Below are 270,948 nucleotides of genomic sequence, written 5' to 3'. Positions count from 1 at the left end.
CGTGAATAAGATATTATTTTTGATTTCCCCTTTTTGAAATTTATTTAGTATTTTAGGTGATGTCATAATGCAATTCTCTAGTTGATATTTCTAAATGGATGTCGATCTTGTTTGCCGAAATTGAACTGTTAAGGTGATGTGCTTAGTCTTTTTTATAAGAAACAAAAATATTGTTAATGTATATTCTCTAAAAATTATGTTATTCCACGTCTTCAAATAAGTGTACAATATTATTATGTATGTGGCATGTCCATTGTGCATGGTTGAAGAATGTTAGAAATAAAGTCCAAAAAAGAGAACAAAATTCATATTTTTTTTGTGCTTTAGGAGAATTCATGCACATTTGTGTCAAGATGATGAATTTGTTAAAAAGATGAAAGGTTCGTTGAAAAATTCTTTGAACATCAAAAGTTTTTGGAATATTTTAAAACCATTTGGTTAGCCAACAAAAAAATATGTGTGATTCTAATGACTCTATTTTGCATGTTATATATAGGTTTTTTTTTTTTAACAAGGTCGTTTACTGATATATTATAAAACTTCAAGGAGCGAGTCCTATTACATAAGACGGTAAGATTAAGGAGGAGAAGATCCAAAATGGGTATGCAAACCCTTCATCCATGTCAGAGGACTTGTAGATTGAGATATGGAAAAGATAACGGTTGTATTGCCGTACAAATTGGCCTACAAGAAAGCAAAATTTGCAAGACATAGGAGTTACTGTTGCTGGTTTACTGAATCATCGAACTGGGACTCCTTTTTCTCACTAATCTTCGTCGAAGCCTCTCTGTGCATGCTTTGAGTCATTGCTTTTATGTGTGTTATTGCTTCTTTCAGGTGGTTGCATTTTTCTTTAAGGCCTTCAATCTCCGCTCTCTATTTCTCCAAATTTTTTCCTTTTGGATTTACTGTCAGCCTGAAATTCTTCCTTGAGGTCATTGAAGTGCATGTCATGTATAGTTATTAATAAAAAAACTAATATATATATATATATATATATATTTTACAAATGTGCAAAAATTTTGTACATTCCAATCAAAATACAAACAATGCAATTGAATCTCACCATTAGTATATCAACGAAAACATTGCATGTTATATACGATTAATTGGTTAATTAATGTGTTGTTGACAAAGGTTGTATTATACTACAATCATATGCAATTTGAAAGGGTTGGACGAGGTGAAAAAAAGACATGGATTAAGTTGAAATTATCTTCTCGAAAACAAAAAAATGTGGACCACCTTAAGTGCAAAAACGACATGGATGAAGTTGAAATTATTTTCTCGAAAACAAAAAAAATGTGGACCACCTGTTTGAGTTAGTGCAACGTTTGTTTTTACATATATGCAAAAATTTTACGCTCCAATCAAAATACAAATAATGCAATTGAATTTCACTATTAGTATATCGATGAAATATATTTAAGTGAGAAGAACATTGCATGATATAGACAGATTGATTGGTTAATTTATGTGTTGTTGAAAAAGGTTCTATTATATTACAATCATAGGCAACTTGAAAGGGTTGCACTAGGTTGTACAAAAAAAAAAGGAAACAAAAAAATGTGTATCACATGTTTGAGTTAGTGCAACATTTGTTTCTACAGATATGCAAAAATTTTATACATTTCAATCAAATACAAATAATACAATTGAATTTCACCATTAGTATATCAATGAAATATATTTAAGTGAGAAGAACATTGCATGATATAGACAAATTGATTGGTTAATTTATGTGTTGTTGGCAAAGGTTGTATTATATTACAATCATATGCAATTTGAAAGGGTTGCACTAGGTTGTGCAAAAAAAGGCATGGATGAATAGTTGAAGTGATCTTTTCAAAAATAAAGAAATATGGACCCACATGTTTGGGTTAGTAGAAAATTCTATTGTACACAAAATTAGTATGAAAATTTAATATTATTTATTATTTTATATGAAATACAACATATTATCATTTTTAATGCATTTGCGGAGTTATATGAACTTTTTTATTGTTACAATATAGGGACAGACTTCTCATAACATTCTAACTTGTCGACTTTAATTATTTGATGAACATGTCGCTGAAAAAACTTGAGCATTGGGAATGTTGCTCTAGCCATTAGCATCGTAATAACTTGCATCCCAATAACTTGGCTTCCCAATAACCTCCATGAATTTGCTTTCCCTTATTATACAACTAATGGGGATGTATCATTGTCTACACACACTGACTTTTTTCTTCATAAATTATTTCATACATATAACCACCTCTCCAGAACGTTCCCCATGCCCACTCCGACGCTGTAGTCATCCACCCTTCTCATTGTTTCAATCATCTACCGTTAACATTCCAATTACCCCTTGGTGTGACTCTCACCATCGTACAACCGATGGGGGTGTCATTTTTCACACCCACTACCTTTTTCCTATTTCACTTTCAGCATGTCTTTATCTACCACCCTTGAACCATGATGATGCTTATATCTAGCACAAGTGCTCAACCATCTACCCAGGAAGAGCAGTGTTCTCCATCACCTTAGGTCTTCATAGTGAGAATGAGTAGTTGATCCAAATCTTATTATGAATTAATGAAATTGATTATATGCATTTTAGTTTTTACAACTAATTGATTATTACAACTTTTTTAGCTATATGAATTTGAAAATGCATTTGGGAACGTTTGAGTGGTGAATGTCACTTATAGAGCTATTTTCGAGGTAGGTCATGATGTCACTTTTCCATTATGTCATTTAAGGGTATAACTTTCCAAGGGTATAACCTTCCATTATCAATGTTGAGAATGAAGTTCTATTTTGTAAAAAAGAAAAATGTATAATTGGACGAATTTTGAATAAAAATACATGAATTTGGACTTGTTTTGTGTATATGATGTCACTTTTCCATTATGTCATTTAAGGGTATAACCTTCCATCATCAATGTTGAGAATGAAGTTCTATTTTGTAAAAAGAAAAATGTATAATTAGACGAATTTTGAATAAAAATACATGAATTTGGACTTGTGTTGTGTATATGACAACTTCTTCATTGACTTCTAAATTCATGATGTGGAATTGATGTTATATTCTATCATGTTACTTTAGATGAATGTAATTTCAATGAATTTAATTTTTTATTTACAAATTGTCAAGTTTGCAAGTTGAGTTATTTTTGTATATATATCTTACTAGATGTTGCAAGCAACATATCATTATCATGGAAGTTTGCTTAGTTATGATAATAGATGCATTATATATATGCTCTTTAATTGTAAAATCCATTGTTAAAAATTAAAATATAAAACAAAATTAAGTTACATTAATAGTTGTCATAATCTTTAAATATTTATTTGCACTTTTTTCGCATTATTAATTTCTTTAGCTTTGCTAAACTAAATGAGTTATTACTAAGTTAATGATTTTTTTAAAATTTGGATTAAGATAATCTTTTTTCACTTTATGTTTTTGTTAGTTTTGCTTTAATTCAATATACTACCATTAAATTTTTTCAAATTACCATTAGTTTTTTTTTCAATTTAGCTTGAGTGGGTCTAATGGTAAAAAACACGTTTCGTTTTAAGAGGTCACAAGTTCAAAACCAAAGGGGTAGAGTATGTATACCTTAAAATTAGACAAACAAAGGGTCGTCATACACCAATGTGGTGTCATGTTTGACTCTGACCTTGAAATTGGATAATAATAATTATTTACACTCTTTTCACATTTCATGTTTTGGTTAGTTTTGCTTTAATTCAATATATTACCATTAGTTTTTTTTTCAATTTAGCTTGAGTGAATCTAATGGTTAAAAACACGTTTCCTTTGAAGAGGTCACAAGTTCAAAACCAAAGCGGTGGAGTATGTATACTTTAAATTTAGACAAACAAAGGTTCCTCATACACCAATGTGGTGTCTTTTTTTACTCCGACCTTGAAATTGGATAATAATAATAATAACAATATCATTGAAATTGGATAACAATAATAACAATATCATTGAAATAAATTATTTAAACATTAAATTTGTTTCCATGTGATATCAAAAGTAAAAAAAATAAAATAAAGTGAGTTGTCTACAATATGTTAACAACACATGTTTCCTTTTAAGAGGTCACAAGTTCAAAACTAGAGGGGTAGAGTTTGTATACCTTAAAATTAAACAAACAAAGGGCCCTCATACACCAATGTGGTGACTTGTTTGACTCTGACCTTGAAATTCATACACCAATGTGGTGTCTTTTTTTACTCCGACCTTGAAATTGGATAACAATAATAACAATATCATTGAAATAAATTATTTAAACATTAAATTTGTTTCCATGTGATATCAAAAGTAAAAAAAATAAAATAAAGTGAGTTGTCTACAATATGTTAACAACACATGTTTCCTTTTAAGAGGTCACAAGTTCAAAACTAGAGGGGTAGAGTATGTATACCTTAAAATTAAACAAACAAAGGGCCCTCATACACCAATGTGGTGACTTGTTTGACTCTGACCTTGAAATGGGATAATAATAATAACAATATCATTGAAATTGGATATATGTGAGACCAAAAATAATAAAATAAAATAAAGTGAGTTGTCTACAATATGTTAAAAACCCATGTTTCCTTTTAAGAGGTCACAAGTTGAAAACCAGAGGGGTAGAATATGTATACTTTAAAATTAGACAAACAGAGGGCTCTCATACACCAATGTGGTGTCCTGTTTGACTCTGACCCTGAAATTGGATAAGAATAATAATAACGATATCATTGAAATTGGATATATGTGAGACCACAAATAATAAAATAAAACAAAGTGAGTTGTCTACAATATGTTAAAAACACATGTTTCCTTTTAAGAGGTCACAGATAATAATAACAATATCATTGAAATTGGATATGTGTGAGACCAAAAATAAAAAAATAAAATAAAGTGAATTGTCTACAATATGTTAAAAACACATGCTTCCTTTTAAAGAGGTCACAAGTTCAAAACCAGAGGGGTAGAGTTTGTATACCTTAAAATTAGACAAACAAAGGGCCCTCATACACCAATGTGGTGTCTTGTTTGACTTTGACTTTGAAATTGGATAATAATAATAATAGCAATATCATTGAAATAAATTATTTAAACGTTATATTTGTTCCATGCGAGACCAAAAATAATAAAATAAAATAAAGTGAGTTGTCTACCATATGTTTTTAATGTAAAATACCTTCAAATTGGATTGTTGAAATTGGATAATAATAATAACAATTTTACCATTTAATATCGCTGTTATTTAATAATATGTGTTTTTAATATATTAATAAATTAATATTATAATTTAAACATTATTGTTCAAATATAGTTGTTACTTGAAATTATGTTTTTACATTTCTCTCTATTTAAGCCTTTGGTTTTGCCATGGTTTGCTTATTTATTTGGTCTTGATGAAAAACCACACTTGGTTGGATAATAATAATAATAACAATATCATTGAAATTGGATAATAATAATAACAATTTTACCATTTAATATCGTTGTTATTTAATAATATGTGTTTTAAATATATTAATAAATTAATATTATAATTTAAACATTATTGTTCAAATATAGTTGTTACTTGAAATTATGTTTTTACATTGCTATCTATTTAAGCCTTTGGCTTTGCCATGGTTTGTCTATTTATTTGGTCTTTCATGAAGAACCACACTTGTTTTGAAACATGTCGACCAAAAAATTCTCTTAGGTGATTTCTACTGAAAGACTTTGTTTAATTCATTATAGATCACAGAAGATTGATGATAGAAAATAACAAAATCATTGAAATAAATTATTTAATTGAAATATATATATATTAAATATTTTATGTTGATAATAATTAACGTTATATTTGTTCCATGTGAGACCAAAAATAATAAAATATAATAAAGTGAGTTGTTTACAATATGTTTTTAATGTAAACATAATTATTTTGGTTTATAGTTTGTTGCACAAGATATTGTGCGGTTGCGTAGACTATACAAATATATGATTGGTCAAAAAATAAATAAAGAGAGGAAGGTAGAGGACATTTTGTGGAGGTGAAGTTTGATGTATGTTTTATTATTAATAAAATAGAGTTGTTCTAGTTGGGGTTTTCAGGTAAAATTTGTGGTGTCTTAATAAATTATTATTGATATAAGATTTATTGTAATTTATTTATCAATTGGTACTCAAAATATAACAATATTGAGAACATTTCTAAACACGGTTTCGATGTAATCAAATAAATTAGAAATTTTCACAATTATTTTAAATGTATTTATTTTTTGGCTTTTTAAGTGATTAAATAGTTCTTGAAGGTTAGATTGTATTTGAATACTTTAGTTAATGTCTTTTCCATAGTCAAGTGTTATAGACTATTATGGTTGTGTATCAATTAAATGAGTATGATTGTGTATCAAATTGAGATTTTATTGAAGAGAATCTAAGTTCTAAAGGTATTGCCAACTTATATATATATATATAAATAACACACTCTTTAAATAATATCAAGGGTTTACTTTATCATCTTGTTTAATAAAACAAAGTGATTTTCACAATTATTTTAAATATATTTATTTTTTGGCTTTTTAGGTGATTAAATAGTTCTTGAAGGTTAGATTGTATTTGAATACTTTAGATTCAATGTCTTTTCCATAGTTAAGTGTTATAGACTATTATGGTTGTGTATCAATTAAATGAGTATGGTTGTGTATCAAATTGAGATTTTATTGAAGAGAATCTAAGTTTTAAAGGTATTGCCAACTTATATATATATATATATATATATATATATAACACTCTTTAAATAATATCAAGGGGTTTACTTTATCATCTTGTTTAATAAAACAAAGAAAAAATGATTAGATAATTAAACTAATTAGTTATTGCAATAAACATATAAAATGTTGCATTAAAAAGGTCATGTGTTTTCCATAGTTAAGTGTTATAGACTATTATGGTTGTGTATCAAATTGATATTTTATTTAAACTAATTAGTTATTGCAATAAACATACAAAATGTTGCATTAAAAAGGTCATGTGTTTTCCATAGTTAAGTGTTATAGACTATTATGGTTGTGTATCAATTTGAGATTTTATTGAAGAGATCTATGTTCTAAAGGTATTGCCAACTTATATATATATATATATATATATATATATATATATATATATATATATATATATATCTATATATATATATATATAAATATAACACTCTTTAAATAATATCAAGGGGTTTACTTTATCATCTTGTTTAATAAAACAAAGAAAAAATGATTAGATAATTAAACTAATTAGTTATTGCAATAAACATATAAAATGTTGCATTAAAAAGGTCATGTGTTTTCCATAGTTAAGTGTTATAGACTATTATGGTTGTGTATCAAATTGATATTTTATTTAAACTAATTAGTTATTGCAATAAACATACAAAATGTTGCATTAAAAAGGTCATGTGTTTTCCATAGTTAAGTGTTATAGACTATTATGGTTGTGTATCAATTTGAGATTTTATTGAAGAGATCTATGTTCTAAAGGTATTGCCAACTTATATATATATATATATATATATAAACTAAGTAGTTATTGCAATAAACATAGAGAATGTTGCATTAAAAAGGTCATGTGTTTTCCATAGTTAAGTGTTATAGACTATTATGGTTGTGTATGAAATTGATATTTTATTAAAGAGAATCTATGTTCTAAAGGTATTGCCAACTTATATATATATATATATATATATATATATATATATATATATATATATAACACTCTTTAAATAATATCAAGGGGTTTACTTTATCATCTTGTTTAATAAAACAAAGAAAAATTGATTAGATAATTAAACTAAGTAGTTATTGCAATATTATATAGTATAAGCATATAAAATGTTGCATTAAAAAGGTCGTATAGCTAGTGTTCTTTGCTGCTTAGTTTAAATATAGATAATTTTTTTTTTTAGAGGGTACTACACCATGGTTGTGTCCAAGAATAATTGCGAGGGAAATGAATGATCATGGTTATGTCCAAGAATAATTGTGAGGGAATTGAATGAGTAAATTTAAAATGTAAAAAAATTAAACTTTTGATTAGAGCGAAATAAATTGTTTTTAAATAACATTATTTTCTATTTGAATGAGGAAGTATTTGGATAGTATTTTGAATTTTCTTTCCATTAATAAATTCCAAGTATATTTATTAGCAAAATGTTGTCCAAAACAAAAAGAGAAAAAACACCCGTGTTAAAATTAGAACATTCTACTTAAAATATATATATATATATATATATATATATATATATATATATATATATATATCATGTAGTCCATTGTACCATTGAATTTATTGAGTATGAGTGAATAGGGTAGATTGCCAAATTGTAGTGTGAAATTGGCCCATTTTGCCAAAGAATGTGTCATGTAGTGGACTATGCCATAGATGTAGATGAAGTAGTATTCTTGTAACCCTACAATCTTGAAGTTATTTGATGTTTTTTGCCTTGAATTCTTTTATTGGTCAATTACTTTTGTTGTTGTTGAATTATTATAATTGCCCAATCCATCAAAATGGTTGCTATGTTGGTTGACTTGTTTAATAAAAATTGAGTATAAGAAACTACGAGCATTTCCCAATCCATCAAAAGATTTCGATTTCTTTCCAAAATGAGGTAATTATATATTAATCTATATTCACAACTAATTTTACCTTAGACAAGCTTATACACCATAAGCCTATATAAGTCTCAATTTGTTTAACCTAATTATGACTTGAGCAACATGACAAGGAACAAAGCATATCATAAATTTATTTTAATCCAATATTAATTAAAAATTGAAAAAATTAAATATTTTAAATTATAAATACATTGATATATGTATATATAATTAATGTATAAAATTATATATGTATAAAAATATATTATTATTATTAAAACTATATTAACATAAATTTATTTTAATAAAAGATATGAAATTCAAATTTGTATAAAACCTATTAATGATTGCAAAAATATAACATTTAGATCTAAAATCACTAAAATCTTTGAAATTAAAATAATTACTATAAACCATTAGAAAAATTTTGGGTTACAAGTGAATGTTTGTGTTAAGACTTTAGATGCCAAGGGTTTACTCTTTAAATTTTGGGTTTACTAATTAAAGCCCTAAACTTGTTAAAGTTACCTAACATTGGTGAGTTGTTTTAATTCTCAAAGTGGTAAGTGATGAGCCTTGGTATTACACCAAGGATGTTGCAACTCAAAGATTTTCAACTTAAATTATCAACTCGTGGTTCGTACAAATTTAGAGGTGACAGTGATATATGCACAACATGTTAGGTTTTACTCATGTCACGTTTAGGCATTAGATCAGAGCAAAGATATTCAAAGACCACTCCTTCAACTAACTACAAAGATAATTTCTTATGAAATCATATCATGATTGCAAGGAGATGAATATGATTCTAACTACATAAATGAAAATTCATTCATTAAATCTAAATGCTAATTGTAATTGTATGAATGGAAGAGGTTAGTTTATTTAAAAAAGTAAACCATGCTACTCTATTTACACAATTAATCGAATCAATACCATACTTGAATGGGTTGCAACTTGCTCAAAAAAGAGGAATTAAATCTTCAACACAACTATGAAAAAATGCAAAGTCTAATTCTACTTGTTGTCTTATGTTTGTAGTGAGGAAATGATGGGGTTGGAGTGGTCTTAGATTCTTCCTTAATCATGAAATCAAGGCTTGGGGGCCATTATCCAACTTCAAAATGCAAGGGTCATTGTTTAGAGTGAATTTGGTTAAAGTAAGCAATGTTAAATGACTGTTACAGTAAGTGTTACAAAAGGCCCTGTTTTGCTACAGGTGGGTCTTGAGAGATTTGAGGACAAGAATGGTAACTTGAAGGTGAAAGAAGGTGAATGAAGGCTGTAGGATCCCCTTTGCCAAGCTTAGTACCACTTAGATGCTTATATTACACCAAAGTTTATGCTCACAATGTCCTTCATTTTCCCTAGAAGAGTGATCTTGGTGGCAAAGTTTGGAAACAATGTGAACTGTCCAGGAGAGAGATGGAATGGTCTAGGTTGGTGTGGAAGAATGTGCCCACCCTTGGAAGTCAACAATCCCTGTAGACTAATCAAACGCATGCATCAAATGATCAATATTACAACAAAATAAATTAACATGGAAACGAAGAGTTGAATTTTATTAAAATCTACTGTACCCTACCACACAATTATAATTGCCAAATTATTGCTACTAATTTGTAAGTTGCAGAAACCAAGCATGTAGAAGGATTACAATCCAATTCTTAACAATTTCCAAAATATCATAAAAGCATGTTTTTGGGTTGTTGTTCTAGATCTTCCAATCATTCTTCCCACAAGAGAGGTGATAGGAAAACTTGTAACTACAAGTTTTGTGATGTAATTCTTACTTGAACAAGAAAAGAATTGCAATGACTTGAAAAAAAAAATACAAGAGAGGGACTAAATCTTTTGGGTTGGGCCCCAAACCCAAGGGTTTTAGCCCTCCAAAACTAACTCAGATACAAGGAAACAATGCACTTCTCATTGATAGAAAACAAGAGACACATACATCATATCAAAGAGGAAAATAACAGTATCAAGCACAAGGCTCTCAGTAGCTACTCTTATTTTCAAAAACAATTCCAATCCTAATGAGCCTTTAGGCTTGTTTATTTATATAAAAGGTAGTTGAGGTTAGCTCCGTTGAAAATAGGAGTCATCCCCACCAAAATTTCGAGATTAGTGGATCTAGTTCCCTTGGATCTTTGCATGCACTTGAGTTCCTCGACTGTTAGTGAATTTGCGCTATTCGTGATGAATCTTTGATCTCAAGCTGAGTTAGAGAGTTAATGCAGTGGACAAGCCCCTGCATAGTAAATATATCCAAAAATGCTTATTTTCCCTACATATTAATCACATTAGGCCATGCAATACGACAAGCACCCTTTTGTATTCTTACTAAACATATTATGGATAAAAAATTTAATTAATGTGAGAAAATGAGAGTTTTAATTAATTTGTTTCTCACCCTCTAAGAAACTCAGTGAATGATGTGAAGTTCATTCGTGGCTCTGGAGGCCTCTATGACATCCCAAGGCATCTCAAATGGTGTGCCTTCCTGTGCATATAAGCATGCATTTGCTTCTATGTTTGTCTAGGCCTTTTGTTCTTTTGTCTAGTATCTTCTCTTGTGTAGGCCCAACAGTAAGGGAAAACTGAATTTGAGTCCTATCCACTTGATCTTCAACATTTGCATGATTCTTTTGTCGAGTGGGGTTCTCTCAAAGGCATTTTTTAGCATTTCTGGAGAGTGATACTCTTTGATTTGCAAACTCTGAGGTAGAGAATGCCATCTTCTTTAGCAAGCCTGCAAACTTTCTGTCCTCAACATCTTAAAGGTGACTTCAGCACTTGTTTTCTGATGGGTTAGCTAAGAGGATAATTGCATTAGTTGCATGTCCCCCAATCTTGAGTCAGGGTCTTAGAAGTTCATGTCTGTGAGGATCATATTGTGCATGTAAAACTCAGTCGGTTTGGCTCTATTCCCAATACTTGCCTTGATCCGGATTTAAACATGAACGCAACAAATTACAGAGACAACCATAAACACAAAGATGCAACAGAAATAATACTTCATTTCATTAATGTAAAAAACTGAAATATGCTTACAAACAGCAATGGAAATAGACCAGCTAGGGTGATGGTAGCTTATTTTTGAGAAGAGATGTGGTGGCTACATGCCTCTGAACTGTGTTACAATGAGGCTCGAAAGCCTATTTATTGTTGAGAAACAATGAAAACCCTCAACATCCAAAAACCTAACCCTAGAAGATGAAATGCCAAACTGTGGGTCTCGTTTGGATAGATTGGTACATCAACTTTCTGGGGTCGTAACTTTGGCATACGATCTCTGTGTGACGCGTACAATATCTCGTTAGAAAGATCTATCCGCGAAATAAAACTTTGGGAGGAGAAACATCGATACATGGATCCATGTTGCTCCTAGTTTTCCCAAAAAACATCGTTTAGGGCCTCAAAACGGCTCTGGAAGTTTCGGGCTCGAAAACATTGCTAAAAATAGTAAACTATGCTAAAATTAAGGAAACTGAAAAGCTAAAAGAAACAATGCTGGGGGTCCAAGTGGACTTGGAAGGTGGCCAACAAGATCTACCTGGATCATTCTCCCCCCCTTAGGAAGCAATGGTCCCCATTGCATTGAGTTCCTCCATGAGATGAGGAAACTTCTGTTGAATTTGGTCTTTGGTGAGCCACTTGTGTTGGTGAAGGAGTTGGCTTGCTTTGACAACTCGATATAGTTGGATATTTTGTTGGTGAGTGTGCTTGATTTGTGTGTCCATGATCCGATCAGTTGCAGCTTGTTCCATGCAATCTGGATTTAACTCTGTGGGTGTGAGTTGTTCTGCAATGTCGGATGTGTCTAGTAATGGTGGAAAGTATGGCCGAAGGCGGTCCACAATGAACACTAGGTGCAGGGCAAGGAATGGGGGAATGTTGAGCTCAAATGCATTGTCTCCCACGGCCTTGGTAATGGCGTAAGGACCATATTGGAGTTGTCTGAGTTTTCGATAGGCTCCGGTAAGGCGTTCCTTTTGCAAATGCAACCGGAGTTTGTCGCCCACCTGAAACTTGTGTGGCATCCAATGTTGATCATGTCGATGCTTGTACTTGACATTTGATTTCTCTAGAATGTCATGGACCTATTGGCGAATATGTTGGATGTGCTCAACGTTGTTGGTTTCTTTACCTGTTTCGGACTGAACATGAGCCGAATCTGTGTGAGTAGCTGCAAATGGAATGGCCACATCAATGGGACATAATCGCTGGAATCTCAAGCCCACTTGAAAAGGGTTGTGGCCAGTTGAGTTATGGAGAGCCCGGTTGTAGTTGTGCTGAACATAGGGGAGGCTCTCTTCCCATGTGCGTGGATGCTTTGAGTTGTACATGTGCAGAATGTGTATGATCATCATGTTGACAACCTCTGTTTGGCCATCAATTTGAGGATGGAAGGCTGTGGACTTAGTGAGTTTGGTGTCCAGCATTGACCAAAGACCGGACCAAAATGTATTGAGGAACGTGCTGTCCCGATCCGAGATGATACACTGTGGGATCCCAAAGTGTACCGACACCCGTTCAAAGAAGAGTTTAGCAGTGGCTTCTGTTGTGATATTCTTCTTGCACGTCGCCATAATGGCCATCTTCAAGAACTTGTCGATGACCACAAAAACACAGTCGTTTCCATGCTTAGTAGAAGGAAGGCCTAACATGTAATCCATGGAGATGGATTCCCAAGGTTGATTAGGGGTAGGTAGTAGGGTATAGAGGCCTTGCTTCTTGATGGTCAGTTTGGCAATGGCGCAGGCAGTGCATGATCTTATGTACTTCCCGACATCCCATCGAAGATTCGACCAATAGAAATACTTCTGCAGTACTGCCACTGTTTTTTCGACCTCGAAATGCCCAGCAGCCTGATTGTAGTGTGCTTCCCAAATCATCTTGGAACGCTCGCTTAAAGGAACACAAAGGTGACCCAGGTGGCATAACAGAGCATCCTGGAGGTGAAAATCTGGAACATGTTGACCCTCCAAGAGTGTCTGGTATGTGTGGCTGAATTTTGGGTCGCTTTTGTAGAGAAGTGGCCAATCAGAAGTCTCATGCCCACAAGAGTTGAGCACGGTGGTTAACGCCACGATCGGTGGTCGACTGAGGCAATTTGCAACATTATTGGTGTTGCCCTTCTTATCCTTGATATTCAAATGGAACTGTTGCAGGTATGTGGACCACTTTTGATGGCGATCATTTTGCAATTTCCCTTGGGTCTGTATGAACTGCAGGGGTCGGTGGTCTGTGTGGATGACCGTTTCCTTCCCCAAAATGTAATGCTTCCATTGCCAGAAGGCCTGCACAATGGAATACATCTCTTTGTCATAAGTGGGATACTTTCGGACTGTGTTTGAAAGTGTTTCACCGTGATATGCCACTGGATGCCCATGTTGAGTAAGCACTGCCTCAATAGCATAGTCAGAGGCATCTGTCTTGACCTCAAATGGTTTTTGCAAGTCTGGTAATGCAAGCACTGGTGCCATGCAAAGGTGATCTTTCAACTCTGTGAATGCCTTTTTTTGAGATTCAGAGCAAAAGAATTTTTCTTTCGCTCTTCCCTCGGTGACTTGAATCACGGGCCAAGTGATATGAAAGTATCCCAACACGAACCTGCGTAGAAGTTGGCAAGACCTAGAAAGCTGCGAAGCTCTGTTAGAGTTGTTGGAGATGGCCAATATCGAATGATTTGGATCTTTGCTGGATCCACATGCACCCCATATTCATTAATAATTTATCCTAGATACTGAACCTGGGTCATGCCAAAAGTGCATTTCTCCAAATTGGCACATAACTTGTGTTGCGTAGTGTTTGGAGAACCTATAGGATGTGGTGGAGGTGCTCTTCCCAACTTTGGCTAAAGATTAAGATCTCATCCATGTATACCACTACAAATGAGTTGGTGAATGGCCGCAAGATGTCATCCATTAGCCTCATGAAGGTTGCAGTTGTATTCGTCAATCTGAAAGGCATAACCAACCATTCAAAAAGGCCCTCCTTGGTTTTGAAGGCAGTCTTCCACACATCGGAGGGTTCGATTGGTACTTGGTGATATTCTAACTTCAAATCGATCTTGCTGAAATATTTTTCCCCTTTCAGTTGGTCCAGGAGGTCATCAATCCACGGGATCGGGTACCTATTGCGAACAATGATCTTTTTCAGCACTTGATAGTCAATACAGAGTTTCCAAGTCCCATCTTTCTTCTATACCAACACGATCGGGCTCCCACAGGGTGATGAACTCGGATGGATGTGACCTTTCTGCAGCAGATCCTGAATCTGCCTGTTGATTTCATCATTATCCAGAAGGGAGCGCCGATAGATTGGTCCATTGGGCAGCAACGCACCTGGGGTCAGATCGATGGAGTGCTTGACCTGACAATGCAGAGGAACTCCTACGGGGGAGGTGAAGATGTCCTTGTACTCCTTCAGGACCTTGTCCATCTGTAGTTGTCGTGCAAAGGGGCCTTGTCTGGGGGTCGTGGCCACCATCTTCTTCTTTGCTTGAGGGTGTATCATCAGGAAAACAAATTTCACGGTTTTGGAAATGAGCTTACTGCATTGTTTTGCAGTAATCAAAGAGATGGCAGTAGGTGGTGCTACCTCTGGTATCTTGTACAACTCATTTTCCAAAGTAACAATAACAGCAAGGGGTCTTCATTCATACACAACGTGTCGCTTCCACAAGTATGGTTTTCCTAATAATACAGCACGAGCTTCAAGGGGATCAATGTCACACAATACCTCATCCGTGAAGGGCTTGATGTTATATGGAAGGCGACACTGCTGGCTCACGCGAAGATCCCCTCCTTGGTGAAGCCACCCAATGGTGTACGGTTGTGGATGTGTTGTGGTCGTGTTCTGGGCACAACCACCACCCTATTAAAACTTGCTATGGTGGCAAATTTGAATGGGTCCCCTAGACGTTTGATCTATCATTTCTTACTCGAGTTGTCACATGGAATTATGTTTTCAACGCTGAATGGTTAAGGCCCCTTTTATAAATCTATGCGAAATTATTTATTTATAACCCAGTCTAGCCCTACATTCATATCTTTTGATCGGGACTTATTAAACCCTCATAAACCTGCATGATATTCTATACCCACACATATAACCAACCCCCACTCTTTACTATGCTTCTATGTGGACTCAACCCTCAAAACTTTCTATAGCGTCTTTATTTCTATTATAATGCTTTTATAATGGAAATACTCTACTAGCATACATAACTTACCTTTCTGTGCTTCCTCAGGCTTTACACATCTCTTAATGCATGCCTTTATCGCTTATCGCTTATCACAATCTCTTGTCCACTCCTCCATCGCATATCGCTTTTCGCATTGGTAAGGAGCTAAGGTCTATTTCCCATGAATAATTGCAATGTGATCAAGTCTCCGATCACATCAGATATCGCAATCGGTACTTTCAACTAGTGTGTCGGCCCAAGCTTCAACATTCCACTATGGCGGACCCGCCAGGATTATTAAACGCAACACATGATTTCGGGTCCGAAGCCCATCGCAAATCACAATTAGCGGAATTCAACGCTTATACATAAGGCACGATGCAATACAACGGACTCGTCGGGATTATTAAGCATAACACACATTATTTCGGGTTTGGCCAATCGCAAATCGCAATCGGCGGAACCGAGGATGATGTTGCATATGATTGCCTGCTGCGATATGCGATTGCAACTTGATCGCATCGCGACTTTGGCTGAACCAGGGGCAAATTCTTTCACACTCGCTCCTTTTGATTTCGATACGCCTTTATCATATCTCCTTCTCGCTTTTGTCTCTTGTTATATCATCAAGTGATTCTTAAATAAAAATTGAGTGATACAGGGAACGAAAATGTTTGATACTATACATAGAGCTCCCAATTACATAGTCTGTCTCTTTATAAAAGTTTTAATGAGGGCAAGATTTGTTTTTGGGAATTTCTATCATATTTTTTATAATCATAGCTAGTGTTAGTTATTTCTGTAGGTGAGGACTAAAAGATGCATGAGCGGATCCGAAGAGTTCATATCTGCGGGTGTGTTCTATTTAAGATTTGGCTTTAGGCGTTCACGGTCGGGTTTCCATGTGTTCCTTGTGTATCCCGAAAGTTTTGTGGTCCCGGGTTTTATCATGAAGAAATGACATGGAGACCTTCTCCTTTCAAGCAGCATCTATTCATTTCGCTAGGAAATAAAACGCTACAACAGATGTGGCCTCGACGTGTCAGTGGTTTCACCGATCAATTCTACGTCTGTATATTGAAAAGGGGAGGAAGGTGGAAAGTCAAGGGAGAGACGGAGGGTCAGTGTTTTCCTGCATAAGTATTACCTCTGGAGATGGGAGGAGGACTTTTTTTTGGAGCAAAACAGGGTTGATTTATTTTGTTAATAAAGAAGACTATTTGAATCAAGAAGAAGCCTTTTGTAGATTCATTTTCTTTTTGTTTTAGGTTTAGAATCAGGGTGTTGTTGCTGGCATATATATATATATATATATATATATATATATATATCTATATATATATATATATATATATATGTGTGTGTGTGTGTGTGTGTTTCACATAGTGATAACATACAGTTCGTGACTAGTCTTGGTTATTCGAATATAATTTGTTATTATGGTTAACTCATGAGCGGTTGCTGATTTGAAACTTTGTTAAACATCAGTTGCACGTTTTATTTGTATAAAGGGAATGTGTATTTTTGTATGAGTAATTATATTGCAATTGAGCTTTAATACAACCTTGTTCATTGGTGAACTCAGTGATTGATTCATTTGGACTTGGAATCTATATATGATGTTTAATCTCTTTTTGCTATGCTCCTGCAGGATGGGTTAGAATAGTTAGGACTAGCATAAGTGGGTGGAATCAGTGTAGATAGAACTTGATGCATGTAGGTTAGTTGTTTCTTTTGTTGATTTAATTGAAGTCTTCCTTCGGGGAGCAATCTTTCAACACCTATAACAGTTCACGGGATCCTTTAAAACCCGTTGGAACTAGCCACTCCAAACGAAAGCACATTTAATTGGGGTTTGCGATCGGGTTGGTTCCTTTTGTTGGCACAACGAAAATTTGTCGCGTCAACAAAATGGCGCTAAAAGGAGGGCCTGAATCGCCGTTCACAGCTTTTCAGGATTTCATCTATAAATGTCGCGAATGGATTCGAAAATATTAATGTATGGATCGCAAAGGTTGAAAATATCATTCTGCCCATTTGGAAGAGCCTCATTTTGTAGAAGCGGAGATCCCTCTAATTCCCGTGTTTAGTTCATCAAAAGAAGAGAAATTGTGGGAGTATCTTGTCACTCAGGAACAACGAGTTAGAGTAATTACTCGAGCTTACGCTTGTTCCCTCTCTCAACTCCCCATCTTTCACTCTTTAACTCTCACAACTAAAAGAAAGCCAAGGATCTTTCCCATAAGTGAAGAGACATCTGCAGCCCCTTATCTTGAAGATATTGTGCTAGAGTCTTTGCAAAGTATCGACACTCCTTGGGAAGAAATTCCTAAGGATCCCCCCTCTAAAGATAATCCTTTGCTTGATTTGGAAAATCCTAATAAAGAACGCCTCAAAGAAACCTTCAACCAGAACCTCCTTATCCTTAATATGGCTAACGTTCCCCCTCCAGGTGGGAATCCGCCTCCACTAACTCCTCCAAGTGGGAATAAACCCCCAACTCCTTCGGGAGCACTCCCTCCCTGGCTTGCAGAAGATGTCATAGCGGTACTTGGACAACAACATGCCTTACCTAAGAACGTAGAAAGAGTATTGCCTAAATACAACCCTGAGTGGGGAGACACTGCTGATAACCATATTCACTCTTTTTCCCTAGCCGTGCACATGTTGGGGGTCGCTGATGAAGATGTAGTATGTCGTTTATTCCCTTTTACTCTGATTGGTGCGGCCTCCACATGGTACTTTAGCTTGAGAATAGGATCGATCACCTCATGGGGTGACTTTCAGCAGACTTTCTTAGACAAGTTTAGCGATGACAAAACACTTGTGGCCTTAGTTTTAAAACTCTCCCGTTTAAAAATAGAAACCAAAGAGAAGGTCAAGTATTTTATCATCCAGTTCAACACTTTGTTCAACAGAATCCCGGTTAACGCTAGACCTATTGATGAGGTTCTCATCGAATTCTACATCACTTCTCTCCCTATCTCTACCGCTATGTGGGTTAAAAGGAGTAATGCGCAAATTTTACAGGATGTTATTGATAAAGCAGTGAAAATCGAGAATGAAATGATCAGTCTCACAGCATGTCATCATACAACCGAAGAAAATAAAACCTCTCAATCATCAAAGAAGACTAATGGGAGTGAGAATAAAGTGGCTGAGATCAAAGAAAAGGATACCACATGTGTGGAAGGTTTGCATCGGATCATTAAAAAATTAATGAACACAGTCATCGATATGAAAAGGAATTCTGGAGAGAGTACAAATGGGAATGGAGGAGATTATAACAACAGAAAATCCTTCAAACCTTTCTATTGTAAGAAGACAGAAGGTGGTCATGGCGAACTTGTGTTGTCTGCTCCACCCAATGAAGGGATTTCAAATATGGAAGAGCTGACTCTTATCAGATCACTTCTTACCAAAGAAGAACCTATAGTAGAACTGGAGCCAGAACAAGAAGATGAGGAAGAGTACCAAGTAGAAGAGCCCTTGGACAAAGTATCTCAAGTCAATGTACTATGGGATTTCTATACAAATGGGAACGATGACGACGAAGGAGATAGTACAGCAGAAATCCACACTAATGAAATCCACATGAAGTAAAGGACCACTTGCGAGAGTGATGAAGCCTGTAGACCATACAAAGAAAGATGTTCGCGCTTCGAAGGCATTTGCCCCCAAGGTTCCCGTTGAGAAGAGTAGACCTAGTGGTGATTCAAAGAGTACTCCAGTTGTAAACTATCCAGAGAAAGATAATACATCTCCGAATGCAACGAAGGTGACTCAAAATGGTAAACTCCCACCTAAGAACGATAAAACCCATATGTTTACTCTGCCCTACCCTGTTTATAACATTGATTACGACATTGTGGATGATCTTAAGAAATCTCGAGCTAATATCACATGCTTTGATTTGTTAAAGTTAACGCAGCAAAGAGATCTTCTCTTGAAAGCTATGAATGAACGAATTGCAAATCCCCCACTATTCTGAGTAGCCAAACTAAGAAGTCGATGTCTAGACCTTTTAGTGCCCCCAGTATAGCCCAAACACTATCGACCATGGAAGCCACTCTATCAAAAATGAATCGAACCCCCAAGATGTCAGTGCAGCCATGATAGGAAGGAAATCAATATCCATGACTCCACCTTTCCTTATCACATTTGAAATCTTCAACATGAACGTATAAAATTGCTTGGTAGATTCCAGTGCCTCATCCAGTGTTATGCCTTACGCTATTGCTAAAAGACTTCATGCAATACCTGAGAAAACTGGAACTCGAATTATGCAACTATACAGAATGAATGTAAAAGTAATTCGAGAATTGAAAGATGTGTTGATTTGGATGGCTACCAAACCACAATACACACAAGTCATTGACATAGTGGTAGTCGAATACCCGAGGCATATGGAACACTGCTTAGTAGGGACTGGTCAGCAAAACTGAATGGATATTTCTCAACTGATTGGTCCCATCTCTTGTTGCCTTAGAAGGGAAAAGGTGATATGTTGAGAGTTGATCGAGAAAGATACATGAAATATGTGGTGATGGAACTAAACGACCCCAATGAACCTGTAATGTTTACCAACTCTATTCTTGGGAATTATAGTTTCGACGTTTGTGCCACCAAAACTTGTTTTGGAGAATTCTGTGCAGAGACAGTTAAAGAAACTACAACAAACACACAGTTGGAAGCCCTCCCCCGTAGTCCAAATGATGAGCCACCCTGTAATATAGTAGATGATAGAAATAGTTTCGTAGGAAGCAGGGAATTTGATGTATCATTAGATTCTATATTTTGGACACTCTACTTTGATGGCTCTAACTGCCTTGAAGGTGCAGGTGCTAGAAGCATTCTCATTGACTCGCAAGGGAACCAACATCTGATGGCCAGTCGGTTGGAGTTCACGTGCACCAACAACACGACAAAATACGAAGGCTTGCTACAGGGCCTGAAAAAAGCCATTGATATGAAGGTAAAAAATCTTAAAGTTTTTGGTGACTCACAGATAATTGTGGACCAGGTAAGGAAAAGGATACATTGCAATTCGCCACACCTGGTAAAATACCAACATGAGGTATCGAGCTTAATTGACAGTTTTGATTATTTTAATATCACATACATACCTTGAGGGCAAAACCAAGATGTCGGTCTGATGGCTGTTATGGCTGTGAAACTTTTGCTTGATCTTAGATTAAACAAGAATAAATATTATGTTGAATTGATTTTCATACCATCAGTGCCTGATAACATCTCAAATTGGCAGGTGTTCGAAGGTGATGAGCAAATCCTTGAGTTCCTGCATTGCGAAAAAACATTCAAAAATGCAGCCATTGATGAAAAAGAGCACGACAAACTTATGAACGGGAGTGAATATCAGGAAAATGATCAGCCCAATATAATTCCTAGGTCAGTTGTCAAGATGGAGCACTTTTATGACCTGCATGATAAATTTAAGAATCCGACTAACTGCAAAACGCATAGCTCATCCATTAAGTATGAGTCGGTCAACCTTGGAACCGAAGAAGACCCAAAAAATGTTAATTTGGGACTGGGATACTCTCCACAAGAAAACGATGCATTTGTTAAGCTGTTTAAAGAGTACAAGGACGTCTTTGCGTGGACATATGATGACTTAAAGACCTTCGATACCAGCGTTATGCAGCATGTAATTCCTTTGGAAAAGTATGCTAAGCCCTACCAACAAAAGCTTCGTAAGATGCATCCAAGCCTGGAACCATTGGTGAAGAAAGAATTAAACAAAATGCTGGACGCTAAAATCATTTTCCCTGTCAGCCACACTCGCTGGGTAGCCAATCTCGTGCTAGTAAGAAAGAAAATTGGAGACATCAGGTTATGTATCGATTTCAGAAACTTGAACAAAGCATCGCAAAAAGATAATTATCCTGTCCCTTCTATGGAACACATTCTTCAGTGCGTTTCTGGGTCTGAAATGTTCTCCCTATTGGATGGGTTTTCGGGATAAAATCAAGTGTTGGTATTGAATGAAGATCAGCTTAAGACAACCTTCTACACTAAATGGGGCACTTACGCATATCGTAAAATGTCGTTTGGACTTATTAATGCGGGCTCCACATTTCAGAGGGCTATGGACATAGCTTTCCGAGGATTGATTAACAGATCAGTAGTGGTTTACATGGATGACATTACTGTGTATTCGTATCGCAAAAGGGATCATATTTATCACTTGAAATAGATTTTCGAAAGATGTCGAAAGTACGGAATATTGTTGAATCCCAAGAAGAGCGTTTTCGCAATTACAAAAGGCAAACTACTGGGTCATATCCTCTCTAAAGAAGGGATTATTATTGATCCTAAAAGAATAGAGAACATCATGAGAATACAACCCCCTGGAAATAAAAGGGCAATGCAATATTTTTTCGGGAAAATTAATTTCATTAGCAAGTTTGTTTCGGGTTTCAAAAAAATAGTGCATCCCATTCAGCGAATGATGAAGAAAGACGTTGCGTATAGGTGGAGCGATGAAGCTAAGAATTCGTTTCTTCGAATTAAGGAGGCCATCGTAGAAGCTCCTGCGTTGGTTAACCCCAATTTTGACAAGGAATTCCTTTTGTACACTTTCGCTTCTGATGTTTCATACGCCGCAATCCTCACCAAAAAAATGATGATGGCAACAAAGTCCCTATTTTTTATATGAGCTCTAATCCTCAGGGAGCATAATTGAACTACCCAGACGTGGAGAAACAAGGTTTTGCGGTTTTTAAAGCTGTAAAACATTTCCGACCTTATTTATTAAAAGCCAGGACTAAAGCAATCGTTCCCGACCCTATTGTAAGAGTCCTCTTCGTGCAGAAAGAAATGGGTGAACGGAGAGGGAATTGGATAACAGATCTTCAAGAATATGACCTCGAGATTAAGCCGGCAAAGATAGTTCGAGAGCAGGGATTGTGTAAGCTCACGTCAAGAGCTTTGGCAGATAAAGAAGGGGAATTGAATGAACGAGAAGCGCAAAGCACGCAGGACGTGCAAGTAGAATCCAGGGAGGAGCCTGGATGGATTAACGAAATGATGATGAGTGAGTGCGAAACTCTTGAAGTCCCTTTGGATCCCGAGTCATGGTATTACGACATACGTTTTTATCTAACACTGGGATCATGTCCTGAGCTCATGGATGCATCATGAAGGAGAGTGCTCAGATTAAAATCTAATCAGTATCATTTGGTCAATGACACATTATATAGAAAAAATTATGATGGAGTTTGGCTGAGGTGTTTGGAAAAGGATGACGTTGATCATGTCTTGAAAGAAATGCACGATGGCCCAGTAGGTGGTCACTATGGCGGAGAGACCACTGCCCACAAAATATTAAGAGCTGGGTATTATTGGCCCACAATGTTCAGAGACTCGCATGCCTATGCTCAGAAGTGCAGGGTGTGTCAAACTGCCGCAGGGCGAGAAAGAAAGCCAGTCGTTCCCCTCAGGCCCGTTATGATTTACCGCCCGTTCCAGCAATGGGGCCTAGATGTCATAGGTGAGATCCATTCGAACTCTTCACAGCAGCATAAGTATATACTCACAACAACCGACTACTTCACTAGATCGACTGAAGCCATCCTGCTTCGGAAGGTTAACGAAGATGAGGTAATATATTTTATTGAGAAATTTATTGTCAATAGGTTTGGCATCCCTGACACTCTCATATTTGATAATTCTTTTTACTTTTCATAACTAAAATTGATTGAGTTTGCTATCGATAAATTGATTCGCATAAGGTATGCATCAAACTATTACCCCCAGGGGAATGGAGTTGCAGAGTCCTCAAATAAAAACCTCATCCGCATAATCCGTAAATCTGTCGCCGACAACTAGAGGAATTGGCACAATGCTTTAACAAACACCCTTTGGGCCGATAGGGTCACCCCAAAAGTAGCATTAGGAAACTCCCCATTCTTCCTTGTCTATGGACAGGAAGATATCTTGCCTCCCAACGTTACCCTTCCCTCTTTACAGCTCGCCCAAGCTTCGAGAGGGACCCCTTCAGCATTACTTCAAAAAAGGATCAACCAACTGATGAGGTTGGAGGAATTGAGAGATAATGCTAGAAATAAATTTAGAAATCACCAAATGATTGTAGTAGATGGCTTGATCGCCATCTGGCAGGAGATAAAGATTACCAAGTCGGAGAGCTTATCCTGAAATGGGACAATTTGAGTGAGCCAAAAGGTGAGCACACGAATTTCCAACACTTATGGATGGGCCCATTCCAAGTTGAGGAAAAGATTGGTCAGGGAACCTACAGATTGAAAACTTTATAGGGAGAAACCGAAAAACTCCTTGTTAATGACCAACATCTTAAGAGATATTTCCAATAGCCACCACAGGGTGGTTACCTCCTGAGTAGGTTAGGATTCTTTTTTATTTTTTTCTGTTAGCTTAGTTATAGTTTCATCTTTTTTGTTCTTGTTTTTCCGCAAAGTTTATCTTCCTTTTGCTTTGAATTCCAGTCCTTTTCAGCCAATTGATTTCGGTCTTTCAGTCTCGTTTTCACCTTGTATAACTCTCTTTCAATTGCCCTCATTCGCTACCTCCAGCTTTTTGCTTCCCTCATTAACTTGCTGGTGAGTCTGCAGATCTTAAATTCATTATTACCTTGCAAATCAAGTGAGCTTTTGATGAGCCTGTGAGAACTGGATAATTAGCGGTAAAATTCGATTCGAAGCCGCTCATTGGCACCTGTTGGGAACTTGAAGGTTCTATTGATAGCCTGAATACATGAAGCATGTAAGGGAATCTTTATAAAATGAAAAATGTGTAACCACAGTTGGACTGACATTGCGGAACGTTGCATTTTTAAAATCCCGCCCAGACTTAGCCTATACTTGTCTATGAGGTTTGCAGTCATTCTCCATTGGTTTCGTCCACCAGGCTAAAAATTCCAATATCTGTCATCTACAAGTAAACCTCCTTTCATGGGCTAAGCTCGTTGTCGTATATCTTGTGGCAAATTTAATTGTGCTCTATTGTGCCTGAAACTGGAAGCACTTATTTAAAAGAAAATGACATGTTGAGTCCTTGTGCCAATCTGGAAGGATAGGTTGTTAGGGAAGCCAGTTGAAGTAGGGACTGTTGCTGGACTTAGAGTACTAGTTGACATAGCAAGCCCAACCTTACTCAAGTGGTTTAAAAATATGGCATGATCCCTGATTGTTCCCCATTCGATCATACAAAAGTAGAGCACAAAAAATTCTTACATAAAGTGAAGATAAACATATCTACATAGATGCATCAAGCTTGATGCGCGATAAAGAGCTGAGATACACACCTAAATAGGTACAGACGGGCCCCGAAAGGATTTAGAAAGTAGAAAACAGGTAAAGGAGAGTCAATAAATCCCATAATACGACCATTGGAGAATGCCTGTCAAAACCCTATCAGTAAGTAGAAGCTATTTGTCTTTATCCCGCCTAAAGCGATTAATGCTGAAGTGGAACCCATGCCTATTCGTCTATACAGTTTTCATTTCAAGTTTATCTCAACACCCTGATGTTCTACGGATCAAAGATTATTTGGTAACAAAGATAACTGGTTCGCCCAACGGTTCGCCATTTTGTTGTAGCCACAACCACCACCCTATTAAACCCTGCTCTGGTGGCAAATTTGAATGGGTCCCCTAAACGTTTGATCTTTCGTTTCTTATTGGAGTTTTCACATGGAATTATGTCTTCAAAGCTGAATGGCTAAGGCCCCTTCTATAAATCTCTCTGGAATGATTTATTTATAACCTAGTCTAGCCCTTCATTCATATCCTTTGATCGGGACTTATTAAACCCTCATAAACCTCCATGATATTCTATGACCGCACATATAACCAACCCCCACCCTTTACTATGGTTGTATGTGGACTCAACCCTCAAAACTTTCTATCGCGTCTTTATTTCTATTATAACGCTTTTATAATGTAAATACTCTGCCAGCATACATAACTTACCTTTCCATGCTTCCTCGGCCTTTACACATCTCTCGATGCATGCTTTTATCGCTTATCACAATCGCCTGTCCGATCCTCCATCGCATATCGCTTTTTGCATTGGTAAGGGGCTAAGGTCTATTTCCCATGAATAATTGCGAAGTGATCAAGTCTCTGATCGCATCAGATATCGCAATCGGTACTTTCAACTAGTGTGTTGGCCCAAGCTTCAACGTTCCACTATGGCGGAACCGCCGGGATTATTAAACGCAACACATATGATTTTGGGTCCGAAGCCCATCGCAAATCGCAATCGGCGGAATTCAATGCTTATACATAAGGCGCGATGCAATACAGTGGACCCGCCGGGATTATTAAGCATAGCACATGATTTCAGGTCGAACCAATCGCAAATCGCAATCGGCAAAACCAGGGGTGATGTTTCATATGATTGCCCGCTGCGATATGCGATTGTGACTTGATCGCATCGCGACTTTCGCTGAACGAGGGGCCAATTCTTTCACACTCGCTCCTTTTGATTTCGATACGCCTTTATCATATCTCCCTCTCGCTTTTGTCTCTTGTTATATCATCAAGTGATTCTTGAATAAAAATTGAGTGATACATGGATCGAAAATGCTTGATACTATAAACAGAGCTCCGAGTTACATAGTCCGTCCCTTTTTAAAAGTTTTAATGAGGGCAAGATTTGTTTTTGGGCATTTCTATCATATTTTTTTATAATCATAGCTAATGTTAATTATTTCTGCAGGCGAGGATTAAAAGATGCATGAGCGGATCCGAAGAGTTCATATATGCGGGTGTGTTCTATTTAAGATCTGGATTTAGGCGTTCATGGTCGGGTTTCCATGTGTTGCCTGTGTATCCCGAAAGTTTTGTGGTCGTGGGTTTTATCATGAAGAAATGACACGCAGACCTCCTTTCAAGTGGCATCTATTCATTTCCCTAGGAAATAAAACGCTCCAGCAGATGTGGCCTCGACATGTCAGTGGTTTCACCGATCGATTCTACGTCTGTATATTTTAATTTGTATATTGAAAATGGGAGGAAGGTGGAAAGTCGGGGGGAAGACGGAGGGTCAGTCTTTTTCTGCATAAGTATTACCTCCGGAGATGGGAGGAGGACTTTTTTTGGGACAGAACAGGGTTGATTTATTTTGCTAATAAAGAAGACTGTTTGAATCAAGAAGAAGCCTTTTTAAGATTCATTTTCTTTTTGTTTTAGGTTTAGAATTGGGGTGTTGTTGCTGGCATATATATATATACGTTTTGCATAGTGATAACATACAGTTCGTGACTAGTATTGGTTATTCCAATATAATTTGTTATCATGGTTAACTCATGAGCGGTTGCTGATTTGAAACCTTGTTAAACATCAGTTGCGAGTTTTATTTGTATAAAAGGAATGTGTATTTTTGTATGAGTAATTAGATTGCAATTGAGCTTTAATACAACCTTGTTCATCGGTGAACTCAGTAATTGATTCATTTGGACTTCGAATCTATATATGATGTTTAATCTCTTTTTGCTATGCTCCTGCATGATAGGTTAGAATAGTTAGGACTAGCAAAAGCAGGTGGAATCAATGTAGATAGGACTTGATGCATATATGTTAGTTGTTTCTTTGGTTGATTTAATTGAAGTCTTCCTCCGGGGAGCAATCTTTCAACACCTATAACAGTTCACTGGATATTTTAAAACTCGTTGGAACTAGCCACTCCAAACGAAAGCAGATCTAATCAGGGTTTGCGATTGGGTTGGTTCCCCTTTTTAGCACAGTGAAAATTCGCCACGTCAACAGGTTGGTAAGCCCAGCCACTTCATGACCTCTGTCGAAATGAGGTTCTTTTGGCTCCCGTTGTCGACAATGAATTGTAGCAAGGAGCCCTTTACCCACATTTGGGAGTGGAAGAGATGCTCCTCCTTCTCTGGATCTTCGTAGTCGCAACGGTGGCATTGGGCTCTGCATCGATAATCTTCTTCCCTTTGTCATTCCCCTTGTTGGGTTCTGACTCAGAGTCAGAACATGCATCAGATTTTGAAACCTTTAGCCGAGACACCAGTGACTTCTTGGCCCGACACTCACTTGTGTTGTGAGTGGAGCTCTTATGGAACTCACACCACTTTCTTGTATCCTTTTTCGGCTTCACTACGTTGTTTTTTGCTTGTAGCTTTGGCGGGTTGTCTTCGGCGACCCCGCTTTGGCTTTGTCCTTTGTTCTGCGGTTTGGGGGCACCTTTCCCTTACTTCGGATTCACAGATCCAAAGTCTCGCTTTATCTGTTTAAACTTTTGCTCGACCTTGACAGCATATCGGTATGCTGTGCCGAGTGAGGGGATGTTCAGGGATTCTATTTCTTTCTGGATGTACTTGTGTAGGCAGTCGCGGTATTTGAGTACCAAATGCTGCTCTGAATCCTTGATACACAACTTTGTGCGAAGGGTATGGAAAATATTGGTAAACTCTAACACGTCTTGGTCCCTCCCCTACCGCAGCATGGTCCACTTTATGTATTGATCCTCATAGCTTTTGACAGGGTAGTACTGCTCCTTGATGGCATCCTGGAATGAATCCCAAGTGGATGCGACTGAAAATAGTGACCCTATACTTTCATCCTTCTGCTCGTAGTAGGTTTCCCACCAATCCTTGACGTGGGGGGCTGCTTTGAGAAGAGCGAAAATAATATTTTCCGGACTAGAAAAATCATGAACAGAAAAATAGCCCTCTAGCAGATTTAACCATTTATCGAAGGCATCTGCGTCTATCTGACCCTCGAATATGGGGATTTCAAAATTAACTTGTACCTTAAATGGTGTGGCGTTTTCAGAGTAGTTTTTAGAAGCCAATGCGTCGCCCATGGGTAGCCGTTGAAGGATCTGGGCAAAGTTGTCCATCATCGCGTTCCTTTGTCGCTAGAGGGATTTTTCGAGCAAGATTTTGATAGGATCTCCTGCCCCCTCGTCTTTCTTTTCATCTGCCATGGGAGGCCATTGGGATTTGCGAGGCTGGTCTTGTAAAGGTTCGACCAGTTCAACCCCTAACTCTTTATATCCTGACCTTGTTGGGGACATGCAATGAAAAACAAATCGCTCTGATACCACTGATCTGGATTTAAACAGGAACACAACAAATTACAAAGATAACCATAAACACAAAGATGTAGCGGAATAATACTTCATTTCATTAATGTAAAATACTCAAATATGCTTACAAACAGTGATGGAAATAGACCAGCTAGGGCGATGGTAGCTTATCTCTAAAAAGAGATGTGGCGGCTACATGCCTCTGAACTATGTTACAATGAGGCTTGAAGGCCTATTTATTGTTGAGAAACAATGGAAAACCTTCAACATCCAGAAACCTAACCCTAGAAGATGAAACGCCAAACAGTGGGCCCCGTTTGGGTAAATTGGTATATCAACTTCCGAGGGTTCTAAATTTGGCATACGATCTCCATTTGATGCGTATAATCTCTCGTTAGAAAGATCTATCTGAGAACTACAACTTTGGGAAGAGGACCCATGTTTTTCCTAGTTTTCTCAAAAAAACGTTGTTTAGGGGCTCAAAACGGCTCCGGAAATTCTGGACCCGAAAAAACTGCTAAAAATAGTAATTTGTGCTACAATTAAGGAAACTGAAAAGCTGAAAGAAACAATGGTGGGGGTCCAAGTGGACTTGGCAGGTGGCCACCAATATCCACCTGGATCATGCCCTTTTGAAAAATTCAATGAATTTTCTGTAGTCTTTGAAAGGTAAAGAGCCATGTTGTGCTAATATCTTTACCTGGAATTGCAACCCCTACTTCTTGAGGAAGATGGCATAAGATTTGGATGGTTTCTTGCATTGTATCACTTCCATGGATAAACTTGCCATAGTGGCAAGTTGTACCTATTTTTCTTGCAATTCTCTCTTAGTCTTTTGTTTTCTGTTTGTAGATGCCCCTTCATCACTAACTCCCTTAGCCTTAAGTTATTCAATTTCTTGCTCATTTCATTCACTTTCTCCTCCATGAGGCTAACATATTCCACCTTCTTAGATTTTGAAATTGGCATCCACCTATGAGTTTTGCCTCTTTCCTTTTCCAACTCAAGGAAGAGTGGTGTATCAAATTTCTCAGGTATAATCCTACTTCCCTCAAAAAAATTGTAATAAGATTCAAGGTTAGGTTGTGGATCAGGCTCCTAGATTTCTTAGAGACCTTCTTCTTTTCCTTTTTATGTGGATGCCGCTTCTTGTAGCATCTCTTGTTGCTCCTGTAGCAGTCTTTGTTTCTCTTGTAGCTCATATGTTTTCTCTTGTAGTTCCTATGTTTTTTCTTATGATAAGGTAGCTTGTGCTTTCAGCCTCTTAGATGTGACTGCTCTAGTGGCAGGCCTCCCTATTGGTGGCACAGTTTGTCTACTCTTGGCCTTGGGAGATTTAACTTCTTCAATCTTCCCTTCACTAGGTCCCACGTCTTTCCTTTTGATTTTTGATTCATCAATGGTGCTTGAGACTTTTGAAGGAGGTTGAGGCTTCCCTTGCCTTATCATGGTGCTCTTCCTTGTTTTAAAGTACAAGCAGAATTGCCTTGGTTGTCGTATTTTGGGCTTCACTGGTGTGCCAAGTGTGGCTAATGTGGCAGCAACCTCTTGATCTGTGTTTCCTGGTGAGAGGCTTAACTGTGTTCCTTGTATTTCGTTCCCTTGAGGTTTGGAAGGCACCTCATGGTTCTCTTCCTTTCCTCTTTGTTTCTGTCCCATTTTTCTTTTGTTTCTTCTTTCTCCTTCTCTTCTTCCTTTTCTTCCTTACCCCGAGTACTAGATGTTGGTGTTTCTTCTTGATGTGTGGAGGTGAGGGATTGTGTTTCAATTAAGGCATCTATGTCCATGTCCACAAAGTCGATCCACAACACAAAGTTCGTTAGGTGGTTTAAGGCATCCGTGACAATGACATTGATGAGGCCATGACGGGAAATGTGTTGGTGCTTCCCTCCCCTCACTTTTTGTCTCACTTCAATGATGGACTATAAGAGGAAATGTGAGACACTGAGTCTATTTGGAACTGGTAACTCTATCTGGAACCTTAGCTCATATAGTAGCCTAAATTGATGGGAATACACAATGCTCAACCCCGCCACAAAATATGTACTTGAGGATGTGATAGGCCACTTCATTCCAAGGGTAAGGGAGGCTCTCTTGTTTTACTCCATTTTTGTCTTCCACGGGCTTCTCTCTGTGGAAGAAGAAGTTTTTCTTAGCTGTAACACCTATTGCCTTATCATCTTGGCTCCATTGAACTCCTAAGTCTATGGTGGTTCCTCTGATTATACGCTACGCGCTCAAATGGATTGCAAGTCCTCTGACAATAGTAGTAGCATTATTTTCTCCCTGGTAAATGAGGGCCATATCAAATTCATGGGCTACCTCATCATCATACCCCTTTAATTTCTCAAAGAATCCCATCCACTGATGTGTCAATAAATTCCATAACAGGGGGATGCTAATGGATTCCTTTTTGTTCTATGGGTTCTCTTTTGTTGAAACCTCCTCCCATTGCTCCTACTGCTCTTTCTCTAGGTTATCTTGGGTGTATTATTAATATTTTCCACGGAGTAGTCCTGGGTGCAAAAATAGTGGCTAGTTTTCTTTTTGACAGAGGAGGAGAAGGATGATATTTTTTACTATGAAAAAAAAATTTATCATTCTCTATCTTGCCTTCTTATATGATAATTTTTCAAAGGAAATTATTGCACAATGGTTGCTACAGGGTACCCAATTTAAGCATAGTTCTTCATGCATGTGTATGGAAATTAGAAAGGGAGGAGGCCACTTACCCTTTCCAATATGAATCTCATGTGCATGAGGGTTTGAGGAAAGCTTTTGGTGGTTTTGGCTCGCTTTCTCCCCTTAATTCCTCCTTGTAGTTTCTTTTATGTGCTCTTGTAGCAATTCAGGTCCTCCTGTGGCACCTGCAAACTCAACCTATAGCAGTTTGGTGCCACCCTAGGAAGACTCTGGTAGCATCTAGCTCGTCCTTCAGTACCTTGGTGGGTCTCTCCAATTGTTTTCTAGAAATGAGTAATTGTACAAGTGGAATTGTGCCTCGTACTTTTATTCCGTTTTGTGGTAATGACTCAGAGCGGTTTGGTGACTTGTCTCTTGCACGCATTTCCTTGTCTAACAACTGCCCCCACTCCTCATAATCATCACCCAACTTAATTTGACTTTTCCATGTTGCATGGGTGGCTGAGTGAACTATAGTTTACTAATGTAAGGTGGCCAAGTTTACTGGCAACCTCCAACCCATAAAAACTCCATTCTCGGTCATTAAACACATTTTTTACCATTATGTGCATAGGGAAGAGGTGAGTGATGTCATACCTAAGCCTACCTTTGATGTCGAAGAATTGTAGATGCATGCAAACTATTGCTGAGTTGATGATTGATTAATTGACCCCTAGAGGTGCTAAGTTTCCTTGTTTACTTATGCAAAGGTCTTCGCAACATGATGATGTAGTCCACTGATGAAATCTTTCTTCCATGTAGGCCTCCTTCCACTGTTTGATCCATTTGGTTTTGGAGTGGATAAACGACCTTACATCTACTATTCACGGATGGTGTGACCTTTATAAGTTGCAGGAATGACCTCATGATGCCTTAGGGTAGCTGGATCTTCTACTTTGGAGTTGTAAAAAAAGATTGGTTCAAGTTCTTGTTGGAACAATGCAATCTGCTATAAGACTGATCTCCTTCCTATAGCAGTGACTTAGTTCCCCCTCAAGACCTCATATAATGGATTAGGAAAAATCATAAGGGTTATAAGGACATGATTATAATCATCAGAGGGTGTTGAAGATGATGAAAATGGTGAAGGCAAAGTCCTTTTTTTTTTCTATGTATGACATAAGTGGAATTTTGAGGATAAATTTGGCTAAATGGAGTAGATGACTGATGAAGTAATTTTGGTGGGCCTTTACCAAGGAAAACATGACCTTTGGGCCCCTTCTTCCAAGTGGATCTCCCTCCTATAGCATTTCAAAAATGAGGCAAAACATGGTTCAATTACTGGCTAGATTATGGAGAGAGGTAGGGAGGTGGATGAATGAGGATGAGAATGCAATGGATGGTTGAGAAAAATGGAGAAATGAGCAGTGTACTATGTTCAATAACCACTATGCCTTTGACTGTTTAGATTTCTGCAAAAATAAATGTTAGCTTAATTGATGTAAGGACTCGTCCTTATGTCTTATTCTCTTTTTTCTTTTCTTTTTCTTCTTTTTTGTTTTGTTTTTTAGACATGCAAACTACCTCCGGATAGGTTTTCAACCTACATGCCTACCCTAGGCACCTTAGAGGAGGTTTTTTCTTAGGGATTTTTTATTTGATATTTTTTTCTCTTTTGTTTTTATTTTTCTCTTGGGTTGCCTCGTAGAGGTTTTTCAACCCAAGAGTTGGCCTCAGATGCCAAATGGAGGTTTTTATCTAGGCCCTTTATTTTCTTCTTTTTTATTTTTCTTTTTCAGAAGCTTAGTGCATTGAGGGCTATGAGACTCCCAATCACATTAAACTCCTTGATAATTGAACTAATAAACTCTTATTTGAACATACGTATTTTATACAATTTCAACCTATAACTATTGACAAGTAAGGGAATACCTTCTTCATCAATTGTTCTAATTTGAACAGACCCATTCTCATGACATATTTCCACTATATAAGGACCCAACCATTTTGGCATTAATTTTCCCTTGAAATCCTTGAATTTGGAATCATACAGCAGGGCCCAATCGCCTTTTTGAAAAGTCTTTTCCCTAATGTGTTTGCCATGCCAAATCTTCCCCTTTAGTTGAATTACCTCAGTGGGTAGGAGAGCTTGCAACTTGAATTCTCTAAGCCATTGAGTTGGATCAACCTCTCTTTTTGCACTGCGGTAAAGTTCAAGTATATCTAAGTTGCCACCCTTAAGGTATTTTATTCAAATCCAATGGACAACAGAGCCTTCTTCCCATAGACTAGTTCGAATGGAGTAAATATAGTGGTGGTCTTCCAAGTGGTGTTGTATGCCCAAGTGGGTTCTACAAGTCTGTCTGCCTAATCCTTCCTATTGTTTCGAATAACCTTGGTCAGAATGTTCTCTAATGTCCTATTTGTGACCTCCACTTGCCCATTTGCCTGAGGGTGTTAGGCAGTGGATGTCTTGTGCTTGATGTGTTGCTGCTTCATGAGATCTTCGATCAAATTTAATGTGAATTGTGTTCCTTGATCATTGGCCAACTCTCTAGGAAAACCAAACTTGTAGAAGATGTTCTCTGTTAGAAACTCAACCACCTTCTACTCATTTGTTGCCTCAACTACCTTTGTTTCATCCCATTTGATCAGGTTATCATTGCGCACAATGATATACTTCTTATGTTTCAATGGGGGATCAATGGACCCAATGAATTCCATGCACCATTTCTCAAATGGCTCTAGAGCCACTTAAGGTTGTAAGGGAATTGCTTCCTTAGGTGTAGGCTTACCCATCCTTTGGCAATGATCACACTTGGTGGTGCATCTTCTTGCATTTGGATGTAGAGTGGGCCAATATTAACTTGCTTGTAGAACCTAGAAGGTTGTTCTCTTAGCAGCAAAATGGCCTCCACAAGGTCCATCATGTCATGCTGAGAGGATGTCAATGACCTTCTCTTCCCTCACACATCTCCTTAAGAATTGATCTAACCCCAACTTGAAAAGATTCCCCCCAATCCAAGTGAATGGGGCACTTTTCTTAACAATATTTATTTTCTCCTTGGAGGATATATTAGGAGGGAACCTAACAACAACCAAGTAGTTGGCTATATTAGAAAACCAAGGAGAGAGCATCGAGATGGCAAAGAGGTGTTCATCTCGGAGCTGATCATCTACCATTTCTTCATTTTTTGCAGACAAGGTTAGTCTTGACAATAAATCTTCAACCACATTCTCTTTTCCTAGTTTGACAATAAGGGTCAAATAAAATTGCTACAATGACAACAACCATCTAATTATCCTAGCATTGACATCAAGTTTATTCATTAAATACTTGATGGTTACATCATCAGTGTGAACAAAAGTTTAATAACAAGTGATGTAATGCTTAAACTTGTTCAAAGAATGTACCACAACCAAGAATTCCTTTTGAGTTAATTTATAATTTGACTTAGCTTTAGAAAGTTTCTTACTGATTAAAAAGATAACATAAGGCAATTTGTCTTCCACTTTTCCTAAGGCAGACCCTACAACTTTATCTAATGCATATGTGCGTATATGGAAAGTGAATGCCTAGTTGGGGCCTCTAGGATGGGTGCAATGGTGAACTTTTCTTTTAGCACTTCAAAAGCCTCTTGATGGTTGCTTGTCCAAAAAAGGTGAAGCCAGTTTACTAAAGTATTTAATGAACCTTCTATAATACCCAACTAATCTAAGAACCTTTGCATATCTCTTTATTTTTTAGGGATAAGGACCCTGTTAATCATGACAATTTTGTTTTGGTCAACCTATATCCCTTCCTTGGGTATGGAATGGCCAAGGATAGTCCCTGGATTCATAAAAAATATCATTTCTCAGGACTCAATGAAAATTCATTTCAATGCATTTATTTAAGATTTTTCATAGATTAGAAGAGTTTCCTGGAAGTCACATCCATAAGGAGTGAAGTCATCCATGTATATTTCAACAATGTCATGAACAAGGTCAACAAACATACTCAGAACTACCCTCTAGAAGGTAGTAGGGGCATTGAATAGATCGAATGGAAGGGTCGTATAGGAAAAGGTACCCCAAGGACATGTGAGTGTGGTATTATCTTGCTCTTAAGGGCTGATCTATAATTGGTTGTACCCACTAAATGCATCCAAGAAGGAGAATAATTTCTTCCCTACAAGGCCATCTAGAACTTGGTTAATGAAGGGAAAAGGGAATAGTCCTTCTTTGTAGCCTTTTTAAGTTCTCGGTAGTTAACAAAAATCCTCCACTTCCAATTTTTATTGGGAACTAAAACAAGAGGGAACACCCACTCACTATCTAAAATGGGGTATACGATGCCTGCATCCAGTAACTTTTGTAATTCCTCTTTCACAATGTCCTTAAGATTTGGGTTTATCATTCTTTGGGGTTGGCGCACTGGATTGCATCCCTATTTAATGTAGATATGATGATTACAGACTGAGGTATGCACACCCTTCATCTCCTTATAGTCCCAAGAAAAGGCATCCAGGTGTTTCCTCAACACAATGCATAATTGTTCTTCCTGCTCCGCTGAGAGAGATGGGTTGACCTTTAGAGTTAGTGGAGCATAAATCAATCTAAAGATTACTCTCGAATTCTTTCATTAGTTCATCAACTGACATGGTAGTGGGGGGTTGATTTTGTAATATATGATCGATAATATCATCTTCATCAAGTTGGCCCCTCCCTATAACAATATCTAGTGTAGACTCAGTATAGGGATGTCTAATAAAATGCGTCCTCTTCCTCATCCTCTAACGCCAAGTCCAATTCAAGCTCTACATAAGGTTGATTAGGAGGATACAACAAAAGTGCTTTTGATAGATGCCCATTCTTGATGGTCATGTTCCCAACCTTGCAACTAATGTAGGCATTAGCAGTGGCCAACCAAGGTCTTCCTAGGATGAGAGGATAGCCATTAAACTTGGCTTTGGGATGGAGGACAAGGAAATCAGTGGGGTACTCCAAGGAGTCAATGGAGACCATTATGTCCTCAATAACTCCCTCAAGAGCTATTATGGATCTATATGCAAGTTGCAGTACTGTAGTGGTGTTCCTCAAGGACCCTTGGAGGTTGAGCTAGAGCATGGTTTCCTTGGTCGTCACATGGATTGCAAACCCAAGCTCAATCCAGTTATTTGGGACCATCATGCCACTGACGTGCACATCCACTATTGGGTTACTAGGATCCAAGTAATTTGGGGAGATTACCCTCCTAAGCATTAGGTTAGATAGTTGTCTAACAACATTGATAGTGGGGGCATCTCTTCTTCTTCTTCCAGGTATTTTGTAACACTCTTCCTTGATAATCTTGTTGTAAATGGGGACATCTTTGATGGCCTGGATAAGGGGTATTTTGACACACAAGTTCTTCAATTCTCCCAGAATTTCAAGCTCGTGTGGGGTGTGTTGTTTAGGGTGGACCAATCTTTTACATGCAGTAATCCTTGTATTTGTCATTTAATTCTTGTTGCATTTGGGCCCAGGTAGTGATATTTCCTCTAGGTAAAGTCATAAACCAATGTAAGGCTACATATTTTAGGCTAGATGGAGACAAGTTCAGCTTCTGTTCATCCGAGGCATAGTCACACGTCCTACAGAAAACAGTCAATTCAAACATGAAGGTGTTAGGATCCTCAAAGGTTAGGCCATGGAGATGTGGAAGGGAATCATGGCTTATAGTCTTCATTTTTGCCTACCCATTGGTTTCTTTGTTAGGAAAAATCTCTTTTTGTTTGTTTTCATCCATGGTTTGGGTAGGAGAGATAGGTTTTTCTTCCCTTATGGGTTCCTCAAAATTTTCAGGTTACTTTCCTATAGGGTCTTCTAACTCCCCTTTAGTCAGAGAGGGAATTTTATAGTCACCAAAGAAGAATGAAGGTTTATTATGAAGGGGTGGGGGTTTTTGGTAAGAATTTACCTTGACTATCCGTACTCCTACAAGGAATGAAATAACTAACTCTGTTTTTCAGTTTAAATTATTTTTTCTCTTTTTTTGAAGATTTCAAATCAAGAAGACTGGTGCAAAGCAAAAAATAAGTAACTCCTAAGTAGAAACAACACCTACTTGAACACCTCCCTAACAACGACGCCAAAAAATGATGAGCCCTAGTATTACACCAAGGATGTTGCAACTCCCAAGACTTCTCAATTTAAATTATCAACTCAGGGTTCATACAAACATAGCGGTGATAGTGATATATACATAGAAGGTTAGGTTTTACTCATGTCACCCTCAGCCATTAGATCAGATCAAGGTATTGAGTGACCACTCCTTCAACTAACTAAAAATAGAATTTCTTATGAAAGAATATCATGATTTTAAGGAGATGAATATGATTCTAACTACACAAATGAAAATTTCATTCATTAAATGTAAATACTAATTGAAATTGAATGAAAGGTAGAGACTAATCTAGTTGTGGATTTGCACACTTAATCAAATCAATAGCCTACTTGCATGAATCATTTATCTATTTGCAAGTTTCTCAAAAACAAGGAATTCAATTTTCAACACAACTATAGAAAAATGCTAAGCGTAATTCTACTTGTTGTCTTGTGTTTGCAGTGAGGAAAGGATGGAGTTGGAGTGGTCTTAGAGTCTTCCTTAGTCATGAAATCAAATCTCTGGGGCCATTATCCAAATTCAAAATGCAAGGGTCAAAGTATAGAGTGAATATAGTTGAAGTAAGAAATTCTAGAAGGCTGCTACAGGAAGTGCTACAAGAGGCCTTATTTTGCTACAGGAGGGGGTACAAGAGATTTTTGAGGACGTGAATGATATATTGAAGGTGAAGGAAGGTAGATGAAGGTGAATGAATTTGAATGAAGGGTGTGGGAGCCCCTTAGCCGAGCTTAGTACCACTCAGAGACTTATCTTGCACCAACTTTTATGCCCACAGTATGCTTCATTTGCCTTGGAAGAGTGATCTTTGTTGGAGAGTTTGGAAGCAATGTGAAGTGTCAAGGAGAGATATGGAATGGTATAGGTGGATGTGGAAGAGTGTGCCCACCTCTACAAGTCAACAATCCCTACAGAATAATCAAGCACATGCATTAAATGATTAATATTACAACAAAATAAATTAACATAGAAAGGATGAGCTAAATTTTATTAAAATCTACTCTACCCTACAACACAACTCTTATTGCCAAATCAATGGTACTAACTTCTAAACTGCAGAAACCAGACATGCAAAAGGATTACAATCCAACACTTAACAATTTCCAAGAAATTATAAAACATGTTGTTGGGTTGTTGTTGTAGATCTTCTAACCACTCTTCCCATAAGCGAGGTGAAAGGAAAACCTACAACCACAAGTTTTTTGATGGAATTCCTAATTAAACAAGAAAATAATTGCAATGAATTGAATAAGAACAAGGAAAGAATACAAGACAGGGACTAAAGTCTCTGGTTTGGGCCCAAACCCAAGGGTTTTAGCCCTCCAAAACCGAGTCAGATGCATGACAACAGTGAAATTCTCATTAACAGAAAATAAGAGTCACATACATCATATGAAAGATGAAAATAACAGTATTAAGCACGAGGATCTCAATAGATATTCCTATCTTCAATAAAAATTCCAATCCTATGAGCCTTTAGGCTTGTTTATTTATACAAAAAGTCGCTGAGGGAATCTCCCTTGAAAATAGAGTGATTCCCTCTAAAATCTCGAGAATGGTGGGTTTGGTTCCCTTGGATTTTCTCATGCACTTGAGTTCCTCGGCTGCTAGTGAATTCGAGTTGTTGGTGAGGAATCTTTGATCTCAGTCAAGTTGGAGAGTTAATGAAGTGGACAAGCCCCCTATATTATCTTTGGATGTCTCCACCAAACCTCTGCATAGTAAATATATCAAAAAATTCTTCTTTTTCTTGCATATTAATCACATTAGGCCATGCAATACGACACACACCCTTTAGTATTATTACTAAGCATATTATGGCTAAACATTTGAATTAATATGATAAAATGAGAGTTTTGAGAGTTGGAGGATAACACAATGGACCTCAAAATATACCTATTGATGTGATCCATTAGTGAGCCTAGTTGTTTTAGTAAGAGAAATACTAGTGGAGCATATATGCTCTATGTATTGTTTTCGAGACTTGAACCCACGTGCTTTCAAAGATTTTTGTGTAATATTCATTCTTTTCACCATCCCAAGATCATTTGCCCTTTTTTCCTTCTAAAAAAAGTTAAAATATAATCAATAGATAATTGATATCAACATAATAAAAAATGGGTCGATAAAAATACAAAATGGTATGGATATAATGAATAAATGGGGATCATGAAAAATGGAAGAAGACACAATGCATTGAAAAGATATGTAATTATAATGTATAATAAATTATATATCAATATATCATGAGATACGATATAACGCATACAACTTACCTCTCCTAAATTCCCTTGAAAACTAGGTGAACATCATAATGATTGCGAATTATGTGGCTTTGGATGCATAACTTGCTCGCTAGCTATTATATCTGGATGGATCTCAAGAGATGCATAATATTTATTCTAGAAACAATATCGTAAATAGATATATAATTATGAAGCTCAAACAAAATTAATATAAAAGCTAATTAATAATCATAAATAATTTTTTAAATATATACTTGATCCATCTCACTCATTATTTCCAAGACCATGACCATGTTCTAGGTTTTCAAATGATTGTAATGGTTCCAAAAACAATATTTGCATCTATCTTTGGTTTTATAATCTTAGTAAAATATAATAATAAATAAGAAAAAAACTCTAAAAAATAGAATATATATTTTCTTGCTTGTTATCCTAGTAAAATATAGTAATATGTACGCTAATGTTGATGTGAAATATTTTGTATGGAAACAAAACTTACTTCTTCGAAAGCGTGTTGAAATCTAGGTGGTCTTAGCAATGGTTCACAACTTGATGTATGTTGGGTTTTTGAGTTCCTAAATCTAAAATCAATGACCAAATAATGTGGATATCTCCCTATGGAATTATGTTCATTAGGTTAAGAATATCCAATAAAAATGAAAAATTAGGATACAATTGTTACTAAAAATAAACATGTCATTTAATGTGAAAATGTCTAAAAATGTGAAAATGTCTAAAATAAATACAAGAAAAAATTAGACTCATGTGAGTATTCATTGCTAAATATGTTGTCTCTATAGTTTAAGATATGGATATTCCCATCTACATATTCTTCCCCTACATCATTAAAAATCCATTTTTTTTTTACAAAGTGATTTCTATGGGATTAGTTGTGTCCATAGGTCTAAGTGGTAGACTTTGGTTCCAACGATCCATTTTCTCATTCATTTTGAATTTTGAAGCATCATCAAGCTCATCGATCAAAAATCCTTTTTCTTTCTTTTTATTGCAAAGTGATTTCTATGCTCTTAGTTGTTTCCATGGTCTACATGGTAGACTTTGGTTCCAACAATCCATTTTCTCATTGATTTTGAGTTTTGAAAAAAATTCAATAAATTTTACGTGTAAACATATATTCATATTATTATAACAAAGCACACATATCCATACCAATAAATACTTACAACTTCATGAACAAATCTTTTATATGTTAATTTGCATGCACGAAATAATCTTGCATCTGCATCATATTCAATCTTTTCATTTTTTCTAATCTTGTTGAGCGACTTGACCCCACGTCTAGCATTCTCGTAATCTTGTTTGATGACTTGACCCCACTTTTAGCATTTGGGTCTTTGTCTCTTTTTTGGACGTGGAGAATTGGAAAGAGATTATATATCATTATGCTATCTTAAATCTTTCAAGGTTCAGCAGATTGTATCATTGTAAATTTGTAATATCATATATGTAATATGTAATATGTATAATATATAATATATATGGCTATGCGGGCAGCGGAACATAGCCATTATCCATATATGGATTCTACATATATGTGGTTGACCACTGTAATGTTCCATGCTTAAGTGTTCGGTGGGTCTAAAAATTACAGTTGTGGCATATCAAGCCTTCCAAATCTCTTATCTTAAGAAAACCTAATAAGTTTTGCAGACCTTGTTTGGAATCATACAAAACTGAAGGTATATGTTATTATCCATATATGTATAATATATTAATATGTATAATATGTATTTACTATTATGTATAAATTATAATATATGTATTATGTATAATATGTAAAGTTTAAACAGTAATATGTATTATAAATTTATAATCTACGCAATTGTGGTTTGTCGCCTTCAAACTCAGACAGAAACTTATATGAGTCTAAACCAGTCGTGGTAACAATAATTCGGAATTCCACACTAAATGATAGAACTGAACTCAATCGACTACAAGTAATTGACACCTATGTTATAATTATGTATAATATATATAATATATATGGCCTTGCTGCTCCAAAACTCTGCCCAAAAGTGATAGTCAAGAGGGAAGTCTCAAGAGTCAAAACCAATAATCACTGTGAGCGAATCGACACAGTACACAATCACACTGCACAGAGCCTAAAAATCTGTGGGCTGTAGCATATAATTTATTAATTTCATAATCATAAATGATAAAAGTTTTATCACAAAACAGTCACATGTAACATAATCATAAATGATAAAACAATGACCTTGTAATCACTATATATTGACTTGATAACGGCAGTGTTCATGTGATGATAGATGCAGTGTTCATGTGACTTCAAAATAGCTACTATGTACTGTAAATTTGTAATTTAAATTTTAAATTTACTAATTTGTTTCTAAATTCTGAGTGCAATACAAATTATATTTTGTTGATTTGAAGGCTGAAGCAATTTAATTTGTTTCATTTTTTTTTTGTGCCCATGTTTAAATTCAAGTTCAAAGTTTAGAACAAAATGCCAAATATTTTCGATGCTATGTGGGAGTTTGGTGAACTTGATACTACACTCGAAACTGGGGGAGTCAATAGAATGTATTTGACTTGCAAGTTGTGTGGCAAGCATATGTCAGGAAGCATCAACAGATTAAAATTCCATTTGGAGCAAATTCCGGGGCAAAATGTTGAACTTTGCACAAATACAACTCCAGAAATCATCCGACGGGCCATTCAGTCATTGATGGATAAAGAGGACGGAAAGGACACCAGGGCAGCACTAAAAAACCAACTTGTAGGGGCCTCAAGAGTGGGGAGAATTGAGAGTGGCTCTGCTTCTTCAGCAGCATCACCTTCCTCACCCATAGGTCCCAGCCCCTCATCTATCTCATCTTTTTTTGTTCCTAGAACCACAATTGGTTCACAACCTGGGATCAGATTAGCAATGAGAAAAAAGGAAAAGGAAGAAGCTAACAGGTTGGTTAGTAAGTGTCTTCTATGGAGTGATGTTCCTTTCAACATTGCCAAGACAAACCCATTCTACCAGCCTATGTTTGATGCTGTTGTTGTCATTGGCCCGGGGTACAAAGCCCCCACCTTTGCAGAATTGAGAGGGCCTCTTCTTCAAGATGAAAAGACTGATTGCACTGCTAGATTGGCAGAGTTTAGGGCATCATGGGAACACATTAGATGCACAGTCATGTCAGATGGTTGGATTAACCAGAAGGGTAGGACCCTTCTTAACTTCTTGGTTAGTTGTGCCAAGGGAACAATGTTTATGAAATTTGTTGATGCATCTGTACACATTAAAGATGCGCATACATTATGTGAGTTGTTAGACATCTTCATTCAGGAAGTAGGCCTAAGAAATGTTGTCCAAGTCATAACGGACAATGCTGCAAATTATGTTGCAGCTGGCAAGATGCTTATGGAGAGGTATCCTAACTTGTTTTGGACACTTTGTGTTGCTCATTGCATTGACTTGATGTTGGAGGATATAAGTAAGATTCCTACTGTGAGGGATATTGTTGAATCATCCAAGAGCATAACAAAATTTATTTATAATCATGCATCTATGCTTAGCTTGATGAGAACATTCACCAAAAACAAAGATTTGGTGCGTCCTGCCATTACACGATTTGCCACTACTTTCATATCTCTTCAGTCTCTGATGAATTCTATGTGGGATGTGAAGAGCATGTTTGTCTCAGCGGATTGGCGTTCTTTATCTATTAGCCACAAACCAGAGGGAGAGGGCATATGCAGACTGGTTTCATATGATCAGAGCTTTTGGGCAGGAGTAGAGGAGATGTGTGCCATTTCAGAACTTTTGGTAAGGGTTCTTCGGTTGTTGATGGAGACAAGCCCGCAATGGGCTACTTGTATGAGGCCATGGATAGGGCCAAAGAAGCCATTCGTGATTATTATGCAAATAAGGGAGATGAGGGGTTATAGAAACAACAGGTCATATGGAGAGTGATTAATCAACGATGGAACAATACCCTCCATCGCCCCATTCATGCTGTAGGTATCTACCTCAACCCTGCATTTTCTTACGCCTATGGTTTCAGATTTGATGCCGAGGTGAAGGATGGATTCTTCACTTGTTTCGAGAGGATGGTGTCATTTGAGCAAGAATGTGAAGAGGTTTCTAAAGAAATGGAGGTCTATAGGATGGGGGGTGGCACATTTGGTTTTAACATGGCTATTAAGAATAAGACGACCAAAATTCCAGGTAAGCTTCAGTTCGTTTCAAACTTTCAATGTTTTTTTTATGTTTCTCATTTTTCTTTTAACTTGTAGATGCTTGGTGGACAAGCTATGGTGCCAGACTACCCCATCTCTAAAAGCTTGCCATTCGAGTGCTCAGCCAAACATGCAGTTCCTCTGGGTGTGACCGCAACTAGAGTGTATTTGACAAAATACACAGCAAAAAGCGCAACAGGTAAAAGATTTCAAATTAAATTTTTTGAATTCATTTGATTAATTTTAATATTTAAATTTTCTAAGTACTAACTTACAATCTATGACCCTAATACAAATTGGAGTCCCAACGCCTCAATGACATGGTCTACGTCTACTACAATCTTCGATTGTGGGTGAGACAGCTTCAAAAACCTACTGATGTGGAAGCCATCTCATTGGACAATATTGATACCACCTTTTCATGGAGAGTCGACACTGAGAGGCCGTTCATGGACTCGATCCCGGATTGGTTAGGTCTGGATCTAGTGGATGTAGCAGTTGCAGGGGAGGGAGAGCCAGAGGTAGAGAAGGAGGAGCAACATCAGGGTCAGGAGGCACTAGCAGAGCTAGATGAGGATGATGAGGAGAAGGTGACACCATCTAGGATGGGTAGCAGCAGCAACAACATAGGACAGAGGCCACCTCTTCCATCAACTTCTAGAGGACGATTGAGTCCATTTGTATCCCAGGGGCAGGGCCTTCTTCCTCTAAAGGAAAAGGAAAAGTCATTCCCTATTCCCGTAAAAGGGGAAGAGGATCTCAGTGACTGATTACTTGATGACTTTTAAATGACTCATGATATACATTTATTATATTTTTTGTTGATATTTTGACTCTTGAGAGTTGAGACTCAGACAGGACTCAAAATTCAAGAGTTGATTCACTATTTTGATATGCAATGTAGCACTAGAGTTCATATACATATTATATATTAGCTTTATTTACATGTTTATGTGGAAATGCATTTATTTGATGTTTTGGATACTCTAGATGTTAAAAAAAAAGATTGTGTTTTTTAAATTTTGCCGACTTTTTAAAAGACTCCCAACTTTGTCGTGTTTTTCAACTTTTGGACCCTTGCCGAATTAACCCCGACTTCGAATTTTTCCACATTGATTTATATCATTCATTTATATATAAGCAAATTTTATTTAGCAAAAAGGTCCATTACTTTTAATAAATTTTAAAAATTATATTTGTGCCACGTGGCTCCCCACCCACCAATTTCTTAGGGACTTGAGATTATTCCAATTCTAATAAATTCCTCCATGATAAATTCTTCATTATTATTTATAACATTCATTTATAATTCCTTTCTTTTTTAAGTTAAAGTTGACCCATAGCCTTTTTATACATGGTTAATCACATAAATGTGTGTATTAGTAAGACATTCTTGTTGTTGCAATAGTTTTTTTGGTTATATTTATGAAGCCTTTAGTTATATCAACCACATTAATATTTAAGTATTAAGGGGATTCCGCAGTGTATTATATTAGATATCATTCTTTGGGATTCAACTTTGTTAAGTAAGTCATTCATGTATGACCATTTCCATGAGAGGTAGTCGTAACTGACTAATTTCTCATGATTTTTGAATAGTCCACTTAGCACTCATATTTCTCATGATTTTTGAATAGTCCACTTAGCACTCATTGCCATGAGAGGTAGTCATAATTGACTAATTTCTCATGATTTTTGAATAGTCCACTTTGCACTCATATTTCTTATGATTTTTGAATAGTCCACTTAGCGCTCATTGCCATGAGAGGTAGTCGTAACTGACTAATTTCTCATGATTTTTGAATAGTCCACTTAGCACTCATTGCATCGGCTGATGCTCACAGGGGTGAAGAAATAACTGACTGATTTCTCATGATTTTTGAATAGTCCACTTAGCACTCATATTTCTCATGATTTTTTAATATTCCACTTAGCACTCATTGCATCGATTGATGCTCACTCACGATTTTTGAATAGTCCACTTAGAACTCATTGCATTGGCTGATGCTCACAAGGGTGAAGAAGTGGGATTGAAACTAGTCAATGAATCACATAACATCAATAATCACTTCCAAGGCTTGCACCCGGTAACCAAGACTTCCCGAGAGGTCACCCATCCCAGATTGCCTCTGGTTAGCGCGCTTTACTATGGAGTTTTCTCCACAATCAAGCCCACTTAGCTTGCTACCCCATTTGCAAAACCTTAGCAAGTATTGTGCCTCATGAACCATTCAAGTAGAGTTCCCTTCACTCTTTTGAATTTAAGTATTAAGGGGTTTCCACAGTGCATTATATTAGATATCATTCTTTGTGATTCAACTGCGTTAAGTAAGTCATTCATGAATGACCATTTCCATGAGAGGTAGTCGTAATTGACTAATTTCTCATGATTTTTTAATAGTCCACTTAGCACTCATTACATAGGCTGATGCTCACAGGGGTGAAGAAGTGGGATTGAAACTAGTGAAATGAATCACATAGCGTCAATCATCACTTTCGATGCTTGCACCCGACAACAAGGACTTCCCGAGAGGTCACCCATCCCAGATTGCCTCTGGCTCAAGCGCACTTAATTGTGGATTTTTCCCCACAATCAAGCCCACTTATCTTGCTACCCCATTTGCAAAACCTTAGCAAGTATTGTGCCTCATGAACCATTCAAGTAGAGTTCCCTTCACTCTTTTGAATTTAAGTATTAAGGGGTTTCCACAGTGCATTATATTAGATATCATTCTTTGGGATTCAACTGCGTTAAGTAAGTCATTCATGTATGACCATTTCCATGAGAGGTAGTTGTAACTGTCTAATTTCTCAAGATTTTTTAATAGTCCACTTAGCACTCATTGCATCGGTTGATGCTCATAGGAGTGAAGAAGTGGGATTGAAACTAGTGAAATGAATCACAAATCATTAATCATCACTTCCAGTGTTTGCACCTGGTAACCAGGACTTCCTAGGAGGTCACCCATCCCAGATCACCTCTGGGTCAAGCGCGCTTAACTGTGGAGTTTTCCCTACTGGAGTACACTTTGCCTTATTCCCCATGGTGATATGAAAATTCATCGTTTCCTCCAGATATTTTGAGAAACATTCTCGGATTCTTGTCATATGCCAAGAGGCTCCACTGTCTATATACCATACCTCTGATGATGCAGAGCTAGTCATACAAGCCACTTCTTCTTCCAGCCTGGAAGCCAACATAGAGAAATCGAAATTATTGTCTCTCGTACAATTTTCTAAAAATCTATGTGAGTTTCCTAACGTAGATGCCTTTGCATCATTGTCTCGACCCATAATTGATTTTCCCTTCATGTCTCTGATTACTTGCTCTGATACCATGTGAAAATTCTATCACTGCAACCACTGATTTATTTTACCTACTTATTTCCCAATAAGTTATTTATGAAAACCCTTTAGTAAACATTAAAATAAACTATGTTGCAGATATCACACCATAATAAAAAAACAAATACATGCACAAGAATCAGACACATTAACATAGATATTTTGAACAATTTTCCTCGGAAAAACTGAATGCGGGAAAACAGGTGCAGAAGAGGAGGATTTTTATTATTCAGCAATTCTTCGGCACAATTGGGTGCCAACCTGGCTTACCCAATAGAGAAAAAATTCTCAAACACTTTTCCCAGTCTCAGTGTTAGGTTTGCTTGCCTCTGCATAGCTCCCATACTGATGCAGGAGCATACAGCTCAACAATTTCATTATGTTTTAGTTGACTTAGGGGGTCTTGTGTTTTCAAGGAAGTTGGATTCCTATGTATGTAATCATTAATGTTTTGAGTCAAAATAATATGAATTAATTAGATATTGTGAGGATATTTGTAAATGCTATCAAATGTAGGAGAACATGAGTGATTAGTGGGAATTGAGAGAGTTGGAAATCAATTGTAACTCTTATTGGTCTCTTGATTCGAGGAACTAGAGAGGATTCTCAGGGGTTAACTGGAGTTATAAGTGGACTTATAGGATATTCAAGAGTTAGTTCAGCAGATTAAGGATCTGAACCAGAATTAGTTCAACGGAACCTTTTGTATAAATTTAAGCCTAAAATGCATAGAGAGTTAGTAGTTAGAGAAGTAGTTAGTGAGTCAGGTAGTCAGTCAGTCAGATTGTAAGCCTACGGGCAGGGGAAGAAAGGCCACTGATATAGAAGATCAGGCCGAGAAGGAATTCTCTATGTAAATATTTGTTTATTAATACAAACAACTCAATTTTGAGTGTATGTGTGTGTATGGAGAAATTTAATTGAAATCTGTGTGTGAATTAGAGGTTCTGCATCATATATGTATGCAGGTGGAGTTCGGGCGAAATACAGAGAAGAGTGATAGAGAGGTGTTATGGATTTGTACACATTGACAATACAGGATGAAGCCTTTAGTGTTACAGTGAAGGTGGAGGAGCATAAAGGCGTGAGTGGAGTTAAGTTAAGGAGAGAGTTGTGGCAGAACAACGAAGGACCAGAACCCTAAAGGAAGCTGAAACCACAGAAAGACATTGAAGAAATGACATAAACCCAAAATAAAGAGCAGCGGGGGTAGGACAGAAAAAATTCCTTTGATCGTGGTTGAAGTCCTGTAGTCAATCCTAATCGTCGATGCCATAGTCAACGCTTACATCACAGTCAACTACGGGGTTAAGTTGGTTGATAACCCGCGTGCTAGTTGAAGGGCCACAGACCGTAGGATTTTATGGCCTTTGTCATCCAATGAATATCAGGGCCGTAAAGAGATCGGACTTTAACCTCAAGGGCAGACCCAAACATTTATGGATTAAGGTTGTATAATCCTTATCGGCTCCGTAAGGATTTTAAACGTCGTGCAAGTGGTATGTGTGATATCATTGTGGACGTCGGATCAAATGGGTTTTGATCTACGACGTAGGATCACCGAGCAACTCTGTTGATCGGGGAAGATATCAACCGTTGTATCGAGGGTAAGATCGACAATGGAGATTGAAGCGAAAATATTTGTGGAGAGCGGACCCGAGGAGGTTATAGGCGCGGTTTTAATTTATTTGGAGTCTGGTTGTGTTATCGCACATCGCATGCGAGAGGCGATGAAGTAACATGATGGTGTGATGCGATATTGTGACAGCCGTTGATCTGATAGACAAAATCAACGATGGAAAGGGCAATCACATATCGCAAATCGGGAATCCTAAGTGCACATTATATTGAGTCCTTTGAACTCCGCGATTGCACCAAAGAATTAACTAAGGGTTAGACTAGGGTTAGTTATTAACTCGTTCCGCATGAGTGTTTGATTAAGGGGCCTTAAACCTTAATTTATGAAGGTTTGACCAGGCAGGTCAATGAATTCCTGGGATATATGAGATTATGCATTTCATATGCATGTTGTAGGTATCACAAGTTTTTCCTGCGTGTATCAGAGCTAGTTAAAGGTCTTTTGAAATAAAGCAGAATTTTGCAGAATACAAGTGTGATTGCAAAGAAAGAGGAGATCAAGTTATTTGAACTTGATAAGTAGAAGACGTGACATAAGATGAGAGTAAGTGATATTCTTAAGAAGAGATTGCAGAAGCATAAGGAAAGCACAGTGATGTTTTATTTCTTGAGGAAAGTGGAGGTTCACTCAAATGTGAAGAATGGATGGAGACAACTTGTGAAGCCATGCATGTATTGTTTTATTTAACTCTGGTTTGAGTTTTGTATGTTTAAGATATAGTAAAGATTGATAGAAGAAGATAGACAAGGAAAGTTGTATGTGTTCTAAAGAACAAAGTGAATGAAAGTGACAGTGAACCTGAAGAATCCAAATAAAGGTTGGACAGAGAGGATAAGGGTGTTCTCAGAAGGAAGCTGAGAAGCAAGCTTTTGAAAGCTTGGGAATGATCTTTGGTTTGAATAACATTGATACACAGGTGACAGTAAAGGAAGGTGAGAAGATTGCAACAAACTAGAGCAACGAGTGCTCAATTGGTTGCAGAGGAAAGAACCAAATAAATTCTAAAAGACTGAGCTCAGAGGAGAGAAGCTTACTGAGGCATATGTAGCGAAAATGAGACTTGTTACTGCAGAGGTATTGTTGCAGTTCACAAAAACAATTTCACAAAGGATGTGGGTAGAATTGCTAAGGGATGAAGAAAGCTGGTAAGAGTTTCTGAGTGAAAGAAGGGGTGGTCAAAACCTAGTATTTCGTTTGTGATTGAAGTACAAGAGGACAATTGTGTTCTTAAAAGGTGCAGATGAGTTGAAGCCTAGAAGGAGCACAGAGAAGTGCCCAAAGAGGTTCCAAAGAATAGAGAACCAAGTGCTTGCCAAAAGACCAAGTACAGAGGAAAGCTTGGTGAGGTAAGTGGCAGTAGGGAGGACTTGCTGTTGCAGAGGCTTTAATGCAGCTCATAGTAAGTAAGTGAGGAACTCATGAAGATAGAGAAGAAGATGACTACTGATAGTCATAACAGAGATAACAGAGGTTCTGAGGAAGACCACAGTAGAATAAAAGTGAAGAAGGAGAATGCCAAGGTAAATGGCAAGAGAATGAGTCAAGAGGAGCTTGACAAGGAAATTGCAGAGATGAAAGAACAACTCGATGCATTAACAAGGATACTAGAGGAAAGCCAAAGATTAGGTTGGGTATTAAAGAAGAAGCCAATAAAGTGGCATAAACTACAGAGAAGGCTACATCAGAGGCAAGTAAAGTGGTTGATGGGAAAACTTAGAGAAGTTGAGTTGGAAACAGAAGTTTCCATTTGTAAACTAGAACAGGGTGAAATTATGGGTGAAGATGAAGAATGGAGATCAGTAAACTATTGGGATGGTTCAGAGCAGCATACTGAAGTGTTGCCAAAGGAAGAAGAGACAATGAGGTCTTATGTTTTAATTATAATGATTGTTTTGTGAGTGCAGGTTTTGCAGAGGATTGGCAGCGTTATGAAGTTGTCATGAAACTTGATAAAAATTACCAGAGTTCAGAGGAGAACTTCGATCAGGATATTGATGTACTGCCAAAGGATGATGAGTACCTTTCGGAGGATAAGTATTCTAGAGCAGAATATGATGAAGAATGCCTCTTGAATGAGGAGAATATTGAATTGTTGTAGCAGAAAGAAATTATTGATGAATTGATATTTGGGACTGTTATAAAACAAGTACAATTCCTTGTGGAAGAAGGAGATGAAGATCAACCTGAAAATCTGATATGTGAAAAGTTAGTTGAGGCTGTTGAGCTGTACATTTTTCAAACTGACAATGGTTGTGTGAATACAGGGATTATAAGTGTTGAACGGGAACTTATTTCTGTGGATATGAATGAGACAAAATTGTCTATGGAAGGCAGTCTGATTGAATCGTTGGGCAATAGTGACCACGTAAAGGATGGAGCTGGAAATGAAGAGCATTGTGATAAGATACTTGCTAAATGTAAGGAGGAAATTGAATTGCTGGAGAGGTTGCTAGGAGGTAAAGGAAATAGGAAAGAAGTGGTTACAATAGTACTTAATAGTAGCAGAGGGTCTTTAAAAGACATGGGGGCAGAAGAGTGTTTTGATTCACAAACCAATAGTTTGTTTGCAGGAACAATGCATAGAATGAATGAGTGTGATGTTGTGATCGAAGAAATGGAAGTTCAGAAAAAACAAGTGGGTAAGGATGTAAGGGTGGCAGTAAGGAACCAACAACTACAAAGTGAAGGTAACTGGCAGAAGATTAAAGGCAAATTTAAAGAAGAGACTATGTTAACTGAAAACATGGTAAATGGTCATCATTCCATCATGATGATAGGCACAATGGAGATAACTAGGAAAACTGTTGAGGTAGTCAATAAAGAAGAATGACTAAATTCTCATCAAAGGATCAATGAATGGGAGACAGAATTGGAGCTACTTCAGAAATGGCTGAAAGCACCAGTAGGGAAGAAAGAACTTGATGAAGGTTGCAAAGGATATGCAAGAGAGGAAGAGGAAAGAGTCCAGCAAAGAAGTAAGTTGGATATAAAAATCGAATTGATGATGAATTTGATGAGAAAAGAGTCTCAAAGGGAGAAGACAGCAGAAAGAAAACAAAGCAGCAACAAGAAAATGACAGCAACAGATTGTGAAAGCATAGCTAGTGGAGAAAAGTAACATAAAGTGTGGAAACCTGGAGAACAACAACAAACAACATCAACAACCAAAGGAAAATTACAGAACAAATCATGGGATCCAGGGTGACAAAGGAAAAAAGCACATGAACAGGAGATCATGATTATTTTAACCTTGGGAGTCTGATGTAGGAGCATACAGCGCAACAATTTCGTTATGTTTTAGTTGACTTAGGGGGTCTTGTGTTTGACTTAGGGAGTTGGATTCCTATGTATGTAATCATTAATGTTTTGAGTGATATGAATTAATTAGATATTGTGAGGATATTTGTAAATGCTCTCAAATGTAGGAGAACATGAGTGATTATTGGGAATTGAGAGAGTTGGAAATCAATTGTAACTCTTATTGGTCTCATGATTCGAGGAACTAGAGAGGATTCTCAGGGATTAACTGGAGTTAAAAGTGGACTTAGAGGATATTCAGGAGTTAGTTCAGCAGATTAAGGATCTAAACCAAAATTAGTTTAACAGAACCTTTTGTATAAATTTAAGCCTAAAAGGCATAGAAAGTCAGTAGTTAGATAAGTAGTTAGTGAGTCAGGTGGTCAATCAATCAGATTGTAAGCCTACGAGTAGGAGAAGAAAGGCCACTGATATAGACGATCAGGCCGAGAAGGAATTCTCTGTATAAATATTTGTTTATTAATACAAACAAATCAATTTCGAGTGTATGTGCGTGTATGGGCAAATTTAATTGTAATCTGTGTGTGAATTAGAGGTTCTGCATCGTATATGTATGCAGGTGGACTTCGGGTGAAATACAGAGAAGAGTAACAGAGAGGTGTTACGACATTGTACACATCAACAGTACATGAGTAAGCCTTCAGTGTTACAGTGAAGGTGGAGGAGCATAAAGGCGCAAGTGGAGTTAAGTTAAGGAGAGAGTTGTGGCATAACAGTGAAGGACCAGAACCATGAAGGAAGCCGAAACCACAGAAAGACATTGAAGAAACGACATAAACCAAAAATAAAGAGCAGTAGGGGTAGGAGAGAACAAATTCCCTTTATCGTGGTTGAAGTCCCGTAGTCAATCTTAACCATCGATGCCACAATCAACGCTTACGTCACAATCGATTGCGGGGTTAAGTTGGTTGATAACCCGCGTGCTAGTTGAAGGGTTGCAGACCGTAGGATTTGATGGCCTTCGTCATCCAACAGATATCAGGTCGTAAAGAAATCAAACTTTAACCTCAAGGGCAGACCTGAACATTTACAATTTAAGTTTGTATAATCCTTATCGGCTCCGTAAGGCGGTTAAACGTCGTGCAAGTGGTCTGTGCGATATCATTGTGGACGTCGGATCAAATGGGTTTTGATCTACGACGTAGGATCACCAAGCAACTTTGTTGATTAGGGAAGATATCAACTGTCGAATCGAGAGTAAGATCGACGATGGAGATTGAAGCGAAAATATTTATGGAGAGCGGACCCGAGGAGGTTATAGGCGTGGTTTTAATTTATTTGGAGTCAGGTTGTGTTATCGAATATCTCATGCGAGAGGCGATGAAGTCAAATGATGGTGTGATGCGATATTGCGACAACCCTTGATCATATGGACGAAAACAACAATGGAAAGGGCAATCGCATATCGCAAATTGGGAATCCTAAGTGCACATTCTATTGAGTCCTTTGAACTTTGTGATCGCACCAAGGGATTAACTAAGGGTCAGATTGGGGTTAGTTATTAACTCGTTCCGCATGAGGGTTTGATTAAGGGGCCTTAAACCTTAATTTATGAAGGTTTGACCAAGCAGGTCAATGAATTCCCGAGATAGACGAGATTATGCATTTTATATGCATATTGTAGCTATCACAGGTTTTTCCTGCATCGGTTCCTTCCTCTTTGCGTGAGCACTGAGCCTCTCTGCGTCACCTACGCAGGCCCTCTAGTGATTGCACAATTATGTTGCCTCTGCATATGCCTGAGAGGCTCTATGTCTGCCTCTCTAACCTCTGCGTTGTTCCTCTGTTGATTTTCCCGAATCTCTGTTCTGTATTCGCTACCTCTTGCTGTTGTCCAGACCACTAATTCAAATTTCTCAGCTAATCCCGCTCTATAAATCAAACTATCTAGTCCCTCTCAGTGTGTTCTCCAACTGACCCTTAAGCCTCTTCTTATAGTTTTCCTATTAGTCCTTCAACAATCGAGATTACATCTCTAATCAACGGATAAGATTAGATTTGGCTTGATTCCGTGACTTTTAGAACCTTCTAACCCAGCTTTATATTAATACCCATTAATATTTTTATTTTCCTAAGTTTAGACATAGGAACCCATTAAAAATATTAATTATTTTAATATCTCCCAAACCGAGTATAATTTTCCCAAACCATTTCTGGGTCATGGAGATCTCCTATGCTTTAGCCTCTCCACCAATTTTCATGGCTAGAGCAAATTTGATGATAACCCAAATCAACAGTATGTTGGGATGTTTATTTCGATTTTTGAGCTTTGGTTTGCCAGATTGATTTCAGAATTTGGGGCGGAGGTGGTCTCAAGGTTCATTACCAAAGGCCTAGGAATCCCTTGAACAGTTTTTGAGGGATACACAATAAAACCTGAGGGAGAAGTCTTATTTAGGGCCTAGTGATTCGGGTTTGGATTGCGGTAAAGCCTAAGAGATTGGTCTTGGTTTAGGGCCTACTGATCCGATTTGGGTTGGGGATAGTGATGGATTCCAGATGGCATTCCAATTTTGGTTCGGTTGTGATCGGAGCACCAGTTTTGGTGTGATCACAATTTGATGAGGGTGGAGGTGGTTTAACCTATGGATTCCCTTGGTTGTTATTGGATTGGTTGTTTTATGAGATCCCACATTTATGCTTGGAATATGGCACAGGGGTGACTGGCTGAAAGAGAGATTTGGTTTAGCCATGTCTATGGTCAAGTGGTACGTGGAAGTCTCGATCATGGTCGAATTTGCCTATGATTAATAAAAGCTAAGTTCTCTTACTTTTTCACTGGTTTATATGTGAATTTAATGGTTGTCATATATATGCTATTTATATGGTTTTATGTGGTTTATAAGAATGTTTATATGACTGGTTCATATCATGGTTATTTCATGTATTTACTTGTAATTGTTAAATCGATGGATGCAAGACCTAACTGATGTTATAACAATTGAATGGAGAAGGTGATGATCCTTCTAGCTATGTTTAATAAATTCTTTTAGTCATTTATTCTATGTCTTGTATCCTAGACCTGTAAGTTGCATTGATGCCAATTGTTTAAAGAATGTCAGTCCTGGTTGGGGATGCTTAGGCCTAGTCCTGAGGTTGATTTTGATTTATCAACATTATTATCACGTCTTTGATGGATTTTGAAGGTTGTAGTAGTTCTGGGCGGAGGCTGGGATTATGGGCTAGAAAAGTGGCTCAAAACTTGAAGTCATTAGCACAGATCTGTTGAGAAAAGTCAACAGTCGTTGGCACATATGCCTACTAGAGCGACTTTAGGTTGTTGGTCGTTGTCTTGCCTATAGCATGAGAGAGGCTTCGAGTTAAAAGGCTTAAAACGTCAGTGGGACCCAGGGGCAGGATGTCTGAGTGGATGACATGTCTCCTGGGGGTGATAGATGTCATTTCAAAGGTTCCGATACAAGAGCGGATGCAATTTTATAATTAATCCAAAACTTAAATCAAATTGGGTCTGGCATATCGGAGTTTAAAACATATTGTAGTTCGACGGTTATATCACATATTAGATATCAGAGGTTATATGATATCAGGACTCTTAAGAGGTGACACATAACAAAAAATTTGATATGGGATTCTCTGATATAAGGGAGCGAAGGGAATGATGTGGCAGGTGGGTCCAACAGATACTTCAACCACTTTATAATATATATCACCGAAACCTATATATGTTTGTTTGTATTAAATCCATTTGTCGTATGGTTCGGAGTTTTTTTAATTAATCTAATTAAAACAAAAGAATAATTACAAGTTTATTAACTTTAGAAAAATGAATATTTTAATCAACTTAAAAGTCTAAATAGTAAAACTAAGGCTAAATTTGAAAAGCATAAGGGAAGATGAAACAAGTGTTAATGAAAAAGATGACTAGGTTAAACTAAAGCAATAAACACTCAAAGCGTAAATGGATGCAAAAGGGTCCCCATGTCTATTATGGTAGAATAAAATGGAGGTGTTGTGTTTTCACTACAACGAGAAGGAAGTTTGTGATCATCCAAACCCATATCCACTGGGATGGGTAAATAAGGATGTAGAGCCAAAGGTAACAAAGCAATGTAAAATTATATTTGCTATCAGTGTTGATTTTATTGATGAAGTAGATCTATATCTGGTTCCCCTTGATGCATGTGGAGTCATGTTTGGGAGTATATACATGTACATGCGTGATGAAATATTCATGACGAGATCCAACTAGTATAAGCTCATCAAGGATGTAAAATCGTTCATCATCAACGTGGATAAAGGAAAGTAAAAAAAGTTCACTCGTAAGTGCCAACCAAGCCAAGAAATTGATCAGTTCTAGCAAGAAGTATATTATATTGTTTTTAAAAGAAATCCAGTTTGAACAGGATTCAATAAGATGAAATGCATCCCTGGAGGGGTGTACTATGAAAAAAAAACAATGATTGGAGTTGTTACATGCATACAAGAATGTGTTCCAAGAACCTAAAGGGTTACCACCTAAGAGAGAAGTGAAGCATGGGATCTAGCTATTTCCAGATTCCCCATTTCCAAATATTGGGTTGTACAGGCAGTCTAATTTAGAAGAAAGTGAGGTGAAGAAACAATTGCAGCAGCTACTAGAACGGGGTGTCATTTGATCGAGTACATCACCATGTGGGTCACTAATCATCATTATGCCAAAGAAGGATGGGACTTGGCAGATGTGTATGGATTGCAGGTCATTGAATAAATCATGCTCAAGAATAGATACCCCCTGCCCAGGATAAATGATTTGCTAGATCAATGGTAGCAAGCAAAATACTTCACCAAGTTGGACTTGAAGTTTGGATATCACCAGCTTCAAGTCAAAGAAGAAGATACATGGAAGATCGCCTTCAAAACCAAGAAAGGTTTGTATGAGTGGTTAGTTATGTCGTTTGGCATATGTAATGCACCATCTACGTTTACGAGATTAATGAATGATATAATGCACCCTTTTATAAATTTATTTGTTATTGTCTATCTGGATGATATACTAGTAAATAGTCCTACCTGGGAGGAGCATATTTCACATTTTGCGTAGGTGTTGGAAACATTAAAGAAGCATCAGTTGCTAGAAAATCTCAACAAGTGCGAGTTTGTGCAGTAGTTTTTGGTGTATTTGGGGTATGTGATCGGTGGAGGAGAATTGAAGATATATCCTTCCAAGATGGAGGCCATCATGAAATGGCTGGTGCCTACCAATGTTTTTGAGGTTAGGAGTTTCATTGGGTTAACAAAGTACCTGAGGAAATTCATAGCCTCATTTTCAATAGTAGCAGCAGTGCTCCATGCCATAAAAAAAAGTAGTAAGAGTTTCCAATGGGGAAAAGGTCAGCAGAAGGCTTTCAAGGAGCTAAAGAAGAAGATCAGTCAAGCACCAATTCTGGAATTACCAAACTTGTAGCGCCCCTTTGAAGTGGAGACAAATGCAAGTGGGAATGCTATGGGAGTTATCTTGATGCAAGGAAGAAGGCTCGTTTTCTACCATTCTGAAGTATTTCATGGGGTAGTTCTTAACTACCCTACCTATGATAAGGAGCTCTATGCCATGGTACAAGATGTGAAGAAGTGGAAGCACTATCTGATGGGAAATGAGACAGTAATCCACATAGATCCCTAGTTGTTACAGTACTTGTAGGCTCAGAGTAAGATACAACAGACTACACATTACAAGTGGATGGGGTTTTTACAACAGTTTCATTCAATGCTCAAGTACAAGAAGGGCATCACAAACAAGTTGGACGATATGATTTCAAGGCCACCCATATGAAACATTATAGCTTTGGGTACTCTTATGCACATGGAGGCATTCACCCATGATGCATACAGAGAGGCATATTCAAAAGATCAGGAATTCAAGAAGGCATATCAACAGTTGTAGAATCAGAGTCATGTGCACGATGGCGACAACACTATTGACTACCATCTCCAGGATGGGTTACGGTACAATTTGAATAAGCTATGTGTTCCTAAAGGTGAGTGTTTGCAGCTGATTAGAGAGGCTCACATCTCCAAGGTTGTAGGGAACTTTGGTGTAGGGAATACCGTCGCTAACTTGCAGAGGTATCTGTATTGGCCCAAGATGCAAGAGAAAGTTGTTAGGTTCATAAGAGGATGCATGCTTCGTTATAGCAACAAGCCTAACAACAGGAAACAAGGTATATATCATCCCTTACATGTACTTGTGCATCGTTGGGAAAGAATTTCCATGGACTTTGTGGTAGGTTTACCGACAACTAGGAAGGAACATGACTACTTGTTTGTGGTAGTTGATAGGTTCAACAAGATGTTCGTTTTGATGCCCTATAAAAAGACCATCAGTAGAAAAGAAGCTACAAACTTGTTCCTTGGACAGGTTTGGGTACATTTTGGGATACCAAGGAGTATCATTTCAGTCAAGGACAAAATATTTCTCAGTGCATTCTGGACTACATTGTGGGAGAAGATGGACACAAAGTTGAAGAGATCTACAACATTCTATCCACAGACAGATGAGCAGACAAAAGTAGTGAACAAGACTTTGATGCAGCTTCTGAGGGAATACAACTAGAAGCATCCGAAGAAAAGGGATGAAAATTTGGTATATATACAACATTCTTATAACAAAGGAATTTGCACTTCTATAGGAAAGTCCCCATTTGAGACTTGTTTTGGATATTTTCCACCTTCACCTTTGGACATTTCATATGGGAAGTAAGGAGGAGTGAGGGAAGATCTTACAAGAGATGCTTTGAGGGATGAAAATTTTATAGAGATGATCAGGTGGATCCATCTACATGAACAAGAAACACTGCATAAGTCACATGAGAAGTATAAGGCCAGGCATGATCAACCCATAACAGAGAAATCATTTAAGGTGGGAGATCGAGTATGCTTACAATTGAACAAGGAGAGGTTGCAAGGGTTTGGTAAGAAAATCAAGGCTCTAAGGTATGGTCCTTTTGAGACACTGGAAATGGTGGGTAATAATTCCTATCGACTCAGTTCACCACCATATATGTGCATTTACTCAATTTTGAATGTAGAGAACTTGTAACTCTATGAGCCTTCCATGCTAGACCAGGAAGAGGAACAAGTCCTACATTTTGTGGAGGATTTGGCACCAGACGCTCATGAAGAGTTGACATAATATACAATTTTACAGAAGAAGTCTATAACTACAAGACAGGGGCAACATGACCTTTGGCAGATTGGGTTGAAGGGACAACTTCTAGGCAAAGCTAAATGGTACACCAGAGAGATGGTGGAGCAAAAATTTTCTCATCTCATTCAGTAAAATATTTTGGGGATCAAAAGCCTCTCGAAATGGGCAGGTTTGATACGAATTGGATCATTAATTGTATGTTCTCTATCTTGATTCATTGGGGGTGGAAAAAGTGGAGGAATCAGTTCACAGGAACGTTTTTAATGGCGGGACACGGTTTGGTGAAACGAGGTCTAAAACCTTTTGGGATCATTTTGAGGCATCAAACGACATTTTTTAGGGGTAAAACTTTGTTACACATATGTGCACATTTTCATGTTATTTTACACATAGAGACCTTTCCAACGACGCAAGAAGTGCGTCAATCAGAGTCTGCATGCAAAAGTTATGCCACTCAGAAGTTGACCTTCTTGTTTTCACAACTATAGTTCGGGAGGATGCTATCAGCCCCCATTGTTCATGGAAAAGGGGCTAGCCAAGTATTTTTGATGTAAAATACTATAGAAGAGTATATTTGTTAACTCTAGTTAAGAGTTGATGTAGTCAAACTTAACCACTAGTAGGCTATCAGGTTGTGTTAAAACCAAGCCACTAGGAGGAAGAGGCATTTCATTATTGCGAGAGCATTTTGTTCCATAATTGAGCAAAGATAGCCAAGAGAGATAGGCAGTAGAGCACACACAGTGGTTTTGTGCACTATAGCGGCCCACAAACCACAAAAATTACTTCTTTGTACTTGCAACCATATTTTTAGAGAGAGAAAGAGAACAAAGCAGCCTCACCTTCCATTTTTTTTTGTTTTCTCCCAAAATGGTTTCCCATAGAGCACATCTTGTGCCTTATGTGTGTGTGAGTTTATTTTGTCGTTCTCTACTTTTCTGTTGGGAATTTTTTTGGTAAAATTCCAAAAACATATTAACTGAACACAAAGACAATGCTGTCTTTCTGTCATAGGATCTTTGACACAGGGAAGCAAATAAAATTTCTGAGCAGACAAAGTTTTCCACATACAAATCAAACTTGTATTCATTCATAAACTGCCTGATACAAATTTCTTCCTCTTACAGAGGGATTACACAGCTGCTGTAACAAAAGAGTCTTCCTCTCAATAGAGGGATTTCACCAGCACTGCTTTTACAAAAAAAATCTTCCTCACACAGAGGGATTCTCCAAGAGATTATGTTGAAGAGCATCTTCCTCTTAACCAGAGGGATTCACCAGTCTATGCTGAAAAGCATCTTCCTATTGACAGAGGGATTTACCAGAGACAACAGATCTTCCTCTTAACAGAGGGATTCATCGGAGACTGTGCTGAAAAGCATCTTCCTCTTTAACAAAGGGATTCACCAAGAAATTTTACAAAAAAAATTACTCTGACTCTCCAAGAAATTTTACACTGCTGTGTAAAAATTTTCATTCACTGCTATGTGAAAAACTTTTACATTCGCTGCTGTAAAATAAAAATTTTCTTACATACAACCTGATTACATTCGCACTGCATTTCAATCTCCCAACAAAACAAAATTTACATAACTCCTTTTCATTGCTGTGTAAAATAAAATAAAATTTACTTTTACTATTGTAAAAGTCTTCTGGTTTCATTTACTATGCTCAGGTTGATGCGTTCTTCACTTGCTTCACATTACTTGCATATCTTCACCAACAAAAATTACATTTACACTACTGTGTGTAAATTTTGTTTCTCCCTTTGTTTTTCACGCTGCTGCTTTACCTCTGCACTGATTCGCACTGTTGTGCGTAAAAACATTTCTTTTCACCGTGCTGCTGCACTTCACATTTCAACGCTGCCCCTTTTTCTTCTCCGCACTTCTGTGCATATTGCCTTGCATATATGATAAAAACAAAGCAGAAAACATTACATGTTTTAATGCCGCTGCGTATTACATTTTAGAGGGATTAATAAAAACTACATTCGCGCTCTGCTGCGCTGTAATACATCCTCCACTCAACAAAAAAAAAACAGAACTAGACTTTTGTTTTTAGTTGTGCCATAAAAACAAAAACAACTCTCGTGAATACAAAAATAATAAGATTAATGACTTCGCCTACTTTTACTGCCCTCAGTACACTTCATCAAATTCTTTAGTTACTTCAGCATGGCGGTGAATTTATTTCTCATGCGGTCAAAATGAAACTTCACGCAATGTCCATACCCTGCAAACCTGTACGCAGCTTTGACTTTGATCAACGGTGGGCAGTGTTGAACTCAATCGGATGGTTGCAATCAATATCGGGCGGACTTTTCTAACTGACCTTTATGCTCCAATGAAGAGCTGTTTTGGAACACTAGCTCCGGGCACGTGTCAACAGCTGATTGTATCGAGGGCGTTTGAGGAAAAACCACCATTGCGAGAAAGGCGGTCTGATGGACTCATGACAGTGTTCCGGAACGAAAGCCTGTTTGCAATTTCCGTTTTGATGGCGGATTCTGGCAGTTGAAAATAACATTTCAACATTTTCTGCATAATTTATATTCGCAAGCATGTACTAATTACAGTTAAATCCACATATCTTAAAGTTTAATAAACTATAACAATGTAAAAGTTCAGTATTTAATATATTATTATCAAATTTATTGTAACGAACTGTCAAGTGGAATATCCACGACAATTTATAGATCAAACTATTATTTTATAATATTCCTTAGGAGGCCCATTTTAGACCTCAAAATTTCTCTAATGTATGTAAATATTAGATTAGCTTGATTTTTTTTGTAAATGCATTGACTTATAATTAACAACAAATTTTAACCTAGCTCTTAATTATTGGGACACCATAATGAATTCCCTGGGAAATTTGTTGAGATTCAATTAAGTAAATAAAACTTACCAAGTGTGTTTCCTACTTATTAATAACTTGGAGAAACCATTAGTTTAGGTAGTGGTGTACAGAATCATAGTCGAAACATGTAATGGTGAGTTCATAAACATTGAATTGAGCATGAATCTATCATCAAGGGATAAGATTTAATCCTATAAAGGTAGCATGGGTCATGTTTAGAAATGGAAATGTAGAGAAAAATAGGAGGCTCATGAAGAATTTAGTGAGATTTGAAAGAGCCTATAACTTATATGAAAATATACATCATTTTAAAAGAGTGAAGATGTGTGGAATTTAAGATGGGTGTGTGTTGAAACCCCAATAATATGGACAGAGAAACCGTAAGATGATAGGCATGACCTTTAACCACACCAACCCCTATCTCCCAAACTACGGATAAGGGTGTATATTTCATGCAATTTTCAAGGATAAATGTGGTATAAGAGGTTTGAAACATTGGAAAAGAGTTCTACAAAGAAGCGGGAGAAATATAAATATGTGATCCGTGTTCATCAAGGCTAGTTGCTAAATGCCTTTTTTCTAGTGGCATCTCTTAAGAAAAGGAAATTAAAAATATAAGAAGTACATCAAAAGAGTGTACCAACCCCTAAAAGGATGACATTTAGTTGCACACTATTCAAAAATATTGAGTGAATAACATATCTAAAGTTCTAGTAATTAAAATTCATTTTCAAGAAGAATAATTTCTATTATTCATCAATGCACTAATGTTGATTGAAATTTTGTGCCAACAAACCCTATTAGCCAAGGAGAATACCTATGGTCAATTCCCATTATATAGTTTCTTGGAATTTAGAAATAAAGCTAATTAGATAGGAACCCTAAACCTATAGAGGGAGGGATGTGTCTAGAAGATGGGATGCTAGAGACAACAATTCACACCTTCAAAAAAAAATCATGGATCATGTTTAAAAAGAAAAAAAGAGAGAGAAGAGAGAGAAGTAGTAGGTTGATGAATATTGCAATGGGATTCCAATAAGCCTACAACCTAACTAAAAAATTCTTAAGCCCTAACGAATGGGGGTGCATGGAAGTTAGGAAGGAGATGTGTTGGATCTCAACTTTATAGATAAAGAAATGTTCAAGTGGGAGGCAAAACCTGAAACCACACCATCCACTATCTGCAAAACTATGGATATTGTTAGATAACAATGAATAAAATTGTAGGGTTGAGTCAATTTTCAAAGAGAAAATTTTCACATGAGGCTAGAAAACATTAAAAAATAATTGTATATGCACAATTTTCATATATGCAAAATTTCCGCATATGCACAACTTTTGCATATGTGCATATCTTTCGTATATGCGCTTATATTCTATATATGTGCATCTTCCATATATATACATATATTATGTATATGCGCAACTTCCGTACATGCACATATACAAATATTGTAAATATACGAAAGTTGTGCACAACTTCTGTAATATGCATATACGACAGTCTTTATATGCATAGCTTTCATATATATGCATGTCTTGTGTATATGCGCAACTTTTGTATATGTGCATATCTTTCATATATGCACAACTTCTGCATATGCGCATATCCTCCGTATATTCCTAACTTTTGTATATGTGCATATCTTTTGTATATGCGGTTCTACCATATATGTACAACTTCCATATATACACATATATGGAAGATATGCACATATACGGAAATAGATGCATATATACATAAGTTGCACATATATGAGAGTGTTGGCATTATGATTCAGGTGTTGTACTTGATGGCAAACTCTTTCAGATGGTAAATCAAGAAGGACGCAGGAAATTTTGTTCAGCAAGTGCGTCCCCGCAGGTATTCCATACGGAACCCGCGTCCAGGGACGCTGGCCAGCCGTTCAGAAGGTGCGTCCGCCCAGTGCACACATTTCAAGGTAGAGAAAAGCTCGTGGGGGCTTCTTGTGTGGTATCTAGCCGACGGTTGCGTGTTTCTATGGTGTCGGCTCGTGGTATTGTTCCACGCTTTGGGGGGAAGCTTGCCTATATAAAGCAAAGGAGTTCATTTGGATTAAGCATCATCTTGGTTGATCATCTCTTGGTGTGATCTAGTCCATATCTTTAAGGGTAAATCTTCTAATGGACTACGATCTATATGGCGCATGATCAGATCTGTGGATCTGAGTGTTTGGGTTGGTTCTGAAGTCCTCTTATCTTCTATATCTAAAGGGACGCAGATTCAGTGAAGGGAAAGTGCGCCGGGACGCTGTACAGTAAAGGATCAGGTGCGTCTCTGAAGCGAAGGACGCGGCGCGACTGTGGTATTGGGTGCGTCTCTGAAGCAAAAGACGCGGCGCGATAGTGTTGATGTGTGCGTCGGTCGCAGACAAGCAAAAGTAACAGTGCGTCTGCACGCAGAACAGCATAAGGTATACTGCGTCCAGTCGCAGGCCACAGAAAGAAAATATGCGTCCCTGTCTCAAGATGATCTGTTAACTGTATATTTCTGTTCATAAGGTGTTCTGGGTTGTTTCTGTAATTACTGATCTGATATCTGTAGTAGACTGTATCTGTTGTATACTTGTTGATCATTTTGAAAAAGAAGTAGGGGGTTGTAGCTCCCTTCCAGGAGAAGTCTGGAAAACGAGAAAGAGTTGTAGCTCTTTGCAGGTTGCAGCCTGCGTGCTGGTAAAGGACTGCACCAGTACAAAATCATTGTAAAAAGAATTTCTTGAAAGAAGATAGAGACATTATTGCAGCAGGTGGTTTTTCTCCCGCATTGGGTTTCCACCTTACATCTTGTGTTCTTTGGTGTGACTGTCTATTTTCTCTATTCATGCTCATTGTTTTATGGTACTGATATGCAAGAATATTTCAAAAGATCAAATAAGGAAGATTTGGTAAATTGCTAGATAATACTGATTCCCCCCCCCCTCAGTATTATTTCCAACAATTGGTATCAGAGCAGGTCCTTCAGAACAGCTTGATCGCTTGAAGGTAGATCGTTCATCATGAGCAACTACGAGAGAGAAGCATCAATCAGGCCACCCGTCTTCGATGGAACAAACTTCAATTATTGGAAGGTAAGAGTTACTGCATATCTTCAATCTCTTGGTACAGAAGTTTGGAACATTGTAGAATCAGGCTATGCCTTTCCTTCAGTTACTCCTACAGATCCAGCTGAGAAAAAGCAGTATGAAACAAATGCAAAAGCAGTCAGTACTCTATTAGGAAGTATATCTCAAACAGAGTTCATGAAGGTCATGCACTTCAAATCAGCAAAAGAGATATGGGACAAAATGATCACTAGCTATGAAGGAGATGAACAGGTAAAAGAAGCTAAACTTCAAAATCTCAGGATTCAATATGAGACTCTCAAGATGTATAATGATGAAAGTGTGGCTAATTATTTTCTTCGAGTAGATGAGATTGTTAATTGTATGAAAAATTTGGGTGAAGAAATAAAAGAGACTATAGTAGTTCAAAAGATTCTAAGATCTTTATCTCCCAAGTTTGAATCTAAAGTATCTGCAGTAGAAGAAAAGGAAAATCTCCGTGTTCTCACTATGTCTCAGCTGCATGGAATTCTAACTGCTTATGAAATGAGAAAGGGAGGTCCATCAGACAGAAGGGAAGCTGCTTTTAAAGCATCAGGCAAAGAAGATCACTATGAAGCATGTCATGTTCCAGAAGAAGAGGAAGAAGAATCAAACTTTGTCAGAAATCTTCAAAGGGGTTCTGGAAGGTTCAGAGGTAAGCTACCTTTCAAATGTTTTGCTTGTGGAAGAGTAGGTCATTATGCTGCAAAATGCTCTTATAAGGATAAAGGAAAGGAACCGGTTAGATGGAACAAGAAACAGGGTACAAATAAGAAAAGCTACTACACCCATGAAGATAGCGATGGCTTATCAAACAGTGATGAAGATGAACAAGGTAACAAATATAGATTGTTAATGGCATTTGAAGATGATAATTATGAGGATGCTATAGATGTGGATAACCTTTATGATGAAATTACTAGACTCAAGAGATGTATAGAAGAAAAGAACATGATTATTGATACTCTACAATTTCAGATTGATGAAAAGGAAAAACATCTTGAAAAATTAGAAGGTGAAATTGTTGGTCTTAGAAAAGAAATTGAGAAAACAAAAACTATTAATCTCAAGTTTGTCAAAGGATCTGAAACGTTGAATGAGATTATCAGTGTGCAGCGATCTCCTCTAAATAAGACAGGTCTGGGCTACAATGGAGAAACTTCTCAAGCTTCCACTTCAAAAAGTTATCTTGATGCAGCAAGAAGAAATGAGGAAGAACACAAGGAAGATCATCAGGTAAAGCAGGGACAAACTTCAAACTATCAGGGGCAATCCAGCTTAAGGGTGAACAAAAGCCACAACCAGCCACAGGTAAAACCTTCTCAATTTGGTTCAAGAATAGATGAAAATAGAAATTACAATCAGTCGGCTGGTAGATTCAATAATCGCAGAAACTTCTTCAATGGACAATGCTTTTCTTGCCATAACTTTGGTCACAAAGCAGCCCAATGTGTTGCGTATAAAACAATCATGACTAGGGAAGCTCAAAAACAAAGAAGCATGACAGGGAATACAAAAAGGACCTATAACAATTTTTCAGCTCTTGAAAATGAAGTTGAATGCTCTATTTGCAATAATTTTGGACATGAAGATGTTGAATGTAGAAGCAGGTTTCCGGAAAGAAAGGTACAAGAACAAAAAAGGGAACAAACCTCAGGCACCAAAACATGGAAAATAAAGGAACCTCAAACAGAAAGATGTGGGATAGCATTCTATGCAGAAGGACAAGAAAATCTATGGTACATTGACAGTGGATGTTCAAAGCACATGACAGGTGATAAAGAAAAACTTGAATCTTATTCTAATTTAGAAAAGGGAAAGAAAGTCTCTTTTGGAAATGATACTCCTGCAACTATAAAAGGAAAAGGTATTGCTCCTTTAAAAGAAGATGTTAAGGCTGGAAATGTTTTGTTTGTTGATGGACTAAAGCATAATCTTCTAAGTGTAAGCCAGATGTGTGATCAAAGAACCGAGGTTATATTCAGATCAAATGGATGTCTTGTTCGTGATCTTGATACAGGTAAAACAGTTCTCAAAGGAAAAAGAACTTCAAATAATCTATACATTTTTGATGAAGAACAACAACAATGCTATTTAAGCAAGGATGAAGAGCACTGGTTATGGCATCGAAGATTGGGACATCTAAGCTTCTCACAAATAAGGAAAGCTTGCAAATATCAGGCAGTTCGCGATCTTCCAGATATCAAAATTCCTGACAACACCATGTGCAGATCATGTCAGTTTGGAAAACAGACTAGAACTAACTTTCCAGAGAAAGAAGGATCAGCCAGTATGCCTCTTGAGCTAGTACATACAGATGTATGTGGACCATTCAGAAAAAGAACACCTAGAGGAGAGGAATACTTGATATTATTTATTGACGATTTCTCCAGGTTTGTTTGGTTAGGACTTATGAAGCACAAAGATGAAGCTTTCGAAAAATTCAAATCCTTCAAAGCCTTGGCTGAAAATGAATCAGGTCACAAGATTAAGTGCCTTAGATCCGACAGAGGTGGAGAATTTACTTCAAATGAATTTTTCGATTTCTGTGATGAACATGGAATAAGGAGAGAATTTTCTACAGCTAGAACTCCTCAGCAAAATGGAGTAGTGGAAAGAATGAACAGAACAGTCCAGCAAATGGCTCGTGCTATGCTTGATGAATCAGGAACTCCTGCAACCTTCTGGGGTGAAGCTGCACATGCGGCAGTTATTATTCTCAACAAGACAAATGTCCGAGTGAACAGCACTCAAACTCCTCATGAGCTCTGGAGTGGTAAAACTCCTTCAGTAAAGCACTTCAAAATCTTTGGGAGCAAATGCTATATCAAAAATACTGAGGAGCAGCTTGGCAAACTTGATCCTAGAGCAGATGAAGGAATTCTTCTTGGCTACTCTCCACATAGCAAAGCATACAAATGCTACAATAAAAGACTTGGCAGAATTGTTGAAAGCATTGATGTAGTGGTTGATGAGAAAGGATACATTCCTAGGCAAATACATCGTGAAGACATTGAAGAAGATGAAAGCTACCCTCAAAGACAGAATGATGAAGAAGAAGAACCGCAAGAACAATTTCAAGACGGACCTCACGAAGAAGCAGAAGAAAGAACAAGAATAGAAGAAAAGACTCCATCCAGATATGTTCAAAAGAACCATCCAGAATCTCAGATCATGGGACAAAAGGAAGCAGGTATACAAACTAGAAGAACAGTTGCAGAAGCTTCAAGTTATTTGGCATTACTCTCCTCTACTGAACCACAAAATGTGAAAGAAGCATGCAAAGATGAATGTTGGGTGAAAGCAATGGATGAAGAACTTGAGCAAATCGAAAAGAACAATACTTGGGAGCTGGTTCCTAGACCAAAGGATAAGAATGTTATCGGAACAAAATGGGTTTTCAAAAATAAATTGAATGAAAATGGAGAAGTAATTAGAAACAAAGCCAGACTTGTTTGTAAAGGGTATGCACAGCAAGAAGGAATAGACTTTGAAGAAACTTTTGCTCCTGTTGCAAGACTTGAGGCCATCCGAATGTTTCTTGCTCTCTCAAGTTGTCAGAACTTCAAAGTATTTCAAATGGATGTGAAATCAGCTTTTCTGAATGGAGACTTGGATGAAGAAGTGTACATTGAACAGCCAGATGGTTTCATTCTTGGAAACGATCCAAATCTTGTATGCCGATTAAAAAAGGCTCTCTATGGTCTCAAACAAGCTCCAAGGGCTTGGTACTATCGGTTGGACAAATATCTTCATCAACAAGGTTTTTCAAAAGGTTCAGCAGATAGCAATCTTTATATAAAAGTTGAAAATGACAAATTACTAATACTTGTTGTGTATGTAGATGACATTATTTTTGGCAGTAATGAAGAAGCTATGAGTCAAAGCTTTGCCTCAGTCATGCAGAAAGAATTTGAGATGTCCTTGCTAGGAGAACTAACATACTTTCTTGGTTTGCAAATCCAACAAAAGAAAGGAGGAATCCTTTTATCTCAAACCAAGTATCTCAAGCAGATTTTGAAGAAATATGGCATGGAAAATGCAAAACCAGTATGTACACCCATGGTTACAGGATGTAGTCTCAGTGCAAATGACGAATCTGCAGCAGTTCATCAACCAACCTACAGATCTATGATTGGAAGTCTACTATATTTGACAGGTACCCGACCAGACATCATGCATGCAGTTGGAATAGTTGGAAGGTTTCAGGCAAATCCAAAGGAGACTCATCTTCAAGCAGTAAAAAGAATCTTCAAATATCTTCAAGGGACTCAAAATTATGGCCTATGGTATCCTAGAGATACAGATCTCACTCTTCATGCTTATACAGATGCAGATTGGGCCGGAAGCGTGGATGACAGGAAAAGCACAAGTGGTGGTGCATTCTTTATGGGTTCTAGACTGGTATCTTGGTTCAGCAAGAAACAGAGTTCAATTGCCTTGTCTACAGCTGAAGCGGAATATGTTGCGGCTGCATCTTGTTGCACCCAACTTCTTTGGATGATGCAGACTTTGCAGGATTATCAAATCACTTGTACACCTCCTATTCCTATCTTATGTGACAACACAAGTGCAATCAGCATCTCAAAGAATCCGGTTATGCATTCAAAAACCAAGCACATACCAATCAAGTACCATTTTCTCCGGGAACAAGTACTTGAACAGAAGGTCAAGTTGGAGTATGTTCCTTCTAAGGAACAAGTTGCTGATATTTTCACCAAACCGTTGCCCAGGGACACTTTTGAATACCTCAGGCAAAAGCTGGGGGTTGTTGATGCATCATCTCACTGTTGACCATCTTCCTATTGATGGTATAGGCTCAGGGGGAGCACATAATGCATTGTTGGCATTATGGAGAAGGAGATCTTGGAAATAGCTGCAATATGTCTCTGTCTCCTTCATGATGGATTTCTGGTTACAAATCTGGAGAAGCATGAGCATAGGGGGAGCATACCCTTTGCTCTTGATGTCAAAGGGGGAGAATGATGAAGCTGAAGATTATGTGGTTGCCATCAAGTCCAAAGGGGGAGTTTGTTGGCATTATGATTCAGGTGTTGTACTTGATGGCAAACTCTTTCAGATGGTAAATCAAGAAGGACGCAGGAAATTTTGTTCAGCAAGTGCGTCCCCGCAGGTATTCCATACAGAACCCGCGTCCAGGGACGCTGGCCAGCCGTTCAGAAGGTGCGTCCGCCCAGTGCACACATTTCAAGGTAGAGAAAAGCTCGTGGGGGCTTCTTGTGTGGTATCTAGCCGACGGTTGCGTGTTTCTATGGTGTCGGCTCGTGGTATTGTTCCACGCTTTGGGGAGAAGCTTGCCTATATAAAGCAAAGGAGTTCATTTGGATTAAGCATCATCTTGGTTGATCATCTCTTGGTGTGATCTAGTCCATATCTTTAAGGGTAAATCTTCTAATGGACTACGATCTATATGGCGCATGATCAGATCTGTGGATCTGAGTGTTTGGGTTGGTTCTGAAGTCCTCTTATCTTCTATATCTAAAGGGACGCAGATTCAGTGAAGGGAAAGTGCGCCGGGACGCTGTACAGTAAAGGATCAGGTGCGTCTCTGAAGCGAAGGACGCGGCGCGACTGTGGTATTGGGTGCGTCTCTGAAGCAAAAGACGCGGCGCGATAGTGTTGATGTGTGCGTCGGTCGCAGACAAGCAAAAGTAACAGTGCGTCTGCACGCAGAACAGCATAAGGTATACTGCGTCCAGTCGCAGGCCACAGAAAGAAAATATGCGTCCCTGTCTCAAGATGATCTGTTAACTGTATATTTCTGTTCATAAGGTGTTCTGGGTTGTTTCTGTAATTACTGATCTGATATCTGTAGTAGACTGTATCTGTTGTATACTTGTTGATCATTTTGAAAAAGAAGTAGGGGGTTGTAGCTCCCTTCCAGGAGAAGTCTGGAAAACGAGAAAGAGTTGTAGCTCTTTGCAGGTTGCAGCCTGCGTGCTGGTAAAGGACTGCACCAGTACAAAATCATTGTAAAAAGAATTTCTTGAAAGAAGATAGAGACATTATTGCAGCAGGTGGTTTTTCTCCCGCATTGGGTTTCCACCTTACATCTTGTGTTCTTTGGTGTGACTGTCTATTTTCTCTATTCATGCTCATTGTTTTATGGTACTGATATGCAAGAATATTTCAAAAGATCAAATAAGGAAGATTTGGTAAATTGCTAGATAATACTGATTCCCCCCCCCCTCAGTATTATTTCCAACAATGTGCATATACATAATTAATGTGAAACTTTAGCCATTGTATATGCGCAATTATTGTATTATGCACAACTTCTGTATATGTGCATATCCATTTGCGCATATATAGAAGATATGTACATATATGAAAATTGCATCTTTACAAACACTGAGGTTATACACAGCTTTCGTATATGCACATATCGTTCGTAGATGCACAAATTCCATATATACACATATCTTTCGTATATGTGCAACTTTTGTATATGCGCATATCTTTTGTATATGTGCAACTTCCATATATGCACATATACGAAAGCTACGCATATAAAAAAGCAGGGTACAACTTTCGTAATATGCATATATGATAACCTCTATATGTGCACAACTTCCATATATGCATAACTTTCGTATACGTGCATATATTTTGTATATGCACATTTATCGTATATGTGAATATATATATATAGACGATATGTGCATATACGAAAGTCACAAAACTTCTATATATGCATATATTTTGTATTTCTTATCTTCCGTATGTGCACAACATTCGTATATATATATATATATATATATAACTTGTGCACATAAAGAAGATATGCATATATACAAAGGTTGAAGTTATGCAGAAGTATGTGCATATACAAAAGATGTGCGCATATACAGTTGCGCATATATGGAAGATATTCACATATACGAAATATATGCATATACGGAAGTTGCATAAACATAAAATTGTGCATACTGTGAAAGATATGTTAATATACGAAAGATATGCGGATATACAAAAGTTGTGAATATATGAAATATTTACTTCTAAATAATGTATGAAATTAGTTGAATCATATATCCTTCTCTACTCTTTGAGCACTAAGTCACTTTTAGTGCTAGGGGCATTACTAAGAACATACAATAAGAGAGGCCTATCCAAACTTTCCCTTTGTGGCTCTTAACATAGAAGGCTTGTTTTCCATGTGAGACATGTAGATCGAACATACCACATATTAAACATGTGGACCTAGAGTTGGCATCATGGCATTGATTAAGAGTCTTATTTTATACTTGTTTGTTATTCCAAGTTGGGGTGATCAGCTCACTTTACTTATAAGAATGAAGTGAAATGGCCATAAGAATTATCTCTTTCCAAGGACACCTCACCAATAGCAAGTAATACGCATATGAATAAAAAATAATTCCATGCACATTATGAATGATGTCCAATGAACAAGATTACCATGCATATTACAAATTCACCACCATGAATGTGTACATGTTGGTCTAGTAATAAAGAAAGGTCATGCATTGAAGAATGATCTAACACTCTTGGTCAAGCAAATAGTTGGTTTGCCTACAAAATAGAATAAAACTTAAAGAGAAAAATAGAACATTAGAAATTAATATGTTTTTTCTTAGTCGAACAATGCTAAAAATATCTATGAAACAAGCATAGAATGACCATGACCCTAACCCTCAAGTCACTTAGTAATTGTAGGCACAATAATAATAACAACTATTTCTTCATTATCTTTTTATATTTATGAAGACTTGAAATTTTTATGTTATGCTTTTAAAAGGTATGTTGTTATAGACATTTTTGGGCACTGCAACCCCAGTCAAACATGTCCATAAACCAAGGGCTCCTAAGTCCCTAAAAGTGTTGTTCCATCCCCTAATAGAGCAAGGTCAGTTGATTACATCATCTCCCAGAAGTTCTCCATGAAAAATTACTCAGAACTAGTCAAATCTTGACCATCTCACCTGCTCCATGGTCAAGGTGCGATGCATCCCACCTAAATGCACACGAGAGGTGCGATGCATATTGAAAAGCCCTTCTATGGGGCGTGATAGGCGAGAGTGGACAAATGGCAGAGGCATTTTGCGAGGTGGATGATCATGGAATCTTCCAGAAACTTCTCCTGTGACACTTGCCTCTTTGAATTCGCCCAGGGATGAGTAAGAGATCATCAATCTCCAAGTGGAATCAAGAACTATCAGAGAGAGGACACTAATCAAATCCCAGAAGCTGACTCACCCCCCTGCAATCATCTATATATGGATCCCTCATCCCAGAGATCCAGAGGCTGGAATTTTGTATCTTGTAAAGAAGTGCTGTTGGTTTCTTGTTCGAATATCATATTGTTGGGTGATCTAAGCTTTTCATGAGGTGAAAGAAGGGCTTTCATGCTGGAGGATGACGTTGGGTCAAAACAATTGGTTGTAATCCTCTCTGTTATTCTTGATTATTAATAAATCTATTCAAATTTTTCTCCACATTCTTGTATGTTTGATGATATATGCATTTGTGTGGTCAATATATATCTGGTCCTATATTGTTTATGATTGTAGATATTTGTTCTTCGATAGTATTATGCTGCTTTGATCCCACAGGTTCTCTTTGAAGCTGGGTAGACGAAGGAGGAGCGGCAAGGATCTGTCAGAAAGGAGAGGAATCAAGCAAGGAACCAAGCGCAAGACTGAGGTTGGTGCCTTTCATTCCACTCCTATCTACTTCTCATAAAGGAAAATGAAAGTGGTTTTAGTTTGTTTGTTTATAAGATAGCTACCAGTCTTAGTGGGACTAGTAGATCTGAGTGGACACTAGATTTCCCGATAACATATGTACTTAGCGACAATTTTGAACTTTTACATCCTTTTTTAAAACTTCTAAATTAAAGAAATATCTCTAAGTTTGGCATACATATAGACTTAAAATATATGGTATTAATTTTTTTTTGTTTGATGAATTCGATAAATCATATATTGTGCTTCATGGTCTCGGTTTCAAATAGCATTTTTATATTAAATATTCCTTTTAAAAATTGAAATTAAATATTTGTTATTTATCATCTTGATGTTACTAAAGAATAGTTGATATATAGATTTTTCATCACCTTATAATATCTAATCATGTATAAGATAATTAGTTTAGAGAGTCAATTGTTTTTGTGTTAATAGTGAATGTCATTACCTTTTCTTCTAACTATTTGTATTGAGACCAAATAACATTCGTATATTAAATATTCCTTTTAAACAACGAAACAAATATTTGTTATTTATTTAGATATTGTTGTTATCAAAAAATAATTAATATATAGATTTTTCATTACCCTATATTATCTAATCATGAATAAGATAGTTTGTTTAGAGAGTCTAATAGTTAGTTTAACTTATATGCAAGGAGTTTGAATAGCATATTTCCCACTCATTATTCTTCACTGTAAAGCTTGCTTGCTAGATTTAGTTTCCTCACGTGTTATATGCTTCAATATCTTTATGTCCCTCTACTTAAAATTTCTAAAATGATGTCCCTCTTTTAATGTCCTTGATTTTGACATTGCTTTGTGAATTTTGATAGAGAGAGATATGAAAATGACTAACAACAACAATGAAAAATATATTCCTTTCTAATGACCTTTTTTTGTTCTTAAATCTTGTAACAATTTGTTGTAGAGGAAGAATGTAAAAGCATAATTTTATACAAATGTGGACCTCCCTTAATAGCCTTATTTCTATCTTGTTCTTTTAGTTTTGATTGAATAAATAGATGAAGATCCTTAACAACATTTGTGGGACAATGTCAAACTAAGATTTTTGAAGGATCATCTTTAATTCTTAATTCATATAACAATTCATTGTAGAGGAAGGGTATAAAACCATCTTCACTTCTTGGACATCTCATTGTTTTTCCTTTGTTTTTTATAACTTATTACACAACAAGAATATAACCAAAGAGACACTATGATAGTTGTGCATAAATTTCAATAAAAAGACGTGAGAATAATATAACGTCAAGTACTTTTGTGTCAGGTTATTGTTATTATCTTAAGATTATGATCTAGTGCCTATAGATTGGGAAGCTTAGTCTTGTCATGCATCTTCCTATTTGTATGTAGAATTGGGAAACCTCTCTCTTGGAATCGTAATCTTTTGCATCATTGCAATGTCTTTATGAAAATCAACAACATTTATGAACTCTCTAAATGCTTAATTACAAAAGAAAAGTAAGCTACAAGGCTTCACTAACAAATAAATTTATGAACTCTCTAAATGCTTAATTACAAAAGAAAAGTAAGCTACAAGGCTTCATTAACAAATGAGTTGAGTTGAGGATTTACATTGCAAAGGTGAAATACTATGAATGATGCTTTATATCTACTCAATCTCAAATTTTGGAAGCCAATAACTCGTAACAAATTTGTAATAAAACAAATAGATAAAAAAAGATTCAATTCATTAACAATCAATTATAATTTAATTACCATATTTTAAATGCATTTTATTTCTTTTAAGTTATGTAATTTTTATTTTGTTAAATTAGTTAAATTATATTCAATTTCAAAAACATGGCGGGGAAATTTTTACAAACCAATTAAATAAAAGGATGAAAGCAAAAAAATATATACCATCTAGCATAGAAATTCTTAATAATTGGGGTAATATTGTTTGAAATTTTTGAAAAACAAGTGAAGTATTATGAAAATATGAAACAAGAAAATGTATTATAAACATAATGCCAATTTTCAATGTATTATAAAAAATTGCTAAAAATTTCTGTTAGAAAAAGGCCAATAATATTTGACTACAAAGCTTTTATGCCCAATCAATAATTTTCGCCCAATTATCTTTTTTAACCTTTTCCTTTTTATCTCAAAATTTTTTAAAACTTTTACCCAAAATAATAATTACTTTCCAAAAACTTAATTGTGAGAAAATAAAAATGAAATAAAAACATTGCCAATTTCCCTTTCCTTTTAATTCTACGCGTTTTTCTGCCTTATCTTTTAAGGCAGTAAAAAAACCTTTTATAATAGGCTTTCTGCCCTTGTAAATAGGTTTTATCCTTTTTAAAAGATTTATTTGGGAAAAAAAGGGCACACTTAAGAGAATTATATGAGCAAATAAAAAAGGAGAAGAACTTCATCAATTTCCAATTATTTCTGCGTGCCTCTCTAGCTACCTCCTCTCATTTTATAAATACGGCTTTTTCTTCCTTAAAATATACGCAGGCAAATAAAAAAAACAGGCTAATTAAGATGGCAAACGTATTGGAAGCACCTTGACTTATTTTTACATGACAAATGTATGTGGCGCTCCTTGATTAATTTTTAGCACTCTCCAAGAGATTAATGGAGTCAAAACCAACATATTTCGGCTGTAGCAATACATATATTATCGTGTGTCTTGCATTCACGGTTACGAATATGAAACCGCGTCTAACAGTTTCTTTCTGCAAACAACTAAACCTTTTTCATTCTGAACGCTTTCCACTGAAGACAAAAACTAAACAGAAAGAAAACGTCGTGCCCAAGGAACCTCCCAATCTAGCGTTTTCTGGAAGGCTCACGATCTGCATCGAAACCCGCGTAGCAGATGCGGATTGTGCTACTATGCAGCGTGAAATCCTGCTAGGACACCAGTGAAGATAAAGTCTCAAGTCTCGAAAATTGGATTTCATTTCTGTCCAAATTAAAGCTCTTGATTCGAAGCTTTGTGTAAAAGCCAAACCAAAGAACAATCATACAATCTGGAGCGGATCGGAATTCCTCTGTATTCTAAAACTTCAAAACTTCAGATGGGGAGTTGTTTTTAATGTGATTTTTTAGATTTTAGTGTCAAAATTTGAAGTGAAATCTTGATTTCTGTTATTTAAACTGGTTTTTTGACTAGATAAGATTCAGCTATCTGAAAAACCCCTATTTAAACTGGCTTTTTGATTATATATAGATTCAGCTCCCTGAAAAAACCCTATATAAATAGATTCCCTATCAAGCTTGTGATTTCAATAAATTCATGTTGAATTACCTGAATGAAGTGGGTCAGAATATCCAATATCTACATTAATTACATTGAAAGGGCAAGACATATTTACCATTTTATCAGTTAGATAATATATTTTTTCCAATTTTAAAATAAACAATATATGCTTTACTCTCTTTCAATTTTAAGCTCATGGCTAGATAGACTTTTAAATATTAGTTGCCTAGATCAAGTTGCCCCGATATGTATGGCACTCATGAATGCAGGAATGTACTGTGACAGTTACTTAGCTTATTAAATAAGTTGTAACATTGAGAATGGGCAAAGGCTAACCAGCCTGGCATAGGGCATTAAATGCCAGGATACATGCATGCTTTATAACAAAATAACACACTGCCCTTATTTTTAATTTATATAGTCACATCAAGCGTTATATTTTGTTATAGAGCATGCATGTACCGGGGCATTAATGCCCTATGGCAGGCTGGTTAGCCCTTGCCGTTGCCCATACCGTAGAAGATAATTCATAATTTTGAAAACTTATATTCATGTGATAAGATTGTGCATATTTTTTAATAACTCCTTTTACTTATTAGGTGTAAAATAATTTTTTACTTTTATTTATTATTATATAAATATAAATTTATTATTTACCTCAGATATAAATATTATACTATTTCATATAAATTATGAAAAACTTAAAAGATTTATTTCAAATTTATAAAATATTATCTAAATATACATATTCCACATTACACAAATTTTAAAATTTTATTATTAGAAGATAATTCATAATTTTGGAAGTTTTAATTTCTGCAAAAAAATAAAAAATATATATATATTTTTTTTTACTTATTACTAATTAATCATGTAAATTAAATAATTGGTAAATATCCATAAATATTAAAGCACTTATATTACAAAAATTTTAAAATAAAATAAAAACTAAGTAAATTATAACTTTATTTTAAAATATATTAATATTGATTATAAAAAGAATTAATATAAATATTAAACATATATATGTCAAAAAAAGTAATAAGATTTTTATGGATCTAGATTTATTCTCATTTTACTATAGATATTTTTATCCATCTTGATCTACTCTCAATTTACTATGGAGATTTTTAATTTGTAAATAAGTTTCGTTACAATATTATGGGTCAATACCATCACTTATCAATACCACATGTAGAAAAATAAGAAATCACTGTATATAACACTTGTTCATATAACATTTTTTTAATTAATCAATTTAATTAAAATAGCAAAACAGAGATAATTACTATGAAATAAATCTTAATATTTGATTTGTATATACATCTAAAAATATTCTAAAATATTCATAGAAAGTAAATTTCTAAGATCCACATTATTAATAATTAAATTAAACTTATAAAAACAAATACACAACATAATTATTATATAAATTTATAAATTAACTTTCAATTATTATTATATAAATTTAAATGTATAAATAAAACATAAAATTTCTCAATCAAAATTACAAATACAAATCAAATAAAAATACACTTTCATAAACTTTAAAATAATATTTAATGTTTACATAATTATTAATTTAATTTGTATTTATCCTTAGCCTTCTAAAACGAAATAGATTAAATACAATCCACATATATGATATACAAACAGTGATTGAATTTCTAAATAATAAGAGTGCAAAAACATTAACATTGAGCTTTTTCTTTGAGATCAGATTAATGAGATACGCTGGTTTTGACAATTTGACTGCAAACCATCAACCTTACAGGTATTGTGAAGTGTCATTGCCATTATCTCGTGGTTTGAAACGAAACAACGAAATAGATTAAATACAATCCACATATATGATATACAAACAGTGATTGAATTTCTAAATAATAAGAGTGCAAAAACATTAAGATTGAGCTTTTTCTTTGAGATCAGATTAATGAGATACGCTGGTTTTGACAATTTGCCTGCAAACCATCAACTTTACGGGTATTGTGAAGTGTCATTGCTATTATCTTCTGGTTTGAAACGAAACAACATTGTATGCTCGATTTCACAAGACGGCAATGGCTAACGAGCTTGCTATAGGGTATTAAATGTCCGCTTAGTTGCATATTCCTTAAGTCAATAACACACCGCCGTTATTTTTTATTTATATAAAAAATAAATAAAAAATAACGGCGGTGTATTATTGGCTTAACGAGTATGCAGCTAAGCCGGCATTTAATGCCCTATGGCAGGGTCGATAGCCATTGCCTATGGGAAACCATTTACAATACCATGATTGGACAAAAAATGTTGCGATATTTAGTAAATTTTATCAATAAAAATATAAACAAGTATAATATGCAACATTGTTGTTTAGTACATGCCTCTTATGTAAAAAATAATTTATAGCATTAAAAAAATTAAAATAAATAAATTAAATAATTGAATGAATTAAACTAAATAATAGTTATATACATTTTCTTAACATTAATATTATTATTTTAAAAATAAATAAATTAAAAATTAAACAATAAATTGTTATTATATAATATATTTTTATATTGATATAAATTAATTAATATTATATTTTAGTATTTTTTTCTAAGCTTAGTAGTACCTTTCATTCATTCATCTATAAATACGTAAGTTACAAATATATGAGTTGTTCGGTGGCCTCAACCTGCCAGTGGGAAACCAGATGTGTTGACCACCAAATTGCATTATAAGTCATCCAAAACATAAATATTTTGAGCCTTTTTAGCTAAGCCTTATAAGGTTGATAGTCTAGAAACCAACTAATAAACATCAGACTGAAAACATAAATGCTACCTGACATAAACATCCAAAAAAAGCTAAAATTAATAGTCATAACTTCGACCCACTAATCATCCAACGATTCCACTTGACGAGGATCTTTAGCACTTGATCTTGGTAATTCAGATTGTGACAGACATGGCATATGTCGCTCGATGCGGCCCAAATGGTTGTTTTGGTTCTGCAACTGACGTTGGATAAACTGGAGCTCATTTTGAACGTCTTGTAGACCTGGCTCAATGTCATTGTGCACCACTGCGTTGGTGGTCGCAGCCATCGCTTTGGCCACTATGCACTTCATTAACCAGTAAAGATGAATGGACTATCTGAACAAGGTGAGACAGTCGCTTGTGTACCTAAGGTCCGTGATTAGTTCCCCCTATTCTTTGACTGGAAGTTCCAGCTTAGCTTGTGAATTAAACTCTGCCTCCCAGTTCACAATCAATTGTTTCACTTGCGTCGGGGTCCTTTTGCAGTAAGCCTTGACCGTGGCCTGAAGATTCTCATAATTTTTTTATCAACCCATCTTCCACGTAGTCCCATGCCACGTAGTCCCCTGTCGCGCAGTCCCCTGCCGTGCAGTCCCCCACCACGCAGTCACCTACCACGCAGTCACCTACCACGCAGTCACCTGCCCCGTAGTCACCTGTCGCACAGTCTCTTGCCGTTCAGTTCTTTGTCGCCCAGTCCTTTATTGCTCAGTGTGATCGGAAGATGGATCTACATCTTTTCCTTTATCTTCCTAGTGTCTTTTGCCTCTTCCGCCTTGACCCGAGGCTCCACCACGAGGCCGAGACTTCACCATATCTACCAAGGTCAGGCCCCCTTTCTTCACCCTTCTCCCACTTTCCCACGCTTGTGACCCAGGCCACTATACAAAGGCCAACATTAAAGACAATGTAGGCAAACCAGACTTTATATGCCATCCTCGAGCAGAGACATGCAGTCGTTGGGTACTCCTCTTGCATTCCCGGTGCCGTGAACCTGTAACCAAAAAACTTAGGCTCCTTAAGAAACTGAGGACCCGGTTCTATACGCAAGATATATGGTCTTAATGTCACCTTCACTCCCACTACCTATATGTGCCAGGGATTACCAACCTTCACGTCGTGGATCTGCCAAGATTTGCAATGGTGCATATTATCACAGTGAATATGCATGTGAGGGCGTGAGGGATACCACCCACCGTCCCAAAACAATAAAATCTCTATCATATCAATCAAGCCCAAGCGGCACTTCAGTTGTCTCACACCTCGATTGGGGGTTCTAATTAAGAGTCAGGTCCTGGTTCAAAATCAAAGTCAATTGGTCCATTCCTTCTTCCCCAATCTCCCTTATCCAAGGCTTATCTATATTCACTCTCGGGTGAAGATAACCCCAGTTTGCTAAGAAATTTGTAGCTTTGTTGACATTCCGACAGACATGTGAGGGGATGAGGGGATGATATATTCGAAATCATGAATAAGTTCACTAATATCCTATATCAAGCGAGTAGACCTCCAACTTTTACTAATATTTTCCCACTGGGACCCCTGGTTAAGATTTTTAATAGTATTAATGACCAGAGAAGAGTCGCCTTCCACCACCATTTTTCTCAACCCTTCCCTTCTGGTTATTATCAAACCATGTCTAACAACATCGAATTCATCTTCATTGTTACTTGCCATGCCACAACCCGAAGCATATATTTGGACATCCTGAACCCGTGAATCCCTGATGACCCTTCCAAAACCCGCATCCCCAAGGTTACCTTTGGATGCCCCATCGAAGTTTAGCTTGAGAAAACCCTTAGGGGTCATGAGAAGCGAGAAGGAGATTGGCTGAGAGGCAACTTTAAGTTCCAATATGAAGGTGCAAGCATTTGCGGGGATAAGTTGAGAGTAGACAATATTCGCGCTTCTTGGGGGTTGACCTTCCAATCATCAGAATTCCATTTCTCTACTAGTATATATTCTCTTACATTTTGGAGTATTCCTTTCCAGATTTCCAAGTGTGACAGTTTATGGTCCTTGAAAATCCTTTTGTTCCTTTCCTTCCATACTGCCCATAAAATAAAGTCGAGAGATAGACACCAAGCTCTATTTACCATCAGATTGGAAGAGATTTTTTTCCTGCAACTCCCAATGGTGGATTGGATATTGGTATTATTCCAATCTAGATGACCAAAAATAATATTTATATTCTGCAACAGTAGGGCTACAAAGGGGCATATATTCAGGAGATTCTCTATGGTTTCAGTCTAAGAGGCACACATATTTCAAAAAGAGGGCCCATGGATTCCTCTCTTATGTAATTAGTCCCAGGTGAGAATCCTACCACTGCACACTAGCCACAGGAAATAAATTACTTTCGGCCAAAATTGTCCTGTCCATATTTTCCTCCAAAGTGGATTGTACTGATCTGGATGCTCCTCTGATGCCAGTTGGTAAGCTTCTTTTATGGTGAACATACCTTTAGTTTTATAGCCCCACCTGAGAATGTCCTGTCCTTCTAACGATGAGATTCTTCTAGTGTGCAACTCAAAATCAAACACATCCCATTGATTTGAGTCAGGAGGGTTGCGCCAGTCTTGTTTTGTTTTTCACTGTCTCCATTGATTCCAGGGGGTCGGGTCCCAAAATTGATTAACCATCAAGTTGTGGGGTTTATTAGTGAAAAGGAAGATCTTCGCCAAATCCTGGCGACTCAATAGTTTTTCTCGTTGTTGCCACGAATCTGGCCAAAATAGAGCTCTCCTCCCATCTCTAATTTCCTAGAATGTATGGTTGCAAATTAACTCTTTATTATCAGAAGCTAAGTTCAAAATTGATGATCCTCTTGGAGTTCCTTGCATTCTCAGTCTTTCCTCTGTAGTTGAAGGCATGTTATATTTCCGACCCCAGATGACCTTCCAGAGATCAATACCACCTTGAAGCCATCGCCACTAGAGTTTCCCACCCATCACTTGGTTTAGTAGAAAGGGATCCCAAAGACCTAACCCCCCTGGCATTTTAGGTTTAGTCAACCGACTGCATGAAAGGAGTGCCCATTTTTTAGCTTCTTGAGTCCCCTTCCATAGGAAATTTTTGAAGATAGTTGTCATATCAGGGCAAGCAGTTTTAGGAGTAGCTAGACCTGAGAATTGATATATTAGGATCGATTGTAGCACGACCTTCAGTAAAACCACCCTCCCAACAATGTTTAGGGATCAGAAAGACCAGTTTTGAAGCCGGGGTTGGATTCACTCAAGGAGGGTTTTCCAATAGGAAGTCCTAGGAGAGTTAGTCACTTGGGGAATTCCCAATTATTTGGACGAAAGGGAGCCAATGCAAAATCCCAGAATCCTCGCCATGAAAGATTGGGAAGGAATCAGGGTGTTGAAGAAAAAGATATTGGATTTCTCATTATTTATTTGAGTACCAGAATCTTGCATGAAGTCTTGTAGTATGGCTTTTAGAACCCTCGATCCTTGAAGGGAGACTTGACATAATAACATTATATCATCCACAAATTGTTGGTGGGATAAGGGAATGTCATTGCCCCATAAATGAATTCCTTTTAAATTGCCAACTTGAATAACTGATTTTATATATCTTCCTAGCCCTTCCATAGCCAGAATGAAGAGGAAGGGTGAAATAGGGTCACCTTAACGAAGGCCTCTAGATGCATTGAAGGTGTGGGAGGGAGAGCCATTTATGAGGATCAAGAATACTGGGGAGGAAATGAGAGAAGAAATCCATTGGATCCATCGCTGATCAAATCCAAAGGCTTTCAGTATGTTCATAAAAAAGGACCAACTCAGGCGATCATAGGCTTTGGATAAGTCCAATTTTATCATCATACCCTTTGATTTAAGGCTCTCGAGAGAGTGAATTCCCTCCTGGGTAGTGACAATGCCATCCATAATTTTGCGGCCTTGGACAAAACCGGTTTGCTCAGGGGAAATCATGGTAGGAAGAAAGGGTTTAAGACGATTGACCATAATGGTGGAGATAATTTTATATATGATATTACATAGAGCAATAGGTATGAATCCCTGAGGGCCTTCAGAATGAGTTGTTTTTGGAATCAGGGCTATAAAAGTAGAGTTCAGAGAGGGATGTACCTTCCGAGATTCTTCAACCATTTCCAAGGTATCCTTACCCAAAATAGGCGAGGCCTCTCGAAAGAATTATGTTGTGAAGCCATTAGGTCCCAGGGCTCAAATCTACATCACTTATCAATAAAGTTTTCATCTTTAAATGTTAGTATTGAAGTGGTAAAGGCTCAAATATTTATCTATTTTTGCAGATTTTGTTATAAGGCATGTATAGTGTACTTTTCTTTTTCATAAATTAAAATTAAAATAAATCTAAATCCATATATATGCTCTCTTAATGTACATAATACATCTATTATTAAAACTAAGCAAATTTCCTTGGTAATGATATGTTTGTTCATGCATGCAACATTGAGTAAGATATAAATATAAAAGTAACTTGACTTGCCAACTTGATAACTTGTAAATGAAACAAATAAATCCATTCTAACTACATTCATCAAAACTAATGTAACATTGATAGAATATAACATCAAATCCACATCATGAATTTAAAAGTCAATGAAGACATTGTCATACACACAAGTTCAAATTCATGTATTTGTATTCCAAATTTGTCTAGCTATACATTTTTCTTTTTTACAAAATGGAACTTCATTCCCAACATAGATAATGGAAGTTCATGCCCATGAATGACATTATGGAAAAGCAGCCTCATGAATAATCTATAAATTGGGTGTATAAGTCACCATCGCCACTCTTGGCACTCTCAAGTGCATTTCCAAATTGATATTGCTGCAAAAATTCAATAACCAATTAGTTGTAAAATTCAAAATTCATATAATCAATTTCGTTAATTAATGATAAGATTTTGATCAATTACTCATTCTCATCATGAAGATCTAAGGCAATGGAGAAGACTGCCCTTCCTAGGTAGATGGTGGAGCACTTGGTGATGGATATAGGCATGGTTCAGGGGTGATGGATAAAGGCATGGTGGGAGAAAAATAGGAAAAAGGTAGTGGGTTTGGGTGATGATACATTCCCATTGGTTGTACGATAGTGGGAATAACCCTAGGGCGAGGGATCACCCTAGGGGGGGAATTGGAATGTTACGGGTGGATGATTGGAACAATGAGAAGGGTGGTTGGTTAAAGGGTAGGGGCGGGAATTGGGAAGGGTTTGGGGAGGTGGTTATAGGCATGGGAGAATTTATGAAGGAAAATTGTTGTGGGTGTGGCTGGAAATACATCCCCATTGGTTGTACAATAGGGGGAAGCACCCTCGGGGAGGAAATTGGGATGGTACTGATTGGAGAAGTGTTACCAATGCTATAGTTTCTTTCACCGACATGCTCATCAAATAATTAGAGTCGACAAGTTGGCCTGCCAACTGTAACGACAAAAAAAATTCATATAGTTATGCCTATGCATTGCAAATGATAGTATATCATATTTCACATGAAAAAATGCATTACATCAGACTTCCATACCATTTTTGTGTATAATAGAATGTTGTACTAACTCAGGAATGTAGTCCACATTTCTTTGATGTTGAGAAGATAACTCCAGTTCTTCATTCCAGCTCTTTTTTTTTGCTCATTTTTCTTATTAACTGGGCTCAAGAAACTATGTTTTGTCTTGGTATTGATCTTGGATGAAGTTATAGTATTTAAAAACACTCTATTTTATTCTTGACATGCTTTTTCTACCAAGTTGTTTAATGCATATGCATGTTCCAAATTTGTAGGTATTATGGATCTCAACTTCTCATGAGTTGATGAGTTAACACATTTCCTCTCATCATCTTCAAATAATGCACTATTTGGTCGTACATTGGTTGATTCAACATTATATGAGAAATGATCTAAATCGTCAATGCTTGTTTCATTATGATAATTTAGATTGGGAGGAGAATCAAAGCATGGCAGAAGATCTATTTGGATTTCTAGGCCCAATATAGGTGATTCATTCAAATCAAATAAAATTCTAGGAATTTCTGTAGTAGGATTAGTGAAATTAGGCAATACATTTTCACCCAAACTAATGTTACTCGCGAGCATTTCAACTTTCAATACATGTTTACAAACATTTCCATTTAGGGCCCACTTGCAATTACAAAAGTGTAGGTTGGAATGTTTATATATGACATTGTACCAAATATCACGAGTATTCTTATTTTGGCTACGAACTCAATAATTGTTGTTATTCTTTTCATCAGGCACACAATCTTCATTTGGTATTTGGTTAGCTCTACATTTGGATGAATTCAACTGTTCCTCAATTTTTCTGGGTTGTACAAAACCAGCTTCTTTTAAACGTTGCATATGATTGTAATATAATAGAGTCAGTATTAACCGCCATACCCATATTGGAGCAATAGTCATGAATAGTCTTAAGTTTCTTGTTCAGGTCCTAATATCTTCTAACAAGAAGAACGATATCATCAGCGTAGAGGAGAAGAGTGATGGTAATACTAGCAAGCTCAGTTCCTTTGCACCCCTCGATTTCCAAACACTCCTCTAACCTATTGATGTAAATAACAAAAAGGGTAGGGAAAGGGGACTGTTATAGACATTTTTGTGCCTTACAGCTATAAGCATGAAATGTCCGTAAACCAAGGGATCCTAAGTCCCTAAAGGTGTTTTTCCAGCTCCTAAAGAAACAAGGTCAACAAATTACAGCTTCTCCCAGAAGTTCTCCACCAGAAACTGCTCAAAACTAGTCAAAACATGATCATTTCAAGTGCTCCACTAGCTGGCTGCGTTGCAAAGCACCCAAATACACTGGCTAGGTGCGTTGCAACGCAGTTGAATGCACTACCAGGGTGCGTTGAGCGGGAAATGACAAGTGGCAGAGTCATTCAACGAGGTGGAGAGACAATGGAAGCTTCCAGAATCTTCTCCAATGACACTTGCCTCACTGAATTCGACCAGTGATGAGTAAGAGGCTCTCAGTCTCCAAGTGGAAGCAAGAACTGACAGAGAGAAGCCACTAATCAACTCATGAGCTGACTCATCCTCTTTGCATACATCTATATATGGATCCCTCACCAAGAGATCCAGGAGGCTGGAATTTTGTACATTGCAGAGAATTGTTGTTGGTTTTGTGATAGATATCAGAGTATTGGGTGATTTATGCTTTGTTGGAGGTGAAGAAGGGATTCTATGCTGGGAGGTTGATGCTGGATCAGGAATCATCGGTTGTATCTCCTCCTGGATCTTCTTGTTTTATCAATAAAACTACTTGAGTTTCTCCTACATGCTTGTATATCTGATGTGTGTTATATTTGTATGTTTAGCTTAAATCTGATCCTAAGCTTTTTATGAACATAAATCCATGTCTTTGTGTAGTTTCTCTCTTCTGTGAACTTGCAGGAACTTGGTGACGCTGGGCAAGTGAGGGAGCAGATAATTGGAAGCCGGCAAAGAGAAGAGAGATTGGATCGAACAACTAGCGCAAGACACAGGTCGGTTCATCTTAATCATCTCCGTTTATAGTTTATAAAGGAGAATACAAGGGTAGTTTTCCCTATTTGTTTCTGAGGTCTCTGTCACAACCCAGTGGGATAGGGTCATTCTGAATAGACACTTTTCCCGAAAACAAAATGGCGACTCCATTGGGGATCGTGTCTAGTTAGTTTGTTTGTGTTTCTCTTGTTGTTCATCTCATAAACTTAGAAGTAGCGAATCGAACTGCATTTGCCATTTACAAATGAAAAGTAGACATCTGCTACTTCAATCCATTCACTGGATCTGTTTATGATCTGAACAGCTGATTCACAAATGATCTGATTACCCTTTGTGATAGCTCTTAAACCTCTTTTAAATCAACCCTCTGATTGTGCATTACTGATTGCTTTTACTCGGCCAAAAACCATAGATTAAACTGCAAACCGTGACCCAGAACCCGGATAGAATTCTCGTTTCTGCCCCAGCGCAGGTGCTGTGAAGAGTTCCTGCATTTCAGCGCAGTTCCCGAGAGGGAAACCTGTGTTGCAATCCAGTTTCTCTGTGTACCAGGTGCGTTGATCAGCTTAGCCCTGTGCAGCTGAGGTTCTTTGCTCATTTTTTCCAGTTTTGCCTCTGATTTTTGCAGCCTGTGATCAGTGTGTGTGTCTGTTTAAAAGCCCCTTTTCTTTGCCTTAATTCCGCCTCAGTTGTATAAAAGAAATTGTATTTGTTTTTGTGTGTTTTTTACGTCATTTACAGTTTCCATCGCAAAAGTAGATTAGTCATACTGTCGTCCTTGGATTTAGATCTGTCGTAAGTGTTGATTTTGATCTTAGGAGAACGTTTATTTGCTGTTGACAGTTGATTATGCTTTTACTTTTGCCTTTGGCTTGAATTTGTGAACTTCTAGTGTCGAAACAAGTGTTTACTTCAAAATCATAAAGTGTCGTAATCCTCTCTACCTTTTTGATTTCAAAAAGAAGCTTGTTTGCGTTTTTCACTTGAAAGCGAATTCAAATTTGTACAACAACTTTCTTTTTAGGCATCAATATTAAGAAATTGAAAAACAAATACATGCACATGTGCATTTGCATATTGACAGTCTGTTTGGCTTGATTTAGGAAAAGTGCATTTACAGTGTGCTCTTTGCTCTTTGAGAAAAGATTGTGTCTTTCTTTTCCCCTTGTAGCTAGGATTTTCATTGCTGAAAAGAGATAAAAGCTTGCTTATCATCTTTAGATTGCATTTTAGGAATTATATCTACATCTCGTGGTGAACCCAAAAGGCAAACTTCATAAGAAAGATCAACCTAAAATAAATTCAATGAACTTAACAACGCTTTGTAACTTAACGCACAACATTTAGAGGTCTAGGCTAGAGACGTATTCCGGCGTCGTAAAGCCTGGTAACTGTTGTCCTCACTGATGGTTGGGTGATTCCTCCACTTTGAGACGACAAGTGGCAGTACGGACTTGTGCTCCCACGTACCGTCGAGTATATATTGGGAGACCCCTATAGGCTTAAAACCTTTTATCCATAGGAAGCCGTGTCGGTCGCCCTACTGATCGAAATGCACCGAACACAGCATTCAGGAAGATTGACTGCCATACCGTAAAAAGTATTCTGCAGTTTTGCGATTGGTTTGGTACTCCCTCTACCTAGATCTCCAGAGTAGTCCCTTTCGTTCCTTTTCAGACTCCTTAACGGAAAAGGTCCATCTGAGCACTTGTCACTTCAGGCTCATTAAAAATCGAAGGAGACTAGAGTCATCTTTTGTTTTTTCTCGACTCTTAAAAACTGAAAAAACGAGTTGTGTCAAAGCGTCTAAAATTTATTTTAAACGGAATAATCATCACCTTTCCCTCGTTGATCTTCGAAGTTAGTCTCCATTCATCACAAGTTCTTGTAGAATCGCTAGGAAATCTTTTGGATAGATTAGATATGTCTGAACAACCATCAACATCCAGGACTGTGTCATCCGATGCAGCAGTGGCAGAGCCTCCTGCTGCTACTCCAACGATGTTCGATGGTATACCAATTGTCTCGGCAAGTTATCAACAACAAGCCGGAGTCCAATCGGGGACTGTTTCGACGACATGGTCAGTTCCTATTTCTTCATCCGGATTATCATCTGGTATTTCTTATGTTGAAACTCAACAAGTTGATCCAATCTGTCTTCAAAGGCCAATCTACCCTTTAAGTACTGGATTTCCACCATATGGAGGGCAGTATGCCTTTTCATTGTTCCCTCCCAGAGAACAACCATATGGGAGTTTACAACAAAGTTCAGGTCAAACTGGAATTACATCCAGCGGTTGGGTACCAATACTGCCTCAGCAACCAAGGGTTGTATATTCAATGCAACCAGTCCACCCTGTGTCGAATATTCCCACTATACCTGCTATGGTGACTGCATCGCAAGTACAAGCGTTACCTGTTGTATGTCAACCCCAAGTTTCTCTGGTTGCAATACAACAGCCTCTTGTCTCAATGACTCAATCACAACCTCGGGTTAGTGCCTCCTTATCTGGAGCGACTCAGGCTCAAACAAGTACTATGACTCCTCATCTTGGTCAATCATCCAGTATTGGACAACAGCAAATGGTCCAACAACCAGGGCTGGTTCAATCTCAACAACCGCCATTCCAACAATCATATCAAGGACCTGAGCAACAAGTCTTTGTAAGTAATGGGCAACCGCATTTCCAAAGCGGTTATCAACAACCATATTATAGTGGTTATGCCCATCATCCTTGTCAAAGTTTCCAACATCAAATACATTATGCTGGTACGCAAAGACCCATTGCTCAGGCAATTCCATCTTATCCTGGGTATGCTTCGCCTAACCTGAATCAACAGTTTCCCTTTGTAGCAACTCTAGAATTACCAGATCTAAACCAGCTGACGAATGATCCAATTGCTTATGCCCCTTGGTGGCCAGCGATTCCGCATAAACTTCCGTCAGATATTCCTAAATTTAGTGGAAATCCGGGTGAAGATCCGTCGAATCATGTGATGACATTTCATATGTGGTGTTCATCAAACACCCTAAACGATGATTCGATTAGGCTTCGCCTTTTTCAGAGGACGTTAACTGGTCCGACAGCAAAATGGTATATCGAATTGCCTAGAGCTTCATTCGACAACTTCAGTACCCTATCCACAACCTTTTTAACCCATTTTCAGTTACCGATAAGGTACGAAACAGGAACTGAACTTCTTACCAACTTCAAACAAACGACGGCCACTCACATATCTGATCATATACATGAATGGCGACGTCGTCGTAGAATGGTGAAAACGTATGTTCCCGATCAGCTTTTAGCTGAATGGTTTATTAAGTCATTACTGCCTTCCATCACGGAAGATGTGGCAAAAGGGGGAGTCGTCACAGAAGAGCAAGTTATCGCTCGTGCGCAATATTGGGACGTGATTTACACTCAGTCCGGCACGCTCTACGATAAAATACCTGACGCCCCTAGACTGGAATTCTCAGTTCCTCCTCCTCCTAAATCAAACAATGACTATCATGCCATCGATGGCGTGCTTGGCGCGATAGACATGAAATTGACAAAGGCTACATATAAAAAGGCCTGTAAGATTTCTAGTCAAAATGCAAATGAGGAACTTCTTGCCTCGGAAGTAAATGCCATGTCGACTGACAAGGGCAAACAACTGAAGCAACCAGGGGGCAAGAAGAAAAAGAAAGGGAGGAAAAGGAAGCAGGATGAGTCATCTCCTGAAAAGCCTTCTACAAACCCTTCTGGGCAAAGGAAACCCCCTGCGGGGTGTCATATATGCGATGAGGATCATCGGACGAGAGATTGTCCACATAAAGCTGAAGTTAAGAAACTCTTTAACAGTTCAAAAACCTCAGCAGTATTGAATGATCTGTTTCCAAACCCAAGAAGCAAACTGGTTGCTAATCAAAATTATTCCCGATCCCAAGTGCTTATGTTGTCTATATCAAAGCAGCAAAATGATGCTTTGGCAAGGAATAAAGATTACGGGAATCCACAGGTGTCGAATAACAAGGGTAATGAACAACCTAGTAGTTCGACAACAACTTTGACCAAAGTTGTGCCACCCATCATTCTTGAACAAATGATAAAGTCGCCAAAGGGAGTAGTGCACAAATCGACATTTAATCCTCGTGCAAAAATAGCACAGAATTATAATATAATAGAGGACCTGGCCCAATCGCCATCCGCTATGTCGGCACTTGAGGTACCGCAAAATTGCCTCTCCCAAGAGCAAGCTTTATTATCAGCAATAGGTGGGATTGACCCAATGGATTCCAATGTTGTGGCCTTTGATCATAAAGGATATGACTCTAAGTTACCAGCTCAAATAGCTTTCCTTATTCAAGTGAAAGCCCTCAACAAAACTGTTCATCTAACAATTATTGATGAGGGGGCATCTACATGCATTATGTCGATGAGTTGCTGGAAAAATTTAGGATCTCCAACCTTGTCGCGATCTTCGACGACATTAAAAGCATTCGATGGAAGGACATATACACCATATGGTATCCTAAGTAACTTGAAAGTTGAACTAGGAGGGAAAACAGTAGAAATTGATGTTGAAGTAATCGACGGAAACCTTGATTACAAAATCCTATTGGGAAGACCCTGGATATATGCCATGGCCATAGTTGTGTCGACCTACTTCAGGAAGATTGCATTTCCCTTCCAAGGAGGAATTAAAATCGTTGACCAACAAACATATCTCCCCAATAGTTCACAAGTTACGGGAAGCATTCCAATGATCCATGGAAGCAATCATTCGCTCCAAAATATCGGAGTAGGTCTCCTAAAAGACCCTGCCTTAATGGGTACTTTTGCCCTACCGCCTCCGAGTAATTTGGCGGAAGTGGCCACAGTGGAATATGAAACCTTCTATATCTAATGGTTTTGGACTCCGAGGATGGTTCTTATCTCGTGTCAACCTCGTTAAAAGATGAAACAAGGAGTCATGAGGATAGTTCTTTTACTGTGTCAACCTCATTAAAAAATGAAACAAATCCCCTTTTCAAATCTCAAAGGTAAACCTTCATTCCAACCACCGAGTTGAATGCAATGAAGCTTGGGGGGCATGCACCTCGATTTGTGTTATTATGCTGGGGGCATGCAAACTTATCATCGAGCAGTTTTAGCGCATAGTTCAAGCTCGTTAAAAAATAAACATAAGATCGAGCAAATGTTTCCACCCGCGTTTAAGCTCGTTAAAAAATGAACTATCCTCCGGTAAATAACCATCGTGAATGAAACATTTTCAGCCATTAAAGCCTTGGTCGTGTTTGCACCGTCACCTCCACTTTTCCATTGGCCGATCATTCACCTCCATTTGATTGTTTACCCATTTTGAGGAACAGCTACGAAGAGTGATTTCACTAGCCATCCTTGTGACACTGCCGTGATTGGAAAACTCCAAACCTTACCTGGAATCAGCTGCTACCCGTTTTATCACTCGTTCCTGAAAAGACGAGTCTTCTTTAAGCTCTTTTTATCTGACTCGTAAAATATGAAAAGATTGCCGAGTTTTGGCCTTCCAGCTCATTAAAGCGACCGGAAGTGCTATCCCTCCTCTAGATTTTAATCTTTTTGGACCTCAGGGATTATTGCACAAAAAATCGAGCGCTTGTTTTGTTCTGCTCCTTAAAATTATCGAAAATTCATTCCTTCTGTATTGTTTTATACTTTTTCGGACTTAAGGGATTAGATGACGAAAAAGGAATTCCGGAGTTATCTTTATGTACCTTTTCAGACTCCCTAAAAATGAAAAGGACCGAGTTATCTTTGTCGTTAGACTCGTTAAAAAGATTAATAGCGACAAACTTGTCTTTAGACGAGAACGAGTTTCACTATCGCTAGGCTTGTTAAAACATAGCGATGGGTTTGCCTGAAGGGAAAATTATAGAACAAGCATATGTTATCCTCCTCAAGCTTGACAAAAATAAAGAGGTACTGGTCAGAAATGACTGGGGAAAAATTGGGAAGAAAACTCAAAGAAACTTTATTGGTAGCAAGTCGCTCTTGAACATGACACTTCCACTCCGTGCCAGAGTCGGGTTGGGTTGTTTCATTCACCGGTCACATCACCATTGTCACGCCATACCATCCACATTTGGGGTAAATGCTACCAGTCCATCACATAAGTGTCGCCGACATGTTCAAGAGAAGTCATCCAGAGAAGTCACCCGTGTCCCATCCACTACCATACATTATACTTCACTCTTTCATGACCGCCACCCTGAACCATATGTCACCAGATCGTTTTCACCTCCATCAAAATCATTTGCTCCGTTCTGTGTCATTGATGTGGGATTCATTAAGGCCCTCCTTGACGGATCGCTTCTTGTCGACATCAGCTCATTATCCAAGAAGTTGATATAGGAACACCCCTTCAGTACTTTGAAGCTTGCATGCCTCAATGGCAAGTTTCTCACTTCCGGCGACAGGTATACATCAATGACCTTCGACCGAAAGATTTTTTGTGGTGTTCGACGCCAAGTCCTTTATTCACACCACGTGAATTGTACTACAGTACCTTGAGGGTCATTATCATTATCGGTGATTCCTCTCGCGCTTCTTAACAGTTTACATCATTGACTAGTAATCAAGCGATGTCTTTCCATGTTCGACTTCAAAACATTTCTCACATGTATCGACTTGTACTTAGAGTGAAGATCGGACGAGATTGAAGACCCCGGATCTAGTTTCATCCATCCGGGATGCGATATATATTTAGGAAAAATAAAGACATTGAAATGTACATCATTTCAGCACAGATAATCATCCTTCCGAAAGGGATGATGACTTCATCAGAATCATCAGTCTACCATCAGACGATTGTCTGTCCTATGTACATGAAAATGAATTTATAAAGCTGAGTATGGGAATGCCCGCCTCAGCTAGATCATGAAAACAGTATGAAAATAATGTATTGTATTGTATCTCATTACAGGTCTCCTCTCCAGCATTAGAAGAACTTCGGATCCTCCTAATAAAGCATTTCACCCGATAACGACCTCATACTTTAGGGGGCAACTGTTATAGACATTTTTTTGCCTTACAGCGATAAGCATGAAATGTCCATAAACCAAGGGATCCTAAGTCCCTAAAGGTGTTTTTCCAGCTCCTAAAGAAACAAGGTCAACAAATTACAGCTTCTCCCAGAAGTTCTCCACCAGAAACTGCTCAAAACTAGTCAAAACAGGATCATTTCAAGTGCTCCACTAGCTGGCTGCGTTGCAAAGCACCCAAATACACTGGCTAGGTGCATTGCAATGCACTTGAATGCACTACCAGGGTGCGTTGAGCAGGAAATGACAAGTGGCAGAGTCATTCAACGAGGTAGAGAGACAATGGAAGCTTCCAGAATCTTCTCCAATGACACTTGCCTCACTGAATTCGACCAGTGATGAGTAAGAGGCTCTCAGTCTCCAAGTGGAAGCAAGAACTGACAGAGAGAAGCCACTAATCAACTCATGAGCTGACTCATCCTCTTTGCATACATCTATATATGGATCCCTCACCAAGAGATCCAGGAGGCTGGAGTTTTGTGCATTGCAGAGAATTGATGTTGATTTTGTGATAGATATCAGAGTATTGGGTGATTTATGCTTTGTTGGAGGTGAAGAAGGGATTCTATGCTGGGAGGCTGATGTTGGATCAGGAATCATCGGTTGTATCTCCTCCTGGATCTTCTTGTTTTATCAATAAAACTACTTGAGTTTCTCCTACATGCTTGTATATCTGATGTGTGTTATATTTGTATGTTTAGCTTAAATCTGATCCTAAGCTTTTTATGAACTTAAATCCATGTCTTTGTGTAGTTTCTCTCTTCTGTGAACTTGCAGGAACTTGGTGACGCTAGGCAAGTGAGGGAGCAGATCGTTGGAAGCTGGCAAAGAGAAGAGAGATTGGATCGAACAACTAGCACAAGACACAGGTCGGTTCATCTTAATCATCTTCGTTTATAGTTTATAAAGGAGAATACAAGGGTAGTTTTACCTGTTTGTTTCTGAGGTCTCTGTGACAACCCAGTGGGATAGGGTCGTTCTGAATAGACACTTTTCCCGAAAACAGGGACGCCCTTGCTTAACCCCGACATTGCATTTAGTATCTTTATACCACCCTTTGGTGATTTTAATATTGGCAACAACCATCTCGTAGAGGCGAATCATAGCAATCTTCAACTTAGGAGGAATAATTATGATCTCATCAAGTCTTTTCCAAAGCTTATCTTGAGGAACAATGTCGAAGGATATTCTAAAGTCCACAAAGTAACAAAATATATCATATTTACTATTGCGACATTCCTCGGCAATGATCCTGAGTGATGAGGTGGTCGATAGTTGAGTGGTATCTCCTAAAAATAGCTTTCCCTTTAGCTCTTTTACTGTTCCTTTCAAGCCAGTGGCTAATTTACTTTTCCAAAATGAGACCATACAGCTAAGCTAAGATGTGGCTAATCATAATGGTCCTATAATTATTGGGAAAGGTTTTGTCCCCATTTTTAAAGATAGGCACAACAAGGCTTTATGTCCAAGGTTTAGGGAAGCCATGCTTTACAGCCAAATTGAGAAGCTTGTGGAGATGAGGAATGAGGATAGATATTATGAACTTTAAGATCTCAGCTTGGTATCCTTCAGTATCTTTAGCTTCCCCCTAGCGAGATTATTAATCCCAGACTCAATGTCCTCAAGAGAAAATATATCTTCCTTAATAGGAGTGCTAACGATGTTTCCCATGGTGTCCGTGGAGTCATACAACGTCTTAAGATAGATGTCCCACTTTTCTTGAGTCCTCAAGAGAAAATATATCTTCCTTAATAGGAGTGCTAACGATGTTGCCCATGGTGTTTGGGGAGTCATACAATGTCTTAAGATAGATGTCCCAATTTTCTAAGGGGATTGAATGATTATCTTTAGATTTACGAACAAGCACATTCCGCCAAAATTTTCTGGGTGCAACTTTAGAAAGGTGAATAAGATTCTCTTGTCTCTTATTAATATATGACTGCTTCTTCTCTTTAATGAGGGCTTTGTATATACTAATATTTCAAAGCTTTATAGTTTTTTTAGGAGCGTCTCAAACATGTGGCTCCCAATGAACTATCAAGAGGGCTAATCTAGCCCTACCCGACCTGCTCTCCTTGAAAAATTAACCCACAACCACATATAAAAATTCACAACTCCATTTTGATATGTCTTTTTTAAGTGCTTGAAGTGGCCCCTAGCTCCTCTAGGGTTGCCCCTTCATCTCCGTATGTCAAAACATGGTTTCTCTTGGTGGTTTCACACCCACAAGCTTGGGTACAAAGCCCACAGTCTTGGGTTCTTTATCCACAAGTCACTTTTGTGTGCCAATTCTTCCAAAACCCACTATCCTAGGGTTTGGAGTACCTCTCAAGCTACAAATATCAACACTTCCTCTTAGCGAGGGAGGTACCTCCAACACTAGGAAGTCTCCATCAACTTCATCATTGATGATGCTAGCCCATATGGAATCCATCATTGTAGTATACTCTGTAGAATTAACCTTGTGTTATCGATAGTTCCTTTGCATCATCTCATCTTAACCTGAAGACCTCAACACTTCCATAGGGCTACTCCCTCTGAGTATACACGATCTCCAATGACTTAATATACTACTCTACTCATGTCCTACAAGGCCAGTCTAAGTTGCGGTGGAACATGTTCCATCGTCAACCCAACTCAGTCCTACTAGCACTCATCCTCCTGGATCAAACACCACCTGTGCACACCCTCCACTCTTAGATATGCAACATCATGATCTAATGAAGAAACTAGCCTGTGAATCTCCATTCCATCACATGAAGCAAACTTGATCAAACCAATATCATCCATGTCAAATAAATCCTTGAGCTTTCCCAAAAATCCTTGGAAAGTCAGAGGAAGTTCATGATCAACCACCTATCCCACAAAAAATGGTTTTTCACCAGGTTCTCCACTAATCCACCAAAACTCCCAGCCAATCTCACTTCCAAGCTATTCAAGACCACATCTCCATGACTTCATTTGAACCCTTTGATCCATGCTTTATATAATCTAGCTCCCTTTGAGCTGCTTCACTATGCATACTCTGATTCACTGGCCCTTCAAAGTCACTCTGATACTATGTTTTTACGTGATACTAGAGTCTAGGATAGAATCTTAAATCACTGATGTTACCAATCCAAGTATAAAAACGAGGCTACTTTGCATAGTAGAATAATATACAATAGTAAATCAACACATGCACAAATATAGACAACTTTTTACAAATTTTTACAATCCAACTTTGTTATATTAACAAACTTATAATACAATAGTCTATGGTTCATGTATTAGTGACAATGGCCATCATACATCCACCGATATAAGAAAACAACAACTAGGGCTTGGTGTCAGTCCTTTGACAATCAATCTACCCTTACAAAGTACTCTGACTGTCTAGCTAATGTACAACTCCTGACAACTCCCTTAGTCATACCTTGTACACATCTGCTCAGTCCTTTAAATCCCGATCTGCAACAACTCTAATATGCCTCTATCAATGAACCGACTCCATTAGGCCACTAAAATCAGCTCCAAATTCTCTCTAATTTATTTTTAATACTTCAATGCATCAACACATCGATACTTCTCTCGAGTTGTTCACAACTCCATTTGTGAACAACTCTCAACTTCTCACTGTTGCTCCTAAGTTATTTTGGGAATTTCTTCCCACTGGTGCCTTTTTGTGATGCCAGATGAAGACACACTTAGCACTGGGGGGCATCCCTCTATCACTATCGAATGTCCTTCTCTAGAAATGAACTTAGGGCATGGAAAACTGACCAATTTCTGTTGTAGATGTCCTTCTCCACAAGACAAATCTAGGGCTACAAACTGCTCTTAGCTGATCAAATTTGTGATCTCTTCTTCTACCACTTCTAATAGCATCTTATTCCTTCAATATACTTGTTCATTAGGGATTGAAGCAACCCTCTGTAAGTTGATTTTTATGCTACCCCAATTCTACTTCTTCTAGTAGCCACCTTAGTCGATCAAGGTGCTACTCTAGGCCACACTTGGTCCACTCTCACACTGCCCTCCAATAATCCATGAGCATCCAATACAAATGTCCAATATAGAATCTATCCTCTAGTAAAATATCATCCTTAAACACATCATCAATACATACCTTAGGGTTGGTGTCTCTCTGCTACAGCCTCTGCTCCTATTTAGGGCTTCTAACAATTTATTATCCCTCTCCAAAATGCTCTAACAACCTCCTAAACACTGTGAACTTTCTCCCTTGTGATATTGTTGCCATATTTTTCTATCTAAGGTATTTCCATCCATTGTTTAGGCCTTTCGACCACCTTCTAACTGAGGTACAGGGCTATGACCCTCCTATCTAACTATTGTACAAGACTGTGACTCCTTTTAGAGATATGCCCACACACAAATATCATACCAATCTGCCCAAAATTACCTTGGATTGAATATAGAGTATCTCATCCCCTCAAAATAGGAAATATGCCACCAAATCTATGCACAAATTGACCCAAACTTGTCCCTCAAGTTTGTTCCTCCACAGATAAAACACGGCCCTCAACAGTCACTAGAGATCACCCACGGATCCTTTAATCTTCACTAAAGTCTGCTTCTTAGAGATGTGGCTCAAAACAAATTTTCTTCTTGTGATAAGGTGTATATGGAGTAGTATTATGTGTTGTTATATCACACTTCTTTTAGAACTCCTCAAAGTCATTCCCAAATAATTCTCCATTGTTATCCATCCTCATTGCCTTTAGTTTCCTCTTTGTCTAATTATCCACAAGAGCCTTAAACTTTTAAATTTGTCAAACACTTCAAATTTATTCCTGACAAAATAAATTTATGTTATTCTTAAGAAGTCATATATAAATGAGACATAATGCATATAGTTTCCTAGTGATTGAACCAACACATTTCTGAACACATCATTATGCATCCACTACAATATTTCTTTTTTCGCCATACTACTAGAGGATAATATTACCTAATTATGTTTCTTGTATAGGAAATGTTCATATAAATCAAAATATAGAGAGTAATTATACATACATGCTACCATACCTTTACCATGTAGTGCTTGAAGGCCCTTCTTTCTCGTATGTCCCAGTTTTTTATTCCATAGCATAGTCTTATTTCTAAATACTGTAGGATTTTTTCCTTCTTCAGTTCCATTATGTGGAACAAAGGGATTGTTGCACCCATCACTAATAGTCCTTCTCAATATCTTATATAGAGTTCAAAGCTTAACTCCTCTTGGTAATACCATTGCTCCTTGAACTATTCTATACATTTTCTTTTCAAACATTGTTTTTACACTTGCATCACTCATCTTAATTATTGAAATCAAATATATGGTCAATACTATGATGTGTAGAACACCAAAGAGAGTTTTAATCCTTCCATCCATGAGATTCAATGTGAGTTTTCCTCGTCTTATGGTTTTGGTCATCGATAAATCTCCTAGGAAAATGTCATTTCCATCATACCTTTCATACGCACAAACCACTCCTTATGACGAGTCATATGAGAATATTCAATTGAGTTAACCAACCATGCCTCAAGATCTACATGAGTGCATGAAAAAGGAAAGTACACATCCCCTACTTCATCTAAAGGTTTTGTCTTCTATAGAAGGAGTATCATAAGATCATTTTATTTATGTCTTCTTTTTTGCATCTCCAACATACCTTTACAAATTTTCCTAGAGTGTATATCTTCCTCTAGATTTAGATCTCTTACTTGAGGAATTATTTTTGTTTCAATACTAAAAAATGATCCAAAAAGGATCCTAAAACTCTCTAAGCCTTTATGAACACTCTATAATGTATGCCAAAGATTAAAATCTTATGAAGATCAAGCTTATCAGAGGAACCCTCATGACAGTTGCTAACTGCGATCAACACGAATCAACGAGGGCCATCAATCAAGCGCGTAGAGCGGCGGACCATGGTAACGCGCACTGTCGCGAATTAGCAAAGTTAGCGATGGTTTGATTCAACGGGGGAGCAATCTGATATGCGATTAGTGACAAGCGACCACATATCACAGGGCAAACCCCTTGAAGAAGGAGAGCCACATGCGCCCAGACCCGAAAAATCATGAAATGCAGCGGAAAGTGTTTCGGTTCTGTCTGAGGTGGGTTTCCACAGAAACTGGCAGGATATCGAAAGGGCATCGAGTGCTAAGCGGTTTAGATCAAGTCCCACCTGATGCCACACAGCGAGTGACATGCGTCCGGTGAAAGAGAGAGAAAACGGCTCACATCGGACGGGTAAACGTCGAGCAAGTTATCCGCCCGATATGTGCGATGATCGTAGGATTTAGAGGGTCCAGATCAATGGTGGAGATGCGACCCAATGGATGACCAGATTTGAATAAGTTATAAAGCAGATTGTGCGGGATTCTGAAGTTCGATGTGGACAATGAGTTGGCAAAGATTCGTGTTTCGCTGGCATGCTTGGAGTAAATGGAAATAATGGCTATTTCAAACGCTCCGTTAAAGGAATAGGTGGCCACCTCCCTATAAGGCGTTATGCAGTTACTATAATCACCGAAAGAAGGGATTCGAACGGTTGGAGGCAGGGAACCAGAAAGTTGAGAAGCGGAAACGAACCGTGAGAAAGTAGATTGGCTTAAAAGCCACTAACTGACAGAGAGGAAAGGGGGCAGCCCAGGAAGCAGTAAGCAGACCTGGAAGTAGAGAAACCAAAGCTGAGCTGACCTGAAGAAGCAAAGGCAGCAAGTGAGCCAGGTTTAAGACAAAGATAGAGAGAGTACTCCAGAAAGTCTGTGTACTCTAGAGAGAATTGGGGGATCCAAGTACATTCCTACTGATTATATCTGTTGTGTGAGACTCAAATTGAGCTCACTGTAATAGGTAGAGCCACCAGAGGTTGGAGGCAGAGCCAGATAGCTCTAATAGACTTCTAAAGAGCCACGAGGTTGCAGTGAAGTTGCAGCATAGCAGGAGATCGAATGATCGAGCTGTGGCTGGTTGTCTAAGGTGTGTCGAAGACAGGAGAAGGAGTTCCAGAGAAAACTGTAGAATTCTGAGGGAGTCAGAGAAGCCAGAAGCTCGAGAAGCTCAGAGCACTGATTGAAGGAGTCAAGTCCAGAGAAGCCTAGACCTGTCTGTAGAACAAAGACAACCAGGGGTAAGATGGCATTCTAAGCCCATTGGTTCAGCTGTAAACCAATGGAGTTAAGTGTAGAAGTTGTAAAAGAATTGAAGCCATAATCCACGAGAGCCTAATCGAGTTTATTAGAGCTCAAGGAGACATAGCCCAAGATATCAGGGTGAACTCCATATTATATTGTTGCCTTATGGGTTTATTGAATTGCTGCTTTATTTACTGTTATTTGTGTTTCACATCAACATAAGAAAATGAACATAAGCACACAAAAGTAAAAAACAAATACAAGCATACACCTATATTTTCAAGCATTTCTTAATTCCGCATTGGTTAATCATTAAGATTTGGGAAAATTTAAAACTTTGGAAGTGGGAGAGGTTCTTGTAAGTTAGACAGGAAGCATAAGAGCCCCATTTTCAGATCATGTGTTATCAGAGCTTAAGATTGATTAACCCCACCTTCAAAGAAGGTTGTAATTAGAATGCTTGATTGACAAGGCAAAGATTGCTTGTTTGAAAGGTGTTTGGACAGTCAAGGATTGATTGCCTCATTGATTGTATGCTTGGTTTTAGATTGACTATTGTTTGAGTTTGCAGAGGTGAAGTGAAAGCTATTGATAGCTCAGTCCAAGAAGGACAAGAAGGAAGAAGGGTTGAAGGCATTCTTCTATCCCAAAGGACCTTAGGGCAATCATTGAAGCATAAAAGGTCGTTGCAAGAGGTTACTAAATAAGCTCCTTAATAATCTTGTTTGAAGTTCTTTTGTGCACTTTGAAAATGACAACTTCTACAAGTGAGTTCTCAAATTCTTATTGATCCCCAAGTTCCTTTAATGGAGACATGAAGCAAGACTTGTCAACCATGATGGATATGGTGACAGAAATGTATGAGGAGGGAAGGAAGAGCAGCATACTTAGAGAGCAGTTGAATTCCATGGAAGAAGAGAAGCAGATGCTTTCTGGAAAATTGCAGGAAATGGAAAGGCAACCTCATATTGCAAATATGAACCTGAAAAGGATGCATGAGTTGGAGTCACAACTCTTTGTTGCTAAAGAAGTCTTGGCCAAGTATCAACTTGAAGAAGAGGTAAACCATTCCTGTTTGTCTTTAAATTCTTCTAAGAATGCTTATATTGGTTCTTTTGAAAAACATACCAAAGGCATAGGTTCCAAGCTAATGCCTAAGATGGGCTATGAAGGAAAAGGATTGGGTTTTGGCTATGGACAGTCTTATGGAGAGAGTTCCAAAGCTACCATGAAGGCCATTGAAACATTTCCAAAATGGAGTTTCATTGCAGGTCCTCTACCTCAGAAGTGTGAGGATTGTATTAAGGAGGAATGCAATAGCTCAAAACATCATTCGCCTAATGCAGGTGTTCAGAAGCACACACTTGAACCAAAGAGTTGTGGAAACTCTGTTAGCCTTGAAGAAAGTAATGGTGTTCCAAAGGGAGCCACTCCTTCATTTGCTTCACCTCCTCATGAAGGCAATAAAGGTGAAAGAGGCAGGTATAAATCTGGTTCTAAACACATTCCTTTTGATTTTGTAAAGCATGGAAAAAGAATTGCATGTTCCTTTTGTGGTTTGGATAACCATTATGTTTCTAGATGTTGGAAGAGGATGGCCACATACAGGAAACTTTTGAAGGAAAAGAAGCAAGCAGCCAAAGGTCCATAGGACAAGGCAAATCATGTTGTCAAAAGGATGCACATGTGTTGCACTTACTGCCATAAGCAAGGGCATCTTGCTGAAAGGTGTTGGACTTTGAATCCAGCATTGCTTCCACCAAAGCTAAAGGAGAAGGTGGAAAAAGAAAATGGCAGGGATGGAAATAAAGATTCCATGATTGATGTGTTTCAGGATGATTCACATATTGATGCTGATGTGCAAACAAAGGAGGGACCTTTGAAATGGATTGGTAAGAAATGGTTAGAATTCTTATCCAATTAAGACTGCATGTCTATTGATGCATTTGTTTGCATTTCTTTGTGGAATAAATGCAAGTTGCAGGATCTTACCAAAATGGTAAATGGAAAGAAGTTGAGTAGGAAACTCACTTTATTGCTACAACAATATGTTCATTTCAGCTTCGAAAGTACAATGTACTTAAGTGAAATTTGAAAGATGGAATGCATGCATGAGCATGAGATGCATGTGATGTTGGCTTGGGAGAAGTTAACTTGGTCTCCAAAATGGAGATAATGATGAAGTGTTTCATCTTTTGGAAAAGAGTCCTAAAGGTCTTTTTCCTACATGCTTGACTTGAAGAGTCATTTGTTGTAAAGGCATGTTTTATTGGCTGGTTATCTAGTCAATCATTTGTATGCAGATATAAGACATGGAAGGGTTCACAAGATGTGAAATATGTTTCTTTGTTGAAGCAGGAGTTGGTCCATCCAGTTGTTGTCTGTATGCCTGCTGTTGTTAACAGTTGTTGTTGGCAGCTTTTCAAATAGGTACAGATGAAAGTTTTGTGGAGTAGATGTACTTCACATTCGTTTGAGCCACCTTGGATCAAGGATCAAGGCAAAGAAGTTCAAACTACCTTCTGTAAACTTCACAACAGAAGTTCTGCATGAAGTCAAAGAGGAAAATAGTTCTTCTTGAGTTGTTGTTGGCAGCTTTTCAAATAGGTATAGATGAAAGTTTTGTGGAGTAGATGTACTTCACATTTGCTTGAGCCACCTTGGATCAAGGATCAAGGCAAAGAAGTTCAAACTACCTTCTGTAAACTTCACAGCAGAAGTTCTACATGAAGTCAAAGAGGAAAATAGTTCTTCTTGAGACGACCAACCCATCCAAGAAGGGAAGTGGTCATATATTTTCGTTCAGAGGCACTATGCAAAGGCAAGTGTAGGGAGGCTGAAAGAAGAGGGTATTGTTACTCTCATTTACTACTCAGATCAATATATCAGTCTTGGTGGACCAAAATTTCTTTTAGTGGGAAGGCGTGATCCAAAATGGATCCTGAAACTCTCTAAGTCTTAAGGAATGCTTTATAATTTATGCCAAAGATTAAAAATCTTGGGAAGATCAAGCATTTAAGAGGAACCCTCATGACAGTTGCTAATTGCGATCAGTGCAAATCAACGAGGGCTGTCAATCAAGTGCGCAGAGTGGCGGACCATGGTAATGCGCATTGTCGCGAATTAGCAAAGTCAACGATGGTTTGAGTCAACGGGGGAGGAATCTGATATGCAATTAGTGATAGTCGCTAATCGCATATCGCAGGGCAAACCCCTCGAAGAAGGAGAGACACATGCGCCTGGACCCAAAAAATCACGAAATGCAGTGGAAAGTGTTTTGGTTCCGTTCGAGGTGGGGTTCCACAGAAACCGGCAGGATATCGGAAGGGCTTTGAGTGGTAAGCGGTTTAGACTGAGTCTTGCCCGATGCCACACAGCAAGTGACACGCGTCCGACGGAAGAGAGAGAAAACCGCTCACATCGAACGGGTAAACGTTGAGCAAGTTATCTGCCCAATATGTGCAATGAACGTAGGATCTGGAGGGTCCAGATCAACAGCGGAGATCTGACCGATGGATGACTAGATTTGACGAAGTTATAAAGCAGATTGTGTAGGATTCTGAAGTCTGACATGGACGATGAGTTGGCAAAGACTCGTGTTTCACGGGCATTCTTAGAGTAAATGGAAATAACGACCGTTTCAAACGATTGAGTGTTTCCGGTGAACCTGACACGCTCATCCGTTAAAGGAATCGGTGGCCACCTGCCTATAAGATGTGATGCAGTTACTGTAACCACCAAAAGAAGGGATTCGAACAGTTGGAGGCAAGGAACCAAAAAGCCGAGAGGCGGAAACGAACAGTGAGAAAGCAGATTGGCTTAAAAGCTACATACTGGTAGAGAGGAGAGGGGGCAGCCCAGGAAGCAGTAAGCAGACCTAGAAGCAGAGAAACTAGAGTCGAGCTGACCTGAAGAAGCAAAGGCAGCAAGTGAGCTAGGGTTAAGACAAAGACAGAGAGAGTACTCCAGAGAGTCTGTGTACTCTAGAGAGACTTAGGGGATCCAAGTATAGTCCTACTAATTGTATCTGTTGTGTGAGACTCAAATTGAGCTCACTGTAATAGGCAGAGCCACCAGAGGTTGGAGGCAGAGCCATAAAGCCAGAGAGCTCTAATAGACTTCTAAAGAGCCACGAGGCTGTAGTGAAGTTGCAGCACAATAGGAGATCGAATGATTGAGCTATGGCTGGTTGTCTGAGGTGTGTCAAAGACAGGAGAAGGAGTTCCAGAGACAAATGCAGAATTCTGAGGGAGTCAGAGAAGCCAGAAGCTCGAGAAGCTCAGAGCACTGACTGAAGGAGTCAAGTCTAGAGAAGCCTAGACCTATCTGGAGAACAAATACAAGCAGAGGTAAGATGGCATTCTAAGCCCATTGGTTCAACTGTAAACCAATGGAGTTAAGTGTAGCACTTGTAAAAGAATTGAAGCCATAATCCTAGAGAGCCTAATCGAGTTGATTAGAGCTCAAGGAGACGTAGCCCAAGATATCAGGGTGAACTCCATATTATATTGTTGTCTTATGGGTTTGTTGAATTACTACTTTATTTACTGTTATTTGTGTTTCACATTAGCATAAGCAAATGAACATAAGCACTCAACAGTAAAAAACAAATACAAGCATACACCTATATTTTCAAGCATTTCTTAATTCCGCATTGGTTAATCATTAAGATTTGGGAAAATTTAAAGCTTTGGAAGTGGGAGAGGTTCTTGTAAGTTAGACAAGAAGCCTAAGAGCCCCATTTTCAGATCAATAAATCCCTACCAAATACTTAACAAAAATTGATTAGAAAATATACCAAAAAAATAAAAAATAAAATAATGATTATTAATTATTATTTTTTGGCTTAATCCACAGTGACTTTGAGCCTTTAATCTAGTAATTTATATAATAGTTTTGAATAGAATGATCATTAATTTAGCTACAATGTGTGAGCTATACTATAAAATAGTTAAATTAGGCCAATATTTTATATTCAAATATAATTATGTATATTATTCATAAATAATAAATGATCACATCTATATGATAATTAGGTTGTTTAATATATATCCTTCATTATAATAAATTGATTTTTTCTAAATAATATTAACATAGTTTTAATAAAGTTAAGAATATTTTTAACTAAAAATTACTAATAATTATATTTTTTATTATTTATATTTTATGATAATTTAAGAAATATTTAATAAAATTTTATTAAAAATTATAAATTAATTTAAAAATAAACAAAAAAATGTTGACGGGTTTTGGATAGATGGTGATGACTATGTTGTTGAGGTACTCCTAGATGTTTAAGACAATGATTCAATTCCCCACTCTATTCGAATGTTATTCTTGGATATGACCACGATATAGCCTCACCACTACAAAACTTAAAAAAAAAATTAAACCATATAATACATTTTTTTTTATAATAATACATGTAGGAATTTACAGGGTAAGTTCCTCAGACATAACACCAAAGGACACTTCTCACAAACAGATCACAGATCACTACATTAGTATTGTTGACGTGGTTAAAACCCTCAAAGAGGGAAATAGTCCACAGCCTGAGCCAACGCGGCCACTTAAGGAAATTTATTAATAAAAGAACGAAAATCTACATAAGCTTCTCTCATGAAAGTTTACCCTACAAATGACCCTCCATGCTCTTTAAATAGAGATCATGGACCAATCTGGTGTTAAGCCACAGATCAAGTGTCCGTAATATTGAGGAGAGAATGAACTGTTGTATCACTACATATCGTGACCGTCGGATTGTAAGTTACAAAAGTACATAGTAAAGAAACACACTTTACCTAACTCTACACTAGACCAAGTTATACTTAACTATTTCCTATGTGTCAGAATATCCTAACACCCCCCCTTAAGAAAAACTTGGGATAGGATTGAAGGATGTACAAATATGACACAATAGGAGAAGGAAGGAGGCATTAGAGCCTATCCCCCCTTAGTGACAACTTCCTGAACTCCAACCATAAATCGAAGTTTAGTCAACTTTGCCTCTGTGAGAGCCTTTGTAAAGATGTCTGCAACTTGATCATCTGTTGAACAATATTGCACTTGAAGAACATGGTCATGAATGAGCTTTCTGATGAAGTGCATGTGCAGTTCAATGTGTTTGTTGCGCTGATGTTGGACTGGATCTTTGCATAGTTGAATGGCAGTTTGATTATCACACCAAAGTGTAGTCGGATGCTGCTGCTGAAAGCCAAACTCTGATAGGATCTGACGAAGCCACAGGGCTTCCTTACTAGGTTCTACGACACCACGATTCTCTGAATATGTTGAAGAAAGAAAAATGGCACTTTGTTTCTTGCAAGCCCATGTAATAGGTCTTGAACCAAGAGTGAACACATAACCTGCAGTAGACTTCCGATCATCAGGGTCACCAACGCAATCGGAATCAGTGAAACCAACCAATAGAGGAGATGCTTCGGCATTGTAATGAATCCCAAACTGAACTGTGCCTCGAACATAACGAAGTATTCTTTTAGCTACTTTCCAATGACTTTTATGTGGGTTTTGCATAAACCGAGCAATAACGCCAACAACAAAGGAAAGGTCAGGGAGAGTATGGGTCACATACAAACGTTTTCCTACAAGTTGACGGTATAAGGTAGCGTCAACTTCAAGTGAAGTACAAGTGACTGAAAGTTTGGCTTTAGACTGGAAGGGAGAAGGGGCTGGCTTACAATCTTCCATGTGAAAATGGCATAGAAAATCACAGGCATACTTGGACTGGGAAAGGGAAATACCTTCCTTGGATTGCAAGACTTGAAGACCAAGAAAATAATGCAAGTATCCTAAGTCTGTCATTTCAAACTTCTTTTTAAGGCTGGACTTCACATGGTTTATAAGGTTGGGATCACTACCAGTAAGGATAAGATCATCAACATAAAGAACAAGAATGATAAGGGACTTGCCCACTTTCTTGGTGTAGACAGTATTGTCAGAATGACACCTAGAAAACCTAGTTTCTAAAAGAAAGCTATCCATTTTAGCATACCAAGCTCGAGGGGCTTGCTTGAGACCATAAAGGAATTTCTTAAGCCAACATACAAGGCTGGATTCTATTTGTATAAAGCCAATAGGTTGTTCCATATAGATTTCTTCATGTAAGTTCCCATCTGATGGACTTCCCATTTGAAAGATGTAGCAAGGGAAAGAACAAGGTGGATAGAGTTCATTTTGGCAACAGGGGAGAAGGTTTCAATATAGTCAATGCCTTCTACTTGTGAAAAACCCTTAGCAGCAAGACAAGCTTTATGTTTATCAACTTTTCCATCTAGTCCATACTTGGTTCTGTAAACCCATTTTCATCTAACAAGTTTTCATCCCTTTGGTAGAGGAACAAGATCCCCTGTATCATTTCCCAATAATGAACGATAATCTTCATTCATAGTTGCGTCCCATTCTGGATGGCCTAAAGCTTCCGCAAAGGTGTCAGGATCATAATTCGCTGAAGCTTGAGCGAGTAAAGAAGAGGCTCTATCGAACTGAGAACGTGCACATTGCTAATCTATAGGATCACCGAAAAGAGCACCTACTGCATCCTGAGTAGCACGGACCCATTTTGGAAGTTGAGGAGCTAAAGGAGGATCCTGAGAAGGTGGGGGAGGATTGTCATCCTTGCTGTCATCATCTGAAGAAGAAATATTTTCAGAAGTAGAAGGGATAGAGAGAGGTGGCACATCCGCCGAACTAGGTTTGTAGGCTGATATATTTTCACAAAACTTTACATCTCTTCTAATTATAACATTTTTGGACTTAAGTGGAATAAGTCTGTATCCTTTGACATCTTTAGAATATCCAACAAAAATACATTTTTCACTCTTAGGTTCTAAAGCTTTATGTTTCTCATCTAGAATATGGGCCCATGCTTCACTTCCAAAAACACGAAAGTGACTTACATCTGGTTTAATTGAGCTCCATGCTTCTTCTGGAGTAATATTCTTTAAAACCTTTGTAGGAGTGAGATTTATTATGTAATTTGCACAGTTAATTTCTTATACCCAAAAATTAAGACTAAGTCCTTTAGATTCAAGCATACAATTAGCCATTTCCTTTAAGGTGAGATCCTTCCTTTCAACTACACCATTTTGTTGGGGAGTATATGGAACAATATGTTGCATTTGAATTCCATTCTCAGTGCAAAAGTTGACGAATTTTTTGTTAACATATTCTCCGCCATTATCAAATCTCAGCTTAAGAATTTGATGTCCAGATTGTTTTTCAACAAAGGCCTTAAAGGCCAAGAACATGTTAAATACTTCACTCTTGAGTTTTAAGAAGTATACCCAAGTGCGTCTGGAGAAATCATCAATGAAAGTTAAGAAATACTTGTAGCCAGAGAATGAAACAACTGGAAGTTGACCACATAAATCACTATGCACAAGCTGTAAAGGGGCTGAGGCGTGCCAAGAGGCACGCTTTTCAAAACTATCCTGATGATGTTTTCTGAGTACACATCCAGAACAAACACCATCTCTGCAAGATACCATTGGGAGACCTGTCACCATATTTTCTTTACATAGATTCTGAAGGGAGCGATAGTTTAAGTGACCAAATTGTTCATGCCAAAGTTTGCTCACTTCATCATTATGACCAATAAATACCGAGGGAAGATTTGATGACCCAAATTTGTTAAACTTATACAACCTTGTAGAATCATCAGCAATGCCAGTAGCTAAAATCTGTCTAGGATCTCTTATGTCCTTAATTACAACATCATGAGGTGAAAATTCAATGATTTTACGTTCACCTGAATGAGTTATCTGATATACAAATAGAAGGTTGCAGGATAAGTTTGGAACACATAATACATCATTAAATTGACCATTTTCTATATGAACAGTTCCAATCCCTATAACACTAAGAGATCTATCATCACCAACATATATATTTTTGGTGTTACAATCATTTAAAGAAGAAAACATGTCTTTGTTTTTGGCCATGTGATAAGAAGCTCCAAAATCAATGAGCCACTAATGAGAATTAGAAGAAGAAGATACATTTAGTGCATATCCAGACCGAGATGTTTGACAACCACATGCAGAAAGTGTTATTCCTGAAGATGAAGTTGAAGTTGAAGAGTGCTCCAAATGGATATTATGCTTCTTCATTGCTGCTTCCAAGGCTTCCATCTTCTTAAAGCATTTGGATTCTAAGTGTCCATCTCAATTACAAAAGTGGCAATGTCTATCTGTCTTCTTCCCTTTGTTTTTATTTGCCTTATCATTTTGTTGAAATCATTTTTCATTTTGAGGCTGAAATTGCTTAGGACCCTTGTTTGGTTTAGGACCATTCTTTTTAGGATACAATTTTTTAGGATTCTTTGAATTTGGTTGCTGCTGGGCGGCTAAGACTTTCTTAGAAGAGTTTCCAAGATTAAAAAGACCAAGGTGTAAGAGTTTTTCTTGTTCTCTTATTAAAGAAACACAAAAGGAATCAAAGGAAGGAGACTTATAGTCTTGTCCTTGAGAAATGAAGGCTTCTATTGTAGAATGGAAGGTGGAAACAAACACAGAGTAGGCTAGTCCCAACTTAGTAAGAACGGAATAGATAATGTTACAATCTTCTTTCTTAACCTTAACACCTTCCAAGAGAAGTCTAAGGGTCTTGAACTTGGACAAAAAATCTTCAATAGAAGAAAAATTATTGGGGTCCATTGTAAGCAACTCATTTTCGAGTTGATGGGCTCTAAGTTCATTTTTAATTCCAAAAAATTTAGTGATTTGTTTCATTGATTCATTAGGAGAATCAAGTTCTGTGATATGGATTCTAAGGTCTGGAGAAATAGACATCCCTATCAACCCACGTGCTTGATATTACCTATTTTCCCATTTGGCTGCCTTATCTTCATCTTTCGGTTTGGTTTCCTGGCCTGAGGCTATTCTGTAAAGACCTTTACTTCTAAGTAAATCCATAATGTAGGACCACCATTGGAAGTAGTTGTTGTCATGAATAACTTGGCATGGACTTTCCATTTTAACAGAAACTAAAGCTATAGATGCTTAAACTAAGTGTTCCAATGGAAAGATTCCGAAAAATTAGGCTGATTGAAAAAAACGGCTTGCGGATGAAGAAGTTATGGCTTTTTGAAGGAAGGTTGTTGAAGATGCCGACGAAGTGCGGGAATGTGCGAAAATGAATGATAATGTTATATTTAAAAAAAAAATCTGCCCCCTTTCCAAACTTTATCTAATTAGCTCACAAAGAGAAAGAATTGAACTCAAGACCTCTATTCTCATAAAGTAACTTTGGACCAAGTGAGCTAGTTTAAAAGGTTAGTAATTTTTGGAAAAGAGGAAGGGGGGGGATTTTTTTTTTTTTTTTTTTTAAGTCACCGAAGCTTTGGGGTGCATGCTTACTTGAGAAAGCTCTTTTTTGCCTGCAAAACAAAAACCACAAAACCCAAAACAGACATACAAAAAAAAAACCTTATGGTTTGAAGTTAGCTTTACCCGGAAACTAACAATTTTCCTCAATGTTTCTGATTTTCTGAGATCACACTACGGCGCGACGAAAAAGAGCATACGCATGAGAAAAAAAAAACTTCCTTTCTCTTTCTGATTTGCCTAGATCGCACAGAGTCGCGGGGCAAAGAGAATACACAAAAATGAAAGGTGTAGATCTAGTAATAAAAAACAAAGAGATAAATAAACCGAAATAAAGAAAGATAAAATAACTAGAACCTGCAAATAAACATTGTATACCTCAAGATATTAAAAATGATGTAGCTAGGGCTACCAGAAACCTTTTTGCGTGAAAGGAAAGGGGTTCCTCACTGGAACAGATGCTCCTAACACGATAGAGCAGTCCTCTCGGCCTGAAAGTAGTTAGAAATAGTAGATCTAGGAAACGGAAGTCGGATGTAGTTCTACCGGCTTCAGATTTGGATCACAAAAGGATGCGACCCTCAAATAGCTCTGATACCATGTAGGTATTTACAGGGTAAGTTCCTCAGACAAAACACAAAAGAACACCACTCACAAACAGATCACAGATCAATACATCAATATTGTTGACATTGTTAAAACCCTCAAAGAGGGAAGCAGTCCACAGCCTGAGCCAACGTGGCCACTTCAAGCGATTTATTAATAAAAGAATGAAAATTTACATAAGCTTCTGTCATGAATGTTTACCCTACAAATGACCCTCCATGCTCTTTAAATAGAGATAATGGACCAATCGGGTGTTAAGCCACAGATCAAATGTCGATAATACCGAGGAGAGAATTAATCATCATATCACTACATATCATGACCGTCAGATTTTTAGTTACAAAAGTACATAGTAAAGAAACACACTCTACCTAACTCTACACTAGACCAAGTTATACTTAATCCTATGTGTCGGAATATCCTAACAATACTAGCCTTCAAGAAGAAATTTCCCATGTGGAATGTGACATTTCACATGAGAAAAAATGCATTACTAACTCTAAGGTGCTTTCCAAAGTAGAAAGGAAAGTTCCAAACATAGGCCACTCTTGGGGTCACCTCAATCATTATAGTTGTTCTTTACTAACACCTCAAGTTGTTGTTCAGCTATGTGTTGGTTGATAGGAACACTTCTAGAGAAGAGATGCTTCTTTAATTGGATGAATTATAGGTGTTAGTGTACTCGATGAACCAAAGACTAGAGAAAATTGAAGGTTGCCTTGACTTGCCCCCTGCTCTAGATTGTTCTCCAAGAGATAATGGGGATCCTATCCATGTGGAAGCCTCAAGCTCTAGAAAATATTGAATGTTAACTATGTTCTCTGGTTATTTACTATAAAGTCCTATTTAATTTGTTTTTTTGCTTGAGTATAACCCTAGAGGCCACTTATTTCAGATAAAGTTGTTGGATTTTTGGTAGACTATTACTAAAAATTTTGTGTGGCTCTTAAAGAAAATGAAATTTTATGCCTCGCCTAGTTTCCCTAATGGAAGGCCAAGACATATTTCAATTTATTATAGTTATTAGAAATAATGAAGAAACTTATACTTAGAAAAAAAATTTGCAAATAACAAATAAATTACAATTAATTTTATTATGAGCTACATGTGTAATTCTTTGGGTGTTCAACCTTTAGTTGACATGTATCCATTTTATTGCACTGAGGCACACATTAAATAGGCTAGTATGAGGAAAATGTATAATTTATTTTGTGCTCAACCTTGAGATACTTCAGTACCTCAACCATAAATATTTCTAAATTCTGAACTCCTCTCCACAATTTTTTCTCCTTTAGAGTATTTCTAGTTTATCTCACTAGCATTGGATTTTAGTTAAACTCGAGTTTGTATGTATATAGGGTTCAAATTTGAATTCATCATTACCCTCTAAGAACCCTTTAGCCTTTGATAGAGGGGTATACAATTTTTTCCCATATAAATGAAATTAAAATAAAATGTTGCTTATCAAATTTCCAAAGAAAACCATTTCTATTTTTTTCATTTGAAGGATAAAATTTACTTTATAATATGTTTTACCCTTTATTATTTTTGTATTATATATATATATATATATATATATATATATATAAACAATTAGAAAAATGAATTCTAACAATTTCTCTCCATATCTTGATAATTTATTACAATTGTGTCTTATTAATGGGAAATGAAGATCAAAACTTTGGTGGTGGTGAAATCTTTTGTTATCCGTAGATAAAAACAATTTCAATTCCAATCAACACCCTAGCCTCTTAGTGTTTGGATTTAAAAATGCAAATTGTCTTACATCCTACTCTTTGATTGCATTTACTACTTTCTTAGATTTCTTGCATTTATGAATATCACCAACATGTTTTGTTTATGCCTATTTATTTTGAAGATATGACAACAAACACTTGAGATTAAAATTTATTAAATCCAGCTATGATTCCTTATTATCCCATTTTCAATGTTCATACATTTTTGTTTGATTAAAAATAATGTCAGTTCTATGTTCTTTTACAAATGGTGTCATGCATAGGAATGCACATGTGCATTAATCATTGACTCCATAATTCTTATGGAAAACTATTCTTGCAAGTTATATTTATTTTATGGAAAATTTTGTGGTTGTTGGTTTGGTTTTAAATAGTTGTTTTTTTTCTTTATTGGAGATTACAATGATATCTATAAAATAATACTATATCTTTTCTTCTTCTTCTTCTTCTTTTTTTTTTTTTTTTTAACTCATTGCAATTATGTGAATAATTGAGTCTTGTAAGAAAGAAAAACAATTTCATTGTATTGAGGAATGATATCCATATTAGATGAAAAGGTAAATGATTCTACTTAATTTCCTCCATATGGTTCCTATATATATTATATATATTATAAGTAAATGATCCAATGAAATTCTCCCCATTTGATTCATGTGTAGAGTTTAAGCAAATAGATATGATTTCTATATAAATTGTAATATAGGGGAACCAATGTCATCTATGTGCACTCCTTGAAATGTACTTAAGGTTCATATTTTAAGCAAGATTCATAGATCTTCACAACTTAACAAAATAAAAATTGTGATGTGTAAAATATAGATAAAATTTTAAAATATTTTTCATTTTTTTATGATAATAATAATTTATTTTAATTTGTGAACATTGAAAAGCGAAAATGTAATTAATCTTTTAATTTGAAATGTGAACTTTCTCTTGAAATTTGATGCCTATACAATTCCTCCACTTTAAAATCCCAATCTAGCAAGTGTTAAGGGATTAAGGAAATGGTGTTCTTTGCATTGGGAAAATTGAAGGACCCTTATCCTCCAAAAATATCTTTATAATATTCAACAGCATAAAGTATGTATGGTGTTGAAATCTTTACCTACGTCCCTATTTTTTGCATAGAAAAGCAATGACGAGTCTCATGTGAAATTGTTTTAAATAAAAATAAAAATAAATATTATCAAAAGAGAATATAGTAAGTATTGCATGATTGTGCAGAGGCAAATAACATTGATATGCAGAAATTACAAGCCTACGTCAATCGTCAATGGGTTTGATCATTAAAATTTTTATAAATTTAGAATTAAGCTAGTACATTGTTACAGGGAGAGATTAAGTCCACATCGTATTAAAAAACACGAGACAAATTGTACAGTGATATATAGAGATTATAAGCGTGCATCCATCGTAAAAGGATTTCATCGTTCATAAGCTTGCATAATATTAAAAAATACAAGCCCTATCATGAGTCTTGGTATTCCTATAACTTCCATAATAAATAGTGTTTTGCAAAGAGAAAACCATTGTGGCAGCTGATTTAGATCAATACCAATAGGAGGTGTTCAAAAAACATATGAATGATGTATATACGTGTTTGTATACCAATGTTACACATGTAATAATTTGGTCACAAATTCCATAGCCAATGCGATCAGAGGAGCTGATACTCCAAGGAATAGAAAGAGGAGAAGCAACACAAATACAAGGAGGCTCAACAATATCAAAGCCAAAGCAATGATGGCAAAGATGGGTCTGGTGTTAATCAACATGTTCTGCAACCATAATAGAAATTTACAAATGTTTGAAGCATCAGTAACAGACCACTTCTCCCACTTCATCCAGTGTTGTGGAGGCAAGTAATTTGTTTCTTACATTGTCAACTCCTGAATCCATTTTCTCAACACTATCATCTCCGCGTCCACTCTACTTCGACCATCGAAAATGGAAGTGTCTTTGAAAATAAACATTAAACTATAATATGAATTTCATACCCACAGACGGCTAAACATAGAAGTAATGCTTAGTTAGATATTTATTTATGAAAAGATTCAAAATAATTTACTCTGGGTCAGTGATGAGGACCAAAATAATTGCAATTGCAATATTTGCGTGAGTAAGAAGAAATGCATTCAAATGAATGCGATGGAGAAGAATATATATACATGATATGCACCAGTTGCTTACAGTCAAAGCAATCGACTTGCGCCTCTACCTCTGCGGTGTTGGAATTTGCACGTGGAGGCAATGAACACAAAAGAACCTGCTCACTCTTGCGGCGAACACAAAAGAACTGTGATTCCATCAACAGTAGTTTCTGTGAAGAGCAGAAATTATGATTGCTTTAAAGTTGGCTATTGCTTTGATGTTTGTGCTATGTGTAATGCAGTTTGTTATTTCAGGAAATAATAATGTTCACAATGTTGAGACACAGGCGCTCTTGGATCTCAAGTCTGGTATCATTGATAAATCCATAAATCCGACAGTCTCAAAGACTGGGCCGCATATAAAGCTCGTTTAATCCTTACCTCTCGTTAGGCATCATATGCGACCACAGCAACAATGTGATAATTGGCCTGGATCTCTTCAACAAGGATCTTGACGGAGTAATTTTAGCTCAAATTTAATTGTTATCCAACCTCAGGACTCTCAATCTGAGCACCAATCCTTTTTCCGGCCAGTTCCAACCCGCCATTTTCAATCTTAGCGAACTTCAATAGCTGGACATCAGCCGGAATGAATTCCTCGGACATTTGCTCAAAAGCCTAGTGGAATTCAACGCGTACATCAACAATTTCGCCGGTCCGCTTTCCATGGAATTCGCAGAGCTTCCCCTTCTCTGATGTCTGAATTTAGCGGGGAGTTTCTTTGAAGGACAAATTCCGCCCTCATTCGTCTCGACTCGATTGCCACGCTCACATTTCTTAATCTTGCGGGCAGTAATCTCACTGAGGCTCTCCCTCCAGAATTGGGGAAACTCCACAATGTTGAGCATGTCGAGCTCGTCTACAATTCCTTCTTTAGCAAAATCCCCCTCCGAAATAGGCCACATGGCCAAGATTAGATACTTGGACATTGCATCCTCATGCCTCTCGGGGATTCTACTGGTTGAATTAAGCGAACTGCGAAGCCTTCACTCGTTGTATCTCTTTAAAAAAAATATGAGCGACCTGGTTCTTCTAGAGCTGGAAACCCCTCCCCGCACTCTGAGACCTCGAGCTGTCCCAAAACGAACTCACCGACCCCATTCCGAAGACCTTCGCACAACTCAAACATTTGTGACTCTGAACCTGATGATCAACCGCATGATCGGCCGGGTTTTACGCATAATCATTCTATTCAACAACAGATTCACAAGTGAAATACCTTCGGCTCTTGCTCGTTGCCCCACACTGTGGTGTGCACAGCTCGAACCGTAACACGCTGAGTGGTCAGATACCCACTGGACTCGACCTGCTGCGGAACCTAAGCCATTTATGTAGGAATTTACAGGGTAAGTTCCTCAGACAGAATACCAAAGGACACCGCTCACAAATAGATCACAGATCAATACACCAGTATTGTTGACGTGGTTAAAACCCTCAAAGAGGGAAATAGTCCATGGCCTGAGCCAACGCGGCCACTTCAGGAAATTTATTAATAAAAGAATGAAAATTTACATAAGCTTCTCTCATGAACGGTTACCCTACAAATGACCCTCCATGCTCTTTAAATAGAGATCATGGACCAATCGGGTGTTAAGCCACGGATCAAGTGTCGGTAATACTGAGGAGAGAATGAACCATTGGATCACTACATATCGTGACCGTCAGATTGTAAGTTACAAAAAGTACATAGTAAAGAAACAAACTTTACCTAACTCTACACTAGACCAAGTTATACTTAACTATTTCCTATGTGTCAGAATATCTTAACATCCCCCCTTAAGAACAACTTGGGATAGGATTGAAGGATGTACAAATATGACACAATAGGAGAAGGAAGGAGGCACTAGAGCCTATCCTGCCTTAGTGGCAACTTCCTGAACTCCAACCATAAATCGAAGTTTAGTAAACTTTGCCTCTGTGAGAGCCTTTGTAAAGATGTCTGCAACTTGATCATCTGTTGAACAATATTGCACTTCAAGAACATGGTCGTGAATTAGCTTTCTGATGAAGTGCATGTGCAGTTCAATGTTTTTCCTACACTGATGTTGGACTGGATCTTTGCATAGTTGAATGGCAGTTTGATTATCACACCAAAGTGTAGTCGTATGCTGCTGCTGAAAGCCAAACTCTGACAAGATTTGACGAAGCCACAAGGCTTCCTTACTAGCTTCTACGGCACCACGATACTCTGCTTCTATTGAAGAAAGAGAAATGGCACTTTGTTTCTTGCAAGCCCATGTAATAGGTCCTGAACCAAGAGTGAACACATAACCTACAGTAGACTTCCGATCATCAGGGTCACCAGCCCAATCAGAATCAGTGAAACCAACCAATAGAGGAGATGCTTCTGCACTATAATGAATCCCAAACTGAACTGTACCTCGAACATAACGAAGTATTCTTTTAGCTGCTTTCCAATGACTTTCATGTGGGTTTTGCATAAACTGAGCAACAAGGCCAACAACAAAGGAAAGGTCAAGACGAGTATGGGTCAGATACAAAATTTTTCCTACAAGTTGACGGTATAAGGTAGCATCAACTTCAGGGGAAGTACAAGTGACTGAAATTTTGGCTCCAGACTGAAAGGGAGAAGGGGCTAGCTTACAATATTCCATGTGAAAATGGCATAGAAGATCACAGGCATACTTGGACTGGGAAAGGGAAATACCTTCCTTGGTTTGCAAGACTTGAAGACCATGAAAATAATGCAAGTGTCCTAAGTTTGTCATTTCAAATTTCTTTTTAAGGCTGGACTTCACATGGGTGATAAGGTTGGGATCACTACCAGTGAGGATAAGATCATCAACATAAAGAACAAGAATGATAAGAGACTTGCCCACTTTCTTGGTGTAGACAGTATTGTCAGAATGACACCTAGAAAAGCCAGTTTCTAAAAGAAAGCTATCCATTTTCGCATACCAAGCCCAAGGAGCTTGCTTGAGACCATAAATGGATTTCTTAAGCTGACATACAAGGTTGGAGTCTGTTTGTATAAATCCAATAGGTTGTTCCACATAGATTTCTTCATGTAAGTCCCCATACAAGAAGGCAGATTTAACATCCATCTGATGGACTTCCCATTTGAAAGAGGCAGCAAGGGAAAGAACATGGCAGATAGAGTTCATTTTGGCAACAGGGGAGAAGCTTTCAGTATAGTCAATGCCTTCAACCTGTGAAAAACCCTTAGCAACAAGACGAGCTTTATGTTTATCAACTTTCCCATCTGGTCCATACTTGGTTCTGTAAACCCATTTGCATCTAACAAGTTTTCGTCCCTTTGGTAGAGAAACAAGATCCCATGTATCATTTGCCAATAATGAACGATATTCTTCATTCATAGCTGTGTCCCAATCTGGATGGCCTGAAGCTTCTACAAAGGTGTCAAGATCATAATTCGCTGAAGCTTGAGCCAGTAAAGAAGAGGCTCTATCGAACTGAGAATGTGTATGTCACTGATCTGTAGGATCACCGGCAAGATCACCTGTTGCATCCCGAGTAGCACGGACCCATTTTGGAAGCTGAGGTGCTGAAGGAGGATCTTGAGAAGGTGGGGGGATTGTCATCCTCGCTTTCATCATCTGAAGAAGAAATATTTTCAAAAGTAGAAGAGAGAGGTGGCACATCCGCCGAACTAGGCTCGTGGGCTGATATATTTTCAGCAAACTTTACATCTCTTCTAATGATAACATTTTTGGACATAAGTGGAATAAGTCTATATCCTTTGACATCTTCAGAATATCCAACAAAAAAACATTTTTCACTCTTAGGTTCTAAAGCTTTATGTTTCTCATCTGGAATATGGGCCCATGCTTCACTTCCAAAAACACGAAAGTGACTTACATCTGGTTTAATTGAGCTCCATGCTTCTTCTGGAGTGATATTATTTAAAACCTTAGTAGGAGTGTGATTTATTATGTAATTTGCACAATTAATTGCTTCTGCCTAAAAATTAAGACTAAGTCCTTTAGATTCAAGCATACAATTAGCCATTTCCTTTAAGGTGTGATTCTTCCTTTCAACTACACCATTTTGTTGGGGAGTATATGGAACAATATGTTGCATTTGAATTCCATTATCAGTGCAAAAGTTGATGAATTTTTTGTTAACATATTCTCCGCCATTATCAGATCTTAGCTTAAGAATTTGATGTCCAGATTGTTTTTCAACAAAGGCCTTAAAGGCCAAGAACATTTTAAATACTTCACTCTTGAGTTTTAAGAAGTATACCCAAGTGCGTCTGGAGAAATCATCAATGAAAGTTAAGAAATACTTGTAGCCAGAGAATGAAACAACAGGAAGTGTACCACATAAATCACTATGCACAAGCTGTAAAGGGGTTGAGGCGTGCCAAGAGGCACGTTTTTCAAAACTATCCCGATGATGTTTTCGGAGCACACATCTGGAACAAACACCATCTCCGCATTATACCATTGGAATACCTATCACCATATTTTCTTTACATAGATTCTGAAGGGAGCGATAGTTTAAGTGACCAATTGCTCATGCCAAAGTTTTCTCACTTCATCATTATGACCAAAAAATACTGTCGAGGATCAGCAATGCCATTAGCTAAAATCTGTCGAGGATCTCTTAGGTCCTTAATTACAACATCGTGAGGTGAAAATTCAACGATTTTACCTTCACCTGAATGAGTTATCTGATATATAGATAGAAGGTTGCAGGATAAGGTTGGAACACATAATACATCATTAAATTGACCATTGTCTATATGAACAGTTCCAGTCCCAACAACACTAAGAGATCTATCATCACCAACATATATATTTTTGGTGTTACAGTCATTTAAAGAAGAAAACATGGCTTTGTTTTTGGCCATGTGATAAGAAGCTCCAGAATCAGTGAGCCACTCATGAGAAGGAGAAGAAGAAGATACATTTAGTGCATAGCCAGACCGAGATGCTTGACAACCACATGCAGAAAGTGCTATTCCTGAAGATGAAGTTGAAGTTGAAGAGTGATCCGAAAGGATGTTATGCTTCTTCATTGCTGCTTCCAAGGCTTCCATCTTCTTAAAGCATTTGGATTCTAAGTGGTCATCTCGATTAAAAAAGTGGGAATGTCTATCCGTCTTCTTCCCTTTGTTTTTATTTGCCTTATCATTTTGTTGAAATGATTTTTCATTTGGAGGCTGAAATTGCTTAGGACCCTTGTTTGGTTTAGGACCATTCCTTTTAGGATACGAATTCTTAATATTCTTTGAATTTGGTTGCTGCCGAGTGGCTAAGGCTTTCTTAAAAGAGTTTCCAAGATTAAGAAGACCAAGATGTAAGAGTTTTTATTGTTCTCTTATTAAAGAATCACAAAAGGAATCAAAGGAAGGGGACTTGTAGGTTGGTCCTTGAGAAATGAAGGCTTCTCTTGTAGAATGGAAGGTGGAAACAAAGACAGAGTAGGCTGGTCCCAACTTAGTAAGAATGGAATAGATAAGGTTACTATCTTTTTTCTTAACCTTAACACCTTCCAAGAGAAGTCTAAGGGTCTTGAACTTGGGCAAAAAATCTTCAATGCAAGAAAAATTATTGGGGTCCAATGTAAGCAACTCATTTTCGAGTTGATGGGCTCTAAGTTCATTTTTAATTCCAAAAACTTTAGTGATCTATTTCATTGCTTCATCAGGAGTATCAAGTTCTGCAATATGGAATCTAATATCTTGAGAAATAGACATCCCTATCAACCCACGTGTTTGATCTTGCCTATTTTCCCATTTAGCTACCTTATCTTCATCTTTTGGTTTGGTTTCTTGGCCTAAGGCTATTCTGTAAAAACCTTTACTTCTAAGTAAATCCACAATGTAGGACCACCATTGGAAGTAGTTGGTGCTATCAAGAATAACTTGGCATGGACTTTCCATTTTAACATAAACGGAAGCTATAGATGCTGAAACTAAGTGTTCCAATGGAAAGATCTCGAAAAATTAGGCTGGTTAAAAAAAAAACGGCTCTGAAAACGGCTTCCGGAAGAAGAAGTTATGGCTTTTTGAAGAAAATTTGATGAAGATGTCGACGAAGTGCGGGAATGTGCGGAAATGAATGATAATGTTATATTAAAAAAATTCGCCCTCTTTCTAAACTTAATCTAATTAGCTCAACAAAAAGAAGACTTGAACTCAAGACCTCTATTCTCATAAAGTAGCTTTAGACCAAGTGAGCTAAACTAAAATTTTAGTAATTTTTGTAAAAAAGGAAGGGGCGGGTTTTTTTTTTAGTCACTAAAGCTTTGGGTTGCGTGCTTACTTGAGGAAGCTCTTTTTCCCTACAAAAAAAAAAAACACAAAACCCAGCATGGACATACAAAAAAAACAAACCTTACGGCTTGAAGTTAGCTTTACTCGGAAACTAAATATTTTCCTCAATGTTTCTGATTTTCCGAGATCACACTAAGGCGCGGCGGAAAAGAGCATACACATGAGAAAAATCCTTCCTCTCTGTTTCTGATTTGCCCAGATCGCCCAGAGTTGCAGGGCAAAGAGCATACGTGATGCAGGGTTACCCCTACTTTACCCACAGAATGCATGCCTTATGCATATATCTGATCTGTCCCATGAATTTTAACTCTCTAAGGAGTTAAAACTTCAATCATGAATGGTTAAGGCCCTCTCTATCTACAGTTCCTTTGTATCGGAACCAATCACCCCGCCCGAGTCCTCCTATCGGGACTTTAAACAGTCCTCAAGCCTTTATAAACCCATATATACAGCCTTCCCTCTTACCATTGGTCACGTATGGTTTTAACACTTAAAACCCTTTACAACCTTCAATCGCGCTTAATTCCTTTATAAATCAATTACAAAGGAATTATCACACAAACAGACCTTTTCCCGCCTTCTGTACTAACGCTGCACATTAATCGAGGATACCTTCATCGCAATCGCTATCGGCTCTTCATGGTCTTATATGCCCATCACCCATTTTCTTCCGATCTGTGACTATCGGAATACATATATCACCATTTTACCTTAAAATCCCAACCAACATACATATTGGAAATACACGGGAAAAAGGGATTTACAAAAGAAAATCCCCGCCGAGAAGCATAAGCCGGAACTCAAATCCATTATACCCGTGACTATAAATATCGTCGGGTCCGCCTCCGTCGAGCCTGTCCGCTTATAACTCTGATCTCCACCAACGCCGATATGCGATGGTTGATTTAATCGCAGTCGTTGATCAGGATCACAATTCGACGGTCGACGATTAATTGCTTGATCGCCTATAGAACCTGACGCTGATCGCAGATAAATCGCAAACGCCGATCATCGATTATCGCTGTCGGCGATATCGCAACATGCATGACTATTGACCCTTGGCACCTCTGATCGCCGATATGCGATTAGATCATGACCGTTGATCTGGCCATGATCCAACAGTCCACGATTAATCGCGCCCGTTCATTGCCATTTCCCCAAGGCTTGGTTGCGATTCGATCTTTTAATCTGGGTCGTCGATCTTCAAGATCCGACGGTTGCTGAGCATTAACACTTAGCTTCTCTGTCTGCCTCTTTATTTCGGTTTTACGCTATTTTCTGCAGGTTTCTGTGGTTTCCACTTCCATCAAAGGTTTGATCTCTCAAGGTTTTTAACTGCACTATCCCTCCTGAGCTTGAGCATTGATCATTCTAATGGATTTAACAATCCATTACAACCCTCCTCGTCATATTCTTCCTCTATATAATCACTTCGAATCGGCCTGCCTACATATATTACGCAGAATCTCTGATAGACACATAATTTATCAGTCAACACTCGAATCACCCATCTACGCACTCAGAATCGATGCACTCAATCTATATTCAACACTCAATCACGCATTATACAACTTGGAATTAAATCTTTGCGCATATATAAATCCACACATAATTACAAAATGGGACTCTGTCTCTTGGCCTAGTTTCTCTTTTACAGTGGCCTCTATTTACATTCTCTACCCGTAAGCTTACAAACCACACTTTAGCTATCTATCTCTCTAACTTTTCTAACCTGTCTAACCTCTATCTTTGCCTTTTAGGCTTACATTTATACCCAGGGACTCTAAAACCAATTCTGGTTTAGATCCATGAATTTCTTAAAAAAATTCCTAAATCTCTTCATTGTTCCTAAAACTCCTCTCAAATCCCTAAATCCATGAACTGACTCCTAATCTAAGATTTACAATCAATTCTCAAATCCCTCTATCTTTCAAATATCCTAAATCTCTCATGTTCTCCTATATTAGAGAACATTTACAAATATGCCTCACAATATTCAATTAATTCCCTATTCTAGCTTCTCTCATTAAAATTACTCAAAACATTAATAATTACATTTAGTTCACACTTGGGAAACCAAGTTCCTTCAAAACACAATACACCTATGTCTACTAGATTGCAATGAGTTTTCTTAGGCTGGATGCTCCTGCATCAATACGCGGAAATGAAAGGTATAGATCCAGCAATAAAAACACAAAGAGCTAAATAAACTGAAATAAATAGAGAGAAAATAACTAGAAACTACAAATAAACACTGTATACCTCCAGATCTTAAAAATGATGTAGCTAGAGCTACCAGAAACCTTTTCGCGTGAAACGAAAGGGGTTCCTCACTGGAACAGATGCTCCTAACACAATAGAGCAGTCCTCTCGGCCCGAAAATAGTCAGAAACAAAGATCTAGGAAATGAAAATCGGATGGAGTTCTACCGGCTTCAGATTTCGATCACCAACAGATGCGGCCCTCAAATAGCTCTGATACCATGTAGGAATTTACAGGGTAAGTTCCTTAGACAGAATACCAAAGGACACCGCTCACAAACGATCACAGATCAATACACCAGTATTGTTGATGTGGTTAAAACCCTCAAAGAGGGCAACAGTCCACGGCGTGAGCCAACGCGACCACTTCAAGCAATTTATTAATAAAAGAATGAAAATTTACATAAGCTTCTCTCATGAACGGTTACCCTACAAATGACCCTCCATTCTCTTTAAATAGAGATCATGGACCAATCGGGTGTTAAGCCACGGATCAAGTGTCAGTAATACCGAGGAGAGAATGAACCGTCAGATCACTACATATCGTGTCCGTCGGATTGTAAGTTACAAAAAGTACATAGTAAAGAAACACACTTTACCTAACTCTACACTAGACCAAGTTATACTTAACTATTTCCTATGTGTCGAAATATCCTAACAATTTAGATGTCACGCATAACGAAAACAAATAACTAGCAACTGCAAGAAAACATTGGCTCAGAGATAAATATAATGTCAATTTTCAAGCGGTAAATATAAATTCAAATTTGCATGGCTGTATCTCGCATTCCATCAATTGTCCATCGTCTGTATTTCATATTAGACGCAGGCTACGTAGTATGCTAGTTTTCAAATTTGAGGTACGCAGTCGTCGGCCTGACAATAAGATTTCATGGCAAGTTGAATCTGGAAATTCAACAGCTTTTTCAAATTTCGAGATCGCAGTTGCTAGTCACACAATAATATTCATGTCAGAGTATAAAATCTAAACATCCAAAAAATCTAAGTGATTTGAATATTTTAAAAAGAGTGCAATCGATTTTTTGTCTTTTTAGGTTTTGAGTTTTTTATAAAGGAGTTGTCTATAATGCGACTTTTTGAAGATTCCGGTGACGGAATCCGGCTGACGAATTGAGGTCAAATCTTGATTTCTTGCAGTTAATTGCATATTTAGATTCAGCACCCTGAAAAACCCCTCAGAGGCTTTCATTGTGCAGAAACTAGCTATCAAACTTGCGATTCCAATAATTCCTGCCGGATTTCGACCGGAAAAATCCGCCGGAAAGACTTTCAAAAAGTCGCGTTATAGACAACTGCTTTTATAAATAGTTTCTATTTGATATATTATTAAAATTGTAGAGAGATCAGGAGCCCAAACCATATCCATCACATCGCTCGTGTTTCAAGGACATCGACTATGAAACACGACAGTGGTGTGGCACGCCTTGCAAGTTTTTGCAGTGGAGGTGTGTGACTTATAAGACTGTTGACACGCTACTCTCTATATCTTTCTGACTAACAGTGCCTTTCATTTCACTCTTATTTTGTCATTTGAATCTGCATCTGCTGCGCTTCACAAAGTAAAATCTTTTCATCGTTGTTCCATTTCTGGAATCCATGGGGCCATGGCAGTTTGTACCAGGGACTTCTGAGATCCAGGTAAGACACCTTTCTCGTATGATAATTGGGTGTTCTCTTGGCCTTCTATGTAATACCTATTTATTATCTTTGTAGAGTTGGTGGAAGCAAAGATACTGGAAATGGTACAGTACAGATCAAATTATGCAATGGGTAGAACTGAAAAGATAAAAAAGCGGTATCTGTTTATCTACCAATGTTTACATTTTTATCAAGAGATGAAAACAAAGACTCTGAATGGTGGGTAGAATTGGGAAGTAACACATGGTGTATGCCCGCTCTGAAAGTACTTACGTTTTCATGTTGATATTTAAAGGGAAGACCATGAATGGTGGTCATGATTTTAGTTGTCACTGAGTTTGAAAAAGACATGATCGTTCAAAACCTTTGTCTTAGTGAAAAGTATGAAAGAAATATTATTTCTGCAAACTATGTAATTTTAGGACTAGATTGGTATAGTAAAAACATTAGAAAACAGTGAACACATTAGAAAAAAAAAATAGTCTGACATGGTGGTCCAGTGATTTTGTTTCGTACGAGTTGAATCTCTTTGTAATTTGAACCTCAGGCGTTTTACTCTAAATTAAATTAATGCATAGAATTCATTGCCAATTTGTTTTTCTTTGCTAACTTTGCCACTTTATTTAAATTTAGAAGTTTTTTCCTATGTTGAATATAGTGTTTCAGAGCTTCATCTGCATGCTTTTCTAGTGTTTTTTTGAGAAGATATAACTTGTGAAGTATCTTTGTACAAAATGCTATGTTTATTCGATTCCTCTGCTATAAATACTTTACTTCAAATATTATGTTTCTTAGTGATTGCTATCTTTTATATTGTAATGATCCACCCACCAATCTGTACCCCATATTTTCCTATATGTACTTGTGCCTCATGCTTGATGATTTTGATCCAGAGATGAAGAATCTACTATTTCAATTTATGTTTTCGCTTTTCGTTATTTTCATGTTGAATCTAATGTTTCAAGTTTATTTGTGATTTTTAGATATTGACTTTAAGCTCTATCTGAGCCAATTTTCTGCATTTCGATCTTCCACCCGGAAATTTTGTTTGTAAAAATATTTTACATGAAACAATAAATGAACTCATGTATTTGTATATCACCATATTGGCATGAATTTGGTCATCAATAACCCCATAAACAATCTAACACCCAAATATATGTGCTTCCAGCTCGAGAAACTCTGGTTATTGAGTTTTTGACCTTACGTTCCTTAGGATGGTTCTAATCCCAATCAACATACTTGAAAATATGTACTTCCGAATTCTTGTACTGGAATGATGGTTTATGTATTATATTTTTACCCATTATTGTTTCTTCTGTGCATCATTAAGCCTTGAAGTCGTATTCAGTAAAATGACCGAGGTGTAGATCAACCTTTTTATGGTTATTGTAGTTCTCACAATCCAGTATCAAATTATAGTTTTGAAGCCTTCAAAATGTAGGTGACCCACTCAAGCAGAGGTTAAGTATCAGATTTCCTGCCTAAGTGCTCCATTCAACATTACCTGTAGTGTATATTCTCACATGCACCGTTTACACTATCGTGCGCCAATAATTTCTTAAATATATGTATTGTTCGTTAAGCACAACTCAAGATGAAAGTCATCCTCGTATAAGGAATTAATTACACATCTTATAGCCTATAACACATGTACACATGATTTTCAAGTGGTAGCTTACACCCAGAATTCGAGCACAGCACAATATAAAATATCATTTTGTAAGGACATTTATACAATTGCTATTACAGTGGGAAGCGAACAATTGACACTTACACAATTGTTATTGCTATTGCAGAGCGAAGTAGCTAAAACATACCTGACAAAGGGAAGCGATCTCCATAAAAAAGATAAATATCGTGCTACCAAGAGAAACAAGGGAAAAGTTAAAACATACTTATAAGTAAATTAGGATTTTGCCATAAGAACTTGCTTTGCCCATAAAACTGAGTAGTAATATTTACATGAGAGACTAATTTTTGTTCAGTGACTTGAAATTGAAGTGGAGTGCTTTTAGGATTTGTTATATGGGTGATTTTTTTTTTCCAACCTCTTTTTTCAGTAAGAAATTGTGGCCATGAGAATTCATAAATATGATAAATTGAAAACATAATTTAATAAAATAGAAAATAATTATAATGAATATTATTTTAAATTTATAATTCTAAATTTATATATTAAAGTGATTTTATATGGCATACCATGAAATACATGATGATGATAATTCATCACTTGTCCTATCAGTGACCACCAAAGCCATAAACGACAATATATCATGGGACTATTTTGATGGGGCTGCTCAAGAACATAAATGCAGAAATGTGGGGTATTTTGTTTGAAACTGAAAACCATATTTATTGCTTGCAATTGGGTTTGGGGACTGGCACAAATAATTTCGCTAAACTTATTACTTTTCGTCCCGGGCTCCACTTTGCACTTGCTCATGACTGCAGACATCTACAAATTTTTGGGATTCAAAAATCATTGTACACTTGTTCAACAATGCATCCACTTTTCATACACATTCACTCAGAAATATATTGGATGAAGCATTGCTTTTTAAATCCCAATTTGAATATATCTCTTGTCAACATATTTAGAGGGAATACAATGAGACTGCCACCAACTATCCAAGGATGCCATGCCGACCAACTATCCAAGGAAGCCACTGCCATAAAGGAACAACATGCCCTAATTTTGCAGTATATTTTTGTCTGAGTACATGATATAGTTTTTATTTGTATATATTATTAAGAAGTGTTTACAGTCCACCCAATAAGGGTTTTTTTGTACAAAACTAATTTTTTATGGCCATGGGCCCAACATATGCATATGGCAATCATGCATTTACAACAAGTAATTTTCTTTACTAATAGAAAATTGCGTTTTTCCCCGGAAAAAAAATAAAATAAAAACAAACAAAAAATAAAAAATAAAAATTAAAGTGATTTTATATGGTTATAAGAATATGAAAAAATTGTAAAGGAATTAATTGATATATATATATATATATATATTAAGTTTGATCGTGTATTATTATTATTATCCAATTTTAAGGTCACTGCCAAGTGAGACACTAAATTGGTGCATAAGACCCCCTTGTTTGTGGGACAGGGGACTTGTTTAAAGTGATTTTATATGGTTATAAAAATATGAAAAAATTGTCAATGAATTAATTGTTTCGTTTGTTTGTTTGTTTTGTTATATAAGTTTGATTGTGCATTATTTTTATTATTATCCAATTTTAAGGTCACGACCAAGCTAGACACTAAATTGGTGTATAAGACCCCCTTGTTTGTGGGACAAGGGACCACTCCACTCAACGATTTTGACTACTAAATCTACGAAAACATGCATACTCTACTCCCTCTAGTTTTTGAACTTGTGACCTCTTAGAAGGAAACACATGCTCTTAATCATTATGTGAAATTATTATTTAAAAGTAAAAATTTAAAAATTTGGAAATGCACATTAACCTCTAAAATTTGAAAATGCAATTTTGAAAAATAAACTTTGAAGATTTAAGAAAAACATTGAAGATTCAACGAAAACATCAAAAAATAAACCTCCAAAGAAAACATCAATTATAAAAAATAATTTTTGAAAAAAAAAAAAAAAAACATAAATCTAAAACACATTTTAATTATATTTTTCATTTTAATCACAAAAATATTTGAACTTTTTCTCCTTACTTTATATATATATATTTTTTGTAAGCTAAGGTAAAATTCTATTACTGAAATTGAAAACTATGTACATATACATATTGCCACCCGCCCAACAGGGAAACCGGGTGACCTCCTAAAAATATATAACCGCCATCCAAAAGAAATAGAAGTTCAGTTCATCAAACCAGACTAAATATCCCGCTAATCTATCCAAAAACATACTATTAAACGCTGGAGATAGATCCATACTGTTCAACACTGTTAACATTAAACTACTACTATCTGGAAAAGACACAAAAAAACTCCATGTAAAAACCTTTTGATGTCTTCAACTGCTGTGGCTACGGATGCATGGCATCATTCTTTACTGCATTTGCTGCATTTTCTGTCTTCACCGCTATTCCATTCTCTTTCAACAACTGTATGAGCTGATCCATTTTCCTGTCCTGCATTAGAAGGGTCATTTGTATATTTTTCAATTCTCTTTTGAACATTGGCATTCCCTGTGCAAGCTCAACCATTTCTACTGCTACTTGCTCCAGGGCCTTAGCAAGTAAACGCTTCATTCCCCAATATACATGCAGGGACTGCTTATAGAGGGACATCCGCCCTCTTGTATGTCCAGGGTCAGGTAAAAAGGTCTCCCAATCAGCCATCTCTGGATCAGATTGATCTTGCAGAGCCTCTTCTTCTAACTTATCTATTATCCTGCGGATTTTGTAATTAGTTTCCTTGGTATAAGCGGCCTCTGCATCCTGTAATTTCTGTCGCATATCCTTCTTGGCCCGACCGCGAACACCACATCCTGAGCCCTCCTGAGAACCACGATTCTCTCCTCGCCCTGCATACCGCCCTCTGCCCCTAACACCTCCGCGACCCCTTCTCCCTCGACCGCGCCCTCTCCTTCCTTCGTCTTCCTCGTCATCATTCTCAGAATCTATCTCCGTGTCTTCCTTGGCCTCCTCTGGAACCGAATGCCGCATCCACCTACCAACTTTTCCGCCGGAGGACTGGCGTGGAGTATCCTCTGCAAGAAACTCACGAATATCTACTTCCGGCTCGTCCGAGTCTTCAGGGATATCTAGGTAAATGGGAGGGAGGGATTCATCCACCACCTGCTTCCCTTTCTCTGTCATCGTGGCTCCCTGACTGCGAGTTCGCCTACCTTCAGTTTGGTTGAGAGTAGTGTCCATACTGGTACGCAATAAGTTTGATATCCGATACCACCGGTTCACCCCCCACTGCTTCCACACCAACCAACCGCCTTCACACTCTGGTCTCGTAAACAAAACGATGTTACGCAACCAGGCAAATATCCTTTGCAAACAAGTCTCCCACGGCTTCCTCAGTGACAGCAATCCTCCTTCCAACTCTGAGCTTGTAAACAGGACAACTATAAACCTTACTTCCAATCGCCTAGCTGCAGGAATGAAATTTACCTCGCTGCAGCTATTATCATACCACCTCCTAAATAGATCATGCAGCATAAGAACCTCGCTCGGCCACCTTCCCACGTTCTTATTAATTATTCCCCAAACCGGCTCATTATTACACGTTTCATAGCCCAAATCCTGATGTGATGCGCTCCCTGCCCTCCTGACGCCACCGCTCTCCCACCTCAGTACCTGCCCTGCATTCAGCCTTGGGATGAGCATGCCTTCGCATGCCTGGATATATTCATGCCGCCCATTTAAATTTTCAATACATCTATTCATTAGACTTCTTATGTCATCATAAATGCAGTTGTCATATTCGTTCGAAATCATCAGGAGAAGGCAGTTAAGCGGTCCTATCCTCCCCTCTCGCCTCATGATTATCCTGGCGTAATATGGCTGCCAGGTCATGCCATCTCAGCTCCTCCTGTAATGCCACCCAGCTTCCATCCAATACACAATGCGAACCGCCACATGCCCAATTTGCCAAATAATCAGCCGCTCTATTACCTCGTCGCAGAACATGGGTGATTGTAATATAGTCAATCCTCCGCATTTGGTCTTCAATATCCTGAATAATTGCAGCCGTCCTCCAGCTCTTCGCTACATGGTCCCAGGCTTTACCCCCCTGTAATTTCCGCAACATATCAATGACAATTTGGGAGTCACCTTCAATATCTAGGTTTCGATAACCATTCCTCGCAGCAATTCGAATACCATGATAAATTCCCCAGAGTTCTGCCTCATTATTTGACATTTCACCACCCCATTCAGCATATACCCAGCGTGAGATGCCCCCACTATCTCGGAAAATACCACCCCATCCTGCATCCCCAGGATTGCCCTTTGATGCACCATCAAAGGATAATTTAATGCAGTTGTCTGTTGGGAACCTAAAACGATTTGGGCTCTGTATACTAACTCGACTACGCTTATCAGTATTAGGATATAGCATTGTATAGTCAATGCTCAGTTGGCGTAAAATTCGTTGCTCATCCAAGTTTAATTGCCAATCCTCCTCCCGCCATGGTTCAGACAAGATCGTCTCTTTAATCGAACGGCAAACCGCGTCCCATATGCTGGCTACATGGCAGCTTCGATCTTTAAAAATGCGTCGATTACGTTCCTTCCACACCTCCCAAATTACGAAACCAAGCGCCAAACTCCATATCCTCCTCACCAGTTTGCTATGGAAATTACCTGTTCCCCATTGTAAAATGGTATTTCTTAGACTATGAGGATCCCTATTGACCTGCCCGAAGAGAACTCGCAGCTCTTCCCACAAACTTTGAGTATACAAACACCTATTCAGCAAGTGTTCCTGGTTCTCAATATCATTATTACAAAGATAACACCGCGATGGACCAATCATCCCGCGTTTCTGCATATGATCCCACGTCAAGATCCTTTCTCTACACACTAACCATGCAAACATAGTTACTTTGGGCCACCATTTACCTTCCCAAAGTTTTTTCCAATCCACCTGGTCCTCCTGTCGATCCTCTCTAGTGAGCCAATAATAAGCTTCTTTAACTGTGAACATACCTTGCATGGCCTTACCCCAACGAAGAATATCACTGCCTGGACGTATCTTGATTTTCCTGGAGTCTAATTCTCTGATAAACAGTGTTTGAGTCTCAGGACTGATTCTCTGATGCCATTCCGTCGGGTGTTTCCATATCCTCCACAACTCATTCGGATCAGCCGGTCTCCAGTAATCCTTAACATATTCGAGACCCGCCTGTTGCGCACCTACTTGAAGGTCATGAAAATGTGGATTACTTTGCAACTTCTCACGTTGTTGCCATCCATCCGCCCAAAACCTTGCTAGATTACCTTCCCGAATTTCCCAGAACGCAAACTCCCGAACTAAATCTTTGTTGCTTCTTGCTAGCTCCCAGATTTGGGATCCTCTTGGAGTTTCATGTACCCGGACGCGGCCTTCCACTGAGCCTGGCATGTTGTATTTTTGATTCCAGATACGTTTCCATATATCCACACCCCCCTGCACCCATCTCCACCAGAGCTTCGCCCCTAAAGCCTTATTCACTATTTCCAAATCCCGAACACCCAGGCCTCCTTCCTCTTTCCACCGGATTACCTGCTGCCATGAAACTAAAGTCCATTTTCTTTGCTGTGTTGGACCCCCCCAAAGAAATTTACCAAAGATTTGTCGTAATTTACAGAACACTCCCTTAGGGGCAGGCATGATTGACAATGGGTATATAGGAATGGATAATAACACTGATTTTAAAAGGACCACTCGACTTGCTAAATTCAACAATCTGAACGACCAGTTATGTAATCTTTGCTGGATCCTATCAATCAAATTTTGCCAATTGTTTATGCGCTTAGAATTACTATCTAACTGAATACCTAGGTATTTTGTCGGTAAAGCTCCCTGTCTAAAACCTAACACGCGAGTTAAATGGGCTTTTACAACTGCAGGAGAATTGAAAATAAAAGTACACGATTTATCATTGTTAACTGCCATACCTGAAGCTGTCATAAAAACTTCCAAGATATTTTTAAATCCCCTTACCTCTCGAAGTGAAGCTTCACCAAACAACATCAAGTCATCAACGAACTGCTGATGAGTGATGATTAAATTTGACCCCCATAATCTCAGACCTTTGATTCTACGGTCCCTGACCTGCTGCTTAATTTTCCTGCTCAAGCCTTCCATTGCTAAAATGAACAGAAATGGTGAGATTGGATCCCCTTGCCTGATACCCCTAGTGGCATTAAACGTATCAGTAGGTATCCCATTGAGCAATATTGAGAAGTTCGGAGTAGAGACCAAACTACTTATCCAAGCAATCCATCTGCTTTCAAACCCAAAAGCCTGAAGAACGGCGCGTAGATAATCCCAATTCAAACGATCATATGCCTTTGATAAATCAAGCTTCATAAGCATCCCTTTCTTCTTCTGCTGTTTTAAAGAGTGTATAACTTCCTGTGATACCACTATACCATCCAGGATTTGCCTGCCTTCCACAAAACCAGTCTGTTCAGGCGCAATCAAATTAGGTAGGAGAGGTTTCAGCCGTTTCGCGATCACTGACGATATTATCTTATATATTACGTTGCAGAGGGCAATGGGTCTGAAACCCTGTGGTTCTTCAGATGCATTACTCTTAGGAATCAAAGTGAAAAAGGTTGAGTTAATACCTGGCCAGACTTGCTGTCTGAACCTTGATTCCTCCACTGCTTCCACTATGTCTTTCCCTATAAAGTGCCAGCTCGCCTGGAAGAATTCAATCGTATATCCATCCGGCCCTGGGGCCTTATTCTTTGCCATGTTCATCACAACTTCCTCTACCTCTTCCATAGTGACTACCCGCATTAGTGCCTTATTCTGGTCTACTGTTATGATCCTTGGTATATCACTACAGATAGTAGTAATAGCCTCTGCTCTATCCCTTTGAGTTTCCGTGAGCACCCCCTTAAAATAATCCACTAGAGTCCTTGCAATACCAACCTGCTCTACCTCTCTTTCACCCTCCGCATTCCTGATAGAGAAAATTCGATTCCTCTGTCTATGTTGAATCATGGCTTGATGGAAAAATTTTGTATTCCGTTCGCCTGCTCTTAACCATCGAACCCTTGATTTTTGTTGCCACAAAATCTCCTCTTGTTTGCGTCGTTCCTCCAACTGGCTAAGAATCCGTCCTTCCTCCCTACTATTATCTTCATCTCTGCCTTCCAATATTATCTTCTGCTGAATATCTTCCATTGCGCCTTCCAGCCGTTGTTTAGCTTCCAAAATGTTCCCAAATTCCTTCCGATTCCATGCCTTGATTCGCTGTTTTAATTCCTTTAGCTTCAACTGAAGAGTATGCATTCTCCCTTTCCCTCTACTAGTACATTGATTCCACCAGGTTTCCATGTTTTGAATGAATTGTGGATCCCTTAGCCAAAAAGATTCAAAACGAAAAGGTCTGTTCCCTTTGATCTGCTTAATATCTACCTCCAATTGAATGGGCCAATGATCTGAACCAATACTAGGCAGAATTTTCGCTTCAATAAACACATCTCTATTCAAAATTTGCTCTGATAACAAAAATCGATCCAAACGAGAGGCAATCTGGCTCTGCCCACCGCGGCGATTATTCCAAGTATGTACACCATTTATTGTTTGGATGTCTACTAATCCTAGATCCTTTATCACGTCATTAAACTCTTCCATACTCGGATCATCTCTCCTTACCCCTCCTCTCTTCTCCCCTAGATGCCGAATTAAATTGAAATCCCCCCCTATCAACCATGGGAGATTCGGAATGAGAAGTCTCATAGTACGTAAGTTCCTCAGAAAATCCTTCCTATCACTACGATTATGAGGGCCATAGACCCCAGTAAACAAAATTCTTTCCCCCATCCCAACAAGTCTAAACCTGCCTGAAAGAATTCTAGGGAAGGAAAGCCAATGCTCGAAAATTACCTCCTCAGGATTCCACAAAACAGCCAATCCCCCTGCTGTCGCTGTTGCATCTAAGGCCATAACCTCATATCCGAGCTTCATTTTCTTGACAATTGCTTCCATCTGTTGACCAGTCACCTTCGTTTCCTGAACTACCATAATACTTGGCTTGTCTTTTTGCATTCGATCCTTCAAGTATCTCTGTTTCCCCTGACTATTAAGTCCACGGATATTCCAACTTACAACAATCATTTAAAACTTTCGAGGAGTCTGAAGAAATACCTCAGACAGAGGTATCACCCGGCCAGAATTAACCAGAGTCTCGCCCACTGCTTGAATGGATTCAGTCAATGTTCGTCGACCTTTTTTCCTACCGGTCTTACCATCAAGAATTGGGGAATCCTGATTATCAGTCACCGACCTGGATTCCAAACATCCAGCCATCTTCTCCTTATATCGTTGAAAGGTTTCCTTGTATAATTGTTTCTCAGTGTCTGGTATGAACCGCTCGTCCAATTTTTTCCAATCCGTAAGCAGTTTCTTCATAATTATTTCTTCCTCTGTTCCACCCTCTTTAACACCTTCCTTCCCCTTCGTGGATTGATCTGAATGTTTATTATTTTTAACCTTCTCCTCTCCTTCCGGCTCGCGACTAGGGCTTCGACTTTTCCTCTTTCCATCCTTAATTATTTCCATCGGCGCACTCACATTACCCTCCTGGTTCGATACAATTGAATTGATTTCATTACGGTCTTTCCCCTGATTTCCTTCGTCCTGTGTATGAAGAACATTAAATTGATTTTGACTCGCTGGAATGACATTCCTTTCCTTACTTTATATATATATATATATATAATTTTATTTTTATTTTTAAAATTGTATTCATTAAATTGGGAAAACACTTGAAATTAAATTTCATTTTTATCATTTAATATATATATATATATATATATATATATATATATTCACACAAAGCAAACAATATCACAATTTCATGTAAGATTGCATTTTTTTCCTATACTTATTTTTTAATATACTAAAATTTAAATCTCAATCTATATAAAATTTGAGATAATATAATTTTGATCATGGAAACTTAAAATCATTTATTGTTTTGAGAGGCACTCTAGAATCTATTATTGAAGATATGTTTTAGTGCTCTATTTTGTTCAGTAAACAATTTGACTTGACCAAATTACATCAAAATAAAAATAAAACTAAAACTAAAACTAAAATTAATAATTAAAATACAATTGAGATAAAATAATGAATTTACTATTTACAGTTTTTAGGTTCCACGTTTTTATGGATTGGTACAAATTGGTAAGTAAATTGTGTCAAACCATTTTTTTTGTTTTTGAGCTCCACGTTTATATTGTAACAAAACACCCACCCATGGTAATTCTCACAATCACAAACTTGATAATTTTCAAGGCTATTATGACCTACAAAACTCCTAGTTATGGTATACCTAGTGTGGGTAATTTTGTACAGACATATATTTTTTTATGGCTACACTCCAGCTTAATTTTCAAGGCTATTATGAACACCTACAAAACTCCTAGTTACTATACACCTAGTGTGGGTAATTTGTACAGACATATATTTTTTGATGGCTACACCCCAACTTACTGCATATGCCGAAAAGACATCTACAACATGTAATTTTCTTAATTAATAGAATTTTTTCCCCGAGGAATTATATATGTGCAATCAACATAGCTCAATTCTCTACGAGATTTTCATCGACCTAATTTCAACCTCTTTTTTAATGCAATTTGTATAGGTATTTGAAGAATGACTACGTGGGTGAAGATTAACATGTTGGAAGTTGAAGAACCAGAGGATATGATGGAGTTTTCAGCAAAATACTTAACATGATGGGGACCAAGTTGCAGTCATAACATATTGTCAACTTGAAGATTTTATAAGCGGAGAAGATTTGAATGAATGTGCACCAACTCAACTTCTTTTTCAATCCTATCAAAGTAAAAAAGTAGAGGATATCAAACAAGCATGTTTTCCAAGAGTACGTGTTATGCGAGTATTTATATATTTTTTCAATATGCATAAATGTTATATTTAATTTGTTGTAAATTTATTACATATAGTATTGGTGTGTATATGGTCCAGAGTCTAAAAAGAGAATTATGAGTGCATCCTTTGATCAAAAGAAAAAAACGCAATTGACATGAAAGTAATAAAGTTGATTTCTAATGTCACTCCATTGTGCGACGACTTCAACTTATACTGGATGATGATGTAATAATATATATTGCATGTAGGCATATTGATAAGTCCAATGTTGTTTGCCTTGGAAAATACGCAATTGGTAGGCCTGTGAGATTCAATTATGTGGCACATTTAACAAGGGATATGTGATATAGTGTCCAATATTTCATTCAAAGACGCTTTAATGTAACAATGATATGAAACAAGTTCATCTCTGATGTGAATGATGGATTTGGTGAGTTATACACATGGAAGTCTCGAGATACTTACATGACAATACAAGCTATATTAAAAATTTACAATGAATACCATAAGGCTAGAGTATGTTATTGATACCCTATGATATTTAACATAACATGTGTTCATAGGCTCACAATTTATTCATGATTTGCAAGACAAGAACATTGAAATAACATTGACTATTCATGATTTGCAAGATAACAACATTGACTAAAGAACAACAACCATTGGAATATTCAAAGATAAATATGTCGAATAGATGTGTTTCCCAACACTATTCTTTGGAGATCCATGTGGCGATGACATTAAACAATGATTTTGTTACAAAGAAATAGTCCAATGTGAATTAATACATTACAGTGGTGACTTTTCATATCACATCACATCACAAATTTGTTCTTCAAAATAATGCTAATAATCATTCCAAAAGTCATTTCATGCATTAGGCCACATCAAGGAAATAAAACTACAAGGAAGAGAGTTATTAGCAAAGGATATTATGTACAAGACCAATTTATAATGATTAGTAAAAAGTCACATTGGGTACATAGATTTGAAGCACATAAGGATTTCTTCTAACTACCTAAACCAAATGAAGAAACATATATTTGTAATGAAACAACAATGTGGCCCTCCAACTTTCTTAGTTTCGTTCACAAGTGCAAAACATTGTTGGAGTCTTCTAGTAGAGACACTAATTGAATTTTGTAGGAAGGACGAAGTAACTTGTACATGTTACTATAGACATAAGATAGATGCCATAAAACAATTGATCTATCAAGATGATAAATTATTTGGAAAAATATTAGATTACTACTTTGTAACTGAGTTTCAAAATAGAGGGAGCGAACATGAACATGAACATGGTCTTCTATGGATAGAAAATGCTCCAATATACGAATTATACAGTAACTAAAAAATTGAAAATTGCTTGTACACATATTTAACTTGTAAAACATATCACATTCATGCATAGTTTGCAAAAATACATGAACACCATTACACCAAAAGTTGTAAAAATACAAAGTGTCACATTGTAGGTACAATTTCTTAGTGCCACCAATCAAAAGGAGAACAATTCTCTAACCCTTTAGTCCAATATATAAGCCAATAAATTAAAAATTAATGCTATTGCATAGTACCCTAGAACAATGGCATTATGAGAAGTCAACTACTTTCAAAGAGTTCTTGGATGAATTGCATTAAGCAAAAATTGATTATATCAAAGTAATAGAAAGTACATGGAAAAAACTAATGGTATTCTTGGAACAAAAACCATCACAAATATGGAACAAAAGCTTTGCAAACAATATGCCACATTTATGGAGTGCAAAAATTGATACTCAATATGTGCTCAATGCATATGTTGCAATGTCATATTGTAGTTCATATATGACCAAAGTTGATAAATCAGTGACATCTGCATTCAAAGGATATTACAAGAACATGAAAAGGGAAAAATCAATGTTATTCAAATGATATGTTCACTAGGAAATTCCTTAATCTTTAAATTTCAGCTTAGCAAGCATTCCATATAACACTCTCCCTACCATTGAATCATAGTTCGTGAGAATGCAACTTTATAAACACACCTCCATTGGGTGAACATGCACTTATCCTTAAACCATCAATTTTACTAAAACAATAACTTGACAACTTTGAAGATGTTATGTAAATTTCAATCATTGACTACTATATAAACAAGAGTCATGCTATTAAGCATATCTGTTTGGATGAATTTGTGTCAAAGTGTAAGAAAATGGCACACCAATATCAAAAAGGAAAAAACTAAGAGTAATAAATTAATCAAATACAAAAAACACATTGACTTGAAAACTATTACAAAGAAAAACCTTTTCTATATGTCCCGTTTCAAAAGAATGAAAGCACACTAAAGCAACACTTGCAAATGTGGAAAAGTGCATACATGTTACAGGAGCATACACTGTAAGGAGCAATTTTGATATGTTCACATATAATATCAACCCAACATGGGGTAATTTGAAAGAAACAATTCAAGAAATTGACAATATCCCTATAGATTTTATTGATACAATAGAAAAAATTTAGAGATCCAAACCATCTTGATAAAAAGTATGACCAAGATAAATATTTGTAATCAATCCAATTCCATGACAAAAAATGGCATCTTAAAATCAGGGTTCAACTGACAAAACATCCATTTATGCTTAACAATCAAGAATGCTACAAAATTAGAAGAATGCCTAATAGAGAACAACAAGCAATTATCAATGACATTTCAATGAAAAAAGGATGAACACAGAGAAGCCACTCTACTTATTTCTTATTGGAGGAGTTGGTACTCGGAAACATTTTACAATGAAATTCATATTTCAAATACTCGTGTGAATTTATGATGCACATTACACTACAACTCCTTTTAAACCAAAGGGATTGATACTGGCATATACAGGTGATATTGCACATAATGTAGGTGGAGTAACAGTTCATTTTGCATTTCTAATGCCTTTCAATAAGTCTAGTTTCCTTCCACTTGACAATGAAGTCCTAAACACCCTCACAAAATTTTACCAAGAATTCGTAGAAGTTTTTATTGATGAAGTTTCTTTGATTGGGAGTCATTTTCTATATTACATGGATGATCAACACAAGAATATTAAGCATGTTCAAACATTTTTTTTTCAAAAGCATTGACATCATATTTTGTAGCGATTTATAGCAGGCATAATCTATACAGGATTCACTAATATTTGAACAACTCATAATGAGAAAGCAACCAATAACATGTGACTTTTTGCAAAAACATCTAAAGTACTACAAATTTCGCACTACATTGTATCGGATAAATGAAAAATTAATCGCCATTTTGAATAGGATGCATACAAATAATACAAAAAAAAGATGATTTGCATTACATGAAATTGTATTCAAAATGCACTTAATGACCCCACCTTTCCTTGTCTATTTTTTAGGAATAACAATGTTGCATTGCAAAAGAAAATTTTATCTACCATTCCCTGTGATGAAATTGTAATTGATGAAATTCATGATGAAGAAGAAAACCATGGCAGCATACCTTGTCATGCACATAACAGTTCCTTCACAAATCTTGCTAAAACTAAACATGCTACTTGAAATATATTCAAACAACTATGACTCACAAGATGGTCTTACCAATGGTTTGGGTGGTATCATTAAAGCATACACAAAATTAGATAAATTTGATGTAATATGGATTAGATTCCATGATCCAAGCATTGGAAGATGACAAGCTCAAAATTTTGCTTCTTTATGTAGCCAAAGAATTTGTCAAGATTGGACTCTGATACTGTACACAACAAAAACAAGATATTTGAAAATTAGAAAACAATTTGTAGTTCAGTTGGCATGTGCACATGAAATACATAGGTCACAAGGTTTAACACTAGAAAATGTTGCATTTGATTCTTCAGGAATACAATGATACAAATTAATATACAAAACTTTGTCCCGTGTAAGAAAGATATGATCATTGTATTTGCCAAGCCCACTTAAGAAAGAAAACTTCAAAATTAAACACAAAATTGCTTTGGAAATAGAACATATACAAAAAAATGCAAAGAGGAAACTAGACTACAATAATCCATGCATTGAAAAAGATCTATATAACTCAACTTTTTCTCTAAACACACGTAATTTACAAACACATGTTGAGGATTTGCTACATGACTATAGTCTACTGCAATTTAACATCCCATGCTTATAAGAAAAATATTTTAAACAACCCATCTTACTACAAAATATTGAACCATTCAATTGCATACCAAATTATAGTAAACATAGTTTACTCATGTCAAAAAACATATAAATATTATTTAGGAACATATGCACATTGCAGAGAAAAATGTAGAATCTACAATAGAAATGATGATTATTCATGACATGCATATTGAAATTTTTAATTTATATGTTGCACCATATGCAATATTGACCAATACATAATGCGCTCTTGCAAAAGCACTATGCAATATACCCTCAAATTGAACAATAGTCATTTAGAAGATTTCAACATTTATATGCTCCAATGCAATGACAAAACAAGCAAACTAAAATGCCACATGTACAATTAAAACCTTCACTTTCTTTTGGACAAAAATAACAACTCACCAACATCAATAATCTATCATATATGGTCAAACATAACTTGTAGTTTTAAAATCTTCACACTATATACATATTGGACAGATCATGACACTATTTGTCTCATAATCAATCATAATTATGCAAAAGAACCATAATACACATGAGACTACTTTCATGGCTTTGTCAGTGAATAATGTCAAATCCACACAATCATTTCATTTGATATAAAGCACAAGAATGGTGAGTATTACTATCAATGTTAATTTTACTTTGTTTCTGAATAAGTCACCAATGCTTATATTCTAGTTTCTCAACAATGTCACAGATACCACATAGATATTTCCAAGAAGAAAACATATGGTTGCCTTTACATAGAGATGTTTGCTTCCTTTTACTTAACAATTCAATTATTTTTATTTGAACCACTTTGCCTTGTGCAATTATATTACTTTATGCAATGGATCAAAGGTGCAAAGTCATCTCATGAAAACAAACAAACATAGCCAAGTTCATTTATTGCATTCGATTCAATATTTCCTTCCTATATGTGTGTGTGTGTGTGTGTGTATCTATTCCTTTGTCTTTATGTCTATGTTGCAAGATATATATGCATATATGTACTATCTCTATATGTGTCTTTTATGTCTGTGTGTCTTTGCGTTTATTGTTGTGTTACAGCACCAGATTGAACCAATTTGTTGTCTTCATAGACTTTGCTACATCTAATTACTCCTTCTCGATGCCCTATCGCTGCTTCCTTAACTAAGTCTTGTCTTTATATGTATTTAGCTCATAGTTTCCACTTGTTCTAACTCATATACTCACTAAAATCATTATTTATGTTTCTATACTTGTAATATTGATGTTGCTTGTGCCTGATCTTACAACTTTGAAGAACAACCAAACATAAAAACAACTAGAAACACCAATTGCAACATAATAAAAGAGGTAAGTGCATTTGAAACGAACTGTCATAGCCTTTATTATCACATGTAATTTATAGTCATCAACATTGTGTCTTAGTTCATGTCTATCTATTTCTTTGTCTCTATGTCTATGTTGCAAGATATATATGCATATATGTATTATCTCTATCTGTGTCTTCTATGTCTATGTCTGTCTTTGTGTTTATTATTGTGTTACAACACAAGATTGAACCATTTTCTTGTATTCATAGATTTTGCTACATCTAAGTACTCCTTTTCCATGCCCTATAGCTACTTGCTTAACTAAGTCTTGTCTTTATATTTATTTAACTCATAGTTTCCACTTGTTCTAACTCATATACTCACTAAACTCATTATTTATGTTTCTATAATTGTACTATTGATGTTGCCTGTGCCTAATCTTACAACTTTGAAGAACAACCAAACATAAAAAAAAAATTTAGAAACACCAATTACAACCTAATCAAAGAGGTAAGTGCATTTGAAACGAACTGTCATAGAATTTATTATTATATGTAATTTATAGTCATCAAAATTGTGTCTTAGTTCTAACTTTGGCATTTTTCTCACCGACATCGCCCATACATAGATTGAAAACATCATCACTAGTTCAAATTTCAATTGAAGAATTAAACATTCGGAAAGCTAGAAAGTTGTTCAATGGATATGTCATGGTTATGCATCGTATGTATCTTGATAGAACGCACAAAACACAATAAATATTATGTGAAAATTTGATAGATTTTGTGATAATCACATTGACCGTGCCAATCGAGCTCATGGAAGAGTATCAACAAAAACTGTCACCAGGAAAATGAATATCAATTACAAATTTTCAAATTCTTCTTAAAACAAACAATGATTGTGGTGATTGTGATTGGATCCTATTGCTAACTCAATCAAGTATTGTATAGTACATACCACTAGTTTGTAAATACTACAAATTAATTCCAAATACAACTGATCCATAAATTGTCGTGGATCTTCCACTAGACAATCTATCACAACATATTTGATAATATTAGATTAAAAATATGATATTTTGAACTATTACAATTTTATTAAACTTTAAGATCTGTATATTTAACTCTAATGATGAAAATTATGCATAAAAATATAGAACGACAAAATAAGCGCACACATACAAATCGTGTAACCAATAAAAAAACCTAAAACGACGCCATATGCCGCCAACGGTTACCATTTTAATACGTCGATGTCAAAATAGTTAGAACTGGGGGAGGGTCACAGTTTTGACCCCTGGACCTCTACCCCCAAATTTTCAACTTAACTATTACGCCAAGCGGGCTCTCATTGTTATGTCTGCCCCAAAATATCATATCTAAACCGACATTCATATTCATTCGCCAATGGAGGAACGTCGAGTCGAGGCCGAGTGGAGCTAAGAGCCATCACAACTGATTTGATAATATTATATTAAAAATTTGAGATTCTAAACTATTACAATTTTATTAAACTTTAAGATTATATATTTAACTCTAATTAGTGCATGCATGCGAATGAAAATTATGCAGAAAAATAGAGAACGACAAAATAAGCGAACACACTAGTACAAAATGGATAATTAGTTACTAAAACAACGACTAAAATTTGCATATAAACGATAATTTTTTCAGTTGGTGACCAATAGTAACTAATTTACAGTATCTTATAACACAACCAACTTTTAGTCATTTTTAACTTAGTCATTAATTGGTTGTCTCAACTATATCATCTAGTAGTATATTTAGTCATAAATTGAATCATTAATTTAGTCATTAATTTCCACAATTAATGACCAAATATAAAAAAAATATATATTACTATATGATCATCTGAGAAAACCAATTAATGACCAAATAAATATGACCAAAATGTTGGTCATGTTATAAGATACTGTAAATTAACTACTAATAGTCATATATATACAAATTTCAGTCGTTGTTTGAAACCAATTAAATATGACTAAATTTTTGTCGTGTTATAAGATACTATAAATTAGCTACTAATAGTCGTATATATGAAAAATTTAGTTGTCATTTGTAGTCACAAATTAATCATTTGCAGTAGTCATTTATATTTTTTTTGGTAGTTTCATATTCATTATATAAACAACCTTCACTTTCTTTTGGACACAAATAACAATGCACCAACATCAATCATCAATCATTTATGGTCAAACATAATTTGTAGCTATAAAATCTTCAGACTAGATACCATTGGATAGATCATGACACTATTTGTCTCATAATCAACCATAATATTGCAAAAGAACCATAATACACATGAAACTACTTCCATGCCTTTTTTAGTGAATAATGTCAAATCTACACAATCATTTCCTTTTAATACAAAGCATAGGAATGGTGAGTATTACTATCAATGTTAATTTTACTTTGTTTCTGAATAAGTTACCAATGCTTATATTCTAGTTTCTCAACAATGTCATAGATAACACATAGATCTTTCCAAGAAGAAAACATCTAGTTGCTTTTACATATAGGAATTTGCTTCCTTTTACTTAACAATTATATTATTTTGACTTGAACCGTTATGCCTTGTGCAGCTATATTACTTTCTACAATGAATCAAAGGTGCAAAGTCATCTCATGGAAACAAACAAACATAGCCAAGTTCATTTATTGCATTTGATTCAATATTTCCTTCCTACATATATATACATTTATGTCTATGTTTATTTGTTTCTTTGTCTCTATGTATATGTTGCAAGATATATATGCATATATGTATTATCTCTATTTGTGTCCTCTATGTCTATGTGTGTCTTTGTGTTTATTTTTGTGTTACAACACAAGATTGAACCATTTTCTTGTATTCATAGATTCAACTACATCTAATTAGTCCTTTGCCATGATCTATAACTATTTCTTTAACTACATCTTGTCTTCAATATATATATAACTCATAGTTTCCACTTGTTCTAACTCATATACTCACTAAACTCATTATTTATTTTTATACACTTGTAATATATATGTTGCGTGTGCCTGATCTTAAAACTTTGAAGAACAAACAAACATAAAAAACAATTAGAAACACCAATTTCAACAAAATCAAAGAGGTAAGTGTATTTGAAAGGAACTGTCATAGACTTTATTGTCAAATGTAATTTATATTCATCAACATTGTGTCTTATTTTTAATTTTGTCTTTTGTCACACTGACGTCATCCATACACAGATTGAAAGCATCATCACCAGTTCCAATTTCAATTGAAGAATTAAACATTCACAAAGTTGGAAAGTTGTTCAATGGATATGTTATGGTTAATTTTTGTTTAACAACAAAGAGTAATATGTTGTTATTAATCTACGCCCATTCGCGGGAAAGAACCGAGAGGATTACAGTTGGAGTACATTTCCAACCTTGGGCATCAATGTTTGTAGGCAATTCGTCCAGGCCTAATTTCCTTCCAAAACTACAAAAAACAGCATAGTTATTACATGATTACTACTATATGCCTTGAAGAACTATCTTAAAAGAAAAATACATTTGTATTTAATCATAAAAAAATAGACACAAGAAGCTAGTATATCTTTTCAACCTTTTCTTTTCAATAACAGTCCAAACAACAGTCCAAACAAACAAAACAAAGTTTTCTTTCACACTGTCCAAACAAAATTACTCCCAGTGGAACATAGTTTTCTTTCACATTGTCCAAACAAAATTACTCCATGTGGAAGTCCACGTACTAAGATTTGGTGTTATGTAGAGTGCAACATTAAAATAATAATAAATGATTTAAACTCATTCCAAAATCAACTATTGGTAAAATGACCAAAGATACCAGTGTATAAAATGTTTAATAATATCTTCTTTCAAAAATTATTCTAGACTAATATTTTGACAAAAATAAAAAATATTTAAACTACATAATGCAAATGGATAAATCACAAAATCTCATTTGCCAAGAATGCATATAAAAATTACCAAGGTTATAACAAAATACCAATGTTATAAAAGATTACCAAGATTAACCTGTTTGAGAAAATATTCGAGACCAACACTTAAGCAAAGATATATATTTTTCTTTTATACAAAACGAATAAGCGTTATATTTCAAAGAATACTTTATTTTATGCAAAAAGAATAAATGTTATATTTCAAGAGGACTTTCTTTCCTACAAAAAGAATAAGTGTTATATTTCAAGGAAAACATAAAGCAGGAACAATGTACCTAGTGCCATCAAAACAATGACTACTAAACTCTGAAATAAGACTTTTGAGGAAAGCTATTATTAGATAAAAGATAAATATATAACCTTAAAGGAAACCAACTGAGACAAGGAGGATATCAAAGAATAGGAATATGAACATCATCTCTTCCAATTATAGTTTACATGACATGGTTTGTTTGTTTGTCTTTTTTACTCAAGTGAATTAGAAGCTTAAATTGTAATCCTTTTTTTTCTTCCCCAACAAAAATTAACAAAGTAGTAACTCTTCCTCAACATATGCTTTCATAAACAGAAATGTAAAATAGAGAAGCGAGTCACAAATTGAAAATAAGAACAATACACTTATAATGGATAGAAGATATAGAGACTACAATTAACACTACCATGTTGTCGGTTCACAACCCATTTAAATGAAGAATTACTAATTAGAGCCGCTATTCACCCATCAGTTAAAATAAAAACATATTCTTGCAGTTTTGTAATTTCAACATATGTATAACCAAAAGAAATAAATGGTAAACCATTGACTATGTTAAGAAGGTTTAGAACAAAAAGGATTATTTTAAAGGTAAACTAGCTACATCTTCATCCAATAAAGGTTAATTAAAGAAAAATATAACAAGAAGAACTATTTTAAAGGTAAAGTAGCTACATCTTCATCAAAGAAAGGTTAATTAAAGAAAAATATAACAACTGGAAATGTTATTTGATAGTCAATTGTTCTACTTTTTTGAGAAACTTCCCTCACCAACTCCAACAGACGACTCAGATTTACCACTCAACCATATCCAATGGAAACCTTTTTCCTTGGAACCCCCGAGCTCTATGAGCTCATAAACAGTACCAACTTCAACAATAGTGAGAAATTTTGGGAAAACTAAGGAAGATACCCTATCTTCCTATTGGGATTTTAATTTAGGAATTGGGTACTCATTTTCGCAACATTTCCGTACTCTTTCTGGTCTCTCCCCAGTGGGGAAGAATACTTCCATATTTATAAGCGTGGAGTGGAGTGACACCTCACCCCTTCATGCAAAAATTAATCAATTTCTTTTATAAAAAATTGTATTATTGACCACCCCGCTAATGTGGAACCTCTCCAATTTTTCCCCTTTTATTTTATTTTATTTAGGTACCTACATTATGTAATATTCACCACGCATGTGTCTACTTAAGGATTTTTCTTATTATTCATTTTTCAAAAGTAGATAATTAATTTTTTGAATTAAAATAATATTTATTTTGAATGATCCTCTAAAGTGGGTAAATTGGATTTAATTCAACTCAAAGTTTAACTTAGATTAATTCATTTGGTTCATGTAAGCCCTTAAGTGGTGTTTTCTAGTTAGAGAATAAGGGTTCTTCACCCCTATTTTGCACCTCTCTTGACTTGTTAAGACTCCGCGCCCTTGTCCTGTACTTAGGACTCCACGTCTTAGTAGAATCAAGACTCCACGCCTTGATCTATTCCAAAGATCCAAGACTCCATGTCTTGATCTTTTAAAAGTTAGAACTTCGCACCCTAATTTTTCCCATAGATTCTCATTTATTCTTCTTTGAAACTACATGGTTTGCCTCAAGGTACTGGTTGTGAGCTCATGTGCATTTGATGATCAGTTGGCAAGGCCTTGTTTCGCCAGACTTGCACATTATAACCTCATATAATAAAAGCATCAACAAAATTCATAATGAATTTAATTCAATCACATTTTACCCAAATGTATACATGACTTCCATAGTCATCTGAGCATCATTCTTGGCAAAAACTAAGTTCCCTGCCAAATCCTGCTAAATACAAGGTCAAGCATGTATAATCATATACATCATAAATCGTCAACAAGACTATGGCCCGTTAACTAGTCCACATAGTAGTTTCCATTCATATGTCATAATCATTTGTCATAAGCTAGATATAAAACAAAAGGAGACATAAATCAACGTAGATATGATACACATAATCAATCACATAGCCACACATAAGAGGAAATATAACTATGTATGTAATATATATAACAGTGTTCCCCAATCAAGTGATCAATCCAAGTCGATAACATATAAGTTTGTCATATATAATTCGTCAAAACGTCACCCTCAATAGAGGTCAAAAAACTGCACTAGGCAAAATAGGATTCTAGATACTCCCCCTCTTGGAGAAAAGTTGGACCGAAGTTTGATTGAACAAAAATAGAAACTCAAGATGCATAGTAGATGCATCCTCCCAAGTGACAAAACTAGGACTATACATATCCCATTGGACGTCCACCATGTGACGTCTGAGATGTCAAGTTCGATGGTCCACCATGCAAAATGGCTTTGCCTACAGAGCCCCCTCGTCTATTATATGTAATTGATGCCAATCTAAAATGTGAGAAGTATCATGAACATACTTAAGCAATAATGGAATATGAAATACATCATGCATGCAATGAAAAGCTGGTGGCAAAACAAGATGATATGCTATGAGTCCAATCCTTTCAATGATCTCAAAAGGCCCAAAAAATTGAGGAGAGAGCTTGGATCCTTTCCCAAATTTAATAGAGTTTTTTAAGGTTTTACTCTAAGAAAAACAAATTCTCCTTCTTTAAAACTACGATCCACTATATGCATATCAATATAGTGCTTTTGTTTGTCCTGTGCCTCCATTAATATTTTCCTTATATGACACACTTGTTCTTCCATTTCTTGAAGAATTTCAGGACCTACCAAGATCCTGTCCTCCAACCTATCCCCTCATCACACTCACAAACTAAATGGTTTTACTTCAAACATTAAGCACAACCCAATGGGCTTTGAACCAATCCATCGCAATTATTACATCATAATGACCAAGTGATGTCACATAAAGATTCACATGTGTGACACACATTCCCATCTCTAAAGGGAACTCTTACACTAGGTATTCTACCTTTCGAGAATGTCCTTAGGCCATCTTGACCTGATCAAAATATTTTTTCTCTTTTGCCACCAATTTACACATTACTAAAGCATTAGGAGAAATAAAACTTTCAGTTGCACCATGATCAATTAAAATAGTAACCATCATACCATTCAATTTTTTGGATGCTTCAAGCACTTTTCACTAATTCTCAACTTGACGATTGTGCACAATTACATGATTCCTATGGGCTCTACCCATATCTCTAACAGTGGTTTGCTCCTGGTATGATTGTTCCTTGATCTTCTTTTCTTGGAAATATTTCTCATAATTAGGTCCTCCACAAGTTCAACATCCATTAGGAGAAATTTTCATCAGTTTGACCCTTTTATTAGGTGATTGCACTGAACTCTGAACTGATCCTTGAGTGCAAGTACTACTTTGCTGAAGATGTTGCCTTGGATTATTTCTATGGTTCTTAAAAGTATGATTCTTTTGAAATCCTCGATGATGTGATCCACTTGTCTTATTCCTTATATCTTGGCCTCCCCTTCTAGGGGGGTTCCCATGGAGTGATATATTGGGGGATTTATTCCCACTTTTGCTTCCGAACATTAAATCTTCTTCAGCTATAGGTTCTTTTTTCATTGCCTCATGAAATGTAGTAGGTATAAAAATGTGCACCTTTTCCTTTATAATATGATTCAATCCATACAAAAACGTGTTTACCATGAGAGCTTCAGCATTGAGATAGGTAGCATATTTGAGAAGCTCCATGAATCAAGCCTAATATTCAAGTATCATCTTAGTTCCTTGCTTAAGATCATGAAACTGAATCAACTTCCTCTCCAAGTATTCAGCAGAAAGGTACTTTGCTCGAAATTCCTCTTCAAATCATTCCCACATCAAGGTAGAAATAGAATATCCCAATTGAGATTCTAAGTTCCTCCACCATAATAGTGCACTCTCCTGAAGTTGGTTTGTAGCCAACTTGCCTTTTAGGTTTCTAGGATAGTTCCACAACTCAAAACATAGGTGCATGTTTTCCAACCAAGCTTTTTCTCCCTCGTCTTTGGTGGTACCCTTAAAGATAAGAAGCTTAAATTTTTCCAACTCCCTATGCACATATCAATTAGATGGTACCTCCTATCTCTCTGCTTGATACGAAGAACGAGACACTAAAGGATTCCATCTAACCCTACTAATCAAGACTTCAGACATATTTTGGAATGATAACATCATATCCCTTACTTCCCTAACAGATATTTGCTCAGATTCTCTAGCTTGGGAAGGTGGAGATGAGGCTTACCTCCTCCTTAGTTGCCTTGATGTTCTCTCCATGATTAGTTAACTTGATCAAGGAAAATTAAGATAAGTAAATAAAAGTAATTACCTCTAAATGTTAGCAAGAAAACTCTAGGTCCTATAGTTTTAACCAACTCTGATACCATACGTAAGATTCCTCAACTACCAACTAGGTTTGTAACTCAAGTTACCCAAAAAAGGTTTTTTTTATAATTAAATCATATAAATCCTTAAGAAATGTTTGAAGATATAATTAAATTGTCTCAAATCCAACTATAATATTGAATGTTGAGTTTTAAATCATGACATATGGATTTGCATATAAAACCCATCCATGTTTCCTACAAACATTGAAAATAGATCTGATCTGAAATGAGCGTTTAACATCTTGTTATACTTGCAAGAACCTCCCACTCCAAAGCTTAACAAATATATGATCTAGCTTATGTTGACAATTGCAGAACTAAATAATTGTAACAGGTGTATATCTTTATTTGTTTTTAACTGTTTTAGTGCTTTAAGTGTTTCTACTGATATAAAACACATATAACAGTAATATAATGCAGAAAATAAGAAACACACACATAACAACAAATTTAATCTAGGAGTTCACCCTAATATCATGGGCTACGTCTCCTTGAGCTCTTGTCAACTTGACTTGGCTCTTTGGGATTATGGTAAAGCTTCTTTTACAAGTTCCACACTTAACTCCAAAGGTTACTGAACTGAACCAATGGGCTTAGAATACCATCTATATCCCTAATTGTCCTCACTCTGCAAACAGATCTAAGCTTCCTTGGACTTGATTCCTTCAATCAGTGCTCTGAGCTGTCTTGAGCTTCTTGATGGCACTAACTCCCTCAGAATTCTTCAACTGTCTCTGGAACTTCTTCTTCTGTCTCCAACACATATCAGACACCTACAACAGACTGATCATTTGATCATTTGTTGCTTGAAACTTCCCTGTAGCTTCTTGGCCCTTAGAAGTCCCCAAATGCTTCTGCAAATCCTTGCAATGGATTCAGAAGGTCCTTTACAATCAGAATTGACTATTAGATCACTAATAATGAGTAATGGTAGCTCTTACAATTGCCTCTAACCTCTGGTGGCTTTTGAGCTCCAAATCAATCTTCCTGGATGAAATTCTCCATGAAGATGACTTCTTCAGCTTCTCTAGATTATTCCATTGGCTTCAAAAGGCTCTAATTAGCCTAGCAAGCCTCTTGTTTCACTCTCACTGGTCTTCTGAGCTTCTCTGTCTCTTCTCTGGACTCTCTCTATTTTCTGCCTTCTCTGTTTGAAAACTGCTCCTGGAGTGTATTTATGCTTTATCCTCTAGGGATACTCCACCAATTTTGGCGACTGCACTTATCTCCAGCTAAACTTAGCATATCCGCTAAACTTTAGCCACTTTGTCAGGCTGACCGTCGGAGGTAGCCGTTAGCATTACTGTAACTGTTGGGCACACATATGTGCGGTATAGTCCCTGCGGTTAGGGATAATCCACCATAGAGCTTGCAATCGGGTTAACTCTCAATCGTCGATCTATCCCGTCCATCCAACGGTTGTCATGTCGTCTGCTGGCCAACTAGCCTAGACGATCTCCACCATTGATGTGACCCCGCTCGATCCAACGGACATCGTGTAATCTCGCGTAGATTTCTGCACGACCGATATCAAATCGAGGGCGCATGAGAAAAGAAGTTTTGCCTTGCTATGTGTCGCTTGCTGAGGCTATTCACGTGCTTTTGGTAGAATACCGCTTCCAGACTTTCGCTCGTGCGAGAAACCATTTACCGTCTTTCCAAGACCACCCACGTGCTTAATTCATATTTTAAGAAAAAGGTGCTTAATAAAGGTTTTAGCACTTAAAGCCAATATTAACCTTTTAATGCTAATTCACGTAGGATTGGGGGTCATGTGAACTGCAACCGCATGTACATTGTTTGCAACCTTATTCTTAACTGCGGTTAAGGTCCTTGATCAATATCTGATCAAGATCCATATTATTTCTATATGTTAAAAATACTCTACATAAACTTTTTATCATGCTTTTGGCCTTTCATAGTACATGAAAACTAAAAAAATTAATCATCACATAAATTATAAGTCTTCCAAAAATGAAGAAGAACTCATCATATCCAAAAACATTCACATAAATTATAAGTATTCAAAAAGTGTAGAAGAACTCATCATATCTTAAAACATTCATTCCATGCAACATAAAGTTCATAAGTTAACATTTGATCCATTCATTTGAAAAATATTTCTTTGCAAAAATACGCTATATTTTAAACATAAAATTCTTCCATTTTAGTAATGTTTGATACCATTATGAAACCATTAAATGATCACAACGTGAGGATTCATTTCCATTTCCTCTTCTCGATGACTTATTTGTTGGCCTCATTGTTAGAGATTCTTACTCGTGATGGAAAAAAATCTGCCTTTTCTTTTGGCTCATATATTGTTGACCCCACTAGAATACTTTCGTTTTAAATCTATCATACTATAACTTGAATAATCTTGCTAATTTCAAATCCATTTATCTTACTTCCAAATTAGTTATCTTATTTACCACAAGCAACTAAAATTAATCTATTTATGTACTCTGAGAATCTTTCATCAATACCATAGCTTTACATGCCAAATATTCCAAGGGAATATATATATATATATATATCCTAAAAGGGAAAATCTGACATAATTCTTAGTTCAGTTTTTAAAACATATGATACAATTCCCAATACTTAATAAATTACATACAATTTCAATTACTTAACAATATGGTAATATTGTTATTACATTAATAGCATGAAAAAAAATGTGATGTCATTAAATTCAATTTGATATTCAAATAAAATCCATGTCAAGGAAGGATACCAGAGTATGGTGTCCATAAGTGAATGGCTATAATTACCAAAATCCGTACTATTTGAACTAAAGATTCTTATTGTTACCATTTCATATTGTATGAAACAAAATAAAAGTATATCTCTCCAACCTACATGAAGACTCTGAAGTATTCTTTTCAACTACAGTCCAAACAAACAAAACAAAGTTTTCTTTCATAGTGTCCAAACAAAATGACTCCCTATGGAATAAAGTTTTTTTTCACATTGTCCAAACAAAAACACTCCCCGTGGAAGCCCACGTACAAGGATTTGGTTTTATGTAGAGTGCAACATTAAAATAATAATAAATGATTTAAATTCATTCCAAAATCAACTATTGGTAAAATGAACAAAGATCTAGTGTATAAAATGTTTAATAATATCTTCTTTCAAAAATGATTCCATATTAATATATTGACAAAAAATAAAAACTTTAAACTACATAATGCAAATGGATAAATCATAAAATCTCATTTGCCAAGAATGCATATAAAAATTGCCAAGGTTATAAACAATTACCAATGTTATAAAAGATTACCAAGGTTAACCTCTTTTAGAAACTATTCGAGACCAATACTTTTGGCAATATTGAAAACGTCAAAGTACATATTCCAAAGGGAGGAATCATAAACTCATATTTTCCAAGAATGTATATATAGTAAAAGTTACATTGGATTACCACACTAATTTATCTCAAAAGGTTTTATAATAAAAAATACAAAAGATTACCACACTAATTTATTTCATGCATTAACCAAAGTAAATGTAACACACCTATATATACACCCATCAAACTAAAAGCATTATCCACTTTTGCATTTAATGATATGACGCTCTAAATTAGCACACTGACATTGGTAAACAAAAAAATTAAGTAGAGATATATGTTTTTCTTTGATGCAAAATGAATAAGCTTTATATTTCAAAGAATATTCTTTTTTCCACAATAAATTAGCACACTCACATTGGTAAACAAAAAAATTAAACAAAGATATATTTTTTTCTTTTATGCAAAATTAATAAGCTTTATATTTCAAAGAATACTTTATTTTTTGCAAAACAAATAGATGTTATATTTCAAGATAACTTTCTTTCTTGCAAAAAGAATAAGCGTTATATTTAAAAAAAAAACATAAAGCAAGAACAATGTGCCCGGTGCCTTCAAAACAATCACTGCTAAACTTTGAAACAAGACTTTTGCGGAAAACTATTATTAGATAAGAGATAAATGTATAACCTTAAAGGAAACCAACTAAGCCAAAGAGGATGTTAGAAAATATGAATATGATTTCCAATTATAGTTTACATGACATGGTTTGTTTTTTTCTTTTTTTAGTCAGATGAATTACAAGTTTAAATTGTAGTTCTTTTTTTTTTCTTCCCCAATAAAAATTAATAGAAATGTAACTCTTCTTCAACATATGCTTTCATAAACAAAAATTTACAATGGAGGAGAGAGCCACAAATTGAAAATAAGAACAATACATTTATAATGGATAGAAGATATAGAGACTACAATTAACACTACCAACAATTTACATGAAGAATTACTAATTGGAGCCACTATTCACCCATCAGTTAAAACAAAAACATATTCTTGCAGTTATGTAATATCAACGTATGTATAACCAAAAGAAATAAATGGTTAACCATTGACTATGATCATATCTTTTAGAACAACAAGAACTATTTTAAAGGTAAACTAACTACATCTTCATCCAAGAAAAGTTAATTAAAGCAAAATATAACAATTTGAAATTTTACGTGATACTCAGTCGTTCTACTTTGTTCAGAGCTCGACTCGCCAACTCCAATAGACCAGTTAGATTTATCACCCAACCATTTCCAAATGAGACCTTTTTCCTTGGAACCCTTTAGCTCTATGAGCTCACAAACAGTACCAACTTCAACAATAGAGAGAAATTTTGAGAAAACTAAGGAAGATATCATATCTTCCTCTCACACCACTTAGTCTCGATCAAGTAGGATAAATTATTTGGATTTTAATTTACGAATGGAGTAGTCATTTTGGCAGCATTTCCCTACTATTTCTGGTCTCCCCCCACGGGGAAAAATCCTTCCATATTTATGAGCATGGAGTGGAGTAACACCTCACCCCTTCATGCAAAAATTAACCAATTTTTTATTTATACAAATTTGTGTTATTTACCACCCCTCTAAGGTAACACCTCTCCAAATTTTCCCCTTTTATTTTATTTTATTTAGGCACCTAAATTATGTAATATTCACCACCCATGTGTCTACTTAAGGATTTTTCTTATTATTCATTTTTCAAAAGTAGATCATTAATATTTTGCATTAAAATTATATTTTATTTTGAATGATCCTCTAACGTGGGTAAATTGGATTTAATTCAACTCAAAGTTTAACTTAGATTAATTCACCTGTTTGATGTAAGCCCTTATGTGGTGTTTTTCAGTCAGAGAATAGGGATTCCGCACCCCTGTTGTGCACAACCTTAATTTATTCCAAAGATCGAAGACTCCAAGCCTTGATCTTTCGAAATTTAGGACTCCACACCCTAATATTTCCCATAGATTCTCATATATTATTATTTGAAGCTACATGGTTTGCCTCAAGGTACTAGTTGTGAGCTCATATGCATTGGATGATCTGTTGGTAATACCTTGTTTCCCCAGACCTGCACATCATAACCTCATAGATTAAAAGCATCAACAAAATTCATAATGAATTTAATTCAATCACATTTTACCCAAAGTATACATGACCTCAATAGTCATCTGAGCATCCTTCTCGGCAGTAACTAAGTTCCTTGTCAAATCCTGCTAAATACAAGGTCAAACATGTATAATCATATACATTATAAATAATTAACAAGAATATGGCCCGTTAACTACTCCACATAGTACATTCATTCTTATGTCATAACCTAGACATAAAACAAAAGGAGACGTAAATCAATGTAGATATGATACACATAATGAATCACATAGGCACACATAAGAGGAAATATAACTATGTATGTAATATATATAAAAGTGTTCCCCAATCAAGTGATCGATCCAAGTCCATAACATATAAGTATGTCATATATAATCCATCAAAAAATCACCCTCAGTAGGGGTCACAAAACTATACTAGGAAAAATAGGATGCTACACCAACTTTTGGCTAAGAATCTAGTTCCAAATTTGACACCTAGAAGTTGAGATTCCCTTATCTCCAATGGATAAAGTTAACTTTAGTGGCCAATATTTTAAGAGAACTATTCTCTAGGTGGTGGTTGTTGTTACATGATATTTTATCGCATTAGGAAAATGACCATCGGTTTGGATCTTTTACTATCCATCAATATGTTCCAAAGAAACTCCCTGCAAGGAGAGAATCCAAACTATCCCAAAGAGAATGAAATTATTGGATCCCATGGCTCAAAATCTTATTTTTAGCTTCCTACGCAATCCCTAGTCAATTTTTGTGCATATGCAGAAAGTTCCATTAAAAAGTGCGCATTGGTGCGCTTTGTCTTACACTGTGGCCTGCGCACATGACTTAACACATGTAAAAATAAGAAGTTAAGTCTATAAGCATTGTTAGTCAAATCTTTCCAAACTAACAAGCTTTGAATGGATCCCTAGTCAGCGTTGATCCCTCCCATCATGGAGCTACCTCCCTCTCTTTGTGTAACCCCTATCCAACCATTAGTAAATCTCATCCTTTGGGAAATGGATCCCAAAATTCCCCTCCTTGGCCTATCTAGCTAACACAAGCCTAAGGATTGAGGAGGAATGTTGGAAGTAGGTTTACGTTGTCAAAATAAGGCTAAGAGGCTATTCATTCAAGGATAGGGATGGAGACTGTGAGAAGGAACTTGTAACATCAAGACTTTGATGTTGTAAGTTTATTCTCCATTTTGTTAATATTAAAGTAATTGTTCTTTCCCAAGCATGTCTTCTTTGATATAATTTGTGGGATTCCTTGATCACCCACATGGGTTATGATTGCATATTGATCAATTTATGATATATGATTGAGTTAATTAGTTCATTTATTTTTTATGCTATATATTGGATGCTTTGATTTTGTGTATGTTTTTGTCTATGTAGATCTCCTTCAGGACATAATGGAGAAGCTATGGGAAGAGTTGGAACAATATCTAAAACATCGAGGAGAAACGAATGGTCGAAATCTCTAAAAGGGACTTCATTAGGCATTTCGATTAAACGGTAAGTGACCTCTCTCATATTGTTTGTTTCAATCAATAATTAGCTAGGGAAAGGTAGCAATTATTTGTTGCTTGTTACTAGATTTATTTGAGGTCTAGGGAGATCTCTCTTGCCCTCAAGAGGGATTAGTCCACCTAAACAAATTCCAACTCCGTTAGGGAACATCTCACTCTCCATTATTCTCTCTGTTTGACCTTTTGATCCTTTTGTTGAAGCCCTCTCTGAGTGCTTGGAAATGTTGAAAATATGGATTTTGTGTTTTATTTGTCTTGTTTTTTATTTTATTTTAAATTTCTTGATTTGTGCACTTTAACTTAGGCATAGAGCGCACTTTTGTGCACTTTTATTTCTGAAACAGTGTGTGTGCGCACTGGTTTGTTCTATGACCTATGCACATACCTATAATTTTTCAAAATTTTAGTTTTATCCTGATCAAGTCTAGATATTTTGATTTTTCCTATTTAGTTACACTTGTTTGTACCTTCGTTGAGTCTATGTTAGTTTGCTTGAGTGTTGTGAAAGGATTTGTTTTTAATTTTCTCGTTTTCACAAATTAGGGTATGTTGGCATTATGATACAGGTGTTGTCCTTGATGGCAACTTACTAAGATGACAGATCACAATTCAGTCTCATAGAATGAAGAAAAAGAGATATACGCAGGTTCCCCTTGATAAAGTCGTGTATACACACGGGTTAGCCGACCAAAAGGTGCGTATACGTATACACGCACTTTCATGCAAGGAAAGGCGTGTACATTTGGTTTTGGTCCGTGGTATTTGGACCATGGTATTGGTCCAAGGTATCTTGTCCGACGTGTTGACCCCAGGTATTTGGTCCAAGGTATTGGTTCTAAGTGGTTTTGGACCATGGTATTGAGTAAGGCCTAAGACTATAAAAGGAGGAGAAGATCATTAGGCAAAGGCACTCAGAAAGTCTCGAATATTTGATGTAGTGTGAGATCTAGTATGCAGGTTATGGGTTTATGATGCTTTGCTTGATCTAAGCCAAGGAGGAATCTCAGCAGATGATGGAGGACAAGATCTAATGATGGATCAGGATCTTATGGCTTGGAATGAATCATCTCTATATGGTTTGATCATGCTTATTCTAGATTTGTATACTGACGCATGTAATGTTCTGTAAATATTATGATCTGGGTATAACTCAAGTCTGGAATAGCAGCAAATTATGAATGAATATTTACAAATGTATACACTGGTTGACTTTGATAAAAGCATGTATATACGCAGGTTAGATACATCTAAGTAGCGTATACCATATAAACTATGATGTTTGAAGTTACATGGTTGTTGATGCAAAGTCTGAGTTCTGGTGACTATTTACTAGTGTCAGTATTTTGCATATTCAGATTGGTTGATTGTGTTTAGCTTCAGTGTTGATGGATGAGATCTAATAATGGATCAGGATCATAATGACTTATCTTTATGTGATCTGATGGACTAGATCTGGTTGCTAACACACATATTATCCTTGTATATGTAATGATCTAGGTATGTCTGAAGTCAGGAAGTGCAACGAAGTTATAAGTAAGTATTTGATAACATATACGTTGGTTCGCTTTGGTGAAGTTGCGTATACACGCTGGTTCGGCTCTTCCAAGTAGCGTATGCACTCTGATGCATGATTTCTAATGATACAGTTGGCTCTAGATATTGTTGCAGAGTTCTGTGTTCTGCTTTGTGTTTTGGTGATTGCATTTTGTTCACAGGGTTTCAGTGATTCAATATTGGGTGATTCAAAGATTGATGATGCAAGTGGTGATTGATTTTGTGCTTCAATAATATTGATGGGTCCAGTATGAAAATTGGATGAAACGCGGCCTTCAGATTATGGTGTTGTGCTTCAAGAGTATCCAGTCTGAAAATTTATGAAACGTGGTCCATGGAAGAAAAGAGAAGGTTGTAGCCTTCTGTAGGTCAGCACCTACGTAGTAGTACATCAACTAGTACAAGAGCTAAGGGGGTTGTAGCTCCCTTCCAAGAGAAGCTGGAGAGCGAGAGAAGGTTGTAGCATTCTGCAGGTAGAAGCTTGCGTACTGGTATAAGACTGCTCCAATACAAAAATATTGTAAGAAGAAGTTTCTTATTAAAAGAAGATAGAGACGAATTGCAACAAGTGGTTTTCACCCACATTGGGTTTCCACCTTACATCATGGTGTTCATGTGTGCTTCTTATGTGTGATGATCTGTTATGTTTTACTACACCTGTTTACTAGTTATATGGTTAATGAAGTTTTGAAGCACTAATTAAAGATCAACATATGATGGATTAACTGGATCATAAGTATACTGGATATACGCTAGTTGCGTGTACACGCGGGTTCCCTTAACTGAAGTAGCGTATATGTATCTGAGTATGAAAATGAAAAAGTGTTTGATTTGCTAATACTGATTCACCCCCCCCTCTCAATATTATTTCCAACAGGGTAAAGTCTCATATGTTGAGTGGTCAATCTATCAAAAGAGAGATCAATCAATATTTCTTTGCTGTCTGTCTATCTTTATTCTTTCGATCAGATAAGGCCTTGAGTTTATTATTCTATTTTGTGAAAGAATTTTTTGTGAGTGAAAAATAATGATTTACAAGAATGCGTATTGCTTATGAAAAGTACTTCTTATGTTGAATGTGAAACAAAAAATCATTTTTTCTTCCATTGTTGAAGTGTTTCTGAACTGTACTCTTGACTGCAAGTGAATTCATAACATTCAATTAGGAAAAATTCATTTTAGCGTTCATTGGTTTCTTCTTGCATTTTGAAAATTTCCGAGTGATTGTATTGCAAAGTGAAGTTTCTTGATTTTTTTGTGTTATTGGGCAAATTTAAATTTTGAAATTTAATTTCAGTATTTGGGTACTTTAAAATTAGACATCTACATTTATGAAAAGGGATATAGTGGGATTTAAGAGTTTTTTACATTTCCATTGAAAAATTGAAAGACTCTTTCCTTGCTTCAGATAGAAATTCATTAAAACAAAAATATTACAATTTCATTTTATATTGTATTAGGATTTGCTTGAAGTCATAATTCCATCAGTTTCACATCCATTACTTTTGAGTAAACAACAACTCTTAAAATCAACGCTAATATAATCAATCTAGAATTTTTTTATTTTAGGTTATTTTCCACCTACATTAGATCAAGTTGTAGGGCTTTGGAATAGGGAAGTGAGTTAACTTTCCAAAGCTGCAAACAAACATTAGTATCTTATGATAGGGAGAAAATTCCATTTATTGCAATTTTTCTCTGGGAAGCTCCCCTTACAAAGGAGTCAAGCATGAGATCATATCGGACCCAGTGGAGTGATCGACCCCAGTTAATTGATTACAATAGAGTGATTTACACATTAAAAATAGTGCGAAAAGGTACTTGGGAGTCACTTGGAACTAAACCTCAAATAAACCATGTTGAGGAACTTTCAAGGGGATTGAGCTTTGTTACTCTGCTCTTGTGTGTATGTCCGATCTGCAACTGTCCCCCAGGCTAAATTATTTTACGTGGTAACCTTAGAGACCATAATATTAGGGCTTTTTCCTAAGGTGACAATGGAGGGGAAGTCTCTGTTGTACATACAAACGCTGGCTAGACTCACTTGGACCATTTTGGAGGGTATTCTTCATTCGAGATGGCATAAATGAAGTTTACATGCACAAGATCGTGTACATTAAGAAGGTTGTCAGCGTAACTGGTTCCACCAGCTCTATCTATAGCCACTTTTCACTTTGATCTCTACGATGTTGGGTTTCATCACCAACTAGTGATTTCGATGTGAAAAGCTTGTTTGCATGGTTTGAATCTTTAGATTTTTTAGTGCATGTTAATTGTTTGTTTTTACTTTTTAGGGACCTTAGGATTGGATTGTCAATATTGTTTGGTTTATTGATAAAATTTCATCCTGGTTGATTCACAAAGGAATTAGTGTAGAATGCAAGGTAAACCCCATGAATTTACACCTAGTCAAATGGAAAAAGTAAAAACCGAAAGGTCAAAATCAACAGGATTTGGAACCTCTAAACAACCTGAAACTTTTACAATTTTATAATCTGAGACAGTATAAATCGAAGTGAATCCAACGCAAGACATAGAATCAGGCTTAGTTCATTCTGGCCCGGATATTACTGAAGTATTTCAAACTAAATCTGATACTGGTGATGTTTCAGACACTGAACTAATCGAACCATAAGTAGAAGAACCCGAGTCTGATATTTCTCAACCTAAATCACCTTTGGTTGTTATAGTTGTCGGAATTATGACACGGGTGTGGCGCTATGGCATAAGTGTTGTCCTTTATGGCAACTCACTCAAGTGAAAAATCACAGTTCAGGCTCTCAAAATGATAGAAAATGAGATACTCGCAGGTGCGCCAAACAAAAGCCGCGGACCCGCAGGTGCTCCGAACAAGAGGTGCGGACATACCCGCAGGTTCTCTGAACAAAAGGTGAAGACGTCAAATTCACACACTTTCATGCAGAGAAGCGTGCACACGTGGGAAATTTTATGATTGATCCATGGTATTTAGTCCGATGTTTTTGATCCTATGGTTTTGGTCTGTGGTTTTTGTTTCTAAAGTATTGAACCCCGGTTTTGGGTCCCTTGTATTGGCTTTCTATGATTTTGGTCCATGGTTTGAGTAGGGGCTTGTCTATAAAAAGGAAAGGAGATCATTTGGCTGAGCACTCATGTGTTGAATATCTTAAGGAGAGAAAGATCTGAAATTCTGGTGATCGGTTGGTGAGTGATAGCTGGATCTGAATCAAGGAGAAACCTGAGCTTTATAAGGTGGATCTACTGATGGGTTGAGATCTCCTTGGCGCATGATCAGATCTGTAAATTTGATAGTTTGGGGTATACTTGAAGTCTGAAAATCTCTATAACCACAAGACCGCAGGTGCGACACGTTGCAGGTGCGGAGATCCGCATGCCAGTGAAGGAGAAAGTGTGGAGATCCACATGTATATCAAGGAAAAGGTGCGGAGGTTCACAGGTTTTGCACACTACAGGTGCGAAGGTTCGCAGGTTTTGCACACCAGAGGTGTGAAATTCACAGTACTGACACAGTGTGGGCACGGAGACCCGCACATTAGACTCAGAGAAGCCGTGGATGTGCGCAGGTTTCTATTGGTGAAGTTGTGGACTTTTCTTGAAATCTGTTTTAACTGCTTCTTTCTGTTACTGCTGTGTTCTGGGTTTTGAATTAGTGTCTGGTTACTGGTACTGTGTTCTGAGAAATTTATTGATTTCGTAGTTGCACAAGGAAGTTGATTAATTGCAGATCTATTTGAAGTCTGAGAATTCATGAAATGTGGTCCTTGAGAGAAAAGAGAAGGTTGAAGCCTGCGTGCTGGTATAAGACTGCACCAGTACATAAGCATTGTAAAAAGAAGTTTCTAATTGAAAGAAGATAGAGACATATTGCAGCAGGTGGTTTTCACCCACATTGGGTTTCCACCTTATATCTTGAGTTCTTTGGTGTGATTGGTTGCTCTATTTTTCTTGTTCCTATTTACTGTTATATGGTTCTAACACTCAGATTAATGATCCACATCTGAAGAATATATTAAATTACAACTCTGAAGGTATACATAAGTTTCATTAGTCAGAACTGAAAATATTTGTATAAATTGAAAAGAGTTTGATAATACTAATTCACCCCCCTCTCAGTATTATTTCCAACAATTGGCATCAGAGCCAAGTCCTTCAGAAGAAGCTTGAGCACTTGAAGGAAGATCTATCATCATGAGAAACTACGAGAGAGAAGCATCAATCAAGCCACCAATTTTTGATGGGACAAACTTCGTCTATTGGAAGGTAAGCGTCGCAGCCTATCTTCAATCTCTTGGTACAGAATTCTGGGATATCATAGATACGGGGTACACTTTTCCTTCAGCAACTCCTACAGATCCGGCTGGTAAGAAGCAATATGAAACAAATGCAAATGTTGTCAATACCCTATGAGGATGTCTATCTCAATCGGAATTCGTCAAGGTTATGCAGTACAAATCCGCAAAAGAAATATGGGATAAGATCGTTCTGAGCTATGAAGGAGATGAACAGGTAAAACGAGCAAAACTTCAACCCTCATAATTCAGTATGAAAATATCAGAATGTACAATGATGAAAGTGTGGCTAACTATTTCCTACGTATAGATGAGATTGTTAATTGTATGAAAAAATTGGGTGAAGAAATAAAAGCGTTTGTTGTGGTTGAAAAGGTTCTAAGATCTTTGTCCTCTAAGTTTGAATAAAAAGTTTCTGCAATAGAAGAAAAACAGAATCTACAAAACCTTACCGTGTCACAACCGCATGGAATTCTAACTGCTTACGAAATGAGGAAAGGAGGACCATCAGACAGGAGAGAAGCTGCATTCAGGGCTTCAGGCAAAGGAGATTACTATGAGTCCGGACATATGTCAAAAGAAGAGGAAGGATCAAATTTTGTTAAGAACCTTCAACGGGGTGCTGGAAGATTCAGAGGTAAGTTTCCTTTCAAATGCTTTGCTTGTGGAAGAGTCAGTCACTATGCTGCCAAGTGTCCTCATAAAGATAAGCTTGACAAAGGTAAGGAACCTGTTACATGGAACAAGAAATAGAATGTAAATAAGAAAATTTATTAAACTCATGAAGATAGTGATGGACTTTCAAATAGTGATGAAGATGAACAAGGTAATAATTATAGACTATTAATGGCTTTTGAAGATGATGATTTCATGGATGCTATAGATGAAGAAGGTCTTTATGAAGAGATTTCTAAACTCAAAATTTGTTTAGAAGAGAAAAATATGATTATTGATACTCTGCAATGTCAATTGGCTGAAAGGGAAAAACATCATGAAAAGTTAGAATGTGAAATTGTGGGACTTAGAAAAGAGATTGAGAAAAACAAAGCTCTTAATCTTAGATTTGTTAAAGGATCTGAAACGTTAGATGAGATTATCAAAGTACAGTGTTCTCCACTAATCAAGACAGGTCTGGGATATAATGAAGAAACAACCCAAGCACAGAAACCATCTACCTCCAAAAGTTATCTTGATGCAGCAAGGAGAAGTGAACAAATACCAAATGGAAACTACCAGGTAAATCGGGGGCAATCTACTTTAAGGACAAACAGAAGCTACAACCAGCCTCAGGTAAAACCTTCTCAATTTTCCTCAAGAATGGATGTCAATAGAAACTACAATCATTTGGCTGGTAGATTTGATATTCACAGGAGTTTCTTCAATGCCAATGTTTCTCTTGTCATAACTTTGGCCACAAAGCAGCTCAATGTGTTTCCTATAAGACAATCATGACTAGAGAAGCTCAAAAACAGAGGAGTATGACTAGGATCATGAAAAGAACCTACAATAACTTTTCTGCTCTTGAAATTGAAATAGAATGTTCTATTTGTAACAATTTTAGTCATGAAGATTCTGAATGCAGGAGCAGGTTTCGACAGACAAATCAGAAGGAGCAAGCCTCAAGTGCCAAAACATGGAGAATGAAGGAAACACAACTAAAGAGATGTGGTATAGATTTATATGCGGAAGGGCAAGAAAATCAATGGTACATCAACAGTGGATGTTCAAAACATATGACGGGTGATAAAGAAAAACTTTAGTCATATAGTGCCTTAGAGAAGGAGAAGAAGGTCTCTTTTGGAAATGACACCCCTGCTCTCATAAAAGGTAAAGGTTCTGTCCAGTTAAAGGAAAAGGTCAAAGCTAGAAATGTCATGTATGTTGATGGCTTAAAGCATAATCTATTGAGTGTCAGTCAGATGTGCGATCAAGGAATTGAGGTAATATTTCGATCAAATGGATGTAGTGTTCGTGATCTTGATACAGGAAAAATAGTGATCAAAGGCATAAGAACTCCAAATAATTTATACATATTCAAAGAAGGACAACATCAATGCTATCTAAGCAAGAATGATGAACATTGGCTATGGCACAGAAGACTGGGGTATCTAAGCTTCTCACAGATAAGGAAAGCATGCAAATACCAGGCAGTTCGTGGTATTCCAGACATCAAAATTCTAGACAATACAATATGCAAATCATGTCAGTTTGGTAAGCAAACCATAACTAACTTCCCTGAGAAGGAAGGATCAGCTAGCAAGCCGCTTGAACTAGTCCATCCTGATGTATGTGGTCCATCTAGGAAAAGGTCACCTCGAGGAGAAGAATAATTTATATTATTCATTGATGACTTTTCCAGGATGTGTTGGATAGGACTTATGAAGCACAAATATGAAGCCTTCGAAAAATTCAAATCTTTCAAAGCCTTGGTTGAAAACGAATCAGATCGCAAAATTAAATGCCTCAGGTCTGACAGAGGTGGGGAGTTTACCTCAAATGAATTTTTCGATTTTTGTGAAGAACATGGAATAAGAAGTGAATTCTCTACTACAAGGACTCCTCAGCAAAATGTAGTAGTGCAAAGGATGAACAGAACAGTTCAACAAATGGCTCGTGCTATGATGGATGAGTCTGGAGCTCCCGCAACTTTCTGGGGTGAAGTTGCATTTGCTGTAGTTGTTATTCTCAACAAGACAAATGTCCGGCTGAACAGCACTCGAACTCCTCATGAGCTCTGGTATGGTAAGACTCCTATGGTAAAACATTTCAAAATTTTTGGAAGCAAATGCTATATTAAAAATACTGATGAAAATCTTGGCAAGTTTGAACCTAGAGCAAATGAAGGCATTCTCCTTGGATATTCTCCCCATGGCAAAGCATACAAGTGTTACAATAAAAGACTTGGAAGAATTGTTGACAGCATTGATGTAGTGGTGGATGAAGAAGGAAACATTCCTAGGCAAGTAAAGTCTGAAGATTTTGAAGATGATGAGCACTATCCTTCAACATCCAATTAGACTTATGATGAAGAAGAAGCTCAAGAGGCACCAGAAGAAAAAACAAGGATAGAAGAGAAGACTCCATCCAGATACGTTCAGAAGAATCATCCAGAAACTCAAATTCTGGGGCAGAAAGAGGCAGGTATACAAACAAGAAGAACAATTGCAGAAGCTTCAAGCTATTTGGCATTACTCTCCTCCACTAAACCACAAAATGTAAGAGAGGCATGTAAGGATGAATGTTGGGTCAAGGAAATGGATGAAGAACTTGGGTAGATTGAAAAGAACAACACTTGGGAGTTGGTTCCTAGACCAAAAGACAAGAATGTCATAGGGACAAAATGGATATTCAAAAACAAGTTGAATGAAAATGGGGAAGTTATTTGAAACAAAGCCAGACTTGTTTGTAAAGGATATGCTCAACAAGAAGGAATCGACTTTGAAGAAACTTTTTCTCCCGTTGCTAGACTTGAGGCCATCAGAATGTTCCTTGCTCTCTCTAGCTTTCAGAAGTTCAAAGTATTTCAAATGGACGTGAAATCAGCCTTTGTGAATGGAGACTTAGAAGAAGAAGTGTACATTGAGCAACCAGATGGATTCATCCTTGGGAATGATCCAAATCTTGTATGCAGACTTAAAAAGGCTCTCTATCGTCTTAAATAGGCTCCAAGGGCTTGGTACTATCGTTTGGAAAAATACCTTCATCAACAAGGTTTTTCAAAAGGATCAGCAGATAGAAATATTTATATAAAAATTGAAAATGACAAATTGCTAATACTTGTTGTGTATGTAGATGATATTATCTCTGGCAGCAATGAAGAAGCTATGAGTCAAAACTTTTCCTTGGTGATGCAGAAAGAATTCAAAATGTCCTTTCTTGGAGAGCTGACATATTTTCTTGGTTTACAAATCCAACAAAATGAAGGCGGTATCTTTTTATCTCAAACCAAGTACCTCAAGCAGATCTTGAAGAAGTATGGCATGGAAGATTCGAAACCAGTTTGTACCCCTATGGTTACAGGATGCAGCCTCAGTGCAAATGATGATTCAGCAGCAGTGCATCAACCAACTTATAGATCCATGATTGGAAGTCTGCTCTATTTAACAGGTACCCGACCAGACATCATGCATGCAGTGGGAATGGTTGGAAGATTTCAGGCAAATCCAAAGGAAACTCATCTTCAGGCAGTAAAGAGAATTTTCAAGTATCTTCAAGGAACTCAAAACTATGGCTTATGGTATCCTAGAGATACAGATCTCACACTTCATGCTTATACAGATGCAAATTGGGCCGGAAGCGTGGATGACAGAAAAAGCACTAGTGGTGGTGCATTCTTTATGGGTTCCAGATTAGTATCTTGGTCAGCAAGAAACAAATTTCAATAGCATTATCTACAGCTGAAGCAGAGTATGTGGCTGCTGCATGTTGTTGCACAAAACTTCTTTGGATGATGCAAACTTTGTAGGATTTTCAAATCACTTCTACTCCACCTATCTCCATCCTATGTGATAATACAAGTGCAATCAGCATTTCAAAGAACCCAATCATTCATTCAAAGACCAAGCATATACCTATCAAATATCACTATCTTCGGGAACAAGTGCTTGAACAAAAGGTCAAGTTGGAGTATGTTCCCTCTAAGGAACAAGTTGCTGATATACTCACAAAACCACTGCCCAGGGAAACATTTGAATACCTCAGACAAAAGTTGGGAGTAGTTGATGCATCATCTTGTTGTTGAATCTTGTCTGTTGTACGCGAATTTCATATGGGGTATACGCGTACATGGTTTGGTCAGAGACTAGTTGGCATAGGTTCAGGGGGAGCATATATTCTTCTAAATATGCTTTGTTGGCATTATGGTAGAAGATCTTGGAGGAGAAAGTACAGAAGAAGAACATGGATGCTGATCTGAATAATGCTGCTAATGTTTTGTCTCTATTTCTTTTGTCAAGATCTGGCCTACTGTCAGGGGGAGCATGATCAACACAGCAGAACGGAGTTTTCAGCATGTTCTCAGGGGGAGCATAACCCTTTGCCCTTGATGACAAAGGGGAAGATTGAATTTGAGGATCTTGGGGTTGCTATCAAGTCCAAAGGGGGAGATTGTTGGCATTATGACACAGGTGCGGCGCTATGGCATAAGTGTTGTCCTTGATGGCAACTCACTCAAGTGGAAAATCTGTTATGAAACCAGCTCAAGAAAAGATAAAAAAGATAAATAAACGCCTTAGAATTCAGCCTCTTCGAGGGGACAACCTCCTTTACATTACATAAATGAACAATTCTTGGATGATACAAATGACAAAACCTCATTTCTATATATAGGAGTCTAAGGAGTCACAATATAATCCAGCCGACCTAACAATAATAATATAAAACCACAAAAATAACAATAGAGGGATTCTATGGGGCACAGTAATAACAATATGGGGGCAATAGGGGCACAACAATATTAATAAGGGGTATAACTACAATAGTAATGGGGTAATCACTAGTATTATAGGGACCCAACATGCCCCTCTCCTTCAAGAAAGTGTTGTCCTCAACGCTTGAGTAGTTCTGGATACTTCTGCATAAAATTCTCATCCTCCCATGTGGAATCTTCAGCGGATAAGTTCTTCCACTTGATAAGATACTCTGAAATTGAACGATTTCGTAGCTGTCGAGTTCTTGTTTTTGTGACTGCTTCCAGTTCCAATATAATTTTTCCTTCCTTGTCAAGTTCTGGAAATATTGTTTGAACTGGGAGCTTGTCGCCTATAACCTTCTTTAAACATGAAACATGGAAAACTAGGTGCAATCAAGAAGCTGCAGGAAGCTCCAATTTGTATGCCATAGTACCAATCTTTTGCAACACCTTGTACGGACCATAATACTTTGGTGATAATTTATTATCCTTCTTAGCTTTCTTGAGGGACATTTGCTTATATGGTTGTAGCCGTAGGAATACCCAATCACCTACATCAAAACTTCTTTCATTGCGATGTTGATCTGCCTATTGTTTCATTCTATTCTGTGCCAACACGAGGTTATCCTTTAAGAGTTGGAGAACTTGTTGTTGATGTTCGATGTGATGTTCCACTGCTTGAACCTTAGAATTTTCTTTTAAATATGATGTGATGGATGGTGGTTGATACCCATAAAGTGCCATAAATGGGGTCATTTTTGTTGTTGTATGGAAGGAAGTGTTATACCACCATTCAGCCAGAGGAAACCATTTGACCCATTGTGTCTGTTTATCAGATACAAAGCAACGAAGATATCCTTCCAAACATCTGTTTACTATCTCAGTTTTCCCATCAGATTGAGGATGATAAGATGAGCTATGAGCTAACTAAGTAACAATACAAGAAAATAATTTTGTCCAAAAATTTCCAGTGAAAATGGGATCTCTATCACTTACAATAATCTTTGGGTTTCCATGTAGCTTTTGAATTGTTTCCATGAATGCAGTAGAAACTGTACTGGCTTTAAATGGATGTGATAATGCACAAAAGTGTGCATACTTGGTAAGTTTGTCAACTACCACCATGATGACACTCTTTCCCTCATACTTGGGTAAACCTATGATAAAATCCATTGAAACCTCCTCCCAACGTTGGCTTGGAATGGATAAAGGTTGTAATAGAACCGGTGTCTTAATTGTTTCAACTTTATGTTGTTGGCAAACCAAACATTTCGCCACAAACTTTTGAATATCTGATTTAAGGCCATCCCAAAAAATTCCTTCTTAACCCTGTGGTAAGTTTTTAAAAATCCTGAGTGCCCTCCTAAGGGAGAAGTGTGCAATTCCATAAGAATCTTTTGTTTTAGCTGGGAATTTTTACAGAGGTATAAGCGATCTTTGTACCATATCGAATCATTTTGCCAGCTAAATGTATCAGACGTACTGGAATCTTGTTGTAACTTTCGAATAAGTGCCCACACTTCTTCGTCACTCTTCCATTCCTCCCTTGCTTCATTTATCCAATCTGGTTGGATAATAGAAATGGCGCACAACAATGCTTCCACATCCTCATCCTTTCTTGAGAGTGCATCTGCCACCACATTTTGCTTCCATTTTTTGTAGATGATTTCAAAGTCATAACCCATCATCTTTATGACCCACTTTTGTTGCTCTTCATAGGGTAATCTTTGTTCTAAAAAGTATTTAAGGCTATCATGATCCGTTTTTACCTTGAAGTGTCTTCCCATTAGATAGGGTCGCCATTTCTTAAGTGCATGGAGTATTGCCAACATTTCCTTCTCATAAATAGCTTTGCTTAAAAACTTTCCCTTGATTGGACGGCTTTTAAAAGCAATGGGTCTTTCATCTTGCATTAGAACAGCACCAATTCCATTTCCTGAAGCATCACATTCCACAATAAAGGTTTTCGTGAAGTCTGGTGTAGCTAAGATCGATGCTTGGCACATTGCCTCTTTAAGATGTTCAAAGGCCTTTGTTGCTTCCGGAGTCCATGAAAATGCATCTTTCTTCAATAATGTTGTTAGAGGTGCTGCTATTCTCCCATAATTATTAACAAACTTGCGATAATACCCTATCAACCCAAGAAATCCTCGCAGATGCTTTATGGATGTGGTGATTTTCCATTCCTTAATGGCTTTAATTTTGCTAGGGTCTACCTTAACTCCTTCATGAGATACAATATGACCCAAATATTCCACCTCCTGGACTCCAAAGAAACATTTGGATCTTTTTGCATATAATTGTTTCTCCTTCAATAGTTGTAGCACCCTGTCAACATGTTCAACATGATCCTTCCAAGACTTGTTGTAGATTAGTATATCATCAAAAAATACTAACACAAATTTTCTAAGGAATGGTTTGAAAATTGAATTCATCAAACCTTGAAATGTTGAAGGTGCATTGGTAAGGCCAAAAGGCATGACCAAAAATTCATAATGACCCTCATGAGTTCTAAATGGTGTTTTCGGAATGTCTTCAATCTTCATTCTGATTTGATGATATCCTGAACGAAGATCCAACTTGGTGAAGTAAATTGATCCATGCAATTCATCTAGTAATTTATCAATGACAGGAATGGGGAACTTATCTTTAATAGTGAGCTTGTTGAGCTCCCTATAATCCGGACACATGCGCCATGATCCATCCTTCTTGTGCACCAATACTACTGGAGCAGAGAAAGAACTTTGACTCGGTTGAATTATACCAGCCTCTAGCATTTCTGCAACCATACGTTCAATTTCACTCTTTTGGACATAGGGATATCTGTACGGCCTGATGTTTGGAGGAACACTTCCTGGAATCAGATGAATAGCATGATCATGATCATGCATAGGTGGGAGACCTTTGGGAGTCTCAAATACCTTGGAATGATTGTCCAGGACTTTTTGGAGATCTGGAGAAATAGATGATTCTGATGTGGAAACATCTAGCGAGCATAATTGTGAAATTACACCTCTTTGCTCCTTTTTTAGAAGCTTTGTCATACCATTAGAGCTGATTATCTTTCCTGGTTTCCCTACAATACCCCTTAATTCAACTTCCTTTCCTTCCGTAGAAAATTTCATGAAAAGTTCTTGAAAATTAAAAGTTATTGTACCCAGGGATTGTAGCCATTGGACTCCTAGTACAACATCAGCACCTCCCATTGGAATGGAAAGCATTGGGCTAGTCAATACATATTCTCCCATGGATAGCTTGATATTATGGCACTTTCCAGAGAAATTTATTGTTCCTCCATTTGCAATCATCACTTGACACTATGGTGCTGGATATAGGAAACAATTCAATTATTTTGCTACCTTATAATGAATAAAATTGTGGGTGCTTCCTGAATCAATCAAAACTATTACCTTTTTCTTCTTAATTTGTCCTTCTATCTTGATGGTTTGAGGAGTGGTAATTCCCGCCAATGCATTACAAGATATGGTCGGATTTATTTGTTCTTCATATAGGCTTTATTCCTGGAGTATATCCTCTTCTTTTGACCTTTCTTGCTCCTTTTCTTCTTCCTCTTCACAACCTATGTAGAATAATTTCTTCTCAGCACACTTATGAACTTTAGTGTATTTGCTATCACAACTGTAACAAAGCCCTTTTGCTCTTTTTTCTTCCAATTGTTGTGGTGTCAACCTTATAGGTTGTGGAAGACTAGGGGCAAGAACACTTCCATCTTTATAGTTGTGAGTGGTATGCTTCCTAGTTGCCATAATTTTTCTTTCCATTTTTCTTGCTAACCTGAATGCCTTCTCTAATGAATCAGGTTCCCAAAGGCGAACATCATGTTGGATATTATCCTTTAAAGACCCTATTAACACATCAATCCTATGCTCCTCTGGAATATCTTTTACCCTTATGTTCAATTTTTGGAACTCCTCATTGTGCTCCATTATTGAACCCTTTAGTTTGAGACTTATCAATTGGCTAAAAAAAATGTTGCTTTTTGTATCCTCATAATGTGCTATCAATTCTTCCGTAAAAATTGCCCAAGTGATAAATTGTTTACGAGAGCAAAGCCATTGATACCATACAAACTGATTTGGTTACAAATATAAAGTTTCCATACATACCTTTAGTGTGTTTTGCACATTATTGAGATCGAAGAATTGCTCTATCTGTAATATCCATGTGGCAGGATCCTTGCCCTCAAATTTCCTCATATCAATTTTTGGAATATGGTGAGTCTTCGATCCAACATTAGTGTCTATGGAATCATGATTAACATTTCTTTTATTCTCATCATGAGTTTCCTTTAATACCCTTTCACCCTTAGTGCCCATTTCTTGTAGCAACTTATTCATATTTATCTTCAATTCGTCCATGTCTGTCTTCAAATCTATCTTCAAATCATCCATCTTAACTTCCACGTCAATCATCTTAGCTTCTACGCCTTTCTTTAAACAATCCATCTTAGCTTCTACACCTTTCTTTAAACCATTCATCTTAGCTTCTACATCTTTCTTTAACCATCCATCTTAGATTTTGTTCCTTTTTGTGTAAGGGACAGTTGTTGCACTTGGTCTTGTAATTTTAATATATCATGTTGCATTTCTTCCTCTTCTTCATGAGTCATGCTAGAGCTTTTAGGTTCCTTACTAGGTGTTTGCATTTTCTTTCCTCGGGGCATCAGTTACCGATAATAATGCTCTACTATGCCCTTTAAATTCCTTCAAAATAAATTTTCAAACCAAGCTTAAGCAAAAATTTAAGAAAATCTACACACCTTTTTTCACTTTGTAGGAGCTCGATATTGCCTCTGATGTATCTTTGTACTTTCCGATCATCTAGTTCTGAATTTGTGACCTATAGTAGCCCTCTGTGTCCTCTTTCCAATGGCACAAGTCTGACCCAAATTGGATTCTCCAAGGAAGAGTTATGCGAAATCTCCCATAATGACTTGATTATAGACTAGTTCAGTAGAGCAAACTTGTACGACGTGCCATGAGTCATTGTTTCGACCTTTGGATCTAAAAAATGCATACAAGAAAGTAAAGTTTGTCCTCTTTCTATACCTTCTTATAAAATTTCAATCCGATCTTCAGAGAGAAAGTTATGACGATTTTCCCTGGGTCACCTGTTTGGAATGTAATTCAGAAGTCTGCAAAAATACCAACTTCCTTAGATCATATCTCCGCAAATATAGTGCGAAAAGCTCTGAAATTCGGATCCAAGGTTCAGCGCGACTTCTTCTCAAATGGGTTTTTCTTGTGACTTCTGAAATGCCACAAAAAAAAGTTATAAAGAAAATGCCACGATGACCTGTTTGGAGCAGCGAAACCCTAGAATCCAAAGCTCTGATACCAAATGTTATGAAACCAGCTCAAGAAAAGATAGAAAAGATAGATCAACGCCTTAGAATTCAGCCTCTTCGAGGGGACAACCTCCTTTACATTACATAAATGAACAATTCTTGGATGATACAAATCACAAAACCTCCTTTCTATATATAGGAGTCTAAGGGGTCACAATATAATCCAGCCGACATAACAATAATAATATAAAGCCACAAAAATAACAATAGAGGGATTCTATGGGGCACAGTAATAACAATATGGGGCAATAGGGGCACAACAATATTAATAAAAGGTATAACTACAATAGTAATGGGGTAATCACCAGTATTATAGGGACCCAACAAAATCACAGTTCAGGCTCTCAAAATAATAGAAAATGAGATACCCGCAGGTGCAGTGAACAAAAACCGCGGACCCGCAGGTGCTCTGAACAAGAGGTGCGGACATACCCGCAGGTTCTCCGAACAAAAGGTGTGGATGTCAAATTCACACACTTTCATGCAGAGAAGCGCGTGCACGTGGGAAATTTTATGATTGATCCATGGTATTTATTCCGACATTTTTGTTCCTATGGTTTTGGTCCGTGGTTTTTGTTTCTAAAGTATTGAACCCCGGTTTTGGGTCCCTTGTATTGGCTTTCTATGGTTTTGGTCCATGGTTTGAGTAAGGGCTTGTCTATAAAAAGGAAAGGAGATCATTTGGCTGAGCACTCATGTGTTGAATATCTTAAGGAGAGCAAGATCTGAAATTCTGGTGATTAGTTGGTGAGTGATAGCTGGATCTGAATCAAGGAGAAACCTGAGCTTTATAAGGCAGATCTACTGATGGGTCGAGATCTCCTTGGCGCATGATTAGATCTGTAAATTTGATAGTCTGGGGTATACTTGAAGTCTGAAAATCTCTATAACCACAGGACCGCAGGTGCCACACGGTGCAGGTGCGAAGATCCACAGGCCAGTGAAGGAGAAAGTGTGGAGATCCGCAAGTATATCAAGGAAAAGGTGCGGAGGTTCACAGGTTTTGCACGCTGTAGGTGCGAAGGTTTGCAGGTTTTGTACACCACAGGTGCGAAGTTCGGAGGACTGACCCAGTGTGGGTGCGGAGACCCGCAGATTAGATTCAAAGAAGCCGCGGATGTGCACAGGTTTCTATTGGTGAAGTTGCAGACTTTTCTTGAAATCTGTTTTAACTGCTTCTTTTTATTACTACTGTGTTCTAGGTTTTGAATTAGTGTCTGGTTACTGGTACTGTGCTCTGAGAAAGTTATTGATTCCATAGTTTCACAAGGAATTTGATTAATTGCAGATCTATTTGAAGTCTGAAAATTGATGAAACGTGGTCCTTGAGAGAAAAGAGAAGGTTGTAGCCTTCTACAGGTTGTGGCCTGCGTGCTGGTATAAGACTGCACCAGTACAGAAGCATTGTAAAAAGAATTTTCTAATTGAAAGAAGATAGAGACATATTGCAACAGGTGGTTTTCACCCACATTGGGTTTCCGCCTTATATCTTGCATTCTTTGGTGTGATTGGTTGCTCTATTTTTCTTGTTCATGTTTACTGTTATATGGTTCTAACACTCAGATTAATGATCCACATCTGAAGGATATATTAAATTACAACTTTTAAGGTATACACAAGTTTCAATAGTCAGAACTCCAAATATTTGTATAAATTGAAAAGAGTTTGATAACACTGATTCACCCCCCCTCTCAATATTATTTCCAACAATAGCTCTATCCTGCCTCACCTTCACCTTGAAGGAAGCTGATAATTATGACTGGATTACCTTCTGGTTTAATTATCATTGAAGATATTACTGGGAATGAGGAGGAAGAATCACCTTTACTCCAGTTACCACTAGTGAACCTTTTGATCTAAGAGTTTTTCCATGAGTTTCTTTCAATCCTTTCCAACTTGTTCCTTGGTATTCTACTCCTTTGAAATTTTTAGGTCCTTGTTTTCCACCTCACCGCATTCCTTTTTATTCATTGAGAAGAAACATGTTAGAAATTCCTCTTGGGAGCCTACCTACTTGTTCATCTATGTTTACCAGCTCCCCGGAATCATTATTGCATGGTATTCTGTCAGTTCGTCCTAGATACTAGTCACTTACTGGGAATTTTTTAGGAGCTTCTTCTTCTCCTGAACCTTCTACTTGGTCATTTGGTTTATCTGCATCTATTGTTAAGAGCATGTCATCCATGCTTGAAGCACCTACGACGTCAGACCAATATGTTCACACGGTATTCGGTAAGTTAGGTAACCCTCGAGTAACCCCAACTATTGTTTATTACCTGCCTAGGGGGAAACCACCTTATCCTCCACCATGAGGATAACCTGTTGTCAGATCTTATCCTACAGTTGGAGGTCAACCTTTTACTGGAGCTTATGGTTAGATACCTCATCCCAGTCCAGGTCAACCTGTTGTCACTCAACCTATGATAGGTACTCCTTAGCTTGGGATGAACATCATTTAGAACCCTTGTTTTCCTCAACAATTTTCTCCACAAGTACCAGTTTATCAGCCTGTTCAATGTACTAGACAATATATTCCTCAATCACCTATTCCAAGTATTGTTGTACCTGTCCAACAACCTATTCAAACAATTCCTCAAACACCTGTTAAATAACCAACTCAACAACCTATTCAACAACCAATTTAACAACCTGTTCCAAGTGCACCTCAAACACCTGTTCAAACACCTCTTTCATAGTCCGTTCGAAGTTCATCTCAGACACCTATCCCAGGAGTATAGCAAATGACCGTTCAAGTTACCCCTCAAATACCTGTTCCAAAAACTACACAAGAAATCCCTCAGGCTTCTTCTTATCAAACTAGTCCTACCGTCCAGTCTACACCATAGATTCTTATCGAACAACCTGGTATAGGAACAATGCAAACACCTTTTCAAGGCCAAGCTTTCCAAAGCCCACCTTTTCAAGGTCAAGCTTATCAAGTTCCACCTTTTCAAGGACAAGTTTTTCAAGGTCCACCTTTCCAAGGTCAAGCTTTCCAAAACCAACCTTTTCAAGGTCAATTTATCCAAAGTCAACCTGTTCAAAGTCAATTTGTTCAAGGTCAACCTTTACAAGCTCAACCTGTACAAGGGAAATATTACTTGGGTCAAATGGGTCAAAGTTAACCTTTCCAGAGTCAACCATACCGTGTTCATACTTATCAAGTCCATGTTCAACCTCAACCTGGTATGGCTCACCACGGTTACCCTGGTGGTATTCAAATTCCAACTGCACATGCTATTGTAGGATATACTTAGTATCCTCCTCTAGGGGTTGGACGTAACCCGCAAGGTTATCAAACTCTACAGCAAGACCCTAACTAGCAGTTACCATTCATTACAACCCTATATTTACCTGATTTATCCCAGCTAACAAACAATCCTATTTATTATTATCCTTTTTGGCTGGTGATTCCCACCACATTACTAAGTGACATACCCAAATTTGAAGGAAAATTAGGAGAAGACCCATCCAATCACGTGATGACATATCATATTTAGTGTGCATCAAATTCCATAATTGATGATTCTATCACACTTCAACTTTTCCAACGAACTTTAATCTGTTAAGCAACTAAATGGTACATTGAGCTACATAATGCTTCTTTCCATAAATTTAACTCTCTAGCAACAACATTTTTAACCGATTTCCAGCTATCGAATTGATACGACACTGGTACCAAACTATTGACTTCCTTAAAACAATCAAAATTGACTGACAATTATGATCATATACATGAATGGAGACATAGGTGTCAAGTAGGCAAAGTTTTTATTCCAAATCATATTTTAGCTGAATGGTTTACGAAGTCATTACTTCCTTTTATTACTGAGGATGTTGCTAAGGGAGGTGTCATGAAAGGAGATAAGGTAATTGCTCATGCATAGTACTTAGACTTATTCTACAACTAATTCGAAACCTTGTACGAGAAAATCTTGAATTTACTGCTCCTAGCAATTTTGAATGATCAAAAAATTTCAACTCCTACAAGATCTAATGTCGCTCATGTTATAATGGATTATGTGAGCCAATAGTCTAAGGGGAAAAAGAAAAATTCTAAAAGTACTCAAACTTTGGCCATATAATATTCACCTGTTGAAAGCCTTTCTCTAGAAGCTATTTCCGAAATTAATGTCGTAGAATCATCTACTGGCAAGAGTCAATCGTTCGGAGGTAAAAATAAGGGGAAAGGTAAATCAAAACAAAACGCTTCTCCAAAAGAGGAACCCACTAAAATTGAACCTACTGACGAGAAACGGAAACCTCATTATCCTTGCCTTATATGTAATGAACATCATTATATGAAGGAATGGCCACATCGGGGTTACCAAATTCGTTAAAGTTTCTCCAAATATTGTTGTTTTGAAGGATCCTTTTCCTTCTCAAGACATAAAAATAGTTTCTAATAACACATCTTCCTCTTCCACATTGCAAGATATCATGATGATGTCTTCACAGCAAATTATGGTAGCTACGAGATCAAAATATTACGGATCTAAGGGTCCTGTGGTCAATGGGAACGAGACTAGCTTGTCTGGTCAAATTCATAGGTTAATTCCTCTTCCTTCTGAACCATTACAAATCGAGAAACTAAATCTTGACATGATTATTAGACCACTTCCCAAAGGTGTTCTTTGAAAATCAGCTTTCAACCCACATGCTAGAGCTACACAGAATTACAATATTGTTGAGGACCTAGCTATATCTCCTTCAACAATGTCATCTCTTGAGGTGTTGCAAACATGCCCAACACCATGGAAGTTATTATTGTCAGTAATTGGAGCTATTGATCCGCGGGATTCTAATATAATTATATCTAATCTTGAGAGTCATATACCTAGACTCCCACATCAACTAGCATTCCAGATTCCATTTTTTGTTAAAACCAAATGACTGTTTCACATAATTGTTGACGAAGGAGCTTCTACATGTATCATGTCGATTTCTTGTTGGAAAGCTTTAGGTTCTCTAACTATCAATCATTCACCTACCACTCTAAAAGCCTTTGATGGAAGAGGTTTTCACCCTTATGGAATCCTGAATGATCTGAACATAGAGTTAGAGGGTAAAACAGTCGTGATCAAAGTTGAAGTTGGTGATTCTCAGCTAAATTACAACCTTTTTCTTGGTCGAAGTTGGACCTACACTATGTCAGCAATGGTCTCATCATTTTTCCATATGATACAATTTCCTCACAAAGAGAAAATTGTCAAAGTAGACCAGTTGTCTTACTACACTTCTGACCCTAACTCTACATGTAGCATACCTTTTCTAAGAAAAATGAATACTCTTTATGAGGATATTGGTGTTGGTTTGCTAAAAGACTCATCATTAATGGGAACCTTTTCACTTTGTCCACCGAATTTTCCTTCTAACTTTGCTGATGTTAACATGATTACATCAAGCATTATGGAATCTTCTTATCCGTGGATAGTGCCTTCCTAGTCTGAATTTACCTCCTATAGCAACAAAATGTCTTTGAGCCCGCTTGAATTGGCTTACCAGGTAGTTCAATCATTTTCTAACCCACCATCTTCTGAGATTGACCAAGTGAATGCGATCAATGATGATTATTCTCCTTTACCTTGGTTAGAACCAGTTTCACTTTCTAATCCTTTCAACCATACATTTCTGACTAACAAAAGTATTATGGAGGTCATTAATTCGAATGAAATTCCATGGAACAATTATAATCATCGTTCATCTTTTCTCCCTAACCCTGATAGAATCGAGAATGATTTTTCAACTATGTTTTTGCTTGAGATTGTAGATAGTCTAGAATGGCCCATGCTAGTTTTTCAAGTTGAATCTGAATGGAATTTGGGAAACATATCTACAACAATTTCCATTGATATTTCATTCAAAACATGAATTATTGAAAATATTCACATAGGTTCTTCGTGCTCATTTGAAGAGATTCGAACATATAAAGCCCTATTTCAAGAATTCTGCGACATTTTTTCCTGGTCGTATGAGGAGACAACAGGAATTGACCCAAGCATTGTTATGGATGATATTAATACTTTACCCAAATGAAAAACCTATCAGACAACTATTACTTCCATTACATCCATGAAATTTTGTAGCGATTAAAGCTGAGGTCGAGAAACTGATCAAAGCAGGTTTCATCACCCGAGTTACCTTGATTTATTGGGTGTCCAATATTTTACCTGTTAACAAGAAGCAAGGAATCATTAGAGTATGCATTGATTATAGGGATATCAATAAGGCTTTTCTGAAGGACAACTATCCTACTCCTTATATCAATCAAATCATTGACAATTGTGCCAAAAATGAAATGTTTTCATTTATGGACAAATTTTCTAGCTATAACCAAATCGACATATTCCCAGCTGATCAACATAAAACCGTGTTCATCTTTCCATGGGGGACTTTTGCCTATCGAAAAATCCCATTTGGTTTGAAGAATGCTGGTGCAACTTTCCAACGAGCTATGTCTTATGCATTTCATGATATCAAGCATATTGTGCAACCTTATTTGGATGACTTGCCAATTCATTTAATATAATGAGAAGACCATCTACTGCCTGAGAGCTATCTTTATCACATGTTGTCACTAAAATCTACACTTGAATCCTCACAAGTGTGTTTCTTTATTGTAATCAGTCAATTTATAGGATTTGTCGTTTCAAAGGAAGGGATTTGTGTCGACCCACTCAAGGTTGAGGATATTCTGAATTTGCATCATCTTTTGAATCTCTACCAACTCCAAAGTTTACAAGGGAAATAAAAATTTCTACGTCGATTCAAAGTTTGTTGGACTTGTGGACAGAATCACAGAGGAAGAGATTGTCTATACGAGCAAGACATACGACCAAGTATTTACAGTGCTTAAGAAGTAAGTACGATGGGCAAGGTAGCTCAGAGTATGACTAGGATTTACGTCGCATTGAATAACCACGAAGAAAATCATGAGGCATCCATCAGTGAGATGGAAGGTAAGCCACAAGAACAAGTTATTTCTATTTTAAATGATCCAGGTTCTAATTATAGCTATGTTAGCCCAAAACTCACTGAGAAATGCAATCTAGTCAAAGAATAGCATGAAGAACCTTGGCTAGTTCAATTGGCAACTGGAACAAAGTGAAGGATCAACCATTAGGTAAGGTCATGTGCATTCAATCTTAGTGACATGCCCACAACCTCCCACTTGAATATATTACGATTGGGAATGTATGAAATATTTTTGGGCATGGAATGGTTGTACCTACATCAAACCAAAGTGGATTTCTACAAGAAAATAATTGAGTACCTGGATAAGCAAGGAAGGAAAAGAGTGTTGCAAGGTGAGAAAGAGATCATTTCGGTGAGGTTAGTTACTTCTATGTAGGCCAAACACAATGGTAGAAAATGTTGCACATTATTTGCAGTACATATTACCGTGGAAGAGAATGTCGATCAAGGCACAGGAAGTGAGGAAGCCGAATTGCTGCAAAGATACCCTGTTTTTCAAAAATTCACAGATGTATTTCTAGCGAACATTCCTAGACTACCTCCTTGAAAAGAGGTAGATTTTTCTATCGAGCTGATATTTGGAGAAGCAACCGCGTCTAAGGTGCCATATCGAATGAGAACTCTGGAGCTGGTTGAGTTGAAATTGTAGCCGAAAGAAATGCTCTACAAGGGCTATATAAGGCATAATGTGTCTCTGTGGGGAGAAATAGTAATATTTGTGAGAAAGAAAGATGGAACTCTTAGATTGTGCATTGACTACAGACAACTAAACAAAGTGACTATTAAGAACAAACATCCATTGCCAAGAATCAATGACCTCTTTCATTAGTTACGAGGAACAACAGTTTTCTCTAAAATCGACCTGAGATATGGATACCATCAAATGAGAATGATAATAAAGGAAGAGGATATTCATAAGATCACGTTCAGAACAAGATATGGGCACTACGATTTCATAGTGGTACCCTTTGGACTTACCAATTCCTAAGCTACACTTATGTGCCTAATGAACAACATGTTGCATCCTTATTGGGATAAGTATGCCATTGTGTTTGTCGATGGCATACTTGTGTACTCAAAGTTTGAAGAAGAACATGAGAGACATCTGGTTGCAGTACTACAGTTGTTGAGAGAGCACAAGCTATATGTGAAGCTCAATAAGTGTGACTTCTTCCAGTCACAGATACATTATCTAGGACATATCGTCTCCAAAGAAGGAATCACAATTGATCCTGAGAAGATTAAATCTATAAGGGAGTGGCCGACTCCAATGAATGTGGATGTAGATGGGTCATTCATGGGTTTGGCAGGATGTTATAGGATATTTATTCAAAATTTCTCTAAGGTAGGCCATCTCATTACAACATTGAAAAGAAAAGGGAAGAAATTTGAGTGGACCTCACAATGTACAGAAAGCTTCGGAAAAATAAATAAGTTACTCACCAATCCACCAATACTGAGAATTGTAGATCCTGACAAGGATTTCCTAGTATGTACAGATGCCTACAAGGAAGGACTCGATGGAGTCTTGATGCAAGAAGGGTAAGTGGTATGTTATGAATCTAAGAAGTTAAATAAGCATGAGGTGAACTACGTCACTCATGATTTAGAGTTGTCTGCCATCATTCATGCTCTAAAGATGTGGAGGCATTACCTCCTCAATAGGAAATTCACACTCATGATAGACCATAGTTGACTTAAGTATTTTTTTTGACAACTGAAGTTGAATGCTAGGCAAGAAATATAGTTGGCCATGTTCAGTTAATTCGACTTTGAAATCAAGTACATAAAAGGTAAGGAAAACAAGGTCACTGATACTCTAAGCCAAAGAATCTAGACAACTCATTTAGTGGCAATAAGTTTAGGTACAACAAATTTGGCAGAAAAAGTCAAGTGTTGGACTTCAACATGTGAAATATCAGCAAGTGAGAGAAAATTTGTCACAACACAGTGAGGATGAAGAGTATAGCCTTCATGAGGATGGCTTAATCTTGTTCAAAGGCATGATTTATGTGCATAACAATGGCAAGGTAAAAGGTCTTATAATGAAGGAATTTCATAATAAACCTTATTTGGGTCATTTGGGTTATCAAAATACCCTTATAGCCATCAAAAGGTCCTATTATTGGCCGAATTTAAAAAGGGAAGTGGTTGATTTTGTCGCAAGGTGCACAGAGTGCCAACAGGTAAAGGCTGAGTGCAGACATTTGGATGGATTTTTGCAGCCTATCCCCATTCCAAAGTGGAAGTGGGAGGTAATTTTTACAGATTTCATTACTAGATTACCCAAAACATCTAAGTAGCATGACACAATCATGGTGGTGGTGGATAAGCTTAACAAGGGACCTCATTTTGTGGCATTCAAATCCACCAATTCCACTAGTGACATAGCACAAATCTTCATAAAGGAGATTGTTGACACCTAATCATCAGGATTGGGTGGATAACTGAAATTGATGTAAATAAATAATGGATAATATGAATAGTCACCGGGAGATGAAATGAACAACCTCCCTCATGTATATAATAAACACCAACCTAAATGAGATCAATGAATTGAATTTCATGGAGTTACTACCTAGCCTGACATGGTATCAGAGCCAGTCCTAATTTTAGTACTCCTGCCCTTGTAACTCCATTTTCTGCCTATTTTCTTGTTCTGTCCATATTTCAGAACTGCCACCTCTGACCTGGGAACAACGTTCCAGTGCAGAGGGCATTTTTGAAAAAAGGCATTCTCCACATGATTGAACGTCCTCGGCTGAAATCCTGCACCCATCTCTATACAGTCTACCGCCCTTGAACTTTCAAACTCGTGCCATAGTCTAGGTATGAGCGTGGAGGAACGCAGATGCGAAGAGTGTGCTGTTGAAGTTTGAGTGGAACGCTGCCTGAGTGAATGGTGCGTGAAACGCTCCAATAAGACCACCATATGTGCGGCTGCCTGGAGGACCACTTGTTTCATACCACGCTTGGCGAACTGTTCAAGCAATACGTTGCAAAGTTGTGGCGCCATTGCTGACTTATCCAAGCTTTGGTATCTGGTATGAATACGCTCTGCGCAGGAGGAAACAGTGTTTTGTTTATATTGCTGGGTTGTAATATGTAAAACCGCCATTACCACTATTTACCATAGTTTTGTCCACCCATATGTTGAACGCTGCCTGTAATATGATTTACGCTGCTCCCTCCATATAAACGTTGTTTCATATATGTCACATATACGCTGCTCCTGGTATTTTTTAACGCTGGGTGAATGATGCTGCGTGAATGATGCTGGTATATACGTTGAAGTTTTTCACATAACGTTGGCATATACTTTGAAGTTTTTGGTATATACGTTGAAGACTTTTTGGCATGTAAAATGTGTTAAAATCCACGCGTTGAATGTACTTTGAACGTTGTTGAATGTACTCTTAACATTGTTTAACACATGGAATTGTATTGAGCCCTTTTTTTTGGTACGCTGACTGCATGGTATTGGCGTCCATATTGGTATATGAGGAAGAGATTTGAAATCTTTTGAGAATGCATAGCTGATCTATGTTTTATATCTTCATTAAAGACAAAGACAGTGCAAATCCCTGTATGGAGAGAATTCCCTTTTGAATTGTAATTAAAAAAAAAATTACCACCAGAAGTACAATTTTACTGTATATTGGCAGAAGTATTTTTCTATCAACAAAAGTAATTTTTTACAGAATGCATTCAATCATATCTATTGTGGGAATAGTTCTCACTGGCAAGGAGAACTATCTTGAGTGGTCCCGGATGATAAAACACACCCTCATTTTCAATGAGTTGTGGAAAGGAGTGTGTGTTGGAGACGGAGACAAAGAGCCGGAACAACCTACCTCAGACAAAGAGCTCGTCATTTGGAAAAACAAGGACAGTAAAGCTTATGCATTAATCACAGCATCTGTAAATGAAGAGGTGAGTCGCCATATTTCGCCATTTTCAACTGCCTTTGAAGCCTTACAAAAGCTGAAAGAACTCTATGACTCACATTCTGCACTTGAAGTTGTTCAACTCATGATTAAACTCTTAACTCTTGAACTGCAAAATTATGATCCTCTTGCTCTTGCATCTGAAGTAAAGTCTATAATGCAATTTTAAGTCCACTAAGGTTGAATTGGATATTCCTCTTATCGCTTTTCTCAAGGCACTTTATCCTACTTAATCCAATTATCTTGAGTCATTGCAAGCAAATGGAAATCTCAAAGATATCACCTTTGACTCTCTTGTGAAAATGTTTCCTGAAAGAGAGAAAGCTTTTGGAAAGAAGACAACCCATGAATCTTCTGAAGAGGCTGTGTGCCTTGCTCATAAAGAAAAGCATCATGCTCAAGATTCTTCAAGAGGAAGAGGTGGTCGAAGAGGAAGAGGAAGATATTTCAGAGGCAAGGGGACAGACATTCTCAAGGAGAAAAGGCAGATTTGCACTGCATTCACTGCAAAAGAAATGGATCACATGATGCCTCTACATGCAAGCTACCATGGGAAAAAATTGAGCAGCAAAGAAACCAACAGAAAGGTAAAACTAATGATATAGACAAAGGTAAAGCACCTGAATCCGCTCACTATGTTGTGGCACAATGTAACATTGGAGTAAATGAAGATTTGTTTAATGCTTCACTTGCTTCTTGGAAAAATGATTGGTTGCTTGATTCAGGAGCAACCTGCCACATGACTCAGAGAAAAGATTTTTTTGAAGATTTCACTGACAATGTTGATGGATCAGTATACTTTGCAGACCAATCAAAAATCAAGCCATCAGGGCTTGGCACAATCAGGCTTAAATTGCCTGGTCTTCCAGACTTTCTTCTGCATCATGTTCTATATCTCCCACAGCTCAAGAGAAACTTGTTGTCCCTGGTCCACATCCTCCAGCAAGGTCACTCCATTCATATGTTTGATGGCAAGCTTGAGGTAATAAAAGCATCTGACCACTCACTTGTCATGAGGGGAATAGAATAAGAAAGTCTTCTCAAGCTGCAAGGAACCTTTGCTCGTGCACAATATTTCTCATAAAATTATCATCATGAAGAAGGTACACTTCCATCAAGTTTATTATGGCATGCTAGATTTGGACATTTGAACTATGACAGCCTCCGCTTGTTGAAGAAAAATGGTGTTGCTGGTTTGCCTACAATTCCTAGGAAATTTAAGGAATGTGATGCTTGTATTCTAGGAAAGCATAGCAAACAGTCTTTTCATGATTCACATACAAGAGCGCATAGAAAAGTTGAACTCATTCATTCAGATTTATGTGGTCCAATGCCTGTTCCTTCTGCAAATGGAAATAAATATATGATGACATTTATTTATGACTACACCAGAATGTGTTGGGTTTATTTATTGAAGAACAAATCTGATGCTTTTCAAACATTCAATAATTTTCATAAATGGATTGAAAATGATGCACAATCTCATATTGGGTCTATTCGCATTAATAATGGAAAAGAATACACATCAAATGAATTTGAAAACTATCTTCGCCAACATGGGATCAAACATCAAACAATTGTACCTTATAATCCCCAACAAAATGGTGTAGCTGAAAGAATGAATAGGACAATCTTAAATATGGTATGATCCATGCTCTTCTTAAAAAATGTAAAGATAATGTTTTGGGTTGATGCTGTTCTATGTGCTGCATATATAAAGAATAGATGTCCATCTAATGCTATTAGAAACAAGACTCCATATGAAATGTGGTATGGACATGTTCCTTCGGTAAAGAATCTCATGGTCTTTCGTTCCACCTGTTATGCCTTGATACCAAAGGTACATAGAAACAAACTTGGTGCTAGAAGTCGTAAATGTATCTTCCTGGGGTATTCAAACACCTCCAAAGCATACCATCTCTATGATGAAGTAAATAAAAATTTTGTTGTATCTAGAGATGTAATTTTTCTTGAATCATCCAAAACTGACAATGTTGTTGAGCAGCAACTTGATTGCTTGGATAGATTCGCAAAAGAAAAAACATTTCAAGAATTTGATAATTAGATTCCACATCTTGAAGGGGGGATTCCTATACTAGATCAACATGTGGAATCTTCTTCTGAGGAACACTCTCCCCCGCATGAAACTCCAACAACAGATGATGCTTTAAGTGATGTGATTGATAGAATTGGGAGACTCAATCTTGATTCAGTCCCAACTCAATCAACGGAGTAGCCTGGACCATCTGAGAAAGGTCCCCCAAAGTGGTTGACAAAGACACTTGAAAGTGTTCATCCTGATGAGGTTGGAAAGACAGGAACTAGAAATTCAAACTGGCAAAATGGAGTTGATTTGGATGACTCTAATTCACCTGTTGATATGGATGTTTCTTATGATTGTGAATTGAACTTGTCTACAGATTTTGAACCAAATTCCTTCAAAGAAGATGCTTCTCATGATGAATGGAAAGAAGTGATGCAAAAGGAGTATGATGCCCTCATAAAGAACGACACTTGGAAGTTGGTTGATCCTCCATTAGGAACCAAACAAATTGGCTGCAAGTGGGTCTACAAGAACAAGTATAAATCTGATGGCTCACTTGCCAAGCAAAAAGCTAGGCTTGTGGCAAAAGGTTTTGCACAGAAGGAAGGGTTTGATTATGAGGAGACTTTTTCCCCCACAGCGAAATGCGCTACCATCTGGACACTCTTTGCCCTAGCAGCTCAGAACGGTTGGAAAGTCCATCAAATGGATGTAAAAACTGCTTTCTTGAATGGAGATCTAAAAGAGAATGTTTTTATGTCCCAACCTGAAGGATTTTTTGTGAAAGGACATGAACATAAAGTATGCAAATTGGTGAAGTCCTTGTATGGCCTCAAACAAGCACCGCGAGCCTGGTATGAAAAACTAACTAAGCATCTTCTGAAACTCAATTTCAAACATTATGATCTTGATGATGCAACATTATTTGTTAAGAAAGTTGGAAAAACAGTTGTATATATTGTGGTATATGTAGATGATCTTTTGATGACAGGGAACAATGAAAGCTACATTGCAGCCATAAAGAAGGAATTGGGGAAAAGTTTTGAAATGAATGATTTGGGATATGTTCATTACTATCTTGGTATTGAAGTAACCCAACATCTGAAGTCCATATTTCTTTCTCAAAAGAAATACATTGGAGATCTGTTGAACAGGTTTTGCATGACAAAATGCAATCCTCTTACTACTCCAATGGAACAAAACTTAAAGCTCACATCTACTGAAGGAAAAGAATTTGAGGATGCAACAAAGTATAGACAGCTTGTAGGAAGTCTCAACTACCTGACTACTACCAAACCAGACATTTCATTTGATGTTGGAATCCTCTCCAGGTTTATGCAAAAGCCTTGTGAGGGACATTGATCTGCTGCAAAAAGAGTTCTAAGGTACTTGAAGGGAAATCCAGACTTTGGAATCAAGTATACACAGGTGGATGACTTCAGCTTGATCGGATACTTTGATTCATACTCCGATGGAGACAAAGCAATTGTGGTATCTACTTCATGATATGCTATGAGTCTTGGATCAGGAGATGTCTCCTGGATATCACGCAAACAATCAGTTCCAACGGATTCCACAACAGAAGCAGAATATGTGGTAGCAGCTAAAGCAACAAAAGAAATTGTGTGGCTTAGGAAAATTCTTGAAGATTTGCAGGTAAAACAAGTACAATCAACTCCTCTCATGATTGACAATACCTCTGCAATAAAGTTGGCAAAGAACCCAAAGTTCCATGATCGAACGAAGCACATCAATACTAAATATCATCTGATTCGACATCATGTTGAGGCCAAAACAATCCATCTCCGCCATTGTTCCACGAACAAGCAAATTGCAGACATCTTCACCAAAGTGCTTGGAAGAGAAAAACATGAAAGATTTAGAACGATGCTTGGAGTCACAAACATCCCTTCAGATTAAGGTGGGGAATGTTGACACCTAATCATCAAGATTGGGTGAATAACTGAAATTTATGTAAATAAATAATGGAGAATATGAATAGTCACCGGGAGATGAAATGAACAACCTCCCTCATGTATATAATAAACACCAACCTAAATGAAATCAATGAATTGAATTTCGTGGAGTTACTACCTGGCCTGACAGAGATTGTAAGGCTACATCGCATCCCCAAGAAGATTGTGTCAAATAGAGATGTTAGGTTCACTTCCAGGTTTTGGAAGGAATTGTTTATAGGATTGGAAACAAAATTAGCGTTTAGTATAACTTATCATCCACAAACAAATGGGAAAACAGAGAGGGTCAATCAGATCCTTCAGGATATGTGAATGATGTATGTGATTCATCATCCCAAGAGATGGGAAGAATATCTTCCACTTGTGGAGTTTTCATACAATAATGGACACCAAAAGTCCATAAAGATTAGCCCCTTTGAGGCACTGTATGGCAAGAGGTGTAACACTCCCATTAGTTGGAGTAACCCATCTAACAAAATCCATATATGACCTTATATGCTCAGGTATATGGAACAACAGGTTCAGAACGTAAAGCGGAACTTGAAGGTGGCATAGGATAGATAGAAAAGCTGTGCAAATCAGCATAGAATTCACAAGGAGTTCTAAGTTGGAGAATATGTTTACTTAAGACTCAAACCTAGAAGGATTTCCCTTAGAATTGGGATGTGTGCCAAATTAGCACCACAGCATTGTGGACAATTCAAAGTCCTTGAAAGGATTGGGCCATTCGCATATAGGTGGGCTTTACCTCTGTTAGTTAAAGTTCATGATGTTTTGCTTGTTTCCTTACATAAAAGATATGTGTCGAACTCTAATCATGTGATTAGTTGGTCTATGCTACAGGTGGAACCTAAAGGAGATTTCCAGCCCAAATCAATGTGCATTCTAGATTGGAGGAGCCTTAAGCTCTGGAATCAAGTCATAGAATGAGTCAAGGTGCATTAGAAGAACTTTGTGCTGGAGGAGGCCACGTGGGAAATGGTTGATGCCATGAAAGAAAATTTCCATTTCTTGTTTGTTGGGTAAAGAAAGCATGTATGAATTGTATATATTGTATAGAGCTATGTACATAAATCTTGATGGAACATAATGTTTTACATTTTCAAATTTTTATATGGCTTATCGGTGGAAGAACGCTGAGGGAAATGCTCTTGCAAGGGGGAGGGGATTGTGACAACCCCACCCGAGGGTCTCTCATAAAATACATTGTAAATATGATGAAAAGGCATGAAAGAAAGAAAAAGAAAGGGGAAAATTGAGTCAAGGACATGGATTCCAAAGTTGGAGAAGAGGATGGCTTGCTTGGGAAGTTATGGTTCTTTTGCAGAGTCAGAAACTAAATTTCTAGACAACCATTAAAGGCTGTTAGTGTAGGAATTTAATGAGAAAAACTCTTTAGATTAAATAGGTTGTAACAAGAGCCCGCAGAGGTTTGGTCTCGTGGCTAGCAAATGATCTGCTAAGTTGTCCATGCTGTTGTGCAGGTCACGAGTTCGAGTCTCGTCTTAACCGAGGGTCATTCTTACGGGCTGGGCGGTTCCTCCTAGAGGTTATAGTGGCAGCCGGTGGGATTCAACCCAGTGTAACGCGAGTATGATACCACCGTCGTTGCCGATTTCGCTAGTCAACAAAAAAAATAGGTTGTAACAAGAGTACACATCCCATGTGCTCAAGGAATGTAAACAAGAAGAAAATGACGAAGGGCAGCAGAAAGGGAGCTGCGATTTCCAGGACAACACATACCAGGAAGAACAAGATAGACACCATGGAAAAAGGGAATTTATTCGGAAAAGGGGATTCATTAAAAGAATAGAGAGAGCTCAACGGAGTAGAAAAGAAAGCAGCAGATCACACCAAGAAGAAGGTTTACAGGTATCTTGTGGTGGTAGTCAAGAGAGTGCAAAAGAGAAGAGAAGAGAATGGGATCAGTTCTCAAGTTCCCTAGAGGCTTTGGATTGTGTTGCTAGCCTTTAGATCCCTATAATAGCTTGGGTTCCCTGGAGGCTTTGGGTTGAGATAAGATCCATGGAGCCCTATAATATATTCAGTCCCTGGAGGCTCTGGGTTGGGATGAAATATTTGAAGCCCTATAATACTTAGGGTCCTCTGGAGGATGTGGTTTGAAATAGTTGTCTCTGCAGCCTTGTAACAACTTGGGAAGAGACCATCATGAAGTGGTTAACTAGTAAGACTTCACTGGATATCGTGGTTAAAGTGGATTCTAGACTCCTAGAAGGAGTGAACAATTGTGTGCATGCCTGGGGTGAGTTGGGGCCCCTTTGGACCCTCTGCGTTGAAAAAAGATGGCAAAAAACTATTGGGATTGAGGTAGGAGGTCCTCTGGAGTCCCTGCATTGTTGGTAGTTGATGTTCAATCCCTTAAGAAAGTATTCCCCCCTCAGACTCTGAAATATGGCTCGGGGGTGGCAACAACAAGTAGTTGTGGCTGCAATTGTCTATGGTTGGGTGGAGATTCCTTGTCTCCAACTCAGTTACCCTAAAAATCTAATATAAGTAATTACCCTCAGAGGTTACTACCTATTGATAAATGATATTGCATGATGTTATCTTAGTTCTGGACTTGTATTTGTTACCTTGTTTGTGGATAAATAATTATTACATAATGTTGCCTGGAATTGTGTCTGTTGTATGATGTTATGGCTTATGTAGATGATGATATCTCTATGAAAATATGACAGTGATGGTAACTCAGGTTTGTGTGTGTATTTACTTTTTAATGAGTAATGTTCTTAAATAAATAGAGTAAATCAAGGCTTCCGAGAAGGAAGAAAAATACTATGCAAAAAGGGTTGTTGGAGCTGATCCCAGGACTATGATATATTAATAAACAATAAATAACTTTAGAACCGAAGTAAGTACATTTCTGAATGATATTCCAATAAAATTTTTGAGTTGTACAAAGGAAATAATGAGTCCTTGGTCAGAAGGGAAAAATATCAGGGTTGTGGAACAAATCTGATGGGAATCAGAGGGCTCAAAGACACATTTTATAATGCAGAGATTACATATACCTAGTTGCGCGAGGAAGGGTTGAAGTTCACCGTTACCCTTGATATTCAGCTCAAAGTCATGCATTTGTTTAAAGCATGTTATGAGAGCACTGAAGGAGGCATTTCTCCCTCAAATCACGAGGTTAGCCTGAGGGTCTCGCAGGAAGGCTTACCCAAGCTTTCATTCTCAACACATTGGTTATCTATCGCTTGCATCCTCGTGGTGTCAATGGGGAACTAGAAGGTGGTAGGAGAGGAACCCTTTTCAGGAGTTCACACAAAGCTTGTGATGGTTAATGGTCGAGAATGTGTCGGAATCACCATGCCTAGAATTCCCTATACAAAAACGAGAAAAACAAGAGGGCTTTAAACCTATTACATAATCCATTACCCAAGCTCAGTAGGGGTATCACCTTTTCAAGACTTAATGACTTCTTGTCATCGAGGTCAAGCTCTATAGTTCTTCTAAAGGTCCACGAGACTTCTACACTAAAGCATTGGATGAGAAACTTGGATCAATATGAGCAACATCAAGAGGAGATGTATTAGAGGAATGATTAGAGAAAATCTCCTTAATCACATTGTAGAAGATAAGGGTAGAGTCCCTTAATCACGCCATGGTAGGGGTAGTGAGTTACCTTGACTTAGAGAAGTGCATCTCTACATTATAACAAGTTGAATGCCTAAACCTCATCCTAACCTAGGAGATAAACCATAAGCATGTCAACTCCAAACTCGTTGATGAGATTGTGCAGCCAAGTGGATGAACCAAGAGGTTCATATAAGTCCCAAGGACATATTGGACGTCAGAGCATGGATCTGGTGCCATGGTGATCACAAAACAGGAGTGATTTCGACCCCGACTAGGTTGGAAGTCAAGCATCATCCCTGTAGGAAAGGGCGTAGTAGAGAGGCATGGCATGCTAATCTTGATTTGATCAGAAGTCAGAGGCTAGGCCTCCGTGAAGGAGGAAGGTTCCCATATTGACCTGACTTGGTCAGAAATCGTCTAGGTCGAGCCACCATGAAGGAGGGGTGCCTTGCGCTTAGGAGATAGGCCAACTCCTGAAGTTTCACTCTTTAATTATGCTATTACAGAAGAGGATGACAACTTATTCCATAAAAATGACTCATTAACTCAAAGTCCAAAAAATAACCTAGAAGTTAAAACCACACCAAGAAAATAAAGTATTTCAAAGAAAATTCACCCTTGCACCTACTTCTCATCCAACTTAATGATCTAATTCATCAAATGCATTGATCAGAAACCTTTCCACAAATAAATCACACTCATCCAAAGCAGTTCTCAAACTTTTCTTAACTAAGTACCTGTAGATCCCAATGTACTCAAAATCCCATTAAAAAAGAAATCAATTCTAATATATGTGCAATCCAAAAAAAATAAACCAATCATGTTATTGGAAAAATATCATAAAATAACGAATACCCACAACAATGTTCTCAGAAATGATTAATAGTTCAAAAAATCGACTATAAACTCTTCATCTAAAGAAACACAATATTTTCTTATTCTATGAGAAAATTTTGTAAAATACCTTGTTTCACACATGTGCCTTCTCTCAGTTGCTTGCATGTACTGGAAAATAGACCTAACCCCAAATTTAACCAAATCGACTTCAACAATAGAATCAAGGTCCCAAACCCAAAATACAAATGTTAGTCAAAGACACCTTTGAATATCCAAAAAGGAAATGAACAATCAGTAGATTGAACCCTCATGTAGAATCAATGTCTTTATAAACAACACAAGTATGAAATGGTATTCAACCAACAAGGCTCAAAAGGGGTGCACAACCAAGTTACAACAAATACAGTGAAGGTGTAGAGACTGGTGCTACTGTTTCGATTAAACAACAAGTATAATAACCAAAACTATCAAACTGATCACCATAAACATTCTAGGTTCAGTGTTGTCATAATTTAAGAAAGCTAACATCACACTGTCACCCAAAACCCATATCTAAATCAAATGAGAAATCAAGCAATAACAGCACCCCAATATTCACCTTAAACACTTAACAAGTCAGATCCAATAGGCCATGTAATAAACAACAATCAAATCGATGAGAAACTAATGAGACAAGACTGAGTCAAGCAGATTTAAGTATGACCAAAGATCTTTATTCAAAAACCCAATGTATAAACGCTTTAAGACAAGGAGATCATGTGTTTCATTAATGAGCCAAACTTTGTCTTATGCTCCAGATTTGACTAGTCAAAGAAAGACTAGGAGCATACATGATAGATTCACACTATTATAACAATGCAACAATATTCAAACCAATAGATAAAATCAACACATAGTAATATAATCAAAGATGCACACCACGAATGAATCTACAGGAAATAAACAACAGGTTTGTGGAGTTTGGGTGGTGGGCCCAACCAGACCATCACACACACCCTAGTTAAGAATTTAACTTACATAAAATATAGATCAATCATGCATATAACTCACAAAGAAGTAAAACATGGCATAAAGGTTAAATATATTACTAAAGCAGTTGTTACATCGCATATGTGTCCAACTTAAGAGTGGAAATTTTCAGCAGCATCTCCCTAGCTTCGTTAACTTGGCCCAAGGCTGAAATAGTAAATTCAAACATAATTTTCATATAAATAAACGTTATTTGCCTAGCTTACTATCGTAATAGTTATATCAAGGATCTAAAATTCTACCAAAATAAACCCTAATGACCCTAGACTTAAACAATGGAGGGTTGAATCTGATTGTGAGGATAATCGTTGTTGGAGACTAGCCCTACTTCCATGGAATATTGTTGCAATAATGGGAGGGAAAAAAATGAACTCTCCAAACATCCTATAGAGAATTCTAGCTACCAGCTCATCCACTTGAAGTGTTGACCACAAACCTAAGTGAATGCAACATTTTGGGTATGGGCACTGCACACGCTTGAGTTAGGGGTTTGTATAGAAGCACAAATGTTTAGAAAAACACATAAATTGAACTATGTTGGCTTTAAAATATAAATATACCTACCAACTTATTATGATATAATGTTTGTAACACATGCCCTCAAAACCACATCAAAATGTGAGGTAAAAACTACAGTTTTTAGGCCAAAATTAGATAAACCAGGGGTGGGTAAGGGAGAACAATAGAACATTTCTTCCACCCAACAAAATTTTGGGTCATAGTATTAGTCTCATAGTTATCTCAACATTCACTTGTCAATCAGGCTCAGTAAACTTAGAGGCGTGGCACTATTTGTGCTACAAATACTATGATTGTCCTATTTACCCTATTGTTGGAAATCAAATGCAAACAAATTTTCACACCCTTCAATCTAAGAAAAAGGTCTCCTCCTGAAGTTTCACTCTTTAATCACATTATTCCAAAAAAAGATGGAAACTTATTCCATAAAAACAAACTACTCATTAACTCTCAGTATAGGCAATATCTTAGAAGTTACAACCACACCAAGCAAAAAAGTATTTCAAATAAAATTCACCCTTGCATCTACTTTTTGTCCAACTTTGTGATTTAATTCATCAAATGCATTGATCATAAACCTTTCCACAAATAAATCACACTCATTCAAAGTAGTTTGAAAACTTTTCTTAACTGTGTACCTGTAGATTCTAGTGTTCTCAAAAGTCCATTCAAAAAGAAATCAATGCTACTGTTTGCAATCCAAAAAAAATCAACCAATCGTGATGTTGGAAAAAATTCATAAAATAACCAATACTCAAAAGAATGTTCTAAAAATGGATTACTAATTCAAAACATCGAATATATACTCCTCATCTAAAGAAACACAATATTTTCTTATTCTATGAGTAAATTCTATAAAATATCCTATTTCACACAGGTGCTTGCACTCAGTTGCTTTCCTGTATAGGAAATATCCCTAACCCCAAATTTAACCAAATCGATTTCAACAATAGAATCAGGTCCCAAACCCAAAATAGAAATATTAGTCAAAGACACCTTTGAATAGCCAAAAAGGAAATGAACAATCTGTAGATTGAACCCTCACGTAGAATCAATGTCTTTCTGAACAACACAAGTATGAAATGGTATTCAACCAATAAGGCTCAAAAGGGGTGCACAACCAAGTTACAACCAATATAGTCAAGGTGTAGATATTGGTGCTACATTTCTGATTAAACAACAAGTATAATAACCATAAATATAAAACCGATCACCATAAATATTACAGGATCAGTGTCACCAGAATTTAAGAAAGATAACACCACATTGTCACCCAAAACCCAGATATGAATCAAATGGGAAATCGGGCAATAACAACACCCCAATCTTCACCTCAAAACACTTAACAAGGAAGATCTGACAGGGCATGCAATAAACAACAATCAAATTGATGAGAAACTAATGAGACTAGATAGAATCAAGTAGATTTAAGTATGGCCAAATATCCTTATTCAACAACCCAATGTATAATTGCTTTCAGACAGGGCAATCGTGTGTTTCATTAATCACTCAACCTTTCACTTACGCTCTAGGTTTGATAAGTATATTTAGAGAAATATTATGAGCATAAATGATAGATTCACACTATTAAAACAACGCAACAACATTCACACCAATAGATAAACTCAACACATAGTAATATATTCAAAGATGCACACCACGCATGAATCTACAGGTAATAAACAAGAGGGTTGTGGAGTTGGGTTGGTGGGCCCAACCAAACCAGCTCACACACCCTAGTTAAGAGTTTAACTTACAGAAAATATAGATCAATCATGCATATAACTCACAGAGAAGTAAAACCTAGCATAGAGGTTGAATATATTAATAAAGTAGTTGTTACATCACATATATGTCTAGCTGAAGAGTGAAACTTTTAGCAACATCTCCCTAGCTTCGCTAACTTGGCCCAGGGTTGACATAGTCAATTTATACATATTGTTCATATAAAGTAACGTTATTGGTCTACCTTACAATAGTAATAATTAGATCTAGAATCCCGACTTCTACCAAAATAAACCCTAATGACCCTGGACTTAGACAGTGGAGTGTTGAATCTGGTTGTGAGGATCATCGTTGTTGGAGACTAACCTTGCTTCCATGACCTATTGTTACAAAAATGGGAGGAAAACAAATGAACTCTCTAAACATCTCGTAGAAAATTCTAGCTGCTAGCTCATCCACTTGAAGACTTGACCACGAACCTGAGTGCAGGCAGCCTTTTGGGTACATGCACTACTCAAGCTTGAGTTAGTGGTTTGTATAGAAGCACAAACGTTTAGAAAAAAAACATAAATTGAACTACAATGGCTTCAAAATATAAATATGCCTACCAACTTCTTAACATATAATGTTTGTAATACATGTTCTCAAAACCACATCAAAATGTGAGGTAAAAACTACAATTTTTAAGCCAAAATTAGGTAAAATAAGGGTGCATAAGGGAGAAAAATAGATCATTTCTAGCACCCATCATTCCCCCAACCCGATATTCTTGTGTGTCCTCACACAAAATTATCAACCCTGTGCAAAAAAAACAAAATTTTGGAATCCCCTTTATCACTTCTTAACTTTGATATTAATCTCCATGTCTCACCCCAATGTTTCTTATGACTTCTTCTTCAATATCTTGCTTTTACTCTTCCATGTGTCCAAATCATTCTCCATTTTCTTATTCTTCTCCTTTAACTTTGTTATCTCAGTGTTTAGCATTGCCACAATATTTTTCAAGGTTGAATTTTGAGTTTGAATATATCGATTCAAAACCTCAATTTCCTTCACCTCATTCTGTAAAGTAGAAATCTTCTTCAAATCCTTCCTCTATCTAAGCAAGGTTTTAATAGGAACAAAATCCTCTTGCTCCACAGTTGACACATACTCACGGACGTGTCCTAACTTTGTAATAGTTGTTGTTGCATCTCTTTCAAGCTCATTCTCTAATTGTAGCTCCTTGTTATTTCCTTTCCTTTTCTTACTTTTCTTTCCACTGCTCGCCTAAGCCTTGGTGCAGACATCAACCTCCAAATTCAAGCCCACTTTATCTATACCACCTTGACCCAAAATAAAAGGGCTCTAGTTTGACACTTCCACCTCTTTCTCATGAAAAAAATCACCATTATGCCCTGACTCTGATAACTGAGGATTCTCAGCTAGAGGTTTCTCAACTAGAGGATTCTCATTTTCCACAGTTGGGGGAGAAATCGAGGCTCGCGCCACTGCCTGAGTTGTCCTTCTCATACCAGTTGTTGATTCATATGTTGGGGTGGATCGAACCCCTGTTTCTCATTTCCAGGCTTTTCAAGCGTTCTTTCTGCCCCCTCTTAGTTGCACGCTTCTGAACCTGCACTGCAAACCCTTTAGTGGGATGCTTCAACACTTATTAACATTGTTTGAGACCACCAATTTTAAATTGTGCCACAAATTGATCCCAATTAGACACCCAACAACGTAATTCTTCAGAAACCAATATTTTTATCAAGACGAAATGGTATAAATGTCTTTCTTTCTTATCAACAGAGCCCCCTTTGACTCCACATAACATCTTTATTAAACTTTTAAGAAGAAAGGAAAATTCAAGGTCTTGCCCAATTCAAAATGGAGCAATAACCAAATGTGGTAAAGGAGTATAGTAGAAAGCCAACCTTCACAAGTCACAAACTTCTGTAGGATGAGCAATATAATTTTCCATTTCTCCATTAGATATTTAAGATGAATCCCATGTTTCCATTGTACCCTGAGATCTAGGTCAACCATGAACCTACGCCATGCTTCCATATCGAAGTATCGCTTCTTATACCAATTCTCCCCTTCGCGAGGAAGACCTATTTCTTCGGCCACGAATTGCTCAGAAAAATTGAATATTAACAACCCTATTGTCACCATTTTACTGTCGAAATTATAAGCAAACACCTTGTAACACCCTCCTCCCACATCTACCTAAGTAACCGGCCAACAGGGGTAAACATGTGACGAAGAGTTACTATGATATGATTCATCTCCCTATGTGTCAGTTAAGGAAGTGGAACCGACGGAATAGAACAACATAGACCTTCCAGACCTACTGTAGAACCCCCAAGAGCCATCCAAACCTTCCATGTGATTAGCCCCTGAGACAACTTAACCTTTTACTACATTAATCCCCCATTCGCTCCCATGACATGGGCATGAGTGCGAATGGGACCCCCCAGTCGCTCCCACAACATGCGTATGCCTGCGATTAGGGACTTTCCCAAGAATTTATGTGCATGCGACTTTGAATTATGTGCCATTTTTTAGGCCCAGGGTTGAGGTCACTCCCCAAAGATCCATGACACTTCCAGAAATGAAAGGTAACAACATAATAATGATACAAATGCAACTACTTGAACAAGGACTTGTCTGGAAGCCCACTAGCATCTCTCTTGTCATCTTTTTCTTCATGATGTTAGATTATCCATCATTCAATCCAGAATAATTTATTTTGATTTAATAGTTTTCCTTCTATGCTTGGCCAAATCCTTGGGATTTTTTGCAATTTTTTTGCAAAAGCCACCACAATTTAACTTCTTCCAAAATATTTTTTAGTGTGCACTTCCATGGAACAATGTTGGAAATACCCTCTGACATGTTACAATATTAGAGACTATCATTATTCATCATTGCAACTCTTAAAACAAACTCATAGAACAAAATATTAGGAATTTGTTTCAAGCACAACCTTTCAATCATTGAAAGATATTAGGCATCTCACCTGTCAACCTTTATTAGGTCTGTATTTGTGTCATGTTCTAAAGCTCTGGATCCCACCCTTGAAACCCTCCAACAAATTCCTCTTACAGGTTGTAGTCCTATCAATACATAGATTCCTAGAAAGTTTTGGAAAACATGATTTGATACAATGTTAAGTAAATTTTGCACTCAAAGATTAACCCTAAAATCTAGGTATCTTTAAAAGCTTGAATCCTATCAGAACTAAAACCTGAGAATTTTCAAACACATATTGCAAAAAATAATGATAGTAACAGACAAATATTCTCTCAACCACATCTCTATTGAAAACAGGAAAATGAGAATACACTACCATAACTCAAAACTAAAAACTTGTTAACCAACATAGTGTTTCACTCTACATCTTCATTATAGAGTAGGAAAAAGAGGGAAGATACAATGTAACTGAACACATGAAAGAAGCCCTTAGTCTGATTTTGTCAAACCCTAACCTTAGTTTGGACACTAATGCACCCCAATTCCATGGATAAGAGTACCAATAGAATTGTTTTTGCTTGTGCCTCCTACAAATTTGTTCCCTCATCTTCTCATGCAAGTGCCTCGGTTGGCCTAAAGATATGTGCACTTATTTGATAATAGTTATGTTTCCATGATTTTCAAGAAAAGGGAACAATGGGGATGGAGGGATGTATCCTTGTGATGGTTGGAGCTCAACCTGAAACCTTTCATGGGACAATAGGGACAAGGATGCATCTTGAGGATGGCTAGAGTGCACCCAAAAAAAATTAAAGGAACGATGGGTTTATAATGGAAATAATATACATTACATTAAAAAATATTAAAACTTAGAATTCACCATAAACATTGTAGTTTCTTGCAAGCATTTAAGGCCATACCATATATACTATAGTGTCATGCACAACCCTTACAGTTGATTTAAATCTTCAACTGATTTAATCACCGGTCAAGCCCTATGTTTGTGGTATTGTTACATGTGATGACATAAAATATAGGTTTGTTTTGTGTTTACCTTGTTATTTGATTGTCCATGTGGAAATCCATTTTTCAAAGGCCAATATAGGATCTTAAAGTGCATGTACAAGATAAGAAAAACAATCTCATGGTTAATGAAGTGGACTTACTGGTGGCTTAGAGGTCACAACTGAGAAGTATCTATTTTTTCAAATTCATCCAGGGCTTACATGTGCCACTGTCCATTTCCCTATGAAAAACCACATAGCCTCAGCAAACAATGATATATTATTACAATATAGGAGAATGAATGAATTAACATGCATACCTACACTAATAACATTTCTATTTTTTATTACACCAATAACCAAAACTATGATTTAACATTGTGCAGTGTCATGGAACCAATGATTATGGCATTAACATAACATCACACCTCATGAAGCCTTAGTCAACTCTATTAGCTTGGAAAACTTTCCAGGTTATTAACCTGGGTCATCATCATACCAAATGCTCCAAGTTACCACAAGGCTACAGTTTGATGAATGAAAACTAGCGTGTATGTCTTCATTGTAGGATATTTTCTTATTTATTTTATTTATTTTTATTTTTTATTTTTTTTATTTTTTATTTTATTTTATTTTATTTTTTTGCTGAGGATTTTAACTGAATTTTCGATTTTCATTTTCTCATGTATTAATCATAATTGTTCATGAATAAGCTTATTAGGATTAACACATTTAGGTTTATTGCTACAAATAATATAAATTCCAATAAAAGGGAGATATCAGTTCTTACAGAGGATATCATAGACTATTGAATTTGTTACAAGGATATTCATGTTCATTTTGCATAAGGAAGGGAATGTTATAAAAAAATCACAAGCACGCCTCATGCACAGTAATCTAAGGAGTTCCATATAAACATAAAAAATCGTTGATCAATGAAGACAGTCAAAGGGTCTGAAAATAGTTGAGATTCATAATCAACTACCCATATTGCCACATTTGACAGATATCTTAGAAATATCAGGGAGTTGGAAATGCAGTTCTTAGAAGTTGGAATGCATTTTGAAATTCTAACTTGTTATATCAAATTCTTGAGGTAGAATTTGAATGTGTCATAGCACCTAGGGATACCATATTAATGGTTTTGTGACTTGTGCACACATAAGTGGATTAAAGCCCACCCCCATGTCCTTATTTATTCTAATATTTTGTCGAAGGGTCTTAGCTCTGTTGGTTTGGTCACTGGTGAACAAGTTGTTTCCCCGACTGCTTGGCTTCAAGTATTCAGAGACATGTTGTAATTGGTTTGTTTGTGCTATTTATGAAATATTTGTATCTAGTGTAATAGTGGAAATAAATATTTCAAAGTTACTATTTCTCTAGAAATTCTCATTCCCTTTACATAAAACAAAAAAAAAAAAAACAAAAACAAAAACAAAAACAAACAAAAACAAACAAAAACAAAAACAAAAACGAAAACAACTTGTTACAACAAATGACCCAACTACTTTTTTGTTTCATTTCTTGTTATTTTGGGAGAGGGTTTATGTTGTTGTTTGAAAATTCTATCTTTTACCTCAAATTAGGTCCAAAATTATTTCATTTGCTTTAATATAATCTAGATATTTTGGATTCATTTACATACTTGGGATCTGTTTGATAGTCCTTTCTCCAATTTTTGGGTGAAGTGGGATATACGTACTCATTGCTATTGACTATATTTTGTGGAATATGTCCACATTAGAGTATTTTTTCATCTTTTTACATCTAATGTTTCCTTCCTTTTGGTTAAGTGGGATATATTTACATGCTAAACTTGGTTAATTTTTTGGCATATGTCCACATCATAATGTGTTTTAGGATTCTACCAGGTCTTTTTTCCTTCATTTTCCTTTATTATATTCAACAATTTTCTTATTCTAACACAGTAATTCTAAAATACTTCTTGTGTGTTGTCATTGCTGATAAAAACAAGGATGAGAAGGAAAAATGGAAGATGACGCAAAAATATGGTGTGTATCTATAAGTTTAAACTAAGTCATGGATTGATAAACAGAAATAATTTTAATATCATTGTGGAAAGTTGGATCTTATTTAAATATCAAAATGTTGTCATTTTATTGATTTCAATTTGTAACTTTTGTATGTTGAATTGTAGATTAGGAGGAGGTTAATTGAGGAAGAGTAAAGATATCCTGGTTGTTTGATGTGTGCAAGTGTGTCTTGAAGTTTCTAGTGTTGGATGCATCTCCTGCTACTGTCAGTCCAACCATTGCCTTAATGATAAGGTTGTTGGAGAAAAAATGTAGTTTATATCTTAGTTCTATCTCTAGGTAGCCAACCACCTACTCAAGAGGGTTTGACACACGTGTGCAAATATCCTCCAATGGTATCATAATATAGGCTATAGATCTTTCTTGGATTCCACAACTTCACTATTTGTATCCTTTTGTGGCTTTTGGGCTTGAATATCATTCTTGAGCTCAAAGACACAAATATTCATTATAGGCTCTTCCTTTAGTTTGTTTTCTCTAACATGTTTGTATTAGCTTTTCTAGAGGGTTCATTCTTTTTGTCTCGATAATTCCAATAGGATTTTCTGAAGAGGTGAAAGAATAGATTCAGTAGGAATTTGATATGATACCACAATTTGCTTGGAATATGCTTTACAAGGCAGCCAAAAGCACACTTTGTGAACAAAGGCTCTCAGAATGAGATTCATTTCACAAGACTAATAAAATTAAAATAGGAAGGTATGTAGCATTTCACATTAATTAATATTCTCCTTTCTTCCATAGGCAACTTCTCTCTTGGTCTTGATTCGCAATAATAGATCTTTTGAGATAGGTGAGATAAGCTTTTTGATGGCTACCTCCATCCACTCTTAGATAAAAGTATTCCAAATTATCATATTGGCTTTGAATGCCTCTTCTTTCTCATTATCTAGTTCCACTTGAGCCTTCCTGTAGTTCCTATAGTTCTCATCTCTAGGATCATTGCTTATTGCGAATTGAGAGCTTGTTTCATAAATCAAGAGCAACGAGTGCAATTTTTTCCTTCCAAATATTTTGTTGCTATAAATATTTACGTTGTTTGGAGTATTTATTAATTTGGGTTTGTTTTTCAATTTTGGAACATTAGTGGTATTGAATCCACTGTGAATTGTTTATTTTAAGGACTTACGTGAGACAATTTCTCTTGCAACCATTTGCATATGCAGAGGGCACTAATCAGCAAGCTATGATTGAACTTCTAAAATAACATGGTGCAAAAGCTTTGGTAAGTTTGATGATGTAGTGAAAAAAATAAATTAATACATATTTATTGTTGACAACTTGACCCTTGATATGCTTTATGATTCCCAGTTAAGGTCTTCCATCCTACTCGGGCATGCACAGATGCTCACAGTAAAATAGAACACTTTATTTCTATAAGGATGCTAATAAACCCTGAGTTACAGACTCATAAGACTTAGCGAGATACTGATACTTTATTCCTGCAAGGCATGACACCAGGAGGTAATCTAGCATATCTCTGAGAAGAAGAGAAGTAAGAAAGATGACTAATAGCTCTAGGAACTCGAGAGTACTTAGTGTGAGTAAAATGAGGGACGCAACCGCTCTTATATAGGATTTACAACCATTTTTCCGGTGACAAGAAACTAGGGACTGCCGGTTTCGACCTAATACTCGGGTACAGGTAGACAACTTGTATTATCTCATCCCTTATCTCGGCTGAGAAAGTCTTTTGACATGTGGGGACCAAATGTAAATTAAGACAAAACATAAAGTAAATGTAGGCCTTGGAATGCATCTTTTTTATTATGCTGGAGAGGTCGCTACTTCACGTGTCAGAAGATCTACTAGGCAATTGAGATATCCAGGCTTGTGCTCAATGTCGAAATCATAGCTATCAAGCCATGCTGCCCATCGTAATATCCTTGCATTATTATCAGCTAATTATTTGTTTAGCTTAATCATGCCTAGCATAATCTTAAGATCAGTTCTCACAAGAAATCGGACTGGTTTTAGATATAGCGTGAAATGATGAATTATTTTCTTTACTGCCATAACTTCTTTATGACTACTTGGATAGTTTAATTCTGCAACATGAAATGAACCAGATATGTAGGCACAGATATGTTCGATGGAACCTATCTTTTGAAGGCAAACTTGTCAAATATTAGTCTGAAATTCTGAAAGGAGTGTAGCATTAGAGGACTAATGCTATATTGATAAATCCAGGCAACATGAACTTTTTTTGTTGGGCTTTGACCCTTGCCTAAAAATCAATATTTGGAACTAATCCAGTGTCAAACTACGACATAAACTATGTCGGGACACCTTTGTAAAACTTAAAAATATATCTATTGAATATTCAATATATGTTTTTTAGCCATTGCATTATTATTTTATCTTGTTATGAAATTAAATATTGATGTATGAGCAATTAATACTGTAAACATCTGAGGTGACTCTCATTCCAATTTTTAAAATTCATTTGTTTCCTTGCAGCACAATTTATTGCAGTTTTTGTACATTGTCTCATCCCAATGGGATATTTTTTCTATAACGTGTTCGTTTCAATTAAATGAGTGCTTAAAAATATTTAGTGATTGGATTTTTTTTTTTCTTTTTTTTTCTAAAACAATAATTTGAGTTCTTCATCTAATAATTACAGATATATTTGTTTCACATTTTTAGATTTGTGATAAGAAAAACATAGTGAAGCTTTTCAGATTACCATATTTATTAGATTTGCACAAAATTAATTTATTAAATTCATAATGCTTTAAATGTATCGTCATTATCAAATGCAATTTTATATCTTTGGTTCTTTTATTGTTTTCTAAATCTTTGAATATTATGATGTGTAAGGGAAATCATGGTAGTTGTTTGGAGGCCGAGATGCAACCAATCAATCATTATGTTAGTAGGAGGTTTACTTCCTCTAGACCTTAAGGATCATGGCATATTGGGGTATTTTACCCACCCACATGTATGGGTAATCATAGGAGAAATGTTTTCTTCTATGATGCAATTTTCTAGCCATCTGTTGTCTTTTTCTTTTCATTTGTTTTCACAAGTTATTTATAGCTTGAGCATTTTGGCATGAAACTTAGTTAGAATGATTGTGCCTAATTTTTCCTGAAGGTTGAATACTAAGTCCTAAGGTGTTCTTTTCTATGGTGGCATTTTGTTTTCTTTGTTTAAATAGGTCATCTCGCCACATAGTTGCTACTATCGCCCAACTGAAGAAAACTTGTTTGAGTTTCTTACTTTTCTAGGGAAAATGACATTGACATTGTTGATGTTGAGGTATATGTTGTATAAATTGTTTATAGTATACTTTAGTCTATATTTCAATGCTGATCGTCTTTCATGTCATATACTGTGCATTGTATATTTTTCCATTTTTAGAGGAGGAACTCAGTGTTGATGGTAAGAAACAGGACTTGAAGAAAGAGGAGAACAATAACTCTAGAGTCACAAATGTAGGAAGAGAGAGAGAGAAGAGAATCAGTCTAGTGATACCCTTAAATTTAAGATCATGCATGAGACACACATATACAAACTGATGGGCAAGTCTTTGTAATTGTTGAATTCACCTACATTGTTTTGGAAAAACAATGATATTGTTTTGAAATGGTGAAACAATATTTCATGTGTAAATTGTAGTCCAACCAATATTAAGTTGGAAATTCATATTGTAATACTTGACATATTATATAATAAAATTTATGTGGTTGAAATTATTTATAGTTGCACTTGATATTATTTAGTATTGTAATTAACATATATAACTTTGTGTTTTCATATTAGATGAACATGCACATTGTATGACAACTTTTTTTATTTTATTTTTTTTAATTTTTAATTTTTAATTTTTTAATTATTTATTTATTTATTTATTTTTATCTTTATTTATTTATTTATTCATTTCAATTTAGTCGCAAAATCATACTAATTAATGTATCTTGATTAATAGTGAACACATAAAATCAATTTAAAACTACTAAATTAGTAGTTGATATTGATTAATGATGAACACATAAAATCAATTTAAAACTACTAAATTAGTAGTTGATATTGATTAATGATGAACACAAATAAAATGAATATACAACTAAATTAGTCGTTTAAATTGATTATTTATGAAAATAAACTACTAAATCAATCAATTATATGAATATGAAACTACCAAAATAGATAAATGACCAGCTGAAATGATAAATTCTTGATTACAAATGACGACTAAATTTTGAATATATACGACTATTAGTAGTTAATTTATAGTATCTTATAACACGACAGAAATTTAGTAATATTTCCTTGGTCATTAATTGGTTTCAAATGATCACTAAAATTTGAATATATATGACTATTAGTAACTAATTTACAATATCTTATAACATGACCAATGTTTTGGTCATATTTATTTGGCCATTAACTGGTTTTCTCGGGTGATCATATAGTAATATATTTTTTGTATATTTAGCCATTAATTGTGGCAATTAATGACTAAATTTATGAATTAATATACTACTAGACAATAAAATTGAGACAACCAATTAATGACTAAGCTAAAAATAACTAAAAATTGGTCGTGTTATTAGATACTCTAAATTAGCTACTATTGGTCATCGACTGAAAAATAGTTGTTTATATGCAAATTTTAGTCACTTTTTAAGTAACTAATTAGCTATTTCCTACTAGTGTTTATGCACTTACCAAAAACCGTGTCCAAAACAACTTGTCACTTCAATATTCTAAATATCCTAAACTTATTAGACAAATACAACTGCTTGTTAAGTTTGCAGAGTACTAACCAACGAAAACATATTCATGATAGGATGAATTTCATGGTAAACAATACTCGTGAAGCAACAAAATATTTATGGCAATATATTTCTATACATGGTCCCATGTATATATAAATGTAAAGATTCACATATGTATGTAGTAGATTCGCAATGGGTGATTGAATTGATGTTGTCTATAATGATCGAATTTCCATTCACATGAAAGGGCATCGACCTGATTCATTTAAAGAATGTTTTTTATAAAAAATATCAGAGCTAGTTTTACTAGTTGTAGTTGTTAGGAATTGAGTATGCAAAACAAAACTCAACATGTGTTTATTAGTTTTTTAACTAAGTGCAAACATTATGAAAATTTAATTGAGTCGCATTTTCAAAGTGCAACTACCCAACATTTGCATGAAATTTTTAATATAGGGGAGATTTTGAGTGAGATAGACGTCTCAAGTTACCAGTGTCACATCTCATTGGTATGGCCTCCTGTTTGACATGAAGGGATTGCGTTAAAACTAGAGAAAACAATATTCGAGTAAATAAACTCCAGACTTATAGTAAATCTACATATTCATATGTTATGAATGTTAGATAGTTATTCATTCTCATTTTGCTACTGAATTTCAATAACAATATGATATTTGTAATACTAAAGAATAATATGATGATATTTGTAATACTGAAGAGATGTAGTTCAATTAATTTGAGGGATATTTGTTTCATTTCATTTTTTATGACATACATAACATTCTCATAATTAGCTTTCACCGCATAAATAAGTTTTCATATTTATCTTTGACTGCATAAATAAAATATGATCATTGTAAATACTTTTGTGTAAAAAAATATTTCGAACCCATTAATTTCAATCTGATGAACAAATTCTTATTAATGGATTGTAATTATATAGTGAAATACAATACATTGCTTGTAAACCAATGATATATTTTTTTTAAAGTGAGATACAATAAGTTACATTTATCATGAGATGATATATTGTACATTGCTTATCATATACTTGTGTTTGATGGTTTTTTTAAAGAAAGTTTCTAATATATATATATATATATATATATATATATATATATATATATATATATATATATATATATATATATATAAGTAAAAATTGATTATATATGTATAGGGAATTGAGAAAGTGGAGGAAAATATATATTCATGAATGGAATGTTATTGTCAAAGGTACCAAACAATTATTTTCTTGTTTAATTAGTGATTGTGTCATTGTATTCTCTCGATTGAAATAAAGTGGCCTCAATCACCATCACATAATGATACACAATCTCCTTCCAATTCCTCCATGTCCAAGAGGGAGACAAAGAGACCAGAATGTTAGACGTCGGGTCAAGTCACCAAGCAAGATTAGAAAATAGAATGAAAAGATTCAATATGATGTAGAGACAAGGTAACGCCATGCATGCAAACAAGCATATAAAAGATTTGTTCATGAAGAAATTATTTCTGTTGTAAGTATTTATTGGCATCGTTATGTGTATCTTGTTATAATAATATGAATATATGACTACATGTTAAATTCATTGAATTTTTTTTATGCGTTTAGTTTCTATGATAAATGATCTTGATGATCCTTCAAAACTCAAAATCAATGAAAAAATGGATCATTGGGACCAAAGTCTACCTCGTAGACGTAAGGACACGACTAAGTGCATAGAAATCATTTTGCAACAAAAACAAAGGGAAGAGATTTTTAATGATGTGTGACAAGAAGTGGTAGATGGGAATATCCATATCTTAAACTATAGAGACATTAGATTTAACAATGAGTACTCACATGGGTCTAATTTTTGCTTGCATTTATTTTCAAGACATTTTCACATTAAATGACATCTTTATTTTTATATCAATTATATACTAATTTTCCATTTTTATTGATATTATTAGCATAATGAACATAATTCCATAGATAGATCTTCACATTATTTGGTCATTGATTTTAGATCTAGTAACTCAGAAACCAAACACACATCAAGTTGTGAAACATTGAGACATTCACCTAGATTTCAACAAAAGTATTTCACATCAACATTAGCATACATATTACTATATTTTACTAGCATGACAAATGAAAAAACATATATTTTATTTTTTAGAGATTTTTTTCTTATTTATTATTGTATTTTACTAAGATGATAAGAAGGAAGATGGATGCAGGTATTTTTTTTGGAACCATTACAATCATTGGAAACCCCAGAACATGGTCATGGTCTTGAAAAGAATGTAAGTGAGATGGATCAAGTATATATTCAAATAATTCTTTATGATTGTTAATTATCTTTTATATTTAATTTAGTGTGAGATTCATAATTGTATATTTATTTACGATCTTGTGTCTAGAATAAAGAATATGCATCTCCTAAAAGCAATCCACATATAATAGATAGCGAGCAAGTGATGTAGGAAAACCCACATTTTTCACAACCATTACAATATTCACCTCGTCTTCAAGGGAATTTAGGTGAAATAAGTTGTTTATCATATACCATAGCTCATAATACATTGACATATAATTTGTTATACATTATAATTACGTATCTTTTCAATGCATTATGCCTTCTTCATTTTACATGGTCCCCATCTATTCATTATATCCATACCATTTCACATTTTTATTGACCCATTTTTTTATTATGTTGAGATCAATTTCCATATTTATTGATTATGTTATTACTTTTGTAGAAGGCAAAAAGCGCAAATGATCTTGGGATGGTGAAAACAACGAAAATTACACTAGAAGATTTTAAAGCATGTGGGTTCAAGTCTCGAAAACAATACATAGAGCATATATGCTCAGCTAGTATTTCTCTTACTAAACCCACTATGCTTACCACTTTGAGAGCTGAAACAAGTCACCATGTTTAGGTAACTTGAACAAGTTTAGGGATTTAATTAGCATTTTGTGTGAAAACAAGTTTCTCCTTTTATAATCAATATTGTATTTTTGAATGATAGACTAAACTTTCTCTTGATATAGAATGGTGTCTCATAGAAGCGTCTTTCATATTTGAAAGTGTATGTGCATATTGTCTTATATGAATGATACAATTTAAAAGAGTTACCTATCAGTTATAGTTGTGATATATTCTTTGGAATTCTCCTAAATTTCATTATGTAAATGTCCATTATTATAATGTGTAAATGGCCACGACTCTTTCTTTGATTACATGCTTGTTAATAACTTGATGATGTCCTTTATGCACTGCTCTCACAAGATAGTGAGGAGTCCTTAATAAACACACTTAAATTTTCATTTATTGTTTAAAATTATCAGGTTTTAGGATTTTCTTATGGCCACCACATAAAGAATTATTATAAAATAAAAAGATCAATTTAGTCTACTCTTCATGCAATACTCTATTTTTATTATTTTTAGTACAACATTTTACATATTTATACTATATAATATTGCGATAGCTGCTTAGTTGTGTTATCTAATCATCTTTTCTTTGTTTTATATAAGCTAAAACCGTTGAAATTATTTAAAGATTGTTATATATATATATATATATATATATATATATATATATATATATATATATATATATATATAAAGTTGGCAATAACTTTTGAACAATGGAAATGTTTCTTGTTTTATCATATTCTCTTGCCTGAAATCTCGATTTGATACACAACCATAATAGTCTATTACACGTAACTATGGAAAAAAGATTGAATCTAAAGAATGAAAATACATTTAAAAAAATTGTGAAAATCTCTAATTTGTATGACTAGACATTGGAACCATGTTTAGAAATGTTCTCAATATTGTTATATTTTGAACACCAACCAATACATAAATTACGATAAATCTTAGATCAATAATAATTTATTAAGACAACGCAAATTTTACATGGAAAACCCAACTGGGAAAAGCTATGGGATAAAATGTACATCAAACTTCACCTCCACTCCAATGTCCTCTACCTTCCTCTTTCTATTTATTTTGTGAGAGTCATCCAATATTTATATAGGCTATACAAAAAATATTATGGGAATAATACAATGTCCAACGAAATCCATGGGTCCAAAACCATATGCAAGCTATAAACCCGAATTATTATTTTTACACTAAAAACATAATTGTAGACATCTCACTTTATTTTATTTTATTATAATTGGTCTCATGGAGAACACAAATAACTTAAATCATTATCCATATGAATTATTTCAAATATACATTTTTTTCAATTAAATGATTTATTTTAATGATATTCATAATGATAATTTCAAATACATCTATTGTTATAAATGATAATATATTGAATTAAAGCAAAGTTAAAGAAAACATGAAGTGTGAAAATATTACCTTAATCAAAATTTCAAAAAAATTATGAACCTAGTAATAACTCGTTTAGTTTAGCAAAAGCCAAAAAAAATTCTTAATGTGAAAAGAGTGCAAATAAATATTTAAAGATTATGGCAACTATTAATATAACTTAATTTTGTTTTATATTTTAATTTTTAACATTACATTTTATAAAAAAGGAGATTATATATATATATATATAGAGAGAGAGAGAGAGAGAGAGAGAGAGAGAGATTACACAATTTTATTTTGTTGTAATAATATTTTCATTTTTTTAATGGAATATAAATTTTAAATGCAACTTCAAATTCTATTCATTGTTTAAGCAAATTAGAATAAAAATTTGTGAAAGCTTCATAATTACATTTGCTTATGTACATTGAATTTATATCATAGTTATTAATTGAAAATTGAATACCAATTACAATGAATTTGGAATGCGTCAGTACAAATTTGCATAGATTTCTTGAATCTCACATCTGACCTTTACACTATCAATAAAATACAAAATAAATTACATTTTAAAAATTGAAAAATATTATAACACAAAGTTAAAATTGATTTCTTGTGTTAATGCCATTTTCCACAAACTATATGGACATCGTTATACAAGTAGTAAATTGCAATAAATGTTTAAAAAGAATTTTTATTTGAATGTTTTTGAATTCAAGTTTTTGTGATCCATATTGAATTAAGAACAAAAATTTTCTCTAGAAATCACATAGGAGATTTTTTGCCGACGCGTTTGGAACCATCCAGTGTGGTTCATCGTCAGGAAAAGATGAACCACACTGGATTGCTCGAAACACGTCATAAAAAATTCTCCTATGTGATTTCTACCAAAAAATTGTGTTCTTTATTTGAATTTTATTTAATTGTTATGATTTATTAGGAGCTAAATTTTTTTGACTATTAAGTTTTGTGCAACTTATTTTTATTAGTCACAAAACCTTTCTTGAAATTAAGTGTAGGCAAACAAACTATGTACTTGACCAAGGGTGTCATATCATTCTTCAATGCATGACTTTTCTTTATTACGAGACCAACATGTACGCATTCATCATGGTGGTGCATTTGTAATGTACATAGTAATATTTTTCAGTGAACATCATTTGTAATGTGCATTAAATTATTTTTCATTCATGTGTATTACTTGATATTGGTGAGGTTTCCTTGGAAAGAGATAATGTTTGTGGTCATTTCACTTCATTCTTATATGTCGAGTGAGCTAATCACTCCACTTAGGAATTGGATTACAACATGATGACCATGACCTAGGACCAAGTAAGCTTGTTTTGTGCCCTGAACAAACATGTATAAAATAAGACTCATAATCAATTCCATGATGTCGACTTCAAGCCCACATGTTTAATATGTAGGTTGTTTCATCTATATGTCTCACATGGAAGCCATTCATTTTATGTTAATAGCTATAAATGGAAAGTTTGGATAGGCCTCTCTTACCGTTGGTTCCTAGCAATGCCCCTAGCATTGAAAGCAACTTAGTGCTCAACGAGTAGAGAAAAATATGTGATTCAACTAATTTCACATACGATGTGTCAGTAAATCTTTCATATATCCACAACTTCCATATATGCGCAATTTTCGTGTATGCACAACTTATGTATATGAGCATATATGGAAGTTGCACATATATAGAAGGTATGTAGATATACAAAACTTGTGCATATATGGAAGCATGTGATATAGAAAATACGCATATATAAAAGTTGTGCGACTTCCGTGTATGTATATATCTTTTGTATATGCACAATTTCTGTATATGTGCATATTTTCCGTATACGCACAACTTTCGAATATGCACATATACAAAAGTTGTGCATATATGAAAAATATGCACATATATGGAAAATATACGATATAGAATATGTGCATATATAGAAGTTGTGCGAATTCCATATATGCACATCTTTTGTATATGAGCATGTGTTCCATATATGCACAATTTCCGTATATGGACATATCTCTCATATATGTGCATATCTAAAAGTTGCACATATACGGTTGATGTACATATATGGTAATGTGCAACTTCAGTATATGTTCATATTTGTAGTAAATACACAACTTTGATATATGTGCATATCTTTTGTATATGCATAACTTTCATATATACGCATATCTTCCATATATGTGTAATTTCTATATATGCGTAATTTTTGGATATGTGCATATGCTTCGTATATGCGTAAGTGCATATCCTTCATATATCCGTAACTTCCTTATATGTGCGTATTTTTTATATACGAAATTTGTGCATATATGAAAGTTGTGCTTATGGAGAAGATATGTGCATATACGGAAGATATGCACATATACATAAGTTGTGCACATATCTTCTATACATGTGCAACTTTTGTATATGTGCAACTTCCATATATGCACATATACAAAATTTGTGCACAACATCAACCTATTTATGTCTGCGGTCTCTGTATATGCACATATCTTCTTTATATGTGCAACTTATGTATATGTGCATATATAAAAGTTGCGAATATACAAAAGATATGAGACACATAATATGTGCATATATAGAAGTTGTGTGAATTTTGTACATGTTCAACATTTGTATAAGCATAGCTTCCATATACACACATCTTCTATATATGTGCATCTATCATATATGCACAACTTCCATATATGTGCATATACGGAAGTTGTGTATACTTCATATATGTGCAGCGTCCGTATATGCACAAATTATATAATGTGCATCTACAGAAATTGCACACATGTGGAAGATCTCATATATGCATCAAGTGGGTTAAGTGTAAAAGTGTTTAGGCGAGATTTTATCATTCTAACTAAAATATTTGAAACTAGATTAACAGATTGAATATATGCGAGTTACTAAAAAGTTCATTTTAAAATGTTAAAATATGTTAGATAATATTATATTAATAAATTAATATGAAAGAAAATCAACTATCATTACATTATTTAAAAAATAATTTTAATATTTGAAAATTAATTATAATAATAAAATGAATTAGATAATATTTATTTTGATTTAAATAATCTAAAATTGATTTACTAGTTTTTGTTTTTTGTTTTTGTTTTTTTTTTGTATATCTTTGATTTACTAGCTATTTTTTTTATAAGTTTTGATTTTAATTAATTAATGTTTTCTTCTAAATGTTCAATGATATCACTTTTCACCAAATTTTTTATAAGTTTTATTTTGAATTATTTAATTATTTTTTTTCAAAATTCAAACCTAATTAGAATTGCCATATATAAATTGGGTTAGCTTAATTTTTTTAAGTTATATTGTTTATGGAAAATTTAATATAAGTTTGTTTTTAAAACTATTAGTTAATTCGTGTATATGATCTTTATAATGTACATGATTGTATTTTTCTTTCATATAAATAGTTTGGAGTTGATATTGATCATAGATTTAACTTGACTTATAGTATTAGAAAACATTTAATGGAAGATGGAAAACTTAGTTTGATCTCAGAAACCAACTTAGTTCTTACATAATTACATGCCTAATAACTTACTCATGGTTGATGAAGGTCCATAGAAAATCAAGGTATAGAATTTTACAATTATCTTTTTACTACGGTAATTTAATAAGCATGATTTGTTATATATTTAAAGATGGCATGGTCGATATCTAAGGATGGTGTGCTTCATACTTGAGGATAATGTGTTTGATATTACATGATAAGGTTGTGTTAATTGTTAATTGTTGCATTAATAATTAAAGCAGAAGCAGTACATCAATAAATTTGAAATATACAGTAAATTTTTAGCAATAACAAATAAAAAAATGTATTTATAATAAAATAGGGACCAATTCAATTTGATTTTACTTTAAGATAGCTTATGTTATGAGTGGAAAAAAATTCTAGAGAAACATGTTGTTTCTTATCCCAATTACAACACTTAACATTACATTTATGCTCAAGTTCAAAAAAATCCAAATAAATTCTAAAGTTGCCATACTTGTCATGCATGTTTTTTCTTTTTACTAGTGTACATTTTCTTTGGTGCAATCTCACTATGCATGCATATTTATTCTCTGTATTCTCACCATACATGATTTTTGTGTTCTTATTCTCTTATTCCCACCATAGATAAGTAAAGGAATTGTTAAAATATATATAAAACAAAAAGAAAAAAAATATCTTAAGTAAGACTGAAGCAACTTGCCAATAAAGTTTTCAAATTTACATGTTAGTATTGAAACGGTAAAGATTAATCTTTATTTATTTTTGCAAATTTTATTATAAGACATGTGTACTGTAATTTAAAACTTTAGTATTCTTTTTCATAAATTTAAAATCAAACTAAATCTAAATCCATATATATATATATATATATATATATATATATATATATATGCTCTCTTCATGTACATGATACATCTATTATTATAATTAATCAAAGTTCCATGGTAATGATATGTTTGTCCATGCATGTAACATCGTGTAAGATATAAATAAATATATAAGTAACTTAACTTGCAAATTTGATAATTTGTAAATAAAAAGAATACATTCATTCTAACTACATATATCAAAAGCAATGTAATATTGATAGAATATAACACCAAATCCACATCATGAATTTAAAAGTCAATGAAGACATTGTCATATACATAAGTCCATATTCATATATTTGTATTCAAACTTAGTTCAACTATATATGTGTGTGTGTGTGTGTGTGTGTGTGTGTGTGTGTGTGTGTGTGTGTGTCTTTCTGACAGAATGGAACTTCATTCCCAACATAGATAATGGAAGTTCATGCCCATAGATGACATAATGGCAAATTGGCATCATGAATGATCTAGAAAACGGGTCTATAAGTCACCCTTGCCACTCTTAGTAATCGCAAGTGCATTTCCAAATTGAAATTGTTACAAAAATTACAATAATACTTTAGTTGTAAAAACCAAAATGCATAGAATCAATTCCATTAATTCATGATACGATTTTGATCAACTACTCATTCTCACCGTGAATATCTAAGGCAATGGAGAAGGTTACCCTTCTTAGGTAAACGACGGAGCATTTAGTGTTGGATATATGTGTGGTTCAAGGGTGATGGATAATGGCACGGTGGAAGTGAAATAGGAAAAAGGTATTGGGTGTGGGTGGTGATACACCCCCATGAGTTGTACGATAGTGGGAATCACCCTAGGGTGGGGTATCACCCTAAGGGGGAAATTACAATGTTAAGGGTGGATGATTGAAACAATGAGAAGGGCGAAGGGTAGGGGTGGGCATTGACAAGGTTTTAGGGAGGTGGTTATAGTCATGAAAGAATTTATGAAGGAAAAATGTGGTGGGTGTGGGCGATGATACATCCCCATCAATTTTAAAATAGGGTGAAGCACCCTCAAGGAGGAAATTGGGATGCTAATGCCTAGAGTAGTGTTCCCAATGCTAAAGTTTTTTCACCAACATGCTCACCAAATAATCATAGTTGACAAGTTGGAACTTTGTGAGATGTGGGTCCCTTGACTGTAACAATAAAATAGTTCATATAGTTATGCGAATGCATTGAAAATGATAATATATCGTATTTCACGTAAAACAATGCATAGTATAAAATTTTCATACCAATTTTGTGTATAACAGAATGTTTCATTAACTCAAGCATGTGGTCAACATTCTTTATTTTTGTAAAGATAACTCCAATTGTTCATCCATGCCTATTTTTTTGCACAAACTCGTCCAATCCTTTCAAATTGTAGTTTATCTTTCCCTGATTTTGACTTGTGACCACATCACATTTTCTTATTGAAGACCTGGAATAACATAATTTTTAGAGAGAATATACATTAACAATATTTTTTGTCTCTTATAAAAAGAATAAACACGTCACCTTAACGCTTCAATTTCAGCAATAGCATCATCTGTGATGAAGGCTTGAACATGCCAATCCGGTCGCTCTTTCTTTCCAATGGAAAATAAGGTCGACATCCATTTAGAAATAGCAGTTATAGTATTCCGTGATGGTATCACCCAATCTAATGAATAAAGTTTAGAAAGGGGAATTCAAAAATGGTATCATATTCACGAGTAGAAAGTTTAAATTTATTCTCTATATGAAAAGTTAGATGCAATTTTCTATTGACAGTGTCACTCAATATAAGGGATAAAGCATTCAAATTGATATTTATTTCTCTGCTTAGGTGATTGTCATGCCATCATTTCAACAACTTATAAATGAAACCATCCACCTAGTTGAGTGAATGAGTGAGATTTACCCCCAACTCAACCAACATATGTTCACTTCTCAACCATCCAATTAACATTCAACTGCCTTATACAATGAATGGGAGGAACAAGATGTAGCCCAACCATTAGTTTTTTGAGGTCAAAGAAGTCTTATAGTGAAATTACAAAGGTTAAAGAAGGCACAACTAATAGGAGTTTTCGTCAAGTACATAAATGTGAGGGAACAACACGGAAATCTAGTCAAGTCATCTTAAGAGGGATTGATCTCTCTATGTAATTGCCTAGGGAAATCTATGTAATTTCCTAGGTGTAGAGGTTTGAGAACTAATAATTGTGTTAGCTTCTCAAAATAAGCATGTTAAAAGCCTACTAGAAAACGTCTAAATTATTAATTGTAGAATAATATCTACACCTATGCAGACCAGGCCAAAACTTCAAGAGAAATATGAATCAAAACTAGCTAATGTGTCAATGTACAACAAATTAGTGGGGATCTTACTACATCTTACAACTACTAGGTCAAGTCTAAGTTTTGTAGTTAGCTACATTTCTAAACCCATGATAGCCCTAAACATTGAACAATGGACAACAACCAAGAAAAATTTAATGTATGTAAAGAGAAGAATGGATTTCGCCATTTGGTATGGTAGAGTTGAGGAGTTCTTGTTGATAAGGCATGAAGATTTTGAAAGGATAGATTAGTAGATATTAGGAAGTCCATAACAATAAGGTATGTTTACAACCTCGATATAGTTGCATTATCTTGTTCGAACAAGAAAGAACATGCATTTTCACATTCCTAATGAAAGGAGCCTGCGAGGCAATTTAACTAAGAAGAGTGCTTCTTCACTTGCAAATATTCTTATTCAACTGTACTTCATTATGACAACTAGAGTTTGCTAAAGATGACAAAGAATTATATCTTGTATGATCACAAGAAGCATTTGGAAGTACATGTCATTATATTCAAGAGGTTGTAAAAAAGATGAAGAAAAGAGTAAAAATAAATAAAAGACCCACACAATACCATCTTTATTTTTCTATTTTATGAAAACAACAATAGGTTGATGCATCCTCCATTTAAAAATAATTTCAACCAACATAGTAATAAGAACTCAATATTTTAAAGAGAATGATTACCTCAATGATAGGGTTGTCAATGAAGAGGGGAAAATCTCAATGATGTGGTTGGTCATTTGTGGCTTGCTAGTAATAATAGACCCCTTCTTTGCACTCAAATGTTTTCATTCTTGTGTCATAGCTTTGAAACAAATCAATGTCATGGACTAAGGCTTCAAGGACTAGTAACTCAACTCAAGTTGTTATAGGGCTTCCAGAGCGTTTGTCCAACCAGGGCTTCTAGAACTAATAACACAACCCAAGCTAAGGAAACATGAGAACCAACCAAAACAAAACAAGGAAAACAGATCCACAATCACTATGGCTATATAGAAAATGCAAGACCAGGCAATCCACTGCCAATCTCGGCCATCCTCCATGCCCATGAAAAATCACAACCAACAAACCACATGAATATGTCATGTATGCCAAAAATAGTGAGGAAAACATACATGCAACTCGTTACTTGCAAAGAAAATCCATTGTAGCTACTGATTCCGATATCCCCTTATGTTTTCATGCTCTTTCTTTGCCTTCTTGCACCAAAAATCCAAGTATGCCACACCATCCAAGAGTGCTCTAAGAAAACTCTTAAGTATCCAAGAGTATGTGAGAGAGAAAAATGAGAGAGCTCCAAAACTAAACTGACAAAAGGTTATCAATTGATCCTCAAAAGCCTTTTTATGAATCAGGCCTCTATTTTCTTCATTTTCCATTATTTTCCTTCAATTTCCTCCTCACATGCAACTTGTGACCTTTCACCTCCCTTTTCTCCTAATTTTTATTATTTTCATAAATAAATGTGCCAAAAATGTCATTTTGCCTTTCCAAAGCCCTATCCATTTCCTTTGTCAATTTTCTTAGCAATTAATAACCAAATGAACACCCACACTAAGAAGTCTTGCCCAAAATTCACCTTGGAATAAGTATCCCATCAACCGTTTTCCTTTATTAACTTTTATTACATGGAATTTTCACCAAGGATGTTACAAAGATACAATTTGTGTTTATACTAAGGAAACCTTTCAAACCAATTGATGAGAAAAGTAGGAAAAGGCATAATTAAAATCAATGTATTTTTTCAATAACTTTATATAACTAAGTAGATGGATAAAATTACCATTTGGTTTGTCTCTAGTATTGTTTAAATTTGAGCGCATGTTTGTATAAGAATATCCCAATCCAACAAGAGACTCTAGAAAAAGTAAATTGACCACTGCCAATTTGTTAATTTACCCAAACGAATGGTTATGTAAATAAACAATATAACAATGTAACAAGGTGAAAATTATTGAAGCATGAAATTCTAAATTTTATTGGATAGTTTGGGAACATTTAGAATTTGAAAATGAGCAAAGTTAATTGTTTGACTAAGCCATTTCTTTTACCTATTGAATTTTGAAACATTACTTTTGCTTTTATCTATTTAATTTTGAAATATTCTTAAGACTTAGAAAAGCTAATTATTTGACTTTGATTTTTCTTTTGTTTTTATATATTTAGTTTTGAAATATTTCACTTTTATATATTTGATTTTGAAATATTCCTAAAATATATGATCAAAAAATTAATCTTTCTAATACTCATCATTCCAAAAAGCACATCAATTTCCTAACAGGGTTTCAATAACTTGTATATCGGGATAGCATTCATTACACACTTGGCACATTTGCACAACAGACATATCATCAAGCTTGGAACAAAATTTTCTATGTGCTTGAAGCATGTCGTTGCTAAAACGAAAACAACCAGCTCTGTTCCCCCCACCAAAATCCATTTGAACTTGGCAATGATCAAAAGCAACTGGCGTAGTTGCGGCACAAGCAACACCATTTCTTTCCATCATATGATGAACATCCATTCCCCTAACTTTACTGCAAAGAAGTTTGTTCTGCGCACCAAAATATAAAACCCATTATGTAAAAACCAAGAATGCTAACAATGAAAACTCAATTTTTCCAAGTGACCAACCATTTCAAAATAGAGAGAATATACATTTTGGTGGTTACTACATTCTCCAACCAAAAGTTAAGCAATCGACAGAGATTTCCCTGCCTACAAATATTGTTGTCACCCAATATTCAATTCAACATTGTTATAAACAACGTATAATAATGAATGAATAGAACAAACCCAATTCTTTATTCAAATGTTCAAAACATTTGAAATTAAAATTAGAGAAAGCACATGCGCATTCCAGAAAGGACAAGTTTGCAGCTTTTTCTGGGGTGAACAACATTCACAACAGAGTTACATCAAGAGACACTAGGCCCAACATCCCCAAGAGATTGTCACAAATTGTCCACCATCCTAGCAAGCATGCTACTATCAGAGAACAGATTAGAGCCAGCTAGTTGTTCGCACCCTTCATTTCAACTACCTTCCATTATAGAAATTATTCCTTCATTTCCAAACTACCCATGGCTCTCACTTCTTTCAACATGGCCTCGTAAATACATTGCATCAAAACAAGACAAAATGTGATCAAAACCTCACAGAAGTGGAAAACAAATGTGGAACAAATCATGTGCCAAAATGAATATTTCAAAACAATGTTTTTGTGGAAAAACACCAAATGTTCCATACTCACAGTGTTCAACACCACCAAGTTCACCATTCGCTCCAATTTCATAGTTCAACCCACAAGGTTCAAATCTAACTGAGGATGTTGGTTTTCCTACCTTTGAACATGAGTGAACAACAACATCCATCATCAAAACATTTTGTGATAACAAAGGCAAGAGAAAAGAAAATCGCTTAATAATAAATATTTTTCCATAAACACCACAAAATGAGAAAAAAGGAAAAAGCTTAAACTGCTTGTGCTACTCCAAAAGAGACAGTACGAAAAGATTCAAGAGTACTCACAGATTTGACCAGATAACTGATACTTGGAACACCCCAAACCCACATTTCCAGTAGATTGCTCCAAAAATGGTCGAAATATGGGAAAAAAAAATTCAAAAAATCTTGTAGATACAATGTTTGAATCGTTTTTTGGATGGTGGAAATGGATTCAACACCATCAAAAACGTCTAGGACAACTAAAATTTTGAAGTTTGACAACTATAATTTGGATTTACAAAAATCCTTGCCGGATTTTCTCTAAATATGAGTGGAATTTCCATAACTTTCCGGGCAATTCCTCTGGCTAGTTAGACTACGGCGTAATTTTTTGTCTCTCCTATTGTTAAATTCCACATCTTTTAAACACCATAATTTGTTTCTCTCCTATTGTTAAATTCCACATCTTTTAAACACCATAATTTGTTTCTCTCTAAGAAAAAAGAGACTTCTTTTTCCTCTCAATAAAAGAAATGTTTCGGTTTTAAATAAATTTCTTTCGTTCAAACTACTATTTTTTGTTTCCCACAAAGAGGAAAAATACTTTTAAATGTTGTTTCCACAGTTTTTTTTCTCACCACACTAAATTATTTTCTGAATGTTTTGATTTTCTTTGAAAGCTTTCAAAATTATGTGTTTTAATTATGCGTCAAACTGCAATCTTTTTTCACATAATAAAAGTTACGTTCATAATTTTTTTAAGTTTCGAAAAATTTCTTTCATTTGAACTATTTTTTTTCTTGTGTTTTCTCTAATCCTACATCAACGATTTTTTTTGTTCATTTCACCCTCTCACGATTTTTTTTTCAAATATTAAAATTTCCTTACTATTATGTTGTCGCAATGTCCTAAGCGAAAAAAGATATGTTGGCATGAGTTATTTTTTCTTCCAACACAAGAAGACTTGTCTTCTCCTTTCTCCATTATTATTTAAGTTTTGTATTAGCGAAGATTTACGATAAACAAGCTCTTCCCCTATCTGGGAGAACAATTATACAAAATCTAAGTGAAAATTCATGTTGGGTGTTTTCCTACCAATCTGATTATTTATGATCGGCTTTCCTGATTATTATAGAATGATGTGAGTTATGGTTGAGGTTGGATGCAATAGAAAGTTTCATGTTTTTATTTTTTATTAAAAAAACAAAAATAAAAATAAAAATAAAATAACTAGCACAACCACATTTACCAATGTAGTTGATATACACGGGTATATGAAATATATATACAACCACATTTTCCAATGTAGTTAATATACACCGATAAATTATATCTACCACATTAATAATTATTATGGGTATTTTTTTAAACACCAACTATTTATTATTATTAATAACTAGATAAATAATAACAACCATATTATTTATATATATTATTATATTAATATTATAATAATAAAAACAACTCAATATTATTAATAATAAGAACAACTCATAATAATATTAGATTATCATTATATTATTATAAAAATATAATAATATAATTATTAATATACTATTATAATAATAATATAAAATTATAAAAATAATAATAACAATTATATTGTATTATTATTATAATAATAAAACATATTTATTGTTATATTATTATTATAATAATATAATTAATCATAATAATATTAATTATTAATAATAATATTATATTATCATTATATTAATATAAAAATATAGTTATTATTATATTATAATAATAATAATAATAATAACTATGATAGGAGGAAATACTTAGACGACAAAAGCTCCAAGGCGATTTTTGAACTAGGGTTACAGTTTTACAGGGTTCGTTCTCCATGGAAGGCCGTAAAGGAGGGAGCTCCACTCCCTCCTACAAGCAGGTAGTGGCCAACAGAGGAAAAAAACCAATAGAAGAGGACAGAGTTCCTTCAGCTAAAAGGCAAAACAACAGAGAAAAGGAGCAGGAGGGCTCTGAATCCGAGAAGAATAACAACTCTAAAGACAACAAGGAAACAGACAAGGAACAAGGCACAAAAGACAAAATCCAGAAGGGACCATGCAAACCCAAGACTACTATTACTCCTAGAGTTGTTTTGAATGATCCTACTCTGCAGGTGCATAGGGACCACATGCAGACTTATGCAATCATTTGTAAGTTCATGGGTTTATGGCCCACTGAAAAAGAACTACAAACTTGGATTAAATACCATTGGAAACCAAAAGGAAGCATAAAACTACATCTTGGGTTAAAGGGATTCTTCACTGTAGTCTTTGCAAACATTGAAGATAAGGACAGAGTGTTTGAAGGAGGGCCCTACTTTTATGTAGCAACAGGCCTGTATATGCGACCTTGGATCATGAATTTTGTCCCAGAACGTGAAACTTTCACCTCGGTCCCGGTTTGGGTAAGACTCTACTCTCTACCTTTGGATTACTTGCAACCGGAATCCCTATCTGCCATAGGAAATAAGTTAGGACATTTTGTCAAAGCTTCTGAGGCTACTAGAAGGGGAAAATACACATCCTTTGTAAGAATATGTGTAGAGATGGATCTTTCTAGAGCTCTGCAGGACGAGATAATATTGGAAGTATTTGATGAAGAATGGGTTCAAACTGTGGATTATGAGCACATCCCATTCAGATGTCGTAAATGTCATGAACATGGGCATCTATTCAGAGATTGCCCTCTCAGTAAAACTGAAAACAATAGTAAAACCAACACCATGAAAGACACTAAAAGCTTTCACAAAGTGATCCAGAAAGGAAAAGGAAGCAAGAGGGGATCGAAGACACATCAAAATGACAGGCAACAAGCCAGTCAAAATAGGTTTCAAGCACTAGAAGAGGAAGAGGGGATTATGAAAGCAGATCAGACCAAGGGAGGGAGTCCAAGGAATGAGGAGAACGGATAATTGGATGAGCAAACACAAAACAGTAATATACAGAAAGAAGATATGGTGGGGGACACAGAATTGGACATGGATCTAGAAATGACCCAGAGTGAGATGGAAATGGAGGATCACGAACTACAGGAGATTCTTGAGAAAGAGAATCTAGATCTAGAAGGATTCTTGAAACAAGGAACTCGGGAGGGAGTAGATTCGTTACCTCCAGAGGAGTTCAACAAAGTTCAACAGTTGTTCTTATGGAAAACTTAGACCATAGAGTGGGAAAAGCAAGGGAATCATGAAGGGAAGGGCAGCGAAGGTGTGAAAGTGATGAAAACCACACCGGGATTGGCACCCAGATGCCCAGGGAAGAAAAGAGGCAAGAAAAAGCAGAATGAGCTCTTAATGGAATGTGGAAAGTTAATGATAGACTCAGTTAAGATGAAAGACCTATCCAGTTACTCCTTTACAAATCTTTAATTATGAAGTTCACTTCCTGGAATATTAGAGGTTTAGGCAGTAAAAGAAAACAAAGATTACTTAGTAACATAATGAAACAAGCAACACCGGATGTAATCTTCATCCAGGAAACTAAATGTTCCATTCAGAAGATAAAATAGATTCACAGTAAATGGCTCAATAAATTTGAGTTTCTGGAATTCAAAGTAGAGAATACAGCTGGTGGCATTCTCACGCTTTGGAATCCCCAAAAATTGACATTATAGATGCAGAGGCAGCCAGGGATTATCTTTCAGTGGTTATTCAACCAGTGGGAGATAAGGAAATCTACCTGGTCACGAATGTGTATGGTCCCCAAAGAATGGATGGAAAACTCAAGCTTTTAGACTCCCTGGAGGAGCTCAGGGAAAGATATGCAAGTATCCCCTGGATCTTGGGGGCTGATTTCAATATGATCCAATCTTTTTCGGAGAAAAAAGGTGGCACCAAAGCTCTAAATAAAGATTCTTGTGCTTTCCAATCCTTCATAGACAATATGAGGTTAGTGGATATCGTTATGAGTAATGGTAACTTTACTCGAAACAATAAAAGAGGAGAGTCTCAGGTGGCCTCCAAACTAGATAGATTCATCATCTTAGAGGATTTTATGCTCAAGAACAAGGACATAGTGGCTAGAGTTCTCCCCTTTGGGGGCTCTGATCACTGGCCAGTGCAACTGGAAATCCAAGGCATTGGCACTCCCAAGAATAGACCCTTCAGATTTGAAAACATCTGGCTTTCCCACCCAGATTTCGTTAGCAACATAGCCATTTGGTGGGCTGAAGAATTAAACTTGCAGGGCACAAGAATGTTCCTACTTCAAAAAAGACTAAAACATATCAAACTCAGACTCAAGGAGTGGAACAAGAAGGAGTTTGGTAATATTTTTGAAGGAAAAAAATCTGTTGAAGGAAAATTGCAGGAACTCAACCAAGCCCTTATCAGGGAGGGTTTTGATAAAGAAAGAAATGAGCAGGCAACCAAATATCAACAAGAATGGGAGAACTTCTGTAAACAAGAGGAGATTTTTTGGAGGCAAAAATCCAGAGTACAGTGGCTAAAAGAAGGAGAACGTAACACCAGATTTTTCCACAGATCCACTGTGGTGAACAGAACTCACAACAAGATTTCTTCTATCAAGGACGAAAAAGGTCATCTTCTTCATTCTCATGAAGAAATAGAAGCAGTGTTGGTTCAGCACTTTCATAGTATTGCTCAGGAGTCCTGTTTAGATAGAGAACAATCCCTTAGGGTTATATCAAGACATATACCTAAGCTGGTTTCCAAAGAGGACAATTTCAACCTTAGCAGACCAGTGTCTAAAGAGGAGATCAGTGAGGTCCTCAAAGAAATGCAAAATGGAAAGGCACTAGGGCCGGATGGTTTTAATGTTGATTTCTTCAAAGCTTGCTGGGATATCGTTAAACAGGATGTTCTGAATGTAGTGGAAGACTCGAGAAGAGACCAAACCATTCTAACGGCACTTAATACCACCTTTATTGCCCTAATCCCTAAACATGATTTAGCTCTAACTCCTGATAGGTTCAGACCCATTGCCTTGTGCAATGTTGTCTACAAGATTATATCCAAGGTTGTGGCCAATAGACTCAAACCTCTTCTTCCCACCCTGGTGTTGGGGGAACAATATGAATATGTGGAAGGCAAGCAAATCCTCGATAACATAATTCAAGCTCATAAGGTGGTGCACTCACTAACAACCAAGAAGAAAGCTAGAATGATCATGCAGTTGGATATAGCCAAAGCTTATGATAAGCTGAACTGGAACTATATCAGAAAAGTTCTCATGGCTTTTGGGTTTGACCACAATTGGATCAGATGGGTTATGGCCCTTGTAACTTCTCCTAGTTTTTCAATTCTTGTTAATGGTTCTCCTTCGGGGACTTTTATTCCTTCAAGAGGACTCAGGCAGGGAGATCCACTCTCTCCCTTTCTCTTCATTCTCATGATGGAAGGGTTGGGTAGATCTATCAAGCATGCTAAAGAAGCCGGTACTGTCAAAGGTCTCCAACTTTCTGAAGATGGTCAAAGAAGTCGGTTGTGGATGATACCATGTTGCAGGGCATCCCCACTATCAAAGAAGCTCTAGCTTATAAGAAAATCCTGAGGGACTTTGCTATGGCTTTAGGTATGGAAGTTAATCTCTCCAAATCTAAGATTTTTTTCTTTAATACTCACATTGCTATTCAGAGAAATATTTCCAGAATTTTGGGCTTTCAAAGGGAATCCCTCCCTTCAAAATATTTGGGAGTCCCTCTTACGACCAAACTTTTTCACAAGAGCATCTGGGAGCCAGTGATCAACAAAATGCAAGATAAGATCAAGAAATGGACTTTCATATCTTTAAATTTGGCTAGTAGGTTGGTGCTAACCAAGGCTGTCCTTCAATCAATCCCTGTTTTCATGCTATCAGCTCTCCCAGCTCCCAAAGGTGTTCTGCAGCAATTTAGAAATGTGAAAAGAGACTTCCTTTGGGGAAAGGGGGAAGAAAAAAAGAAATGGGCCTTGGTGGCTTGGGAGAAAATTTGCAAACCCAAAAACTATGGAGGACTAGGTCTAGATGATCCTGAGATTTTAAGTAAGGCTTTAGGAGCTAAATTATGGTGGCGATGGGTTAAAGACCCTGAGGCTCATTTGGAAAAAATATGGAAAGAAAAATATGCACACATGTGGCAAAACAATGATCTAATAAGAATGTAAGGATACAACAAGGGCTCTCCCATCTGGAATAACGCCTGGAATAACAGGGGCTTAGTCCAAGGAAACAGCTTCTGGGAAATCAAAGAAGGAAACTTGGCCCTATTCTGGGAGGACAGATGGCAACAAGAACCTATTTTATTAAAGGAAGACCTGAGGGTTCTCAAGGATGATACAAATACTAAAGGGTTATATAAAGTTAAAGACTTTTGGGTCCAAACCAACAGCACTGAAAAATGGAGAACCTGGAGGAACTTCGATTTCAGAGATGAAAGTCCCTTGAAGGCTAAAGCACAAACTCTAAAAAATAGGTTAGAGCAAAGGAAAATTTTGAAATTAGGAGGGCAAGATTAGCTAAGATGGGGCTACAAAAATGAGGGTACCTTTAATCTAAAAGAAGCAAAACTCATTCTCCTAGACCTTAACTCACAAGATCCAGATAAGACCTAGCAAGACTTATGGAGACATCAAGGCTATATGAAGATTAAACTCTTCATGTGGTTGGTTCAACATAAGAAAATCCTAACCTGGGATAATATCAGGAACAGGGGTGTCTTGGGGCCTTCTAGATGTCAGCTTTGTGAAGCCCAAAAGGAAACTATGGAGCACCTTCTCAACAATTGCATCTTCACCTCCAGTTTGTGGGACTCTCTTGCCATTATTTTCCGACAGACTGACAGGGACAAAGGAAGCATCATCAGCACTCTAAACAGATGGAGAAGAACCTATTCCGATAATGAGATTCTCAGCTCAGCATGGGCCATCATGCCAAGTTTTATTATTTGGAATGTCTGGAAAGAAATGAACAATAGAATCTTCAAGAATGTAAAGAGGCCATCCCAATGCCTTTTTACACAGATCTTAAAACAAATCAAGGAAACGGTTGGCACTATTGTACGAAATCTCCCCAAGAATCCTCCTTCAGCAGAGGATTTGAGAACTCTCGGTGAACTGGGTTTGCAGGGACTTATACCTCAAGGATGGGATAGGAAAGTAACCTCCCTAGTTTCAAAGCAAGATTTCTGGCATCCTCCCCCCAAGGGTTTTTTGAAATTCAACATTGATGGGGCTTCAAAGGGCAACCCGGGCCCTGCGGGTTATGGAGGTGTGTTAAGGGATGAGAATGGAGGAGTATTGTTCATCTTCTACTGTCATTTAGGAAGAGCCACCAATAACATGGCAGAATTGATGGCTATGGAGCAGTGTTTAGATTTCCTGAAACAGGATAACCGGCAAAATGTGATTGTTGAGGCTGATTCTGAGTTAATCATAGATTCAGTCAAGAGAATCAGCTGGGGTACAAGGCCGGAAAAAGTCTCAAGAAACTGGCATCTGATCCAGGGCTTTCAATGGATTCAGCAGCACCTCCAAAGCCTTCGGACTGTCAGCTTTAAACATGTACGAAGATCGGAAAATAAACTAGCGGATCTTCTTGCCAATCAAGGGGTGATCAGCAAAGAGAATAGGGTTGCATTTGACTGGCAAGAAATGTCGCAGAATAGGTTAAAAGCAAAATGTTATGACCAGGCAGATGAAGATAGGATTATGTTTCGGAGTAGGGCTATGGAGACCGAATCCAGTTGATTCAGTGGATACTCAGTCAGGTGGCCCTGGTTCTTCAAAGAAAGAACGGTTGGTGGGGGTTTCGTCCCTCTTGACTTTTGGCAGAGAAAAAGACACAACAGGTAGGATCTCGGGGACTCTCAGCCACTGCAATACCAGGGGTTTTCTGTCCGGGTTCGGAATCCCGAGCCAGGAGCGGTTCTCAGGTGATCGCGGCCCTCACAAGCAGGAAATGGTATTGCCGATTTTGAAGCGATACCATACAGAGGACTACACGTGGCGATGGGGTCGGCTAAAATACCGCCCTCATCGCGCACTAAATTTCAGTGAAATTAGTCAATGCGATATGATCCTCAGCCGTCGGATCAGACGAAGGGATTCGACGGCCGAGAATGATCGAGTAGGTTATCAATTTAGTTGGCGGGATGCGCTAATGGATAGTGATATTGGTTGGCACGATTTAATCCTCAGTCGTAGGATCAGGCGAAGCGCTTTGATGGGCGGGATTGATAATGCAGGTTGTCGGTATAAGTTGGCGAGATTAATAGTTGTGGCAAACTACCTTCAGTCCACTCTTGGAACGGAAAACCGCGCTCAAAGCAGTTTCCAGGTGATCGCATGGCTCCTGAGCGATAAATGGTATTGGAGATTTGGAATCGATCCCATTAGGCTTCCAACACGTGGTAGTGGAGGGGTAAGAAATACCGCCCTCTATCACACACTAACTTTTGGTCAACTTGGTAGAGCGATATTACTCTGGACCATTGGATCTAGCCGACCGGATCGACGGTCACAAACAACCGTGCTGTTTTGTGGGGCCAGGTCTTTCTCTCCACGTGTTTTATTGGATTGTTTTGGTGCGAGAAGTATGGAGGATGGCAACTGTTTGCCTTTTCGGGTGGTGGGGTAAGGAAGTTACTGGTACTCTCCCCGCAGATGGAGAATCTTCTATCCAACTTTTTGTGTAGTTTGAGATTTTGGTAACGACTGTTGCTGGGGGGGCTTGTCTATGATAGGATGCCCTTTGGTTTTTTTCCCGAGTCCAGGAATTTGGATGGTTTTTGTATGAGTCCATGAGTCCTGTATATTTTGTAACATTATTTTTGAATTAATGAAATAGTAGGATCGTCTCTTGCTTCAAAAAAAAAAAAAATAATAATTACTATTATATTATTAGTATTATTAAAAGGGTCTAATATTGTAAACCCAAGGAAATAATATCAAACCCAAGGGAGTAATATTATAAACCCAACATTGGTAAACCATAATATAAATATTAGAAAGACTAAAATAAACATGGTTTATTTTCATGGTGAGACAATCCTTATCACAATGTGACATTCAACCATGGTTGACCATGGTTGGCTATGATTGACAATGGTTGACCATGATCCATATTAGAGACCTAAGGGAATAATAAACCCAAGGGATTGATATTATAAACCTAAAAGAATAATAAAACTAACGGATTAATACTAAAACCACAAGGGATTATGAACCCAAGGGAATAATATTAAACCCATGGGACTAATATTATAAATCCAACATTGGTAAAACCAAATATAAATACTAGAAACACTAAAATAAACATGGTTTATTTTAATGGTGTGACAATCCTTGTCACAATGTGACATTCAAATATGGTTGACCATGGTTTGCTATTATTGACAATGGTTGACCATGATTGATATTATAAACCTAAGGGAATAATAAACCCAATGGATTGATATTATAAACCCAAATGAATAATAAACCCAAGGGATTAATACTAAAAATCCAAGGGATTATGAACCCAATTGAATAATATTAAACCCAAGGGACTAATATTATAACCCAACATTCGTAAACCCAAATATAAATATTACAAAGACTAAAATAAACATGATTTATTTTCATGGTGAGACAATCTTTGTCACAATGTGACATTCAACCATGGTGGCCCATGCTTGGCTATGATTGACCATGATTGTTATTATAAACCTAAGGGAATAATAAACCCAAGGGAATGATATTATAAACCCAAAGGAATAATAAAACTAAGGGATTAATACTAAAACCCCAAGGGATTATGAACCCCAAGGGAATAATATTAAACCCATGGGACTAATATTATAAACCCAACGTTGGTAAAACCAAATATAAATACTACAAACACTAAAATAAACATGGTTTATTTTGATGGTGAGACAATCCTTATCACAATGCAACATTTAAACATGGTTGACCATGTTTGGCTATGATTGACAATGGTTGACCGTGATTGATATTATAAACCTAAGGGAATAATAAACCCAAGGGACTATATTATAAACCAAAATATAAATATTACAAACACTAAAATAAACATGATTTATTTTCATGGTGAGACAATCCTTGTCACAATGTGACATTCAACCATGGTTGACTATGATTAATATTATAAATCTAAGGGAATAATAAACCCAAAGAATTGATATTATAAACCCAAATCAATAATAAACCCAAGGGATTAATACTAAAACCCCAAGGGATTATGAACCCAAGGGACTAATACTATAAACCCAACATTCGTAAACCGAAATATAAATATTACAAAGACTAAAATAAACATGATTTATTTTCATGGTGAGCCAATCCTTGTCACAATGTGAAATTCAAAAATGGTTGACCATGGTTGGCTATGATTGACAATGGTTGACCATGATTGATATTATAAACTTAAGGGAATAATAAACCCAAGGGATTAATATGAGAAACCCAAAGGAATAATAAAACGAAGGGATCAATACTAAAATCCTAAGGGATTATGAGCCCAAGGGAATAATATTAAACCCAAGGGACTAATATTATAAACACAACGTATGTAAACATTAAGATAAATATTATAAACACTAAAATAAACATGATCGACCATCGTTGATTTTCATATTGAGACAATCCTTATCACAATTCCATGTTGGACCATGGTCGACATCATAATAAACCATGTTTGACTCGGGAATAATAAACTCAAGAAATTGATATTATAAACACAAAGGAACAATAAACCCAATGGATTAATATTAAAACCCCAAGGGATTATGAACATAAGAGAGTACTATTAAACAAAAGGGACTAATAATATAAACCCAAGGGAATAATAAACCCAACGGATTGATATAATAAACCCAAATGAATAATAAACTCAATGGATTAACACTAAAACCCCAAGGGAATAATATTAAACCCAAGGGACTAATATTATAAACCCAATGTATATAAACCTTAAGACAAATATTATAAACACTAAAATAAACATGACTTGCAATCGTTGTTTTTATATTGAGACAATCCTTATCACAATTCCATGTTGGGCCATGGTTGACCATAGTTGACATCATAATAAACCATCGTTGAACAGGGAATAATAAACCCAAGCAATTGATGTTGGACAATGGTTGATCATGGTCGAACATGGTTGTTTATTGTTGACCATTGTTGAATAATATTAAACCCTAGGAATATGAACCCTTAGATCAATAAATCGAAAGGATTAATATTATAAAACCAAGGGAATAACAAACCAAAGGGATAAAAATTATAAACCCTAACATGACTATTATAAACCCTGAATTAAACATGGTTGACAATGGTTGATTTCCATATTAGATTAATCTATTGTGATATCGACCTAATCATAAATAGTTGGACAAATATTTAACCTTTAATATTGAGGTTTTATAAAACCAAGAGATTATTAATATTACAAACCCAAGGCATTAATATTATAAAAACAAATGATTAATAAATGCAAGGGATCAATATACCCAAGGAATCAATAAACCCAACGAGCTAATATTAAAACCCAAACGATTGATAAATCCCAGGAATTAAGTCTTTAAGGTCATGGGATTAATAAAACCAAGGGATTAAATGATAAACCAAAGGAATTATTAATATTAAAAATTTGAAGAATGAAGGAACCCAAGCATTTGATATTATAAACCCAAGGGGAAAATATTAGAAACCCAAGGGACAAAAAATGGCAAGGGATGAATATTAACAACAAAAGGGATTAATAAAACATAGGAATTAATATTTTAAACCCAACAGATTGATCAACCCACATGACTATGAATATTATAAACCTAAAAGATCAATAAACCCTAGGGATTGTTAATACTATGAAAGCAACACGTTAATAAATTAAAGGGATAAACATTGTAAATGTAAAGGATTAATATTAAACCTTAATATTAGGGATTAATAAACCAAAGGGAATAAATGATAAACCAAAGGAATTATTAATATTACAAACTTAAAGAACAAATAAACCTAATCATTTATTATTATAAACCCAAGGAAATAGTAAACTGAACCTAAACTTTAAATCCATGGCATCAATATTATAAACATAAATAATGCTATAACACAAAACATTAATAAAAAAATATAAACCAAAACTAATATAAAAACCACATTGCAAACCATAAAGCATTAAAGCATGATAAATCATCATCATATTAATAATAACACATTTATATCACTACATTATAAACAATAAATAAATTTTAAGCCATAAATAAATTGATATCAATACATGAATGTATTAATAGTATAAACCTCAAGATTATTGATATAAACACCTAGAACATGAAAGCCCAACAATAATATTATAAATGTAAACAATATTTTCATTTATGAAAGACGTGAAAAAAGTGAAGGGATCCACAAAAAATACCACAACAATCACCAATGCAAGAGAAAAAAATAGAATAGTAACACTGCCATTGGAGCAAAGGAGCATAAATGTAAAAAACACATCTAAATTGCACACATTGGATTTAAAAAGAACAACATAATAGGACATTTTAAGACTAGAGATATACAATTTTGTATAGGGAAAATTTTAACAACCCCCACTAAATTTGTAAATATAATAAATGGGCGAATCTCCATGGTATATAGGAAAAATGGAAGGCGATTTTATCAATAATATAATATGTATATATAATGTTTTGGCGAATCTCTCACTAGGCATGGCGAATATTTTACTCAATTATAAAATCTTGTAAGATCTTGGCGAGTCTTTCACTAAATAATAAAACTTTGTAAAGTCCTAGTGAATCTTAGCATAGGCTACATGCTGGTTTAATTCCCCCATTTAAATAGGCTACATTCCAGGTGAATACCATGGGTCAATACCATGTGCCATTTTGGTGAATACCATGGGTCAATACCATGTGCCATTTTTATTTTTATTAGTTCTAATATTAGGGTTAATAATGGTTTTTTGCATGGTATTAATAACAATCTAGTCCATGGTATTTGTCCCATAGTATTTTGGCCATAGGTTTCACCTAAATATAACCCATTTTTTGAGTGTTCGTAAATATAAGGTGACTTATGGAGTAAATATAAAAAAATGTTTTATTTGTTTACCATATCTCTCATTTATTTATATTTTTATTAATTTACGATACCTCTTTTACAAATATGGTATTTGGCCAATAGGATTCACTTAAATAAAACCTTTTTCTTGAGCCTTCATAAATAGAACGAGAGTTATGGACTAAATATAAAAAGAGGTTTTATTTATTTACGCTACGTCTAGTTTATTTATATTTTTATTTATTTACCATACATTTTGAGTAAGTATAAAAAGACGTTTTATTTATTTACCATACCTCCACTTTACTTATATTTTTATTTGTTTACACCCTTACATGTATATAAGGTGACTTATGGAGTAAATATAAAAAATGTTTTATTTATTTACCATACCTCTCATTTATTTATATTTTTATTAATTTACCATACCTCTTTTATAAATATGGTATTTTTCCCATAGGATTCACTTAAATAAAACCTATTCTTGAAAATGGACGAATGGATTCACTTAAATAAAACCTATTCTTGAAAATGGGCGAATGGAAGCTTGTAAGTCCTAATTTCAAGGGCTAAATTTACCTTTTTACCCTCTCCCTTAAAATAAGGTGGGCTATTTGAGGTGATTTGTAAAAATGTACTATGATACAAAATATTCGCCCACTAAAAATTTAAAACCCCTTAATTTCGCAAAAGGGCGAACATTCGCCCCTAAAATTATTCTTGATTTTGTACATAAAAACAACAACAACAACAAAACAAAAAAATCCATTTCACCAACATTGCATCCACACAGCACTGTTTTGTTGATAATATATGGAATGGTGATGAATAACAATTACGATTTGAAACGCTCAAGTTACTCCATGTTACAATCCTTATTGATATAAACCCCTAGAACATGAAAGCCCAACAATAATATTATAAATGTAAACAATATTTTCATTTATGAAAGACGTGAACAAAGTGAAGGGATCCACAAAAAAGACCACAACAATCACCAATGCAAGAGAAAAAAATAAAATAGTAACACTACCATTGGAGCAAAGGAAAATAAATGCAAAAAACACATCTAAATTGCACACATTGGATTTAAAAAAGAACAACATAATAGGACATTTTAAGACTAGAGATATACAATTCTGTACATAAAAACAACAACAATAAAAAAAAAAATTCCATTTCACCAACATTGCATCCACACAACACTGTTTTGCTGATAATATATGGAATGGTGATGAATAACAATTACAATTTGAAATGCTTAAGTTACTCCATGTTGCAATCCTAGATGGAGTGGCAGAGTAATTATTAAGAGCATGAAAGGGTGAAATTGATGGACACGTTAATGAAAATAACGACACCTGTTTTTTGGAGTTATTATTAAGAGGATGAAAGCGTGAAATTGATGGAAAATTTAATGAAACTACTGACACCTATTATTTGGAATTGAACACACGTTACCAATGGTTTGAAACGCATGAACTGATGGTCATCTTATTCGGAAATACACCTTTCCACTACTATGAGAAGTGTATGTGTAAGGTGTGTGTTACATTTTGTAGTTTTACCATTATGGTTAATCCTGATAGGTGTCAATTAACAAATGGCGTGGTAAATTTTTAATGAAGCTTTGTAAAAAAATAATTTAAACAAGGTTTAATCATGTGATTTAGATATGCAGGGAAGTTAGTGGTGTGAATTCAATCCATTGATATTGTGGCAACGACGAGAATATACTGGCATCTTTAAATTTAAACCGTCTGATCAATTTTTTTAATTAGTAAAATGATTAAAGTGCCCAACTCCAATAGGAGGGACACCTATCGACATAATTATATAAATATGCAAAGGCCATGAAAATTTTCTAAAATTTCTAGTTTAATTTGTTTATATTGGCTACGTGAATTTCTCTCTACAATGAGTTGCAAATATTTGCCATAATCTACCATATCATTGTTATTAAACATGCCCTCTCTCTAAACCAATTCCTCCTCAATGTCTATCGGTACTCACTATCCATGTGACCATTTATTTGGGAAAAAAACAATCCATGAAATGCATTCATGTTTCTCTCGTGTTCTATGTGCTTTATGTTTCTATCATGTTCACAAATTCCCTAAAACCTTTTTCTTGTTAAACTCCCGCCATTACTACTAAATTTCTATTTACAATTCAGCAGTAAAAAAAAATGAACAACAAAGAAAATCTTTGCATTGCAATTCAACCTAACTAACAATCAACACCATCCCAATTCGACATGGCCAGCAATTACCAACTACCCAGAAATGCTACGCAGAGGACTATGAGAAAGCATACCAAAGGAACATGCAAAAAGTTGTTCTGGAATGCTGCTATACCAATATAATCTCCTACCACCTTAATTGTTTTAGTTTACACTTCCCTTCCTCCACCTGCACTAATGAAATCAAGTCATCTTCCAACAAAGCAGAGGCAACGACTTCGCCCACAACACATAGTTTTTGGGTTTTTGAAAATAAACTAACAATGTCATTAGCACCGTATATTGAAATGTTTGAATTTCTAATATATCATACTTATAAATTTCCATTAATGATTATAATCTTTTTTCCATATATTTTTTTATTCAAATCTTTTGAAATATTTAATGTGATATATTTTAAATATATCACATTCAATATCTCAACTTTCCATATTCAATTTATTTTTAAATATTTCATATTCAATATGTAAATTTTTCAATAAACATTTCATTTTAATAAATCATTTTTTCAATTAATATTTCATATTTAATGTCTTTTTTACAATTTCCCCATATATATATTTTTCTCAATAAATATTAATATTAAATAAATATTAATATTAACTTTATGAATGTTTATTGACTTTTATTAATGTTTAAATGATTTGAACCTTTATTAATATTAAATGCTTAAATCTTCGATACTTAATATTAATTATTAATATTACATATTTAATATACTTAATGTTTAATATCAATGTTACATGTTTAATATTGAAATGCTTTATATGCTTAATGTTGCAACATATACTTAATATTTATTAAGGTTAATTATTAAATGGTTTAAATGTTTATTAAGATTTATTAATTTTAATTGTTTAAATCTTCGATACTTAATATTTATTAATGTTAATTATTAATATTAATTGTTTAAGATTAATATTACACATTTAACATACTTAAGGTTTAATATCAATGTTACATGTTTAATATTGAAATGCTTTATATGCTTAGTATTCCAACTCTGCTTACTCCGGCTCACTCCAGTGTCTTCGAGTTGGCAACATTGCCACCCAACTAGCACAGGGTCATTTATCCGACCCAACCATCTATATGCAACTCGTATATTCGTTGGGCCTCAATCACGGTTGTCCATATTTTAAAAATATATTTAAAAAATAAGTCAACATCCCTATATCCATATAGGGTTTATATAGATATCTATCTACCGATTAAAAAAAAATTAATAACAACAAACAAACAAAAATATTTATAATAAAATTTGGACCAATTCAATTTGATTTTAATTTAAGATTACTTTTCATAGAGTTAATTTAAGATTACTTTCATAGAGTGACAAATTTTTTTAAAGCAACATGTTTCTCATCACAATTACTACACTTAACATTATATTTGATAAGTTCAAGTTGGAAAAAATAAATAAATAAATAAATAATTAAAAATAACTTGTGTTATGAGTGACAAAACTTTTTAGAGCAACATGTTTCTTATCACAATTACTAAACATTATATTTATGCTCAAGTTCGGAAAAAAAAATCAAAAAATCAAAAAAATGGTAAAGCCACCACTTACCATGCAAGTTTTGTTTTTTTACATGTGTACATTTTCTTTAGTGCACTCTCACTATGCATGCATAGTTCTCCTCTCTCCTCACTCTACATACTTTTGTGCTCTTATTCACTTATTCCCACCATAAATAAATAAAAGAATCCTTATTTATTTTTATAAATTTTATTACAAGTCACGTATATTATATTTTAAAATTTTAGATTTTTTTATCATAATTTCGAAATATATATATAGATATATATATATATATACATGAAGAAGTCCGGTATGGTAATGATAGGTTCGTTTGTGTAGACACCATCAAGTAACATATAAATAGATAAGTAACTTAATTTGCAAATTTGATAATTTATAAATAAATAAATAAATCCATTCTAATTACATTTATCAAAAGTTATGTAACATAGATAGAATATAACATCAAATTCACATCATGAACTTAAAAGTTAATGGAAACGTTATATATAAAAATCCAAATTCATGTATTTGTATTCAAAATTGGTTAATTCATGTATATCAAAACTTATGTTGCATAGATAGAATATAGCATCAAATCTCCATCATGAACTTAAAAGTCAATGAAAACGTTATATATGAAAATCCAAATTCATGTATTTATATTCAAAATTGGTTAAGCTATACATTTTTATTTTTAAAAAAATGGAACTTCATTCTCAAATAAATAATGAAAGTTCATGGTTATAGATAACATAATGGAAAAATGGCATCATGACTAATCTAAAAAACGGGTCTATAAGTCACCCTCCCCACTCTTGGCCCTCCCAAATGCTTGTCCAAATTGAAATTGCTGCGAAAAAATCATGGGTATCCTTATTTTGGCTACAAACTCAATAACCATTGTTACTCAAAATACATTACACCAAATATAATGGGTATTACAAACTCAATAATCATTATTACTTCCAAATGCATGTCCAAATTGAAATTGCTACAAAAATTACATTACACCAAATATCATGGGTATCTTTATTTTGGCTACAAACTCAATAATCATTTTTACTCTTTTCATCAGGCACACAATGTTCATTTGAGATTTGGTTAGCTCTACAATTGAGTGAATTCAATTGTTTCTCTATTTATCTAGTTTTGTACAAAACCAATTTCTTATAAACATTGCATATGATTGTAATACAAAACAACCATTTTCAACAACACAAATTAACCAATCAACTCGTCTATGACATGCATTGTTCGTATATTTCTTTGAAATACCATTGATAAGATTCAATTCCATTGTTTGTATCTTGATTGGAGTGTGGAAAATCTTTGTACATTTTTCCTCATTTTTTCCCACATATCTGTAAATAAAATAAAAATAAAAAAGAAATATTATTTATGCATTAACTATACATGACATGCAAAATAGAGTCACTAAAGCCACTTACAAGAAACTTACACATTTTATTGTTGGTTAACCAAGTGGTTTTAAAATATTCCAAAAGCTTTTTATGCTCATTAAATTCGTAAAAGAATTTTTCAACTACATTTCTTACAAATTCATCATTTTGAAATGTGTTTATGATTTTTCTAAAGCACAAAAAATGTAGATTTGGTTTTCCCTTGAACTTTATTTTCAACATTCTCCAACCATGCACGACAAACATACCACATACATAATAATTTTGTACACTTGAACATATATTAACAACATTTTTTTTTTGTCTCTTGTAAAACAAAATACATATCACCTTGTACACTTACATATATTAACAAATTTTTTCTGTTGTAAAAAAAATACACATCACCTTAACCCTTCAACTTCAAGGGTGATGACGGCTTTGAACATGCCAATCTAATTGCTCTTTCTTGCAATGGCAAATAAGGTCGACATCCATTTAGAAATATTAGCTATAATATTATGTGATGATAATCAAAAATAATATCTTATTCACGAGTAGAAAGGTTAAATTTCATCTTTATATGATAAAGACACTTTTCTATTGACAATGTCGCTCAATCTAAGTGATGATTGGGGGATAAAGCATTGGGATTGATATATTTTTCTTTGCTTGGGTAACTGTTGTGTCATCACTTCAACAACTTATAAATGAACCCATTCACTTAGTTGATTGAGTGAATGAATGACATTGACCCCCAAATCAACAAACATATATTCGCTTCTCAACCATCCAATTAACATTCAATTGCTTTATACAATGAATGGGATGAATGAGATCAAACCCGTCAACTAGTTTTTTGAGGTCAAAGAAGTTTTCTAGTGAAATGAAGAAGGTCAAAGAGGGTAGAACCAATAGGAGTTTTCATCAAGTGCATAAATGTGAGGGAACAACAAGCAAATCTAGTCAAGTCATCTCAAAAGGGATTGATATCTCATGAATCTTGATTGAATAAGAAATTCTCAATGAGAAACCTTATTTTTCAACCTATCCAACTAACCACATTTGTTAACATTTATTTGAGAGTAAAAAGAAATTAAAAGACCCACACAATACCATCCTTATTTGTCTATTTTATTAAAAGAGCAATAGGTTGAGGCATCCTTCATTTAAAAACAATTTCAATCAAGATGGTAATAAGAACTCAAAATATTTTAAAGAAAGAGGAGTAAGAGAAAATTAGAAGACTTTCACAATACCATCCTTATTTGTTTATTTTATTAAAAGAGAAATAGGTTGAGTCATCCTCCATTTAAAAACAATTTCAATAAATATGGTAATAAGAACTCAAAATATTTTAAAGAAAATGATTACATCAATGCTAGGGTTGTCAATGAAAAAGGTAGAATCTCAACGATTTTGTTGAGCATTTATAATAGCAACAATAGACCCCTTGTCCATAGGCAACGCCTATTTCCAACTCTATAGATCCATTAATGCACCCTTACAGTACCTGCCACAACTCCCGAAACTCTCCCTTACAGTACCTGCTGCAACTCCCGAAACTCTCAACAACCCATCCTTGACATCATCTTGATAGTACCTGTCGTCGCCGACCCTCACAGTACCTGCGCTGGTCGGCAACGTCATGTGGCTTGAGCCGATGACATTCATCTAGCATACATTGGCTCATACATCCATTATTGGCCCATACATTGGCCCATACATCATACATTGGGCGGTACCTGGCATTCAATTCATATACCCCAGACAAATTCCCCATCTGCCTCTGAGGTTCATTACAGTCATTTTTCAATAGGGGTTATGTTATGAAACCAGCTCAAGAAAAGATAGAAAAGAAAGATCAACGCCTTAGAATTCAACCTCTTCGAGGGGGCAACCTCCTTTACATTACATAAATGAACAATTCTTGGATGATACAAATGACAAAACCTCCTTTCTATATATAGGAGTCTAAGGAGTCACAATATAATCCAGCCGACCTAACAATAATAATATAAAGCCACAAAAATAACAATAGAGGGATTCTATGGGGCACAGAAATAACAATATGGGGGTAATAGGGGCACAACAATATAAATAAGGGGTATAACTGCAATAGTAATGGGGTAATCACTAGTATTATAGGGACCCAACATGCCCCTCTCCTTCAAAAAAGTGTTGTCCTCAACGCTTGAGTAGTTTTGGATACTTCTGCATAAAATTCTCATCCTCCCATGTGGAATCTTCAGCGGATAAGTTCTTCCACTTGATAAGATACTCTGAAATTGATCGATTTCATAGCTGTCGAGTTCTTGTTTTCGTGACTGCTTCCGGTTCCAATATAATTTTTCCTTCCTCGTCAAGTTCTGGCAATATTGTTTGAATTGGGAGCTTGTCACCTATAACCTTCTTTAAACATGAAACATGGAAAACTGGGTGCAATCGAGAAGCTGCAGGAAGCTCCAATTTGTATGCCATAGTACCAATCTTTTCCAACACCTTGTATGGACCATAATACTTTGGTGATAATTTATTATCCTTCTTAGCTTGCTTTAGGGACATTTGCTTATATGGTTGTAGCCGTAGGAATACCCAATCACCTACATCAAAACTTCTTTCACTGCGATGTTGATCTGCCTGTTGTTTCATTCTATTTTGTGCCAACACGAGGTTATCCTTTAAGAGTTGGAGGACTTGTTGTTGATGTTCGATGTGATGTTCCACTGCCTGAACCTTAGAATTTTCTCTTAAATATGATGTGATGGATGGTGGTTGATACCCATAAAGTGCCATAAATGGGGTCATTTTTGTTGCTGTATGGAAGGAAGTGTTATACCACCATTCAGCCAGAGGCAACCATTTGACCCATTGTGTCTGTTTATCAGATACAAAGCAACGAAGATATCCTTCCAAACATTTGTTTACTATCTCAGTTTGCCCATCAGATTGAGGATGATAAGATGAGCTATGAGCTAACTGAGTACCAAGACAAGAAAATAATTCTGTCCAAAAATTTCCAGTGAAAATGGGATCTCTGTCACTTACAATAATCTTTGGGTTTCCATGTAGCTTTTGAACTGTTTCCATAAATGCAGTAGAAACTGTACTGGCTTTAAATGGATGTGATAATGCACAAAAGTGTGCATACTTGGTAAGTCTGTCAACTACCACCATGATGACACTCTTTCCCTCAGACTTGGGTAAACCTGTGATAAAATCCATTGAAACCTCCTCCCAACGTTGGCTTGGAATGGATAAAGGTTGTAATAGACCTGGTGTCTTAATTGTTTCAACTTTATTTTGTTGGCAAACCAAACATTCCGCCACAAACTTTTGAATATCTGATTTAAGGCCATCCCAAAAAAATTCCTTCTTAACCCTGTGGTAAGTTTTTAAAAATCCTGAGTGCCCTCCTAAGGGAGAAGTGTGCAATTCCATAAGAATCTTTTGTTTTAGCTGGGAATTCTTACAGAGGTATAAGCGATCTTTGTACCATAACGAATCATTTTGCCAGCTAAATGTATCAGAAGTACTGGAATCTTGTTGTAGCTTTTGAATAAGTGCCCACACTTCTTCGTCATTCTTCCATTCCTCCCTTGCTTCGTTTATCCAATCTGGTTGGATAATAGAAATGGCACACAACAATGCTTCCACATCCTCATCCTTTCTTGAGAGTGCATCTGCCACCACATTTTGCTTCCCTTTTTTGTAGATGATTTCAAAGTCATAACCCAACATCTTTGTGACCCACTTTTGTTGCTCTTCAGAGGATAATCTTTGTTCTAAAAAGTATTTAAGGCTATCATGATCCTTTTTTACCTTGAAGTGTCTTCCCATTAGGTAGGGTCGCCATTTCTTAAGTGCATGGAGTATTGCCAACATTTCCTTCTCATAAATAGCTTTTCTTAAAAACTTTCCCTTGATTGGACGACTTTCAAAAGCAATGGGTCTTTCATCTTGCATTAGAACAGCACCAATTCCATTTCCTGAAGCATCACATTCCACAATAAAGGTTTTTGTGAAGTCCGGTGTAGCTAAGACCGGTGCTTGGCACATTGCCTCTTTAAGATGTTCAAAGGCCTTTGTTGCTTCCGGAGTCCATGAAAATGAATCTTTCTTCAATAATGTTGTTAGAGGTGCTGCTATTCTCCCATAATTCTTAACAAACTTGCGATAATACCCTGTCAACCCAAGAAATCCTCGCAGATGCTTTATGGATGTGGGATTTTCCATTCCTTAATGGCTTTAATTTTGCTAGGGTCTACCTTAACTCCTTCATGAGATACAATATGACCCAAATATTCCACCTCCTGGACTCCAAAGAAACATTTGGATCTTTTTGCATATAATTGTTTCTCCTCCAATAGTTGTAGCACCCTGTCAACATGTTCAACATGATCCTTCCAAGACTTGTTGTAGATTAGTATATCATCAAAAAATACTAACACAAATTTTCTAAGGAATGGTTTGAAAATTGAATTCATCAAACCTTGAAATGTTGAAGGTGCATTGGTAAGGCCAAAAGGCATGACCAAAAATTCATAATGACCCTCATGAGTTCTAAATTCCGTTTTCGGAATGTCTTCAATCTTCATTCTGATTTGATGATATCCCGAACGAAGATCCAACTTGGTGAAGTAAATTGATCCATGCAATTCATCCAGTAATTCATCAATAACAGGAATGGGGAACTTATCTTTAATAGTGAGCTTGTTGAGCTCCCTATAATCCGGACACATGCGCCATGATCCATCCTTCTTGTGCACCAATACTACTGGAGCTGAGAAAGAACTTTGACTTGGTTGAATTATACCAGCCTCTAGCATTTCTGCAACCATACGTTCAATTTCACTTTTTCGGGCATAGGGATATCTGTACGGCCTGATGTTTGGAGGAACACTTCCTGGAATCAGATGAATAGCATGATCATGATCACGCATAGGTGGGAGACCTTTGGGAGTCTCAAATACCTTGGAATGATTGTCCAGGACTTTTTGGAGATCTGGAGAAATAGATGATTCCAATGTGGAAACATCTAGCGAACATAATTGTGCAATTACACCTCTTTGCTCCTTTTTAGAAGCTTTGTCATGCCATTAGAGCTGATTATCTTTCCTGGTTTCCCTGCAATACCCCTTAATTCAACTTCCTTTCCTTCCGTAGAAAATTTGATGAAAAGTTCTTGAAAATTAAAAGCTATTGTACCCAAGGATTGTAGCCATTGGACTCCTAGTACAACATCACCACCTCCCATTGGAATGGAAAGCATTGGGCTAGTCAATACATATTCTCCCATGGATAGCTTGATATTATGGCACTTTCCAGAGAAATTTATTGTTCCTCCATTTGCAATCATCACTTGACACTCTGGTGCTGGATATAGGAAGCAATTCAATTCTTTTGCTACCCTACAATGAATAAAATTGTGGGTGCTTCCTGAATCAATCAACACTATTACCTTTTTCTTCTTGATTTGTCCTTCTATCTTGATGGTTTGAGGAGTGGTAATTCCCACCAATGCATTACAAGATATGGTCGGATTTATTTGTTCTTCATCTAGGCTTTGTTCCTGGAGTATATCTTCTTCTTTTGACCTTTCTTGCTCCTTTTCTTCTTCCTCTTCACAATCTATGTAGAATAATTTCTTCTCAGCACACTTATGACCTTTAGTGTATTTGCTATCACAACTGTAACAAAGCCCTTTTGCTCTTTTTTCTTCCAATTGTTGTGGTGTCAACCTTATAGGTTGTGGAAGACTAGGGGAAAAAACACTTCCGTCTTTATAGTTGTGAGTGGTATGCTTCCTGGTTGCCATAATTTTGCTTTCCATTTTTCTTGCTAACCTGAATGCCTTCTCTAATGAATCAGGTTCCCAAAGGCGAACATCATGTTGGATATTATCCTTTAAAGACCCTATGAACACATCAATCCTATGCTCCTCTGGAATATCTTTTACCCTTATGTTCAATTTTTGGAACTCCTCAATGTGCTCCATTACTGAACCCTTTTGTTTGAGACTTATCAATTGGCTAAAAAAAGTGTTGCTTTTTGTATCTTCATAATGTGCTATCAATTCTTCCGTAAAAATTGCCCAAGTGATAAATTGTTTACGAGAGCAAAGCCATTGATACCATACAAACTGATTTGGTTCCAAATATACAGTTGTCATACGTACCTTTTGTGCGTTTTGCACATTATTGAGATCGAAGAATTGCTCCATCTGTAATATCCATGTGGCGGGATCCTTGCCATCAAACTTCCTCATATCGATTTTTGGAATATGGTGATTCTTCGATCCAACATTAGTGTCTATGGAATCATGATTAACATTTCTTTTGTTCTCATCATGAGTTTCCTTTACTACCTTTTCACCATTAGTGACCCTTTCTTGTAGCAACTTCTTCAATTCTTCCATGTCTGTCTTCAAATCTATCTTCAAATTTGCCATCGAATCCTCCACCTTAGCTTCCATGCCCTTGATCTTAGATTCCACGCCATTTATCTTAGATTCCACGCCACTTATCTTAGCTTCTGTTAGCTTTTGTGAGCGTGACATTTGTTGCACTTGTTCTTGTAATTTTGATATATCATGTAGCATTTCTTCCTCTTCTTCATGAGTCATGCTAGAGCTTTCAGGTTCCTTACTAGGTGTTTGCATTTTCTTTCCTCGGGGCATCAATTACCGATAATAATGCTTTACTATGCCCTTTGAATTCCGTTAAACCAAGCATACACAAAAATTTAAAAAAAAACTACACACCTTTTTTCACTTTATAGGAGCCTGATATTGAATCTGATGTATCTCTGTAATTTCGAATCATCCAGTTCTGAAATTGCTACCTGTAGTAGCCTTCTGCGTTCTCTTTCCAATGCCACAAGTCTGAGCCAAATTGGATTCTCCAAGGAAGAGTTATGTGAAATCTCCCACAATGACTTGCTTTTAGACTGGTTCAGTAGAGTGAACTTGTACGACGTGCCACGAGTCACTGTTTCAACCTTTGAATCTGAAACACACATACGAGAAACTACAGTCCATCCTCTTTCTGTACCTTCTTACGAAATTTCAATCCGATCCCCAGAGAGAAAGTTATGACGATTTTCCCCAGGTCACCTGTTTTGAATGTAATTCAGGAGTCTGCAAAAAGACCAACTTCCTCAGATCATATCTCCGCAAATATCGCGCGAAAAGCTCTGAAATTCGGACCCAAGGTTCAGCGCGATTTCTTCTCAAATGGGTTTTTTTGCGACTTCTGAAACGTCACAGAAAAAAGTTATAGCGAAAATGCCACGATGACCTGTTTGGAGCAGCGAAACCCTAGAATCCAAAGCTCTGATACCAAATGTTATGAAACCAGCTCAAGAAAAGATAGAAAAGAAAGATCAACGCCTTAGAATTCAGCCTCTTCGAGGGGGAAACCTCCTTTACATTACATAAATGAACAATTCTTAGATGATACAAATGACAAAACCTCCTTTCTATATATAGGAGTCTAAGGAGTCACAATATAATCCAGCCGACCCAACAATAATAATATAAAGCCACAAAAATAACAATAGAGGGATTCTATGGGGCACAGAAATAACAATATGGGGGTAATAGGGGCACAAAAATATAAATAAAGGGTATAACTGCAATAGTAATGGGGTAATCACTAGTATTATAAGGACCCAACAGGTTAAGCCCTCTGCAACCTGTATCGCCCAGCAACTCCTTTTCTCAACAATTCGAAACCAGGCAGTGGTATCCACTTGTGATTTTTCTCTTCCATGCTCCAGGTTCCGGAATTGCTTTTCAGTTGCCGGTACTAAACCAATGGCCTAGGAACTAATCAGGCTCATAATATAGATAATTATACCGACACAGTTTGACCTTACTTCTAAATAATGTCTGCTCATTATTTCAGAATTTCGTTTAGCGTGCATATCCTTTTACAAAATTCCCAATCATTCTGTAAAATTACTCTAATACACCCAGACAATGTTGTGACTCATCACAAAAACTTTGTAGAGAACTCAATACTCTTGTATTAAAAAAAGTGTTGACACCTAATCCTCATGATTGGGGAATTTGTAACATAAATAAATCAGGAATGTGAACAGTCATCGGAAGATGAACTGAACAATCACTCCTAATGTATAAAACAATAACATACCTATGAAATAAACACACCAATCAATTTTTTTGCCATTGGAGAGTTACTGCCTGTGACATGGTATCAGAGCCAGTCCTAAAATAATTGTAACTCCCTGCCACTGCCTCTGTCCTACGTCTCTGCCAAGCCTGTGCTGCCCTGACGCTCTCTCACCTAACGTTCTCTCACCTAACGCTCTCATGCTAGCTTTTCGAGTGCGCCTGTCTTACGAATTGTTCTCCAGGGATTCTTGACTGCATCTAATTACATCTGAATTGGGGTAAATGCTTCCCATATTGGCTTCATGATCAGCGGTCGAATTAGGCTTTGCTATAGCCGTTCCTGGTACAATGCTTTCTACTAATGCCGCTCGCTTGGCCATGCCTGCTCTTGTTCCTGCTGGTGACTCGAGTTTCTTGAAATTCCCTGGTTTAGAGCATGCTTGGCCGCTATGAAATGAACCGTTTTGATGTCCATGTCTAGTGACATCCGATCCCATTGAATGTAACCGTCCACATGTTGAGGTGTCTTTCTCAACAACAGGAGTTTCTGGATTCATCAGTCTCTCGGAGGCACAATCTCCCTGTGATTGATTTTCCAATGCTTTTTTTAACTCGAGCAGTTTTCTCCTAGTCATTTCTGATTGAATTACACGTTTACCGAGCCTTCTGTTGCTTGAGCCTCGAGCTTCGATAAACCCATCGCTTGCCATCTTATCCATGAGCTTTCGTACTATACCTTGGTTTACCTAACCTTTGAATTTGTTTTGGAGCTTTGTAATAGTTACATAATCCATTGGAAGCGCATGATACAACGCCTTCATGTACAACAGGTCCTCGTCAGCGCAGTCGACAGCGTTTTGATCTTTCGCTTCATGGCATGGATGTTGCTCTTCTTTGCTAGTAACGTCAGGGTTATTATCCTTTCGTCTGTTAATTCTGTATTCATCTCTTCCTATCGCCGTTACTAAACCTTCTTTCTGTAGCGTTTTCAGTATTTAACTGAAATCTCTGGAAAGTTGGACAAAATATCCGTTAGATCAAGCGTGTCAATATGCCTTGAAAGGATCCATTCCTTCGCGCGGGCCAGATTTTGAGCTTCTTGTTCAGAGTCTTGAGTGTCGTCATCAGATTCTGCCATATGCTGATCTTCGGCGGATGTGTTCTTTAATTTTTCAGTTTCTGTACTTCACTCCCCAAGTCTCTTCAGTAATTACATGTGGACCAGTCATGCGGCTTCTTGTGTTGGCAATCTGAGTTTTAATCAACCAGAGCGACGGTAATATCACCGCATATTTTTTGCGATCTATTTGTTCCAGTACCATGTCCCGCGGATGTTTGGGCAACATTTAACACAAGCACTCAAATTGTTTATGCGGTGATATATATATATATATATATATATATATATATATATATATATATATATGTGGTGATATATGTTACAATGGTAGTATGTTATCAGCATTTGTTTCAATGGTAAATAATATATAAATGGCGTAGCAGAATCAGAATCATTCTTTTAGCAGCAAAAGTTTTTTTTTTTCCTCAAAAGCACATTCTTTTTGCCATTAGAAGTATTATTCTATCAGCAGAAGTAATTTTTTACAGAATGCATTCAATCATCTCTATGGTAGGAATAGTTCTCACTCGCAAGGAGAACTATCCTGAATGGTCCGGGATGATAAAACACACCCTCATATTCAATGAGTTGTGGAAGGGAGTGTGTGTCGTAGAAGGAGACAATGACCGAGTACAGCCTACATCAGACAAAGAGCTCGTCATTTGGGATAACAAGAACAGCAAAGCATATGCATTAATTGCAGCATCTGTAAATGAAGAAGTAAGTCGCCATATTTCATCATATTCAACTGCCTTTGAAGCTTTACAAAAGCTGAAAGAACTCTATGACTCACATTCTGCACTTGAAGTTGTTCAGCTCATGATTAAACTCTTCACTCTTGAACTGGAAAATAATGATTCTCTTGCTCTTGCATCTGAAGTAAAGTCTATAATGCATGATATTAAATCCACTAAGGTTGAGCTAGATATCCCTCTTATTGCTTTTCTCAAGGCACTCTATCCTACTTACTCCAATTATCTTGAGTCTCTACAAGCAAATGGAAATCTTAAAGATATAACCTTTGATTCTCTTGTGAAAAAGTTTGCTGAAAGAGAGAAAGCCTTTGGAAAGAAGACAGTCCCTGAATCTTCTGAAGAGGTTGTTTGCCTTGCTCATAAAGAAAAGCATCATGCTCAATACTCTACAAGAGGAAGAGGTGGACGAAGAGGAAGAGGAATATATGTCAGAGGCAGGGGGGGCAAACATTCTCAAGGAGAAAAGGCAGATCTGCATTGCATTCGCTGCAAATGAAATGGATCACATGATGCTTCTACATGCAAGCTACCATGGGACAAAATTGAGCAGAAAAGAAACCAGCAAAAAGGTAAAACTGATGATACAGACAAAGGTAAAGCACCTGAATCCGCTCACTATATTGAGGCACAATGTAACATTGGAGTAAATGAAGATCTGTTTAATGCTTCACTTGCTTCTTCAAAAAATGATTGGTTGCTTGATTCAGGAGCAACCTGTCATATGACTCATGGGAAAGATTTTTTTGAAGATTTCATTGACAATGTTGATGGAGCAGTATACTTTGCAGATCAGTCAAAAATCAAGCCATCAGGGCTTGGCACAATCAGGCTTAAACTGCCTGGTCTTCCAGACTTTCTTCTGGATCATGTTCTATATCTCCCACAGCTCAAGAGAAACTTGTTGTCCTTAGTCCACATCCGCCAGCAAGGTCACTCCATTCATATGTTTGATGGAAAGCTTGAGGTAAGAAAAGCATCTGACCACTCACTTGTCATGAGGGGAATAGAAGAAGAAAGACTTCTCAAACTACAAGGAACCTCTGCTCATGCACAACATTTCTCATATATTTCTCATCATGAAGAAGGTACACTTCCATCAAGTTTATTATGGAATGCTAGATTTGGACATTTAAACTATGACAGTCTCCGCTTATTGAAGGAAAATGGTGTTGCTGGTTTGCCTACAATTCCTAGGAAACATAAGCAATGTGATGCTTGCATTCTAGGAAAGCATAGCAAACAGTGTTTTCATGATTCACATTCAAGAGCACATAGGAAGCTTGAACTCATTCATTCTGAATTATGTGATCCAATGCCTGTTCCTTCTGCAAATGGAAATAAATATATCATGACATTTATTGATGATTACACCAGAATGTGTTGGGTTTATTTATTGAAGAACAAATCTGATGCTTTTCAAACATTCAAGAATTTTCATAAATGGATTGAAAATGATGCACAATCTCATAGTGGGTCTATTCGCACTGATAATGGAAAAGAATATACATCAAATGAATTTGAAAATTATCTTCGCCAACATGGGATCAAACATCAAACAACTGTACCTTATAATCCCCAACAGAATGGTGTAGCAGAAAGAATGAATAGAACAATTTTGAATATGGTATGATCCATGCTTTTCTTCAAAAATGCAAAGATAATGTTTTGGGCTGATGTTGTTCTATGTGTTGCATATATAAAGAATAGATGTCCATCTAATGCTATAAGAAACAAGACTCCTTATGAATTGTGGTATGGACATGTTCCTTCAGTAAAACATCTCAGGATCTTTGGTTCCACCTGTTATGCTTTGATACCAAAGGTACATAGAAACAAACTTGGTGCTAGAAGTCGTAAGTGTATCTTCCTGGGGTATTCAAACACCTCTAAAGCATACCGCCTCTATGATGAAGTAAATAAAAAGTTTGTTGTATCTAGAGATGTCATTTTTCTGGAATCATCCAAATCTGACAATGTTGTTGAGCGACAACTTGATCACTTGGATAGATTCGCAAAAACAAAATCATTTCAAGAATTTGATAATCAGATTCCACATCTTGAAGGGGGGATTCCTATACTAGATCAACATGTGGAATCTTCTTCTGAAGAACAATCTCCCCTGCATGAAACTCCAACAACGAATGATGTTTGAAGTGATGTAATTGATAGAATTGGGAGACTCAATCTTGATTCAGTCCCAACTCAATCAACAGAGCAGCCTGGACCATCTCAGAAAGGTCCGCCAAAGTGGCTTACAAAGACACTTGAGAGTGTTCATCCTGATGAAATTGGAAAAACAGGAACCAGAAATACAAACCGACAAGATGGAGGTGATGTAGATGACTCTAATTCACCTGTTGATATGGATGTTACTTATGATTGTGAATTGAACTTGTCTACAGATTTTGAACCAACTTCCTTCAAAGAAGCTACTTCTCATGATGAATGGAAAGAAGCGATGCAAAAGGAGTATGATGCCCTCATAAAGAATGGCACTTGGAAGCTGGTTGATCCTCCATTTGGAACCAAACCAATTGGCTGCAAGTGGGTCTTCAAGAACAAATACAAAGCTGATGGCTCACTTGACAAGCACAAAGCTAGGCTTGTGGAAAAAGGCTTTGCACAGAAGGAAGGGGTCGATTATGAGGAAACTTTTTCCCCCACAGCAAAATGGGCCACCATCTGGACACTCTTTGCACTAGCTGCTCAGAACGGTTGGAAAGTCCATCAAACGGATGTAAAAACTGCATTCTTGAATGGAGATCTAAGAGAGAATGTTTTTATGTCCCAGCCTGAAGGATTTGTTGTGAAAGGACATGAACATAAAGTATGCAAACTTGTGAAGTCCTTGTATAGCCTCAAACAAGCACCACGAGCCTGGTATGAAAAACTAACTGAGCATCTTCTGAAACTCAACTTCAATCATTTTGATCTTGATGATGCAACTTTATTTGTCAAGAAAGTTGGCAAAACAGTTGTGTATCTTGTGGTATATGTAGATGATCTTTTAATGACAGGGAACAATGAAAGCTACATTGCATCCATAAAGAAGGAATTAGGGAAAAGTTTTGAAATGACTGATTTGGGCTATGTTCATTACTATCTTGGCATTGAAGTAACCCAACATCCAAAATCCATATTTCTTTCTCAAAAGAAATACATCGGAGATTTGTTAAACAGATTTGGCATGACAGAGTGCAATCCTCTTTCTACTCCAATGGAACAAAACTTAAAGCTCACGTCTATTGAAGGAAATGAATTTGAGGATGCAACAAAGTATAGACAGCTTGTAGGAAGTCTCATCTACCTCACTACTACCAGACCAGACATTTCATTTACTGTTGGAATCCTCTCCAGGTTCATGTAAAAGCCTTGTGAGGGACATTGGTCTACTGCAAAAAGAGTTCTAAGGTACTTGAAGGGAACTCAAGACCTTGGAATCAAGTATACACAGGTGGACGACTTCAGCTTGATTGGATACTCTGATTCAAACTTCGATGGAGACAAAGAAACTGGGGTATCTACTTCAGGATATGCTATGAGTCTTGGACCAGGAGTTGTATCCTGGAGATCACGCAAACAATCAGTTCCAACAGATTCCACAACTGAAGCAGAATACGTGGTAGCAGCTAAAGCAACGAAAGAAATTGTGTGGCTCAGGAAAATTCTTGAAGATTTGCAGGTAAAACAAGTACAATCAACTCCACTCATGATTGATAACACCTCTGCAATAAAGTTGGCCAAGAATCCAAAGTTCCATGATCGAACAAAGCATATCAATACTAAATATCATCTTATTCGACATCATGTTGAGGCCAAAACAATCCATCTCTGTCATTGTTCCACAAATGAGAAAGTTGCAGACATATTCACCAAAGCACTTGGAAAGGAAAAGCTTGAACGATTCAGAATGATGCTTGGACTCACCAACATCCCTTCAGATTAAGGGGGGGAATGTTGACACCTAATCCTCATGATTGGAGAATTTGTAACATAAATAAATCAGGAATGTGAACAGTCATCGGAAGATGAGCTGAACAATCACTCCTAATGTATAAAACAATAACATACCTATGAAATAAACACACCAATCAGTTTTTCTGCGGTTGGAGAGTTACTGCCTGGCCTGACAAAAAGGAATTACCATTTACTTCTATTATCCAAATGTGTAATTTCCATTCAATAACCTTAAATAATTTACTATTTCCACAGTAATTACATAATTAAGGTGTAAGTTGTTCGAGAAATAGGAATCCATAGGGAGAAAAGTCACTCCACCCAACCATTCAGAACCGAAATCTCGTCCAATTTCCCCCAAGCTAATTTTCATTTCCAGAACAACAATCTCATCAATTCTCCCCTCGATCCAATTTTCATTTCCACAACAGCTATGGACAGTGACCTAGCAAGGTCCGTTTTCAAGCATCACCCTGGAACTTATAGATTTCTCAGGCTGTTTCAGGTTTCCATTGGTCTCTAATCTAGCTCAAGAATAACTTTGCAACGTTCTTCCCTTCCTCCAACAAGGTCCTGTTGATGAAATAACATTTTCAAGTCTTCCCCAGGGATTTTTCCTCTCATCTCTCTTTCCAACCATTTCTCAATTGAGATAATTTATTTCTAGGGGTGGGAGTAACTTTTCCAACTATCTAGTAAATAAAAATAAAAATTTTCGCTTAGTGACTTTTTTTTACATAGGTAGCCATAACCAATTTTTAAATAAATAAATAAACTTTACATTTGGCTTCCACACATTCACTAAGTTACTATAGTAAAAGTAAATCAAATGTTTACTTTTCACTCAGAGGTGCTACATCTTCCCCTTGAATGAAACACCATGCTCAATGTTTCTTACCTATCAAAATTGGGTGCGATTTGCTTTGTGCATAAAATCTTCACTCTCATCTTCTGAAGTAGCCTCTCCTTAGTAAGCTTTGTGCATAAAATCTTCACTCTCATCTTCTCAAGTAGCCTCTCCTTAGTAACTGCTTGCTTCTGCAGCGTAATTTTCTCTGAGTAAGAATGCAGAGAAATTCAACTAGGTTACTCCGTCCAATTTTCCCTACATTCATACTTATTATAGTAATTAGTTTTCAATATTTATTTATTTATTAATTTTCCTTCTCATGAACTTTGTCAATTGTTATTCATATACCCAACAAAAATCATCAATATGCATCTCGACCCAACAAGAATCAGTAATCTGCACTCAACCAGAGTTAACAACATCATCGTAAACTCATCATTGTAATTTCTTTTACTTACTCAATGGTTAGGCCAACTGACAAAAAATCCCATCACGTGCACTCAACAAAAGTTAACAACATCATCGTAAACTCATCATTGTAATTTCTTTTACTTACTCAATGGTTAGGCCAACTGACAAAGATCCCATTACGTGGTTCCATTATACGTTTTAGACCACAAAGGCATCAATTCTGCCTATACTATCTGCTTTTACAATAATAATATGTTCAGGAATCATTTAATGTGTTTGTCATTACAAGAGTTTGTACTCAGTAGTACTGCTATATCTTTATCTTGATTCAAATGTTCCATACGCGTTGGTCATACACGAGTAGAGTTTAGGGTAGCTCTGTTTTCTTACCCTATTCAACATGGCTATACTGTTCTTTACAAGGTAGCTTAATTATGTGTCTCGGATATTTCTTTTTCCTTTCAACGCAACACCAAATTTCCCTGGTAGATAAAAGTGGTAGGCATTTTGCTTCCCTACGTAATCATGGAATTTCCCTCATTTGCATTATTTTACTCTTTGTTGTTGATATAGTATAGTGCCCCTCAAATGTCAATTCTTAGCATGTCATTTTCTTCATTACATCAACATATTACTTTAAAATAAATAACAGTCTAACTTATTCAATTTTTTTAATAGTAGTCATTCTTGTTATTATCACTCTTTTTTTGGACACTTTCTTCATTTACCATTTTCACAATAAGTATTACATACATTTATTTATTAAGTAACACATTCTCAACACATTATTTGTGTGTTCATATTGATATGGTATTTGTATGCAACAGTTCATTCCATTCAATTATTTAGCCAAATCTTGGTTTATATCCATAAAAATTGCATTTGAGGTATTAATCTAGTGTAACATTGATTTAGTGACTTGTCCGTTTCAACAAGCATAGGTAACACCTATGCTAATATGCTATTCATATTCTCTTTTCTTCAACTTTAAGTTTCTCAACACATTATTTGTGTAGTCATCTTGATATAGTATTTGTACACAATAGTTCATTCCATTCAATTATTTAACCAAATCTTGGTTTGTATCCATAAAAATTGTATTTAAGGTATTAATTTGGGTAACATTGATTTAGTGACTTTTCCATGTCAACAAGTATAGGTAACACCTCTGCTAATATGTTATTCATATTCTCTTTTCTTCAACTTTAAGTTTTGTTAAAAGTCATTTCCATATCCCTAGGTTACCTTATTCAGCTATTTGTTCATTTCTAATCATCATTTTGAATTTGCCACCTATTTGTCAAGGCATATTAAGAAAATGGAATCTTATATATATTTAATATACCCATTAGTTGAGGTGTGTATTTCAGACACATATATGCATGTATATATATTATTAAGTTGTCCTTTTTAGATTATGGTATATGGAGAGCATCGGTGTCTTTACTCTCTTGGTTTTATTTGCAGGGAAAAAATATGTCCTGTAAATAAATGGTATCCTATTTTGCCTTTGTTGAAGAGTCCATAGAGCCCTCCCCCATGGAGTGTGCGGGTTACGAGCAGTATGTGCATCTCCCCAAGCTCAGTTCCATGTGGAAATTCAAGGAATGGCCTTGTTGGTCTAGAGAGGGGTTTGTAAAGGCTACCTTAGAGCCATTAGAGACTACTTTTCGGTTTGTTTTGTCTGTCCTCTGTGACACAAGGACTTACATTGACAAAGAGGAATGGAAGAGAAGGCTTGAATCCTTAATTAGTTCCCAGATTGAGTTGATTTCAATGATTTGTGAAGATGACAAGCAGGTTCCCACTGTTCAGTTGTCAGTAACTAGTGGTGTTCTTGCTACGGATGTTGCCCATGAGGTATGGCAGAGACCTAGTGCTTTACCTGTGGTTAGCAAAACAAGTGAAGAGAGCTTACTTCCTCATTTGGGTACATGGAAAAGAGCTGAAGCTATGGTTTATAGAATATGGCTTGCCATTGAAGGCCATATGTAGAGGACTCCCTTCACTTTAGGTCTTGGGGAACCAAATCTGTCAGGTAAGCCTATTCTTGAATATGATAGAATCTACAAGCCAAGATATTTGCACTCTTTAAAACAACATAAATAGTTCCATAATCTAGAAGATGCCACACTCTGTAATGTCCTCCAGATATTTGAGGTCTGGGTATTTGTAGGCCAAGAATTGTTGCACATAATATATCAAAGAATAGACTCTGGGGATTTCGTAGGAGCATCCGCAAACTGTTGGATGGTTGAAAGGATATGGAAGATGCTCACAGAAATTGCGAATTTGCTTCTAGTGATGGACCCAGATGATTTATTTCGCCTTAAACACCAGTTGGCAATTAGCAGCACCAGTACGCCTGCAGGCACATATTACCTTCAGTCTGCCCCCTCAGAGACCTTACAAATGCATGCAATGAACTAAGGCATTTGGTGCCAAAAGTCATGGGTGTTGAGGCTGACCCAAAGGGTGGACCAAGGCTCCAGGAGGCACTTATGCATTTGTTTCATTCACATGGACTTCCCTCACATAGCACTTCAGGTGCTTATCATGCTGCAACAATACATGTTCTGTTGGCCTTCCAGGCAATAGAAGCCGCGGTGAAAAGGTTTTTCTTCTCATATCAGCAGCTGGTAGTAGCAGCCATGGGTAGCATTGAAATGAAGGGTCCATCATATCTAGGTGCTTGTGATGCCCTGTGTCAGATATATTTTGAACCACCTTATTTCCCTAGTGTGGATGGTGCAAAGACATTTTTGGGTTACTATTGGCACTAAAATTCTACAACTATGGTGGATGGTACACTGGAAGATCTACAGACAAATCAAGTGAAGTTTACAAGACAAAGAACAGTGCCTTCAGTTTTTCAAAGTATAACCCCAAATTCATACATACACTTCTTACATTGACAATTTTGAATATTGTACATAGAATTATATTGGATATAGGATTATACTCATTTTTGTTCATCCCCGGCAGTAGGAGAAATCAATAGAACAGTGCTATAAATTTGAACAGAAACTTTTTTTCCCTCTCCAACATGGATAGGATACTAAGGATTCATAGTGTGCAATTCCTCCTCCGTTAAATATTGTCAAGACATTGTCCAAATTAAATAGGTAATTATTAAAATTATTAAATTTTATGAGTTGTTTCTTCTTTTAATTTTTTAATTCTTTACCTAAATTCTATGATGAGTTTAATGATATTTAAATTTTAACATGAAGTGTAGTTTAATGGTGTTATTTTTATTTTTTATTAAGATTTTTTAATGCAGTTTGTGAAACTGAGATAACTATAATTTTAAGTTCTTAAGTTTATTTAATGGAATGCATCATAATTTTTATGATGCATTAAATCTATTTTATATTTAATCATATTTTTGTTTTTTAAGATTTTTTAATTCAGTGTGTGAAATTGAGATAATTATAATTTTAAATTATTGAATTTATTTAATGGAATTTATCATAAAAAATTTAATGTATTAAATCTATATCATATTTAAATATATAATTTAAATGATAGAACATTACAATTTCATCATGGGTCATACTAAAAAATTATCTCTTTAAACTAGGCCTCAAAAAATATAATTCTTTATTTGAATATTTTCTGCTTCAAAACTAATATGAGTGAACCAACTATCCACGGGTCTTATTGCATCTTGCTCTGATTTATTGATTTATTGATTTAATGATATATAAGATATATAAGATATATCATTATACTATTGATGAGTCATCTTATACGGTGACTTTATCCAATTTTCTCTTATTGACGAAGATAGTTATCTTTTATATATATATATATATATATATATATATATATATATATATATATATATATATATATCAATTTTATGGATATATTGACATCATACCGTTACGTTTTTTCCTTTTTGCCTTACCTTTGACGTTTCTGCGTTACGTGTTTGTGTCACAATAAAGTTGAGTGAGCAATAAGGGGTGAATGAGTCTATTCTAAAGGTTGTCTCCTGCTCATCATGTCTGCAGCGCTTTTCATGGTGGGTTTCTACTTTGACAGCGATTTTCTTCCTTTGCAGATTGTTCTTCAGAAACCATTTTGATGCTTCTTTTCTACAAAAGTGGACATACTTTGTGAGTCAAAACACCAAAACCATAATGAAATTTGTTCCTTCATACTTTGGTATAATTGTAATAAAATCCATTATGGCCTCTTCCCAACACTCACTTGGTATGGACAATGGTTCTAATAGACTCGGTTTCTTGATTATTCCTCTTTTGTATTCGAGCTACATTCCTACCATAAATATCCACTCATTTCCAAATTTTTGAGAAAAAATATTACATAATGCATTTGGGATTGACTAATAACATATAATTAGTATAATTTGTTATCTCTACATTTATTTTGCAAAGTACTTTGATATTTCTTTATACTCTACTTTAATTTCCTTGCACAGGGCCTTGTGTTATTGCTTAGGATGTCATTTAATTTAACTGAATTTATGATAAAGGTATAAATTTTGCCTTTAGTTCTTCAATACTAATTTGTTTTAGTGAGATTGTAAATTTTAGTTAAATTATTTATAGTATAGTATCATTTATAAAATACGTTGTTCCTTAATCATATAAGTTTAAATTTAGAACATTGATAATGCACATTGCTTATAATCATTCTCACTCTTAATATCTATAATTTGGCTTAACACTTATCATTTTCTTGCAGATTAACACACGGTTCGCTCACTTGTGTAGAGCCTAACCCCACAGTTTACAGAGAACAAAAACAATCATTGTAATTTTTCTTTCGTGGGTGACTAGCAACCTTTATTGAATTGCCTTCACCTTTGCAAATTTTTTCCAGATAGTTCAGATTGTTTTAATAATTAGTATTAGTAGGGCAATTACTTAGCCTTTACTTTAAAATTTTTACATTTCACACATAGCTTAATTAAGGGGAAAAGTAAGTGGCCATAATCCACACATTTTTTCAATTTGTTTTACTATTTTACCCAAGTCACATAGCTTAATTAGCAAAGGAGTAAGCGGCCCATAATCCACTCATATTTTTTACTAACCAAAGCATTTTTACTTCATTAGCATTGGGACTAGGAACTGGTGTTATTAAAGAAAGGGAGTAGCCCCTGCTTCCCTTGCGTCTTTTAGACGATCCTGGGCTTGCATCTGAAATCTTTCTCAAAGCACTCAGTTTTCCATCTCCCTTTTTAGGCTTACATAGCGTAATAGGAAGGAAGGAAGTGGCCCATCAACCACACATTATTTTATTTTCAGGTAAGGAACAAACATAACTTAGTGTAAGTAGACGATTTTGTAAAGGATCATCACATATCCACATGACTACAAACTTTGTATGTTCACTCTATCACTTACACACACATTTCACTACACACATTAAGCTACTCTAAACTTTGAACAAAGGGAATCAAGTGTAAAAACCTTTTGTACTTAGTTTATTTAAGATTAATTTTTCACGCCATAAGTGAAGGAAGACACCTAAAAGCAATCATAACTTGAACAAACTAAATTTCCCCACATGGGCCACAAAATAATTTATAGTTTAGGTTAGGATTGTTGGGGGTAGGCATCCAATAAGCCGCCATGGTCATGTTACATTTTGAAACATAGAAGTTGTATTTTATGGTGCTTCAAATCCTTCAATCATCCCACGGAAAAGACTACCCAGGCAGCACGGAGACCCAATTCAAAGGGTGTCCGGCTTAGGCTCAGTGCGTGCGGTACTATATGGGGCTACCTGACCTGTATAGTGCTCGGTACTAATAACCGATTACCAAGAAGCTAAAGACTCAACTGCCTTCGTGAAACAAAGGTATTCTATTGGCCAAATTTTAGGGCATCTTTCCCTATAGGTGGAGGTGTGGGAAGCACTAAAGCCTCATTCAATACCTTGGTTGATTCTTTTGGCTGCTGGAAGTGTCACCAGTTCTTTTGGGACGTAACCCCAATACCCATCATTTTTTGGTAGCTGTAAGCGTCACCAGTTCTTTCGAGACGTAGCCCCAGTACCCGTCATTTTTTGGCTGCTAGAAGCGTCACCAGTTCTTTTGGGACGTAGCCTCAGTACCCGTCATAAAAGATATCTCCGCAAGGCCCAATTACTTGTACAGTGGAAAGGACGAATAGGTCTTCATAGGACCTTTTATCATACACAAAACAAACTAAAACTATTTTCCTTGTTTGATTGATCACATAACTTAACTTAAAGGGAAAGTAACACTTTATTTTTCATTTTTCTTTATGTATGTAATTTATTTCTATACATATTCCTCTCCTCACCACAAAAGTGACACACATTACATTTTAAGAATACATAAATACTTTACTTTTTCATATTAAGAATAACAAGACAATGCTACACAAAACATTCCAATTCTTGCTTCACTTGAATATACATTAAAATAAATTCTACAAATAAAAATTGAAACAAAACATTTTTTTAACTTATTTAAAATGAATTATTGGATAATTTGTTATTTATTTTGATATTTTTTGGGTAGAAAAAATGGAGGAATTATCTTTTGTGACATTTTTTATGATATGTCTTAATTTTGAGATTTAGAATTTAAAGCCCTCTAAAGTTATTTTGGGATATGAAATGAGTGAAATCTTTGTGAGCATAGCTCTCTGCCTCTTGATGTCGTTTTACACACCAATTCTAGCTTTCAAACAATGTGAAGATCACCTTAATCAAATTTCATATGTAGAAGCTATGCCTCCCACAAGTTGAGTTGACTTGTTCACACGGTGGTACCAAGTGGATGCTGCATCAACGCCATTACTTAGATATGTGGAGTTAGTCACGTGTGGACATTCAAGAAGATCCTAAAAGGTCCAAAACCTTAACACTAATAGTGGCTTGAAAAATGTGAAAACCCTAAACCTTAAATAGTTTCCAAGCTATGTTAAACACTACGTCACTAGGAAGAGAAGGGGTTCCATCTTTTTAGGATTGTATTAAAACATAGTTGAGCACAACATCTAGGAGTGGGATTTGAGATCAAAACAAAGGAGAAAGATAATTTTTAACAACCATGTAGACAACAATGTCATAGGCAACTCAATAGTCAATACCCCTTTCTTTGTATTTGTATTTCCATAATTAAATAAAAAAGAGTAGAGTATAAGCCTCACCTTCTAATTAGGTTTTCTCTGATATGACATCCCCTGAGTTATATCTTGTATTAAATTATATGATTTCTATATTCATTTACATTTTTTTCTTTTATGGGTTTCAATATTTCTATGTATTTAACACTAACGAAGTGTTGAGACATGTGAAAACCCTAATCTAAAATCATTATCAAGCTATGTTAAACACCAGGTCACTAGAAAGAGAGGGGGTTCCATCTTTCTAGCATTGTATTGTCTTGTGGTTGAGTAGAGCATTTAAGAGCATAACATAAGAACCATTTAGAATACAATGTCAAAAAAAACTTTGTAATAAATACTCATTTTTTTGTATGTATAGTTTCATAATTAAATAAAAGATAATAGAATATAAGTCTGCTTTTTAATTAGATTTCTTTGATATCATATTTTCTAAATTACATCTTTTATTAAATCATATAACTAATATTTCCATTTACTTATTTTTTATTTAAAATATTTTTAAAGATTTCAATAATAAAATAATAAACAAAATTAAAATTTAAAAAATAAATTAAATAATAAAAATTCAAAAATGACAATGTAGGCTATAATAAATTATTTCGAGTGAATATCTACAATAATTTATATATTGTTTCACAATAACTTAAACTTAATATTACTTTTTGAACAATTCATTCTCAACTTTCAATACCATGACATCTCATGGTGAAGACCTCTCCAATCTACATATGTAAAAAACAAGGGGTATTATTAGACTCAAGAAGCCTCAACCTATGCTTTTACACTTAAAATTTACCTTTCTCAATGACTCATTATCATCTTTAACCACATACCTAGAGATCTGGTAAAGGACTCTCCATAATCTACTTAATTAAAAAGAGGGGTGTTATTAGGCTAAATAAGCCTCAACTTATGCTTCTAATAAAGCAAAGATGCGGGGTGCATCAGCTTATGTTAAGTTGGTTCATTGTTTAATATTAAGTATGTAAGCTAGGGTGAGCAATGATATTATGGGGACAACTAACTTAAATTCATTCGATGCTTCATTCTTAAATGACAAAACATGGAAATTGTACTAATTATAGTTTTTGGGACCATCAATCGTTGGTATAAGTGATTGTTCCCAAATATCTCATGAAAGATGCTTAAATGGGTCCATTAGCATGAAGGACCATTCCACCTTTGAGACATAATTGAATCCCTAAGTGTAGAATTGTAAACTCCTTAATAATTAAATATTTTAAATATTTAATCAATTATTTTATTAAATTATTACTAGTTAATTGTAACTCCAATAAGTTGGTTAAACATTATGTGTTTTTTTATTTTATATGTTTTATATTTGAATATAAAGGAGCGGAAGATATGTATACTTTTATTTTATAAATTAAGTAGTGAAATTTTTGTATGGAAAGAGTTGTTTATCTCACACATGAGGTCTTATATGTTAATATTTAATTGCTAACTATATTATGCTTTTTAATTATGTCATTATTATTTAAAAATGATTTTTATTACTTAGAAAATTAATAAATTAATTAATGAACTAATGGGTAGAAAAATGGTATTAATGGGTAGATTAGGTGCAAATTAACAAAGGCAAGTCTAACACACTTGGTTATGTGGCAATTTTTTTAATTTGGCAATTTAATTAAAAAGACAAAAAGAACATAAAAATTCTAAAATATTAAATCCTTACCATTAATAATTTTTAATGATTCAATTAAAATTTTAAAAACTCTACTAATTTTCTTAACTCATTAATTATCATGTTATAAAGTGGGCTGGTGGGTGATACAAGGGTTATTACAGATCCTATAGGATTAATTGAAAGTGCATTTCTTTGGGTTCTTGATATTTCAATAATTAATTATGTTGAATCTTGTGCACTATTTGAAGTTTTGAAGGCTTCATTTTACTTTGGTTTTCAAAATTTGAAGGTGGTGATGAATTTTTAGAATGTAACAAGGCGTATGGTTCACATTACTTCATTAAACACTCTTTTGGCTCTAATACTAAAGTGGGTGGAGGAGGTATCCAAAAACTATCTAGGGTTAACTTCTTGGATGCTTTAAGGGGGAATAATTCTTTGATCAATATATATGCAAATCAATGCCACCCTTTATTCTTCAAGGATGATGGTTATAGGCTTTGGATTTTTAGCTAGAGGAACTAGATTGCAAAATGAGGTGTGGTTTGGTGAGTCTTGTCCTTTTGAGCTAGTTGATCCTATTCTATCCTAGTTGAGTCCCTATCCTATTCTATAACATTACTAATCAACACCATCGTGTATTTTTTTCTCAAAGAATATTTAATAGAGGGGATTTCCTCTTGTCTTAATTCACAAAGTTTTTTAGTGGTTTCTTGATATTGGGGTTTTGTTGGGGAGAGGTTTTATGTCTCTCCCTTTCATCCCTATTCGAAGGGACCCATTAGCGCACCATCTCATGTGTCAGAGTTAGGCAGTTCCCCTTGACCCCTTCCAGCTTAGTGACTCATCACAAGTAGCCCCTTGATAATAACATGGTGGCACCACCTCTAGAAAGAATTCATATGTCATACACGGTTAGTCTAAATTTGTAAGAAATATTTAAGCTTATTAATGACCCAATATCTTATGATCTTACTTATCATACAATGTCATCTAAGATCCCCTCAATATTACTTAATCCCAAAGTGGTTTACGTGAAAAGTATAAAATATTTACCTAAAAATGAGACTTCCATGCTTAGTACGCTATGCATTGATCAAGACCATAATATTTACTCAAACTAAATTATTTTCAATGCAATTTGTATAGGTATTTTAAGAATGACTAAGTGGGAGAGGATTAACAAGTTGGAAGTTGAAGACCCGGAAGATATGATACAATTTTCAACAGAAGATTTAACATGGACAGAGATTGATGGGGACCAAGTTGCAGTTATTCCATATTGTCAACTTGATGATTTCATAAGTTGAGAGGAATCAAATGAAAGTGCAACCACTCAATTTCTTCTTCAGAATCATTGAAGTAAAAAATTAGAGGATATCAAACACACCAATTACTCAACATATCTGGAGTACGCTTTATGAGTCTCTATATGCTTTTTTAAGATACGTATATTTTTTTCAATATGCATAGGTATTATATCTAATTTGTAGTAATTTTTTTACGTACAGTTATTGGCGTTCACATGGTCCACAGTCGAAAAGGAGAATTAGGAGTGCATCATCAGATCCAAAGACAAACCACAATCAATATGAAAGTATTAAAGTTGGTTGCCAATGTCACTTCTTTGTGCGACGACTTCAAATGAGACTAGATGATGCTATAATAATATATACTGCATGTAGGCATATTGATAAATCCAATGTTATTTGTCATGGGACAGATGCAATCGGTAGGCCCATGAGATTCAATTATGCACCATATTTAACAAGGGATATGCGATCTAGTGTCCAACATTTCATTAAAAGAGGTTTTAATGTTACAATGATATGGGACAAGTTCATCTCTAATGTGAAGGATGGATCTGGTGAGTTATAAATAGGGACATATCGAGATACATACATGACAAGAAAAGATATATTTAACATTTACAATGATACCATAAGGCTAGAGTATGTTAAAGATCAAAGTGATCCGAACAGTGTAGAATGCTGGTATAAGGAACACCCACAGAGTTTTTTTTTCTGCCAAAAACAAGATCTTGTTGAAAATATCCCTTTTATCATAGGCATACAAACAAAGTGGATGTGTTCAATGACGCTGAAATACTCTCACAATAATATTATCTCAATGGATTCAACCTTTAGTACAAATAAGTACAGGGTGAGTACATATTTATCCTAAATCTGATTCATTTATTTAACCTCATATTAATGCATGTATCTTATATAAATATAACTATGCACATTTTTTGTAATGTAGTATCAAGTTTACACCTTAATGGTTTTCGACGAACATCACAATGGGGTTCCAGTAGCTTGGGTGATATCATCACGCAATACTATAGCTGATCTTTCTAAATGGATGTTGGCCTTATTTGCAATTGGAAACAATGAGTGACCAGATTGGCATGTTCTTGCCTTCATCACAAATGATGCTAGTGCTGAAATTGAAGCGTTGAGGTGATGTGTTTATTATTTTTATAAGAGGCATAAAAAATATTGTTAATGTATAATCTCTCTAAAAATTATGTTATTCCAGGTCTTCAATCAAGTGTAAAGTATTATTATGTGTGTGGCATGTTCGTCGTGCATGGTTGAAGAATGTTGGAAACAAGGTCCAAGGAAGGGAAAACCAAATACGCATTTTTCGTGGTTTAGGAGAAATCATGCACACGTGTAAAGATGATGAATCTGTGAAAAAGAAAGTTGAAAGCTTATTTGAAGAATTCAGTGAACAAAAAAGGTTTTTGGAATATTTTAGAACTACTTGGTTAGCCAACAACAAAATATGTAAGCTTCTTATTGGTGGTTTTAATGACTCTATTTTTCATGTCATATGTATACTTATTAATATATAACTAATAAATTTCTTTCTACAGATATGTGGGCAAAATCATACAGAAATTTTCCACATTCCAATCAAGATACGAACAATGCAATTGAATCTTACCGTCGGTATATCAAGGAAAGGTAACTATGCAAGAAGAACAATGCCTGCCATAGAAGGGTTGATTAGTTAATCTATGTTTTGTTGACAAAAGTTGTATTATACTACAATCATATGCACCGTTTAAAAGACGTTGGTTTTGTACGACCCAGAAAAATCCAGGAACAATTGAATTCATCCAAGTGTAGAGCCAAGAAAATCCCAAATGAAGATTGTGTGCCTAATGAAAAGAGTAATGATTATTGGGTTCGTAGCCAAAATAAGGATACTCGTGACATTTGGTACAATGTCATATAGAAGGGTTCTAATCTACACTTTTGCAATTGCAATTGGGCCATGAATAGAAATATCTGTAAACATGTATTGAAAGTTGAGATGTTAGTGAGTAACACTATTTTTGGTGAAAATGTAGCACTTGGTGTCACTGATCCCACTACAGAAAGGACTAGAATTTTATTTTATTTGAATGAAACACCTATATTGGGCCCAGAAATCCAAACAGAGCTTTCGCCATGCTTTGATTCTCCTCCCAATGTGAAGTATCATAATGAAACAAGCATTGATGATTTAGAGAATTTCTCATATAATGTTGAATCAACCAATGTACGACAAAATAGTGCATTCTCTGAAGATGATGAGATGAAACGTGTTAACTCATCAACTCATGAGAAATTGAGATCCATAATACCTACAAATTTGGAACAGGCATATGCATTGAACAACTTGGTAGACAAAGCATGTCAAGAATACAACAAAATGTTTTTCAATACTATAACTCCATCCAAAATCACTACTAAAAGAAAACATAGTTTCTTGAGTCCAGTAAATAAAAAGAGGTGATGTGGTCGCAAGTCAAAATTAGGGACAGATAAACTACAATTTGAAAGGGTTGGACGAGTTCATGCAAGAAAAAAATGAATGGATGAACAATTGGAGTTATCTTCTCAAAAACAAAGAAATGTGGACCACGCGCCTGAGATAATGCAAGATTCTATTATACCCAATATTGGTATGGAAATTTCATGCTATGCATTGTTTTACGTTAAATGCAATATATTATCATGTTCAATACATTTGCATAACTATATGAACTTTTTTTATTGTTACAGTTGAGGGACCCACATCTCACAACATTCCAAATTATCGAATTCGTTTATTTGATGAACATGCTATTGAAAAAATATCTAGCATTGGGAACATTGCTTCAGCCATTAACATCCCAATATCCTCCCCAAGCGTGCTCCCCCCTATTGTACAACCAATTATGATGTATCAATCGCCCACACCCACCACCTTTTTCCTTCATAAATTCTTCCATGCCTATAACCACCTCTGTAATACCTTCCCAATGCTCACCCCTACCGTTTAGCCATCCACCATTTTCATTTTTTCAGTCATCCACCCTTAACATTCCAATTTCCCCCCCAGGTTAATCCCCTTGCCTACAGTGATTCCCACCATCGTACAACCGGTGGGTGCGTATCGTCGCCCACACCCACTACCTTTTCTCTATTTCACTTCCACCATGCCTTTATGCAACACCCCTGAACCATGCCTATGTCCATCAACAAGTGCTCCACCATCTACCCAGGAAGGGTTGTCTTCTCCATTGCCTCGGATCCTCATGGTCAGAATGAGTATTGATTATATACCCTTCAATTTTTATAGCTAATTAATTATTGTAATTTTTGCAGAGATATCAATTTGGAAATCCACCTAGGAGTGCCAAGACGGATGAG

At 36.1% G+C, this 270,948-nt stretch overlaps 1 pseudogene; it reads left to right on the top strand.

Annotated features, from left to right (window-relative positions):
* The first annotated feature begins 126,748 nt into the window (after positions 1–126,748).
* On the top strand, positions 126,749–268,726 carry LOC149253232 (uncharacterized; annotated as a pseudogene).
* The last annotated feature ends 2,222 nt before the right edge of the window (positions 268,727–270,948 follow it).

Source organism: Pinus tabuliformis, chromosome 7 (assembly GCF_031772625.1).
Source record: "Pinus tabuliformis cultivar Carrire ecotype Pingquan chromosome 7, CPIR1, whole genome shotgun sequence".
In the NCBI taxonomy this organism is placed as follows: Eukaryota; Viridiplantae; Streptophyta; class Pinopsida; order Pinales; family Pinaceae; genus Pinus; species Pinus tabuliformis.
The sequence above is the reverse complement of the archived record's forward strand: the minus strand, read 5'-3'. Positions and strand labels throughout refer to the sequence as shown.